Source organism: Chelonia mydas, chromosome 1, assembly GCF_015237465.2.
Source record: "Chelonia mydas isolate rCheMyd1 chromosome 1, rCheMyd1.pri.v2, whole genome shotgun sequence".
NCBI lineage: Eukaryota > Metazoa > Chordata > Testudines > Cheloniidae > Chelonia > Chelonia mydas.
Window position 1 is genome coordinate 216,886,034 of NC_057849.1, and position 246,124 is coordinate 217,132,157.

Genomic DNA, 246,124 nt, shown 5'->3' on the forward strand with positions numbered 1-246,124 from the left:
GGTCAGTATGAATCTCAGATCTTACCAAAATATCATACTGTCAGCCAATCTTTAGTAACTAAGTAAAGATTTAGTAAGAAAAGAAAAGAGTTATAAATGTTAATAGATCACATACATACAAATAATTGCAAAGTCCATATATCGGATTTGTAGCAGTGATGGAACGGACTGTTGGCTTCTAAAGTCTCTCTAGTAACTTCCAAAAGACTGGAAGGTCCTCAGTCCAAGATGCTCCTTTTAGTTGTAAATCCACAGTCCAGAGAATCAGAGCAGGAAAGAGGCAACATGGAGATGTTTTAGGTGTCCTTTTATATCTTCTGCCATGTGCATGGAAATTATTGTCCTAAACAAAGCCCACAGTCCCAGTGAATGGAAAGTTACTGGCCCAAGATGGAGTCCAGGGTCACACAAGCATATCACATGTCTTTACATGGTTTGCTGAATCACAGGAGGTAGCCATTGGCTCCTCGCTGTCTGAGGCATCCACAGGAAGACCTACTGGGTGGGATGAGTTTCTTCAATGGCCCATTGTGAGAGTGGAGTGTCCTTGATAGGCCATCCATACATAACTGGGGGACATGGATCAGTGTTCATGTTGTCCTCCCTGTCAGTACCCAGCCTGGGCCAGGGAAAGTAATGATCCAACCAGCAGACCAAATTCAATGATGAATTCTGGTCACATGCCACCTGAGGCATGTTGCACATATGCTAAGAAGAACATACAGCTGTCTAACCTTAATGTAAATTCTAGTGTGTGTGTGTGTGTGTGGGGGGGGTGTTACCTAGGAATACCACACAGGTTTAAGATACAAATACACAGCCAATTTTAATAACTTCAGACACAAAGATGATATATGCATAGAAACAGGATACGCATGCTTAGCAAATCATAAATTTACGATTGGCAACTTACATGACATACTTTGTACAAGATTTGTTGCAATTGTATAGCAGTGGTAACAACAATCATACGAATGGTCATCTTTAGTTATACAGCTTCACAATGGTATTGTTATGTAAAGATTGCTCAGTACAAAAAAGATCTCACAGAGAGTACTATATTTCTCATTTCAAAATTAATTTTAACAATCCAATTTACAACTCTAGATTTACTTGTAAATGCTCAAAATATTAATTCTTCACTCAGAGAGTGTGTTAAGATTGGTGAGGACATTATATTCTCCATACATCACAAAGAAATCAAATCCCTATTTTAACTGCAAAGCTCAATTCCACCTTAACAAAAGAGTCACGACCAGCACTTCCACAATAGCATCATTTTTTAAAGGTTTATTGTGCCAGAGCTGACATTTTCACTCAGTGCAAGTACATTTAATGATTTCCCAGGTATTGAAGATTATCAGAGTACAGTTTATACTTTCTTACTGAAAATGTCATGGTTGTAGTTTCACTAGTACTACAGGTCTGATTCTCATCTTCCTTACATTGGTGTCAGATAAAGTCAGTAGGGCCTGATTCTCATTTACACTAAGGCACCTTTTACAAGGTAAATCAGCTTTAATGTAAATGAGAACAAGGCCTAATGCAGCTATATGGGTGTAAACCCAATGTGCCTGAGAGGAGAATCAGTCCTTGTCACATAATCAATAAACTCAATTATTGTCTATACTTACATTGGAATTTTTTTTTCATGATCAGAAATAAGGATGAACATATATTTCAATGGAGATTATCTAGCAACCAAAACAACTCAATATTATGCTTACTATCAAAATACTCTACACCTTTTAAAAAACCTACATGTTGGAAATTAACCTTTAAAAGTTTCTGGCAGTTCTCCCCTGCTGTATTATCTTTCATCATTCACTATCCTCCCACCTGCTTTATTCCACCAATCTGATCTTAATTTTGCTACCTTGCTTTCTTCTGTAATGGAAATGTTCTGCTGGATGTAAACTGTTGATTTTATATATCTGTAACTCTTCTGCCAGGTGTTGTTGGCAGCAATAAAAGTTTGGTTCAACATCTAGTGGTTCCTCTTAAGAGTACAAAGAAAATAATGTCTCAAGTCCCACCCAGAAAACTGCTAAAACTAAATACATCCCCCCAGCATCCTTAATAGTCAAAACTTCTCCACTTGCAATCATTGAGTCTTTTATTAGGGGGAGAAATTAATTCAGGAAAACACAGCACCAATGACTCAGAAATATGCAAATAATAAGTAAGTCATTCACCCCCACAATATCTTGGGCAGTAGTCCTTTGCTTCAGTTTCCCCACCTTTCAGTGTGAAAATCCAAAGGACACATAGCCCTTTAATATGCTACTACACCCTTCCTTTCACGGTACTCTGCTCACAGGTTGTTGTCAGATGTGAGCAAAGTCCCAGAGTCCAGAGTGCATTCAGGTGGGTTCACCTCCAGTCCCCAGGGAGGAGGATGAGTGTGCTTGGCTTCTGTGAAGAGATGCTTTGCTGCCATTTTCTCATTGCACCACTGCCACCTCTCATGCCACCTGGAGGAACTCAAATATGAAATTGCAGAACTACTAACTGAGGTATGTAACCTTCCATTTAAATCTGCTTCTGTACCAAATGACTGGGAGGATAGCTAATGGGACACCAATTTTTTAAACAGGGTGCCAGAGGCGAGCCTGGCAACTACAGGCCAAAAAGCATTAACTTTGGTATCCAGCAAATAGGTTGAAACTATAGTAAAGAACAGAATGGTCAGAAACATAGATGGACATGATTTATTGGGGAAGAGTGAACACGGTTTTTGTAAAGTGAAAACATGCCTCACCAATTTACTAGAATTCTTTGAGGGGTCAACACACATATGGAAAAGGGTGATCCAGTGGATATAGTGTACTTGGACTTTCAGAATGTCTTTGGTAAGGTCACTCACCAAAGGCCCTTAAGCAAAGTAAGCAGTCATGGGATAAGAGGGAAGGTCCTGTCATGGATCAGTAACTGGTTAAAAGATAGGAAACAAAAGGTAGGAATAAATGGTCAGTTTACAGAATGGAGAGCAGTAAATAGGGATCTGTACTGGGACCAGTGCTGTTCAACATATTCATAAATGATCTGGAAAAAAGGGGTAAACAGGGCACTGGCAAAGTTTGCAGACAATACAAAATTACTCAGGATAGTTAAGTCCAAAGCTGATTATGAAAAGTTACAAAGGGATCTCACAAAACTGAGTGACTGGACAAGAAAATGGCAGATGAAATTCAATGTTGATAAATGCAAAGTAATGCGCATTTAAAAACATCATCTCAACTATACATACAAAATGATGGGATCTAAATTAGCTGCTACCACTCAAGAAAAGGAGCTTGGAGTCATTGTGAATAGCTCTTTGAAAACATTCACCCAAAGTGCAGTGGCAGTCAAAAATGGTAACAGCATGGTAGGAATCGTTAGGAAAGGGCTAGCTAATAAGATGGAAAATATCATAATGCCACTTTATAAATCCATGATACACCCACATCTTGAATATTGTGTGCAGTTCTGGTCGCCCCATCTCAAAAAAGATATATTAGAATTGGAAAAGGTACAGAAAAGGGCAACAAAGATGATTAAGGGTATGGAACAGGTTCCATAAAAGGAGAGATTAAAAAGACTGGGATTTTTCAGCTTGGAAAAGAGACGACTGAGGCAGGGCGGATAACGTAGAGGTCTAGAAAATCATTAATGGTGTGGAGAAGGTGAATAAGGAGGAGTTATTTACTCCTTCACATAACACAAGAACCAATGAAATTAATAGGCAACAGTTTTAAAACAAACAAAGGAAGTACTTCTTCACACAGTGCACAGTCAACCTGTGGAACCCTTGCCAGGGGATGTTGTGAAGGCCAAAACTATAACAGGGTTCAATAACGAACTAGATAAGTTCCTGGAAGATAGGTCCATCAACGGCTATTAGCTAGGAATGGCAGGGATGCAACCCCATGTTCTGGGTGTCCCTAGCCTCTGATTGCGAGAAGCTGGGAGTGGATGACAGGGAATGGATCATGAAATAATTCCCCTGTTCTGTTCATTCTCTCTGAAGCACATGGCATTGGCCACTGGGCTAGATGGACCATTGGTCTGATCCCGTATGGCCTTTTTTATGTTCACTTCTTGCTGCTGCTACCACTACTTTTTGGCATCTCTCATCTCTTACTCTTCCTTTCCTCTCTGGTCACACAATGCATGAGCACCTACCTCAGCTTTTAGAAATCACAGCTGTAAGATTGCTAGTTAGGAGTTGCCTCTCACCACTACCTCTTTGGGAGGTGTTTCATCATAGTGATTACAGCTCTAGGGATTTCCCTGGGTTGGAGGGAACCTCTTTGCTTCCTTTTCTATGCTATATTTCACCACAACACTATTTACACACCAGGTCTAAAGTTCTATTCTCTGGAACAGCTATTAGTGATTTCAGCTGTAATGGTCACTGGGCTAAGAAAGGAACTCTCAGATGAGTCTATTGAACTCTATGTTTAAATTTTGTTGAGAGGGTTTAAGTAACATGTATAACCCTTAACTAAAATCCACATCAACAAGCAGAAGCACCTGTCCCTGCTTCCTTTCAATTGGATTTTGGCTCATTACCCAGTTCTTTGAAATTGAGGTATACATTATGGAGACCCCTCAATCAGGGCACATTACATACAGTTCTACTTCCCTTTGGGCACACAAAAGGGATAACAACATTTCATTACTCATATATCCAAGATTGACGTTAATTTTAACTCGAAATGGCCAAAAATGATTACCTGGGCACAGTGGATGTTGCCTTTGCAAATGAGGTTGGTTTATGAGGTCTTTTCCTTCTGCTCTTCAATAGATGGCAGCAGAGAGCTCACTGAGACCATTGGTTTACATACTTTATATCAAACGTTTAGTAAGGATTATACAAATAATATAACCCCAGAGTTCAATAATTAAGGCAGAGTTCTATGGACTCTCATAGTACATTGTGTTGGTGGAGTAGAAGAAAGTTGTTATGAGTAATCAATCTGTTTGGGGTATGAAATGTGTTGTTCATAAGTTGCTGTAGGTTTTGTACAAGTGTATGTAGTTTACTAATTTGTATAGTTAACTATATCATACAATAACTAACATACCTGTATATAAGCGTTGGGTATTTTCTTTTAATATGTAAGGTGAAATCCATCTTAATGTTATACTATATTAGATCCTTTGAACAAGAGGTACGATTTTATGTTTTTTTCCCCTTCTGCATGTATTGTTTCAAATTTAGTGGACAAAGTTAATAATGGGTGGAATGGTGTAAGCTGGATGAGATAATGTGGTGATAGGAACAGGATGAATCCCTTAAATGATTTCCAGACTTTTGAATATTTGAGTTTTTTAAAAGATGCATAATTTTTATTCTGTAATATTTTTTCTTAGTTATCTGGTTTCCACTCAAACATACTTTCAACCTTAACTCTATTTTAACAAAGTTTGTGTTTATGAATTTTTCCATTTCTTCCTTTTTTTTTTTTTTTAAACCAAAGGTGAGCATTTTAAGTTAGGTTGCCATATAAGAACAACTTAATTTGCTACGTTCCTTCTGTGCTGTTACAGACCTAAAGATGCCATAAAAGGGCAACTAGGGGGTTCCCCAGGACATAGGCATTTCTGCATAAGGCGAGGAAAGAGCATCGCAGGAGTGCAAGGTGGCAAGGCTGAAGTGCACTGCCCTCTAGCAGTCTTGAGCAAGTTCTTCTCGGCCAGCCCTGGTCCTGTGGGAGAACAAAGATGGCATAGGAGGCCACAGAAGCAGAGCTGCATTCCTCCAGAAGTTAGCAGATTTATAGGGTGTGTGTGGTGATGGGAGTTATGCGTAGATCAAATAAGGAGGTACTGGTGGTGAAGGGAAATGAGGGAGGAGAAAGGAAGTTTTTAACTACATGAATATTTTTAAGCACTTTGACCCACAGTCCTTAAAGGTAAAATGTAGGCACCTATCCCATTGATAGGGCCCTACCAAATTCACAGTTGATTTTGATCAATTTCACAGTCAGAGGGTTTTAAAATTGGTCAGTTTTGTGTTTTCAGATGTTTAAATCTGAAATTTCACAGTTTGTAACCCTGGCGGTCCCTTTTCTGGCAGCAGGGACTTGCAGCTAGGGCACTTCCAGCAGCAGTGGGAGATTGGACCCATGTCCACAAGCCTCCTCTAGCTGCGGGAACCTTCAGGGCTGTCGCCCAGCACTGGAGCTTCCTGCAGCAGGGGGAGGAACTTGAAGGTGGGTCTGATCTCCCCCCTCCTGCCCCTCGAGAGTTGCCATGCAAAGGAAGGACAAGTCCTGTCCCTCCCCAGCTGGGCAGGGACTTGCAGATATGAGCCCCTGGCTAGGGCACTCCCAGCAGCAAGGGGGAGATCAGGTTTCATGGGGAAGGGCTTATTTCACGATCCATGACACATTTTTAATGGTCCTGAAATTGGTAGGGCCCTACCCATTGATTTGAATGGGAATTAAGAACCAGATCCTCTAAGCTATTATGATTCCTAACTTCCATCAAAATCAATGGAAGCTAGGATCTAAATACCTTTAGGATCTGGGCCTCTCCCTTTCCCTGTCCCAACTTTTGTCTTCTAAGGTCCACTGCACACAACGCTGCCCCGATATTAACCGCATATCTCCTTGGGCCCCTCTTCTATGTCCTTTCTCTTTCTCTGATTTTTACCTAATTTTCCAAAAAGACTGCACACTGTAATGAGAAGTGGCATGAAAAATGTGAAGATAGAGTTCTTTGGGGGAAGTTTGGAGGTGTAGTGGATGTGTATGAAAATAGGGCTTATTATGTAGAGACAGCTACAAATGTAATTATGAGATGACTATGTCTGCTCCCCCGTGAAATCTTTTAATTCTCAGAAAACAACCCATTTGGGTCACAGCTCCATGATTCTGTCTGGAATTGCCAGTCTGTCATCTTTCTTTAATTAATTAATTAAAATCAAAGCTGATGACCTTTTTTCAGTTGTGCTGTGGAAAGCAACCATTATACCCTCTTCTGTCTTGGCAATTCAGTGCTGTACTTCCATCTCTGACCCAGGTTCCTCTTTCACTTATATCTGTGAGAATCAGGAGTCACTCCCGTGTAAAACTGGTATGAGCTCAGAAGCAGACCCTTTGGATTACCCTCTCCACTGTACTTTAATCACCAACTATACTTGACTCATCATTTTGTTGTAGAAATATGAAATGTCAGTCCAGAAAAAACACATGTAATTCATTAGATTAGCCATAATTTATCAGGCTGATCAGTGAGCAGAAATATTTTAATATCAAACAGTAGCACATTTTTCATGTTTATTGGTGTGACAAATCAGTGATTAACTAATGAGGCCTGATTAAAGCAAACCGCTATTTACTTCCATATTCAACTGATTATCCCATAATTGCCGTTATCACACCACCACCACAGCATCTCAATGAGAGGAAACAAATCACTATTTTTTTTTTCTAAATGGAAGGGTTGTATAGCGAGAAGCAGCGTTTGCGTTGTGGGAAGCTGAAGTAGTGCGGTGTGACATGTGGCACCTCTAGGCCAACAATGTGCACGTGCAACATGCCTCTGGGTTTTAAGGAGCAAATTGAGGTCTCTTATTTAGTACATGGGAGAGGCAGAAAGTGTGACTGGTGTCCTCCACAAATCAGGATGAGAAGATCACTAACATGACAGAAAAGGTTCTCAGAATATGCAGCATATGTTTGAGAGAGAAAAGGTGGGAGTGGTAATATCTTTTACTGGACATCTACTAGTGAGAGAGAAAAGCTTTCAAGTTTACACAGTATCTTCAGCGTATCTTTTGACTGTAGGGTGACCAGACAGCAAGTGTGAAAAATTGGGACAGGAGTGGGGGTAATAGGAGCCTATATAAGATAAAGCCCCAAATATCGGGACTGTCTCTATAAAATCGGGACATCTGGTCACCCTGTTTGACGGGCATATGTGTTTGGCTGCCCACAGACAGTAAGTCCAGCTGAGCCAATAAGATGTAATGAATCATCTGTCTGACATTTTCCGTGAGCTGTGTTGGTTAACTGTGACTGGTCAGATATGTCCAGATACTTCTGTTTTTTGATTGGATGAGTGCTCAGGCATTTCCAACATAAATGCTCACATGTGTGAATGTAAAATTCATTTTCTTTTTCTTTGAGTCTAATACTATAAATCATATTTTCCAATCCTTTAATTATTCTTGTAGCTCTTCTCTGAACCTGCTCCAACTCAACATCCTTCTTGAATTGTGGACACAAGGCCTGGGCACAATGTTCGGTAGCAGTTGCACTTGTGCCAAATACAGAGGTAAAATAACCTCTCTACTTGTACTCAAGATTCCCCTGTTTATGCATCCAAGGATTGCATTAGCCTTTTTGGTCACAGTGTCACCCTGGGAGCTCATATTCAGCTCATTATCCACCAGGACCTCCAACTCTTTTTCAGAATAACCACTTCCCAGGATCAAGTTCCCCATCCTGTAAGCATGGCCCTTTGATTCTAGATGTATGATATTCAGCCATATTAAAGGTTTCAGAGTAGCAGCCGTGTTAGTCTGTATCCGCAAAAAGAACAGGAGGACTTGTGGCACCTTAGAGACTAACAAATTTATTAGAGCATAAGCTTTCTCGAGCTACAGCTCACTTCATTGGATGCATAGAATGGAACATATATATATATATATATATATACACATACAGATAAGTTGGAAGTTACCATACAAACTGTGAGAGGCTAATTAGTTAAGATGAGCTATTATCAGCAGGAGAAAAAAACTTTTGTAGAGATAATCAAGATGGCCCATTTAGACTGTTGACAAGAAGGTGTGAGGATACTTAACTTAAGGAAATAGATACAATATGTGTAATGACCCAGCCACTGCCAGTCTCTATTCAAACCCAAGTTAATGGTATCTAGATTGCATATTAATGCAAGCTCAGCAGTTTCTCGCTGGAGTCTGTTTTTGAAGCTTTTCTGTTGCAAAATTGCCACACTTAAATCTTTTACTGAGTGGCCACAGAGGTTGAAGTGTTCTGCTACAGAGACGAACACCTACGAGATCTCTATATGTTCTATTCAATGCACCCGATGAAGTGGGCTGTAGCTCACGAAAGCTTATGCTCTAATAAATTTGTTAGTCTCTAAGGTGCCACAAGCCATATTAAAGCGGCTATTCTTTGCTTACAGCAGTTTACCAACTGATCCAGATTGCTGTGTGTCAGTGTCCTATCCTCTTTATTATTTACCATTCCTCCATCTGCAAACTTTGTGTCAGCTGCAAACTTTATCAGTGATGATTTTATGTTGTCTTCCAGGTCACTAATAAAAATGTTAAATAGTGAAGGGCCCTGTGGGACCTCTCCCTAGAAAAACACCCATTTGATGATGATTCTCCATTTACAATTATATTCTGAGATTTGTCAATTAGCCAGTTTTTAAATCCTGGCTATATTAATTTTGTATTGTTCTTAATCAGTATCATGCAGTACCCAGTCAAGTGCCTTACAGAAATCTACATATATTACATCAACACTGTTACCTTTCTCAACCAAACTTTATCAAAAAAGAATAGGGACTATCTTTATTGTGTGTGCAGGACAGCACTGAGCATGTTGTTGGTGCTGAACAAATAATAATACTAAATCGTGCCTTTGACATTTCATTTCCCACAGTATCGGTGCCAGTAATACTCAATCTCCTGAATGCTCATGGAGAGCACACCCCAAAAGGGGCACAATCATGGCAGAAGTGAAGACATTTAAAAATTGGAGTGAATATTTGTGAAATATTTTTTGCACTATTCACCCAGCTCTAGCAAATCATCAGAGGCTACTTGCTTTTACCGGAGGCCAGGGTTGCAGGACTGGTATGAAATTTGAAATCTAAAGGGCAATATCCCCAAACTAAACTTGTTTTAGCCATAGATTTCAAAGTGCCTTACACAGGAGGGTAAGTACCACTTAGGGTGACCAGATGTCCTGATTTTATAGGGACAGTCCCAATTTTTGGGTCTTTTTCTTATATGGGCTCCTATTACCCCCCCACCCCCGTCCCGATTTTTCACATTTGCTGTCTGGTCACCCTAGTACCACTATCTCCATTTGACACAGGAGGAAACTGAGACACGAACAGTTCAAGTGATTTGCCCAGTGTCACACGCACTTAATCAGTGGCAGAGCTGGGAATGAAATCCAGAACTCAAATCCTAACCCCACTGAAGTCAATGGCAAAATTCCCACTAACTTCAGTGGGGCCAGGAATTCACACTAGGTCTCTTCTTAGTTTGGTACTCTCTGCATCAGGTTATCCCCCGGTTATGTACTGAACTACTGTCACTGTGTAGCGTGTGCCTGTCTGGGTACTTGACCCAAAGCTCCAATGATCCAAAACCACCAGCCCTGCCACCGGAGCTTAACAAAAGTAGGGGTTCATCATAAAATTGATGCCTTTCACCATTATGCAAAATGGCTCAAATGTGAGGTTATAAATAGTAAATCTTAATAGGTGAGCTGTGAGGCCAGCTCATTTCCACCCCAGCATCCTCTCTTTCTGGGATCAGAGAACTGGCTTAATACAAGTCAATGTCTTTATTCAGATTAGACTGAAGGAAGCCCTGTCACAGAAGATCTATTTTAGTGATTTCTGCCATGTATCAAAGAGATGAGCACTGGCATTATTGCAGTTCCCAAATGTGTGTGCATGTGATACTGGGCTGCTATGGCAATTGCTGATTGTTAATAGTTTTGAGTCAAAGGACCTGTCTCTCTTCTGTCGTGCACCTTGTACAGTACAGTCTTTTAGATCTGGACAAAGTGAGTGGAAAACACTAGTAAATCAGAATGGTAGCATTTCACATTCATTTGGCACAGCTCTGCACAATACGCAAGGCATTGGAGTCAAGCCTTTTGACTGAGCTATTCCTGGTGATCCCCTGCAGCTGTTTTGGCCATTAGCAACTGGTGTAACTTGGAGCGCCATTCAAGCTGTCACACCCCACACCAGCCATTCCAGGGTCAGGGAGGGCAAAGATGAGTTTTATGCCACCTTTGTACACTTTCCCTTGACCCTTGCTGGATGTTCTTCCGCCATCACCCAGGATATTTTAAAAGTTGATGGTTTTCCCTTTTTGATTAACCATTAATATTGTTTGAAGGAAAACAAAGCAAGGACTAGGGGTGAGAGGATTAACAAAGAGGACTAGGACAATTCCAGTCAAATAAGAATAGAAACTCATGCTATGAAAAAATACTGAGAAAAATACCAAAACCAAAGCAAAGAGGAGAGAGAAACAAGAAATAGTAAACAGGGGCAAGGTGATACAACATTTGCATGGCAGAGAAAAATGTCACAGAGACCCAGCTCCATGCAATGGCATTTATCTGTAATACTTGTTTCTGCTCTAAATCTTCTTTAAATCTCCCAGGAAAGTCAGTTGCTTCTAAAAGTAGGACTCTTATGGGATTTTAAGGCCTTGCTCCTGATGGCACTGCCTGTAGAAAAGGAGTCTAGCCCAGTACAGAACTCAGGTGGTCTAGTGAGGTAATACAGTACGGCCCACTGGATAGAGTTCAGACCTAAAAGTTAGGACAACTGGGTTTAATTCACAGTTTGTCTACAGACAAGGTCATATACAGCACTAGGGACAAGTAATAGTCTGTCATAGTAAGTACAGAGATAGAAGTCAGTCAGAAGAGCAGATCCCCTTCTGGGGTAAAACACTCCACTTGTTTAGGAGGATTGAAGCCATCTCTGGTTTAAATGACTGGTGGACTTTAGGCTCTGTCTACACACAAAGTTGCACCACATGAATTAAATGCATGTTTTTAAGCCTTGAGTGGCATTCTGTTATTTTCTTTGTTGGGCCTGTCCTGAAGTAGGTAACTTCTCGGTACTCTTCTGGCTCTGTCAATCTGAAAGCCACTAGCCATCACCTTCAGCCCCCAACTAAAACCTCTCCAATGCATCATCAAGGATCCACAACCTATCCTGAAGGATGACCCATCACTCTCACAGATCTTGGGAGACAGGCCAGTCCTTGCTTACAGACAGCCCCCCAACCTGAAGCAAATACTCACCAGCAACCACACACCACACAACAAAAATACTAACCCAGGAACCTATCCTTGCCACAAAGCCCTTTGCCAACTGTGTCCACATATCTATTCAGGGGACACCATCATAGGGCCTAATCACATCAGCCACACTATCAGAGGCTCGCTCACCTGCACATCTACCAATGTGATATATGCCATCATGTGCCAGCAATGCCCCTCTGACATGTACATTGGCCAAACTGGACAGTCTCTGTGTAAAAGAATAAATGGACACAAATCTGGCGTCAAGAATTATAACGTTCAAAAACCAGTCGGAGAACACTTCAATCTCTCTGTCACTTGATTACAGACCCAGAAGTGGCAATTCTTCAACAAAAAACCTTCAAAAACAGACTCCAACGAGAGACTGCAGAATTGGAATTAATTTGCAAACTGGATACAATTAATTTAGGCTTGAATAGAGACTGGGAGTGGATGGGTCATTACGCAAAGTAAAACTATTTCCCCATGTTTATCCCCCCCCCGTTCCTCACACATTTTTGTCAACTGCTGGAAATGGCCCACCTTGATTCCACCGCCCCCCCTCCCCCCGCCGCTCTCCTGCTGGTAATAGCTCACCTTACCTGATCACTCTTGTTACAGTGTGTATGGTAACACCCATTTTTTCATGTTCTCTGTGCATATAAAATCTCCCCACTGTATTTTCCACTGCATGCATCCGATGAAGTGAGCTGTAGCTCACGAAAGCTTATGCTCAAATAAATTTGTTAGTCTCTAAGGTGCCACAAGTCCTCCTTTTCTTTTTGCGGATACAGACTAACATGGCTGCTACTCTGAAAAGAGGGATTTAGGCACCTAACTGCCACTTTAGGCTCTTAAGTCCCACATTTAGGCACCACTGACATTCACAAAACCACTGCTCACCTAACCTTGAAGGTGCCGACATTGCCACTGGTAAAGTCCCCTAAGCCCCCCTCCCCACTCCCCCTGCTCTGCACAGCAAGCCAAAAGGTCCCAGGAGCAGCTGGCCAGGGCTCCAAGGCAGAGGGCAGGAGCAATTCAGCAGCAGAGCAGTGAGAGGAGGGGCATCTGAACACACACCGCAGTTACCATAGGGATAATTACTCCAGCCAGGACAGGTTAGGCATTTTGGAACTCACTACTCAAAGAATTAAATGTAAGCATAAGAGAAATAAAATTATGAAATGCATAGACCAGTCAAACAGCACTGTGACACAATAAAATTACAGAGAATATATGTGCATTGGAGGAAGTACCAAGTAGTAACAACAACAACAAGAGAAGTATGTGTTGGGAGGTGAGTGTGAAAGGTTTGAGGTTTCTGGTGAATGCCTTAAAGAGACAGTACACAGTCTCTCATAGACTTCCCCAGCAGCCAGCACACACACAATTTGTGTGTGAGAGAGAGTGAGACACACACACACACAGATTGTGTGTGTGCTGGCTGCTGGGGAAGTCAATGAGCGACTGTGTACTGTCTCTTTAAGGCACTCACCAGACACCTCAAACCACAGCAGCTGCCAGCAGCTCTCCTGCTCCTGAGCCCTGTCTCCCCTCCCCGACTTTGCAGAGTTGGGGTACATGGGCAGGGGATACCTGGACATCAGAGCCACCCCCCCCGGCCCCTGCACAGCAAGCAGGAAGGTCCCGGGAGCAGCTGGCCAGGGGCTCCAAGGCAGAGGGCAGGAGCAATGATGCAGCAGCAGAGCAGCGGAGGGAGGGGCACCTGAGCACACACCGCCATGCGCAGCTCTGCTAACGAAGCACGCGGCACTTGATTCACTCCTGGGCGGCCGCACAACCGCACAGCTTCGAGGAAACACGATGCAAGACCCAGCTTCAAATCCTTCCTCTACCTGATTTGGAGCTGCGATTTGAACCCGCATCTCCCACCTCTCAGGTGAGTGTCATTGGGCTATTGGCTATTCTGGGGAAAGGGAGGGCTCTCTCCTGTTTATATAAATATTTATTGGGCCGGAGAGCATGAGACTGACTCTATAGCCTCGATAGAACGCTCACCCAGGAGGGATGCGACCCAAGGTCCAGTCCCTGCTTCAGTAAAATTGGAGTTAGACACCAAAGTTCCTTTGAGGGAGGGGATTAGGCCCTACTCCTCTCCTCAGTTTTTCCTATTGGCTAGGCTAGGTGTCTTCCCACTCAGCTTCTAGCTTCTGTGAATCCCTCTTTTAGGTGCCTAAAGCTACATCTGCTCTTGAAGCTGGGGGCGTGCTTCCCAGCATGGGTAGATGTGCTCGCACTAGCTCTCATCTGAGCTAGCCTGCTACAAAGAGTAGTGTAGCAGGGTGAGCACGGGCAATGGCAAGCAATGGCACTGGCTAGGTGCCCAGAATTCACAGCACTACATAGTAGCTACACTACTGCTTTTTTGCATACTAGTTCTAAGGAGCACCAGCCCAAGTATGTCTCCTCGAGCTGGGAATCACATCCCTAGCTCATAGTGTAAACATAGCCGAATTCTCCCCACACAGTCTATGGGGAGTCTGGGCACCTAACTCAGGGCCGTGAATTCCACTAGGCAGCAGGGTGCCTAGAAGTTAGGTATTGCAACACCTACATTCCTCTTTTGAATCTAGCCCTACAGGTCTAAATAGGAGGCTGAATTTTTAGTCTTTTTTTTTTTATTATTAAACCAGATTAATAGAGAATTGTGAGAAAATTCAATGTAAGATGCTAAATATATGATAGAAAAATATTGACTGTGGAAATAACATGGGAGGTATATCAAGTAGGGTTTATTAAGACACTTGGCTGCTAGTTATTAGAGATCCATTCCCCTAAAAGATTAACTTCTTTCTAAGAAAATAATTTCAATAACCCCAGAGAAGACAATGGAGTAAGGCTCTGGAGAATTGTCACATTGTGAAGGAAGCACTAACCATCCATCACACATGATGAGATTTACTTTAACTTGGTAGAGATAGTATTTCATATTGATCATTTCTGATTAGGGCCTCTCTTTTCCCCAAATTGTGTCTGGTAAAGGAGTTCCCCAGAGTATTTATAATAAATGGACTACTAGCAACAGAGAGCAAATTCAAGGAAGGATTGATGAGAGACCACTGCCTGAAGAAGAAAACAAAAGATGCTGTGATGACATTTTGGGATGCAATCCAGACCACCCCTGGGCTGCAATTTTGGGGTGCCTCACTATGTTTTGTTGCTGTAGCTCCCACTATGGTTGCTCACAAACAGCCTTCCAGCATCCAGGTTACACCTTGAGCATCTGTGTGTAGCTGCAGCCTGCCAGCCACACTTCAGTCACTCTCTGGTTTTCACCAGCCTTAGTTATCAGTTGCAGGGAGACTCCAACACGCTCCCAATCTCAGACCTTCCCTAAAAATGTGTTGTTCTATACTACACTGTCCAGCCCTCTCCTGGACAGTTCAGATAACAAAGGTCCATTGTCCCTGTCAGGGAACAATATACAACAACTTGCCACCTTAACTGGAGTAACCCACACAGTTTGCAACATTGGATTAGTTTTGATTAAAGAATTAGGGTGACCAGATGTCCCTATTTTATCGGGACAGTCCCAATTTTAGGGGACTTGTCCCATGTCCCGACCTTACATCGGTCAGAATGCCCTTTGTCCCAATATCGAGACCATCCGGACCGCAGCCGTGGCGCTGCCACTCACTGCTTCCTGGGGCATCTCCCGACACCTGCCCGCCGGCAGGATCGCCTTGTGCTTGCAGGCACTGGGAGTGGGCAGAGAGCCCTCTGCCCCCGCCACCTGACCCACGACCCTAGGAGCCAGAGGGACCTGCCTGCTGGATGCTTCCCGGGACGGGAGCCACCCCAGGTGAGCCCTGCTGGGACTCCCCACCTAGCCCCCTGGCACATCCCTCTGGCTCTTGGGGGGGGGCCTCTGCGTGTTGCCAGCGCCTGCAAGCCCCGCTCCGCCGCTCCAGCAGTTCCCTTTGGTGCTTTTCCCATTCAATGGGAGCCACGGAGCTTGCGCTTGTGGCAGGCGCAGCATGTGGAGAGTCTGGAGACTCCCCTCGCCACTCTCACCCTAGGAGCCAGAGACCTCCCAGTAGGGCTGGTGAGTGTGGCCAGGGAAGGGGGCAGGGTGTGATGGTGAGTGTCTGGAAGGTCTGTGGGGGGTGCTGGGCTGTGAGAGCATGGAGGGCGCTGGGCAGTGGGGGAGGTTTGTGTTTTGGGGTGCTAGACAGTGGGGGCCTGTTGGGGGGTGCTGGGAAGTGGGGGAGATCTGTGTGTGTCAGGGCACTGGGCAGTGGGGGTCTGTGTGGGGCATTGTGTAGTTGTGGTGGTGGGGCTGTGGGGAAGGGCACTGGGAGGGAGAATGGGAGGGGAAATCTGTGTGTATTGGGAAACTAGCGAGTGGGGGGTTCTGTGTGGGTTGCTGGGCAGCTGTGGTGGGGCTGTGGGCAGAGGGGCGCTGGGTGGGGTGTGTGTGTGCACAGCACTGTGCGTTTGTGGTAGAAGGGTTGTAGGAGGGCTCTGGGCATAGTGGATCCAGGGGGCGCTGGGCAGGAAGGGGCACACTGGTAGCACAGGGCCAGGCGGACCAGTGTGCCTCTGGTTCCGGTCGGGGCTGTGCACCTGTGTCTGTCTCTCCCCCCCCCCCCACCCGTTGGCCAAATGTGTCCTGATATTTCACTCTTGCGTTCTGGTCACCCTATAAAGAATAAAACAAAATCCTATCTGCTTTTGTTAAATAAACTTAACTGAGTACAAGTAATGAGGCATTAAAGTCAGAAATGGTTACAAGAACAATAAAGATAAAATGTTTCCTAAACGAACAAAACGTAACAAACTAGACTTGGCTCAAAGTGAAAGCTCCACAGGTTTTCAGTAGCGTTGCTGGCCAAGTTTCACGTCAGGATCTGCTTCCAAAGTCCAATGGCCGTTTCTTTTGTCTTCATAGGTGAAAAGAGACAGCAAGAGAACATGATGTGGTTTTGCCCCTCACTTTTATAGTTCAGTCACTCTTTCAGTTGCATTTCCTGAGTGGGACCCTTAGATGAAGTTCTCTCCAGCTGAGACATGTAGTCTGGTGGGGGAGAGGTTTACTATGTTGTTTACTAAGATGCAGATCTGTTTGTTCCTGGTCCTGCTTCCTTGCCAAATAATGGCCACTTGTTAGGTGATGGCAGGCCCGCTGACAGTGGGGGGCAAAGGGGGCAATTGCCCAGGGCCCTGGGTGATTTAAAAGGGTCTGGGGGCCCCTGGCCACCACCACTGCCACGGTAGCAGCAGCGGCGGCTGGGAGCCTCAGGGCCTTTTAAATCACCCGGGCGGGCCTCAGGGCTCCTCGATGCGTGCAGGGTGGTACCGGCGGCGGTGAAGGTATCTGGGCGGGCATGTGGAAGCCCTGGCCATGCCGGAAGAGCACACCCAGCAGTTCACCTGGCAATTCGCTGGGCACCAGCCAGGGCAGGCCCAGCACCGCCCAAATGTCGGGCGAAACTCGTCCGCATGGGCTGGGCCAGCAGCAGTGTGGGGCCTGGCTTCAGCTTGCCCTGCACACATCAAACCTCAGCCATCCCTTTCTAGGGGGCTCATTGACTGTTCTGCCCTGGGGCCCAGGATTGCTGTCGGTGGGCCTGGGTGATGGCCCATCAGCTTTCATGACACCTGGCTGGGGCATCAGCTTGTCCTTTGTCTTTGTGAAACAGGTTTATCTACTCCCCAGACTTGTCTGGTAAGCTGAAATCATGCCTGAAGTGCATTTATGTTCATAACTTTATATATAATGTTGCTATATACATTTCACCATGCTATTATTGACCAGCAAGTTTCAAAGGATACCTTACAAGGCATATTTTGTACAAAGCCTATTACAGTAATATGACCCTTTTCCCTGAGCCCCCACCCTTGTGCCGCCACTTCCCCCTTCCTCCCCCCGCTCACTGCTCTCTGCCCCTTCCCCCTTCACTTGCCCTTACGGCCAGTAAAAAGTGATGGGGTCATGTCCCCATAGCTCCCGCCCCAGTGTTCTGGCACCTCCGCCCCTGGGTCAGATCCGGCAGAGTGAGATGGCCCAAGTTCCCCTGCTCCGAGCCCCTGAGTGAGGTTGCTGCTGCAGAATCTAACCACTGGGTGGGACTACTGCCTGGTCACGATGCCCCTTAAATTTAACCTGGAGAAATTACCTCTTGGAATGAAAAAAACGATTGAAATCCATTCAATCCTAACATGACCAGCTGGGGAGTCAGTTTTTTTAGCCCTTTCAAATTAACAGAGTTTATGATGTTTTAGTTTTAACTAGGCTGAAGTACTAGTTTTTAAAGTTTTCAAAACTGCAAGTACTCATGCCTGTAAGTTTTGTCATTTTAAAGATCAAAAGGGCATCTTTCCATTTTGTCTGAGATGAGTTTAGGAAGGTGCTGCTAATCAGCTGTATTTGCATATATCTGCTTTATAAAGCAGGTTCCCACTTGTGCTGACGATGAAGTGGAACTCTTCATTAATGCTCTCTGATGGAGTAATATTCTTCTGACCTAGGATTGGGCATATAAAAACATCACTTCCATAATTACTGTCACTGCAGTTAAAGTGCTCTTGATAACGTATATTGTAAATGAAGAAGATCAATCAATACCAAGTGCTTTCACACAGATTGAAATGACGCACTCTATTTTTCATTTACGCTGTCAATCACATTGTCTCCTGTCAGTTAACCACACTGGGAAGTGATACAGGTTGAGCTGGATCTCTCTTACTGAGCATTTGGGTAAATCAGGAATAGTTCCACTGATGCAATGGATTTACACCAGTGGAAGTGAGATCAGAATCAGACTCACTCAATGTAACAAATACTTCCTCAGTGGAGTGTCTCAATCACGAGGTTTCAGCATCATTCGGACCCAGGGAACACAAGCTGATATTCATTCCTGGAGGATCTCCATTAAAATCAATAGTTACACCAGGGATGAATCTGGCACAATGACTAGTAGTAAATGTCTGATGGAAGAAAGAAAATAAATAGTACTTAACAAAATCCAGTAACAGAAGTGTTCTGAAGTGTTGCAGAGGCCTGGAGTCAAGGACTCTGAATCAGCAGTTCATTCTCATCACATGATACTGTTATTACCCCCAACAAGTTGGCCTCCTGAATAGAAGTAGATGCAGAGGCCCCACTACACCTGTGCTCTGCTCCCCCTACTGCTTCCTGCCCCAGTACCAGAATATTGTCTTAGCCTTTAAAGCATTAGAGGAATAGCAGCAGGCTACCTCAGAGACCACCCCCATCTGTGGAGCCTCTGAGACAAGTCTGCTCTTCATGGAACCAGAAATTAGGGGGCCGGATTCTGGAGTTACACAAGGGAAAAGCCAGTGTTGGTGAGATCGGAGTCAGGACCTAAAACCACCCTTCCGAGTCTAACAGAAACTGGATAAAAGACATTAAGGTCTGGTTACAGAAAGTGGGATGTGGGTGGCCATGCCCAGAGGTTGGAACAAGAGTCAGCTGCCAGGAATAGGAGTCTAGGGTCACAGATGCCAGAGGCAAGGTCAGAAATCAGAGCCGAGGGTCTGAGTCAGGTTACCTCGAGTGAGGCAAGGCAGGCGCTGGACTGGGAACAAGCGGGCACAGGAGCTATCACAGCCATGGGCAAATTCTTTGAGCAGCCACAAAACTGGGCTCAAGAACTGGCCTGCTGACGCTTCTCCCCAATCAGGCAGGCTACTACAGGCCAGCTGCGCTTGTTTGGTTGCCCAGAGACTGGCTCTGTAGCTGGCTGATTGCCGACAGCGGAGTGCTGGGCTATGGAACTCTGAGCCAGAGGAGAACAGGATGGGCATGAGTCTGAGGTGCTGCTGCACTGGAGATTTATCCCCAGTGTAGTTGAAGGGCAAAGCCTCTCCTTGACCTGCTGACGCTTACCCCAGTTTCAAGCTGCAGTAAGGAGCAGCTTTCCTTTCCAGGGCTGGGCATGGATGGCTGTCATTAGGGCAAATCCCCAGTGGGAACAACCTTCAGAACCCAGTGCAATGGAAATGTGTCCCTTCACAACAATTGCTGACCTCCAGAAAATGGTTCTATGTATAAACACATAACCCTGGGAAGCCAAGGAAATAGCCTGCCCTCATTTGGAATCTTGTGCTGCTCTTCTTCATTGTATTTCAGTTGTTAAACACTGCAGTGGGGATTCGCAACCTGGGTGTCATGACCCACCAGAGTGGGAAAGGCTTGCATGGACCATATTGCCCACCCCACAGTGCTAAATAGGAATTAGATCCCATCTTGATGGAAGGAGAGGTTCTGGCTAGGCCTAAGCTATTTGGGAGAGTATCAAAGTGGGTTTGCCGTATGGAGAGAGGGGTTGCTCTAAGGAAAAGTTTGCAAACTCCTGTTCTCCAGTGACTGGCGTCTAGATGAATATTTTTGAGAGACAGGCGTTCCAACAGCATATTGAATTACTTTAAAGGTTTTATTCAAAAAATAAAATAAAATAGCTACATATACAACTAGTGTTTAGCCTTTTGGTCTTTTATAAAAGCACAGTCTCTTATTTTTAATTAAATTGGTTTCAAATATATTTATTATTCAAGTTTTTTTTTAAGAAAAAACGTCTGAAAGTTAGAAAATGGATTGAAAATATAATGTTTAAATCATCTTCCTTTTTATAGCAAACAGTCTTCCGTTTTCTTCTGTTCTATGGATAAAATAAACCGAGACAGGTTCTGTTTCTTCTGTGCAAGCTTATCCACATTTACATCAATTCTTGAAAGCATAGAAGTACCACTCTGTGTGCAACGCAGAAGAATACCATCAGGAATGATTCAGATTCTTGCTGGAAGCCCAGCTCCGAAGTTGCTCATTTCATTCATATTCCGCCAGGTGTCCAAACGGAAAAATGAATTCAGTGTGTTGTTCTAGGCCAAGATTTGTCCCTAAAGTTAGGCACTTACACAGGCCCGCCGATGGAGGGGTGGGGGCGCAAAGGGGGTAATTACCCAGGGGCCCAGGCAATTTTAAAGGGGCTGGGGGGCCCCCAGCGGCTGCTACCGCTGCTGGCAGCGCAGCAGGGCTAAGGCAGGCTTCCCACCCGCCCTCATTCTGCGCCACTCCCGGAAGCAGCCGGCATGTCCCTGCGGCCCCTGGGGAGCGGGTCTCTGTGCGCTGCTGCTCCCGCCCTGAGCGCCGACTCTGCAGCTCCCACTGGCTGGGAACGGCAGCCAATGGGAGCTGCGGGGATGGTGCCTGTGGGAAGCGGCGCGTGGAGACCCTCTGGGCTCCCCGCCAAGGAGCTGTTGCCAGAGGGGTGTACTGGTTGCTTTCAGGAGCCGCCTGAGGTAAGCGCTGATCCCTGCCCCACTCCTGCACCCCAGCCCCTTGCTCCAGCCTAGAGCTCACACCTAAACTCCCTCCCAGAGCCTGCACCCCGCACCCACTCCTGCACCCAAAGCTCCCGCCCCAACCTAGAGCCCGCACCCTGCACCCAAACTACCTCCCAGAGACTGCACCCTGCACCACCTCCCACACCTGAACCCCTTGCCCGAGCCCAGAGCCCACACCCCACACCCACACTCCCTCCCAGAGCCCAACCCCTCACTCCCTCCCACATCCAAACTCCCTCCCAGAGCCTGCATCCCACACCCCCTCCCGCACAACAACCCCCTGCCCCAGCCTGGTGAAAGTGAGTGAGGCTGGGGGAGAGTGTGCGACAGAGGGAGGGGGAATGGAGTGATCAGGGAGCGGGGCCTCAGAGAAGGGGCGGGATGGGGCGTGGTCTCCGAGAAGGGGCAGGGCAAGGGTCTTTGGGTTTGCGTGATTAGACAGTTGGCAGCCCTACCGGGCGGGCCTGTGGAAGCCCTGGCCATGCCGGAAGAGCGCGCCCAGCAGTGCAGCTGGCAGCTCGCTGGGCACCAGCCAGCGCAGGCACAGCACCGCCCAAATGTCAGGCTTGTGTGTGCGTGCGGGGGGGGGCCCATTGACTGTTCTGCCCTGGGGCCCGGAATTGCTGTCGGTGGGCCTGCACCTACAGAAAGGGTGTGATTTTTCAAGTGTTGTGACCCCAGCAGCTCTGATTAAAGTCAAAGGGAGCTGCTGGCTGCTCAGCACTGCTGAAAATCAGGGCATTTATTTAGGTGCATAGTGAGGATTTTTGTAAAAGCACCTAAGGAATTTAGGAGCATAAATCCCCCTGAATTTCAGTGAGGTCTGTGCTCCTAAGTCCCTTGGATGCTTTTTGAAAATTTCTCCAAACACATTGGTTTACCTTTAGGCAGACAGCTTCAAAAATTTCGGCCCTGGACTATCTTATGCTAAACCTTCTGTGATGGAGCCTTGTGAGAGGGAGGAGTTGTGTCAGCCATAAGTCTGATACAACAGCCATCTGCCAGTGACATCTCAGAGTCTGGCTTGCTGTATAGGCCATTTGTAAAACCCACACTGGCATTGGTGAAAACCTATTTGTATGAATAGTCCCACAGGAATCACTGAGTCTTGTAAAGGCACCCCAGCATGAGTTATGGGCCCAAAATGAGGCTCCATGTGCAAACAGCATCACGAGTAATAAACATACTAGAGATGTGTAGTGTGGATGAGTTAATGTTACGCTGAGAATCCTGAGTATTTCCTTCCTTCACTCTTGTATATTGACACTAAAAACCTTAACACAGAGTTTTACATTTAGTTGTTTGTGCTTAAAATTTAAATAATAATAATTTAAAAAAACCCCAAACCAGATACAACTAGAGAAGATCAACATGGAACCAAGATTTGAGGCTACAAGATTAGGGTTCCAGTCCTGCAAACGCTAACCTTATATGAGCGATCCCACTGAAGCCAACTGGACTACTCAAAAGGTAAGGGCTATTCAAGTAAGAGTGTCTATGATCAGGCCCTCTGAGAATTAGCTTCCTATTCTAAGTAGATTCCTTATTCTTATTTCTTATTGGTATTGCAGTAGCATCTAGGATCATGGCTCATGGTATTGCGGTAGCGTCTAGGATCGTGGCCCCACGGTAGTCATGGATCAGGGCCCCACGGTACTAAGTGATATAGAAACACATAACAAAAAGATGGCCCCTGCCTTGAAGCCTTTACAATCTAAGTAATCCTAAGACCTTCATCTTTGCTAAGAGTGAGAAGTGAGTGTGCAGTAGGTTCTTAAAGGTTTTCTGTTGCTACATTCACAACGTAGGATAAGACATAGTTTGAAGGTAAGGCAGATGTGATGATGCACTGTAGTGTGATAGACGATGTGTGATTGTTGTCTAAATGTACCCTAGTCTTCTACAGTCTGGTACAACAAGACTTTTTCTTTGTGTCTTGGAGGAGCTGAACAGTCTTTTCTTTCACTTTATCTTCTTGTTCCTTTAAAATCCTAGGAAAGATGCAAAAAGAAAGTATGCTCAGGAAAAGGCAATAATACCTACAAGAAAAAAACCCCACAGCATCACAGTCGGACATGGCTAATTTGCACTGATGACTGGGAGGTGAATTGAAAGCAACAGAGTTTTGTGAGTTAATGAGGAAGTGAGCACACCGCATAAAACAAAAATCAAGGCTGCTGTATTGCAAAATCTATTTTGTTCGTTTACTTGGAAAGCTGCAGTTAGCGCTGATCGTTTGCAACTTGTGAATATTTTTGTGAATCAAAACAGCGAGTCCACAGCTGTTATTTGGAAAGTTTGTATTATTCATTGTTTGCAGCCACTGGTCAAAAAGTTCAACAAATCCCCAAAGTTTCACAGACTTCAGCAGGAATGATGATTTGCCTGAAGGCTCCTGCCAGGAAGTACAGTCTCCAATATCTGCCATTCATTATTAGTTTCCCTCCTGTTCAAAGTATATTGGGGAAGCTTTACAAAAATGCCCATAGGATTTAGGAGCACAAGTCCCATTTAATTTCAGTGGGATTTGTGCTCCTGAATCCCTGAGGAACTTTTGAAAATATCCTCCTCAGTCTTTCAATCAGGTAGTAGAACTGAACTGGCATGGTGGGGGGGGGGGGAGAAGCACACCCTGCACCCCGTTAAAGAGCATAGCGATGTCTATGGCCGTGTGCATTTCCTCAGCATTCCCACTGTCTGCCTTTGGGAGCCATCACTGTGTGTTGTGCCGCCACACACGTTCCTCCTCTCGGAAGCCCTTATTTTGCAACTGACTCTGCATAGACGGACCCTCTTCCTTATGCAGAGCCTCACTGACTTCAGTGGAGCTCCAGAGGTCTGTTCACTTGCAGCTTCTTGCAGGATCAGCACTATTGACTATAACTGAAAAGGCACAAGATAGTATTCAGACAGCAGAAGGTTGGTTCCTATCAGAGACAATTAGTTTAGCAAATAGAATCCATTCAGTCATCTGTGATAGGGATCCATTACGTTCACTTACAAATCTTCTTGCACTGAATTTTCTTCTTATTGTGTCCTTTGCAGACTTCATTTCACCTAGTTTGATTTTTTCCCATACAATAGTCCATGTTTTAAAAAAGCAAAAGATGTTTTCCTTACCTAGCTAGGCGAAGCACCGACTCACGGGTATTATGACCGGAACAGGCACTGCATTCGTAGAAAATTAAATTGTAATCCTAGATCAGACAGAAAGACCATTTCAGTCCATTTTGCGTAATGTGCCAATCTAGCTTTACAAGGCACCATGGAAACATTGGGATATACATGGAAAAAAGGAATACAGATTGGTCATTTGAGTCTCTCTGATTATGGGAAAAACTGGGAACCTATGTTCTGGGGTAAACCTTAGACAATAAATAAAGATGTCACCAGAACAACAACATAACCAACATCCATTTCTTGTCAGTCCATGGAGTCCTTTGCAGTTTACACAGTGGTTTTCTTTGAGCCTTTAGCGGTGTGTTTTTTCAGTGTTTAATTTTCTACATTTTGATGAATGTCATGATTTTAATTTATTATACTGCGCCTAGCGAGGGCTGATAAGAAAGGAAGGTTGATTAGTAATATTGGTTTAAATTTGTATTTTATTGATAGCTGAAAAGTATGTCTCTTATTGGTGAAATTTCCAGCTTAATAGTCACACAAATACAAATTTGACATCAAATATAAGCTCAGGGCAACACCCTTTGTTCTTCTATATAAGAATGCAGTTAGACCTGTAAAAGGAAATCTAGCCAGCATGTGGATGATGCACATGAGCCTGACTGTGAGTGGCACTGGCCCTCCCTTGCTCTCCTATGGCACATCAGCATCTTGTCTGAGGAGAAATCACCCATGGGATACTGGCATGAATCAGAACTGATTTCTCAGCAAATGCCATGTGGCAGAGTAAATCCTGAATGTGAGATAATGACATAACATATAACATAAGTGATCTCTCTCCTGCCATCCATCTCCACCCTCTGACAAACAGAGGCTAGGGACACCATTCCTTACCCATCCTGGCTAACAGCCATTATTGGATTTAACCTCCATGAATTTATCTAGTTCTCTTTTAAACCCTGTTATAGTCCTAGCCTTCACAACCTCCTCAGGCAAGGAGTTCCACAGGTTGACTGTGTGCTGTGTGAAGAAGAACTTCCTTTTATCTGTTTTAAACCTGCTGCCCATTAACTTCATTTGGTGGCCCCTAGTTCTTATATTATGGGAACAAGCAAATAACTTTTCCTTATTCATTTTCTCCACACCACTCATGATTTTATATACCTCTATCATATCCCCCTTTAATCTCCTCTTTTCCAAGCTGAAAAGTCCTAGCCTCTTTAATCAGTCCTCATATGGGACCTGTTCCAAACCCCTAATCATTTTAGTTGCCCTTCTCTGAACCTTTTCTAATGCCAGTATATCTTTTTTGAGACGAGGAGACCACATCTGTATGCAGTATTCAGGAAGTGGGTATACCATGGATTTATATAAGGGCAATAAGATATTCTCCGTCTTATTCTCTATCCCTTTTTAAATGATTCCTAACATCCTGTTTGCTTTTTTGACTGCCACTGTACACTGCGTGAACATCTTCAGAGAACTATCCATGATGACTCCAAGATCTCTTTCCTGATTAGTTGTAGCTAAATTAGCCCCCATCATATTGTATGTATAGTTGGGGTTATTTTTGCCAATGTGCATTACTTTACATTTATCCACATTACATTTCATTTGCCATTTTGTTGCCCAATGATTTAGTTTTGTGAGATCTTTTTGAAGTTCTTCACAGTCTGCTTTGATCTTAACTATCTTGAGCAGTTTAATATTGTCTGCAAACTTTGCCACCTCCCTGTTTACCCCTTTCTCCAGATCCTTTATGAATAAGTTGAATAGGATTGGTCCTAGGACTGGCCCTTGGGGAACACCACTAGTTACCCCTCTCCATTCTGAAAATTTACCATTTATTCCTACCCTTTATTCCCTGTCTTTTAACCAGTTCTCAGTCCATGAAAGGATCTTCCCTCTTATCCCATGAAACTTAATTTACATAAGAGCCTTTGGTGAGGGACCTTGTCAAAGGCTTTCTGGAAATCTAAGTACACTATGTCCACTGGATCCCCCTTGTCCACATGTTCGTTGACCCCCTCAAAGAAATCTAATAGATTAATAAGACTTGATCTCCCGTTACAGACACCATGTTGACTTTTGCCCAACAATTTATGTTCTTCTATGTGTCTGATAATTTTATTCTTTACTATTGTTTCAACTAATTTGCCTGGTACTGACGTTAGACTTACCGGTCTGTAATTGCTGGGATCACCTCTGGAGCCCTTTTTAAATTTTGGTGTTACATTAGCTATCTTCCAGTCATTGGGTACAGAAGCTGATTTAAAGGACAGGTTACATAGCTCCACAATTTCACATTTGAGTTCTTTCAGAATTCTTGGGTGAATGCCATCTGGCCCCCGTGACTTGTTACTGTTAAGTTTATCAATTAATTCCAAAACCTCCTCTAATGACACTTTAATCTGTGACAGTTCCTCAGATTTGTCACCTACAAAGGACGGCTCAGGTTTGGGAATCTCCCTAACATCCGCAGCCGTGAAGACTGAAGCAAAGAATTCATTTAGTTTCTCCGCAATGACTTTATCGTCTTTAAGTGCTCCTGTTTTATCTCAATCGTCCAGGGGCCCCACTGGTTGTTTAGCAGGCTTCCTGCTTCTGAGTTACACCTAACTGATGCTAATCATTCATCTTCATCACTTTGACAAACAGATCCTTCTCTTGATGATGCAGTCAGTCTTGCAGCAGAAGGAGCCATGCCTTTGAACTTTGAAGGGGAAATTCACTGACAGCATGTACAGTGGAAACCCTCCATAGCAGAAGGTAAGTTATGTCTAATTAATCATCTGAGACGCATCCTACACTATCAAGGGAATTGGCTAATGAACGCATCATGCCACTGACAATTATTTTTGAAAAATCATGGACAAAGAAGGAGGCACCTAAAGAATGGGGAAAAAACAATCAACAAACAAGGACAGAAGAGCAGTGATCTTGGTGGTTACTGTCCTGTAAGTCTAGTTGTGGAATAGCCTCCTGAACTAATGAAGGCAAGCAAAGCTTTGTTTATCTGAACTGTTTACTGATTAGGAGATCATGCTACAGTGAAACTCACTGAATGGAGATTTCTGTGTAAATCTACTAGAAAAGGCAAATGGACTTGTGTTTTCTCTATTTTGCTGATAGTAGCAGTGACAGATATGGCAATTTCCTGCAATGTGCTCAGGAGACCCTATTGAATTGAGTTCACATATCTTTGGGGTCCATTGTATTAAAGGAAAGGTTTATGTATTCTTGTGGGCTGGGGTGGTCAAAGGACTATATTGAACAATGTGTCAGACAAGAATGGATTTATGAGACAATATGTGTGAAATGGATTTCCTGGGAAATATCTACGGGAAGGTTAATGCAAATCCCCACCCCCTTTGCCTCCGGTTATGCAAAAAAAAAACAACAACAACAACAAAACAAAACAAAACAAAAACAATCCCTGCCTTTTGAAGCAACATCCTGAGGAAAAGATCTTTGCCTGCTGATTACCTGTTCCCGGAGGCTGAAGATCAAAGGCCTAAGCTGTATAAAGGAAAGACTAACTGATTCATAGGTGAGCTTGTTTTGAGCCAAGGCTGTTATGAACTTGTAACCACAGAAAAAACGTTCACTGGGGTTTGAAGGACTGACTCCTGCCAGAGCCTTGTTGGAGTTGGGTGATCTCTGGTAAGCTTATTAATGTTCAGGTAGGTTCTTCTATTATTTTTAATATGTTTTTTGTCATCAAGATAGGTGATGGCTGGGAGCTGGAAGCCTGACTAGAAAAGGTTCAGAGAAGGGCAACAGACACGATTAATGTTATTGCTTCCATATGAGGAGAGACGAAAAACATTAGGGCTATTCATCTTAAAAAGGAATGATCAAGGGTGGATATAATAGAGGTCAATAAAATCATGAATGGTGTGGAAAACAGTTAATAGAGAAGTGTTATTTACCCTTTCCCACAATACTAAAACCCAGGGCCACCTCATGAAATTAATAGGCAGCAACTTTAATGCAAACAAAAAGAATTACTTTTTCCACACAACAGACAGTCAACTTGTGGCACTCATTGCCACTGGATGTTGTGATGGCCAAAAGTATAACTGGGTTCAAAAAAGCTTTAGAAAATTAATGGAGGTTAGATCTATCCATGGCTATTAGCCAAGATGGTCAGGGATGTATCCAGTGATGAGCTGCCAAAATCTTAACAATGGGTTCCCTCCTCTCCCCATGAGGGGGTCGTTGCCCACCCCTGCCCCCTGGGACTCCTGCCCCATCCAACCCCCCCGCGTTCCTTGATGCCTGCCCCCCAGGAACCCTGCCCCATCTACTCCCCTCCCCTGTCCCCTGACTACCCCCAGAACAGGGCAGGAGGGTCTCGTGGGCCACCATAGTGGGTGCCCACCCCACCCCTAAGAGCCAGAGGCACCTGCTGGGGAGCGAGGTGGGGAGTCCCAGGGGTGCTTACCTAGGGCAGCTCCCAGGAAGCATCCGGCAGGTCCCTCTGGCTCCTAGGGGTGAGAGAGTGTAGCTAGGGGGGGAGCAGGGGGAGCGGCCACTCCCCCACTGATCACATCAAAAGTGGAGCCTTAGGCGCTGACTCCCTGGGTGTTCCGGGGCTGGAGCACCCACGGGGAAAATTGGTGGGTGCAGAGCACCCACCGGCAGCTCTCCACCCCGTGCCCGGCCCCAGCTCACCTCACCTCCACTCCGCCTCCTCCCCTGAACGTGCCGCACCGCTCTGCTTCTCCGCGCCCTCCCCCCCGCTTCCCGCGAATCAGCTGTTCGGCGGGAAGCCGGGGAGGGCTGAGAAGCAGGCCGTGGCTTCCCGCTCAGGCCCAGGGAGGTGGAGGTGAGCTGGAGCGGGGAGTGGGGAGCGGTTCCCCTGCACGCTCCCCCCCCCCCCCCCCCCCGGTTACCTGCTGTGGCACGGACATCCCTCCTCGCGCCCGCCCCCCCACCCCCCGCCCGAGCTCACCTCTGCTCTGCCTCCCTGGGCCTGAGCGGGAAGCCGCTGCTTGCTTCTCAGCTCGCCCCAGCTTCCCGCATGAACAGCTGATTCACAGGAAGCCTGGGGCGGGGGGCGGAGAAGCAGAGCGGGGTGGCGCATTCAGGGGAGGAGGCGGAGGCGGAGCAGAGGTGAGCTGGGACCAGGCGCGGGGCGAGGAGCTGCCTGTGGGTGCTCTGTATCCACCAAATTTTCCCCTTGGGTGCTCCAGGGCTGGAGCACCCGTGGAGTTGGTGCCTAAGGCACCACTTTTGGCTGGTTAAATTTAGAAGCCCTTTTAGAACCGGTTGTCCCTTGCGGAACAACCGGTTCTAAGAGGGCTTCTAAATTTAACAACCGGTTCTAGTGAACCGGTGCGAACCGGCTCCAGCTCACCACTGGATGTATCCCCATGCTTGGGGTGACCCGAAACCTCTAACTCTGCTTCTGTCAGAGACGGGATACTGGACTAGAAGCATCACTGGTCTGACACAGTATGACTGTTCTTATGTTCTTAATGTTTTCACTTTACGAATAAAAGTGCTTGCCTAGAAGGAGCTGTGTGGTGACTTGTAACTGGCGACAGTTACAACTCTTCATAGCCTCTGAAGAGAAAGCAAAGTGCAGACAGTGGCCTTTTTAGGCAGTCTGGCTTGCTGGGCATATCACAATGTAGGCAGGGAACTATGCAGTCTGGAAAACCCCATCCGCGAGTGAGTGAGACTTATCTCTGGCCAAGAGAGGGGATGGCTGGAAGCCTGAGCGTGGGAGCCCCTGGAGGAGGAATACAGGAGCAGTTGCCCTGATCTGTGACAGTAACTCTACTGCCTTCTTAGAGAGAGCATTTTGGACACTATCAGATTTATATTAAACATGAGTACTTTTGCGTTGAGGTGATCGCTCCCATTCTGCAATGTCAAGGCTGCATACCAGACAGCGTTGATTAATGTTGAGGTGCTTGTTCTTTCATGTTGCTGATTATGGAGCAGCTATCTCAAGGTCTAGCTGCCCCGCCCCCAATCATTCCCACCAGGTCCTTCCCTATCCTCGTTGGAAGTGCCTAGCTCACTTTATCCATTCCCTGAGGTATTGCACTGCATCCTACAATCCTTTCATGTGATGAGGATTTGATAGGACTTTCTTTGGTGTGGCAACATTGCAATGTTAGGCATCCTTAGGCATGCTAGAGGGGTTGCAGGAAGGCTGCCCTACAGCAGGAATCCCCAGGAAGGCTTCTGGCTGATTTCTACACCACATTATCTAGCTAGTAAGGCTCCAGGCTGCTAATTACCAAACTTTCATGAAGCAATGAGAGCTGCACAGTACTTTAAATGGGATCCATCAACGTTCCTGAAAACCTACTGACAATGAGCCAGATCCTCTGTTGGTATAAATAGGCTTAGCTCCTTTGATGTTAATGAAGCCGTGCAGATTTACACCAGATGAGGATCTGACCCGATGCAGTCTGAGTGCCCTACAAGTAATTCATGTAAGTAAGCAACTCAAGTGGATTTGTTAATGGAGATGTCATATGTGGTTTCCTAGGAATTACATTGCCATTTAACAGTAATTAATATCCATTAAAATAAATTATTATAAGCTCAACAAGCAAATTGCTATAATTTAATTAAATCTCTGCAGCTTTTCAGATGGCAAATTGTTACTGATCACTCCTTACTTTTGCTCCATGAAGCAATTTATTCTAATGAGTATTCATTCATTTGAATGTTATCATTTTTCATTTGACATTGTTCTACGTTACTCTTGTAAAACATTTTATTTCCTTACATGCCATGTTACAGCTAATGACCTGGTGGGCTGCAAGTTCTGCATCTCAGCGTGATTCATCTTCGCTTTACTAGTTGCCCATTTTTAAAAAGAGCTAAATGACAAATAGCCACCCACTGCCTCCATTTACCTTTCATGTGTCACTTGCTTTTTGCATAAGGCTACAGTAATAATACCTTGGAGTTTTTCCTAGAAAGTAACCTGCAGGGTCTGAAATTATACCTGCATTTTGGATTCTTACCCAAAAATCAAACAGATTTGCTAAATACAGAAACTTTTAGGTACTGAGTAAGGGGCTGATAATATGGGAATTGAAGTCAATGGGAATTTTGTAACTCACTACAATGGGAGTAAGATCAGGCCCTAAATAAGAAAGCACCCTTCTTCATCTTATAAACACAAAATAAAAGCCATATAACAACACAAGACCTATATATGGCAATGTATTATTATCAGTCTGTGTATAGGTCAAAAGTAGCATATAGCCCTAACTCTTTAAATTATATTCACAGGGCCAAATATTGCTCTGTTATATTGGTGCAGATACAGAATAATTCCATTGACTTCATTGCATTTTGGACAAACTAGTAAATCCATTACAAATAAGTAATGAATAATGGGAAAATGTATTTACAGACATATTCATGGAATCAGATATCTGATTTGATTCAGTCATATTTCTGCCCCTTTTAGTTCATTTTCTCATGAAGATTTGGACAACTGATTTCCATGTAGATAATTTTTTGGAGGTGTTGTTATTCATATGAATTCATATTCACTACACATCTGAATGCAAAAATGGAATTCAAGAATATTTGAATAATGATATCTGTGTGTAAGCAACTGCTCTTGTTATTTGCTAGTCCATTTAGGGTGACCAGATAGGAAGTGTGAAAAATCGGGACGGGGGATGGGGGCAATAGGTGCCTCCATAAGAAAAAGCCCTGAATATCGGGACTGTCCCTATAATATTGGGACATCTGGTCATCCTAAATCCACTGGTTCTCAAACTATGGCACATGGATCATGGGTGGTTTGAAGAGCACTTGTGGGTACTCCACAGAGTGCTGCTTCTTCTTGTTGTTTCCAGCTACTAAATCACAGTAAAAGAAGCTAAAAATACATAATTTTCTATCATGACTTTCCAGGGAAGTAACTGCTGTCTAAGTGTCACAGGGATGTTATGGGATTGTAAATGGAGGACGGTGTCCACAAGACAATCTATTAAGAAATTGTCTACACTATGGTGGGAGGGAAAGAGAATCCCTGAGGAGATATCCCATCATTCATTAGTCATCATTCATTATTCTCCTGTTTAAAAGTTCATCATCCAGTCAAGGATCAGAAACTCCACCATGTGATTTAGGTGACTAACCACACATTAATAATTATCAGTAGTTACAATTCACAGGAAAACCACAGGCTGTAAGTTGTTCTGATAAATAATTTGACAAACAATTACAAATAATAAAAAATGCAGGACATTTTTCATTTTGCAGGTAGTTCATTAAGGGACAAAATTAATCAAATAATTGCTCACTAGAAATGGTTCACCAGGATCTACTAATAAGTATTAAGTTTTTTTTTTCCCCTTCTAAAAGCAATTGCCCTCTTAAAAATAATAACTTATATTTCTGAGTTTCTAGATATAATCTAAAACCCACTAAACATGTTCATCTTTTAGTTTTATTATGGATTCCCTTCTCCATACTGTACCTTGGCTAGATGTTCTCCTAGTCCATAAGGGACTTCTCGTTCTTTTTCATTGTCGGTTTTATTACCCAGCAAAAGCACAGGTATATTCTCTCCAGTTGCCTCCTGCAGAGCAAAGAACACTACATCATACTGCACACAATATGTCAACATCATTAAAATATTTTAAAAAATGATTACCGATGAAGCAGAGCCGAGACCCACCAGGTGCCAACATGAAAATGAAAATACTGAAGACGAATCAGGCAAGTAAAATGTTATTTTATGAAGGACTATATCAGGCATCAGAACTGGACAAAAGGAATAAAGGAGACATTCTGTGCTAAAAAAGCATTACCATCCTTCACATCCCTTGAATAACAGAACAGCTCAGAAATCATTCAGACTTAAACACATTTAAAAAAACAGAAAAGAAAAAAAAAAAAAATTCTGTGCTACGTAAAACCACAGGTATCTGACCCTACTTTTCCAATTAGATAGGCATGAACACAACTGCATTTGGATGCAATCATACCAATCAAAGTACATAATGTAAACGGAGATAATATATTTGATCAAATGTAATTCTGAAAAGTGGTAAGATACATTACCAAGTAAAACACTATCTGAATGAGTATATTACCAAAAGTACACCAGGGATTAAGTATGCACATTGCCTGAGTTAAAGGCAATGGATTTGGCTGTATGTCTTGAACTCAGCGCTAGTTAACATCCCCCAAAATTAGTCAGTCAAGATGAATCAAATATGTAAAATATTGGAATTGAAAAGAAGACCATGTTTCCTTATCAAAACTAAAATTCTCTTCTAAAGCTATTTTTTAATGTGCTGAATTGTTATAAATGTTGAATTGTTCAGCAAATATGTTAAATAAGGGCCTGATCTTCCAAATACTCAATACTGGGTTTACTTCAATGGGGCTACTCACAGTTGTCAGGGCTACTGACAGTGGTAAGTATTTGAACAATTGGGGCCTAACAAGGCCGGATTAACGCAGGGCTTTAGGGGCTGCAGCCCAGGGCCTCAGGCTAAGGGGGGCCCTGCAAAAATAAATCCATAATTATATACAATTCAGTGGTCACCGACCCATTGCTCACGATTGACTGGTCGATCCTGGAGCCTCTGCCAGTCGATTGCGATCTCTAGGCTGCTAAAAGTCCAACGGTGCAGCAGGGCTCAGGCAGGCTGCCTGCATGCTGTGGCCCCACGCCGCTCCCCGAAGTGGCCGGCTGCTGGCACATCTCTGCAGCCCCTGGTGGGGGGTGAGGAGGCTCCACGTTCTGCCCCAGCACCATCTCCACAGCTCCCATTGGCCAGGAACCAGGCAATGGTAGCTGCAGGGGCGGTGCTTGCGGGCATGGGCGGCGCACGGAGACACACTGTCCCCCTCCCTCCAGGAGCATGCAGAGACGTGCCAGCAGCCAGCCACTTCTGGGAGCAGCGTGCGGCTATTGCAGGCAGGCAGCCTGCCTGAGCCCTGCTGCGCCACTAGCCGGGAGCCGCCTGTGGTAAGCGCATCACAGCCAGAGCCTGCACCTTGTACCCTATGCTCCACCCATGCCCCAAGTCAGAATCCCCTCCTGCACCCCAAACTCCCTCCCAGAGCCCACACCCCTTTCCTGTACCCCAACACTCTGCCCCAGCCTGGAGCCCCCTCCTGCACCCAAAATCTCTCCCAGAAAGAAACTAATATAACAGCTGTTCTAAGGTAAGAAGTAGGCTATTTTGAATTAACTTAACTATATTCTACATGTTTTAAGACTGAAATGTAACCACAGAGTGGCTTTATGTTAATTAAAAGGCAAGTTTAGTATAGCGTTAAGAGCCTCGATGCCATAATTGTGATCATTTTGTTTGAAATCAAGAAAAAGACTTGACTTATACAGGGGCTCCACAAAATCTAATAGCCCCGAGCCCACAGGAGAGTTAATCTGGCCCTGGGGCCTAACTCCAAAGTACAGAGGCCACCTAGTAGCCAGTACAGATAACAGTGTTTCATATGTTAGCATACTATGCTTATTGCCATAAGATTTGAATAGACAATAGCATTTTTAAGTCACAAAAAGCTCTCTGGGGCAGGGACTATGACTGGGTGTGGGCAGGGGGAGAAAAACAAGATATTCCACAGAATTTTTTCCAGGAAGCTGAATCCTATAAAATAAACCAGTTTTACAGCACTTACTATGGATACCATTGATTTACATGAACAACCTATTTAAAATCTCCTAATTTAAAGATGTAGCAGTTGCAAAACTGTCTCTTATGAATTACATCACTGCACTGATGCATCTTTCAACTCCAATGACAACCAAGGAGCCCTCAGTTGAATGACCGTTAATAAAATGTGTCCTGGTATGGGAAGCAGAGGAGTGCATGCTGGGAATTCTTTTCCTCAGATTAAGCCAGGTACCAGGAAAGATGGACATACATCCAATCAATGGTGGCCACTGAAGAGATTTACTCCTTGAGATTTTAGAATGACTATTTTTTCCCTATAAAATGAAAGAAGGGCTTCTGCAAAGAGCTGGCTTGGCAACTCTGTGAACTGAAGTCCTATATATAACAGAGTAATTGCTACAGCACAAGAAGTGGTAGGACCTTACGTCCTCCTTTTTGACCTGCCCATAACCCGCACCTGGAGGGAGCACCTCAAGAAGTTAGAGCATGTGGCCAGAGTAGTGTAGATTGAAAGCTACGTCCTCTTACCTCAATGCTCACCAACCATTGTTTGACAGCTGTGAATGTGTCTTTTGCTGTTATATCGTACATCACAATGACACCATCAGCTTTTCTGAAAAACTGCTTGGAAATACTGCGGTACCTGCAAACAAGAATCTGTTTATAGCCCTTTGCCTTAGAGCAGTAGCAATGTGACAATATGATTAAAGTATAGTGGTCAGGACGCCAACCCTTGAGTCCTGCAGCATTGAAGATATATACACAGGGATCTAGATAGAATATTTGTATTCTTATAAGCTCAGTTTGAGCCACAGATATATGGGCATGTGCAGCCAAATATCCTCTTATATCAGGCCCCAGTTCTGCAACCCTTACTCACATGTGTAATCCCTACTCACTCAAGTAGTCCTATTGAAGTCAACGGGATTATACACATGAGCTGTAAGACCAATACATCTATAGCTCTTTTCATCGATAGATCTTGCAGTAATTTACAAAGGTGGTTAAGCTTATTACACTCATTTACAAATGCGCAGTAACCGGAGGCAGAGAAAGGTTTAAGTGGCCAGTCAATGGCAGAGATGGAAAAAGAACTCACCATGTTGCCATACTAAGGTTTATTCACATGAGTAAGAGCTGGAGGACTAAAGCTTCATTTACTTAGCTAACATATGAATTTACAGTCAGGGGACACATTTCTGCTCTCTGACAAGCAGAGTGGATTTTCTTCCTACTTATATTACACATGAAATCTCCATTGTTATCACTGACAATCCCCCTTACTAGATGAGTGCAAAATTTGCAATAGAGTACACTGTAGATGTGAAGGTAAAATTGAGCTGTACTGTGAAATATGGCGAGGGAGCAAGTTCAGTGCTTTTTGGATTTATCAGTCTCCTTTTTCTCTACCCCTAAATAGTTCATTCTTTTTCTCATTCAGTGGCAATCCCATGTACGGAACTCACACTGTCAATGACTAAAAGGTAAAGTAAACAAAAACGTGCAGTAAGCGTTTGGAACAATCCTGCTGCCAACCCTTTCCCTTGTCTTCCTGTTCTTGTACACTGCCGACGGTAGCACGTACGCTCTGACCCACGCCTCACGCCCTCCTAACCTCACCTGGTGTGTCATTTCAGGAATTCCTCACTCCTGTATGTGAAAAATTATTCAGGCTTCAATTGAAAAAAAACCAAACTTTTCAATGTTCAGCACCTGAAAATTGCAATTGTTTTTTTCCAACCAAAATCAATGGTTTCTGTTTTTTTTGGTCTTTCAATGAAAACATGAAACAGTTAAATGGAAAAAGGTATTTTGTATGTGAATATCTCCATTTTTTGTTAAAAAGTAATTTTCTGTTGAAAAAACCTTTCTGACAGAACATTTTCAACCTGCTCCGCTCCTTAATAGTAGCTTATGGGACTATTTCTTTAAGAGGCTCTGCAACAGGCTGGCAGTGTTTGCCTGAAACACCCCACCCTGTTAGCCGATATTGATCCTGCTGGGAAAGGATCAAAGGCCTGCTCTCACTTTCATTGAACTAAATGAGAACTCGCCCATTTCTCCCCACTTCTGGGGAGCAGGATTGAGCCCAAGGCTGCTATTTTCTAAATGCACAGAGTAGGAGAGTAGAAAGTTAAGACATTTTCTCACCGTTCCTGCCCAGCCGTGTCCCAGAGTTGCAGGGCTACCTGGCTGTTATCCACTGTCACTGTTTTCACGCTGTAATCTATACCTATAAACATAGCACATGTCTCAGATTCATTCTGATAGTCTACTCAGGTTCATGGTAGTTTAATGTAACAGTGTTATGTTCAAACAAGCCACAAATATTTCTAACCTGTGTTCATTGGTTCAGAAGGCACACAATAAATTCTGGCCCTTAAGAACAGGCTGATAATAAGAACAGGCAGAAGCTTTTATTTGCCATAGTTTTAAAGTAGTAACATAAACATATTAAATGTAAATGTGTTAACAAATACATTTAATTCACAAAATGGCAGGATGAGTCAAATTTTCAAAAGAGCCCAAGTGATTTAGGATCCTAAGTTCTATTGACAGTCAAGGTGACTTAGGCTGCTAAGCCATATAGGCATTTTGAAAAATGTTGCCTTGTATGCTTAAATAAGTCCTCTCTAGCTTTGGTTTATACACTTCTTGGATATTTATAATGATACTTGCTCTAGCCATTAGGTTACACTGCCTCCTTCTGCAACACTCTACTGAAACATTCTTCTAAGATTTGCTCCTGCTTGCTTGAGGTCAGTGGGAGTGTTGTCATTGACTTTAACGGATGTAGCATCTGGTCCTATTGCCTTCCGTGAGTAATCAGAACATTCAGAGGGATTGTGGAGGATGTTTCCACCACCAGAATCTAGTTTAATGGAAGTGGGTTTGAGTTGCATCTGGGTTTGTCAAGGTTTTGAATGACCAGCTGTTCTGCACAATCTGCTCTGTCAGTCTTATCAGCAGTTCTTATTTTTATAATGTTACTTTTGGCTTATCTGTATGTGCAGGCCAGCCAAATAACCTACATCCTGGTGTGACTCACACAGATAGTGAGTTATTGTTGCACATTAGAGGTTACGTTTAAAAACTTGCCATCTAAGCTACAGCCCCCAACATCGGCGCCTTCCTTCTGGAAGCCCCAGGAAATTATGCATATAGTCTGAAGGTCTGACTCGTAAGTGCAACAGTTGCAAGCACAAGCTATGTTGGCACCAGTTAAGCACACAGCTTTGTAAATGTATCACTAACATTTTTCTCTTTTGCTCCGTACAAAGCTTTTTTTCCTGGAAAAATAGGCAATTATGATTTCAGTAATGGTCACAAGGGCATTTGACGTTTGCCAAATCTTATTTATCCTTTGGGATGCAGTGTGATCTAGTGCCTCGGTTACTAGATGAGAAGCAAGGAGACCTGAGGAAAAATCCTGGCTCCACTGAAATCAATGAGAGTTTTGCCAATGACTTCAATGAGCCAAGGATTCCACCACTGGGTTCTAATTTCAATGCTGCCACTAATATGCTCTGTGACCTCAGGTAACACATCACTTCTCTGTCCCTTTGCTTCTCCTCTTTGGGACAAGGACTTTCTCTCAGTATGCATTTGTACAGCACCTAGCACAACAGGGCCACAGTCTTGGTTGGAGCCTCTAGGTATTACTGTAATAATCATCATAATGTTTCTTAAACTTACCTACAGTAGCAGATGTGTCTGGGGAAAAATGGTCTTCGCAGAATCGCTTTAAAAATGAAGTCTTTCCCACACTTGAATTGCCCACAAAAACAATCTTGAATAAGCGATCAGGGGCAGAGTATATTTTCTCCTCCTTCAAATAAGCACAAAAGTTAGTTGGCAATTTTAACTCTAACTCTGTTGCCTTTTCTAATTTGCAAAGACTTAAAGATGACCTGCAAAGGGGAAAAATATTGAGTCTGTACCCTTCCTTCTTGGTGACTTATGAACTAACCTTAAGAGTTTTTTGTCTGGTTGGTTGGCGTTTTTTTAAAGAGTTTTGTTTGTTTTTTACCTTAATGATATTAGGAATGTCCAGTCTGACCTCTTTTGGCTTTAGTGGAAGACTCTGTAGAGTTCTTAGCTGTGAACTGTGAGCCTTTTTGTCACATAACAGAAAGGGTGAAGTATTGAATTTTAATCAAAGTTGTATTTTTTCCCCAAGAATTTCTAGCATCTTTGAGCTCAATTTTTTGTGTCACTGTAATTTTCTTTTTAGTCCAAAACAGAAAAAATACAGCTCTCACACTGATTTTATAACTCCATGGATTTAGCAGTTGTATCTGATTCCCAGCCAAAGTTTGGGATGCAAGCCCCATGTGAGCTGAAACAAAAAGGTTTGCATTTACCCCTGCAAGTCCAAACCAACAAGCTCTGCACAGCTCTGTTCAGATCCGCCCCACACTAAACTTTATGCATATCATAGACCGTGTGTTTTTACCTAGAGAACACAAGCAAATTTATAAACTGTCTTATGCTTTATATTGCCTGATTGTGCTCTCAGTTGCTACTGGTGTAGATCCAGGAGCTTCCTGATTTACACCAGTGTAAAATTGGTATAAGTGAGAGGAGAACCAGGCCCAGTTAATTAAGCTGTTAATCTTTGGCAGGGTGAAGGTGATAACCTCTTAGCTTCTCAAGTATGAGGGAATTTTCCATGTTTTGTAGATTAAATTGAGTGGGGATGCTGGAGAAGACTATTTCTGCTCTATTTTAGGTACATCATTATTCTAAAATCCCTTCCCTTGGCTTATCTGTATGTGCTCTTATATTTTCAGCTGCAGTGGTTTAGGGAAAAATGGAGCATCGCCAGTGAGTTTGCAGTGGGGGCCAGAGCCATCCTGCTGCTGTAGGACGGAGAGGCTGAAGGGGGAAGGCAAGGTGGGGAGCTTGATACTAATTCTGTAGAAAAAGCAGCAGGGTGATTCCCCCTATAATGCAAAGTGAGCACTCCAACATATGCACAAGGATGCTGGGGGCTGGCCCAGATTTTCCAGCAGGCAGCCTGCCTGGTGTTCCCTTCAATACAAGATTGAAATCTAGCCCACCCACTATTCTGTACTGCTGTGAAGAAAATACTGAATTATCCTGGGGAAAAATAGTTGTATTTGTACTAGAGAAAAAAAAGCCCTCCACTCTGTCCCTTAACTGTAAGAAATCCATTCACCAGGGTCAACATTTGGAGCAAATAGCTATCTCGTTATCTACCTTCATGTATTAGAATAACAGCCATTGTTATAACTATACTGAGATCTCTTATCACATCGCTCCCTTATCCTTTTAAATTAAAAACTCAAACTGCATTGCACCTTTAGGCTTTCAGCAATAAGCACGCTTCTCTCTATATAAGCCACTTTTCTCTGCTGAAAATCACCTATCCTCTTTCCAACAGCAATCATCATGGTGTGTGTGTAATCTGGGTGCTGGGAAATAACATTAACACACACATACACACAGACAGTCGTCCACTCCAGCTTGGACTGAAAGGCCCTAAACTGCAACTCTCTTAGCTCATAACAATAGCTCAGTTAGCAGTTAGCCAGCAGAAAAAAATCTCGTCCTCAGTGGCCACACACAAATCGGCAGGTTAACAGCCTGAGGGCACCATTGGGTCTCGGCTCAACCCACAGATTGCCCAGTCAGCCATTTGCCTATGAGATGCATCCGGCCCACTCCTGAGGGAAACCTACCTTTGTAATCAAACATATGGCTCCAATGCCACTTCTAAACTGAGCATAAAGATGAGCCTCTTCATCCCCTGCTGAATACTTATGACAGGACTAAGCCATCCAACAGCTATTGCTAGTGATTCCAGCCATGCAAGCTGCAAAGGAGATGCAGCAGCTAACACCTCAATCTGTCTCAAGCTGTTTTTTGTGAAACTCTTGGCTACAGATGACTCCTTGCTGGATGCACCCAAAGTCTAACACGATGCCCTGAAAGGACTGACCAATCTGTCCCATGGGCAAAATGTCTTTCCCCATCCCAACGTGGGAATCAGCCACTGCTTGGAAACCTATGATCTGCAGAAACAAATTACAAACTCTCCCCAGATTATTAAATCTTGAACTGGAAAGGTACTTTGCCATATGCTATTGGAATATCAATTTCTCTTAGTTTATAATATGGTCTCAGATTTTTATCTCGACATCATGTGCTGTTACTGACCTTCCTACACACAGCACACAACCAACGTAACATATGTCGGTTTTTGGCAGATTTAATAGAAACGGGTGGGGCGGAAGGCACACACTCAGTGGAGCTGATTCCATCTTATTGGAGCAGAACTGTACCTAACTGTGCCTGCCTGGCTTGCAGATTCTTAGATGATTCACCAGAGGGAGTGCAGACAACGGGCTTTGGATTGGGAGCATAGTTTTCATCTCTAACAGGGTCCCCACAAAAGGTTGCCTCAGCACATCCTTGGGCACCCTAGCTACAACATCCCAGCCAGTGCCACCCGCTTTGAAGATGGAGGTTGCTGGCACATTGCACTGCTTCAGTGCCCTCTCTGGGAAACTTTCCATCTGTGCTCGGGACATGAGAACCCTGGAACGAAAAAGACTCATTCGTTTCTAGAAGAGAACTGATTTACACAAGTTCTATCCCCCCCACACCCTTCTGATAAGGGGCTCTCAGAGTTGACTTATTTCAGAGTAACAGCCGTGTTAGTCTGTATTCGTAAAAAGAAAAGGAGTACTTGTGGCACCTTAGAGACTAACCAGTTTATTTGAGCATGAGCTTTCGTGAGCTACAGCTCACTTCATCGGATGCATAGCATATCGTGGAAACTGCAGAAGACATTATATACACACAGAGACCATGAAACAAAACTTCCTCCCACTTCACTCCCCCGCTGGCAACAGCTTATCTAAAGTGATCCTCAAGTAGAATGTCAGGTGATTAGAGAAGCTTACTACCAGCGACCCGGAGCTCCTTGAACTCAGTGCAGAAAGGGCTGGGACCACAGAATGTATCGACATAAGGGTGTTAGACTTCAGGAGAGCAAACTCTAGGGAATTAAAAACATCTAGGTCTCGATGCTTCCCTCCCCAAGGCAGAGTGGAGAACAGAAGGGTTTCACTGTTGAGAACAGGGAGTGGGTGGCCTTATGGGAGGGCTATATGACTACATGGTATAATTCTGCCCCCATAACATAGCCACCTCTAGACCTTGCATGGCATTTACACTGAAGATCCACTGTATAGCATAATATGGGATGAGATTGACTGGAGAACGAGGGGGACCACCACTCTTCAAGACACATCCCCCAGGGGACTCCTTGCAACTTACGATGCAGTGGCAGGAGCAATTCCTCCTCTGCAGCTTTAACAGACTCCAGAGGGAGTCTCCATGCACAGACAGCAGACTGTAGGGGCCCTCACTGATGGAACAACAATGCCCCCAGCCCTGCTGCCAGTGCTGGTGGGAAAAGCCAGAAGGGAAAGGGAGGCAGAGTCCTAGCAGTGGATAGCATGAGATCAGAGTGGCTGGCTGCTGCAGTTTAAATGACTTGACTGTGCTATCTCTTAGGCTATGGAGAGGTCTCCCCAGGGAAGAATGGTAAGTTCCATTGCTTGGGAAATTTAAAGTTAAACTAGAAAAACAAACTGAAATAGACTTCAGGGCCAGATTGTGGCTGCTCTGAATGGGTGCACAAAGGGACAGGGGAAGCACTAAGAACATTTAACCCTCCCCCCTCACCTTGTGCCTCACAGGTTGGCACTGGTCACACTCGCAACCTCTAGGCTCCACTCAATACAGGGACTTCTCACTGCTAGCGCCCCACCTAGGGTGGTAATCACCTCAAAGGGAGCAGGAAGAAGAAGTGTCCTGGGCCCCCACCCTCCAAACTTGTCAGTGGGCTTGTTTGACCATACAGGGAAACACATGTTCCAGCCTTTTATGAGATATAGCAGAGGGCATGCTCCCTGCCCTCAACCAGGCTTCCCAGGGAGCCTGCTGGATAAGGAGGCTCCGCATGACCTCCAGTACTGGGGTTGTAGGGCTATAATGGGACAGTTCTTTACTGGAAGTGAGCTGGGTTAGATGACCCTGTTGGACTTTTCTAATTTCGGTGACATACTTTGGGGAGGCCTAGACTCTGGGAACCAAGGTTATACAAAATGTGCTGGGCAGTGTATAAAAAGCACCCATGGAGCCAAATTCATCCCTTGGGTGCACATGAATAGCTGTCATTGATATCAGTGGATATCAATGTACCCATGTGAGGACAAAATTTTGGCACAGATATTGATTATCATTATTAATTTGTATTACAGTAGATCCTAGAACCCTCAGCTGCGGTTGGGCTCCCATTGGACTAGGCGCTGTACAAACACACAGCATGAGGCAGTGCCTACCCCAAAGATCTTACACTCTAAATAGACAGGACCAACAAAGCCGTGGGAGGGAAAACAGAATCACAAAGAGGGAAAGTGACTTGCCCTAGAACAGTGGTTCTCAACCTGCAGCCCATGGGCCACTTACAGCCCAATCAGCACACAGCTGCAGCCCATCCTCAGAGCTATACAGGTAGTTGGATGCAGCCCACATAACACACTGTGGGCCACAATGGTAAATTGGTTGGGAATCACTGCCCTAGAACTACCCACTAGGTCAGCCACACAGCTGGGAATAGAACCCTGATCCCCTGAGTCCTACCCATGTGGCTGAGCCGCTACACTATGCTACTTCTTGAGTAAAATTACTGCCTTTCTCTTCTAAAATAAAAAGGACTTGAGAGAAATCCTGAGCAATCTCAATAGTTTAAGATCCTGGCATCAATTTGTTTAAGAAACCAGCTAATAGATTTTCCAATTGTCATTTAATGTCACTAATTCTCTGATTTAAGTCTTTAATATACAACAGCATGATAATAATACACTTTCTGACAGCTAACTAGTGCTAGGACATCTTACTATTAATTAAGTAGCTAGTGAGTTCAGTAGCTTTCTTCTGAGAAAGGTCCACTTGATCATAAGTGAAGGAAAGATCCAGCTGTCCAGAGTAAGGAATACCCAGTAATTGAGGATACTTCTATTCTGAGAACAGTACAAAGTATGCTGTGGCTATATCACATTAATGATCTAAGTAGTTTTGATCAGCTTTCCTTTTTTTAATGGAAAGGCATTTCTCTATCTAGAAAAAAGAATAGGAGGACTTGTGGCACCTTAGAGACTAACGCATTTATTTGAGCATAAGCTTTCGTGAGCTACCGCTCACTTCATCGGATGTGTAGCTCACGAAAACTTATGCTCAAATAAATTGGTTAGTCTCTAAGGTGCCACAAGTCCTCCTTTTCTTTTTGCGAATACAGACTAACATGGCTGCTACTCTGAAACCTGTCTCTATCTAGAGTATATTTTGTAACAAAAGTGTGCCAATTATAACAGTTATTATGTAATCATGGCGTCATTTTATGATCATTTTAAAGATGTGCATAGTACCTGTTTCTTTTAGAAGAGCAAACTATGTAATTAAGACTGAGCATACCTATTTCTCCATACCTTAATCTTTTTAAATACATATTTCAGGAATCAGACAATGGATCACACTTAATAGCTATACTAAAATTAGCTTGAAAGCTACAAGGGAGTAAGAATGTGAGTAAGGTTTTTGACTGCAGAGTTGCCCTTTCCTGGATATTATTTTATAAAGTCTGGGGTGTGCACACAATTCAGTTTTCTGATGTGAACATTAATGTGAGAGTAGAGCTAGAAGAAATTTTCTGAATTTTGATTTTTCAGTGAAAAAAATTGTTCACATTTTGTCCCAAAAAGGAGGGTAATTTTTTCTCATAAAGTTTTGCAACCCCCCCCCCCAAAACAAACAAACAAACAAACCTCATCCCATTTTCCCATCAGCTATAAAAACTTGTTTCAAATTTTGACCACCAAAAAGGACAAATTTTCCAGGTACATGGTCACAAAAAGCTTTCCTTTTTAAAATCCAGCTCTACCCTTTATTGGATCCTCTAGTCCCATTTCCCGGTATCATCATTAGGTCTGATTTCAATGTTCCTAAACAGTCCCTTATATTTGGCTGTCTCATCTCCACTTTGAATATATCCAGTGAGATTTTTCCATAATCACCTTCAGTACCTTGATTTGATGCTGACCTGATTTTGATCTTATAAAGATTGTAAGAAATGGCCTCATGCGATTATACAAAATGTATAATTTAATTCACACAATTGTTCAGTTCCTCACTATCCTAATTCTTGGGTATATTTTCAGCTGACGTCTGGCTTCCCTGTTTTGCACCTTCAAAACTAATTTTAGGCACAAATCTGCATTTAGGTACCTTATGCAATCAAGTAGCCAGAGGCCTAAGTAATCAGATTTGCATGAACAAATCAATTAAAGGTGGCAAAATGTGCATCCAAATTGTAGAGGTGGAACTTGTGTCTACAAAAGGGAAGCCAAATGATTTTGGCTTGTGAAAGTAATTTATTACATGATACCCTCCACCTCCATTTAAGGTAAGTTGTCCCCTTACATTTGATTGTGTTTCTTTCCCTACTGGCTGCTCTCTGAGAGACAAGGGTGTGTGGTCTAACGATGTCACAATTTGCTTCTCATCCATTTCCTTTTCAGGGGAGACATTGTCATTTTCTTCTGTCCACTTGCTGTCAGCTGGCCTCTCAAGAAATTGGGGTAGGGGATCTTCTTCAATGGAGATTATTCTCTGCAGTTGTTTTGTTTGAGTCATGCCCCCACTAGTACCATGGTCAGACTCTGAAGAAAGATACCCATTCAAACCAATAGAATTCCTCCTCCTTGTTAAGCTATTGAAAGCATCATCTTCTTCAGAGGATTGGCTAGATAAAGATCAGATATAAGTAGGTTACAAAAAAACATTAGGCCTAATTCTTATCTCATTTACATTGGTGTAATTCCATCCAGTGGAGTTACTCCTGACTTAATGTAACAGGATGCAGAATCAGGTCCATTACACTATCTATTATGTAGATCAGAGTTAGACTGTACAATCAATTGACTATTGAAAAGTAAGTTAAACATTATATGAGTGTGTGTATAAAATCAGCATAATACATATGTAACCCATACAGAAGATAATATAACAAATATTAATATTTTGGCTGAAAATTCAGAGATGAACAACTGGATTTAGGCTCATCCTAAAATGGTGAGAGTAGAGTGAACAAAACTTTCCATCTGTGACCTAATTCTGGCTAGAGCAGTACGGGCCAGATCCTCAACTGGTATAAATCAGCACTGAACTCTATGGAGCTATGCCCGTTTATACTAGCTGCATGTCCATATTCTTTCAGACTCTTGCTGTGGTCCCTATCCCCAAGGTGACATTCTACTGCTCTTCTCGGGTTCTTTCTTTGCCCAAAAGAAGATTGTTAATATGACATGGAGGCCTTAATCCTGTTCCCATTTATTTCATACTTACGATCACATAATTTAGATTTCAATTCTCCATGTTTTTATGTCTTCTATTTATCCCATGTTCTTATGCATCCCAGCTAGTCGGCTACTATCTGCAGTAAGGGGTGCTGTGGAAGTGCACTCCTCCAGCAAAAGTTCCTGAAGATATCATGCCACATTAATGCTGATCCAAGTAACACCAGGTACTGGACTGGCTTCTGCTGTTCCCACAAGCTCCCCATGCCAAAGCAGCATGGTCTGTGTATTAGCCGTAACTGAAGATCTGACCCTAGATTTCTAATTTTTTAAAAGATCACTGTAACTGGGCTGTCTAAGCAGCCTGTCAGGGAACGACTCCGCTACTGAAGGTCCCTGATGATTGTGTCACCCCTCTCAGATCTGGTGCCATGGTGCCTTAACCCCCCGCCAAAACTAAGGCGCACTGGAGTCTGACCACTTCCAGTGTGTTAAACAAAACAAAAAGGAAAACAGTGAACTAAAAATCAGGTGCATCTGAAGATTTGTTGGCAGGATGCTACTCTTCTGCTCCAGGCTTGTCTTTGCACGTCCCTAGTCCCTTCTTGTCCATCTTCCTGGGCCCAGTCATCCCATCTACCAAATGCTTTATCCACTTAGCAAGTTGCCCTATGCTCTTGGCTATAGCCAGACTTGCCTTGTTGAGCACAGTAGCAGAGCTCTGTTCTCCTTCCTGGTCAACCCTCAACTGGGCTAGATGTCCTCCTTTTAACTCCCCTCTCCACACCTGACATTGGCCACGGGCATAGGAGGGCGGGTTCAGCTGGATCACAGGTTCTGCTTAACCCCTTTGTTGCCAGTGTGTAGTCTATCTGCCTCATTAAGCCGCTTGTTGCCAGCGTGGGGCCAATCTGCCCCCATCACAGATACTCAGATGACATACTAATTGGCACCTCAGAGATCCATGCAATATCAATACTACACTGACAATTCCAAGTTGTCGTGGTTTCAAGAACAATCATGGTGAAATGAGCATTCTGCATCTTTTGTGCACTTTCCCGGCAACTATCAAACATATGCAAAATAGCAAAGTGAAGTCCTTACCTCTTAAGTGATGCCTTTCCCTCTACATATTTGCCAATGATAGATCCTGATCTTTGTTTCCAGTTGGCTTTTGAAGCCTTTGTTGTACTTTTCTGCAGAAATTATATTATTTATCTTACTAGTGTACTCTTGCTATTCATTACAGTTAATAGAACAGTCTATTTGTTGCTAGTGTTTAGATAATACAGTGATGGAAGCGACAGAAAGTATTTGATGGATTAGCAGAGAAGCAAATGTTTCAAAATCCTGAGTGATAAATAAAAGAACATGGAAAATCCAGATTCTACAACAATTAATCTTCCTTATAGACCCAGTGGACCAGATCATAAACCAGTGTAAATCAGCTGAGTTCCATTGAAATAAATGAAACCAACAGAGCTATGCTGATTTATACCAACTGACAATCTGACCCAGTATCACTCCTTCTTGTAGAGAAGGGAAACACAGACCTCCTCTGCAAATGATTAGACACCATAATTCTGAATTATCTTTGGTAGAGAAAAGGAAGCCATGGTATCTTTCAGGTCCTGGGGACCTAGTCTCCTAATGCAGGATACAAAGTCAATGGGATTGATTTGAATCCATTAGCAGGAGGATAGGACTCTTAGAATGCAATTATCTTTCTTCAATACTCAGATACTGCACTGATGTATAGATGTTTAAAGAGATTACTGTTGATTGGATAGATAAACACTTGCATTTTAATTGTTCCATTTGAAGATTATCTTATTCCCTCTTGATTGTCTCCTTAGCTTCTTATAAACTAGGTTCATTACTATTCATTCCCTTCCCCTAAAATAGCTTGAGTTTTAGTAACCTAAATATTTGGCTTCCAGGGGCTTTTAGTTTTATTTAATAAATACTTTTTGTTGCCATAAACCTTGCTTTTAACTGGGAAGGTGGCGAGTGCGGGAGGGGAGAGGAATGACACAAGAATCTCTTCCCCCCTACGTAGGGGCTGCAAGTTATATGGGCCCTTGGTGCCTGTGCTCCAGGAATATTCAGGGCCCGGGTGCCCGGCTCCACCAATGTTCAGGGCTGGGTCTCTCCCCCAGCCTGACCTGCCGCCCCCACACGCCTCTCCCGGAGTATCCCCCAGCCCTGCCTGCTGCCCCCGGACAATTTAAAAGGGCGGGGGCCATCGGCAGCACAGCAGAGCTAAAGTAGGCTTCCTGTCCAGCCTCACTCCATGCCACTCCTGGAAGCGGCTGGCACATCCCGGCGGCCCCAGGAAGTGGGGGTGGTCTCTGTGTCCTGCCCCCACCCCGAGTGCTGACTCCGCAGCTCCCATTGGTCAGGAACTGTGGCCAATTGGAGCTGCGGGGGCAGTACCTGTGGGCACCAGCATGCGGAGACTCCCGCCCCCCTGCCTAGGAGCCACTACCAGAGGGGTGTGCCAGTCACTTTGGGGAGCCACCTGAGGTAAACGCCGCACCCCTCACCCTCTCCTGCACCCCAACCATGCCCTGCCCCAGCCCTGAGCCTGCACCCAAACTCCCTCCCAGAGCCCAACCCCATCCCACACCCAAACTTTCTCCCAGAGCCTGCACCCTGCAGCCCCTCCCACACCCAAACTCCTGCCCAGAGCCCACCCCCTCCTACACCCCAACCCCCTGCCCCAGCCCAGAGCCCACACCCAAACTCCCTCCTAGAGTCTGCACCCCGCAGCCCCTCCCACACCCAAACTCCTGCCCAGAGCCCACCCCCTCCTACACCCCAACCCCCTGCCCCAGCCCAGAGCCCACACCCAAACTCCCTCCTAGAGTCTGCACCCCGCAGCCCCCCCACACCCAAACTCCCTCCCAGAGCCTGCACCCCCTCCAGCACCCAAACTCCCTCCCAGAGCCTGCCCCCCACACCTCCTCCTAAACCCCAACTCCCTGCCCCAGGCAAGAGCCTGCATCCAAACTCCCTCCTAGAGCCTGCACCCTGCACCTCAGTTCCCTCCCAGAGCCTTAGGCAGTTGTGTGTGTGTGGTGGGGGGTGGGAATTGGACCCATTCTGGGCACCACCAAAAATTAAAGAAACCTGTCACCCCTGCCCTACAACATTCTGGTCCCCATTTTTTAGACCATTCTGATCTCCGTTTGATAACTACAGAGTTATAAAATGGTATTTGTGTACCTGTAAAAACATGTCTCGTTCATCTCTGAGATGTTTGTTCCTTTCTCTGTAAGGAAAGGAAACAAGTAAAAGAACCAGCAAACTATGGTAGAAATTTAGTATCAAATCCAGATCTTTGGATCTTTACTTTAATGTCTTTAATATATTTTTACGTTGGTATTTCTCCAAAGAATCATAGCAACAATAAGTCAACTAGTCCAGTCTCCTGCACTCAGGCAGGATTAAGATTATCTAGACCAGGGGTCGGCAACCTTTTAGAAATGGTGTGCCGAGTGAGCGGCTCAGCCCGCTGCCGGTCTGGGGTCCTGGCCCTGTCCACATAGAGTAGGTGCCTACCTTCTCCCTGGTTCTAGCCCATTCTCTTCCTCTCTCTCTGCACTGAGCTGAGGGTGGGGGTGCGTTGAGCACAGGGCTGGGGGTGAAGGAGCAGGCTGGGGGTTGGGGTGCAGGGTCTGGCCAGGAGCTAGAATGAGGGAGAGGGGCTCAGGGTTGGGGCAGAAGGTTTGGGCGTGGAGCGCTTACTTGGGCAGCTCCCATTTGGTGCGAGGGATGCAGGTGGGAATGTGTGGGGGGGGTGTGCAGGAGCTCCCATTTGGTGCTCAGGGTGGGGATGTGGGGGTGCAAGAGTCAGGGCGTGGGGTGGGGAGGGCTGGGTATGTGTGGGAGGGAAGGAGGGGCAGGAACCCAGTGGCGGGGGGTGGGGGAAGCTTGCCTGCCCTACAAGGAGAGAGCGGTGGGCGGGGGACAGAGAAGAGCGGCCCAGGCAGGATTTTTAATGGCATGCTGCTGTCTGCCGGGATCCCTGGCAGACAGCAGCGTGCCATTAAAAATTGGTTCGCGTGCCATAGGTTGCCGACCCCTGATCTAGACCATCCCCGTTTGTCTAACGTGTTCTTAAAAACCTCTAATGCTGGAGATTCCACAACCCCCACTCTCCTGAATTCCTTTTTCCCTTAGACTTGCTTCCCACTCGATCTTACCTACCAATTCTCTGCGTCTGATAAAGTCTGCCTTCTTGAAGTGCATTGTCTTTATTCTGCTGCTTTCCATCTATATTATCACAGGGCCAGATCCCCAGCTGGTGTAATTCTTCAGTGGGGACTACCCTAATTTAGACCATCTGGCTCTCAATCTATAAATGTCAAAGCAAAAGCTTCTAACACGTGGAAACAAACCAAGAACAATACTTCTTCATTTACTCTGAATCAAGGGATTTCAAACTTTTCCATAGTTAAGATCACATCTTCATAGAGAGATTGTTTGGTGCACACCCGCCCAACCACAGCTGCGTAGCCCTGTCACGACCATGTAACATCCCGGTTACAGCTGCTGTGATTGCTGATGTCGAAGAGCAGCTTTAAGAAAATACCAAATGTGTTTAGCTTCTCTTAATGCGATTTAGCTGCTGGAAATAATGGAGAAGAGGTGCTCCATGTGACAAGCCAGCTCTCTGCAGATCTAAGCCACAACCACTCTGGATGGTACTCTGTCACTTTCTCATGGCGGCTGGGTCACATGAAGAGGTTAATGGGTCTACTATTGCATAGGCTCACAGAAAGACCCAGATCAGCTAGCCAAAGCTCTAGCGGGCTCATCAACCTCTCTCTGTGACCCAACCACCAATGGAGGGGGACAGAATGCTGTACATTGTGTGGCAAATTGCCGGTACGATTATGATGGGTCCCGCACTTTCTCTTCTTGGGGGGGACAGGGGGGGTTCAGGGCACAGTTTCCTGCCCCTGAACTAGGGGTATCTATTGTCCCACTAGTAACCCAGAGAAGGGTAGTGGAGACAGAGGGACCCAGGCCCACCCTCTACTCTGGGTCCCAGCCCAGGGGCCCTAGGGATAGTGGTAAACCACTTGAACTCATGCTTCCTTCCCCTGGGCTACTTCCCTTTCCTGCTCTTCAGCTTGTGGGGCTTCCTGCCCTCTCTCTCTGCACAAGCCGGGTATCTCTTTATCTAGGGTCTTTGTCTTCTAGCCAGCCACAGCACATCTCCAAACTCTCCTCTACTTCAATGCCTTCAAACTGCTCTCTGCTCCAACTCCAAACCACTCTGCTCCAACTCCTTTCCCTGGCTGATTGAAGCAGGGGGGTTTTATCAGGTGACTAGCTTCAGGTGCTCTAATTGGCTTCAGGGGCCTTTAATTAATCTATAGCAACCTTTCTTCCCTCTACAGGGAATAAGGCTTCTCCTCATCCTGGGGCTTACATATCTCTCCTAGATCACTCTCCTGCTGCCTTCTGGCCATGCTGTATCACAATTGGCAAATGCACTGCAAACCAACAGCGGGTCTCAGGCTACAATTTGGGAGACTCTGATGTAATTGTACATGAGTCCATCTGAAATATTTTTAAATGCACACTGGGTGAAAGACTACTGCTCAAATGCACATATAATTAGCTCATATACATTGAATAATCTAGTAAGAAAAATGAGGCAATAATATTTGTTAGATACTATTTCACGTTACAAAGGACATTAAACAGTGCCCAGAACTAGCTTCAAATGCTGTCGTTATACTAACAGAAAACTGTTAGGCAGAAAATCAGCCATATATATATATATATTTTTTAAATTAACAGTCTCTATTCTGAATGAACTATGCTTGGCACAGCAATGAAAGGCAAAAGGAGCTTTACACCGCCTTTGAATCTCCTGTATCCAAGGCCTGGCCCAATACATAAATCAGAGCAGCCTCACAGCTGTTTTGACTTGCACTTGGCTGAAACAGCCTCCTAGATATTATTCCACAGCACAGAATAGCCACAGCGTAGCATGTCCTGACAAAACCCCTGTCTTTCCCCAACAGGCCCCCTATGGTGGGGGGCAGGGAGCTCTGACGTGACAGATGATGTAAGGATATTCCACTCTCTCTAGGCCCCTGAGGAATTTCCATATGCTGGGGTTAGTCCCAAAACGGCACTTCTGCTAGGGTTAGGGTCATAGTTTACGAGCTTTAAAATAAACACATAGTTTTATAATGCTAATGCAAGAAATCCTGCAAATGATTGTGTGTCTTACCTTAAGAAATCCAGCTGCTTAAGGAGTCCTGACTTCTCTCGCTGTAAAGTTTCTGTCACCCTGTATACTTCCCTACAACAGAGGGAAACAAAGAAGTCTATCTGTCATGGACATTTTAACATAGTAGTTATAGGCTGCTTCCTACAACCCTTAGAGAATGCCACTTGAGGCTCCGTTTTGCAGTCCTCACTCTGGCTAAACCATCAATGATGTCAACAGAGCTCAGCCACAGTAAAGACCGCATGATCAAGTTATTCTAACTTTGGGGGGGTGGGGGGGGTGGGTTAGGTTGGATTCTACCAGTAGTAACTAACAACCAAGGAGTTAGAAGATTTGCCTTTTTAGGATTCTCATCCAGTCAATTTACTACACTGTGACGCTGGAGCTGGGTGTCTTTCAGATAAAACTTAAAATTAAGGACCTAGTCACTTGTGATCATTAAAGATCCCATGAAACTTTTCACAAGGCTAGAGGAGTTAACGTTCCTTTGCTGGCCAAGTTTCAGTACGGGTAATGACATTTGGCTAACCCAGTTTTCCCTTATTGGATATATTATTCCTCTCCCCTTTTCCTGACCTAAACTGTTGTGCAGCATTAAACACAGGGAGTCAGATCCTCGGATGATGTAAATTAGTATAATCCCACTGATTTCAATGGGGCTGCATGGATTTACACCAGCTGAGGATTTGGTCCATGTTGTTTCCTGCATTTTAATGGTGCGTGAAGTGCTACCTTTGTGTGGTCTGAAGAGTGGATCAGCTTTTAACAGCTCAGTTGTGCCTTATAGTCTCTGGCCTGCCCTGGGGGCAGTGCTGAGCCACACCATTGCAGGGAGAGCTGGACATAATCCACCGCTAATTTCATAAAGTACTTTGGAATAAAAACTGCTTTACAAATGTAAAATTATCATCATCATTCAGCAGTTTGACCACAAGAATGGAGAGCAGCTGAGATACCACCAGACCCATTTCCTGCTGGTTTCCTCACTTCCTTTGGAATCAGCCTGCAACTGATTGCAACACTGCCTTTTCTCTGTAGCTCATAAGTGAGGCCCCCTCAAAGAGGAAATGGTCTTGCGGGGGAAAGGGGAGAAATACTGCCACTGTTCATTTCAAAACTGTAAATGAAACATACAAATGTAAAAATGAGGCAGCATTCAAAACTCAGAGCTAGATCCTCAGCTGACGAAAATCAGCTGAGGATCTGGCCCTTGTGTTTGAAATGGGCTCAGCTCTGGGTGGCTATAGTCAAAGGAATACTCCTCATATTTTCAAGATAGATTAAATTAGCAATAGCTATGTAGAGTTTGGTCCAATGGCCTTCTGAAGAGAGGAAACAGTATTTAGTCCAAGATGATGCCCCACCCTGAGAGGTGCTGAGTTCCCACAGTTCCCTGCACCGAGTTACATTATCTGCAGCTGAAATGATTGGATTTCTGGGAGAAATAGTCATGAAACTTTTGCTAATTCTGAATCCAATTCAGGTTAGCAATGTGCACACTTTCTCTGATTGTTTTTCATGAATATTAGTGGGAGGTAAGACTCATTAGGAATAAATGCTCATGGAAAGAAAATTTGAGGCCTGTAGCAGGCCTTCATTTAGGGCCAGATTTTCAAGAGCTCAGAACCTGCAGTTGGGACCAGACTTTCAAAAAAGTATTCAGCACCCAGCTGCTCCTACTGTGACATTTAGGGTGTTTTTAGGTACCCAGATGGAGCTTAACTCTTGAAAATCTGGCCCTAGTGGTAAAAATCTGAACCCTTCTGAAAATTCCAGCATTAAGGTATAATAACTCCACTGCAGAGGGACAACACAAGACTTGTGTTTCACTTCAGTCCAATTTCCATCCCCTAAATATTAGACCTGGCTGGAAAATATTTTTTCCCTGCATAAAATTTTTGAGTTTTATGCAAAAAATTGAAATCCAAAATATTTCAGCTGAAAACAGAAATTCTGAAATGCTGCCACAATATCTCCTGAGAACTGTAGTTCGAATGCCTCATGCTTTCATTTGCCTCTATAGGCTGAGCTCGTTGATTGGACTAAATTTTGCATGTTGCACCATGGTCTCCTCTCTTGATTAGGGAAGGTGGTGCATCATGGCAGTCCCATAGTCATGATGAATCATGGGAAATGTAGTATGACCAAAAATCCAACCAATAGAGGAGAATGGGAACCTGAGGCAGCCAAACTACAATTCCCATGGGGAACCCAGAGGCATTTCTCAATCAAATTTCAGCAGAAATATTTTGGTTTTCAGCTAAAAAAAATACTTTTTGGCTTGCAGCTGTTCTGGTTTGTTTTAATGAAAAATTGAAATTCTCTTCAGAAAGCAGAGACTTTTCATGAAAATTCTGCTTAATTGAAAAAGCCGTTTTTCTGTTGAAAAATAGTTTCCATGGAAATTTTTTCACTGGCTCCACTAAATATTCCTTTAAATGGACTTAAGTGTTGCACAGGCCTTGTTCTGCTCCTCTGGAGTCAAGAAAATCAAGAAACAAATGACAGTTTTGCCCACCTCTTCTTGTGCAGCTGGCACAGCTCAGGATCTGGTCCACTATGTTGTGGTGTGCAATACTATTAATGTTGTCTATTTTAGTACATAGCACTAAGAATTTGCTTCTTTAAAGCAAAATAATAATATTTAAACAAACATGGTACAAAAAGTGGGAATGATTCTCTACCACCTTGAACCTTCTGTAGTCACTATATGTAGCTTGTGAAAAGAGCGAGTTCAAAACAGGTGTAAAACTTGTCCACTTTTGTGAGTTTAAAGTTGTGTTTTGGTAGTGCTTTTACAATTCTTAATCACTGTTGGATGTCTGGCACTCAAAGCATACTCATAAAAACTAAACTGAATTGGTCTGGGCATTTCATACATATGATCAACTTGAGAATATCCAAGGCCATATTGTATGGTTAGCGAAAGTCAAGCTCTTTCTTATGATGGCTAATACAAACGATATCAAAACACACTGACGTCAAACTTAACAGCATGTCAGGTTGACCCCCAGCAACAGCCCGCAACAGCGCAAGGTGGCAGCAGATTTGTCATGTTGCCATTAACCACTTTGAAACAAGGTACATTAACATCTTATGTGAAAAATGTAAACAGGGTAAAGCAGGGATACAACAGCCTGCAATGATTCTTGCATTGGTCTGACCTTGCCTATTACTCCATCAGCATCACATGCATTTTGGACAGATGTTAAAGTCCCTCCAGAAGATGCTGTGCATGTGGAGAATCAAGCTTGCTGTCACTTCAGGCAAGCATAGTGGTGCCACAGGCAGCTGTCACTTACATTTCTTTTTCTTCATGTAGTCTTGAAGCCTCCTCCTGGAGCACCTGTAATTGTTGCTGGGCGACTATTAACTCCTGAGACGTTCGCTCCAGTTCCTGTAGCAGCTCTTGGTTTGTTAGCTTCAGCTTGGTGTTCTCCACTTTGGTCTCCTGTTTGTCGTTGTGGAGTTCCTTACACTGACCCTCCAGCTAGGGGTGGTGGGAGGGGGAAGAAAAGGAAAAGAGAAAATACCTCTAACTCACGGAGCTATCTTAGCTTGGCATTAAGAAGACTTAAATTTTAAAACCGAAATGAACCCATTTAAAATTATACTCGTTCTCCAAAGTGGAGGCAAAAAAGGATGCACAGAATTTGATAAGAAGGTAACAGTAGCCCTTAGTGTGTATAAAAGAGTAGCACATGGTTCAACCTGCTACTGCCTGGATGAAACAGCAATGGGAAAGTAGGTTCAGAGAGCCAGGGTAGTAACTTTGTTTGAACCAGGGTTTTTTGAATGCAGCATGTAGTTATTTTATGTTAGGAGATGGGACCTGTTACTTAATACATATAATATCTACTTAGCAATCTTGAGGGCTAGATTATCATCTGTGCTCAGTAAGCTCTGGCTGCAGCTGATGGGGGTTGGGGAGGGTTTAAAGAGGGTGGTTGTGGGACTAGTTCTATGCTGACCTGGGCCCTGCCTTAGTTTTTAGAACCAACTCAGAGGTGCTCTAAACCTGTTACTGCTTTTCTTCACCCCCTACAGTGGGGCTTGAGGGGTTAGAATTACAGCTGACTACACCAGCTCTTCACCACTGGGGACTCCCACATATCAGGAGAATTCCCATCTGGGTAGATCTGGTCAGTTTACGGCCCTTTGTGCTGGTCCAGTGGTGCAAAAGGGCCCTAGTGTGGGAGAGCATCTAACTGTGGTAGCAGGGGAGGAGAAAGATGTGGGGGAAAAGGGCCTATGAACTAAAATCATAGACAGCAAATGCCATCCAGAAATACATAAAAGCTCTTCTTGTGTTTTGTGTTTTTAGCAAACAAGTTTTTTAAAGGATGTCAAGTACGTTGCGAGCTTTAAAGTAACACTAGATCAGTCTTTAAGACAGACACACAGAGAATGAAAGGATTGGGACACAAATTCTGTATGTCTCTGAATTTTTGTGCTCTTGGAAGGCAGAGACCAAGAGCTCCTGGGACAGAGTGGGCCGCTTTACCTAGAGAGCTCTGCCAATTAGAGCTAAATGAATAATTGATTTTTCAGTTCAGTGGCTAAACCAAAAAAGTCCAGAAAAATGTGTTTCTATAGAATGAAACAATTTGACTTTCTGGATTCCCCCCCCGGCTGAAATCGTTCGCTGAATTTGACTCAAATTTAAGAATATTTTAGTCGACCTAAAACTGTATTTTTCAGCAAATAGACTATTTGTCCAGAAAATTTTGCCCAGTTCCTCTACCAACTTGTACCTCAGCCTTGAACACTTCTATTGTTCCAATCATGGGTCCCTGCTGAGTGTAAACAACTAGGCCAGAGTTTCTTCAGATGGCTCACAAACAATTCACCAGGAGTATCTATTACCGGACCATTGAAAGTTGAGCTACATTGTTTAGTTTTGATCACATAAGTTACAAGGCATTGTTTTCTTTCCCTGCATGAATAAGCGAAACTTTTATAACTAAGAGAAGGCTTGAAGCTTTTGATACACTGGTACAGTAAATATTGACATATTTTATAAATGCTTGTATACATATGTTAAAAGTCTAAATACTAAGATGGGTGAACTTGAGTGCCTGGTGTTAAATGAGGATATTGATATAATAGGCATTACAGAAATTTGGTGGAATGCTGATAATCAGTGGGACATGGTAATACCAGGGTACTATATATATGAGAATGACAGAGTAAGTTGCACTGGTCGGGGAGTGGCACTATATGTGAAAGAAAGGATCGAGTCAAATATAGTAAAAATCTTAAAAGAACCAAACTGTACCATAGACTCTCTATGGATAGAAGACTTTTAAAGTCTTAGATAAAAAGAGTATAGCAGTAGGAATAAACTACTGACCACCTGCCCAGGATGGTGACTGTGAAATGCTCAGGGAGATTAGAGTGGCTACTAAAACAGAAAACCCAGTAATAATGGGGGATTTCAACTACCCACATATTGACTGGGTACATGTTACCTCAGGATAGTATGCAGAGATAAATTTCTAGATGCTATTAATGACTGCTTCTTGGAGCAGCTAACTTGGAACCCCAAAGGGGAGAGGCAAGTCTTGATTTAGTCCTAAGTGGTGCAAAGGATCTGGTCCAAAAGGTGAATATTGCTGAACTTCTTAGTAATAGCAGCTATAATATCATTAAATTTAACATTCTTGTTAGGGAGCAATGTCAGAAAAACCCATCACAGGAGCATCTAACTTCAAAAAGGGGAACTACACAAAGTGATGAAACTAGTTAAATGGAAGTTAAAAGGAATAGTCACAAGAGTGAAATGCCGGCAGCCTGCATGGAAACTATTTTTAAACATTGTAATACAGGCTCAAACTAAATATATGAACTGCCCCCTGAACCCCCAAAAAAGTAAGAAGACCAAAAAAAAAAAATGCCCCCATGGCTAAACAACAGAGTAAAAGAGGAGGTTAGAGATAAAAAGACATCCTTTAAAAAATAGATGTCAAATTCTACTGAGGAAAATAGAAAGGAGCATAATCTCTGGCAAAGTCAAGTATAAAAGTATAATTAGGCAGGCCAAAAAAGAATTTGAAGAGCCACTAGCAAAAGACACAAAAACTAAAGAGCAAAAATTTTTGAGATACATCAGAAGCAGGAAACAATCAGCAGGGCCACTGGACAACTGAAGTGTTAAAGAAGCACTGAAGGAAGACAAGCCTATGGCAGAAAAAAAGCTAAATGAATTCTTTGGATCGGTCTTCACCACAGAGTAAGTGAAGGAGATTCTCACACCATTTTTTTAGGTGACAAATCTGAGGAACTGTCCCAGATTGAGGTGTTAATAGAAGATGTTTTGGAATAAATTGACAAATTAAACAGTACTAAATCACCAGGACCAGATGGTATTCAACCAAGAGTTCTGAAGGAACTCAAATATGAAACTGCAGAACTACTAATTGTAGTCTGTAACGTATCACTTAAATTAGCCTGCGCACCAGATGACTGGAGGATAGCTTATATAGCGTCGATTTTTTACAAAAGGCTCCACATGCTACCCTGGCAACTACAGGCCGGTAAGACTAACTTCAGTACCAGCTGAATCTACAGTAAAGAACAGAATGACCAGACACAGAGATGAACACGATATGTTGGGGAAGAGCCAGCACAGCTTCTGTAAGGGAAAATATGCCCCACCAATCTGTTAGAATTGTCAGAGGGGTCAACAAGTAGGTGGACAAAAGTGATCCGTTTGATGCAGTGTACTTAGACTTTCAGAAAGCCTTTGACAAGGTCCCGCACCAAAGGCTCTTAAGCAAAGTAAGCAGTCATAGGATAAGAGGGAAGGTCCTCTCATGGATCAGTAACTGGTTAAAAGATAGGAAACAAAGGGTAGGAATAAATGACAGTTTCACAATGGAAAGAGATAAATAGTGGGGTACCCCAAGGATCTTTACTGGGACTAGTGCTGTTCAACATATTCATAAAGCATCTGGAAAGGGGGGCAAATAGTGAGGTGGCAAAGTTTGCACACAATACTAAATTATTCAAAATAGCTAAGTCTAAAGCTGACTGTGAAGAGTTACAAGGGGATTTCACTAAACTGAATGGGCAACAAGATGGCAGATGATATTCAATGTTAATAAGTGCAAAATAATGCACATTGGAAAAAATAATCCCAAATATACATATCAGCTCTAAATTAGCCATTACCATTCAAGAAAGAGATCTTGGAGTCATTGTGGATAGCTCTCTGAAAACATCTGCTCATTATGCAGTGCCAGTGAGAAATAGCTAATAGAATGCTAGGAACCATGAGTAAAGAGTTATATAATAAAACAGAAAATATCATAATGCCACTAAATAAATCCAAGGTAAGGCCACATTTTGAATACTGCTTGCAGTTCTTGTCACCCCACTTCAAAAAGGGTTATTAAAATTGGAAAAGGCAACAAAAATGATTAGGGTGGTATGGAACGGCTTCCATATGAGGAGAGATTAAAAAGACTTGGACTATTGAGTTTAGAATAGAGATGACTAAGGGGGTTATGACAGAGGTTTATAAAATAATGAATCATGTGGAGAAAGTGAATAGAGAAGTGTTATTTACCCCTTCATATAACACAAGAACCAAGGGTCACCCAATGAATCATTGAAATATAGGTCATCTAGTCCAACCCCTGCATTGAGGCAGGACTAAGTATTATCTAGACCAGGGGTGGGCAAACTATGGCCCGTGGGCTGGATCCAGCCCATCAGGGCTTTGGATTCAGCCCACGGGATTGCCACCCCTGTGGCACCGCGGGCAACGCGCCACTCCCAAAAGTGGCTGGCACCATGTCCCTGCACCCTGCGGGAGGGGTGGGCTGAGGGCTTTGTGCGCTGCCCTCGCCTGCAGGCACCTTCCCCCGCAGCTCCCGTTGGCGGGGAACGGGGAACTGGAGCCAATGGGAGCTTTGGGGGAGGTATCCACAGGCGAGGGCAGCGTGCAGAGCCCTCTGCTCCCCCTCCCCCAGGGGCCGCCGGGATGTGGTGCTGGCCATTTCTGGGAGCAGCACGGGGCCAGGGCAGGCAGGCAGGGAGCGCACCGCTGCCACCCCAGACCTGCTCCAGGTAAGCGGTGCCGGGCCAGAGCCCTCACCCCGAACACCTCCTGCACCCCACACCCAACCCCCTGCCCTGAGCCCCTGCTGCACCCCGCACTCCTCCAGCACCCCAACCCTCTGTCCTGAGCCCCCTGCTGCACCTTGCACCCCTCCTTCACCCCAACCCCCTGCCCTGAGCTCCCTCCCGCACTCCTCCCTGCACCTATGCCCTGAGCCCCCTGATACACCCCGCACCCCCTCCTGCACCCAACCCCCTTCCCTGAGCCCCCTCATACACCCCGCACCCCCTCCCACACTCCACACTCCCTCCCTCCCTCCCGCACCCCAACCCCCTGCCCCAGCCCTACATTCATGGCCCTGCATGCAATTTCCTTATCCAGACGTGGCCCTCAGGCCAGAAAGTTTGCCTGCCCCTGATCTAGACCATCCCTGACAGGTGTTTGTCTAACCTCTTATTAAAAACCTTCAGTGATGGAGATTCCACATCCTCCCTAGGTAATCTGTTCAAGAGTTTAAGTACCCTGACAGTTAGAAAGTGTTTCCTAATATCTAGCTTAAATCTCCCTTCCTACAGTTTAAGCCCATTGCTTCTTGTCCTGCCCTCAATCATTAAGGAGAATAATTTATCACCCTCCTCTTTATAACAAACTTTTACATACTGGAAGACAGTTATTATGTCCGACCTCAGTCTTCTCTGTTCCAAACTAAACAGACCCATTTTTAAAAAATCTTTCCTGGCAGGTCATGTGTTCTAGACCTTTAATCACTTTTGTTGCTCTCCTCTGTACTTTCTCCAGTTTGTCCCTCTTTTCCAAAGTGTGGTGCCCAGAAGTAGACACAGTACTCCAGTTAGCGCCTTCTCAGTGCTGAGTAGAACAGAAGAATTACTTGTGTCTTGCTAACAACACTCCCAATGATACATCCCAGAACAATGTTCACTTTTTTTGCAACAGTATTACATTGATGACCCATATTTAGTTTGTGATCCACTATAATTCCCAGATCCCTTTCTGCAGTACTCCTTCCGAGACAGTCATTTCCCATTTTGTATTTATGCAATTGATTATTTCTTCCTAAGTGTAGTAGTTTGCATTTGTCTTAGTGAATTTCATCCTATTTAATTCACACACTGCCTCCAGTTTGTCAAGATCATTTGGAATTCTAATTCTGTCTTCCCTTGTGCTTGTAACCCCTCCCAGCTTAGTATAGTCTGAAAATGTTGTAAGAGCACTCTCTGTGCCATCTAAATCATTTATGGTGATATTAATAAGACCCAGGACAGATCCCTACAGGAACCCACTTGATATGCTCTTTGAGGCAATTGTGAACCATTGATAACTACTCTCTGAGTACTTGTTTCCAGCCAGTTGTGAACCCACCTTATAGTAGGTTCATCTAGGCTATATTTCTCGAATTTGTTTATGGGAAGGTCATGTGAGACAGTATCAAAAGTTTTACTTAAGTAGAGATATTAATAGTCATTAGATTTAAAACAAACAGCAGCAAGTACATCTTCACACAACACATAGTCAATTGTGAAATTGTTATTGCCAGGGGATGTTGTGAAGGCAAAACATATAGCAGAGTTCACAAAAGAATTAGATAAGTCCCTGGAGGATAGGTCCATCAATGGCTATTAGCCAAGATGGTCAGGGATGCAACCGTATGCTCTGAGTACCCCTAATCCTCTTGTACTGTTCGGTTCATTCCCTCTGAAGCATCTAGCACTGGCAACTGTTGGAAGACAATACTGGGCTAGATGGACCATTGTTCTGACTCAGTATAGCCAATCTTATGTTCTCTCAGGAAGAGGAGGAGCCATTTTGGCAGAGTTAGCAGAATACCACGACAAGGGAATTTTAGAAATGCTCATACCCTTTCTTTCCTGGCACAGGTCCATTTCCACCTAGAAAAATTAGGCTTGTGTAAAAGGTATTGTGTGGGTGAAGAGCTAAATTTAATTGCCCCCCTTCATATTCACACCAAGTAATTGCACATGTGGTCATATTTGTGGATGGTACAGTCAGATCCTTGCCTCAATTAATTTCTTTTGTACCAGAGCTCTGGTGGGAAGTTAAAGAAACACCATTCCCTTTCTGTGGTGCACAGTGCCCTGTCCTGTTCAAAATGGATCAAAAGCCTGGATTTTCAGGAGTACTAAGCACTCACAACTCCCACTGAAGTCAATGGCAACTCAGTTACTGTGTAAAATCAGGAACAAATACATTTCATTTGCTGGTCTATCTTTTTCTGTTAGGGATGCATAACAGTGGTATCTCTGCACTGTCATCTTTGCAGTCAGTAATAAAGTAATTGCATTTGCCTCTGAGCATGCAGTCCTGGTTGCGGAGTGTCTAGTCAGATGCTTGTCGGATTGTATTATTGGCTCTCTGCCAGGTGCTCAGGTATTACAAGGGTGGGGACCAGGCAGGTATATAAATAGAATAGTTAGGGTTTTGGCATATGGTTTTGGGAAGCCTGGCCCACAGCAGTGTCCTGTCCCAGGTAAAATGTACCATTTCCAGTGCACACGCACAAGAGTGCAAGTTTCAGCTTTGCTTTCCACGAGATTCTTGCAAGTAAAGCAAGACTGTGTGACTGTTCACATCCCTGCACAGAGGACAAGCACCACTTCAGTCAGGGGTGGCTTTACCAAGGGTACATGTATTCAATTGCACCCACAGAAATGATGAAACCCAGGGGCCAAACCCGAGTGGCGCTGTGACCCCCTGTGCCAGGTCACAATGCCTGGAGTGGGGAGCCGGGCCCAGCCCTGCAAGACAGGAGCCACTGTTGTGGAGTGAAAGTGGAGTAGGCAGCAGGTGGGGAGAAAGCTCACTCTCTAGCCCCTCTTCCTCCCCGCCTCAGCATTCCTGCCACACTGGGCCAGGATTAGCAATGCAGTGCCAGGGCAAACAGTGCTGCTGAGAGTGATCGGTGCTCTGCTTGACTACAGTAGAGTGCACCCTCTGAACTGAGAGGTTGCATCTGTCCCTGCCCAAAATCCCATTTAAGTGATGAAAGTGGGACTGGGGTGAATTTCACCCAAAGAGCAAACAGGAGAGGGACACGAGCACAGCCCAAGCAAACTCACTGTCACATTCGCGTGAATACTCACAGACAATGCTTTGCCATATTCACCCAGCTCTGCTTGTGAATTGAATCACAATTGGAATTGGCTCTAGTCTCAGCAGAGGAAAGGCTACACGCAGTGGTTCTCAACCTATTTACCATTATGGGCCGCATATGCAGCTCTCTGTGTGTGTGTATGTGGGCTGTGTCCACACAATATATATACTACCTGTATGACCCTGAGGATCTTACATGAGCTGCAGCTGTGTGCTGATTGGGCCCCAAGTTGCCCACGGACTGTGAGTTGAGAACCACTGGGCTGTGGCATTAATCACTGGGCCTCCCACCAAACAACACAACACAATAGATGGATGTGTATTAACTTGATGTGTAGATTTGGTTTTGATAAAGAATGGATTACAGTCAAAAATGTAGTCAGGGAAAATCAAGATTGCGAAAAAGTGAGATTCCAACAGCAATGATAACTCACCTTGCTAACATTAATTTGGCTGCATTAAGCATCTTGCATACTTTTTTACATTTTATAATATAACAATGGTGATATAACAACTAGGAAGCAGGAATAGATAATACTGAATGCCAGTGTTACAGGCAGCACAGGTAGCTCAAAACTTTCTTTTATAAGTTTTCAGTTGCTTATAACTTTGCCAAACTTAAATATGGAACAAAGATCAGTTAAGATTACTATTGGAACTTTAACTTTTGCATTTCCTAAAATTTTGTGATTTTTAATTATACCATCATAACACTGGACTAAAGTAAGGGCTTGGTTTTGTTTGGGGTTGGGTTTGTTTGTTTGTTTGGGCGTTTTTAATGTAAATTCATGTTTGAAGCAAATAAAGAGAGGGAGAACATTTTTCCTGTAGTTAACAGTTTGAGCATTTGAATGTTCAAAATTGAGCTTTAACATTCACAGCCCATTGAGATGAATGTAATAGAGCTTATTGTTTATCAGTGATATTGATTGCACTGTATTTTTGGAATGAGAAAAGACAGAGGGCCTGGAATACTCTAAGCCGGGGTGCTGGAACTGGCCTGGCCAGAGGGTCATGGCCCTCCCACTTTTTACTGGCCACAAGGGTGAGTGATGAAGGGGAGGGGGTGGAGAGGGGTGAGCAGGGTGGGGCCTTGTGGGGAAGAGGTGGTGCAGGAGGAGGGTCTCGGGGGAAGAGGCGTTGTGAAGGCGGTGTCTCAGGAGAATGGGCGGCACAAGTGTGGGGCCTCAGGGTGAAGGGGCAGTGTGAGGACGGGGGCTGGGGTGAAGGAGTGGGGTAGGGATGGGGTATATGGGGAAGGGGCGGTGCGGGGGCAGTGTCTTGAGGGGAAGGAGTGGCATGGGAGAAGGGGCCCCGGTTTGGGGTCCGGTAGCCCCACACACTTTTAGGAAGCTTCCGCTGCTCCTGACTCTAAGTATATAAGAGCTACCATACTGGGTCTGACCATGGTCCACTTTACCCAGTATCCTGTCTCTAACAGTGGACTGTACTGGAGCTTCAAGGAGAGCATACAGAACTGGCCAATTATGGAGAAAAACACCTGTCAGGGATGGTCTAGGTTTACTTGTTCCTGCCTCAGTGCAAGGGGCTGGTCCGCATGAGGTCTTGAGGTCCCTTTCAGCCCTATGTATTTATGATTGTGTGTTTTAATGAGACAATTTTTTTCATGCAAATTGTCTCCATACCAAAAACTTGAGAATAGCAAAAGCTTCAAGCAGAGCTCAAGTACAGAGAATCTCAGTGCCAAAAGGTGAATATGTGAGGAAGTTATGACCATCTGAAAACAAAAGTTTACAATGGTAATTGGTTTTGAAACTTAATTATGGCAGGTGCTATGGAGCACCCATTATAATACAGTAGTAACACAGGTACTAATTTTGGACATGATTACTAGTGGGCATGGCACAACTGTGAGTATAGAGTGCTTCAGTTCAAATTTTGCATGGTAGTAAATGGATCAATTGGACATGATCAGACTGAGAAGTGAGTATGTCACAGAAATGTGTAGCTTTATGCTAACAAAGCAACACAAATTATTTACTTGACCCCAGGGGTATCTGCTAAGTGTTCGCTAGACATTGGACTAGAAACTTCTAATTTGGCAAGTTTTCCATTTGGTGGAAGGACTTTTTGGGTCAGAGCCTCAGCTGTTGTAAATCAGAGTAGGTCCAATGAAGTCAGGGCTCACTGGAGCTGAGAATCTGGTCCACCATAAATCCTGCTGTTACCCCAGCTAAGACTTAACTGGAAGGTATCCTCAAGGCAAAATGAGACCTAGCTTCATCAAATGTTGGAACCCTGCCCCACAAACAGTTCTCCTGTAATTGCCTCCCAAACACACACAGTGGCTGACATTTCCCTCCTTCTGAACTCAGAATCCTCTTCATTTCCTTCTCCCTCCCTAACCACAACCCCCTCTTCTTCCTTATCCAGCCCCAACTTACCCTTCTGTATACCTAACCAGATCCACACATGCCTTCCCCTTCCTGGCCTAGACCTCCACCTGACCATCCATCCAACCTCCTCACAGGGCAGAAACTCAGCTACCCTTTATCCCAAGCACAGATCCTAGCTACCTTCTTCTCCCAGTGCACGACTTCTGCTGGGCCATGGTACAGTACCATGCTGCCGCCCATATGAACACACATTAGCCAGGCAGGCCCAGCGGTCTCTGTGCTGAGCCCTGCTGCCTACTCTTTGAAATGCCAGCCTGCTATGGATTTGGGGATATTACAGATAACACCCCTGTAATATGAAGGATGGGAGCATGCTGACAATTCAAGAAGGTGGCAGCTGGCAGAAGAGACGGAGCCAAAGAATCTATTGGCTTCCAGTGGCTCACTGTCCCTGAAGCATGATCATGAACCTACATTTGCAAGGAGATAGGCCCCTCTGTATTTGCAGAGCCGCACTCTGTTGGCCTCTGGGTTCCCTGTCAGCACAAGTTTGGATCAGCATTTAATCCACCCTTGTCTATAGATAGCAGCTCTGCCAGGTGATCCCTAAGGGAGCTTCCATCTGGCTGAGTCAGTAGGAGCAGCCCTGAGCATTTCTTGGCTGGCAGCTTCTCTTCACGTATTTTACAATCCCTCACACTACAGGAAAAAAAAATGTCAGAACAACTTTGCCTAATTAATGCAGTTTGGAAAAAGGAATTTGTATTATTCTCAAGAGCTTCCTTCATAATCCAGCAAGGATGTTGTAATTAAATAAAGTTACCATCACTCATTTAAAGAATAAATGTAATTGGCAAAAAAATGCATTTCAATTTAAGAGGAAGAGAGAAGGAATTGACTAAGGCACAAATTAGACACTGAGGGCTTGACTCGAAATACACCGATGCTGGTGTAAATCAGGAGTAACTCCACAAAATCATGGAGGTTATCCCATTACAAAAACAGGTGTAAGGAAGAAGGAGAGTTGGGCCCCAAATGCTGGACATGAGGAAAGAGATAAATGTGAACATTAAACTCTGCACTGAATTATGCTGTTGGGTGGAAAAATCAGAGTGGACTACCCAGCTGGAGAGCAGTCACAGATTATAATTTAGGCTGGCAAAAGGCACCACTCAGCTGTTAAAATGACAAAAGTTTCAAGTGCAGTTTATTATCTGACTCAATATACCTTTCAGTGACAATCAAAATAAAAGAAGAAAATCCGGTCTATCCAGGGCTGGCTTCTTTTCAACAGCATGCCCATAAAAATAAAAGGGGTGTTTGGATTTTATAGTAGTGAATAAATCCTATCCTTCCACAGCCTGGTTCTTGGACAGGTATGTGTGTGTATACAACTGTCATTTCAGGTTCCCCAGTTAGTTGTTGGGGTCAAAATCATGACATCCTTACTCAGACAAAACTTCCACTGAAATCACTGTAAATTTTGTCTCAATAAGCAAGGATTAAAATCCAAGTATAAAGTTTTCAAGTTTGCCCCGGCTCCTACACCAAACAGTTTAGAAGACAAATATATAGAAGAAGACACAGCTAAAGGCTTTCGAAGAACAACCTTTGTGTAACTCATTGATAACAGATGTCTAAATCTACTTGGAAAGCAACAGATAGCGAAGATTAAAATAAAACCATTATAAAATGATGAGTAATAATATCTTACATATATATATATATATATATATATAGTCAGTTGCGTACTGAAAGAACCCGAAATGCTTTATAAGCCTACACAGAGAGAGAGAGAAAGACAGAGAAACAGTTCATTTAATCCACTGCTGAAATACAATTACCTCTTGGGTGGAATGTGGCAGATATTTACCATGCAGCACTGCACAACAGGCTGCAACAGGCAATGGAGAAAAATACTACAATTTGGAGCAATAGGGTATGTTTACATTGCAAAGAAAAACCTGTGGCGCAAGTCTCAAAGCCCAGCTCAATTGACTCGGGTCCAACAGGCTGCGGGGCTAAAAATAGCAGTGTAGACATTCCAGGTCAGGAACTGAGTCTAGTTTTGGATCCTGGGCTCCATCCTGAGTTGGAATATCTACACTCCTGTTTATAATGCTGCAGCCCAACCCCCATGAGAGTTAATTGACCCAGGCTCTGAGACTCGGTGTCTCAGTTGGCTGTTTGGTGACATATGAAATAAAATGATTGTCTTAGTCCAATTCCCTAGGGGGCCGGTCTCCACATCACACATAAAAATGTGCTATCACAACTAGCAAACTAAAAACCCAGTTCTCTCTCCGGTACCCAGGTGCAACTCCCATTGACTTCAGTGGGAGTTGGATCAACTCCTTAGAGGAGAATCCAAACATCGCATAACCTGTGGAGACTGAACTTCTCTTGCTCCTCACTAGAATGGACCTTCAGGTCAGCACTGCCAGAGAGAGACGGTTATATTTACTCTGTAATTAAATAGAGAAGATTTATCTCCAGAGCTGTCAGTCTCAGGCCTTTCATCAGCAGTGAATTCACTTTTTAAATTGTATTAAATCCGCCCCCATGGATATATTTTGCAGGGATTTATGGCAATTTTACAGAATGAAAGTACCGTGCTTCCCCAGACTGTGGAACAAAATACAGCAGGCACCTGATATGGAAACATGACAGGCTGATGAGAACTGTGAGCATCATTGCATTCTCACGTACATGCCTGTAAATCGGGGCTCTCCAGTGGAGATACTCTGCCATAAAACTGACATGTGACTGAAAAGAATCAGGTCCAGTGGGTTTAGAAGAGACTATTTAAAGTTTATGGCACTGATTCTCCAGTACAACCCAGAAACAATCTGGAGTGGAGGTGTGCACTGATAGCTTTAAGATACCATAGCAGTCTCCAGATCCCATGCCATCCAGGCACTAGGGTAGTCCCTGGCATAAATTCTGCATAAGTGGCAGGAATCCAGTTTGACCAATGTACAGTCTCTATGTAAAAGAATAAATGGACACAAATCAGATGTTAAGAATTATAACATTCATAAACCAGTTGGAGAACACTTCAATCTCTCTGGTCACTCGATTTCTCACCTAAAAGTGGCAATTCTTCAACAAAAAGACTTCAAAAACAGACTCCAACGAGAGACTGCTGAATTGGAATTAATTTGCAAATTGGATACAATTAACTTAGGCTTGAATAGAGACTGGGAGTGGTTGAGTCATTACACAAAGTAAAACTATTTCCCCTTGTTTATTCCTCCCCCCCACACTGTTCCTCAGACGTTCTTGTTAACTGCTGGAAATGGCCCACCTTGATTATCACTACAAAAGGTTTTCTCCCCCACCCCCCACTCTCCTGCTGGGTGTTTATCATACACACTGTAAGGAGAGTGATCATCTTAAATGATCACTCTCCTTACAGTGTGCATGATAAACGCCCATTTTTCATGTTCTGTGTGTATATAAATCTCCTCACTGTATTTTCCACTGAATGCATCCGATGAAGTGAGCTGTAGCTCACGAAAGCTTATGCTCAAACAAATTGGTTAGTCTCTAAGGTGCCACAAGTACTCCTTTTCTTTTTATGAATTTATAAAGGACTTCAGTGTGGAACTGCAGCTTTCATGGTGACCAATCACTTCAAATGGCTTTTATTTAAAAAAAATTCTCTGAGTTGAAATATTGCTAAATACGTGAAAGAAAGAAGAGAAACTATGAAGGAAAATCGCAGGGGCAAATCAGAGTTATCTACAGTTCTTTCTCTGTATAATGCTGTTAAGTACCCTTTTCTGTTTTTGAACCAGTTGTTCCAGCTCTTGTTCTTTTGAAACGAGTTTATGTTCCAGCGCTTGACTGCGGGACTGAAACCTCTCTGTGTCCTGCAAAATCAAAAGACATGAACATTAAGCAAAAAGGCAGGGTCTTCATCATCAGGGCAGCGTGGTCCACAGGACAGGGCATAGGACTAGAAGTCAGATCTGGAAATAAGGGGTAGATTTTTGACAGTGAGTGTTACTAACCAATGGAACAGGTTACCTAAGGATGTGGTGAATTCTCCATCACTTAGGAGGCCAGATCTTCAGCTGGGGTAAATTGGCATAGCTCCACTGACCTCAATGACTGAAGTTAGTGCATCTATGCTGAGTTACACCAGCTCAGTTTCTCACCCACATAAGAGGTAAAATTTGCAAAAGTGCCTAAAGCCCCATTTTCAAAAGTGATTTAGGCACATCTGAACCTATGTCTGTGAGACTTAGGAATCTATCTCACTTTTGAAAATGGTTCTGAAACTGCTAAATTGCTTCCATGTGTTTGAAAATTTTACCCTGGATGTCTTTCTAATGGATTTCCTGTAGTTCAGACACAAGTTACTGGGCTCAATACAGGTATTACTGGGTGAAATTCTATGGCCTTTCTTATGCAGGTTATCATAAATGGTGCCTTCTAGCTTTAAAATCTACCACGTGCAATTGTGTGAATCAGGAGCAACTCCGCAGAAGTTAACAGAAGTGGTATAAAATTGATATAAGTGAGAAGAGAGTTAGGCCCTGGGTATTTACAGACCTCCCAGTTACTGCAGTGGCCCCACAAGCAGGTGGTTACCCAAATATTCTAGAACAGCATTTGAATAAATGAGAACTACTCCTTCTCTCATTTGGAATTACTCCTTGGCACAGATTCTCAGATGGTGTAAACAGTGGCGGATTTGGGGTTTGTGGGGCCCTGGGCCAAAGCTATTGGGGGCCTCTCCCTACCCCTTCCACCTGCAATCCTCTCCCCCACCCCCTCAGTAGTGCTGGGGAGGGGTGCAGGGGGAATGGGGTAGCCTACAGGCTGAAAGGGTGGGGAGGGACCCCCACTTGCTTTGGCCCAGGGCCCAACAAACACATATCTGCCACTGCCTGCTGCCCCCAGCGCTCCTGCGGGGAGCGGGGTTGGGGCGCGGGGACTTCCCCTGTTCCCGGTGCAGAGCGCTGGGTGGGTGGGGGAAGTCGGGCAAGCCCCCGTGCCCTGACCCTGCTCCTTGGCAACAGCACCGGGTGGGTTGGTGGAGTAGGTCTGGGCATGGGGGTGCCCATTTTTCGGGGGCCTCCCAATTGGCCAGGGCCCCTGGGCACAAGCCCCGTTGGCCCAGTGGCTAATCCACCACTGAGTGTAAATTATCACAGCTCCATTGATCTAGCCTTGACAATTCACACCGGCTGAGAATCTACTCCTTTAGTTCTTCAGGCAAATGGATCTGAAGATCAAACCTCCCTCAAAGGGGTGGGTGCAGAAACACTGAAATGTTCCCCCACTACTCCTCTCACTCCTAACAATATATTCAATGAGGCAATTTAATGTACTTTAACTGGCTTCTTATTCAGAAAAATATATATCCAAATGAATAAGACATAATAACCATTCCTCTAACACAGTCCTTAATCGGCAGGGCACCAAATATCTTAAATAGCAACACCTTGTACTTATTTGCCTTCTTAACAATTTCTTTTTATGTATTTTTCAAATGCTATGCTTTTCCAGAAACAGGCAATCATTTTCTTTTTCATATGGCATCTGTACATCTCTGCATTCTCTGGAGCCTTTGTGAACTTTTGCTTTAGGGAAAGAGTTTTAAACTCCAAACACCAACAAATAAATTAGTCACACCGAGAAATAATACTTCTTGAGTGTCTGACAACCATTAGTGTGGCTGCTGACTAACTTTTAAAGAGCTAAATTGAGGTTTACCTGGCAACCTACAAAGGCCTGTGATAGGGATTAATAATGGAATTGATTATGCTACCTTAATGATAAAGTTAATTACCAGTTACTGCTATAGTTTCTTATAGGTAAGAATATTTATGTCTTATTTTTGGATTTACAGTATAATTTAAATAGTGCACTCTTTTTATTAGAGCATACAAACCAATCTCTTCCATATCAACCTTCATTATGAAAGATAATGCATTTTACAACTTTCGAGTGCTCTTCAACTCTATACAAGGAGATCATTTGACCCAGCATTGAAATTCACCCAGCTCTGGAATGGAACACAGCTGCTGTGTGAGGGTCTAATCCAATGCCCAATGAAGATTCCCACTGTCTTTAGTGGAACCTAACTGCAAAATACACACTACACAAAAGTTTAGGATAGGAAGTAAAGAAAAACGTATCCAGTTGAAACTACAGGGCAACTCTTTAGACAACGTGTGACATACATGGTGTTGCTCTGTATTTCTGAATACTGTGTTTGCCAGATTATTGGGCTGTTTATTGTATTGGTTTAATCCAATAGGGATCTGTATGGAAAAAACAAGCAGGATGTGAAACAACGGCTCAAGATAAAATACTAGGGAGTTAGGAGACAATGCTGGATAGGAAAAGCCTGGACACCAGAACATCAGAAGGACCACGGCAATTTAAAAAGAGACTCTCTCTGCAAGGGTGGGAGTGGGGTGTTGTTTAATAGTTGTTGAGGAGCTCTTCATGGAGGAACCAGGCTGTGACAGCAGCACCCACTGGGGTGTCTGAAGAAACTAGGCCTGTATAGGTTATCATCAGGGATGGTCAGCCTCTAGGTACAATAGATGTGCGTGTAGACTTTTTGTTGCTTTAAAATCCTTTTTCTCTTATGCTTTGTTCCTATTGGGGTAAATACTTTGGTTTGAGATGTCTGTCTGGTCACTCTATTCACCTCTGGCCACAGATTCCCAAACAGAAGGTTGGCAGGTACTGAACCCAGCTGGACTTGCTGGGTGAGCACAGTAGATACACAGGGCACTGTAGGGCCCAGTCTAAGAGTGCGAGAATGGTGGAATTCCACCCCAGGACAGGTAAAGTCATGAGACCTGTCACCTGAAGAGCTTCACTCAGAAAGACCAGGAAGGGGACAGGGGTACTCTGTAAGAAGGAATTTGGCCAGAACATTGAGACTAGTGCTGCTGTGAAAAGTTCCAGGGGATCTTTTATGATCACAAGGGGTCAGGACCTTGATTTTAAAACCCATGTAAAAGATGGCACCTCCACCAGCAAAGTGGGCTATTGGTTCGGTAGTTATTCCGAAGGAATAATACCACCTCCTGAATATCACCAACACCACTTAGTACAGTTTGTGGGTACACCTTGGTCTCCCATCCAAATAGTCACCCAGCCTGAGCCTGCAATCTGATGAGATCACTGGATGAGGTAGTAAGTGAAATTATGCTTTATCTTATATTTCTTCATAGACTGTCATTTTGGGGGCTTTCTTTTGCTTTCACACTGGCTGAAATCAATGGAGTTACACTGGTGTAAAAACTAGTGTGAGAGCAGAATTAGGCCTTCCATATCTATAATAAAGAGACACAGTCACCTTCAAGAGAAACTGCTCTTTCTCATTTTTGATTTGCTGCTCCATTTCCTCATAGAGATGTTGAATTTCTTCATCATAAGCAGCAATTTTCCTAATAAGAGATAAAAGCACACTGAATGGGTCTTTGTAGCATTATTTCAAGTAAAAAACTCACAATTTACCAGCTTAGCATCACATTTCTGTTTTAGCACAAGACTCAAGGGAATGATCCCAAGAGCAGAAAAAAGTATTTACATACAGCAGGGTCACAGATAAAAACCAAATTGTTTCCCATGGGGGAGAGCAGTAACTGCACTAAAGCTAATAAGGCTGTTTATTTGATGTTTTAAAATTGCCAGCACAATATATGATGGCTGTTTATCAGGCACTCTTAATGACTGTGGAACCTAAAGCCTAAGGAAGGGAGAGCCTAGACGTGACACTAATAACAACAATGAAAATACTGGAAACAAAGTTTCTCAATTAGAGCTGATCAAATAGGAATGAAAGTGTTTTGTGAGTATTTTCAAGTTGCAGCTTTGCTCTACTGTTATTTATAAGACTGCATTATTCATGAGTATTCCTATGACTGATGATTTATTTCTGAAACCATTAATGCATCCCAAAAGTTTCAGCACAAAGAATGACTTGTCTGAAAATTCATATGCTACTGTGTCTTTATGTGTCTTTCTCTAGTTTGACACTTGTTACACACTTGTTTAAAGTTTTAGTCACCCAGTCAGGGAGCAGATTAAGAGCATTTTGCACAAGTGCACACGATTACACAGAGAACAAGGGATTGAATAATCAAGCCCACTTTTTTTGGAAACAAAACTCCTTAAGGCTGATTCTCCACTGTCTTGCACTTTGCATGGTCATTTACATCTATGCAAAATGAGCTCAAGCTGTGTGTGAAATGCAGCTCCTCCCTCCCCCATGGAGGCTGCTAATCCCCATCCTCCCTCATGATGCAAGTAGATAGTGAAGGAAAATAAAGGGACATTTTATGCTTCCTTACTCCCCTTCATAGGTGCACAGTCAGATTTACATTTTGGCCCAAAATATCTAAGACACTCTATTCTAAGAAACAATAATCCATAGAGCAAATTCAGAGCTTCCTTGAGTGGGTGGAATTCCATGAAACCATACAAGACTTGATAATCATTTAACAAGATAGCACATGAATGCCAAGATCACATCTGTAAACCTTATATTTGCCCAATAATATGTCACACTTAGCAGGGCTAGGCTGGTTATATAATGAAAGACCCTATTGCGATGTATATAAAGAACACAATACTCAATGTTGCCATGAGAACCATAAATGAATTTTCTTGCTTGTGCGGGTTAAAAGGAACAACCTGAATGTTGAATTCATACACTATTGTTTTTGGCACTGGATTTTCTCTAACTTGTGTTTGCAAGGGCAGAACAGGGCTATAATCTGAACATGACATTTGAGAGACATTTTAATATCATGTTTGTTTGTTGTCCGCTTTAGCATACTACCAGGGGGATGACATCTGCAGGCTAAACACACCCGAAGTTTTAATTATTGGTTTAGTCTCCATTCTTAAAGCTGGTCAAATAAAATAATAATAATAATAATAATAATAATAATAAGATAATTTATCATTGTTATTTAAAGTATAACATAATCATGAATAATTTATCCCACAAGTAGTGGGAAAAATTCATCAGATAAATTATTTGCTAGATATTTGTCAACCATTTGCAGAGGTGGTAGAATAATGGAAAGAAATTATAACCAAGTGATTTATTTAGTAAAAAAAAAAAAAAAAGCCAACATATATTATCAAACAAACAACAAAAACCCCTATGCATCCGATGAAGGGAGCTGTAGCTCACGAAAGCTTATGCTCAAATAAATTTGTTAGTCTGTAAGGTGCCACAAGTCCTCCTTTTCTTTTTGCGGATACAGACTAACATGGCTGCTACTCTGAAACCTATTCACGCTGAATAATTTGACCATCTTTAACTGTTATATAATTCCAACACTATGCTGTAATGCTAATTTCTCTTTACAATAATCCTGTGGATAAATGTTTTTGTTTTGTTTTTTTGTTATAACACATTAACCAAACTAGACCATAACTCTGATTAGGATAGCTAAGGTGACATTGTGACACTCTGTGCCTCAGGGGAACACCCTACACCCCCATGTTCATCTTTATAAAATGATTGTTCCGGTAGCGAGGTTAATGCATACATGGGATGGTTTCATTTCTGCCTATTATTTTAGATGCAGTATTTGAATTTTGTCCATCGTTATTCACACAGACACTTGGTCAGAACAGCCGTTACTTCAAATGAAAATTGGTTAGTGTGTTGGGTACTCTATGGGCTGATCCTACACGGTACCAAATGTCCTCAACCTTCTTTGAAGTCAGGTTCTGCTACTGACTTGCTTTTGTAACCTTGGGAAAAATCACTTCACCTCTCTGGGTGGCATTCATAAGATGACTATGTCCAACATATAGGAACCATTAGCATTCACAGAATCCCCACTCATGCCATCTAACCCGGTAGGTGCCTACATTTCCAAATGTAAAGTCCCCCAAGGTGTTTAAATTTCAGCAGTTGGGCATGTGCACAGTCCTAAGTAGAGAGGTGTGTCTACATCCTAACACCACCTCCCCAGATATGGGCTATAGGGTGTTCTGGGGAAGGTCTGTCTTAATGTCTCTTGTTGAAGTGGTGCTGCTGTGTATAAATAATTAGATATTCCTTGGGCCAGAGAAAGAGTGACTCTCTAGCTCAGTGAGTAGGGCACTCTCATGGGAAGCGAGAGAACCAAGATTGGAGATCCCAACTTCACATCAGGCAAATGGGGGAACTGAACCTGGGTCTCCCACACTGAACCCTAACCACTGGGTTAAAGGTTATAATTGGGGGAAGGAGGGACTACCTTTTCTTCTGCCTCCTCCTCAGTTTTTCCTTGAACAACTGCTGACTTGACTTAGACACTTAACTCCTCGAGAGGGTTCACAGCTGTGAATCCCAAGTGGAGGGAGGTGCCTCCCTTTGGCCTGAAGTTAGATGCAGGGAAGCTGGAACAATTTGTATAGTGGGGGTGCTGAGAGCCATTGAACTAAACTATAAACCCTGTATATGATGGAAACCACTTCAAGCCGGGGGTTCTGTAGCACTCCCAGCATTCCGAGTTCCAGCACCTAGGATTAGATGCCTAACTCCTTTTGTGGGGGTGAGATCTAGGCCACTTCCCTGTACTCAGCATTTCTGTTGGCTAGCATAGGCATTAGGCAGCTCAGCATGCTAGCTTTTCTGAACCTCTCTTTTAGTTGCCTATTGCTCTAGGCATCTAACTCGGGGTTGTGAATTCCACTAAGCAGCAGAGCACCTAAATCTCCTCTGTGAATCCTACCCTGAATGCTCATGTTTCTCCTCCCACCCTTTGTCTGTCCGTCTTGTCTGTCTAGACTGTAAGCTCTTTGGAACAGAGAATGGTCCAAACACTATGTGTTTGCATGCATTCACAAGCACAACCGGGGGAGGAGGGGCAGTCTCAGCTGAGGTGCTACTGCCCAATCTAGGTGCTACTGTAATACAAATAAATAATATAAAATGTTGATATTTGTGTTAAAGCACAGTACCAACTTTGTGCGCAACACTACGGAGGCTGTGAAAGCCTGGACTCCAGTCAAGTTTATAAGCCCTGAAGGAACTCCTGAAGAGATTACAAAAGGCACCAAAAATGTCACAGAGATTATGAACTCTTCAAGGACCTATGTGGCATTTAATAACACAAATATGTTATGTCTTTTCAAACCAGCAAGATATAAGTACATCAATAACTAAAAGGATAAACCCCCTCAAAACATCACTGTATTGTCCAAAACATCACAGTATGATTTAAAAATAATTACCACCAAGTATTTGGAAGCCAGAAATTCTAAATTAAGATAACATTTAAGAAAAAAACATTGAGTAAGTAAGTAAGTAAGTAAGTAAGTAAGTAAGTGAGTTAACAAACACTGGGAATATAGAACATCAAATACTGTGTAAATGCCAAAAGCATAAGTTTTGGATTTGGCCGGCTTTTTTCATGTGTTTGGCTATTACTACAGGTGGCTATCCCATGTGTGTGGCTACCAGCCCAGCTATCTCTTTGAATCGAGACGACATACAGATAATATTTGGTTTAATATATTCTTGCGGGGTAAATCCTTTCTAGTATTGTACGAATCCAAAAAAAAAAAAAAAGGGAAGAAAGAAAAATTACATAAAGAGCAGGAGGTCAGACTAGATGATTATAATGGTCTCCTTTGATCTTAAAAATCTATGAAATGCACATCACACATTCATTAGGGAGATACGCCAATGAAAAAAACATTTTGGGTTAAAATGCTACCAATCTGATTTATTTTCTTTATGGTAATTCAGTTTTATGTAGGCTTACATGTATTATTTTGGCTGTTGTTTTACTGAGCTAAAACTCTGGAGCAGCCAGGAAAAGCAAGACATCTGTTTTCAGACTGTGATGGTATTTAGTTTGGAAAGACTAACAGGACTTGCTCTGTGTGTGCTCATCTGAAAATTCAGTCCAAAACAGTTTACTTTCTCTTCAGAAACCTTTCATGGAGTTGTCTGATTAAGTGATAACACTAATAGAATGTGAGTTTGTGCTCCAGTAATGATCTAGAAGTGATGACAGAAAAATATTGAGGCAAACCATTATCATTTATCTAAAACCAACAGCTAGCAAGTACAGAAAGGTTCAATTTAGATGAAAGTATAGACATTTAGTGGAGAAAAATCGCTCATTCTGGTTATATTATGGCTAGTGTAACCTACAGCAAGAAAATTTTGGCATGATTGGATGAAAAACAGACAAGATAAATCTGTATGTTTCTATGGTTCATTTCTTCAGAGAATAACAATACTAAAATCTGGAACTATGTCAATATTAGCCAATCAGATCACATATGCAAATCTCTTCTTCTTAATTTGCTCCTCAGAGACCAGTAATAGTGTTTTTCCCCAGGACCACAAACTTTGTTTACTCTTTAAAGGGTTAGAGGTGGTTTTTTTTGTTTGTTCGTTTGTTGTTGTTTTTTTTAAACATGCTCTGTATAAGAAATTCATGATTAGATCTGATCTACTTTTGGGCCAATAAATATTAACATGCATCTCAACACAAGCCATATGGATGAATGCAGTTCTCAGTGAAAGCAATGAGGTTGCACAGGTGCACAAGTAGAATTTGTGCCAATATGGGCTTATTACATTAAATGAACATAAAAATCACGTACAAAAAACTACATTAAAAAAGATAAATTGGAAAAGTGAGGGAATGTTAACGTTAACATTGCCTGTGAACCCTTAACTCTGCCCCTGGGTACATATACAGTATGATACAGTCTTTAACTACATGCCCACACGGTATTTTTTCTTCAGGATCACTGCCCCATTCCGTGTATAGATGGGATGGTGCTTAGCAAATGAGGCAGGTGTTCAAAAGCTATATTTATCCTTATTATCCAGAGTGTGGCCTCATGCCTTATACTCTGCATACCGTCCAGCACCAGCACTGAATGAGGCAGGTCTCCCAGATTAAAAAAGCATATGATTGTGTAATTAAAAAGACTATATCATAATGTATTCACACCCGGAGCGGGGGAAAGGATCTGTTAGAGTAAAGGTTTTATGGGGTACTTGGACATTTCCTGAATTTTGAGTGCTTCATTTTGCAACCTTAAGGTTATTTTAATATAGTTTTTTTAATGGAATTTCCTGGGAGTTGATTTTTAAGAGAAAATAAAACAAAGAATTTCCATCATATGCAACTATTTGCTAGATAGCAGCAGAATGATCTTTTCTGTCCTATACAATATATGCATTTTTAGATATCACATGAAATGAAGCAGGGCTCTTTTGGAGCTCTGTGTCCTTCTTACACACCATCACAGATGATAATCTGCAGCAGGGACTTGACCAGAATTGTTCTAAGGAGGGGGCCCACAGCTCTCCCTCCCCTGCCTCCATCAAGCTCCACACTCTCCCGCTGCACCCAGATCCGGACACTCTCCTACTGCTACCACCCCCAGCCCCACACTCTTCCCCTCACACAGCCCTGCACCCAGCTTCAAACTCGCTCCTTCTACCTAGCTCTGAGCTCTCCCCACCCCACACCCAGCCCCAGGCTCTTTCCCAGAGAGGTGGTCAGGCTGAAGAGCATCATCCCCACCATGGGTCAGGCAGTTCTGGGAGTCCCAGACCCCATCCTTCCTCCTGTGTCTCCACTTCCCCTGGAAACACCAAAAGCTGGATCCAATCCTCTCACTCTCCTGCAGACTAGGGGGTTCCTGGTGCCCCTGCTCTGCTTCTCCAGGAGTGTCTGGCACCATGGCTGCTGGAAGGACTGCAAAGATGGGGGTTCAAGCAGGTGCATGGGGTCACAGTGCCACTCAAATTTGGACCTTACCAAATTTGGACCTGTTGCCCCTCCATCCTGAGGGCGTGTGTGTGACTGGGCCAAATTTCAGTGTATTGCATTGTGACCCAGCACATGGGGTTGTAACAGCATGCAAATTTCACATGGCCTCCCCTCCATCCTGATGCAGGGGTGGCTGAGCCAAATTTGAGTAAGTAGCATTGTGACCTGGTGTGTGAAGTTGCAGTGCCATTCAAATTTGGTGTGGCCTCCCCTCTCTCATGATAGAGGGGCATCTGGGCCAAATTTCCAGCTCCCATCAGTGGCCAAGGGCAGGGAGTGGGCCTGGATCCCCTGCCTGCAAACCTTGTGGTGCCCTTGATCCAGATACACCTTTATATAAAAAATGATATTCCACTCAACTTACTTACATATTCACAATTCCAAAACACTGTTAAAAGATTACCTACTCAATGAAAATTTCCATTCAGGTTACATACCATGCAGGCATAGTGTCAATGGAATGTACATGGCAGTTCATTGACACCAGGGTGCATGCTTGCAATATGCTCTTTAAGCCATTATCTCTTGACCAAAGGGCAACTGATTTTCACCAGAATACACAAAGACACTCCTGGAAGTGGGAAATATGTGCCTGTCAAATTTCAGGTTCACACCATGGGATGGGGTGTTTAACCTCCGCCGCCCGCCCCACTCCCCTGGAAAGGTTTAATGCAGAGTGAGAAGAAGGGCTAATTAGCACAACAAGTCACAGCTCAGGGGAATCTAAGGAAACTAGGGAGGTGGTGGAATCTCCTTCCTTAGATATTTTTTAAGGTCAGTGTTAGGATATAGATATTCAGGCCTGTCTGCAAAGGCCTGTACTTTAAGAATTTAGGTGTATTCTTATCACTTGGCTAGTTCTAGAGGTATAAAAGAGAGAATCAAAATCACTGTCTGCTGGTGTAAGGGCCTTCTCTTACTGTGACAGTCTGAGGCCCTGTGCTTAGGCTAAGGCCTTTGGCTAAGCAGCAGAGGCAGCCATAAGCTGGGAAGTGAACGGTCACATCCTCACATTCCAAACTAGTCACATTGAAAGAAGGTGCTATTGGGCTCTTAGGAATACAATCCTGTCCTGATAATGCCTATCACCTCCAGAGAAAGGGAAGTGCCTAGAAAATGTAAAAGGAAACAGCATCCTGTCTGGCAAGAACTCACTTATCAATACTGGGATGTGAAATCCTCACTTCTGTATTGTTTTGTCATTATAGTTCCCACTTTGTTATTGTTTGTCTGTATAATCTCTGTCTGGTTCTGTGATTGTTCCTGTCTGCTGTATAATTAATTTTGCTGGGTGTAAACTAATTAAGGTGGTGGGATATAATTGGTTACATAATCATGTTACAATATGTTAGGATTGGTTAGTTAAATTTCAGGAAAATGATTGGTTAAGGTATAGCTAAGCAGAACTCAAATTTTACTATATAATCTGTAGTCAATGAGGAAGTAGGTGGGCATGTGTGTGGGGGAGATGGGAACAGGGAATGGGAGTAAGGAAATTGGAATCATGTTTTGCTAAGGGCAGGAATGGGAACAGGGACACAGGTGTAAGGCTCTGTGGTGTCAGAGCTGGGAAGGAGGATACTAAGGAAGGAAACTGGAATCATGCTTGCTGGAAGTTCACCCCAATAAACATCGAATTGTTTGCACCTTTGGACTTCGGGTATTGTTGCTCTCTGTTCATGCGAGAAGGACCAGGGAAGTAAGTGGGTGAAGGAATAAGCCCCCTAACAGTCAGGCTTGACAAAGCCCTGGCTGGGATGATTTAGTTGGGGATTGGTCCTGCTTTGAGCAGGAGGTTGGACTAGATGATCTCCTGAGGTCCCTTCCAACCCTGATATTCTATGAATCAGGTGGCCGGCAATCCCCTGATTGAGTGAGGGAGCCCAACTGAGGAAGAAGGAGCTGGGCTGGGACTGTAAAGACAGGAAATTGGAAGCAGAAGGGGGCTGCTGGGAAAGGATGCAGTTACTCTTTGGAAGACGGAAGGAGTGTTTGGAGGCTATAAGGACAGGTAGCCCATAGTTACTCCCTGGGAGAGGGGAGTAAGGAGGTTGGGAAACCCAGAGAGGATGGAGTGGCAGATGGTAGGAGAGGGCTCAGGGAAAGCCAGTAAGGTCCAGGGGGGAACCTTGACTGGCTAGAGGGTCCCTGAGCCAGAACCTGAAGTGGATGGTGGGCCTTGGTTCCCCGTCCAGCCACTGAGGGAATGGCACCCTGGAGCAGTGAAGGAGAAGACTGCCTGAGACTGCTGGTATGGAGAGACACTTTGAAAGACCTTGGTATCCTGGAAGGGGAAGCACATACAATGACCTGGCTGGAGGGCTAAGTGATGAAGAGGCAGCAGCAGCATGTGGAGCGAGAGAGGAGCCTCTGACCCAGAGAGAGAGGCAGAGAGATGGTGTGCAACTGTGGGAAGAGGCATTCACCTGGCTAGCTATTTCCCAGGGTGACCAGGAGAAGGTGCCATCCTAGCGGTGAGTGGAACATCCCGTCACACACCACATTCCACTAAGGCACTAGAGCTGCCATTTTAAAAAAAAGTGTCTCTTATTTCACACTCTTTGTTCTCAAAAATGACCAGATCATTTCTGCTCAAACTTTCCAGGAAAACACACTCCTAGGCTGGGAATAAATTTGTTAAATTTCAGCCTGAAAGGTAAAAGCTTGCCAAAGTTATAAGCATCTGAAAATTACAATTTATAATGAAACCGTATATGGAACTTTAACTATAAGCATCACTGTGTGCTCCACTTGTTTTATGTATGACATTTACTCTTCCAGAATTTTAACTGAGTATAAAGGTTGGTCTGTGTTTTCATCATACTGGGCCAGATTCACTGGAACTTTGTGATTGCTTTGTGCTGCTCCATCATCATAAAGCAGCTGTAAATCCAATTTAACCAGCAAGCTAAACTGGGTTTACAGCTGTTTTGCATGGTGTGCTGTAAAGCAGCCAGAGTGTACCAGTAAATCTGATACATTATGCTTTTGTCATCATACCTTTTTATGGTGGCTGTCTGGGAATGGTCACCATAATTGTAGCTGTAGTTTGTTAAAACCAGAATGAAATAATAGACATTTGCGAAAAAATCCAGACAAGACAATTAGTGAATAGGAAAGGAAGAGTTAAATTCAGCCAATTAGTTCTGCTGCAAATAATTTGACCAGCTCTAGTTATGACTGGCTAATGTTTGCTTTAAAATACCTCTGATCAGTAGATAATCTTTAATTCCCCAGCAAGCTGACTGGTTGATGAAACCCCTGTCGGATTTTGATGGCAAGTAGCACGTAATACATCTGAAGCACTACAGAAAGAACACAACAAAGAGATGTACAAACTTTTTCAGGGCACACTCCAATTCATTCTTTTCATTATCAGCTTCTTGGAGCTGGGAGAAAACTTTGACCAGGAACTCTTCAAAACTGGAAAGTAAATGAGGTTCATCTTTTCTCAGCTGTGACCAAAGTTGTCTTATGTTGCTCTCGCTGAGGGATGAAAAGAAAAGAGAATAAAGCGTTTGTTAGGAGATGTTTGCAGCAGCCTAGTAACACAAAGAAAATTTCAGCAGCTCATTCTTAGTTATTAGGTCTTCTCTAAATACATGCGTCATTCAGAGCATTACTGAAATCCCTAGACTGTGATATAAAATCTCTTAGACTGTTCCACAAGGAGGGGTCAGAGCTTCCTTTTATAATGGATACCACAGAAACTATATCTAATTAGTGGTTGCAAAAGATTTATCATTAGGCTAGAGAAGAGATACATGTTTTATTACTACTGATGCAGGCCCTGATCCAGCTCTGATTGCAGTCAGCGGAGAGACTCCCACTGCTTCCAGTGGGATGGACAGAGGGCAAACTCACTTAAGGCCTTTTTCATTGAAAGTCAATGAGACGTAAGCTCCGAAGTGCCAATTTGGGCTCCTAAGTCACTTACACTCTTGAAAATTTTATCCATGGTCTTCCACTTCACCAATTATGTTTGATCAGCTTAGTTCCAGGGTGGGACTGTTTCAAAATTGAAGCATTTCATTTTCAGAAATCTCCCATTTCAAAACCAAAACATGTTTTATTTAAAAACATTTGCCAAAAATGAAACATTGGATCATTGCAAAACACAACAGGATAGAAGGCACTTTCAGATTTGCCAAAATTCCTGTGCATTTCGTATTCCATTTTTCTGACCTGCTCTGTTTTGCATGCACATTAAAGGCTCCATCCTGGACAGTGCAGGGGTGGAGTGTTGCTTGTATAAATTCAAGGTAAAAAGTGGTGAGTATGACAGGAAAAGCAGGGGAATCTGATCCTGCAGGAATGAAAGCCCTGCTGCACAGCTGCCAACCTACTCCTGCCTATTACAGGGAGTAGGATTTAGAGAGGATAGCTAAGAACCTCTGTAGTATGAAGAGGATCACTTAAGGCCACATCCTGTGAGACTTGCCCATTCTCCACCCACACCCTCTCTTTTCTCCTGTGCTCACTCAAATCAGACCATGAGCATGCAGAGTGCATTTGTTGCTCTTCACTGTAATGTAATTAATTACACTTAGTGCTCAACCATACATGTGCACTTGCATAGCCTCCATTCCCGCTTGAACTAGAATATAAGCTTGTTTACCACTTCTGTACACCATGAAAGGACCTGTAGGATCAAGGCCCTAGAGGAGCAGAGACAACCACATTGTAAATTAAGATTCTGAACTCTACCTTAGAATCAAGTATCTAGGGACTGAGTGAAAGCCCACTGAACTCAACCGAAAGACTCCCATTACCGACTTTAGTGGACTTTGGCCTACACACCACACTGCTCAGTGATCACATCTAGGGAGGCTCTTGCATGTCCTGCATATTTTTGCAGTCAATTTTCTGCACGTCATTCCATTAGCTTACAAATATATCTTGTAGACGACCTTGTCTCAATTATATACAGCATAGAACTGGGCAGTATGAAACACAAAACACTTCACAATTATTCTAACTCTTAAAAATGAAAGTAAGGCACAGCCTATCTGTGTAAACTCGGATAGGAAACTTGTCTTTCAGTGAATAAACAAATCAAAGCTATGGTCTCTTCCCTTGCCCTCCGCACAATTTCTTTACATCTTGTTTCCCTCACAAATGGGAGCTTTCAGAGAATCACTAAACTCACAGTTTGTGTTTGAAATGCCCCACAGGAACATGTAAGACCTGATGGCTATTTTAACAATCAGCATGTTCCTGAATTAGCCTTACTGAACAGTATGTATCTAGTGTTTACTGGATAATGCCTGGTAAGCTTCAGTGGAGGAAAGACAAACAGACTAATTCAAAATCATTTGGAGAGATCAGAATTAAAATGATGTTAGAGGTAAAAAGAAAAAATATCACAGCATTCAGCATTCTGACAACTTCATATTTTAGAGCAGTAATTTTATTTAATTGACAAATGTCACACAAACATACTGAAAGCCCCTGGGGGGCAGTCATCGTCTTTTTGTCCTGTGTTTGTACAGCACCTTGCACAATAGGGTCCTGGTCTATCACTGGAGCTCGTAGATGCTACCGTAATATAAATGATTAATGATTATTATTAATAATCATTAATAACTACACCGGTCTGAAAGAGAACTCACGATTTTTGTTATTCTTAATTGATATAAAGGCAGTTTAAGTGGTCTTTGCCAACGGATTGCTCTCCAAGGATTCTTTATTTGCAAATTATGCCATTTTTGAATACACAGATAGCATATCAATATTACGTACTTTCAGAACATGTGCCACATCAGTGCTTCATTTGTGTTGCTCCCACATGGCACAAATGCATGTGACTATGAGAGTTTAACTGTGTTATCCTCATCAGGCACAATTGCGTGGCTCTCAGGGGTTTTTTCTGACCTGCTCTATTTTGCACACAGGGTTTTTTTAATTTCATCACTTGCAGCAGCCAAGGAATGAATATGAGATCACTACATCACAAGGGGCCCTAATTCTGGATCTCTCTCTGCAGTTAGTCAAATGCATCTCCACTGAAGTCAAGGTTGACACACCAGTGCACAGTGGGTGTAAATGAGAAGAGAATCAGGCCCAGGGTTTTCTAACAAATGTAGAGCTAAATCATAAAAGATAATAAATTGTACATTGTCGATACTGCAGCTGGTATGACTTACTCTTCTAAGATCTTGTTAGTTCCAAGCCGGTCCATCAGATCTGAGAACTGCCGGTCCTCGTCGTCCTCCTCATCAGCTTTAGCGTAGTTCTCTTCCCACTTAGACTGATAGACATTTTCATTGTCAGACTCATGCATTTCATTCACAGAGGCCATCTGCCCAAACAAAAACTGACCTAAAATTTAAAGATGTACATCATTTTAAAAATCCGTTTATAGAGTAACTAGAAGTCATTAAAAGAAACAGTGACATTTATTAGCAGGCTCTCCCAGGCTGTCTCTACACTCAGAGCTGGGGGTGTGATTTCCCATGTAGACGCACTCATGCTAGTGGTCATTGAATTAGAGCACTAACGATAGTAGGGTAGCCGGGGCAGCATGGGTAGTGGCACGGTGGGCTAGCAGCACCAAGTATGTACCCATTGGGTTCGGGCAGGTTAGTTCTCTGTATGGCTAGCCCATGCCACCTCTTATCACTGCTACATTACTATTTTTAATGCCAGCTCTATGAGAGCTAGCCGGGGCTTAATTTGTGCCAGGACTTGCCAGAGCTGAGCCCCAGCACCTCTTTCATGACAAATCAAACACTGGAGCTAGCACAACTACGTCTACGTGAGCTGGCCGTCACACCCTCAGCTCCAGCTGCAGACAGTCCCCACGACTGAACTTCACAATAAACAGAGTTTGGGTAGGAAGGAAAACGCTAGTTTTCTCATTTTGAAGAGGGAATGTGGCCTATCAACTAGAGCAAGAGATCTGGAGTCAGGGCTTCTGGGTTTTACTCCTGGGTTTGCCCTTAACTCACCATTTAACCCTGGATAAGCCACACAGGCCAAAAATTTCAAATTTACATGCCTAGATTGATACCAGTCAGCTCTGTGTTCTTGGGGAACCAGGGTCTAGTATCCAGCCTGTCTGACTCATGAAAGACACCCCCTCTCCCCCAGCCTCTGTTTAAACCAAAATCCATCAGAGAAAAAAACTTGCAGAGAGCAGTGAAGGGCATTAGGAGACACACCTAGACCTGTCCTGACAAGGGTGACAAGATTAAGACATCTCCATTAGCATACAGAATGAAGAACAGAGACAACTCCCCTAGCTTCATCTGCATGAAAGATGGGACAGGGATTAGCGAAAAGAATGAGGAACAGAGAACCGCACTAAATTCTGGACCAGAAAAGCAGGGACGCACTGCATCATGCAAATCCCTGCTCCAGATGCTAATAAACCTATGCTTGCACACACCCAGCTCAGCAATTATCAGACCAATTCTAGTTATAAATCCTTGATTGATATCCAAAATACTGAAGCAGCCTAGTTGCACGGTGAGCTCCCTGGAAGAAAACTCCACCCAGAGCCAAGAGTGATCAGCTCCTATTGTCTAGCTTAAAGAAAACCCTTGAGTCATCAGTTTACCTATAAACAAATCTAGTGTTCTCCCTTGAACCATTGTATTTTCTCTACAAAAATCCCTACTCACCCTCCAGTCCGTGTTCTGATGTTTAGATCCAAACTATGCATCAGTTCCACTGGGACTCCATCTCCTGACTGATGGTGCTGGGGGCTCTGCCTGTCTCCTGCCCTCAGGACCCTGAGCTACCACCATCACCTGGGAACCCCGACCAGTTCAAGCTCCATGGAATGAGTGAGATCCCCCTCTTTCTCTCTCTCTTTATTTTCCTTTCTACCTCAGGTATTAACCTTTAATAATGTATGTTATGTTGGTTTAGCCCTCCTTGTGTAGTCATCACTATTATTCAATAAATAACTTTTATGGTTAAGCTGGTTGCTTCTCTCTCTCTCTCTCTCTCTCTCTGAACTCTACTCTTTTGTGTTTTTAGCTTCCCCCATTTACTCTGCAGCAACGCTTCTTTTACCTAAGGTAAGGATCCCTGTAGTGCCCAAAAATCCTGTGGGGTTTGCTCATCAAGTGGGCTACTCCCAGAACAAGTGTAACATGAAAGTGGGATAGGGACGTGTTAAACCTGTGGTACATGGGGGCGGGAGGCAGATGAAAGTGATGCTCAGCCCAGGCTATTGAGACCAGGGGCGCATAAGGGCGACAGCTTGAAAGTGCTGCTTAACCCAGCCCATTGAGTACAGGGACACATGAGGGGATCAGCTGGAGGGTGCTGATTGATCCGGTCCGCTCAGACTGGTTCTGTTAGTGCGTGCGTGTGTGTGTGTGCACACGTTCATCTCATTCTAGAGCTGGAGGAACCCAGCCCTGGGGAACCTAGGTCCTGCAGGGTAGCTCCATTGGGAAGGGGACTTGCAGAAGGGAAAAGTAGAGCTCCATATGAACACACAAGTGACATAAGCAATACATTAATAGAATTACAGAGCCCCCCTCCCCCAGAAGAGCATACCCCAAAGTAACAGGCACATCTGGTAACAAGATTCAGGCACTCAAACTCATAAATAAGTGTTCTGATTTCCAGAGGCACTGAGCATCCTCAGTTCCCTCTGACTTCAAAGTGAGTTTGTCTGAGTAAGGACTGAATAAAAATGGAAGGATCCGGCATAATAAAATACATACATAATAGGAATTAATAATAATTTTACCTGATATTTTAATATTTTGCTTTTTCAGCATGTTATCAGATCTTGGCCTACAATGGATCCCCAGCTGAGCCCCGAATGTACATCTCAGTTAAAATTAGATCTTCCTTGAGCTGCTTTTTCCCCATTCAACTTTACATATTTGCAAAAATCTGTTGACTTAAGGAAGCTCCTTCTACCTACTCAGGTCTTTTCCGTATCTGTCTTGAGTTACATACATTTCTAGAATCTCATACCTATTTCTGATGCAGAAACACATCATAATTGGAGCATCATGATGGCCAAACGATTATCGAAATATTCACAGTGGATCAGATTGTTAGCTGTAAGTTGATGCTGGTTTATGCCAGCTAAGAATCTGGCCCAGTGCATGTGTTTACAAACAGCAGGCCACATTCTGGCCTTGGATTCAGGACCATTGGAGTAAATGGGAGCCATGTACATCTGAGAAGAAAATTTGACCATGAAACTGTCTGCAAAATACATAGTATCTACAGGTGCATCCGATGAAGCGAGCTGTAGCTCACGAAAGCTTACGCTCAAATAAATTGGTTAGTGTCTATAGTATCTACAGTATTTTCATCACAGAACTGGATAGCTTCCCTTGTCTCTCCCTCCAGTCTATCCAAACGACTGCCCTGAAGATCTTTCTCCTCTCTGGCTGCTCTGCCGATAGCTCCTCACTCTTCAACTCTCTTTCAGCAGCTTTCTCTTCCATTTGACATCAAGTTAAAGCTTCTCATCTTCATCTTCACAGCCCTTCAGAACTCTGCCCCTTCACTCTCTCTCACTCCAACTGGCCCTCTGACTCCCTGCACTCTTCCCAAACCTCCCTCCTTCCAGCCCTTTTTTGTGTATTTCTCCCACTCTTGGCTTCCTGTCTTTTTCCATGCCAGTCCTGAATGTTTGGAACCCTATCCTCCTTCTCACAAATCAGTCAGCCTCCCTCTTGTCTTCAATGGTATTTTTCCATTGATTTCGGTGGGAGCCTGAGCAAGCCTCTGGCCTGTCCTGTAAACACACTTCTTCCCCAAAGTATTTCAGCACTCATCTCCTAAAAGTAGAGTTGGTTGAAAAATGGGGAAGTTTTCAGCTGAAAATTCTGATTTTTTCCCCCTGGAAATACAAAAACCAAAATATTTTGATTCAGAAATGTTGCTGTTCTATCTCATGGGACTTTGTAATACATCATTACAAAGTCATGCCCCCATTATCGGCTACAGGCCAGGCTCCCTGCGCTATGATGATATCAGGATACACCTTCTTGGAGGGTGAGGCAGTGGTTCCAAGGGAGTTTTTGGCCATGGTGCAACATTAGAGATGCAGTCCAGCCAGGGAGCCCAAGCCACGGAGAAGAATGGGAACATGAAGCATCCAAACTACAGCTCCCTTGAAGCACTGTGGCAATCTTCCCTAATCAAAATATTTTGGGTTTGGGCCATTCATTTTTTTGGGGGAGGGGGAGGCTGAAAAATCAAAATTTTCCATGGAAAGCAGACCCTTCTTGTGAAAAATGTTGTTTAGTGGAAAACCTAATTTTCCCTTGAAAAACAGTTTAGATGGAAAAATTTTGACCAGACCTACTGACAAGGCATCCCCTAGAACTCCTTTCTGGTGCCAGGAAACCTCTCTGAAGCAACTAATCAAGAGCCTGACAAAAATTAATTGCATAATGGAGGAGGTCTTCTAATAAAGGTGGAACAGAACTGTGCTCAGGTATGTCAGAGGGGCCTTTTGTGCAGGGTTGACTGCATACATCAGAACTACACTGCAGGTTCCTTAGGGAACCATGTCTCCTTACATTTCTGTGAAGTCCTGAACATGGATGGAGGTATACACAGATTTGCATTCCAAAACTCACTTAATCCTGTTGTGAACTCCTCTGGCGTAAGTGAACCGTTGCCATCTGCATCCAGAGTATCAAAAACTTTCTCCAGCTCCTCCAGGCTAAGAGGTAGCTCACCATGAAGTCTCTGAAATGACAAACCATGCCTCCATTACACTATTTATTATAAAAGTGGTTAGTGGAAGAGAAGAATCTGAAGAGCAAGACAAGAACAACAGTAATTTAGAATGAGAGAACTCTTAAGTTTCCTACAAAACGGAAATTTCTCTCGACCCTCCCCCCCAAAAAAATCCATTTTGAAAAGTCTGAAATGAAACATTTCAGATTTTTCTAAATAAAACATTTTGGTGTTGACAATTCTATTAATTTTTATGTTACTATTTTATTTTTTAATTTAATTTACCTCTCTATTTTATTATTTTAAATATTATTTTATTTTATTATTGAAATTTATTTAAATATATATTTTATATTTGTACATTATTTGCTAGGGTAATTTAATTTTTATTATAATAGACATAAAACTATTTTATATTATATTTTCTTTTTCATGGTGTCTCCTCTTTTATTTGGAAACTGAGCAAATCTGATATGGAATCAGTGAGACAAAAATGGATCAGAACAATATGAAAGTTATTTAAAAATCAGAGTGACATAATGGGATATAAATTAATCTGCAGTATATGTTACTGCAAGAGTCTGATATCACAGACGTAGAGTTGTGTTCAGGGATGAATAGATTATGGGATTCAAAAAAGTAGTAGTTAAAGAACTAGCAAGAGCAAGGCTCCCCTCATCTGAATGGGCATGGTGGTTACCTCACTTTAAAGGATAAACAGGGCAAGACCTGCTCTGTATATTTGGATGGGATATTGAGAAGATTCCCATTGACTTCAGCGGAGCAACATGTGGGTTGAGGACAAGCCAGTGCCTTAAAAGACCCACTGCCATATCCAGAGTCTCTTTCCAGGCAGTTTTATTTCCCAGACATAGGTTTAAAAACCACAACCCATGAAAACAATTCCTCAGCACACCCTGGGCTACAGCTCCCAGAGGATTTTCCCTTTGCCTCTCTCAGTCTTTCCTGCTTCAGGGCCAACTGAAAGATTCTCCTGTGTTCTTTTAACTGAGCACCAGCTCTCTGCGCTTTCTCCCTGGAGACCCTTTTCCCCCAGATCCATGTGCTGCCCCTCCCTCCTAACTGGCCAAGCTGGGAGCACTTGTTCTACCACAGGGGAACTGGACCTGCCTCATTTAAAGGGGACAGCCACTCTGTGACAAGCAGGCTCTGAGTATCTGAGCTAACACTAATGGAGAAACTGTAACTTCACAATTTGCTGGACTCTGTATTTTTTTAATTCTCAACTTTTAACCTCAGGTAGAATATAAAGTCAAAGGGAGAGACTTGATCCCACCTCAATTTTACACCAGTGAAACTGCATTGATTTCAGTGACATTACTCTAGATTTACATAATGGTTTAGTGAGAGGAGAATCAGACCCGGTGTTTTCAAAAAGGATGTTTTTGTAATTTCATCTTTAATCCGCTTAGCTAGAAACAGAAATAAGCATAATGCAATTGGCCATTTCAAGTGGTTTCATGTCACTGAGTCCTAGTGCCCTTTATATCTATTTTTAAATGAATTGGAGATTTACTCATATATAAAGCTCATCACGCATGCTAAACAGCTCCTGAAAGAGCTGTTTCATGTTGTGAAATCAAAGACAAAATTACGTTCTTTTCTTTGCAACTCAAACAAGTTCTCTAACACCCTTCTCAGAAGCTCACAGCAAATAGAGTTACATTTCCTCTGTAAGTGTAGAACTCAGACCTGAATGGGAATAAATATCTGTTACCCTCTCTGTAGCAACAGACATTAAAGTTTGAAAATATGTGAGGGTTCTCTTGTATTAAAAATTAAATCCTACTTTCTTTTTACCATTTTAATCCATATACATAAATAAAACAAAATGGCGATCCAGGAAAATGCCTAATGGTCCAAACGTTCAAACATTTACTACCAGGAATAACACACTTACTACTGTGATTTCAATTACTTCAGTGGGACTACACAGTGTAGTAAGCACTACAATCAACAGTAAATGTTTATTCTAACATTTTTTTTAAACAAGTAACTTGAAAAAATCCATAAACACACACAACAGAAAACCTGCAACTGGCAATAACCTGAGCATTGATTTGTTTGTTTTTTCAGAATGGGTAATTCTCAATGTGTTGGGCACTTTTGACTACTACACTAAGCAGCTTTGTATGTGAAGGTATTAAATCCTCCAAAAATTGTATTTAAGACATTTCCACTGTCACTACTTTGCTACTGCTCCTAAATTCTATTTAATCCATTAGCACTGAAGTAAAAAATTAATGAATACACCCAAAGAGTGCTCTGCATGTAAACCATGACTAGCTCAGAGTGGGTTGTTGTTGTTTTCCACAGCATACACGATAGAATATCCTTCTGCACATTTTCACAGCAAGGGCCTGATCCTGTTCTCCGTGGCATCAATGGCATTTTGCCATTGAATGCAATGGGATCAGAATTAGGCCCCTTACCTTTTAAAATTATTTCCACAAAACATTGATTTAATAAGCACAATGTGAACATATCAAAATAACATAGAGTACACTTTTGTTTGCATAAGTGTATTTAGAAATATGTTCCGACTGAGTTTTTGTACCATTTTACTGGTTGGGGAAAGAGGATGAATGGCTTGGAATGGCATTTGTTGACAAAATCTGTAAGAGAAAATAGATGAACTAAACACATTTCTGTAAATCAGGAGTAACCCCAATGAAGTCAGTGGAGTTACTCCAGTTAAAGTGAAAAGGAAAATCAATTGCCTTGCGTTTTATAAATTGTACATTTGCTTTGAGCTTCCATTTTACGTGTTGGTTTGTATATGGTAAAACTATTGTACTGCATCATTTCACCAATTTTGCTTTACCTGCATGTCACGCCGAGCGATGAAGCCTTTGCCCTCCACATCACAGATCTGAAAGAACTCATGTGCTTTCCCCAACATGGCTAGTTGTTGCCCGGGGTCCTGTTCTGTCCTGCTCCACTCTGTATCTCCTAGTGGCCCAGGACTGGCACAGTCCCCTTTTATTCTGGCCGTTGTCACAGGTCTGGTCACAGAAGTATTTTGGGACGCTGCCATCCCATTTACTCCCAGACTCTGGTCCAAAACCTGTATGCTGAAGGTAAGAAAGAGAGCACATCAGAGCCTCTCAATGATGCTTTCCATCATCTCTTAGCAACGACCTCTTTAATTAGCCACTGAAGCCTAGGAGAAGAAAAAAGCTTTTTGAAAATGCCTACCATGATCTATTCCATTAATAGACCGCACTAGAGCACACGGAAAATGGTGAACGAGGAAGGGAAAAAGATCTACGACTGAAAGGAATCTCAACACAAAATCAGCCCGTTTAATGAGCAATATAGACAACTAATTCATGTGAACAACAAGAAAATACAAAGTATGGGCAAATTAAAAAAAAGGAAAAGAACAATTTATAGTCACTACAAGTACTCACTTGGCATTCTTTCTGCTTAATTATCGACTGCCAAGACTCATAGTTTGTGTGCAGTCCCTTAAGCTTTTGGAATATGTCTTATTCTTATGCAAAGTAATGAAGACTGATGGAAATCGATGAGCCAGTTTTTTTAAAGGAAATAAATGGAGCTGAGAGAGAACAAGAAAATGGACATATGGAATTTTGAAATGTCTGTTTAGGCTGCCCCTTACAGCATGTGTTTTCGAATATTCACTGGAACCATAAGAACAATTATACAGTCAGTTTTCTTGGCATGTTTTGAGTTGATATTTTGAATAGTACCCAAGCCCTTTTCCCAGCAGCGTTTGGGAAAGTATATCTTATGCCACCCATAAGAAAATATTCTTAATCAAAAGTTTGGAGATATATGGTTTTTATCTTAATTTATTCTGAGTGGTCTGATATAAACAATATTGGATTTTCTTTTTCTTTTTCTATCTAAACCAATTTAAATTATGCTACTCAGAGCATCAGTGCAAAGAGAAGAGGATTTGCAAACGACAAGATTTTTTTAAAAACTTTATGCCTATGGGCTCAGACATAGTTCGATTTCCTTCGTGTGAAGTTTCTTTTCATATTTTGGTCTGTTAAAGAGAATAGGTCTGATCACACACTGGTATAAATCAGGAGTAACTTCATTGAATTCAATGCAATTACTCCAATGTAAAACTAGCGTGAATGAGAGGGGCATCAGTCCCCTTCTTCTATTCCAGTGAAGTATAACAGTGGGCTGTACTTGGGATTGAAAGTGAAATCCAAGAAAAACTGCAGCTTCTCCATTCCACAGTGCCTGACTCCTCAGGCTATGTCTACACTGGCAATTGAGCGACAAAACTTTTGTCTTTCAGCTGTGTTAAATTCCCCCCCTCCCCGAAAGACAAAAGTTCTGCTAATGGCAAGCGCCAGTGCGAACAGCGCTTTGTTGGCAGCAAACGCCGCTTATTGGGGGTGGAAGATTTTTGTCGGCAGGAGAGACGACAAACAGCGGCTGCACAGTACGACTTTTAGCGGCACTTCTGTAGCAACACAGCCATGTCACGACAAGCTGTGTAGTGTAGATATAGCCTTAGTGGAACAGGTCAAAGAGAGCATGTAACATATATGCTTGTCAGCCTGCACTGGCTACCCGTTTAGTTCCAGTTCTGGAATATTTGTCCTGATCACTAAGGGCCAGATTTACCAAGGTATTTAGGCACCTAAAATTGCAGATAGGTGCCTAATGGGATTTTCAAACGTGTCTAAGCAGATTGAGTGCCTAACTCATACTGGTTTCAATCTGGCCTAGGACTTAAGTGCCTAACCTATTCAGGTGCATTTTAAAATATTTAGGCACTTGAGTACCCTTGAAAAATCTAGTTTCTAAGGCCCTTAATGGCCTATGCTGGCACAATCTTGGAAACAACTTCTCTGTTACCTGCTGGGGCAGCTTCAATCCCTCCAGGACATTAGAGCTGACAGAACCCTGCCTCAAACTCTCAGCAGCCAAAATCAATGTTTTCTACACACAACGCTCCAGGCTACCCTACCAAGAGAGACAGAATGAGCCTGAGTTACACCACATTCAGGACACTCCCCAAAACTAAACTTTTTCCTGAGACAGTCCCCAAGGGACAGAGTGGAAGAAGACCCAGCGAGGTTCTTCTGCAAGACAGTAACTGGTGGCTAAAACAGGGTCTGAGAGGAAGAGTTTGGTGTCACTTTGGAGAGAACTTGTTCAGTGTTCAAGCATAAAAAGAGACAAAGCTGAGACAGTGTAACATCCAGACTGTGTCTTCTCTCCACAGGGAAGGTCCTCTCCCATCAAGCACTTCCTGAGAGCAGAGCTGTCTAATTTTCTAGATGTAATCACACGATAATGAACCCTATTGGGAAACTATTTATCATAACAGAGCTCACTTTGAGTTCTAAGAATGTAACAAAGCCTAGATATTACAGTAATAGGAGCTTTACAAATGCAGAGATCAATTCCTGAGAATGCATATAGCCCAGGGGTGGGCAAACTTTTTGGCCCGAAATCCCCATCTGGGTGGGGAAATTGCATGCAGGGCTATGAATGTAGGGCTGGGGCAGGGGGTTGGGGTGCGGGAGGGAGTGCGGGGTGTGGGAGGGGTGCGGTGTGCAGGAAGGGGCTCAGGGCAAGGGGTTGGGGTGCAGGAGGGGTGTGGTGTGCAGGAAGGGGCTCAGGGCAAGGGGTTGGGGTGCAGGAGGAGTGTAGGGTGTGGCAGGAGGCTCAAGGCAGGGGGTTGGGGTGCAGGGTGCAGGCTCCAGGCCACTGCTGCTTACCTCGAGCGGCTCCGGGGTGGCAGTAGCACGCAGTGGGGCTAAGGCAGGCTCCCTGCCTGCCCTGGCCCTGCGCTGCTCCCAGAAGTGGCCAGCATGTCCGACAGTGGCTCCTGGGTGTGGGGTGGAGCAGGCGGCTCTGCCATGTGCTGCCCTTGCCTGTGGATACCACCCCGAAGCTCCCATTGACCATGGTTCCCTGTTCCCGGCCAATGGGAGCTGTTGGGGGGCGATGCCTGCAGGCGAGGGCAGCGCATGGAGCCCTCTGCCCCCGCCTTTCCCCAGAGGCCGCAGGGACATGGTGCCAGCCGCTTCTGGGAGCGGCGCGGGGCAAGGGCAGGCAGGGAATCTGCCTTAGCCCCACTGCACCATGAGACTGGCAATCCCGTGGGCCAGACTGAAAGCTTGATGGACCAGATCCAGCCCATGGGCCATAGTTTGCCCTCCCCTGACATAGCCTGTAAAAATGAGGTGGTATTCCTTTCAATAGTTTGTGAGCCCTCTCGTGGTGCTAACTGTCTTCTATGTTTCAGAAGTACATTAGAACCTCAGAGTTAAAAAACCAGAGTTACAAACTGACCAGACAACTACTCACCTAGTTTGGAACCGGAAGTATGCAATCAGGCAGCAGAAAAAAGCAAATACAGTACTGTGTTAAACATAAACGACTAAAAAAAATAAAGGGAAAGTTTAAAAAAAAGATTTGACAAGGTAAGGAAACTTTCTGTGCTTGTTTCATTTTTAAAAGCAGCATTTTCCTTCTGAATACTAAAGTTTCAAAGCTGTATTAAATCAATGTTCAGTTGTAAACTTTTGAAAGAACAACCATAACACTTTGTTCAGAGTTACAAACATTTCAGTGTTACGAGCAACCTCCATCCCTGCGGTGTTCTTAACTCTGAGGTTCTACTGTAACCAGAACCCTGCCAAAGCAGCACTGTGTGTGAGCTACTCAGTCACACCTATTGTATTTGGTTAGTAAACGTGTTTATTTGGACTCCATTGTACCCGTGTGTTGTTTCTTTAAAAAGCAGAAGACACAACAACACAACACATAAAGGTAAAAGCTGCAGAAGACAAGGATCTTGCACCAGTAAGGCCTTTGGTCTTTTTGTTCTATGTTCATACAGTGCCTAGCACAATGGGGCCCTAGCCCATGACTGGGCATTACGGTAATACTGGTACTAGACTAATACTGGCACTACGTTGCCATTTTTGGCATTATGGTAATACAAATAATAAATAATAATAATACCGAGAGGCAAGATTACACAAAGGGCCACTGATAAATGAGCAGAGGGAGTGGGGAGTAGAGAAAACCAAGCCTCATAGGGTATATTGTAGAAGTCCATGGAGGGTTTTTTTTTTAAACTTGATCCTGAAATGGACTGGTAGAGTTGTTGGAAGGGTGATGCGGTTCTGTTTCCTTCTGTGAGAAGGAAGGCAGCAGAATTTTGCACACGCTGAAGTCTGAAGACCTAGGATTTGAAGAAGTGATAGTGAAGGGAGCTGCAATCGCCAAGAAATGAAAATGTAATAGTATATCATGCACAGACTCTGGCCCTGATTGGCCTCTCACACTGATTTTACACTGCTGAAACTCCATGGGCTTTAATGGAGCTATTCTGGATTTATGCCAGTGTAAGAGAGATCAAATTTAGGTCCGCTGGGTTCAAATTCTCCTCTCGGTAACTTTGATGTAGATCGGATGTAACTCCACAAAAGTAAGTAGAGCTACACTTGTGTAAAACTGGTCTAAATGAGATCCCAGTCAGGCCCATGGGATATAGATCTAATCAAACTGTCCTTGACTATGAACCGTAATGATTTCTCAGAGCCACAATTGCAGAAATAGTCCAAGCTGAGCACCACAGCAAAAAGCTTCAATTCCTGTGGTTTTTATAATGTTCTTTAGACTCATTCTAAAAGGAGAATACTTTAATAAAGCTTAATAGTCAAAGGTATGTGAAGCAATAGAAATATGGGCACAGGTAAAGCAGTGATGCAATAAAAAGATGCCATTCATTGTTTAATAATAATATTTACCTTTTGGCACAGGAGAACTGATGATTTAAAAACACTCCACCTTACTTTCAAAATATGCCTGCACCATAAAACAAAATGATTTGCATCACTGGAGCCCCACCTTCCACAACTATCATGTACACTAGCTATGTAGCAAGCGAAAGTCACGTGGCTTCTCCAAGCCAGCCAGCAGAAAATGAAATTAGAGGCTGCATTAAATCCCTTGATATATAGAGCTGCCTTCACATCTGGTCCTGTTCACCTGAATTCCTATAGTTTGCTGATACCTTGCAAACACCGATAAAAGCCAAGATGAAAAATTGTAGTTTGCTGCATGCTATTGGATGGATAATTTAATTAGTCCAAGGTCACTTCTAAATAATAAAAATGGGTCCATCCAAGCATCCATCCGTTAAAGAAAACTAATTGTCTGCTTACAAATTCAGGTTGTCTCCCTCCCTGACTTCAATAGTTCAGCACAGACCTGACTTGCCACTCCAACCCTGCAGGAAATGTGGAGCTACATATAAATGGGTACAACATCAACTGGTGTAAATATCATCAGCTGGCTTAGCTCCATTGAATGCAATGGAAGTGGAACTACACCCACTGAGGTTTCTCACAAGCTGCTGAATCCTGAGACATTTAGGGACTAGTTTTCAAAAGTGCTGAACACCCAGAGCTGAAATCCATAGTGTTTAAGGCCAGAAGGGGCCATTGGGATCATTTAGTCTGACCTCATGCATAATGCAGGCCCAAGAATTTCACAGTATTCCTAAATCTAAGCATTCAAAAATCACGAGACTGCCTCAGAAATCATGGGATTTTTAAAAATAATAAATGCAGAGTTCTTTTTACTTATTGGCCTTCTGGTTTCGGAGTCTTTATGGTTCACACGGGTCACACTTTAAAGTTTTTTCTCTGAAACCAGGAGGGCTAAACCCCACTTTTTTTTTAAATGAAAGCTGAGTTTCTCATGTAATCTCTTCATTACAGCAGGTGGTGCTGTAAAAAAACCTTCCCAATATCGCAAGACTTGTGATAAAATTGTAAGAGCTGGCAACGCTGCTTTCATTCACACAAGCTGATAACTCCTGTTTTAGTTTGAGTGTATCTTTTAGAACAATATCCAATCTTAATTTAGTTTTCACTGATCTAACTGCAATTCATGGGAGTTGTGGGTGCACAGTATCTCTGAACAAATAAGGCCAGGAACTCTAAAGCCGTGATGCTCAGACCTCAGCAGTTCAGAAACCAAATCATTACCCAAAAATACCCACACTAGTATGAATTCTTTGTTTCATTTACTACAGTACTATATATTCATATTTAAACAGTAAGACAGGAGAAATATTTAGTGTATATATATTATTCTCACAGCAAAATGATTGACCAAGAATTATTATTTTATCAGTTACAATTGTCTAATAACAGAGTAAAAACATCTAAATTGGTTAATAACTTAGATTGGTTAATAATTAAATCACACAGTGTTTTAATGCCATGTGCTGCAGAGAACCCCAGGAGACACATTAAAGAGCCACTTGTGTGAGCCTCAGTCTGTATCACTGATCTAAAGGATTCACTTAGAAAATAAACAACCTGAATAGCAAAAAAACAGATTTTTTTCTTTATTTCCCTCTCTCAATACTATGCCTCTATTACAGAGATTAAGCAACATATCCCCCTTATATCGTAACATAAAGTGTTGAATATGCCAGATCAGCAGACTAGGAGACCAATATCTTCTGTTTATGCACAGGATATGTATGGCATGGAGAGCATCAGTGCTTGTTTCTGATACTGCTCACCAATATGCTTTGTCCCTGGCATGGACATCTCTAGGGCTGTCAAGGTTCCTTCCCCACCCTGAACTCTAGGGTACAGATGTGGGGACCCGCATGAAAGACCCCCTAAGCTTATTTCTACCAGCTTAGGTTAAAACTTCCCCAAGGCACAAAGTCTTTGCCCTTGGATTAGGTAAAACGCTGCCATCATCAAGTGTTTTAGACAAAGAACAGGGAAAGGACCACTTGGAGTTCCTATTTCCCCAAAATATTCCCCCCAAGCCCTTACACCCCCTTTCCTGGGGAGGCTTTAGAATAAACAAGATGAGCACAAACCCCTTGAATTTTTAAGACCCAAAAAACCCAATCAGATTCTTAAAAATCAGAACTTTATTAGAAGAACAAAAAAAAAGATAAGAGAACAACTCTGTAAATTCAGACTGGAAAATAATCTTACAGGCAGTCAGATTCAAAGCATAGAGAATCCCTCTAGGCAAAACCTTAAGTTACAAAAAGACACAAAAACAGGAATACACATTCCCTCCAGCACAGCGAATTTACAAGCCAAAACGAAGAAAACCGAACGCATTTTCTAGCTAGATTACTTACTAACTTTACAGGAGTTGAAGGGCTTGTATCCTTGATCTGTTCCCAGAGACAAAGGTATCACACAGACAGACAAAAACCTTCCCCCCCGCCTCCAGATTTGAAAGTATCTTGTCCCCTCATTGGTCATTTTGGGTCAGGTGCCAGCAAGGTTACTTTAGCTTCTTAACCCTTTACAGGTGAAAGGATTTTGCCTCTGGCCAGGAGGGATTTTATAGCACTGTATACAGAAAGGTGGTTACCCTTCCCTTTATATTTATGGCAAGGGCTATGTGTGTATTGAAATCACAGGATGTGATCGAAGCTTAAGTATATGTATCCGAGATAGCCAGGGTGCTGTAGCACAGAAGTTGTGGCAATGCATACTTCAGTGCCCATGAGTAAATACCCAGGACTCTGGGTGGTTTGTACAGAAGTATAGGAATGAAAGGGTAGTTCAGTCTCCATGGCCCTTTTAATGCGTGGCTTTTTCATTGAGAGAGCTAACAAGTGTGCTAGCCGTGGTGGTAGTTTATGGTTTGTGATTATATGCCCACGGAGAGCAAAACCAAGAACCACTCAACTCATTTCAAACATGCCACCAAAGAGCCATCAGATGGAAATGACTGTCAGCCACCACTTGCAACTAGGTTTGTTTTTATAAATGCTGGTGCACTAACAGTGGTGACATTATCAGGTACAGCATTATTCCTTTCATTAACATCTTTTCAAAACAGAAAATGTTCTTTCAAAGACATAAAGCCAGTGATCACAAGGAATACCATGCAAATAGGGCCGGAAGATCAAGACAACAGCAGAGCAGACTTCCAAGCAAAGTGAAGCCAACATCCAGCTGTCTTAATTTAATTTCAGACTGTGTTTATGTTTCACTGTGCCAAACTGTGAAGGCGAATGTGAATCCTCAGAATGTGGTGTCACATTAGTGAAAGATATAACATTCAGTTTATCCCTTGACTGGAATAGACTGGATCACATTGATCAGTACGGTATGTTACTGAAACTTTGCTTTAGTAACAGATTATCTCTGATTTAAACAGTTATTAGCAAAGATTTAGATAAAGTAGAAGACTTTAAAAAAAAAACTTTTAAATTATTTCCATACTGATTTCAGAATGATTTGACACACTGGGTGATCTACAGCTGATGAAAATTGGCATAGCTCCATGGACTAGACCTGGATGAATGAAATGCCAATTATTTTTCAAGAAAAATTGTGAACACTTGTTTTTTTCCCAAAGGTTTCCACAGATTTTTTGAAGTTTTTAACAAAATCCAGGAACCAACAAATTTTAGGTGTTTGAAAATTAAAAAATGATGTTTCCGTTTTTTTAAATTCAAAATGGTTTTGGTTTTTATTTTTTCATTGAAAAAACTGAAAAAATTCCACCTAAAGGAAAGTTTTCACGAAAATTAATTTTTCATTTTGGTCAAAATCCATTTTAATAATAAAAATTTTCAATGAAATATATCCGCCTGCCCTATCATAGACTTCAGTGGAGCTATGCCAATTTACTACATCTGTGGCGCTGATCCATGGACATTAACTGTGTCAGTCTGTGACCTGTTACAAGCATTTCTCAGGTTATTTGGTACTTCAACTGTAGGTACTGAGATATTTCACTCTTCAGTTTCCTTATGTTTGGAGTAGCTGCAATAAAGAGCCTGATTCTCCATACTTTTGCTCTTGGAAGTGATCTTTCTCATGCAAGTCACCCCACTGAAGTAAGTGGAACAGATTATACTAGAAAGGACTACATGAGTGAGGATTAGACCTCTAAGGGTATGTCTACAATGAAATGTAAGCCTAGGGTTAACAGAACTTGAGGTATCAGACCCTGGGTTTGTTAACCTAGGGCTTGAACGTCTACACTTATGTATAAGCCCAGGTTAAGAATTTTTGAAAGCTGTGTCCCAGCCTGGGGCTCTAGTATCTGTACTGCATTATACCGATCCAGGTCCAAACCCCCCATAACCTAGACTTCCTAGCGCCCTCCCAAAATGTGACTGCTCTAGCCCTTTGTTTGTGGTGCACTGTGGGAAAACTTGACTGTCCACCAAACTTGACTGTCCGGAGGACAAAGAAAGTCCACCCATGGGGCTGTGGAATACTTTTGGCAGACTCCCAGAGCGTAAGTGTGGTAGGGCTGTGTCTATACTGCAAAGCAATAGGGCTTGTAACCTTGGGTCCCTAGCTTGACTCAGGCTCAGCCCCTCTGACCCTATGAAGACCCTGGGACCCTGGGTCCAAGCCCTGGGTTAGAGCAACTCATGTCTAGACAGAAGAGGGGTTAGGATAGAGCCTGAGTTTTAACCCTGGGTTTACAATGCAGTGTATACATACCCTAGGATACGTTCACAATGCTGCTGGGAGTGCACTTCCCAGCACAGAAAGACAGACAGACACTGCTAGCTTCGCTCAAGCTACTGTGCTAAAAATAGCACTGTAGCTGGGGGCAGCACACGCTATAGCACAGGTACTGGCCTGAGTACGAACCTGTGGTCTGGAGGGGTTTGCACTCAGGTGGCCAGTCTGAGCCGCTACCCACCTGCTACGCGGCTACTTTTAAGGACTAGCTTAAATACAGCTAGTGTGTGTTTAAGCTGGGAAGCATGCGCCCAGCTGAGTGTAGATTAGGGTTGCCAACCCTCCAGGATTGTCCTGGAGTCTCCAGGAATTAAAGATTAATTAAAGATTATGTCATGTGATGAAACCTCGAGGAATAGGGCCAACCAAAATTGGCAACCCTAGGGTAGATTATATCCTCCATTTGTTACAGTTGTTTTCTTTTTATACAATACACCATGTATCTTTACTGTCATCTTCATGCAGGAATATGAGGTATAAAAAAACCCTCAACACAGTTTGTTCTGTGTGGCTTGGCTATTCCAAACAAAGCATGGGAAATGTATACACACAGATCTACTTATCTGTATTTGATTAGCAGGTTGTGTGTGCTTCTGGTTCCTGGTCATACCTGCAGAAACATATCCTGGTATCACAAGGAACTAGTAATGTATCGCTATGGATTCTGAATGGGCAGTTAATTCGTCACTATTTGCAAGTGGAAATATAATTCTAAATTCCCTCTCCATGAAATAACTGGTCAAAGGCCATAAAAACTAGTTCTGGAGGAGGGTCCGCAAAATGCCCTCTGCTATTCCCCTCTGTGCTCCACAGGTTCCATAGCAGGCTGACCTGTGAATGAAGGGAATGGGACAAGGCCCAGTTCACCTCACTGCTACTTCTGGGGACCAGAATTTAATACATCTTCCTGCCCTGGGAAAGGAGGAGGGGGATTATTTACATGCTCTAGGGAAGAGGCACATTTGCTCTGGCCTGCGCATGTGTTAAAGTATATTGGTTTATATGCCTGGAGCTTATCCATTCTCACCCTGGATTAGATAGAGTTGCTATCGTGACTAGCTGCATAGGGGAATGCTTGCTGACCCTTCTGCAGTGTCTACACTGAGGTAAGATCCATGACAGCAGTGCAGCCCCACACCAGATTTACCCAGTGTGGTGGCTTGATGGAATAACCTGGGTCTATATAATGAAATAAAATACATGCCCACGCTTTAATGATGACTGCATATTTACTCCCCGTGCCTGGAAAGACTCTGAACAAGTCACTGATGTGCAGGAAAAACATAACGTTAATTTCCGTCTAACCACAGTGTGGGCTCTCTCGCTAAATGATTTCAGTGTTTGCAAAACTGAAAGACAGTAGAAAATGAGTTAAGAAACCAATATATAAGTTTTTTTTTTTAAAAAGTACTGGTAGGGGAAAGACTGAAATATAAGGATAATATATAGATATTGCTCTGCTGAATGTCCCTTTTTAAATGCAATTCCATAAAGTAGTTTGATTCTCCTATAACATTAGTTTTATACCTGTGTAATTCCATTGACTTCACTGCAGTTACTCCTTATTTGCATGAGCATAAGCAACAGTAGAATCAGGCTCAATATTAATACATTTTACAACAGTACTTTTTGCCATTCTCTGTTTCCTTTGAATACATGGGGCAGAATCCTTTCCCTCACCCCCATCAAAGTCCTACTGACTTCAGTGGGGCCAGGATTTCAGTCTGATATAGTCACGGCCGTGACAAGGTGGAAAATACCTTAAGTCTTTTGGTTCATCTCCCTGCACTTAGTGCAGGATTATTGACGGTATTAATTTTGCAAAAATAAAAGTTACTTCCTTCTCCGTGACTATGAGACACTCTTATCAGGCATGTCAGCATATGATGTTATTCATAGAACTGATAAGTAAATATCACTCCACCTTTCGGTCAGACAAATCAAGACAACCACTTAAATTAACTCTTAGCAGAGTTTTTGCCATATTCTTGTTTACATTCTATTAGGTCTATTATCATAATTAAGATCTAACTTATTTTTACCAGAGCTTTGTCAAAAAAAAAAAAGAGAGAGAATAAAGTGAATGTAGTCCTAAAGATGGTACCAGACTGACAGCCCGGGAGACTAACTGCTTCTGTTTGTCAAAGGAACAAGTGTAGCATGTGCAACAGCAGGATTAACATGTCCTCTTTCCTCATATGATTGATCCCCGAGCTGAAGAGATGTCCTCTCGGACTGAAAAGGGAGTTTAGTCACAACAGACCATTAAAGCCTTATATCCAGATTTTCACAAGAGCTCAGTACCCATTTAGGTACCAAGCTGAATTGGCCAGCTGTTTAAACGTGCTCAGCTCCTACTGAGAACAATGAATTTGTTGCCATGCACTTTTGAAAAGCTGGTGACTTAAGTTCAGTGGCTTAATGGGGGCCGACCAATTCTGAAAACCTGGACCCTTGTCTCTGAAGAGGCTGACAGCAGGGTTACTATCATGGGGTGGTGGCTTTCTTGTGTGATGTTGACTCCTGACCACTGGAAAATGGACTGGGACTGCTAGCTGTAAGTAGTTAAGAAACACTCAATCACTCAATCTAAACCCTAATTCATATTGCAGCTGCCACTGAATATTGTGCTGCCCAGTGTAGGTGGCTACTCGCAAGCATGTATTTTGATCAATGGGCAATCACTGATCTTGTTGTCGAGCATGCTATCCACCTTTCCTTCAGGCTAAATGGAAGACGCAATTAAGCTCCTTTATGGAATAAAACAGCTGAAATAATGGAAGCCACCCAAGGCACTGGGACATTTGGGAAGGCCCAAGCAAGAACTAGCTCAGGGAGAATAAGAGAGGTTTCCCTGATTGCAAATGCAGGGGCTGGGGCATTGATTGGTGTGTCTGAGTGTGTCAGAAACAGGAAGTGACCAGAAAGCCAGAGAAAGAAAGAGAAGTACTGGTGACTGTAGCCCTGGAAGCCAAAAGAAAGAGCTTCTTTTGGGGCATAAGACTGGCTGGAATGCAGCCGTGGACTTTGAAACAAAGAAACCACCTCCTGTTTGTTTCTACTGTTTAGGGGAAACAGGACTTTTCTGTACATCTTTGTAAGTAAGCGGGATTGCACCCAAGAAAGACTTGACTCATTATCAATTTCCCCTCATAATGGAAACAACCCAGCAAGGCCCCCTAAACTGCCCAAGGGGCAACAACATCTATCAGATGGTAACAATATTAATTCACTACCAATCTGGACCATATTCAAATGAATAACCTTGTGGTGAAAGTCTGCATATCCTAGTACCAGTTCCTAAAATACCCAGTCCTCATCACTCAATATCTTTTAAGTTTATCTAACATATAGTTTGCATTTTCTTGTCTGATACAGAAGTCTGTAATACATTTATAGCAGCTCAGCACTTCTTGGCACTTGAGTTCATTAAACATGGTTACAGTTTTATTCTGGAAAATGATCAATAGAGGTATTCCCAAGTGTCAGAGTTCAGCAATGCGTGCATCTTCACATCTTTCCCTGAGGAAGTGCTAATGATCAAGATGTTTCTAAAAAAAAATAAAAAAATTTTGCTTACTGTATATAATTCTTCACTTCATTTTCAGGCCTCTGTCTCTGATCTTGTTTATCAACATTGCCTTGTTTGGGTGTTTAAATATCATGAAAGAATTTTTGGTCACAATTTTCCATTAAAATGACATTGGAGACGGGCAGAAGATGAGAAATTATTCACACCTGGAAAAAAACCTTATAATGAGAATAGAAAACATTAATTTAGCTGACTAGTTACTGGAATGGGGAAGTTGCATCACACGTGTCCATGTGCCATCAGATACACATGGGAGGGCAAATCATTTATTTCTTTATAAAACTGAGTGAAAATGAAGAAAGATTCTAAATAATAGCCCAAGAGGATTTCAGATAGTGGGCCATGAATAAGTATCTGGGATTGCAGGTGTGGGATTCAGTTAGGGTGGAGAAGTGAAGTTGCCTGACCAGGAGGATGGCAAAAATGAAGGAAGAAAGAATGATTTACAGTGGAGAAACTCTGTGAAGATATGGGATTTTCTCCAGAGGTGCCCAACACCACATGAAGTGAAGTTAGGGTAGGTGGGACAGACTTTATGGTGGGACACAGGGCTGAAGAAAATTCTGACAGTGGAAAGAGTGGAGTGGAGTGAACTGACAACCAGGTCTATGGAGTAGACAGCAGGACAAAGAGCGGTGGGAGTGACAAATAAGTCGTGGACATTGATCTGAGATTGTAGGAGCACTGGGTGGAGGGCCAGAGGGCAGTTGGGTGATGGTGAAGGAGAGGTACCGGTGGCCAAAAAGAGAACTCAGTTGAGAGATCAGAGAGGAAGCAGTGTTTAATAAAGAAGAGGACAAGTGAGAGGCCATTTTAGCAAGTGGAAGAATTGATCTGGGGCTGGATTTCAAACAAGGCAGTGACAGGGAGGTGATGGGAGACTGAAAGATTAGGCAAGATAGCAATGTGGCATCTGAGACCGCACTGAAAATGATGGAGAGTGGTTCTGAATAGAGCAACAGGGGCAGACAGGTGTCAAAACCAAAAAGGAAGGTGGATGCAGGGGAATCAGAAAAGTGGTGGTTAATGGCAACCTGATGCGGAAGAGAGGAATAGAGTTGGATGGAGAAGTAATGAGGGAAGAGAGTAATGGAGAGAGAGTAATTGGAATCAGCATGAGCAGGAGAAGATAGCTTACAAAAACCTGGGGCACGCCTGTCATGGAAGTAAAGTAGTGTTTTCAAAATGTCATCCAGGGGGATTGTTCTGGGTGATGTACAATCTGGCCAGGACTGGCTGAGGTTGCCTGGAAACATAGTCAAATATTAATCACTGTGATGAGTTTTCTATCTTCTTTGTGGATAAAATTAATCAGATTTGTCCTGGAATGGCTGTTTCCAAGGGGGCAGATCTGTGTCTAGAGATAGCCTCGTCATCTCTAGCTGAGTTTCAACCGGTTTTTCCTCACACTGGACCTATGTACTGAGGGACCTTCCAGTTGCTACCCCTGAGTGGGACTCATGCCCTTCATAGCTGTTAAATCAAGCAGTATGGCACTGGGTCTGTTGTTGGATGAAACCACTAGCAGCTCCCGAGGGCAGGGCAGGGTGTGAGCTTCCCTAGTGACTTATAGACCCTTCTTCTTAAGGTGGTGTGAGGCCCTTCGAGAAGAATTCCGCATTCATTCATCCTGCCATCTTTTTTTTTGCCACACCTACATGCCAATCTTGATGAGGTCCTTCTCCATTAACATGATGTAAAAAGGTCCCTAGGGCTTTGCAAGGAATTGACTGAAGCCGTTAAGAAGTACACCCATATCTTGTCCCCTTTTCACACCAACACACTAGGTTGTGTTGTCTCCAACAAAACCTTGTCTGACCGCATGCTCCACTGCTACCACCTGGCACACATGCAAATTGGAGGGCACATTAAGTTCTTGAGATTCTGGAGCCAGCCTCTGATATATTTCAGTTCATGAAGCAGCCACATGGCGTTCTCTGCTTCTCTTTACAAGTCATTATAAGATGAATTCTTCCTGAAAACAGGACCTAAGAGTTTAGCCTATTATCGGTATTATGAAATTGAATGTCCCTGGTTATGTCTGTTATTCAGGTTTAACTAGGCTGTTTTTACAATCAAAACAAAATTTTAAAAAAGGTCAGATGTCCCCAACCACTGTGCAGTGCCAGGGAAAAAGCTACACTGGGACCACATGGAGGGGAAGACTGGCTACGCAGCATGTTCTTCACTCCTCTATGTAGCTACCAGTCCTCCACTCAGCAAAATGTAAGAGAAAATGTCAGTGGGGCCAGAGTGGGAGGGCAAAGAGCCGGAGAAAACCCTCAGCAAGTTGCTCGCTCACCTTGCAAACTGAAAATAAGCCACAAGAAAAGTCTGCAGATAGTGCTGCATTGTGCATTAAGTCCTGCTATTTCCTATGATTCTCCACCCCAGAGCCACAAAAGGAGAGGACTCTGCCCAAGACCAGTACACTTCTTTCACTGGTGACTAAAGTCAGTAGTGAACTCAGACATGAAAGACTAGTGAATGACCATTATTCCATCACCAACGAATATCACTACCTATTCAGTTACCAGCAATTTGCATATATTATTACCAAGATTGTAAGCTCTTTCAGGCAGGGCTGCTTTGTATAATGCCTTGCTCTTAAAATATTGATGTAAGGGTGATTTTTTTTATTTGCTTAGTTTTTTGCTTTGATCCTAAGCTGTTTTTGGAAGGTAGACATTTAATTTACGCCCTTTAAATAGCCTGCAGTTAAAAAATAGCAAGGCAAGTCCCCAATAACCCAAACCTCCCATTATCTGAGGTTTTGGACATCTCCTGAGACCTTTGAATAGCTGGAGTTTACCTGTATTGTAGAACACAATAATTTAATCTACTTCAAATGGGACAAGCCCCATTATTAAAGCGAAAGTAATGCACGGTCTACTGATATAGATGATAACATTGTTAACCACAAAAAAAATTATGTTAAACTAATCAAAAAGATGAAAGTATGTCTTTAGATGAAAGACCCACTGAAGATTAAAAATACTAACAAGGACAGTTACAGAGGGGTCAGATCATTGACTGGACTGAGAAATTATATAAACTTCATTTTAAGCAGCCAAATTCCTATTGATGTTGCAGTGAGAAACGTCATATTTTGATGGTAAATGGTGTCTTCCTGTATCTTGACTGTACAGTCAGAAAAACATTCAAAATTACTATCTGCTCCATTCAAAAGACTGAGGCAACCAGAAGGAAAGCTTACTTTAGGACAGTGCCATACCAGCGATACAGGAGTGCAACTCTGGCACCAAAATGTTAAGGGGACTAGACAAATACCTTTTTGCAAGCATCAGTGTTAGCATTGCTGTTGGTTACATTGGGTACTCTGCCGGTCAGCCACTATACTGAACACAATAAATAGCCTGTAATCTAAGTTAATGTCTCATCCATTAGTAGAAGGTGCACAGAGAAAAATAGCTACACAATCCTAAAAGTAAATCAGCAAAGAAAGGCACAGAATAGTGATTTCACTAGGACCATATTTATCTGGATCTTAGCCTGACAGAAACATTTGGCTCATAAATAAAACCAATTAAATAACAATATTAGTTACAGTGCTGTTGGTACAGACACTTGTAAAACATCCTTTATCCAGAAAGCGCCAAAAAGCATTTTGCAGACCATTATAATGCTATTTTGCTCTTACATGGCGTTTTCCATCCAAGTATCTCACATAACTTTTCAACAGTATTAGTATCACTGTTTTACAGCTGGGAAAGGTGGAGCACAGACAGGTTAATTGAGTCGCCCACATGCATCCGATGAAGTGAGCTGTAGCTCACGAAAGCTTATGCTCAAATAAATTGGTTAGTCTCTAAGGTGCCACAAGTCCTCCTTTTCTTTTTGCACATTTTTATGGTGAATCAGAGGCAAAGCCAAGAACAGAATGAAGTCTGCCAGTCCTCCTCTAAACACTAGATAGTATTGCCTCATAATATGAAAGTCAGACAGCACTGTCTAGTGATTAGAGTCCTGACTAGGAAATATATGTGTATGCACATACACACATAGAGAGAGATATGTACACACACACACACACACACACAGTGAAATGGATGGACACACACGCACACACACAGAGTGGTTAAGTAGATTGAAACAGCATGCTGAACTCTCATCACAACAGCCAAGGAACAGGGAGTTTGGGAGAAACATTTTCCCCTCCTGTCAGGGGGTGAACAGGAAACTCTTCCTCTACTTCTAGCACCCTCCCTTCCCCCCACAACACGCAGACTAGACACACACAATTTAAACCCTGAGCATGTGTTTTATACGTGTGTGCACGCACACAAACGCAGACACAGTTCTCCAATATAGTAGTCTCCTGGATGACACACAGCCCCTGTTTAACACTCTCTCATCCTTAGCCCCTAGCAGAATCTCTTGATGCCAGGCCAGCCGGCTGCCAGGCCCCCTTGCAGTGGTGCCATCCTTCGCAGGGCAGTGCCTAAACAACACTGCTGTCTAAAAAGACAGTCCCCACAGAATTCAGTCACCACCGGAAGCATGCTGGCTGCTGCATTGCAACACACTGAGAAGAGAGGAAGAGGAGCTACTTATTGAGACACTGCACCCTTCCTTGAACACTTGTTTAAGTTGTTACCTGGTATTTATTTCTGCAAACAACTTTGTTCCAGGGGATGTTTCCTCTGCAGTCCCCCGGCTACTTTCACCCAGCAGCTGGTCCGCTGTTACTTCTCCTCGGCCTGTGTCCACAGATGCCCATGCAAAGAGGCCGTGCAGGTCCCAAATGGCCTTTCCCAGCCAGCTGTGGCTGAAGAGAGAGGAAGAGAGCGGACAGCTCAACACATCTCAGACTTTGCTGAGGCATCTGTGGCATAATCAGGTGGAAAGGAGAATACAGTGAAGTCAGGGGGCGGGACTGGAGCAAGTCTAACCCGTTCTACCTCTTCTTCCCCACGGCACCCACACCCAGACCTCCCTTCAGCGTGTGTGTGGTTTTGCAGCAGGGTTGGTTTCATTTTATGCACTGCTCTTCAGCGCTCCAGCATGAGACAGCTCTGTCAAGCCACGACAGCTTGAAGGAGGGAGCAAAATCCCCCATCCTAAGGGGCAGCCACCAAAAGAAACCCTCAAGCCAATATTCATTGCCTTCCCTCTCAAACCCTTCCCTGAGGGGATTCCCTTCAGGTATTTTTAGGTCTTGGGGGGTGGGGAGGACAGTGTTTTATTAGACTATTATATTACCCTTGTAGTTATTTTATTGTCCAGCCCTCAGGCCCTATGGCAGGGTGAGGTGAGGTTTAGATAATTAAAATCAGTATTTAGTTATTCAGGTTTAATCCAACACTGGCAATATCCCCAGTGCTATCTGCAGGTGCTGTCTGCAGTGGCTTCTTTTGAGCAAGGCGCGAGAGTACCCGCACTTCTGAAGGGAGCACAGCCATTTCTGAGGGTCTCAGCCGAGCAAGAAGAAAACAATGCAGACTGGAAAGGGTAAAGCTAAGGTTAATGGAAGCTGGGCTGTGTGAACCGGCGGGGCGGGGAAGGAGGGGGTTTCAAACAATTCCTGGGAAACTGGACCCAGGCCTGTCAGAGGCCCATAAAGAGCCTCTCCTGTCTTTTTCCCCCCACTCTCTCACTCTTTGCTTCTGTGGTGGGGCTCTAGCCTTCTCTGTTTAGTGCCCCAAATGGTATATTTTGGGGTTTGGTGTGTTGGGGGCCCTATTCAGAGCCCCAGACGACGTACTCTGGACTGTTTAGTGCCCCAAATGTTGTATTCGGTGCCCTGTTAGGGTCTCAAATGGATGATTCAGGGCCCCATTTAGTTCTCCAAAAGGTGTATGCAGGGGCCCCTTTAATGCCCCTATTTAGTGGCCTGCTTAGTGCTGAAGGGTGTATTCAGGGCCCTGCTTACTGCTTTATAGATATCATTGTAACCCTTCTGCCAGGTGGGGCCGGCAGCAACCAGGGCCGGGTTCAATAGCTAGGGGTTCCTTTTCAGCAATACAATAAAGAACTAGCTCAAGCCCCCACCCAGTAACCTGGGAACATTACACACCACCCTGGGTCGCCTCTGAGAGGCAAGACTTCCCCACTCGCAAGCACAGAGGCTGAGTGAGAAAAGAAACTTTTAATGAATGGAGGGAAGTCACCCGACATTAATTAGGGAAAATGCCACACGCAGGATTCATAATCATAAAACTGTGAGCAGGACACCCACCCCAGCGTGCGAGGGGCAGTGCCTTCTGCCTCATCTTCTTGAGTTCTACAACCAAAGGTTCCTTTTCTGTGCCTCTCTCTGCTCCCTCACCACACCCCACTCACAGTAATTGTCCTTGGTCAGTGAGGACCCAGGGTTCAGAGGTGCATCTGTGTGAGCTCACCTCCCACTTGGGGAAGAAGGCACCTTGCTTGCGTTTGCTCTGCCTGGCCGCCCTGCCCGCCACTGCTCCTCGTCACCTGGCCGCCCCGCCAGCCGCAGTTCCTCTCTGCTGGCCGCCCTGTCAGCTGTGGTTCCTCACCGCCTCGCCAGCCACTCGTTGCATCACCAGCTGCTCGTTCTGCTCACTGCCTCGCTAGCCACTCATTCGCCGGCTGACTGTCAGTCACCTTCTGCTCCCACCTGCCTCTCTGCTGCGACCTCTGCACATCAGAGTCTATGTCTACACTGGCAGATTTACAGCATCGGCAGTTACAGCACTGCTCAGAGAGCGCTGAAGGGAAACCTCTATTGTGTGTTCACACTGTCAGATGCCTGCGCAATAGCGTATTCACACTTGTGACACTTGCAATGGTATTCGGAACAGTGCACTCTGAGCAGCTATCCCGCAGAGCATCTCTTCCTCTTCTGCCACTAAGAGTTGTGGGAAGGGGGAGGGGGTCGCGGGTCATCGTGGGTCCTGTCCCAATGCCCCATGATGCATTGCTTCTCATCCCAGCAATCCCTGTGCTTCCGTCTGCATTTGGCACCGTTTACAATGGTTTGTGTACTGCACGCCCTGCCTCTTCAGTCTGCAGGAATGGATGCCAAACTGCTGAGCAGTATGCTGCTCGCTCTGACCAACACGTCACGAGTGGCAGTGGAGTTATTCCTTAAACTACAAAGGTAAGAGGAGCATGACGTTGATCTCACCACACGCAGTAGCTATGACACGAAAATGCTTGTGGCACTCACAGAGGTGCTGACCACAGTGGAACGCCGCTTTTGGGCTTGAGAAACAAGCACTGAGTGGTGGGCTCACATCATGATGGATGTTCGGGATAACAAGCAGTGACTGCAGAACTTTTGGATGAGGAAAGCCACATTCATGGGACTGTATGATGTGCTCGCCCCAGCCCTGTGGCACAAGGACACGAGAATGAGAGCTGCCCTGCCGTTGGAGAAGCGCGAGCTGATTGCACTGTGGAACCTGGCTACTCCAGACTACTACCATCGGTCACTAACCAGTTTGGAGTGGGAAAGACAACAGTTGGACTCATGTTGATGGAAATGTGCAGGGCCATTAGTCACATCCTGCTCTGAAAGACCGTGACTCTGGGCAAAGTGCGTGACATTGTGGATGGCTTTGCACAAATGGGCTTCCCTAACTGTGGAGGGGTGATAGATGGCACACATATTCCAATTCTGGCACCAGACCACCTAGCTACAGAGTACATTAATCGCAAGAGGTATTTCTCAATGGTTCTCCAGGCACTTGTGGATCACTGTAGGTGTTTCACAGACATTAACACAGGCTAGTCCGGAATGCACGCATGTTTCAGAACACTGGCCTCTTCAGGAAGCTGCAGGCAGGCACTTTCTTCCCCGACCAGAAGATCACTGTAGGGGAAGTCAAAATGCCCATTGTGATCCTCGGAGACCCCGCCTACCCCTTAATGTCATGGCTTATGAAGCCATATATGGGGCGACTTGACAGCAGCAAGGAGCAGTTCAACAACAGGCTGAGCAAGTGCAGAATGACTGTTGAGCATGCTTTTGGCCATTTAAAGGCCCGCTGGTGCTGCCTCTATGGCAAGCTGGACCTAGCCGATGACAATATTCCTATGCTTATAGCTGTGTGCAGTACGCTCCATAATATTTGTGAAGAGAAGGGTGAAAGCTTCACTCAGGGCTGGACTGCAGAGGCTCGGCACCTGGAGGCTGAGTTTGAATAGCCAGAGACCAGGGCTATTAGAGGGGCACATAAGGATCAGGGATGCCTTGAGGCAGCAATTTGAAGCTGAAAGCCACTAATATTTGTTGTTATGCTCGGGAGTGCAGTGCTTGTAATGCTAGGAGGTGATTGTGATTGGTGCAGATGATGCAATGTCAAGGTTTAACATAATTGTTTGTTGCTTTGCAGGGCTCTGTTTGCTTTCAATTAATAGAATAAAGATTGCTTTCAAACCAATACAATTCTTTTATTAAAAAACAACAACCAGAGGAGAGAGTCAAACAAAAAAAAATATCAGCAGCTCCAACTGCTGTGACTGGCTAGCCTCCTCTGGGGTAGAAAAGAGCTGCTGGCTGCATGCATCTCTGATCGCTGAGTCATCCTCTGCCTCGGGTCCATCCCCCTTTCAGATCCTCATTCAAGATTTCCTCCTCCTGGCTCAGTCCACTCTCAACTGGCACATAAGCCACCAAAGTATCCACAGTAGTCTTCGCGGTGGAGGTGGGGTCGCCACTGAGTATCACATTCAGCTCTTTGTAGAACCGGCAGCTTGTGGGTGCAACCCTGGAGCAGCTGTTTGCCTCCCGCTCCTTGTGGTAGGCATTCCACAGCTCCTTCACTTTGACTCCTCACTGCAATGTGTCTCAGTCATGGCCCCTTTCTGTCATGCATCATGAAATCTGTCTGTAGGGATCATAATTCCTATGGCTGGAGCGCAGCTAGGACTGGACAGCTTCCTCTCCCCAAATGCTGATGAGGTCCAGCAGCTCGGCATTGCTCCAAGCAGGAGATCACCTGGTGCGTGGAGCAGGCATGGCCACCTGGAAGGATGCGCTGAGACCACTGCACGCATCACTGAGCAAACAGGAAGGGGACTTTCAAAATTCCAAAGGAACTTACAGGTGGGGCTGACGGTTGGTCACCTGAGGGCAGGGCAGTAGAGTTCAAACTGATGACCAGAGAGGTGAGAACAGGCATTGTGGGACACCTCCTGGAGGCCAATCACAGCGCTGTAATCGACCAGGGTGTCTACAGTGGCACCGCAGCGCTGTACCCCCAGCGCAGAAAGCTGTACGCCTCTCATCGGGGTGGTTTTATTACAGCGCTGCAACTGCGCAGTTTCTGCGCATTATGTGGCTTGGCAGTGTGTGCACGTCGGGAGTTATAACGCAGAAAGCTGCTCTACTGTGCAGAAACTTGCCAGTGTAGACAGGGCATTAGTAATTTTCAGTTCTCTGCAGGCTGGGCAGAAACACTGCCCCATCCTAAGTGATTTCAGCTCTCATTTGAGCATTTTAACATAACAAAGAGGCCCTTAATGAAGCCTATGGAGCGCTTTCTTTGAACAGTGGGGAAGAACAGGTTAAACCAGGACCCTTAGAGAGAGTCCATTCCTCCTGGCTGGAACACCTGTCCCCTCCCTTACTTTCACAGGGTCTGGCATTCAAGCCCCTGGCTTAACGAGGTCCTTTCAGCTGAGGGTGACCCCCTCATTTGGGACAGGTTAAGCACAGTCCTGCTGCTGCTTCTGTTTTCATACAATAATGACAACATTGGTAACAGCATTTCACTACCCCTGCATTCAGTACTTCAGTGATTTGAAACCCAACACTATCCAAAGTTGATTATTTTGAGCAACACTACTCTATCTGCTATATATCTAAGCAGAGTAGGTGTGTTCATGTCAATACAGTTTGCTCCTGAAGTCTCCCACCTCCCAGCTAGCTGTCAGGGAAGAATTCATTCAGACCCTGCTTACATCATTGATATCCAAACCAAACAGGAGAGGGTCTCTTTGGAGCTGGGAGAGCAGTGACCATGGGGATGGGTTTTTTGAGTCCCTGGGACCCATGCCAGGGCTGCTGCCTCTGCCCTTCTGTCCCTGCTGTTCCCTGCCCTGCCCCGCCCCATTGCTCCCTGCTTGCTCAGCTCTGAGCCTGTCCCTACAAGGTGCTGGGTGGCCAGTGAAGGAGGAACCATGCTCCCTGTGGCTTCTCCTGGCCCCTCCCTAGCTTCTAGGCTGTGCTCCCCCTCCCCCGCAGCTGCTACATCTGCCACTCCCTGGGCTGCTGCTGCATCTCTCAGTCCTGGGCTCTGCTCCACTCCTCCATGGACACAGGCACCACCCACTCCCTGTACACTGATGGGCAGGTCTATGAATGGACAGTGCTTGCCCATGGGGGAATGGAGTGGGCTCTGGGAAGCTGTATGAGGAAGCAGCAGGAGCCCTGGGAGCTGTTTGAAGCAGCAGTTCTATAAGAAGTTCTGTGCAGATCCTTCTTGATCTTCAAAAAGAATTGGAGGGAGGGTCTGTGACACATCCCCCCACATACACTTTGACCACTGGCTATAGCTCTGAGTTTCACAGAGATATTATGACCTTTCATCTGATTTCGCTCAGTTTCATAGAGATATTAGTTAGCGCTTTCACCCACTACAGCAATCATTCCAAATCTAGCAATTCATGCATGAAGAACTTGGTGGGTGAATTCTTATGGTCAGCCATGATTTCTATCATGACAACCTTCAAGCACAAGAGTGATGCTCAAAAGCACACACTGCAGCAGGCCCATGAAAAAAGATCAGAAAAGTGCAAGTGGTCTACAAAGTTTCCTAGAAACATGCGAAGTTCGACCGTGTTCCTGTTGCACAATTCATGGACAATTCTGCTATTCACGCTTCTGAGCCTTCCTTAGCTGGAAAGGACATTGATTTGGGTTTATCAAGCTTGTTGGGTGCCAGAGTATGATTCTGGTACAGAGCTCGGCTCGGTGTTGAATTGCTGTGTGCTGGAATCTCTGAATCTAGGACAGAAGATTGCCTGTTGTTTGCTAGTGCAATTGTTATGGACATGGATGCTGAAAGCAGTTCAGTTATTAAAAGCGTGGGGAAGAATTTTGACTTTGACAAGACAGATCCAGCTACTAGGCCACAAGAGCCAGATTGTGTTGTCTGTTTGTGGATGGAATATGGTCCAATTGTTAATTTAAAACAAGATGTTTCACTTAATGAATGCAAAGGAAAGCAAGTATTAAATCATGGTTCTTCGTCCAAACTCCTAATGGGGGATTATACCAGTGAATTTGGTTGATGTACAGTTTGATTCTTGCTTCCTTATTCTGTTTCATTTCTTTTCTTTTTCAGTGAAATGCCTCATCTTCCTTTGCAAAGCGTAAAACTGAAATTCACGAAGGTTTTGTACTTTAGCACATGAATATACCAATACGAACATTCAAAGGAACACATGGAGGCAATCACTTGCTGGATGGAACTTGCAGAATGATTGAAAAAGAGTTGCATGATGAATAAAGGTATGCAGACCTGCTATCAGATGCAGAAGGATGTGTGGCATAATATTTTGTGTCATCTAGGCTATTTTGCTGTACTTAGATGACAGGTTTGAGAGGTTCAGACAAGAAATTAGATAGCCCTTGTGTCACAGGGTGGGACAGATTTCCTTCCCCTAGTCCCTGCGCTCAGTGCTTGGGTTGGCCAAAGAAAGGGTCTGAGACACCCCTTGCAGGTGCTTCACCCGTGTTCTTTTATTTACAGTGGCAGTACAGTCCCAATTCCCGCAACACCTGTCCCCCCTCCGACCCCTCACTGGGTCCTCTGGCCTTTGAGGCTTGTATCAGACAGCAGAGACAGAGCCTCAAGCTTCCTATCTTCCTGCCTGGCTTGCCCCCTTCCTGAGCTCTTCCCTGGGTTTATACGCCTGCCCAGTCATCAACCCAACTGGTTCCACTAGGCTCAGCAGGTCACACTGAGCCTGTCCTCATTAGGGCCTGCAGTTGGGCTCCCTGCTAAGGGTCCTGGCCCATACACCTGGCCACCCTACAGGGAAGCAGGGGGAAGCCGGCTCTTTAGCAGGGCACCCAAAGGTTTTATACCTCTGCCCCGTGACACCTTGTAATAATAAATGTTAGGGCTCACTTGACTTGCTTGCAAGGTATGATAGTGTTCCATGATATCATGTGGAAACTATTAAGGCCTGTACCACAAAGCTATTTATCAAACCAAATTTAAAATGAATTTATCAGTAAGATCATAATAAAAGTACAGCAGACTATTTTCGTAAAAGTATGAAAGCTAAATACTTCTCTATTATGTTTGATTGCACTCCAGACCGCTATCAAGTGGGACAAATGTCTCAGGTGTTAAGGTAGGTTAAGGTTTTGAAAGACAGTGTAACCCTACCTGCAGTGACTCCAGAGCCTGCGTACCAATCTCAGGGCAGACTGTTAGGAAGCAGGGCACAAACTCCACATTGCTTGTAAGTTCTATACTTAGATTTCACCAACCAAGTATCAAGTGTAAACTCCTCAGGCACTATAATAGCTTAACAATGGAGTCACAGACTGTCCCCTTGGGTACTCCTATCTTGCCACCCACGTGAGTGTAGCTTTGTGATAGGTGGTCCCTTACACAAAGAACCACAGCAATATTCAGGTTACTCACAGTCCCCAAAATCAGTCACTTACCCCAGGTCAATTGCACCTTAGATCTCACACCAAAGACAGCATTTGTAGCCAGTCTGATAATAAAATACATGAAGATTCATTAAATAGGAAAAGGAAACAGAGTTATTTACAAGGTAAACATAGATACACAAATGAGTTACAATCTTAATTTTCAAGAGGTAATAGAAGCTTCTACATTCAGCAAGTTCTATATGTCCTTTAGGGCTAACTCAGGCTAAGCAGCTGGGGAATCTCTTGCTTATATCTAGAAATCTTCCCTTCCAGAGTCCAAGCTGCATAGAGACCCTTAGTTCTTTTTCTTTGGGGTTTTTGTCCCCCTGCTGCCAGGTGCTCTGAGCTGCAAGCTCAGCTGATGGGAGGAATCCATTTGCCTGGCTCATCTTCATGAGATGGGGCAGGGAGAGCAGAATAACAGATGTATTGTGTCCTCTTTAATGACCAACAGTGGTTCATCTGGTGTTGATGGACCTTTTATTCAGGCAGGACATAACAACATCTGTTGCAGATCAGCACTTAACAATAATTAATGTCTCTCTCCTGTCTAGTGATTTACATAGTTACAGAGGCTCACAGTATAGCTGCTCAAATATTATCTTACACTATGGAATACAGGCATAACCTTAATCCCTAGTAGCACTTAATCCCTAGTAGAAGCATAGTAATCCCTAGTTCCTTTTTTGGGAGAGAGGGGGTGTTATCCCCCTGCTGCCAGGTGCTCTGAGCTGCAAGCTCAGCTGACCAAAGGAATCCGCTTGCCTGGCTCATCTGCTCTCCCCGTCTCTCCGTGAAGAAAAACAAATATCTTTTGTCCTTTTAAATGTCCCACAATAGTCCATCTAGTGTCAGAGAACCTTTCCTGTTGGGCATGACATAACACCTTCTGTTACAGATCAGCATTTCATGCTAATTAAGGCCTCTTTCCTGTCTGGTGCTTTACATAGTCACAGCGGCTCACAAGACAACTGCTCAAATATTACCTTACACTAAAGGACACAGACGTTACAAGTGAGATTAATGCATGCAGTAACTCACAAGCATTCAGCAAGGTCTAAACACATCTTTATCTTTCTAATAGCTGTTTTAACAATACTAACACACAGTTGAGCCAGACTGATTCCAGCTCTGTATTTGTCAGTGTTCAGTTGCGACATGGGGACTTCAACATGAGGAGCTGGCATCTGGGCTGCCAGCATCACAGATGGCGCAAACGTTGTTGAGCGCTTTGTAGAGGAGTTCATTGATATCCACACCAAACCAGGGCAGGGAATTATGGAAGCTATTTTAGAGAAGCTGAAAAAGGACAGGTTAGATGCAGCTGATTGCAGGGGACACAGCTATGACAACAGAGCTAACATGGCCACAGCATACAAACGTACTCAAAATCAAATTCAGCAGGTGAATTAATATGCATCTGTCATCTCATGTGCTGCCCACTCTCTAAATCTTGTTGGAGAAGCTGCTGCAATGGTTGTTCCACAAGTTGTTCTATTTTTTTGAATTGTTCAGAGATCATATACCCTATTTTCCACTTCCACTAGTTGGTGGGATGTGTTGAAGCAAATCAGCATTACATTAAAATACCAAAGCACGACAAGATGATCAGCCATGGTAGAGACAATCTGTCCACCACAAAATCAGGTTGAACATGTTTTTGATGCTTTAAGTGAGATTTAAGGCATCACACAAGCTTCTGCCATTGCCTAATTTGAAAGATGATAGCTTGGCAAACAAACATTTCAGAGTTTTTCTTTTTTCCCCTTGTTTTGCTGAGATGTGGTTTACTATCTTATCAAAAATTAACGTGAGCAAAAAATTCCAGAGTCTGCATCTTGACGTTCAAACAGCTTGTGGTTAACTTGACGGTCTTCTAAACGCTTTATTGGAATTAGTCTTCTGGGTTTGTTACGTGGAAGGAAGCTGCTGCTTCACAGGCTGAAACATTTGGAATATCCATGCAGTTCAAAGAGAAATGATCTTGGAGGAGGAAAGAAATGCCAGGCAAACTTGCAAGGGACAAAAGGACATCAGATCCTGAATGCACTGTCTTAGACACAGTGTTAACGCACTTGGATGTTAGGATATGTAAATACAATGGAGTCAAAGGAAGGTTTGTGATGAGTGGGTGTTATGACCCACAGGTCTTGAACCCAGATCCACAGAAGCAGCCGTGCTTCAACACTCTCTGCTTGGCAGCCTCCTAACAACCGATGACCCAGGAAGCCCACCGTAGTTTGAGGCTGGCCCCTGACATCCTATTGGTGGATTCCCAGAGCAGTCAACTGGGGCCACTGGCCCTTCTTAAGCCAGCAAAAAGAACAGGGCGCTATCTGAACAACTGGGGTCCATCCTACTCTGGACTGTGAGACTTGTGCTTCCTGCTCCTGCAGTTACTAGAAAGCCAGTGACAAGAATTTCCATGTCCTTACAGTATTCACAGAGAGAAGGACACAGAGGAACCAGAAACAGTATCCTACCACCCCTCCCATATGAGATCTGTTTACAGCTAGCTGCCAGGGTCAAGGCACAGCAAACCCCAAGGGAGATACAGAGGGGAGTCACTGAAAAAAGCAATTTTCCCACCTTTCATATATAGTTTAAGGCTGGGATTTTCAAAGGAAGCTATGGGAGTCAGACATCCAATCCCACTGAAATTCAGTGGGAGAGGAGCATTTAACTCCCTTCGCCTCCTTTGAATATCCCAGCCTAAAAGACTGAATAAAGAGTTTAATGTTTAAAAAATGGTTCTGCTCTGAAAAGTGAATCCTTAATGGGCATCGAGAGGCTCACTATTTATTCTCTCAGCAACTCCTGATCGTGTGCTCCTGAGCTATGCTCATTTTTCAAGGAAAACTAACTACCAAGCCTTTATACCCTTTGAGATCTGAGAGTCAAGTTGGCGATGCCTGAGCCAGGAAGAACTTGACATTAAAGATTCTGCAGTCACAACTCTGTTAATGACACAAAAGCCAGAAAGAGCCCAACTCCCTTTCCCCTACTGCACTGGCTAACAGTAATGAGTAGCAATAAAAATTTCTCTTAATTGGTGAAGTCAGAGGCTATGAATCTAACTGCAAAAAGGAGGAAGGGGTCTGCTGAATGCGAAGGGGCCATTTTTACATAAGCACTTTTGAAAATAGTCTCACATTTTCCTATTAAATACAAAGGGTGGGATTTTCAAAAGCTCTCTGTATTGGCCTAACTCTGCTCCCACAGAAGTCAAGGGTAAAAACTCCATTGTCTTCTCTGAGGTTTTTTGAAAATCCCACCCTGAAAAGCTGAACCTGCTGCCTGAACACTAGAGCTTGCTTCTGACTGTCGCACTAATATTAATGCAAGTTGGAAGCTGGCTGACTGTCTCTTCCGCTGGGTAATGACAATGCCAGAGCCAAAAACAGTAGCAGGTTTTAAGAGAGAGTGGCCTGCAGCACTCCGCTCAAGAATGCCAAGTGCAATAAAAAAAATTCCTTCAATAAAGACTCACCACATTCACAGTTTATTCATTGTGACAGCTGCTTATCTTAATCTTGAGAACCATCATACTGCCGGGCTGCAAGAGTGCAGCTTCTTCTTTAAGCGCTAGGTTGTTAAATAACCCCTCTGCTTTTGCTTCCCATGCTGATGCACCTCTTTTAATTGCCTATGAAAGCACACACGCTGGGGGAATTGGACAGCAAGGCCAAGTCTTGGGTTACCATAATAATTCCTTTCACACCATTATAAACATTGATAGCTTATCACTCTGAAGCCTGCTCTGGACAAATAGAACTTTGTTTTATTTCTTTAATTACAAGCTAGGGAGGAGCACAATACAAAACCCTGGGTCTTAGCATCCTCATTGGACTTTGGGACAGGTTTATTGATTTGCAATCCAGACCTAAATACAAGTGACCCCCTCTCTTTATTAAGCACCTGATCCAAAGCTCCTTGAATGCAATAGGTGTCTTTGCATTTACTACAGTGGGTTTGGATCATGCGATAGTCCATGGGTGGGCAAACTTTTTGGCCCAAGGGCCACATTGGGGTGCAAAACTGTGCCTCCCCAAACAGCCAGCCCCTGCCCCATCCACTCCCTCCCACTTCCTGCCCCCTGACTGCCCCCCTCAGAACTCCTGACCCATCCAACCCCCCCTGCTCCTTGACCCCTGACCGCCTCCTCCCGGGACCCCCTGTCCCTAACTGCCCCCTGGGGACCCCTGTTCCCCATCCCCTGACCGCCCCCTCCCAGGACCCCCCGCCCCTAACCGCTCCCCCGGGACCCCACCCCCTACCCAACCCCCCCTGCTCCCTGTCCCCTGACCACCCCCCGGGACCTCCTGCCCCTTATCTAGCCTCCTCTGCTCCCCGCCACCTTACCATGCCGCTCAGAGCGGCAGGACTGGGTTATTGGAAAGTGTGGGAGGTGGGCGGACACAGGCTGTGCTCCCTGCACGGTGGAGTGGCTGTGGGGGAGGAGGGACAGCAGTGGAGGGGCCGGGGGCTAGCTTCCCCAGCCAGGAGCTCAAGGGCCGGGCAGGACGGTCCCACATGCTGGATGTGGCCTGTGGGCCATAGTTTGCCCCGCTCTGCCTAGTCCCTCCCCAACCTCAAACAGAGGGAAGAGCTATAAAGAAAATGTAATAAGGGACTCCTGCAAAACTTCCTCAACATAGCCTGCAATGTACTCAGTGATGCATAAGGTTATAGAGAGCGGGGGTGTGACTGAGAAAATGGTTTTGTTTGCATAAAAATAACCACGTAGGGAGGCAACACAACTGGGAAAACAAATGTTTCCTGCAATTGTTTATGAAAACTATGCTGAAAACTATGTTCGTCCCAATGCCCTAGGAGTGTGCCTGGAACTGGAGACAGGAGGGACGAAGACTTTGTAAGGAATATTTTTGCAGGTGATTCTCATCCATTGCAATATTTGAGGGGAGAGAAACAAAATGCCATTTTCATTCAATGCAATGGTTCATTCCAAAGGCAAAAGATTGGCTCCTGAGAAGTATTTGTAGGAACCCACGTGAAAGTAATCTGGTGGGTGTGATGTATTCAGACAGGAGGCAAACTCCTCCGTCACAGGCAGATAAATTATCCTGAAGCCTTCCCCTCAATTCGATAGCAACATTTTAACAGAGCACAAGAGCACCCACTAGTACAGTGGCTCTTAACTTTTCCAGACTACTGTACCCCTTTCAGGAGTCTGATTTGTTTTGTGTACCCACAAGTTTCACCTCACTTAAAAACTACTTGCTTACAAAATCAGACATAAAAATACAAACGTGTCACTGCACACTATTACTGAAAAATTGCTCACTTTCTCATTTTTACCACATAATGATAAAATAAATCAATTGGAATATAAATATTGCTTTTACATTTCAGCGTATAGTACATACAACAGTGTAAACAAGTCATTGTCTGTATGAAATTTTAGTTTGTACAGACTTTGCTAGTGCTTTTTATGTCGCCTGTTGTAAAACTAGGCAAATATCTAGATGACTTGATGTAACCCCTGGAAGACCTCTGCTTACCCCCAGGGGTACGTGTACCCCTGGTTGAGAACCAGTTCTCTAGAACATCACAGCTCTAAAGGTTGTGTTTGCAATCCTGATTGCAATAGTGTGGCTTGGCCTCACCTCATTTCCTCCATCTCTACCTAGAACAAATTATGCCCCAAAATGTGATTTTAATATTTTAATTTTAATTATGACCTTATTAAGGAAGCATAAGAGCCTATCAATTTTGAGTTGGCTATTAATAGAGATCTATCTTATTAGTTAACACAGGGAAGTCAGAGAAGTATTTTTAGCATTAGGCTTCTTATTACTGTTTCAGTTAATCACCTCTTTGTCATTCATTATGCCCTTACTTACAATGAATGACTTTCACAGCAAATAACAAAATATCTGATAATAGAAACTTAGCACTTTTCATCTTTGAGATATCAGTATGCCAGTAGCATTATCCTCATTTTACAGGTGAGGAAACCAAAGCACAGGGAGACATGACTTGACCCAGGGCACCCAGCAAAGTCATGGAAGAGCTAGGAATTAAACCCAGGTCACCTAAGTCCTAGTCTAGTGACCATTAACATAACTACCCTGCTGATTTTTGCCATTGCTCTCTCCCTCACTCTCCTATAACAGTTCAGAATTGTTCAATAGTTTCCAGAAGGAGTAATAACCTACAATGTACATGTATGGGGCAAAGGCAGTTGCCAAGGCTTACCTGCATTCACTAAGGGTAATTCCATATCTAAGAGCCACCAGCTATGAACTGTTTCAATATAATGCCTAAAGAAAACATTTACATGTATTTTAAAAGCAAAGGAAAAATTATCAGTTGAACCATATTGTTCCAAGTGCATTAGCAAACAAAGAAAGTTGCAAACAAGGAAATTTGCCACCTGGTGCAGTAGTTAGATTTTGTAAAGCCAAAGTTTAAATATTAATTGAGGGTTGGTTTTTTTTTGCAGATTTGTCTATGATTTTTGGCTTTGTTTTGCTTGGATTTAGATATTCCCTTGCAGCTATTACAATCCTGTCATTGGATTGTTGGGCTGGGGGATTTTTAAAAGATCCTGAGAGAGCGAGATGTTCAGATCCTAGTGAAATTTGATGGGAATCGTGTGCTACCTCCCTGAAAATGTTGTCCTTGGAGGGGGTTTTTTACATGGGGAAAAGCCCACAGTAGTTTATGTACACTAACTGCTCATGTAGACACACTGACCGTGCAAACAGGTACGTCCACATAGCAAAAAAGAAACCAAGCAGCCGCAAGTCTCAGGGCCTGGGTCAACTGGCTTGGGCTTGTGCTAGGTGGCTAATAATAGCAGCGTTAGAGCTTCCTGCTTGGGCTGGAGCTCAGGCTCGGAGACCCACCCTCCTCACCAGGTTTCAGAGCAGCAGTGCTTAACACTGCTATTTTTAGCCCTATAGCGCATGCCCCCATGAGCCCAAGTCAGTTGACCCAGGCCCTGAAACTTGCTGCCACTCTTTTTTTTTCCAAAGCGTAGACATACCTTAAGAGTGCCTTTGTGTGCAACAGCTTAGTGTGCACCGGCAGTGCGTTAAGCTACGCCACCAGAGGACACACTTAGGGCTCGGCTACACTTCCATGTTATAGCGCTCTAACTTGCTGCCTCGGGGGTGTGAAAAATCACCCCCCTGAGCACAGCAAGTCAGAGCGCTTTAAAGCGCTAGTGCAGACAGGCTCCCGGCGCTCGGAGCTAATCCCCTCGTGGAGGTGGAGTGCCAGGAGCGCTGGGAGAGCTCTCTCCCGGCACTTGCGCGTGGCCACACTCGCACTTCAAAGTTTCCAGTGTTTGTGTGCAGTAAGAGTGTCCACGGGGGGAGCTGGTGCAGAGAAGCTAGTGCACTATAAATTCACACCCTCGCTTATGGCACACTAACATAGCTGTTTAGACAAGCCTGAAGCAGTAGGGGAAGGTTACATGTAGCCAAAGAACCAGGCTTCTGGAAGACTAAGGGTTGAGGCCCAGTCAGAAGGGACTCTTTACATGTCCATAACAGGGAGGCCTCGGGAAGGTCTGGATATCTGACAGTACAGCTAGAAGTGAGCTGGAGAACACACAGGGCACAGGTGCAAAGGGAGGGACAGAAAGGTACTGAGAATACCTTCTTATCCTCAGTGGAATTCCAGAGGACAAGGACGCTCAGTCCTATGGGTTAATAGTCAAAGATATTTGTGACACTTTGGGGAGGAGGGGTCTGTCACCACCTGCCCTGTAACCTTGGGTGCTTCGATGCTGCGCAGCTTTGGATCAGAGCCCTGACACCAGCAGCCTGCTCACAGCACAATGGCCTCACCCTGGCTTCCACCAGCCCAGTCACTCCGTGCAGAGTGACCCCAACAACTCTTCCGGTCCCAAGTCTCCCCAAAACTATCTCCAATGCTGTGTCCAGTCCCTCCTACTGGACACACACTGCAGTAACATCATGTCTGCTGCCTCCAAAGAGCCAGAACACACCACAGCTTGTTAACTAAACTGGGGTTATACACTCCACCTTCATAGAGAGCACTGAAATAGTTTGTAGTAAACTAGGAATAAGAACATTGATTCCAGTGGTTTCACACAAGAGTGAAAGAAATATGAAAGGGTACAAACAAAACAAACACTTTCTAGTGTCTACAACTTAATTCTAGCAAGATGTAGCTTTGCCTAATACAATTTTTTACACCAAGTTGTCAGCATTCTCTGACTACTTTAGCAGGAGAACCATCTTTCATAAAGACAAAGCACTGGCTTCTTTGTTCTCTCAGGTGATAGATAACCCAAATGGCTTTTTGCTTGTTTCCCCGAAGTTCATTGTCTCTGTCTCAAGGACCAGGAAGGCTTCTGGGGGTGCAGATTCTGTCCCCCATCACAACTGTTAAGTGGTCTGGCCTGCCTGTTAGCTTGATGGCTCGTTGTTTACCTTATATAAAAATATACTTGCATTGTTCTCTGCCTGTGATCAAACTGGTCAGACAAGTAAATACACATTCCTTTGTCTAAGAAAAAACCTGTTTCACCTCTTTTGTCTTACATTGTTTGGGATCTGTAAACAGAGAGTAGCCATAATTTCACATAACAGTATTGTTACATACATTTCACAGTGGCAGTAATGACCAGTGTGGTGTTTAGTTTTCATATGATATGACACCTTTTAAATGACTATCCTGACAACAGTGTGTTGGGGCAATAAGTATGTCAGGCCTGATGTGAGTTACAAAATGGTGTGCCCTCTGCCAGTTGTTACAGAGGGACTAGCAGAGTCAGTGTTATTAGTAACATTGAAAGAATTCAATATATGGCGTTCTAGAATGATAGTGTCCCCTTATGCTTTCCAACATGTAATATGAACAATCGGTTTCGGGATCAATTTTCATTCATCACCCCCGTCCAAAGTCAAAACCCTCCCATAATTCATTTCTATTTGTTGGGTAGGTAACAGACATTATCAGGACTGGCAAATACTTACACTGGCCACGATTCTCCAAAAGTGACTAGTGCTGAGCGCCCACCTTCTGAAAATCAGGCCCCTTTAGGATTGCTCAGGTTGGACACACCAAAGTTGAGGCACCCAAAATCACTAGTTACTTTTTAAAATCTTGGCCAACATCTTCCACTTGATTTTGATTAAACTCAGTGCATGCAGTACAAAAAGAACAGGTCAAGTTCCTGAGTGTGTCATAATGTTTATATATAAACAGAGTAGAGAACACCCTATTGTTGCTCACCTTCAGGTGAATAATATTCCTATCATATCCATTTGCAGTTTTGCTTTAGATTACTCAGAAGTTAAACAAGCTAGGGCTGGTTTTCAGAAATAGCGAGTGCTATCAGTTCCCATCAAATAACTAGAGCTGGGAGTGCTCAGAACTTCTGAAAATGGGGTCAGATGTTTCAATGCTACTGAAAATGGTAGGAGCACTAGGATTTAGAAAGATCTATAGGATATGATCACGAGTGGTGCACCAGAACTTAAAGGGCCAAATCTGGAGGTGATATATGAGGACGAGTGTAAGTTACTGAAGTAGCCTAAGCAAGCACAACACGCTTGGTCCTTTCAGTCCCTGCAATGTGTACATTAAATCAAATTTGATTCCCTCTAGCCTCACCTGAGAATTTGGCCCATAGTTTTCAGTGTTTTGTACAAATAAGATATTCTCCAGTGAGATCATGCCACCTAGTGTTTAAGTACATTTCATCAATTACATAGAACAACTGCAGTTTTCTTAACATCTTAATAGATACTGGCAAAAATGGAAGGAAAAGGGGGCAGGTACCCTGCAGTAAAGTGGTTACACTCTGGGGACCAAACACCTTTAACCACATTTGAGAAGTTGATAGAGGAGCAAGCTGGAACAAGTGGTTTAATTTCTAAGATATGTACAATTTTGATTGAAAAAGCTGTTGATGAGAAAACAACCCAGATGTAAACATGGGAGAGGGATTTGGACAAAGAAGTTGATCTGACTGAGTGGGTCTATACATGGGGAAAGAGATATACAGCTTCAATTTGTATAGCTCATGAAGAAAACTTTTATAAGTTGCTGTACAGATGGCATTTGCCTCGTTAAAAGCTATCGTATTTTCGCTACAAGGGAGTCCCTCTGTTGGAGGCGTTGCAGGGAGAGGGGAACATACTTGCACATGTGGTGGTTGTGTCCAAGCATTAGACTGTTTGGAAGAAAATTATTAAAGAGATTAATCTTACCACCTTCCTAGAGATCCCCTCACTAGCTTACTTAATGCTCCAGTAAAGGATCTACATTTTAAAAAGGACTGTCAAGCGATTAAAAAAATTAATCGCGATTAATTGCACTGTTAAACAATAATAGAATACCATTTGTTTAAATATTTTGGCTGTTTTCTACATTTTCCAATATATTGATTTCAATTACAACATAGAATACAAAGTGTACAGTGCTCACTTTATTTTTATTACAAATATATTTGTAAACAAAATAAACAGTATTTTTCAATTCACCTCATACAAGTACTGTAGTGCAATCTCTTTATCATGAAAGTTGAACTTACTAGTGTAGAATTATGTACAAAAAATAACTGCATTCAAAAATAAAACAATGTAAAACTTTACAGCCTACAAGTCCTCTCAGTTCTACTTCTTGTTCAGACAATCGCTAAGACAAACAAATTTGTTTACATTTGCAGCAGATAACGCTCCCGCTTCTGGTTTACAATGTCACCTGAAAGTGAGAACAGGTGTTCACATGGCCCTGCTGTAGCTGGCGTTGCAAGACATTTACATGCCAGCTGCACTAAAGAGTCATATGTCCCTTTATGCTTCAACCACCATCCCAGAGGATGTGCGTCCGTGCTGATGATGGGTTCTGCTGGATAACAATCCAAAGCAGTGCAGACCAATGCATGTTCATTTTCATTATCTGAGTCAGATGTCACCAGCAGAAGGTTGATTTTCTATTTTGGTGGTTCGGGTTCTGTAATTTCCACATCGCCCTTTTAAGACTTCTGAAAGCATGCTCCACACCTCATTCCTCTAAGATTTTGGAAGGCACTTCAGATTCTTAAACCTTGGGTTGAGTGCTGTTGCTATCTTTAGAAATCTCACATTGGTACCTTCTTTGCATTTTGTCAAATCTGCAGTGAAAGTGTTCTTAAAATGAACATCTGCTGGGTCATCATCCGAGGCTGCTATAACATGAAATATATGGCAGAATGCGGGTAAAACAGAGAAGGGGACATACAATTCTCCCCCATGGAGTTCAGTCACAAATTTAATTAACCCATTTTTTTAGCATCATCAGCATGGATGCATGTCCTCCAGTATGGTGGCCGAAGCATGAAGGGCCATACAAATGATTAGCATATCCAGCATGTCAATACCTTGCAATGCCGGCTACAAAAGTGCCATGCAAATGCCTTTTTTCACTTTCTGGTGACACTGTAAATAAGAAGTGGGCAGCATTATCTCCTGTAAATGTAAAGAAACTTATTTGTTTTAGCGATTGGCTGAACAAGAAGTAGGACTGAGTGGACTTGTAGGCTCTAAAGTTTTACATTGTTTTGGGTTTTGAGTGGTTATGTAACAAAAAAATATGAATTTGTGAGTTGCACTTTCACAACAAAGAGATTGCACTACAGTACTTGTATGTAGGGAATTGAAAAATACTATTTTTTTATCATTTTATAGAGCAAATATTTTTAATAAAAATAATATACATTTTGATTTCTTCAATTACAACACAGAATACAATATATATGAAAACGCAGAAAAGCATCCAAAATATTTAATACATTTCAATTGGTATTCTATTGTTTAACAGTGCAATGAAAACTGTGATTAATCGTGATTAATTTTTTGAGTTAATTGCAAATTAACTGCAATTAATTGACAGCCCTAATTTTAAACAAGACAAATTAATTTTTTTTATTGTTAGGAGCTGCACTTTATATTGCCTATTGGAAAAAATGTGACTTCTATGGAATTATGGTATAGTAAAATATGGACTATCCTTGAAATGGAAAACCTTTCACACCAAGTGTATACACAAGAGAAGTGCCAAAAAGATAGTCATTTAGAAATTTGATCACTGTTTTTAGCATACTTAGGAGGACTCCCTAGCCAGCAAGGCAGATCTTCAGCCAGGTTCTTTGAATATTAACTTGATCCTCAATAAGTAATGTACAATGCAGTATGTTCATATTTTATTGTAACTTTGCCTTGATAAGGGTTTAAAAAAACAAACAACCTGTGATTTGGGAGATTTTGGGGTATCTATGTTTAACTAGGCTGCACTGAAACTATTAAATAATACCAGAAACACTCTTAAAATCAATCAGTCTTTAATGTACAAAAAATAAATAATCATGAAAAAGATTCAATACACTGATTTGGATTAGAAAGTGTTGTTTTTTTTAAAAAGAACCTTGTACTCTAATTAGTTAAAACTGGCACAAGATTGTGCAGTTAATTAAGACTACTGCATAAACTGGCACTTCTTTTCAGAATCATAAAGAACATGGATTAACATACAGTGTAAGTTTGTGCAAATCAACAGCTTAAAAATCAAGACCTTTAAAGTGTGCTTTATCTTGAGTCCCCTCCTGAAACTATGGCCTTTTGTCTCCCACCATCTAATGCTCAGTGCCCCAAAGCTGTTCAACACGCATTTACGCTTCTGGGTACTCGAAAACACTGCTAGCTCCCACGTGAGTTTTTCAAAGCAAAATGACATTAACCATCTGATCTACTGTGGTTTATTTATTCCCCCTCTTAATGCTAAAAAAAGCCGAATGTTCCCTTTGTATGTCACCTAGTTTGTTACTCATTTCTCCCATGCTGCTCTGATACCCGTCTCTTCGGGCCCAATCAGACTCCCTCTGAAGTTAATGAAAAGACTCCCACTGGGAGCTGGAAAAGTTTATGTACATTTTCTTATTCACATCTCACCATGCAACTATACCCCTTCAGAGTTTTCAAACTAAACTGGATTAGCATTTGGATAGAATGGATTCTAGGAAAACCTAGCTACAGGAGGCAGTATCAGTCATTCATGAAGTGGTGCTCTTCCCTCAAAGCGTATACTCAGGGCCGTCCTTACCCATATACAAAGTATGTAGCTGTGTAGGGCACCAGATGCCCTGCGCAGCTGCGTGCTGCTCCAGCCCCTGCTCTTCCCTAGGGCCCGCGCCCCGTTCCTTCCCCACCTCTTCCCGCTCCCCACTCCCCTGAGCTCTGCAGCAGGGCTGGACCTGCACTCATCGATGGCGGGAAGTGCTAGGCGGTGGTTCCCCCGGTGAGTGCTGGGGGATGGTTCCCTCCTGCCCCCCAAAGAGGCCTGGGGCCCGCTCCCCCCGCAGAGACCTGCCCGGGCTGCATAGGGCCCCAGAATTGCTAGGGACGGCCCTGCCTGTACTGAACCCCAACTTCATTTTAGCACACTATGTACTGCTGTCCTTTCGATAAGACATAAACCTGAGGTTTTGTCAATATATTGTAATTAAGGATCTTGGAAAACTTTTTGTAAGAAAAAAGGTGTCTCGGACAAAATTCAATTCACGGAATTACATATCGCCTGTCTATATTCCCCCTGAAGTTTGTACTGAAAACAGTATTTTTGCCTACATCCAGTCAGTCTGCTGTAAAGTACTGCTATGCAGAGTTATGTAGGTGCTGTATTCTAGTCCAGAAACGGCAGCATTGCAGAGATAGTCAAAGGTTCTCTCTCTCTAGTACAGGGGTCCTCAAACTGGGGGTTGGGACCCCTCAGGGGTCACGACGTTATTAGATAGGGGGGTCACGAGCTGTCAGCCTCCACCCCAAACCCTGCTTTGCCTCCAGCATTTATAATGATGTTAAATATGTAAAAAAGTGTTTTTAATTTATGGGGGGGAGGAGGTGTCGCACACAGAAAAGGGTCACCAGTACAATAGTTTGAGAACCACTGCTCCAGTACTTGCCTACCTCATAGGACCTTCAGTAAGGTTGTCAGGCAATGTTTGTAAAGTAGTTTGAGACCTTTATAATGAGAAGTACTGTAAGGTATTTCAGGGAGATTTTCTCTACAATGCAGTGTATTTGTTAAAGGGCTTACAGGTCAGAGGGAAAGAGACAATCTTACAAACTTGTTGGATAGAGACTTTTTCGAAACAGACTGAGGAAGTTCATTATAGTGGGGTCTGTTACTAATTATGTTTATTACATGAGTGCCTAAGGACCAATCTAGCCCATTACACCGTACAACCACAGAAGCTAAATGTTTAAACTCCGAACAATATTTCCTCCAGTGTCATTCACAGGTAAGCAGAACTGGCCTCTCTGAAAGCAGAAACATCTGGAACAATATCATCATGAGTGCTCTGACTTCCTGAACATAAAGCAGAACTTTTCTCAGCAGTGATGATTGGTCAATTAGGACAAGGTGATAAAATGGGTATTGGAATTTTGTCATAGGTATGTTGCCCAGCACAGAACTCACACCCTAGGGTGAGTGGGGATAAGATGGCGTTCAGACACTGTGTGCGCGCGCGCGCTAAGTTATGGCAGCCTAACCCTAGCTGCCCAGGGACACCAGTGCTGCCCAGAAGCTACACAACACACCTGCCCCCAACATACCTCTTACATTAGGGCTTGCAAGGAGGTCTATCACTGTCTTCCTCAGTTCCTGCCCTGGGAGAAAACTCTCCTGATCAGATCAAAGGCTTTTAGAGTCTCTTTACACTATTCTGAGCCCTTTACGTGACACAGAGGGGTCACATCAGGCTTCCTGGCTCTCAGTGCAGTGCTCCATCTTCAGCAGAGCTTACTGGGTAGGAGCTGAGCATTCAGGAAGCCTGCACAGAAAGTGGGTTTGGAGACACTTTTTTTCCCTTTACACGCCCCACCACTGTCTTTAGTTTACTTTCACATCCACCATTCAAAGCTTTGTTTCTTCAGTTTTTCTTCTCCACTACGTCTTCCCCTCAGTCCTTTCCCCACATTTGTTGCTTTGGGTCACATTTCTTTCACTAAACTTTCTTCTATGTCAAAACTCAATCTGGAGCCACTACTTAAAGAAAAAAAAAGTAATTATGTTGACATGCAGACAGCACTTTAGATCTTCTAAGGGCTAAGTATTAATACAACACTGATAATTTTTGTTTTGCATTTATAAAAATGTAAGGTAGCCACATTACATGACGAAGCTTTTTAAAAGTCACTCTTGCTGGTTAATAAGTATTGACCAAAGAGCTTATAAACCAACAGACAAGAGACACAAAAGGTGGAGGGAAACAGACACAGAAGTGAAGTGATGTGTCCAAGGTTCCACATCACATCAGTGGCAGGTACTGGAACAAAGACCTGTCTCCCGGTTCAAATCCAGTTCTCTATACAGAGCCACACGTCATCCTCTATTTATTCTGGCTTGTTTGACTTGTTTAAAATCTAATCTTTTTAAAATGAAAAATTTAATACAAAATTAGTCCAAAAGAGTTGTTCATCTGGTGAGAGTATTGCTGATAGAGATACAAGGCGCTCCTCACCATCACCTCATGCATTTAAGACGTGTGTTAGCCAGCAAGACCATCTGGCATTTTGAATCTCATTGTTCAATTAACATTTGCTGAACCATCTGACCACTGCAGCCTATACTTAAAAATGCAGGCCTTTTTACTTCATCTTGTAATGAAGAGTAGACAAGTCCTATACATATCACGTGAAGTGAGTGGAATTTACTCTCTGCTGGAACCTAAGAAAACTCAGGATGCCAAGAACTTAATTCTTATTTTGCTGCTCAAAGAGCAGCCCTGGAATCCCTCCCTGACTTCCAGTGTGGTGCCTCTCAAGGGATGAACAGATGTATCTTTACTATGTCCCAATGGAGAAGATGAAAAGGAATACACCTCCTGCAGGGGTGCAGCTACCCTTTTTGGTGTACTACAGCATTCCTGCACCCTTTCTACCTGTATAGGGGAAGTAGATGGCACAGATGTCTCAACAGCTGTACGCAGTACTGTGATTTCAGTGACTGAAGGCCTAGCTCGTACTACTGACATATGAGCTGGCCAGGGGACTCTGGTGCCAGGCTCACAGATAGGTCACTTGGTGTCAAATAGGGCAAAGCCACTGAAAGGGACAGTACCAAGGGGCTGGGTACCAAGGTGTTTGGTACAAAGATTGCTGAAGAGTCACTGCCAGAGGAAAGGGAGTGAGCAGATTTAACTGGTGCCACAGGCATTCTTTATAGACAGTATCAAGGTGCCACAGGGACCTATCTTAGCCCCACCAGCTGAAGAGCTTGAGATGAGTCTAATACGTTAACTTGCGTCTCTGTTCTGAGGCTCCTCAAAGAAGGAGACCTATGTCTCATCTGGTATCCTCCCTACCCCTTCCTGAAGAAATACACCCCGGGGGTTTCAGCCATCTCAGCCCTGGAGCTTGGGGTGGAATCGCAGCTCACTGGGGCACGAACTGAGGAGTGGCCGGAGGACTGAGTCTTATCCCCTTATCTGAGGAGGCTTTCATAGAGAACTCCAGAAAAAAAAAATCTCTTTAGGCAGGTATCCCTAGTCTTCTGAGTCCACTTAGAAAAAGAAGAGAAGATGGATCATTGGTCAGAGATATGTCTTTTGCCTAAACAGAAATGGCACTTTGAATGCACATCCTTGAGTGGCACAGACTTATCACAGCGGAGCAGGTCTTAAATCCTGGACCTTTAGTGTTGCCAATAACAACTCAAGGCCCAGAGAACCAGCGGGAGGAGAAGAGGACACATAAGGCTTAAAAATGCAAAAAAAAAAAAAAAAAAAAATTATAAGCCAGAGGGCAAACTAAGAGTTAACTACCTAACAACTGTATTAACTAATCACTAGCAACAGAGTCTCAGAGAAGCTGGTGGATACTGCAGGGTTCCCTCTCACTGCCATGGGTGGTAAAAAGGGACTGAGGGAGACTTGGGTTCGCTCCACCCTTTGTGCCCTCAGGTGGCGTGACACGAGGCCATCTAGGATGCAGTTGCAGCCCAATGGACACCACTCCCTAAAAGAATCCAATCTTGGCCACATGCATATTAAGAGAGGTACGCAGATGGCCAATTACATGAAGACCTCCATCAGGTACTGGCAACAATTTTATTCCTTGTGAATAAACTCCATTCATGGAGCCTGATTAAGACCACTTCAGCCCACCTCCTGGCATGTGGTTTACTGATACCTGTTAAAAAGGGACTGTAAGACAGCTTTCCCCAAAATGGAATCTGTCCTGGATTTAAAATATCTAGTTCCAATAAGCACTCAGTAAATGACTCACCCAGACACATTCTGGAAAGCTGTAGAAGCTGCCACAGCACCTACAAAATGGGCTTTAAGGCTACTGTTTACCAGAATGCCTGCTTGCAAGCAACAAGTCTGAAAACAAAAGACAATATGTACAGTCCACCTCTGGAATGAGATAGGTCCAAGGGAGGATTTTTCTCCCTTACACAATATTGGTGCCTTTTAGAAGGACTGAGATCTATCTAGGTAATGGAGCACACAGCACTTTCCCGCAAAATGGCTGCTACAGGAGGGTCTGATGTCTGGAGAAGAAAGCCAGCAGCACGATGGAATGGACCATGATAAAGTCAGATATTTGGGGCAAGAATATCCAAAAAGGCCATAAAATCTCTGGCTGAGTTCTTCAAACCATCACTTATAAGAGCTTCTCTGCCTTGCTCTGCAACTGAGATATTCAATAGCTTGTATGATCTCTCCTGATAAATCAAAAATTGAATATCTAGTTATAATACAAGACATTGGAAAGGCAAATGGTGGAGAATCATCAAATGGTGGTGTCCCCGCTAGAGAGAGACTGAATACCGTTGTTTGTTTTTCTCTCTACACCAACTGACACTGTAATCTCCTTTCTTTATCCATCTGGGTTCTATTACTGGTTCCTTTCTCCATAGTAGCTGAGTGCCTCCCAAGAATAAGAACAACCATGATCTTTCTCTCCCTTTAGTCCCCTTCTTTATTTTGCCAGAAAGGGGTAAGCTGAGTAGGTGTGTTTTTTTTTTTTTAAATGTCATTACTACTAAATTTGAAAGAGTGGGAGTATTGCCACGAGCAAGGTTGGTGTTTCGCAAAAGCTTGGGAAAAGAGGTGGTGGGTTTACATCATAGCTCTGAATGTTATGAGCAGAGTTGCCATTTTTATTTCATCTGGCAGCAAGCCCCACCATCCTCGATAGAGGTTAGATGCAAGGAGTTATCCATTGTCGTTGATCTTTTCCTCACCTCTTATAAGTGAGGGGAAGAACCCAAAAGAGACAGAAGCTGAGAAGGAAGCCTGACAAATGGAAAGGGTGAATATTTTCCCAACACCAAACACCCACTCAGGCAGGCATGTGACAACCAGGAAAGGGGACATGCTGAACCAGTTGCCTCAATGCCATAGTGTTGGTTGTTAAGGAAAGAGTCTAGGCACAAGAGTGCTTTGCCAGAGGAGATACAGTATAAATTTCTAGATGTCACCTCTGAACACTGATGGCTGGAACTGGACATGGTAAGTCTGGATCTGAAGGACACTATGAAAAACCACAAGATTGAAATAAATATAGCCACTGAGAAATTCTATCAAATGACAAATACACTGACTTCCTTATTGTAATTTATCTGATTTAGAGCTAAGAACTACCACTCAACTTTTCTAAAGCTTGAGATGTTGCATAGTAGCTGTCTACATGGTGTAAACAGCCTCAGTATCAAGATTTATCAATACAGATGAAGAAGATTGCACCAGGAAAGCTGATAGAGTGGGCACTGGATGAAAAGCTGAAACCACCTTCAATGGCACTCTGGACTGGTGAGATTAAGGTTTTTCCACTCAATTCCCTTGAGTCTAAATAGAAAATAAGGCACAGAGTGGACAAGCTATACAGGCATAAGTACACACAAGCAGGGTAAACATAAATCATATTGATCTTCTGAAGATATTATATGCATGCCAATCAAACACCTTTTAAAAACCAGATGTGTTGGTTACTTTTAGTCACAACAGTCCGGTAAGACTTGAGGAAAATAATGACTGGATTTTGGAAATTAGTGAGTGAACAAACAAAAAGGTACACTTTTTTTATTTTGACTTCTTATAATTTCATAATGTCCAAGTACATGTATTGTAGAGTATTTTATAAAAATAAAGAGGACTTAGGCTGCGGACACCCTACTGCATTTGCTAGTAAATCTCTGATGAGAAGTGGGGAGGGATTACTACAAGATAGGGGTGATCCCTTTGCTTGTGTACACACACTCACACTGGCAATGCTTAGCCATTCCTCCACTGCTGCTGCCCATGTTACCACAGCTACACTGCTATTTATACTCACGCCAGCTCAAGTATGTGTACATAAGCAGGGGACACACACCCCTAGCTCATAGTGTAGATGTCGCCTTAATGCGTGTGCATGCACATGTGTATTCCAAGGCTTGTGGATTGGTGAAGGTTTACTGTTCTATAGCACCAGTCATTGGTTATTATTGCAACAACACCCAGAGATGCCACTCAGGAGGCCCATTGTACTAGGCACTGTACAAGCACAAAGGAAGACACAGTCCCTGCCCTGAACAGCTGAAGAAGATAAGTGGAGGAAAAGTTTCCAAGAAATTTCAAAGAACACAAATAACCAGCATATGGTGCGACTGCAAGAGTCCATGAACAGACACAGATAAAGGACTTAGGGAGGAGGGGATGCATGTCTATTAGATGGGTCATAGTGCCAGGCTGTGCATATGCAGAAGTATGCTCCCTCCCATGCCAGAAAGCTAACACAACTTTGAGTATATCTAAGGTCTGTGTGACAGGGCAAGAATCCAATAGCAGGGATCCAAAGAGGCAGTCTCATGAGGGAGGGCCAATGTGTTTTCACTCATTTAACACCTTAGTCCCCCTTCTTCAGGAGTTTTGGTCTCTCTGATCTTTCTTCTGGTCCCTCTTCTCCTCCCCAGTGACATTCTACCTGGCAAAAACAGTCCATACTCTGCATCTATGCAAATGGAAAGAAAACTTGGTTTACATAAAATCAGCACATACCAATATTACTAAAACCATCCATGAAACATAGGGAAAAATTAAGGGATGGAATTTTTAGACGCCCTCCATTTTTGTTTAATTCTTGTTTCCATTGAATTCAATAGAGTATTACCATCAACTTCAATGGAAGTAGAGTCACGTCAACACTGGGTGCATCTTAAAATTCCAGACAAGCTAGAGATTACTACAAGATACGGGGAGGGGGAACAAAACACACCGTTTACTATTAAACAACAACTATATAGATCACATAAGAGATCCTAGCACAGGACTCTAGGGCTAAATACCTACCTAATTACTGACCACAACCGTTGTCAGGTATATTATTCTGTCACAACGACACTTCAATTTATAGGTTGTGCAGCATTATTGCAAGGTTGCTTGAAGCAGTATGAGATACCTAGATTTAGTCCTAGCAGCTGGTTCAGCTTGATTCCAGACCTTTGCCTTCCCTAGATGGATTGTTCTGTAGATTTAAACTCCAATCTACAAGTAATACATACTGCAATATACCAATAACTATTAAGCCCCCTGCATTTTGTAAAATGATAAATAAAATCTTTATAAAAGATTATTCACCTGTACACATACTGTATCATATGCATAAATATATATTTTACACATGGATAAATACATATGTATTATTTTTTAAAATGTATAGCAGTAAGAATTCTTTGAAGACATTAAATGTCCAATTTAATTAAGGCTCAACTAAGCCATATTAAAATTGGTTATAAACCCTAAATGTGAAAAGCATCAACGTTTATTTACAGGACCAACAGATGGACAACCAACCTTAAGCCAAAAGGATTTTACAGATGTAAGCCAGATTTTCCTTCACATCTCCATCTCTGTTCACCACCATGTATTTAAAAAATTTGTAAGTTATATTTCCTTCGCAAAGACATACTGACCGTCCATCACAACCAACCCAATATTCAGTTTGGCTCCTTGCAAAACTTAGCAGAATTCTATTAAATATTCAGGGTAGATTTGGTTGGTATCAAAGACAACAAAGATCTTTGGATTCCAAGTACTATCCACGCAGCTGTCGAATAAGTTCACAAAGCTCCCATCTTTTGAAGGAGGCCTCATGTATTTGGAATCTCCAATGATATAGTCTCCAGTTAAAACACGAGCAAGAAACATAACTTTATATGTTCTGAACACATGATGTTGCAGATTGACACCATGGATTTGAAAAGTGTCTCCATGCTTCATATCGTCTTTGCAGAAACGACTGGAGTACGATGCATCTCTTGCAAAATAGGTCCCTTAAAAAACAAACAGCAAAAATTATAGCTGATGACAACAGTCTCATTATGAAATCTAGAGGGCCTGATTCTGATCCCTTCTTACATCAAAATGGTGTAAGATCTGAATCAGGCCCTATCTCTCAGTTTTATTCATAATCAATCCAACAAAATTTATAAGAATTATATAGTGCTGTGCTTTTCAAGCTTTTTCAGTGTGAACCACATTTTAGTAGGGATATTGCCCCACAAACCACTTACCCTTCTGCCACTGGACCATCATTTTCCCCCACCCCACTGCATAACATCCAACTATGGCAACTATAGGAATTGCTTACTTAATATATTTTAAGTGTCTTTTTATCACATTTAGCAGGAAGAAGAAAACCAGATTAAACAATTCTCCACAGACCACCAGTATGGTAAATGCATTTGTGGGACAAATAATTGTATGTTTAGAGAGTGAAAAGCAAACGAAGTGTATTACTCACAAATTACATGGAGTGGTATTAAAGAAGTCATTATTGCTTACCTTTTCCATACACTGCAGCATGCATACCATTTATTCTCCAGTCAAAGTTATGAATGCATATTGCTTCTACAAATTCATTGCTGGTACCATGAAATAACATGTGTTCATTAATGGTAGGGACACCTCTTCTCTTCTTTAGTTGAGCTTTTTTCCTACAAAAAAAAGCCACAGCATTACAAAAGCTTCTGTAATCAAACTGGAATTGCACAGAAACAGAGGGGAAATGATACTGCAACAGCTGAATTTGAGAGAAATGACCAAATTTGATTCTGCTCCTTAAATACAGCTCAAAGTTCTACCATCTAAGGTGGCGTTAAAAGGAAGCAGTCAGCTTTTTTTTAAAAAAAAAGCAAAAAAAAAAAACAAAAAACAAACCACCCCCACATAAAACACACTTCTTTCTAAAGTCTTGGACATATCATTCTTGTAAGGAAAGCCTAACATTTACTATAAATGAATAATTCAAGAAAAAAAAAAAATCAATTGTTTCCACTTTGTTCATTTGAGAGTACTTTCAGCAGAATCAGTTTCCCTACTTGTCTTTCACACAGTAACAGGAAGGAAAAGCTTTAAAAAAAAAAAAAAACCCAAAACATTAGGAAAATAAGGTTGTAAAACTACAAAAATTGCCAGTGTGACTCAAAGGACTACATAGCATCTAGAGCTGTCAATCACAGTTAATTCATGCGATTAATGCAAAACAAATTAGCTAGATTTAAAAAAAAGTCACGATTAATTGTAGTTTTAATCGCACTGTTAAAACAACAGAATACTCATTCAAATTTATTATAAATATTTTTGATATGTTTCTACATTTTCAAATATATTGATTTCAATTACAACAGAACACAAAGTGTGCAGTGCTCACTATTATTTTTTATTACAAATATTTGCACTGTAAAAAACAAACAAAAGAAACACTGTTTTTCAATTTACCACATACAAGTCCACTCAGTCCTAGGTCTTGTTCAGCCACTCGCTAAGACAAACAAGTTTGTTTACATTTAAAGGTCACAATACTTGCTGCTTCTCATTTACAATGTCACTGAAAGTGAGAACATGCACTGTTGCAGCCGGCATACGTGTCAGATACGTAAACATACGTATGCCCCTTCATGCTTCGACTTGTAAGCTCTAAAGTTTTACATTGCTTTGTTTTTGAGTGAAGTTATGTAAAAAATAAATAAAATCTACATTTGTAAGTTGCACTTTCATGATAAAGAGATTGCCCTGCAGAACTTGTATGAGGAGAACTGAAAAATACTGTTTCTTTGGGTTTATTTTTTTACAGTGTAAATATCTGTAATAAAAATAATAATATAAAGTGAGCAGTGTACACTTGGTATTCTCTGTTGTAATTGAAATCAATATATTTGAAAATGTAGAAAAACATCCAAAAATATTTATAATAAATTTCAACTGGCATTCTATTATTGTTTAACAGTGCGATTTCAAACTGTGACTAATTGCAACTATTTCTTTCAATCGTTTGACAGCCCTAGTAGCACCCAAAACTTCTTTTGACCTTTTTTTAATTGGCTAGATTTCACATTGACAATGTCCCATTGAAAGAAAAAGGCAAAGATCAAGATTACTTGGATCAGTGTGTTGCTTTCTGAATGCTGAGCACTATATGTAGCCTATTTTTTTAAATTGCATTTTAATACTCAGTAACAAGCTACTTTACTTTAAAAATTAAACAGTTACACAGGTCTAGAGGCAAGTTACAATTTATGAAAGTTTACATTAAAACATAAAAATACTGTATCTAAAATACAATTTTGAAAACTATATTAAAATGTATACCTTGGATTTGACCATGTAAAAAGATGATTTTTCAAGTAATTTTTCATATACAATACAAATGAATGAGAATGGAAGAGGGAGACTAGTAGCACTTATTGTACTTAAACACCCAAACTAATTTAGGCCAATAATTCTAAACTATTAGATCACTCCATACAATAATTTGTTTCTTAGGCCTGATCTACACTACAGATGGAGCTTCCCAGAGCCTGAGATGAAATGTGAAACAACATATACCTTCTCTGTATATATATCTATATATCTTCTTACTATATGTTCCCTTCTATGCATCCGATGAAGTGGGCTGTAGTCCACAAAAGTTTATGCTCTAATAAATTTGTTAGTCTCTAAGGTGCCACAAGTACTCCTGGTTTTTTTTAGCAGCAGCAGTGAAACTGACAATATCAATTTCACTGCTGGTAGGCTCCCTTCTGTGAAACTGAGTGCTGCCCTGGGCTCACATCTCACTGTCAGCCCCAGGGCAGGGGGAAAGGGGAGAAGGGATTCCAGCTGTGAGCCCCGGGCAGCTGCCAGTGCCCCTCTTTAGTCAATGCAAACGCTCTTGCTGACGATGTGCGCCACCAGCAGAAGGAGGGTAGTGCGGACACCAAGAGCCAATTTAATTGCTGTAGGTCAATTAACTTAAGTCAATCTAATTTTGTAGTGTAGACAAGCCCTTAGACTGATTCTTCATGTCAAAAGGAGTTCTGTGCAGAAGAACTAACGGCTAGATCCTTCATGGTATAGATCAGGCATTAAATGAGCAGAAAGAGGAAAAAGGTGGACAGCCATTACAAAAGCTTAGAGGAAGAAGAAACTACTACAGTGATGTGGTATTTAGCAGGACAGTAGCTTAGCAATTAACTGAACTTCTTTTTGGGATTTAATGTATAGATGCAAAGCATTCAAGACCAAAATGCAGGTTGTCAGATGGGCTTTTAAAAATAAAGCACTTGTTGTTTCAAGTGCTTTGTATGGGAGTATTCAAACAATGCTTTTAAGAAGCTTGAGAGTCATTAATTCATAATAAGAATTACTGCCACTCAGACATACAAAACCCAAAGTAATTCACTTAGGTAGGAAGTTTTCAGTACATAGGATAGCTTCAAAAAAGGATTTTTGAGTTGTTTTTTTTTTTTTTTAGCATGCAGGCTACAGGCCAAACCATGCCATCAGAGCCACAGTGCCTGTTTTAAAAATACGACTGACAGGTGGTCAAGCAAACACCCTCACTTAAGGGACAGATGTCCCCTCCACTAATTCTCCCAATCTATCTGCATTACCCACTGTCTTCTCTGGATTGAGTTTCAGCCTGCTTAACTTTCATTGAAGACCCACTCTCAGCTGGACACTGGGAAAGCCAGTCAATCATACGACTTGGGTCTCATAAAACAGAAACAGAACTGAGATTCATCAGCGTGTTGATGACACTACATCCCAACCCACTGTATCACCACAATGGATTTATAAGTACATTTACCCGATGAATGACAGAACAGAACCTTGCAGCATATGACCTGAAAGACATATTTTATTAGTTTATTTCAAATTGCACAAAATTTTAAAATGATCAATCACTCTACCCACTCTCAGAAAAGGGCAGAATGGAGCTACTGCAATCTACACAGTAAATAATCTATGCTCTAAAAAGGTTTTGGATAGTAGTGCTCAACAAGTTTTTAATCAATAGTCTCCACAAACATAAAGTTAATAGCCAACAACAAAACAGGAGTTGTGATGAAGAGGCTAATATTATGCAGGCCAAAATATATAACTACCCAATTATATCCTCTCAAGAACATGAGGTTCAGATTAAACTTATCTCCTCAGTGAAAAATATACCTTGAAAAAGGAAAAAGAAAATAAGTGGTAATTCTTGTTCTCAAATGACACAGTATGTGCAGCAAGACCAGGGAGGTGGTGCCATCGAGTCCCACAGCCAGTTTTTTGGTTGAATTAACCCGTCCAAGACCATGTGCTTAGTGGGCTTCTAATGACTCAAAAGATACCCATGTCCTCAAGTCATATTTCCCACCAGCAATCACAAACTAATACATTTTTTAAAAATAGAAGTGCAGTCTGTACCCTTATATTTATAATAAGGGCAGGTTCTTATTGTAGAGCCAGTCCCCTTAGGTAGATAGGAGACCAGTCGTTTGCATTCCTATTAAAAAAAGGAACATTTAAGAAGTGGCAGCAACCTTAATTCCACAACAATACCTTCTACTTGCTCATCCTCTATGGAATGTGAACCTTCATAACCCCAAACTCAAACACTGGAAAGAACATCACTCATTCTCCAAGATAAATCTTCCCACACAAGATGGCCACTGCGCACTGGGATGCCACAAGGAATTTGAAATGCCAGAGTTTCTTCTCTCTCCATTACAGACATCACTGGGTAATCGCAGTGATGAATAAGGCTAACATTATGTCACTGAGGTTGCGGAAGACACAGAATCCATGACTTCCAGTTAACCTCCATGACATTGGGGACCCCGCAGCAGGCCAGCCTCCGCAGGTGGTGGGGGACTCTCCTGCAGCTGCGGGATCCCTCCAATTGACTGGCTGCTGTCGCCGCCACTGGCTACCCCTGACTGGGGGGCCCCCCGCAACTGCTCAGCTGCCCTCACCCCACCCCCCCCCGAGCAGCTCCCAGATGCAGCCATGGCAGCAGAGGACCCCAGAGCTGCTCAGCAGCTGCAGGGTTGCGCTCCCCCGCCCCCAGCTCCCCTGCCACTGCGGGCAGCGGGGAACCCCTCCCAGCCACTGGGCAATGGAATCCCTGCAGCTCCCAGCTGCTGCAGGGAGGTGGTGGGTAGCAGGGTGCTGGACCCTCCTCCCTCCCCATTTTGTCAGGGATGATTTTAGTAAAAGTCAGGGACAGGTCATGGTTTCCATGACCTTTTGTTTATTGCCCATGACTTTTACTAAAAATATCCATAACAAAATCATAGCCTTAGTGATGAGGTTCGCCTGCTCCAAATGACTGGGTCAGACAGAGTATTTCACCCCAGAAAGTAGCTGAGCCTTTGAGACAAATCTTTAGGTTTTCCCCAAATGGAAAAATAAGGGCAAGCAGTTTCTGGACTGAGATGATTCCCCTCATGTCTTTCTACTCCACTGAACACAAAATTTTAATACTGTATATTACTTTGCAACTAACACATAGTAATATTGCAATACTGTAAAAATCATACTGCACGCAATAACAGATTCCCATTCCCGAGTTCATGTTTCCAAAAACAGGGTAGTGGGAACTCCATAGCTTTGGAGTTTTTAAAGCACACACTTTATTGTGCAGTGGTCCCTGCTGCCCATCAATTCCCCTTTTCAGCAAAAGGTAGAAAATCGAAGAGAAAACAAATATGCATTGCGAACTCTGAAGTCAGTGGGGATCTAGTATCATTTCCTGATATTCTTATTCACGGAAGTATGCCTCAAATTGAAAAGCTTCAGGGATACCTCTATAGAAATCCACTTTAACGCAACACATTGTTACAACAGGGACACTTAGATATACAAGTTTCAAAGTAGCAAGATTGGTACAAAAGCACCAATCAAAGCAAATCAAATTTTTAATTGTATCTGTATTTATATACTTAAATGCATTCCATACCAATACATTAAGAGAAGGCTAAAGTTGCAAAAATTAATCACTCAAAAGCCAGAAAATGAGAAAATTAAGACTCAATATGCAATCTTAAGACACCTCTCTCTGTAAATATTCACTAGAAGCGTGCAATTACATGATCACAAGGTATTTTTCAAATACAATATACCATACAATTTCATCTACAGCATAGCACCTTTTAAGCCCATGTAGCACCTTAATATTTTTTCATTGTTTACTTATTGATTTTATTGTCAAAATGGTCCAATATATCTTCATGTTGACTTTTTATAAGTTCCTTTTCTAGAAAAGTATATATTGACATTTCCAAGGGCAACCGTGTGATACATGATGTTTGTGAAGTGCAAATATTAAATAAAAGACTGATCAGAGAAGAGGTGGGAACAAAACTCAAGAACTCCTAACTCACCCTGCCCCATACAATGTCTAGTGGGAAAGAAAGCAGGAACGTTCAAGCCAGCAATGGCTTCTGCAATACTGACAGACTAAACTTGGATTTGCTGCACTGAGCTGGATCCAACAGAGAGACTTCACCCTACACTAAAATTCATAAAGAGAAAATGGTAAGGTGAGAAACTTGACAAATCGGGAGTACTTGTTTTAGTCACTAGACACGCAACGAATACAACCCTATGAAGGCTCATTTTACGAGGAGTCTGTTGTGACACGTTCACTTCATCATAACAAAATCTTGGGGTCCACCACATATACTTTCTGAGAACAATGACTGTAGTCACCTCTACCAGCGAGCTCACATAGAGAGGAGTAGAAGAGAACCTAATGTCATCCTTCATGACAAGGTAGCTGTGCTTGTGCTCTTCCTTTCCATATGTTGATGAGGGAGCTCGCGGATGTTGCCACACATTCTTTACCAGTTGGATGACTATTTACTGTTCAAAGATTTGATATATTAAAAATGATCATGAAACTGTGGTAAGGTTTGGTACCTTATTGTCCATGAAGAAAAATTATCTTTCTAGCAACATGGGCTAGGGACATTCAGCTATTCAACTCCTTTAATAACCAAAGAGGAATTCACATCAAACCATTCATACCATTCAAAATTAGAAACATTTTTCAATGTAAATTTCTCCAAGAGACTAACAACTGCAGATAAACTGTTTCCCTGTTTCAGACAAATTCAACTTTTGATAAAGCCTTTCAAAATCTTTTTTTTTTTTAAATAATTGAAAAATGGCTGCAAAGTTAAATTCAGATTTGGACGTGAACTTCTTCAAAGTTCAAAGGCATTTGAACCCATCTTTAGAAAAACCAGATGTAGTCTTAACATTCCTAGAATATAACAGTAAATGGCAAAGGCTGTGAATGCCAATCTACAATTTGTGCAGCTATACTTTTCCCTCTACATCAAAGACAGTGTATTTTTCACAACTGTTAAATCAGGAAATTAACACACTGCTTAATCAATTTAAAGTGCAGTTCTAATTTGAAAAGGGATTTTGTAAAAATGGTACCTTCTTACCCCACAAATCTGCTCCATGTGCGTGTTGAGTTGTACCTGCTGACTTTAGTGACCAAAATAAAAATTAGATCTGAAACAGATTGCTTTGCATGCCTTTTTTAAAAAAAGATTTTTTCTTTAGTTTAAAATTTGAACCTTAGAAATTGCATATCAAATGTCAGCGCAAATGAAAATTTTATTGCAACAGTGCTTTTCAATTTTCTCATTGTTTTTCAAGTTTTAAGCAGTTTGTGATCTTTAACTTATGGTTGTTACAGAAGTAGCATTAAATTCCAAATCCATAAAAATATCAGGATCTTTAATAGGAATGCTGATACATGACTATAAACACACGAGCAGGACCAATTAGGGAAAAGGAAAAAGAGAGCAGATGAAGAAAGGGTGCAGACACAATAAGCATTCCAACAGTTTTATAATTAGATGCAGTTTAACTATTTCTGCTGCATGACTTTAAAAGAGATTTATTCTATTAGCAGATCTAGTACAATGTTTGTTTTAGAAATAATCTCACCTGCAAAAAAACTCCCACAAGTCTAGATTTTGAATTCTCTGAATTCTTTTAATTCGGTTGCTATCCATTGTTTTCCCAAACAGACTAGAAACTTCATTATATTCATTTGTTTGTTTTTGCAAAGGAATAAGCTGGAAAGAGAGAGGTTAGTATAGTTTCACTGAAGTCCATTGTTCTTTCATCATATGTATGTTCCATGTCATAATAGCTCTTACCTGATACGGTTCCTCTGTATTTACATTCTCCCAGTGTGAAGGCATTGGGATAGCCTCATTTTCACAGATATAACTTCAAACACAAAAATACAAGTTAAAACAATCACACCCAAGAGTTGAAGCTTTTCTCTTTCCCCAGTAGGATTCCTACGCTGTACAGAATTTTTTACTAATCTATAATTTGACACAGCGCTTGGGTCCTGAACGGGGATTCAAACTGTGGATAGTTATTTTTAATGGGCAAGGAGAGATTTCCTCCTCCTTCGCCTTCCCGCTCCAATCTGTGTCCCCAGATTTAATCTGAGGGGGGATAAAAAATAATGAAGAAATTTTAAAATGTTTCTAGTTCATCTTACTAGAGGAATGATGAATTAAACCAACGATGAATCACCTTTAGTTCTTACCTGAAAGCACTGATAGAAAAGGGAGCTCGCTTTATTGGACGCTGTTTTCCAGTAGTCAGATTGGTTTGTTTCATCACTGTATATAAAATGAAAATTAAGTGAGTACCAGAAACAGTCAATGTACCGAAATGTAAAGCGTTTGGATGTCTCAAGTGTTGAGAGAAGCATTCCAAAATATTATTGTCCAACACTACTAATACTAGAATGCACAAAACATTAGCTCCCACATACCATGGGAATTCGTACTAAATAAGCACTTAAGACAGACAGTGCATATTCACTAGTGATGAAATCCTGGCACATTTAAGCCAATGGCAAAACTCACATTGATTTTAATAAGGCCAGGATTACACTCTAGACTTCTGCATCTAAATGCTAATTTTAATGCAGTGCAGAAGCCAACATCTTTGTACTACATTTAAATATAAAAGTGATACTATATTAACGGTATGGTGAAAATTATGTTATGCTTAACAGCTGCCTTTAGCATTTTTAAGCAAAGATTCAAGATTTAAATATAGTTTACAAAATCTGTTTTTAAAAGTAAACTAAAGAAGACAATACAAAAAGTATTTAACAAAATACAAAATTCTGCATGACTGTACATGTTTTCATACAGTCCACCACTGCATTACCCTACAACTGTAGACTAAGATATACAAAGACTGCTATCCACAAAACAGAACACCCACATCACCTGAGCGTGACAGGTCTTTGGTCAGTTTAATATGAAAATACAGATGAAACTATACGTGCAATATTTGAAATATTCAGAATGAGAAGCTATTACATCGCAACTTTCTACATATTTAAAACTAACTACACAGTAACTACACTGGAAACCATTAGTAACCTGTGATAAAGAGTCCATACAATATGAATATACGAGATCTTTACATAAAGTCATTTTCTAGAAAATGATATCTGATGCTCTGATGAACATATCAGAGTTGGCTTGTTGAAGTATCTGCGAGCTGAATTATATTGTCACTTTATCAACATTACTTATATAGTTTGTGTGAAGACAGAAAATCGTTTTCTGCAACACTTGCCGCTTGAATATTTAGAAGAAAACAAACTTTTAGTGTTTCCATTTCTCCGAGTTTACGGTACTGCACGACTTATATTTCAAGTGAGAGGAGACAGGGCAAACACCAGCGTTACTGAATAGGGTATGCTACTTAGAGTAACAAAGCTAGAAGCCTGAACCACATGACTTTCTCCATAAAATGTCAAATGTACGTTCATATAAAGAAGGACTTCCCAATTATGCTTTTTTGCACTACAATACAAGAGCTAGTTAAGGCCAAGAGCATGTAAAAAGTACTGGTCAACTCTTGTCATGAGAAACCTACAAATATATAAATACTTTATTGTTAGAGAAAGACATACCTGAAAAGTCTAACTTGTAGTTAAATTTTGCAGTAGTAAAAGAAACAGAGCCTTCTGGATTCATTTTGAAGCTCCTTTCAATGTCTTCACTGCTAACTGAACACTGAGTGTTTGAATCAGTCTTCAAAACAAACCAGAAAGGACATTTTAAAAGTTTAAATACAGTACATTTGACAGTGTGGAAGTTATCATAGATAACATAATCCCATGTTTAGATACCTGAAACATATGCCATTTGCCACATTCAGCCAAGTAAAACCAGCCCCATTGGGTATCAGTTGTATCCATCTCCTCCTCAGGAATCTCCATCTTTGGAGAAAATTCTTCTGATGCTCTTTGAAGCATTTCCTGAAATAATCACAAAAAATATCTTCTATGAAAATCCATTATTTATAAAAATCTGTTATTTCAGAAACACTAGTTTGTCTTGATTTTTTAAAAATTAATATAAAACTCTTATTTGGAAAAAAAGCTAAAAAGCTACTATATGGGGCAGGAAAGGCAGGTACAACACCCTGGAGATCAGGCTCCCTTAGACACTTCCTCACTCTTCCATCGGTCTAGTTTAATAAATAGTACCCCATAAACTGGCTTAAACCCTTCCCATTCAGGCCTTTCTCAAATGCCTGAAAAAAACATACAGGCCTTCAGAAAGCCCTCAAGGTCAACAGACTCAGGCTGTGTCCAACCAAGGAGAGATAGTGAGTGATTTCCGGAGTTGAAGGCCCTACTAGCAACCCCATTTACTAGCTCAAGCACCTCCACAGATCTCACCTACTATACTACCAGACAAGGAGAGGGAAAGTTTCTTCAGAAATTAGGACCCAAACCATTTAGAGCCTTTTGATTAAAACCAAACTCTTAAATTTCACTGGGTAACAGACAGAATCCAATTCAAACCATACAGCACAGGTGTAATATATTCCCTTTAAGAAACACTGCTGAAGAAGCAACTGGATGAATGAATACCCAGGATTAAAAATAAATACATAAATAAAATCTCATTTTAAGACTTAAATCTATATTTTGATTTAAGTGAAACACAGATTTTTTTAAAAAATAAACCTATTTAAATCTGCAATTATGACAACCTATGTTAAGGCATAAAGTTTAAACTTACTAAAATCTACTATAATAATTTAAATTAAATATATTAAGTAGTACATTAGCTGCCAAGTTTCAAAGAATGTTATACTACTGAACTAGCAGAACTCACTGGCTAAGCGCCTGGAACCAGCGTTTGTTGAAATGTTAAATCAGCTTTTAACAGCACTAGCCTCCTCCGCAGGTACAGAGAAAATATTTTCTTACTTTCAGTTTATTCAACTAATTCACTTCAATGACTAGTTCATTCACAGTTAAGGAGCCAATGGTAGTTGACAAATTAGGAAAGCTTTGCTCTTTTCTCCCACTTTGTGAATAAAAGTTAAGTGTGAGAGAATGAGATCTACTACTTATAAAACCCTAAAGGACATGGTGACCAGAAACAACCAATTCACCAACTACAGATAATACTGCCTTTGTTTAGTTTTAGATGCAAAACATGCTTTGATAAAACTTTTTTTTCCCCTTATCTATACAGCACATTAAGGTAGTTTTATTTAACTCATAAATAATTTTAAAATGCTGTTTTTTGTGCATTTTAATTGACTCAATTTCCATTCAAATAGAGCTTGACGCAAATTAAAAGTAAATTAACTAGTAAATAAGAAATGTATCATTCACCATTTTCTAACATAATATAAATATAAAAATTAATCTGAATAAATGTAAATTAAGCTATATAACTTGCTTAAGTAAATGTGTATAGATACAGTGTATCCTTCTAGTTAGCAAAAAAACAGTACCACATTTAGTGTAAAGGCTGTATCTAGTGGCAGTAGTTACCAACCAATGCGAATCAACCTTTCTTCAGGAAAATAACTAAAAAGTATAAATACAAATCAAGATTAAAATTGATTATTTAAATCAAGGTTTCCGTCTTGCTGATTTAAATCAATCCACACCAACAAGCAAGGTGAAGATTCTGAATAGTCTTCAAAATTTAGTCCCACCAAGAGCCTGGTTAAAGTAATCTAATCTTGAGGCACAGATAGCAGCAGCAGAGTCCAAAGAAAAGGTCACAACCTTCTAGCCAAGCACACAGAAAGAAGTACTGCTTCTGGTCACTGCTGCTACTTGGGCACCGAAAAGCATATGGGGTTCTATCAATGCCCTCAGACTGTGAACACATTATGACAAACAGTGAACACATTCCCACTTGAGGGACATGTAATCATCTGATTATTGTTCCAGCTGTTTTTATCAGCATTTCCTTGGTCTTGTCTGAAGCTAAGGTTGAATTCCAGCTTTCATTTTAACAACGTCTTTCAGTGGAACCTAATCTGTTAAACTATTTTTAAAAATATATATGGGGGGGGACCGGAAGGAGGGAGGATGAAGCAAACACAACACAAGCTATTTTTTTTTATTAATTGGGGGGAGGGGGAGAAAGAGGATTAAGGAAGGAGGAGGGGGAGAATAGAACACATTTTCTCCATACAGATCAATCAGAAATGTTGTGCTTCGATAACTCTAAAATGGATGAGGCTAGACATGTCAAATTTGGACTGGTTTGTACCACAGATGTCATTAGATAAGTTGAAAGAAAACTAATTCAGTACTCTTGAATTTAGGTATATTTACAGTTAGCATTTTTGTACATATTTGAACTTTTCTGTTATATTTGTAAACCCATTTGGAAGACACCTTAGTCAGTTAGATATGCCAGTAAAATTTGTAAGTTTCCAAACAACAGTACTTACAACATCTGTTAGGGAATCTGGGGACAAGAACATACAGACCTAATTTCTTTCACTGCAACAGAATCAGCGCTTTATCTCCACTATAACAGAAGTGTCATTCTAATCATTAAATGTAGTTACAGAGAGATGTCAGTAAGAGACTTTAAAAGTGTTGATAGCAGAAAAAAAGAACAAACAGTCACAGGAATTGACAACTTAATTTGATGATGTAGAATAAGATTGAAAGAATCTGTTTTACCATTAATCCAAACATTGTACTCAAGCACCAACCACTGGCAGAGCATTCATCCTACTTTGCAGAAATCACTGACGAGAGGACTTGCGAAGGCTGAAAATCTGGAACTGAACCATACAACATTAACTGTCACACCCTCCCCTAATAGAATCCTTCACACACAATGACATGCTTGGAAGCCCTTACAAACATTTAACCCACTGCATGCAAACATGATATATACCCCTCCTTGGCTTGCGAAAGCAAGTGAAAAGTAACTGTAAAATGTATAAATAATAAATGCATCCTTCAGAGAAGAGAACGTGCCATCCTCCCTGAAAAATGCAATAGCCCATCTATCGTTTGAAAAGTACATACTCAATTCAGAGGACATTCCCAACCTCCTGTTTCTGTGCAAAAATATTTAAATACTAGTGACAACCGAACTCCAAAATCACATGACCATGGTTAAGATCGTGGATGCCTCACAATCAACTCTGAGGTCACAGCACAGAGATAAAATCCTTAGTGGTGGTTTAAAAAACCCCAAACTTTTGCATTGCAATGGATGAAGGCTACAACTCAAAGACTCCACAGCTTTCAACACAGTTGACCATAAAGTGCTCCTAACCTGTGTACATACCCTGAAGTAGGCAGCAATGTTTCCAACCTCTCCTTGAGGACCCTCACTTAGAGAACCCTTTGATGAATCCACTTTTCCCCCTCTCCTCTTCAATATATACGTGAAGCCTCTGGACAGGTGGATGGACATGGGTTCAGCTACAAACAGTACACACAACTGGAGTTCATTGGTATCTCATTTTCTAAGATATAACCAGGATGTCACAATGCTTGCAAGATGAAGTATAGCCTACTTAGATTAAATCAGAGCAAAATCGAGAAATAATGGTTGAAAGGGAAATATCCTGAGGAACTCGCTATCATCCAGTTTCACAGAGTAAGTCTACATTACAATATAAGCTTGTGCTTGAGCCTGGGCTCAAGGCTAACCCCCCCCCCCCCCACGTCTACACTATAATTGTGTTAACCCAGGGCTCAGACCCATGGTCCCAGGACCCTGCAGGGCTGGAGGGTTCAACCTCAAATCAAAGCAGGACCCAGGGTACAAGTTTGAATCAAGCTGAGAGCCAGGGTTTAAGACCTACTGCTTTGCAGTATAGATGCAGCCCTGCTTGAGTCAGGTCCCGGGAGTCATCTGAAAGTATTCCACTATTCCATGGGACAACTTCCTTCGTCCTCTCTATCCCAACAATCTCCAATCCACTCTATTGAAAATGAAAGCCACACCCGCATTTCAAACTGCGGCAGTTCAGGTCAGAGTTAATCCATTCTGTACTGATCACTGATCTGCAAGCACACTATCAGAGAGCCTCCTTAGTTTACAATGGAGAGTGAACTGATCAAGCCTTTTGCAAAGCGAGCTGCTTCTTGGTAATATACAGGGCAGGCAGTAATGTATTCCCACAGTGCACCTCAGTCCTACGGCTAGAGTAGCCACATTTCAGTTGTGTGGCACTAGGGATTGTGGGATATGGTTACTTTGACTCAGGTCTGTGCACTGCAGTGTGGATGCCAGAGCACCTAGGTTCTAACATGGGTCAGAAAATTCTTAACCTAGGGTTAAATTACAATGTAGACACTCAAGCCTAGGGTTCCCTAACACAGGTAAGATGACTCGAGTCCCACTAATCCTGGGTTTACATTGCAATGTAGACATATCCACAGAGGGCATCTCCACAGCCCCCTCATTTGTCAACATGTTATGAAGTCTCAGGGTCCTGTAGGATTCATCACGGATGTTAAATCATCAAGTAACATTGGTGGTAAAGGCAAGTCTTCTCTTTCAGTTCGCTCCTTAGTCCCTGATAAAGATTTGGTCACAATGATAGGTATTTGTTACTTACAGTCTGCATTACTGTAATCCACTTTATCTGGGAGCTAACATGAAAAGAATGCCTTCCCCAAGTTCTTTACAATGTAGCTGCCCACCTCCTCATTGGGATGGACAACCGTACGTACATCACCACTGTCCTCCCAGCACATTTCCAGTGTCGGTTCAAGGCCTTGACACTGATCTTAAAGGCCATTAGTGGACTAGGAACCAGCTACAATTGCGATCACATCGCCATCCATGCCCCACCAAGATAGCTGCACGCCTCTGGGACAATGCAGCTCACAAGACGAATTGCAGAAATATAGCACTCATCTGAGAGTCATAGAAAGAGCTCCAAGAGGAACTCAGACTAACCGAGCTTAACCACCTATATCTGCCTCTTTGCGAAACCTTTCCTTCCAAAATCAGTTAAATTACCAAATCAATAGTCCAGCTGTTGCCTCCGGTCATCATGGGATAGGGACTGTCTTTTGTTCTTTGTTTGCATAGCACCAAGCACAATGGGGTCCATGTCTGGGGCTCCTGGCAGCTATCGCAATACAAATAGATAATAATAACAGCAACACTCTGACCTTCCTTAGGGAATGGGTTACATGGGAAGGATCCTTTTTCGAAGGAAGAATAAGAGAGCGTAGTATGAGGGAGGGTTTCTCAAAAAAATCTATAAAAGCAATTTTGAATTGAGGTGGGTTTTTTTGGTCAGTGCACTGGGGATGCATAAGGCATGTGAGCTAAAGTGAGAAGATATAAAAAAAACCCTAGGAAAAGACTAAATAAATAAATAAATAAAACAAGCAAAAGACTCAAAAACTAACAGGAAAAAAATGTTTAAGTACACCAGAAGCAGGAAGTCTGCCAAACAACTGGGGGGACACTGGAAGAAAGAGATGCTAATGGGACACTCAAGGATAAAGCCATCACGGAGACACAATGAATTCTTTGTATTGGTCGTCACTGCAGAGGATGTGAAGGAGATCCCCACACCTGAGCCATTCTTTTTGGGTAACAAATCCAAGGAACTGTCCCAGAATGAGGTGTCAATAGGGGAAGTTTTGGAGCAAATAAATTAAACAATAAGAAGTCACCAGGACTAGATGGTATTCACCCAAGAGTTCTGAAGGACCTCAGATATGAAATAGCAGGACTGTGGTATGCAATCTATCACTGACATCAGCTTCTGTACCAGATGACTAGAGAATAGCTATGTGACACCAATTTTTAAAAAGGCTCCAGAGGCGATCCTGGAAATTACAGTCTGGTAAGTCTGACTTCAGTACCGGGCAAACTGGTTGAAACTATAGCAAAGAACAAAATGATCAGACACACAGATGAACGCAATTTGGTACAGAAGAGTCAACACGGCTTTTGTAAAGAGATATCATGCCTCGCCAATCTAATTAGAATTCTTTAAGGGGTGATTCAGTGGATATAGTGTACTTGGACTTTTAGAAAGCCTTTGACAAACTCCCTCACCAAAGGCTCTTCAGCAAGCAGTCATGGGATAAGAGGGAAGGTCCTCTCAAGGATCAGTAACTGGTTAAAAGACAGGAAACAAAGGGTAGGAATTAATGGTCAGTTTTCAGAATGGAGAGGGGTAAATAGTGGCATCCTCTGGGGACATGTAGTGGGACCAGGGCTGTTTAACATATTCATAATTGATCTGGGAAAGGGGGTAAACAGTGAGGTGGCAAAATTTGCAGACGATACTAAGTTACTCAGGCTAGTTAAGTCCAAAGCAGACTTCAAAGAGTTACAAAGGGATCTTACAAAACTGGGGTGACTGGGCAAAAATAATATGGCTGATTAAATTCAATGTTGATAAATGCAAAGTAATGGACATTGGAAAATATAATCCCAACCATACATACAACATGAGTGATCTAAATTAGCTATTACCACTCAAGAAAGAGATCTTGGAGTCACTGTGGATAGTTATCCAAAAATATCCTCTCAATTCCTAGCAGCGGTCAAAAAAGCGAACAGAATATTGGGAATCATTAGGAAAGGGATAGATAACACAGGAAATATCATAATGCCACTATATAACTCCATGGTATGTCCACACCTTGAATACTGCCTGCAGTTTTTGTCATCCCATCTCAAAAAAGCTATATTAGAATTGAAAAAGGTACAGAGAAGGACAACAAAAATGATTAAAGGTATGGAACATCTTCCATGCGTGGCAAGATTAAGAAGACTGGGACTGTTCAGTTTGAACTAAGGGGGGAATATGATACATCTATAAAATCATGAGTGGTGTGGAGAAAGTAAATAAGGAAGCGTTATTTACCCTTCACAGAACACAAGAACCAGGGGTCGCCCAACGAAATTAACAGACTGCAGATTTAAAACAAAGGAAAGGAAGTATTTCTTCACACAAGGCACAACCTGTGGAACTCATTGTCAGGGGATGCTGTGAAGGCCAAATACATAACAAGGTTCAGAGAAGACCAGGGGAGGAGAGGACAAGGGATGGATCACGCCACAATTGCCCTGCGATGCACCGGGCACGGCCACTGCTGGAAGGCAGGACGCTGGACGAGACGGACCCCTGGGCTGACCCACTGCGGCCCCTCTCATGTCCCCCCTTGCAGCTCCCCCGGCTTGCTGGGAGCGTCACTTCCTGCCCGTGGCTGGCCCGGCAGCGCTGACGGGGGGGGGCGGGGGGGTATAAATCCTGCATACATTAGAACCCCTCCCCCTCAGGCGGAAAACCAGACACCTCCCCCCTCCCCCACAAACAGCCCCCGCCCCCGGCCAGACACGGGTCCGCCCCGCACTGCCGGGATACGGGCGGCCACGCTCCGGCCGCAGCGCGGGGCGGAAGCCGAAGCGGTTCAGGGGCCGGGGCGTTTCTCGGCGGGGGGCGGCTGCTGTCGCTGGGCCGGGAACCGGCTCCGGAGGAGGCGGCGGCGGCGGCGGCGGGCCGGGTGGGGGGGGGGGGGGGCAGGCGGGAAGCGTCGCACTCACCGCATCGGCCGCCCCCCACATGCTGCCGGCCTCGGGCCGGGGCCGGGCCCCGCGCTGCCCGACGTCACTGCCCCAAGCTGGGCGCTTCCTTCCGCAAACGTCAACAGCAGCGGGGGCGAGGCTACAGCCACAGATGATAGGGAAGGGAGAGGGGCGGAGTCACAGTAGGGAGGGGCGGGGTCATATGCAAATCAGAGAGGGGTGGGCGGGGCTTTGTGGCCCCCCACCTGCCTACCAAAGAACCTGACTGACCCCTGCGCTGCTCCCCCATCCCGCTCACCTAGGGGCACGTTGCCCCCGCCCCAGGACCCCCCCATCCCGCTCACCCAGGGGCATGTTGCCCACGTCCCCCCCATCCTGCTCACCCAGGGGCCCGTCACCCACCACCCCGCCGATCCCTCTCACCAAGGGGCCCATCGCCCCTGCCTCATTACCCCCCCATCCCGCTCACCCAGGGGCACATTGCCCACGTCCCCCCCATCCTGCTCAGCCAGGGGCCCGTCGCCCACGACCCCCCCGATCCCTCTCACTGAGGGGCCTGTTGCCCCCGCCCCTTGATCCCCTCATCCCTCTCACCCAGGGGCACATCGCCCCCGCCCCATTACCCCCATCCCTCTCACCCTGGGGCCTGTCGCCCCTGCCCCTTGACCTCCCCATCCCTTTCACCCAGGGGCCCATTGCCCCTGCCCCTCGACCCCCCCATCCCTCTCACTCAGGGGCCCGTTGCCCCTGCCCTACGAGACCGCCCCATCCCTCTCACCCTAGGGCCCTGCCCCACGATCCCCCCTGCATCCCTCTCACCCGGGGCCTGGTGCCTGAAGGGGTTCCTATGTGTGTCTCATCTGACAAACTTCTGGTGCTAGTGGAGCCCTTAGATTGCTTTGCTTGAGATGTGCCAATGGGCAGTTGCTTGGGATTGTCTCAGCACACAAGTATGGGAAAACATTTATCTGCAGGATGGAGTTGCCTCATAAAAGAAGGCTTTTCGTCTTTATCTACTGCCTCATGGATCAAGAGTGTTCATGTGGGTAAATGGTGAAAAGTGACTGTAACAATGGGCACTTACTTGGCAGATCTCCTCCCTGTGTGTGTTCTGAGTCATATCTGCTGAATTTGTTGACTAAGGCTATGCCTACACTAGACAGCTTACAACGGCACAGCTGTACAGATGCAGCTGCACCACTGTAAGATCTCTCATGCAGCTGCTCTGTCTCCCGTCAACATAATTAAACCACCCCCAACGAGAGGTGGTAGCTATGTTGGTGAGAGAAGCTCTCCTTCCGACACAGTGCCGTGCACACTACCACTTATGCCGGCATACCTTATGTCGCTCAGGTGTGTGGTTTTTAACACCCCTGAATGACATAAATTTTGCCAACATAAGTGGTAGTATAGACATGGCCAAATAAAATCTTGCTACTTCTTACTCTTTTTTCCTCTGTAGAGCCACCGCAGCTTGGAAAGAAGGAGCTGGATTCCATTCTGCCTCATGCATTGACAACTGCCTTGTTAACAAGTGTTAACTGCAGAACCTTTATTGCTGGGGATGCTTGAGCCAGGAAGAAAAACCCACCATGACTCACATTTCCCATATGAGTTTGGAAGGACAGCAGCTTGACAATCCATCTCTGTGCTTATAAATTCAGCAGCTTTGACGTAGAGTCACTGAGACACAATGAATGTGGAACAGTGTTATACCATTTTTTAGAATCACTTTTCAAAGCAGCACTTATCCTTTAATATTCTATGTAGTAGATCTTAATCTGTGTGTTTCAACAAAGCTCAAAGTGATCTAACTGATGCAGCTGTTGTTTTCTTCAAGACTCAAAACTTCTTTTGTTATTTACTACATGAAGGATGTTACTCAAGTTTTCCTGAACAAAATTGTTTTTGGTAGTAGATACAATATATATAGTAGCAGGGCAAATAAGGCACAAAATATTAACACAAAGTGCCTCTGAGGCCTGGGCTCCCGGCTTCCCGCAGGGAGCCTGGCTACTGCCTGGAGGCTCCTGGCTCCCCATTCCTCACCGATAGAAGCAGGGCAGTGCAGACCTGAATCACCACAGTAATTACTGCCCTAATAAAGTACAAGTCAGGACTGAAGTGTCTTTGTCATGAATAATAATTCTAAGCACTTTACACATTCAATGGATTTAAACATTAAATAATTAATTCCCACAACACAAGTGACATTCTTGCATGGATCACAGTATTGAAATTGTAGAATGACTTTGTCTAACAGTTTGGCATTCCTACATCCTCTCACTGGAAAATACTGAATGCATCCGATGAAGTGAGCTGTAGCTCACGAAAGCTTATGCTCAAATAAATTTGTTAGTCTCTAAGGTGCCACAAGTCCTCCTTTTCTTTTTGCGGATACAGACTAACACGGCTGCTACTCTGAAACCTGGAAAATACTGTAAATCTTCAGTGTCTCTATGTCTGCCACCTGTAGCAGTCTGGGGGATTTCATTCTGATATTTCTGCAAGGAAAATATGGAAACAGTATTACAACCTTCCTTGTCTGTTTCTGTGCCAGTCTCAACTATTCAAGTGGTTTCATTAGGTCCATTTTTGCCAAAGATTCTATTTTCTTCTGACCCCATATAATAAATACTTGACACACAGGACTATTGTTAAGAGATTGGTCTTTATTTCCTGGCATTAGCGTTAGTGTTACAAATGCTTATCACCTCTATTGCATGACAGAGGTCACTATCCACTGATTCATGTGGCAAATGTTACACTCATGCTTTTCTAGACAGAGTTCAGTTTTATTCTCTGAAGAATCACAGTAAAATGAAAACACAAGAAGAATGCATGATAAGAATGCTCTTTCCTCAGCTCTCTTGTGCTTTGTTGTGAGAGCTTCTCATATGCATTGTCCCAGAGGAGCAATAACTAGCTTCAGCCTTTCTTCCTGATAAGGGCAGATGGCATCTAGCACTGGTTACTCCTGGGGGTATTCTGCGCCACTGCATGTGCGCAGAATTCATGTTCTCTGAAGATTTCTTTGCTTCCCCATAGAAAAATGATTTTCTGATGGGAAAGCAAAGGGAAGCAACAAAAGCGGTCACATGTCCCTCCCCCGCAGTGCAGGGGCATCGTTTTGGGTGCCCAGAACAACTATCAAAGAGGTAAATCACTGCGGGGTGGAGGGGGCTTGAATGCACTGGCCGGTGGCTCCTAGCCTGTGCCAGGCTCAGCTACTAGTCTCAACTGGGCTGCTGCGGGTGGAGGAGGGGTGGGAGGTATGCGGGAGAAGGATGGGACTTCAGAATATGCTGAAATAACCCTGGAGCAGCCTGATGAACCACCCGGACCCCCACCCTGCTGAGCCCCAACCAGCTGCCCCTGGACTGTCACCCCACCAAGCCCCACTCCCCCAGCACCCAGACCCCCCCACTGAGCCCACCACACCCAGACTCTCTGCTGAGCCCTAACCACATTTACATGCACCCCCCTGCAGAGTCCATTGCCCCTGCACCCAGAACCCCCCAATGAGCCCCTGTGCCTACAGATCCCCACCCACACCCAGACTTCCCTTTAAGCTGCCAACACCCAGATTGCCCCATAGAGAACCCTCTCACCCCACACCTGGATCACACCACATTGAGCCCCCTCACAGTTGGATTTTGCTGGGCTGAGCCTGCCTGCCCATACCTGGTTTTTCAGGGGGTGCTTCTGGGGCAGGCCCGGCTCTTGTACTGTGTCAGGTCAGGTGCAGCCTCACCGCTGAATCCCTGTCCTGGGGGGAGGGGAGGCTGCAGGGTGATCTCCCACCTCCATGCAGCCAGTGACCTATGCTCCCCACTGCCACACTGGAGCCTCCACATTTATTTATGGGCAACATTAGCAGAATTTTGCCATTTTAAAATATTGTGTGCAGAATTTTTAATTTTTTGGCACAGAATTACCTCAGGAGTAATCTCTTGTGAACAGAAAAAAAGCTGTTTTTTTGCCCCACTACATGCTTTATTCAGTCATGCAATGCACAAAAGGAAACCACAACACTCCCCTCCCCAGAGAGAAGCAACACCCAGCGGCTGCCCACAGGAGATGAACTGCAGCCCTCCCTCCCGCACCGAGCAGCACAAGGGGAGGATACCAGGCCGGGGCTCACAGCTCCCTGCTGGCCCTGGGGAGTTAGGGTGTGGGAGGAGGTTCCAACCTGGGGCAGGGGTTTGGGGTGCAGGTTGGGGTGCAAGGTCTGGGAGGGAGTTAGGGTTCGGGGTGCAGGCTCTAGCCTGTTGGTGCTTACCTCAGGCAGCTCCCGGTTGGTGGCACAGTGGAGTAAAGCAGGATCCCTGCCTGCCCTGACTCCGCACAGCTCCCAGAAGTGGCCAGCATGCCTGGCTCCTAGGCACAGGGGTGGTCAGGTGGCTCTGTGTCTGCAGGTGCCGCACCCACAGCTGCACGCACGGCAGTGCTGGGGGCAGGGGCAGCACCTGGCACTTCCCTGATTGCCCTTGCGCCTAGGGGCTGGATATGCCGGCTGCTTCCGGGAGCTGAGCGGAGCCAGGGCAGGTTGGGAGACTGCCTTAGCCCCGCTATGCCGCCAACCGGACTTTTAATGGCCTGGTCAGCAGTACTGACTGGAGCCACCAGGGTCCCTTTTCGACCACATGTTCTGGTTGAAAACCAGATGCTTGTCAATCCTAAACTCCAGGGCCTGGCTCCCTGTGCCCAGAGATGGATGGACTCAGCTGTGGCCAGCCAAGCGGGTAGCAGGCAGAAGGGCAGGGGCGCCCACATAGTGCCCAGGCATTTGCTGCCATGAACAGAGCAGCGATGAAGCAGCTGGCTGTGAGTACGGCAGGCACTTTGGCAAATACCTGCCCTGAAGAGGTCACCTGAGGCTGCCCATGAGGGAAATGGGAGATTTCACAGTCCTAAGCACTGTGAAATTAATCCGGAAGCACATTTCTCTCCTCTGGCATGTTTCCGCCTGCCGGCATGGCTGGGTAAGCTGCGGCCTCCAGTGCCCACAGGCCTCCTTCCCCAGAGGCAGCTGAGCCAGCCCCTGCCTTTCCCCAGCCACCTGGGCCTTGCCTTTGGGGAGGAGGTAGAGGCAGCCCTGGGAGGGGGTTGAGGTTTAGTGGGTTAGAGCATGGGAGGCTGGGAGCCAGGACTCCTGGGTTCTATCCCCAGCTCTAGGACAGGAGTGGGATCAGGTGGATTAGAGCATGGAGGGCTGGGTTTCAGGACTCCTGGGTTCTCTTCTTGCCAGTATCTCCTGTGCACAGAACAGAGGCCACCTCTTTTGCTCATCACATGTTTTATTCAGCCAATGAACAAAAGGAAACTGCAATCTTTCCCCACCCCCCACTCCCCCAAAAAAGAGAGAGAAGCAGCAGCCAGTTGCCCCCAGGGGGAGGCTCACTGCAGCCCATATGAGCAGGAGAAGGGGAGGACGCTGGGCCATGGTTCAGGGCTCCCTGATGACTCTACCGGCCTTAGGAGTTTGGTAGCACTTGGCCTGGGTTAGCATTTCCATCACACCCTGGGCATACTTCTTTACTCCCACTCTCAGGGTGCCGTCTCCAGGGGAGCTGCACCCAGACGCAGCTTTCGTCACAGTGATGTCACCTGAATGGGGGGGAGAGAGGTGTGATTGGGGGCTCCCACATCCTCCCCCAACCCCCATGATGTTTGTCACACACTCCCCTCCCAGCAGGACTGCACGCAGCTCTGGGAGGTTAAAGCAGTCTAGTGGTTAAAGCAGAGGGACTGGGCCCCCGGATTCCTGGGTTTTATTGATGCCCCAGAATGGAGGGGCATGGGGTTTAGTGAATAGAGTGAGGGGTGCTGAGAGCCAGTAATTCTGGGTTCTATTCCTTGCTCTGGGAGGGAAGTGGGGTCCAGTGGTTAGGGGCCAATATTCCTGGGTTCTGCTCCTGGCTCAGGGAGGGTCTAGTGGGTCAGAGGAGGGTGGGGCTGGGAGCCAGGAGGCTGGGTATCTACCTGCTTGAGGCTCTGTGCTCCAGACCCCTCCCAGATCTGGTGGAATTACCCATTGTTAATGTCCCCGTGATCTCAACACAATGATCCTCGGCGCCAGTGCAGGGTAAGGGCTCCATGTCCTCGCAGCGATCTGCCCCCATGACGTAGCATGATGGGCACTGCCAGCCGTTGGGAATGAGGCTCACGGTTGGCACTGAGAATAGTCAGACACACACAGTCACCCGGCGTGGGGAGTCATCACACACTGGACTCAATCCCAGCACTGGGAGTGGGGTCTAGTGGTTAGAGTGGGAGGGCTGGGAGCCAGGACTCCTGGATTCTACCACTGGCTCTGGGAGGGGAATGGGGTCTAATAGTTAGAGTGGGGGCTGGGGCTGGGAGCCAGGATTCCTGAGTTCTCTCCATGCAGGTGTGGCTGGAGTAGAGAGTCTAGGTTTGCAGCAGACACACACCTGGGATTGCCCCGGCGTTGCAGCCATCAGTGTCACAGTAGGCAATGTTCACCCGCATGGTGATATTGTGTTGGAATACTCTAGTCACAGACACTCATGTCGCAAACAGACTTGTCTATGGCTTTGAAGAAGAAGATACAAATAACCAGCTAGCAAGATGCCTTTCCTCATACGTTGAGTTGAATGGAACTGGTCAGAGTTGGGACAAAGGCACATGGAATTTCTCCAAGATCTACCTGCCCACATGCTCAGTGAGATGGCATTCGTGGTAAGAACTACCACAGCGCCACCTCTTGGTTCCTGATGGTATTTATCCTATTGCCACTGCCTGGGGAGGCGTGAGGAGCTGGGTTTTGCACTGAGAAGAGATTTTTCCAACCACGAGGGAGCGCTCTGCTATGCGAGGTGTGTGAATCAAAAGAGAAATCGTACTCCAGCCCTGTACAGCCCTGCACCCCCTCGGAAGGGACCTGCCTCGTAATCACAGCTGCGTTCAACCTGGGTGAGTGAAACAAGATTCCTACCAAATGTAGATGCCATTTTCCTCCCGGAGCCAGGGTATGAACCCAGGAGTCCTGGCTCCCCACCCCCTCTCTTCCCATTCTAACCTCTGGACCTCCCTCCCAGAGCTGGGATAGAACTGAGGAACATTGGCTCCCAGACCCCCTTCTCTGACCCACTAGATTCCACTTCTCTCCTGGAGCTGCTTAGTAAACCTTTCCTGCCCCACCCCCTGACTTAGTGTTCGGGGCTGCTTAGTTTAGACCAGTGGGTTTCAATCTGTGCTCCGCAGACCCCTAGGGGTCCACAGACTCTGTCTAAGATTTTCAAAGGAGTCCACGCCTCCCTTCAGAATTGTTTATGGGTCCATCACCCATCCCCAGGTCCAGGTGCTCTTCACCAGCTCTGGCACAGCCCCTGGGAGGACCCCTTCAGTGTGTCAATCCCCTTCAGGTCACACTCTCTCCCTGGGGCGAGCCCCTTGGCTTCTCTGCCTCCTGGGACTGAACTTTGGAGCCTTCAGCACCCCTAGGTCTCACCATGAGCCCCTCAGCAGGTCCCCCTGGTTGGACACCAGAGGGAGACGTACACCCAAAGGAATCTAGGCACACCCCACTCACTTAGGAGGGACTCTCGGCTGGCCAGGCCCCTCCCCAGTTCTTTGTTTTTCTTCCTCGGCAACCAGGGTCACCTGGCCTCCTTCTCAGGTCTTTGTCCTCTGGCTGGCCAAAACTGGCTGGTTTCCTGCACTGGGCCAGGGTCGGCAGCTGCGAGGTACCAAATTGCCAGGCAATTGTCTGGGCCCAGGCCCCACTTGGCTCTCTGGATTGTTCTGCAAAGAAAACACCTTTCCCCCTCCCCCAGTTAATCATCCAGCACATAGGGGAAACTGAGGCTCACAGAATGTTCATACAAAATATTCTGAACGAATTCCATTTCCTCACAGGGTCAGCAAATGAAAAAAGGTTGAAAACCACTGATTTAGCCAGAGATGGGGGATGGGATGAGCTGGGGGAATTGCAGTGGGTGGTCGGGGGGACTGGATCAGACAGAAGAGAGGAATCTATCAGGGGTGGAAGATGAGATTAGATTGAGGAGCAGTTGGAGCAGCTGGGGTGTACTGAGGAGCTAAGAGCTGATTCTCTATTTCCCTTCCACCGAGACAAACTCCTTTTCCTACATGGCTAAGTCGTGCCTGGCATCTGAGAGCTGAGAGCTCAGCAACATCACGCTGACCTACCTGCACAATATCACCATGCTCGTGAACATCACCTCTTGTAACACAAACAGCTGCAACGCTGGGGCCATCCAAGGTGTGTGTCTACTCCACTTTTTTCCCACCCCTCCACTTTTAATCCTGCTTCTAAATATTCCCCTGGAGGGGAGTGGGGTCTAGTGGTTGGAGGGGAGGGGGCTGGAGCCAGGACTCCTGGGTTCTGTCCCTGGCTCTGCAGGAGTAGGGGGGGGGTCTAGTGAATTAGAGTGGGTTAGCAGTCCGAAATTGGGACTCCTTGGCTGTCTTCTTGGTTCTGAATCTCACATGTCCTTTTTGCGCCTCAGTTTCCCTATTTATTACAAGGGGATAATATTACTTTTCTACCATCTAGGGCCAGGGCAGGGGTGGGGAGACAGCTATCTGTGGTTTAAATGTTTCCAGATGAAACCTCTGAAAACACCAAAGTGAACCAATTAATTCTTTTGTTCTTTCCTTAGTTCTTTCAAAAAAATGTCTTAACGTAATGAACTTAAATTCTCCCAAAGTCTGAACAGGAAAGAGTTAACGATCATGGGCTCACTGCACCCAGCCTGGATATCGTCGCATGCCGGCTGGAGGTGTTTGTTTGCACACACTAGTTATACCCCGGATCGCCCACTCTGCAGCTCAACAATCACTGTAGCCACAGACACAGGCAGACTTGTCTATGGCTTTGAAGAAGATACAAACAACCAGCTAGCAAGACGCCTTTCCCCATACGTTGAGTTGAATAGAATTGGACAGAACAGCTGCAAAAGCACATAGAATTTCTCCAAGATCTACCTGCCCACACATTCAGTGAGATGACATTGGCGGTAAGAATTTCCACATCGCTGCCACTTGGTTCCTGGTGGTATTTATCCCGTGGACACTACCTGGGGAGGGGTGAGGAGCCGGGGTTTGCATTGAGAAGGGATTTTTCCAGCTTTCAGGGAGCACCCTGTTATGAGAGGTGTGTGAGTCCAAAAAGGAATTGTGCTCTGGACCCCTGCAGCCCTGCGCCCACTCAGGAGGGACCTGAATCATTGTGATGGCAGGGTTCAACCTGGGTGAGTGAAATAAGATCCCTATTAAGTGTAGATGCAATTGCCCTCCCGAAAACAGAGACAGAACCCTGGAGTCCTGGCTCCCAGCCCCCCTACTCCAGCCACTAGACCTCACTCCCCCCCTGGAGCTGGGTCTAATCAATCTGGGAAGATAATGTAATAGATGGGGGATGGAATGAGCAAGGGGAATTACAGTGGGTGGCTGAGGGGACTGGATAGGATAGAAGAGAGGATTCTATCAGTGGGGGGGAGATGAGATTAGATGCGGGCGAGGTGGATGGATACAAAGGGGGTGAATGGAGCAGTTGTGGGGAGCACTGGGGAGCTAAGAGGTAATTCTCTGTTTCCCTCCCAAAGAGACAAACTCCTCCATCTACACGGCTAAGTTGAGCCTGGCACCCGAGAGCTGTGAGCCCAGCCCTGTCATGCTGACCTTCTGGCGCAATATCACCGTGTGGGTGAACATCGCCTGTTGTGACATCGATGGCTGTGATGCCGGGGGCCATCCCAGGTGTGTGTCTGCTGCAAACCTAGACTCCCGGCTGTGGTCACAGCTGCATGGAGAAAACCCAGGAGTCCTGGCTCCCAGCCCCCTGCTCTAACCGGTAGACTCCACCTCCCGTCCTCTCCCAAAGCTGCGAAGAGAACCCGGGAGGCCTGGCTCCCAACCTCTTGCTCTAACCACTAGATGCCTCCTCCCCTTCCCTCCCTTCCTCTCCCAGAGCTGTGAAGAGAACACGGGAGGCCTGGCTCCCAACCTCTTGCTCTAACCACTAGACTCCTCCTCCCCATCCCTCCCTTCTTCTCCCAGAGCTGTGGAGAGAACACAGGAGTTCTGGCTCCCAGCCCCCTGCTCTAACCGCTACACCCAGCAGTGTAGGCAGGCGGGAACGCACTGGAGAGTAGAAATGTCCCTCTTGGCTGATTTTGCAGCACTCTAGGCTGTGAAATCTCCCATCTCTGGGCCCTCCAGGATGTCATGGGACAACCCCAGATGTCTCCCCTGGGGCAGGTATTTGCCAACCTGCTTGCTGTACCTAAAGCCAGCTCCTTCATCACTGCTCTGTTCATGGCAGCAAACGCCCAGGCGCCATGTGGGTGCCCCTGCCCCTCTGCCTGCTGTCCGGTCTCCTGGCCACAGGTGAGTTCTGTCCGTTTCAGGGCACAGGGATCCGGGCACTGGAGTGGGTGGGAATTCGCTCAGGGAACGTGACACTTTCGATGACACCTGATTCTCAGATCAGGGTGGAATTTGTGGCTAAAGCCAGTAAGAGGAAAACCCAGGGCCATGTCCCCCGGCTGACTCAAGGATAACAGGGATTTGACCCTGTGACTCCCACATCCCACACGAAGTCCCTGTTGTGACTGGCTGTGGGTCATGCTGGGGTGATGGGGTCGGTGTCTGAGTTCCTCTGTCCTTCTTCCTGCTCCAACTTTGACAGGGCTTGGGGTCATCCTAATGCGAATCAGGAAAAGTTTGGAAATCACGGAAATTTTCAGGACTTTTGGGTTCTATCCCCAGCTTTGGGAAGGGAGTGGGTCTAATGGGTTAGGGCAGGGGGGCTAGACTCCTGAGTTCTATCCTCAGCTCTGGAAAGGGAGTGTGGTCTGGCAGTTAGAAAAGCAGGGCTAGGAACCAGGCCCTCTGGGTTCTCTTCCCAGCTCTGGGAAGAGGGTGGAGTTGTGACATCACCCAGGGTACAATCTGGATTATGGAACCCATGTGCCCCCTTTAACTATCCTGCCTAGGCTGTCTCCTATACTGCTATGCCAGTGAACAGCAAACCCCATCCAGGCTCTGTTCACTCAGTCATCAGCATGCAGAGGCATACTCAGTGAAGGTACATGAAGGCTCTCACAGCCCCTCATGAGCTGTGTACGCAGGGTCTGCTGAATTCTTCCCTGACAGCTAGTTGGGAGGGGGAGAGACTCGAGAGCAAACTGTATTTACATGAACGCACCTACTCTGTTTAGATATCCAGCAGATAGAGCAGTGTGCTGCCCAAAGTGATCAACTTTGGCTAGTGTTAGGTTACAAATCACAAAAGTACTGAATGCAGAGGTAGTGAAATGCTGTTACCAATCTTGGCAATATTGTGAATAAAGGGGAGCAGAACTGTACTTAACCTGTCCCAGATGAGGGGGTCAGCCTCAGCTGAAAGGACCTCGTTAAGCCAGTGGCTCAAATGCCAGAGCCCTGTGAAGGATGGGGGAACAGGTGTTCCAGCCAGGAGATGTGGATCTGCCCTCCCCCACCCCACCCTGACCTGGTTTAACCTGTCTTTCTCTCTCCCTCCCCTTTTTCCTCCCCTCCCCTCCCCTCCCCTCCGCCCCCCCTCAAAGTAAGAGCTAAATAGGCTTCATTAGGACCGGCTTTGTTATTTTAGAATGCTCAATCAGAGCTGAAATCAGTTGTGGTAGGACTGTGTTTCTTGCCCTACCTACTAAGAGCTGAAAATCACTGAGCAATTAAATCACATGAGGTGGGGCAGTGTTTCTGCCTAGTCTGCAAAGAGCTGAAAATTACTATGTGTATACTACGAAATTAGGTCAATTTTATAGAAGTCGATTTTTAGAAATGGATTTTATACAGTCGATTGTGTATCTCCCCACTAGGCGCATTAAGTCAGTGGAGTGCGTCCTCACTACCGTGGCTAGCATCGACTCACGGAGCGGTGCACTATGGGAAGCTATTCCACAGTTCCCACAGTCTCCGCTGCCCATTGGAATTCTGGGTTAAGCTCCCAATGCCTGATGGGGCAAAAACATTGTCGTGGGTGATTTTGGGTACATGTCATCAGTCTCTCCTCCCTCCGTGAAAGCAACGGCAGACAATTGTTTAGTGCCTTTTTTCCTGGGTTACCCATGCAGACGCCATAGCACGACAAGCATGGAGCCCGCTCAGCTCACCGCTGCTGTTGCGAGCATTGTAAACACCTCACGCATTATACTGCAGTATGTGCAGAACCTGACTAAGAGACAGCAGCATGAGGACGATTGTGAGGAGGACATGGACACAGACATTCCTGAAAGCATGGGATGTGGCAATTGGGACATCATGGCAGCCGTGGGGCTGGTTGATACAGTGGAACACCGATTCTGGGCCAGGCAACAAGCACAGACTGGTGGGACCGCATAGTGTTGCGGGTATGGGATGATTCCCAGTGGCTGCGAAACTTTCGCATGCATAAGGCCACTTTCCTGGAACTCTGTGAGTTGCTTTCCCCTGCCCTGAAGCACAGGAATACCAAGATGAGAGCAGCTCTCACAGTTGAGAAGTGAGTGGCGATAGCCCTGTGGAAGCTTGCAATGCGTGACAGCTACCGGTCAGTCGGGAATCAATTTGGAGTGGGCAAATCTACTGTGGGGACTGCTGTGAGTCAAGTGGCCAGTGCAATCACTGACATTCTGCTATCAAGGGTAGTGACTCTGGGAAATGTGCAGGTCATACTGGATGGCTTTGCTGCAATGGGATTCCCTAACTGTGGTGGGGTGATAGATGGAACGCATATCCCTATCTTGGCACTGGACCACCTTGCCAACCAGTACATCAACCGCGAGGGGTACTTCTCAATGGTGCTGCAAGGGACGTTTCACTGACATCAACGTGGGATGGCCGGGAAAGGTGCATGACACTCGCATCTTTAGGAACTCCGGGCTATTTGAGCAGCTGCAAGACTTACTTCCCAGACCAGAAAATTACTGTTACGTAAAAGAATAAATGGACACAAATCAGATGTCAAGAATTATAACATTCAAAAACCAGTCGGAGAACACTTCAATCTCTCTGGTCACTCGATTACAGACCTAAAAGTGGCAATTCTTCAACAAAAAAACTTCAAAAACAGACTCCAACGAGAGACTGCTGAATTGGAATTAATTTGAAAACTGGATACAATTGATTTAGGCTTGAATAAAGACTGGGAGCGGATGTGTCATTACACAAAGTAAAACGATTTCCCCATGTTTATTCCTCCTCCCCCCGCCCCGCTGTTCCTCAGACGTTCTTGTCAACTGCTGGAAATGGCCCACCTTGATTATCACTATAAAAGTACCCCCCCGCCTCCCGCTCTCCTGCTGGTAGTAGCTCACCTTACCTGATCACTGTCGTTACAGTGTGTATGGTAACACCCATTGTTTCATGTTCTCTGTGTATATAAATCTCCCCACTGTATTTTCCACTGAATGCATCTGATGAAGTGAGCTGTAGCTCACGAAAGCTTATGCTCAAATAAATTTGTTAGTCTCTAAGGTGCTACAAGTCTTCCTTTTCTTTTTGTGAAATGCCAATAGTTATCCTTGGAGACGCAGCCTACCCCTTGCTCCCATGGCTCATGAAGCCATACACAGGCAGACTGGACAGTAGTAAGGAGCATTTCAACTATAGGCTGAGCAAGTGCACAATGGTGGTAGAATGTGCCTTTGGACATTTAAAAGCTTGCTGGCGCTGTTTGCTGACTAGGTTAGACCTCAGCGCAACCAATATTCCCACTGTTATTACTGCTTGTTGTGTGCTCCATAATATCTGTGAGAGTAAGGGGGAGACATTTATGGTGTGGTGGGAGGTTGAGGCAAATCGCCTGGCAGCCAATTTTGAACAGCCAGACACCAGGGCGATTAGAAGAGCACAGGTAGGCATGCTGCCCATCAGAGAGGCTTTGAAAACCAGTTTCATGATTGGCCAGGCTACAATGTGACAGTTGTGTGTTTCTCCTTGATGCAAACCCGCCCCCTTTGTTGATTTTAATTCCTTGTAAGCCAACCACCCTCCCCTCTTCGATCACAGCTGGCAAAGAAAATAAAGTCACTATTGTTTTGAAACCATGCATTCTTTCCTTATTAATTTAAAAAGGGAGATAACTGATAAGGTAGCCCGGGTGGGGTGGGGGTCGTGAGGGAGGTGGGGAGGAGGGAAGGACAAGGGCACATTGCTTATTGTAGCCACACTACAAATCAAAACTATTTGAATGTCAGCCTTCTGTTGCTTGGGCCATCCTCTAGAGCGGGTGTCTGGGTGAGGAGGATATGGAACTTGGGGAGGAGGGCAGGCAGTTGTACAGTGGATGCAACAGCGGTCTGTGCTCTTGTTGGCTTTCCTGCAGCTCCACCAGATGCCTGTTTGCTCCACCATTAGCCTCAGCACTGCATCCTGCCTCTTCTCATTGAGCTCACTTAATGCTTTCCTGGACTCTGCCACTGAATGCCTTCATGCATTAAGCTGTGCCCTATCAGTGCGGGAGGACTGCATGAGCTCAGAAAACATGTCATCGTGAGTGCGTTTTTTTCACCTAATCTGCAATAACCTGAAGGATGGAGATGGTAGGGGGAGCATAGAAACATTTGCACCTGTGGGGGGATAAAAAGGGAGAGTAAAATTTAATACGATACATTTCTGAGAACAAAAAGGAGACTCTTTCACAGTGAATCAAGCAGTCCACAGCAGACAGCACATGTGCTTTAGGTACAAGGTCACATTTTGCCTTTTATATTGAGCACCTGCCAGTATGGTGACACATCACACATGACTGGGCAACAGAATTTGGTTTCCAGGCAGCCATGGTAAGCCAAAGGGTACGTGGGTTTGGCTTCTTACGCCTTCATAACATGTGGGAATGTTTTCAAATTGCAGCACCCTTCCTTTCCCATAGCAAGCAATGCCGGTTGGTTTGCCATTTAAAAGGAGGGGCTGTGGTTTTCGGGTGGAAGTGCAGCACACACCTCCCCCCACCCCTCCACGTGGCTATTTGGGATGATCCCTTCACCCTTCCCCCAGCCGCGTGGCTATTCTCCGGGATGATCCCTTTTAGCCAAGCACAAACAGCCCAGCATGAACAGGGTCCTTTTACTGTTCCCTTACAAAAATTCCCCTATTTCAACCAGGTGACCATGAATGATATCACTCTCCTGAGGCTGACACAGAAAGATATAGACCGAAAGTTTCTTGAATGCGACCAAAACCCAGGACCATTCGCTGCCATGCTTTGTGCTGCAATGATTCCAGACTACTTGCTACTGGCTTGGCATGTAACGTGCCCTACCATGGAGGATGAAATAAGGCAGCCCTCCCCAGAAACCTTCTGCAAAGACTTTCAGAGTACCTCCAGGAGAGCTTCATGGAGATGTCCCTGGAGGATTCCCGCTCCATCCCCAGACACATTAACAGACTTTTCCAGTAGCTGTACTGGCCGTGAATGCATCCCAATTCTTCAGGGCAAATCAAACATTAAACACTATTGCTTTTAAACCCTGTACTGTAGTTACAAATGTGCACTCACCAGAGGTGCCTTCTCTGCCTTCAGGATTGGGGATCCTGCCTTCGGAGGGTATTGGCTCCAGGGTGATTAAAAGGCCGTGGCTGCCAGGGAGAACGGATTCACCGCTTCCCTGCTGCACATTCTCCTCCTCCTCCTCCTCCTCTTCCTCATCCAGAAAATCCTAACTTCTATCCATTTGTGTCTGTGACTAGAGCAAATTTTCAGTTGCAGAGCTGGCTATCCGGGGTATAACTCGTGTGTGCAAACAGCTACCACACCTCTGTATAGCCAGACAAACAGAATTATGCTTCTGTAGAGAGGGGTTTCTGTCTGGCTTTTGGAGACTGCCTCCCAGAGTAACAGCTCAGCCACGATCAAGTTCCTGGCCCACTTTTCATCTGTGGTCGTATCAATTCTCTTCTTCGGAATTTGATTTATGATCGTTAACCCTTTCCATTGATGGCTTTATGCCTCCATCATACATGCTAAGAAATCCGGGCTAGCTGAAGAGATCCCATGGTTTTGGGAGAGTTTGAATTCATGAAGTGAACATAATTTTTTTAATTGAAGAAAGAAAGAAAACTAATTGGTCCACTTTGGTTTTATTCAGAGTTTTCATCTGGAAACATCACTTCAACCTCAAAACTCCTTCTCCCTGCCTTTGCCATCACTCTAGGTGGTAGGAATGTAATATTATCCCAAACTTATAAATAGGGAAACTGAAGCACAAAGAGGTGATGTCAGAGTCAGAACCAAGCATACAACCAAGGAGTCCTTACTGCTGATTCCCAGCCCATTCTAATTCAGTAGACCACCCTCCCCTCCCAGACCTAGGGATAGAACCCAGGAGTCCTGGCTCCCAGACATAATATCATGTGAGTCAGTGCAATGGTGCAACAGTGCCCCTTCTGGGCCAAGCGGGGCATGGCCCCAGCTCACCCAGCTCAGCAGTGCCCTCACTCTACTCCTGGTGCCCAGGAATCTGCAAAACTCTCTCTGATCTCAGGTCTGTCAAGGGGTCGGGAGAGAAACCCAGGCCCGGCCATTTCACTGGGTTCTGGCTTCGGTCCCTGCAGCTAGACAAGCAGGATCAGGATGTGCTGACTCTGACAGTGCCATGAGCTCTTTCCTGCCCGTCCCGGGCCACTGCAGCCTTTCAGCCTGTGAGTCCATTTGTCCTGGCTGGGGTGCTGTCACAGGGCGGCTCGCTAACAGCTTGCTGGCAGGAGTTCCCTTCTCCAGCTTGCTCTCAGCCCTTGCAGGCACCTGCGTCTCTGCTTCCTAGCCCTTTTCTCCTGCCAACTGGGGTGAGGCTGCCAGTCAGCTGGGTCCATATTAACTCTTTGCTTGCTGGGCCAGCATGATGTACATACGCTCCAAGAGAGACCCCCCCTCAGAGCTGGGGAATGAACCCAGGAGCCCTGGCAGAAATCTCAGTGCTGGGGGGTAGGGGAACATTTCCAAGCAGGATTACAAGTGGAGGGGGGTGGGAGATGGATTTCCTGGCTGCTGAAAATTTTCTGTGTTTTCCAGACTTTTCCAGCTCCTTGTCGGGATGACCCTAAGCCACGTCAAAATTGGAGGAGGAGCTAGGAGAAGAAGGACAGATGGACTCAGACTCTTACCCCATCACCCCAGTATGACTCACAGCCCAGTGGCCAGGGCCCTCATGTGGGAGTCCCAGGGTCAAATCCCTGTTCTCCCCGTGTCAGCTGGGGGGACGTGGCCCTGGGTTTTCCCTCTCACTGGTTTTAGCTACAAATTCCATCCTGACCCAAGAGTCCATCATCCAAAGTGTCACCTTCCTCTGGCAAATTCCCTCCCCTAGTTTTACACCTGGCAAAAAAAAAATCACCCGCGAAGTGAGTACAAACTAAAATTTCAATGACTTGTTTATAGTGCTCCATATACTAGCCACTGAAATTTAAGTATGATATTTGTATTCCGATTGATTTATTTTATAATTATACAGTAAAAATGAGAAAGGAAGCAATTTTTCAGCAATAGTGGTTGTGACACTTTTATTTTTATGTCTGGTTTTGTAAGCCCATAGTTTTTAAGTGAGGTGAAACTCGGGGTACCCAAGACAAATCAGACTCCCACAAGGGGTACAGTAGTCTGCAAAGATTGAGAGCTGCTGGTCTAGATCAAAGTGATAACAAAGGTAGAACAGTGTATTTGGAGTTTCAACTTCATGAAAACGAATGGGACGTTACTTGCATTGTTTTTCCTTCCATGTCTCCTGTTATAATGGAGTAGCAAACACTTATATTATATACAGCCCTGTGACTAAATAACCCAGCAAAGGCACCTTGGGGGAATGCTAATGAAGAAATGTAACAGAAAAGTGCTAACTCCAAAGCAAGGGGCCATCGTGTGTGATGACCGGAGGTCAGAGACTCAAAGCACATTCCCCCCTCTCTGCCATCAAAGGAAAAGCCCACATGGGGGGGGAGGGGGTGACCATGTCAGCTGTGACAAGAAGCTGTAAGTATGGATTCAGGGAAGGATCCTATATTGCTGGGCTGTCTGGACTCTTACGGGGAAAGGAACCAGATGTAAAATTGGGCTCCCCGGAGACCATCTGGGCACCCTGAAAAGACTTGGGAAACTGGCAGTTTATTACATCGCTGCCACCATTTGGGATTACAAACTGTGACTCGCCTGTGCATGTATTTTACCTGATTTAACCTCTCCATAACTCTCATTTCCTTTCCTTAGCTCATGAACCTTTAGTGAGTTTACCACAGAATTGGCTGCCAACGTTGTCTTTGGGGTAGGATCTCGGGTCCCAACCGATCTGGGGTAAGTGACCGGTCTCTTGGGACTGGGAGCAACCTGGTGTGGGGTGATTTTTGGTGTAAGTGACGTTTTGTCACAAAGTCTAGCTTGTCTGGGTGGCAGGAGCGTCCCCGGGGACTGGCTGTGACTCCAGCGTAAGACTGCTACAGCGATCCAGGCATTCACATTTGGTGAAATCTACTCACAAAACACACCACCAGCTTGGGGGTCACCCCTGTTTTCTGACAGCCTGCCCTGAGGTTGGCACTCACAGTGGTGAGCCTCTTCACACAGTGTGGCAATCTGAGCGCTTGCAAAATCAACCTGGAAGGACATTTCTCCCCTCCAGCGTATTCCCTCCTGCCTGCACAGCTGGGTAAGCCATGGCCTCTCCTTCCCACAGCCCTCCCCTTCCAGGGGAGCTTAGCCAGCCCATGCCTTTCTCATGGCCACCTGGGCCTTGCTTTGGGGGAGGGAGGGGTCTAGGCAGGACTTCTGGGTGCTACTCCCTGGCTATGGAAGGAGAGTGGGGTTTCTTGGGTTAGAAAGGATTGGAGTTGGGTGTCAGGACTCCGGGTTCTCTTCCTGCCACTATTTCTTGTGCACAGAACAGAGGCCAGCTCTTTGTGCCACCACATGCTTTATTCACTCAAAGCACAAAAGGAAACTGCAGTCCCCCCAAAAAGAGAAGCAGCAGTTGGTGGCTGCCAGGGGGAGGCACACTGCAGGCCCCCCGCAAGCAGGACAAGGGGAGGATGCCAGGCTGGGGCTCACAGCTCCCCACCGGCCCTGGGAGCTGGGTAGCACTCGGCCCAGCTCAGCATGTCCACCAGGATCTGGATGTACTTCTTCACCCCCACTCTCTTGATGCAGCCACCAGGGGAGCCACAACCAGCCGCAGCCTTCGTCATGGTGATGTCACCTGGATGGGCAGAGAGGGAGACAAAACTGGGGACTCCACATCCTCCCCTGACCCCCATGATGCTTGTCACACACTCCTCTCCAAACAGGACTGCACCCGGCTCTGGGAGGAGGGTGGGGCCTAGTGGTTAGAGTGTGGGGGGGAGGGTGTGGCTGGGAGCCAGGACTCCTGGGTTCTACCTCGGTGAGTCTGTGTGCTCCAAACCCCACCCCGATCTGGCGAAATTACCCATTGTTAATGTGCCGGCAAACTCAACACAATGATCCTTGGCTCCAGTGCAGGGTAAAGGCTCCATGTCCTCGCAGCGATCTGCCCCCACGAAGTAGCATGATGGGCACTGCCGTCCATTGGGGACGAGGCTCACAGCTGGCACTGAAAACAGCCAGACACACACAGTCAGCTCCATCCCAGCTCTGGGAGGGGAGTAGGGTCTAGTGGTTAGAGCGCGGGGGGGCGGGGAGCAGGAGCCAGGACCCCTGGGTTATACCGCTGGCTCTGGGAGGGCAGTGAAGTCTAGTAGTTAGTGTGGGGCAGGGCCTGGGAGCAGGGGTCTAGGTTTGCAGCAGACACACACCTGGGATGACCCCAGCATTGCAGCCATCGGTGTCACAGCAGGTGATATTCACCCGCACGGTGATATTGTGCTGGTAGGTCACCGTAAAGGGGCTGGGCTCACAGCTCTCGGGTGCCAGGCACGACTTAGCCATGTAGGAGAAGGAGTTTGCCCCTGTGGGAGAGAACCAGAGAATTGCCTCTTAGCTCCCCAGTGCCCACCCCCCCAGCTGCTCCCTCCACCCCCTTTGTATCTATCCATCCCACCACCATCTAATCGCATCTCCCACCCCCCTGATAGAATCCTCTCTTCTATCTGATCCAGTCCCCCCAGCCACCCACTGCAATTCCCCCAGCTCATCCCATCCTCCGTCTATTACATTATCTTTCCAGATGGAGGAGACCCAGCTCCAGGGGGAGAGTGGGGTCTAGTGGTTAGAGTGGACACTAGGACTCACAGGTTCTAGCCCTGGCTCCAGGAGGACAATTGCATCTACACTTAGTAGGCATCTTGTTTCACTCACCCACGCTGAACCCTGCCACACCGATGAGGCAGGTCCCTTCCAAAGGGGCAAAGAGCTGCAGGGGACAGAAGCATGATTCTTCTTTGGACTCACACACCTCGCATAGCAGAGCGCTCCCTGGTGGTTGGAAAAATCCCTTCTCAGTTCAAATCCCAGCTCCAGTGCCCATGGGATGAATACCACATGGAACCAAGAGGTGGCGCTGTGGTAGTTCTTACAACCAATGCCACCTCACTGAATGTGTGGGCAGGTAGATCTTGGAGAAATTCTATGTGCTTTTGTCCCAACTCTGCCCAGCTCCATACAACTCAATGTATGGGGAAAGGCATCTTGCTAGCTGGTTACTTGTATCTTCTTGAAAGCCATAGACAAGTTTGTTTGCTGCCTGTCTGTGGCTGGAGTAAATTTTCAGCTGCAGAGCTGGCTATAACTTGTGTGTGCAAACAACCACCACATGACTGTATAAACAGAAAAACAGAATTATGCTTCTGTGGAGAGGGGCTTCTGCCTGGCTTTTGGGTGAACCTTTCACCTACCCCCCCTTTCTGACTTGCTGTTTGGGGACTCTGCCTCCCAGAGTAACATTAGCTCAGCCATGATCGAGTTCCTGGCCCACTTTTCATCTGTGGTCGTGTCAAGTCTCTTCTTCGGAATTTGATTTATGATTGTTAACCCTTTCCATTGATGGCTTTATGCCTCCATCATACATGCTAAGAAATCCGGGCTGGCTGAAGAGATCCCATGATTGTTAACTCTTTCCTGTTCAGATTTTGGGAGAGTTTGGATTCATTAAATGAACATAATTTTTTTAATTGAAGGAAGAAAGAAAACAATTGGTCCACTTTGGGTTTTCTCAGAGCTTTCATCTGGAAACATCACTTCAACCTCAGAACTCCTCCTCCCTGCCTTTGCCATTGCTCTAGGTGGTAGGAAGGCAATATTATCCCCACCTAATAAATAAGGAAACTGAGGCACAAAGAGGTGGAGTCTGAGTCAGAACCAAGAATACAACCCAGGAGACCTGATTGCTGATTCCCAGCCCATTCTAATTCACTAGACCACCCTCTCCTCCCCTCCCAGACCCAGGGATAGAACCCAGGCATCCTGGCAGGTATCTCAGTGCTAGGGGAGCAGGCTAACATTTCCAAGCAGGATTACAAGTGGAGAGCAGTGGGAGACAATTTTCCTGGCTCTTGAGAATTTTACATGATTTCCAAACTTTTCCGGCTCCTTGTCACTCTTGGAGGAGGATCTAGGAGAAGGACAGACGGACTCACATCCCGACTCCATCACCCAGGGTGACCCACAGCCCACTGGCCAGGGCCCTCGTGTGGGATGTGGGAGTCCCAGGGTCAAACCCCTGCTCTCCCCAAGTCAGCTGGGGGGACCTTGCTCTGGGTTTTCCTCTTGCTGGTTTTAGCCACATATTCCATCCTGACCCAAGAATCCACCGTTGAAAGAGGCACGCTCCCCGGGCGAATTCCCACCCCCTCCAGTGCCTGGATCCCTGTGTCCAGGGATGGATGGACTCACCTGTAGCCAGGAGACCGGACAGCAGGCAGAGGGGCAGGGGCTCCCACATGGTGCCCGGGCATTTGCTGCCGTGAACAGAGCAGCGATGAAGCAGCTGGCTGTGGGTACGGCAGGCAGGTGGGCAAATACCTACCCTGGAGAGGTCACCCAAGGCTGCCCCATGATGCAGATGGGAGATCTCACAGCCCTGAGCATTGCAAAATCAACCCTGAGGCACATTTCCCCCCTGCAGCACATTCCTGCCCATCTGTATGGCTGGGTGAGCTGCGACCTCACGTATCGACAGCCCTCCTTCCCCAGGGGAGCTCAGCCAGCCGGCACCTCTCCCCAGCCACCTGGGCTTTGCCTTGGGGGAGGAGATAGCAGTAGAGGCATCCCTGGGAGGGGGTTGAGGTTTCGGTGGTTAGAGCAGGGGAGGCTGGGAGCTTGGGAGCCAAGGCTCCTGTGTTCTATCCCCAGCTCTGGGACAGGAGTGGGATCAGGTGGATTAGAGCATGGGGGGCTGGGTTACAGGACTCCTGGGTTCTCTTCCTGCCAGTGGTGAACTTTGCTCCTAAAACCGCAAAGGGAACATTTTCTAAATCGGGGCTACGCACGCTGCTTCTGCAGCACACTCTGCCGCTGATAGCTTGTGGAGTAAGTACCAGGTTCTAGATACAAACCGAGATCGTCCCAGTGTTACATTGTGCTCAAACTACTAAGCTGACTAGAATACTATTTTGGGGGGGGGGGGGGGGGGGGGAATTGGTATAATATTGTTAAACAGAGTATCTGAAGAATTGCAGTAAATAATACACGCCTCAAAATTCAAATGTGAAACCACTTCCAACACTAGATGGCCTCAGAGCATAGGCAGTGAGTTATATGGGCCCATGGTGTCTGTGCTCCACCAATATTCAGGAACGTGGGCCCGGCCCCACCAATGTTGGGGCTTATATTTTCAGAGCCATCCCATCCATAGGACAGACCGGGGCAACTTCCTCGGGCTCCGCCCTTTGGGGGCCCTGTACTATGGGGGGCCCCGTGCTTCAGGAGGACATGGAAACCAGGGGGGGCCTGTGGGGTTAGCGGGGGGCCTGGTGCCAGCAGCACTGAGCAATCTGGCCCCAGCCCACCCTGCTCTGCCCCGCCCCTTCCTGTCCCTGATCCACCCCTGCCCCGCCCCCACTCTACCCATTCCCCCAGCCCCTGTCCCCACCCCGCCTCTTTCTCATTTTCACCCCCTCCCCTGACCGACACTGGGAGCCAGCGGGGCGGAGCAGAGCAGAGCGGGGCGGGCTGGGGCCAGGCCCCCCAATAACCCCCCCAGGTTGCCCTGGACCCCACATCCCCCTGAAGTGCGGGGCCCCCCGAAGTGCGAAGCCCAAGGCGGTTGCCCCAGGATGTTCTATGAACTGGATGGCTCTGCTTGGACCCATTCTGGGCACCACCAAAAATTATACAAACCTGACGTCCATGTCTCAGAGTATTAAACAAGGATCTAACAACCAGGGTGCAAAGGTATAAACGGTTGCTTCTTTTGTTGTTTTATTTTTATTAAGAAAGTAGTGTTTTAAGAATATTACATGAGTAACATGACAATATATTTAGCAACATTAAGTAAATTATACATAATTTAATTGAAGATCAAGTAGGAGAGAGAACAGGGAGTCAGAGTCAGAATTCCTGGGTTCCATTCTTGGCTCTGGCATTGACTTGCTGTGTGACTTTGGATAATAATTAGGGCTGTCAAGCGATTAAAAAAATTAATCGTGATTAATCGCACAATTAAAAAAATTAATCACGATTAATCGCATGATTAATCGCACCGTTAAACAATAATAGAATACCATTTATTTAAATATTTTTGGATGTTTTCTACATTTTCAAATATATTGATTTCAATGACAACACAGAATACAAAGTGTACAGTGCTCACTATATATTTATTTTTTATTACAAATATTTGCACTGTAAAAAATAAAAGAAATAGCATTTTTCAATTCACCTAATACCAGTAGTGTAGTGCAATCTCTTTATCATGAAAGTTGAACTTACAAATGTAGAATTACGTACAAAAAATAACTGCATCCAAAATTAAAACAATGTTAAACTTTCGAGCCTACAAGTCCACTCAGTCTTATTTCTTGTTCAGCCAATCACTCAGACAAACAAGTTTGTTTACATTTGCAGGAGATAATGCTACCCACATCTTGTTCAAAATGTCATCTGAAAGTGAGAACAGTTGTTCTCATAGCAGTGTTGTAGCTGGCGTCGCAAGATATTTACATGCCAGATGCACTAAAGATTCATATGTCCCTTCATGCTTCAACCACCGTTCCAGAGGACATATCCGTGCTGATGATGGGTTCTGCTCGATAGCCATCCAAAGGAGTGCAGACCAACACATCTTCATTTTCATCATGTGAGTTACATGCTACCAGCAGAAGGTTGATTTTCTTTTTTGGTGGTTGGGGTTCTGTAGTTTCCGTATCGGAGTGTTGCTCTTTTAAGACTTCTGGAAGCACGCTCCATGCCTCGTCCGTCTCATATTTTGGAAGGCACTTCAGATTCTAAAACCTTGGGTCGAGTGCTGTCGCTATCTTTAGAAATTTCACATTGGTACCTTCTTTGCGGTTTGTCAAATCTGCAGCGACAGTGTTCTTAAAGTGAACATGTGCTGAGTCATCATCTGAGACTGCTATAACATGAAATATATGGCAGAATACAGGTAAAATAGAGCCAGAGACATACAATTCTCCCCCAAGGAGTTCGGTCACAAATTTAATTAACGCATTATTTTTTTAACGAGCGGCATCAACATAGAAGCATGTCCTCTGGAACAGTGGCTGAAGCATGAAGGGGCAGACGAATGTTTAGTGTATCTGGCACATAAATACCTTGCAATGCCGGCTAAAAAGTGCAATGCAAATGCCTGTTCTCAGTTTCTGGTGACAATGTAAATAAGAAGTGGGCAGGATTATCTCCTACAAATGTAAACAAACTTGTTTGTCTTAGAGATTGGCTGAATGAGAAGTAGGACTGAGTGGACTTGTAGGCTGTACAGTTTTGCATTGTTTTGTTTCTGAGTGCAGTTATGTAACAAAAAAATCTATGTTTGTAAGTTGCATTTTCACGATAAAGAGATTGCACTATAGTACTTGTATGAGGTGAATTTCTTATGTTTATCATTTTTACAGTGCAAATATTTGTAATCAAAAATAATAATATAAAGTGAGCAATGTACACTTTGTATTTTGTATTGTATCTGAAATCAATATATTTGAAAATGTAAAAAAAAACCAAAAATATTTAATAAATTTCAATTGGTATTCTATCATTTAACAATGCAATTAAAATTGCAATTAATTGCAATTACTTTTTTTAATTGCGATTAATTTTTGGAGTTAATCACGTGAGTTAACTGCAATTAATTGACAGCCCTAATAATAATACATATGCAACCTAATGGGGGGTGTTGTGGTGCTTAATTTATATCTGAAAAATGCCTTTAGTTCTTGAGCACAAGGTGCTACAGAAGGGCACAGTGCGATTATTATTAACAGACAACAGGTTCCATAATGCATTTTTAAAGAAAGAACTATAAAAAAGGAAAGATAATGTACATTTAAGCTATTAGGGATAAAATAAGGTCTGTAAATTGGGCTTCTCAAACTGTGAGTCATTCAGGTATTCTTTTGGCTTGCAACAATTTGTCACTTTGCCTGTTCTTAGGCACAATGAGCAGAGCACTGACCACAGGCTTGCTCTGTATTTTGGAGACTCCTTTTACTGCATGAAGAGCAGGAGGGCTACATGTACATGATAGGCCACACCCACCGTTTTCTGTTCTGCAGGAGAACTTGAGGGCAGTGGAGGCACCTGAAGAGAAGAGCTGTCTGCCTGCCTTGCTAAGAATTTATACCCAATGCTCATCCCTGTGGTCTCTGAGCATGAATCTGATTGTTAACTAAAGGAGACGCTGTCCGGAGAGAATGAAGGAGGTGACCATGGTTGAGATGGATGTGGAGGCTGATGACTTAACAGGAAAAATGTGGAAACAAGGAAGGGAAAATAAGAAACAAATATGGAGCTATGCAACTATACTCAAATACCATCAACATAGACTCTGCCTCTGATGAGTGAGAGGATGGTTAGACTGAATTCCAGTGTCAGATGATTTTCTATCTCATATCACCCTCAGCACTGAGAATGCTCCTGAGATGTTCAACAGCAGGTTTACTGCGAAGTTGGGAGATATCAGTGTACGTGCCAGAGAATATAATAAAGCTACTGGAAGATGGTCTCTGCAAAACAGATCATCTAGAGAATGTAACTGCAGCAAAGACGCAACAAGCCAAACTGTGTCTGTAGTTTCATTCTGGGAACTCCAGTGCAATCAAGAATGACTGCAGTCCCAATTTGATCCAATTGGAGCAGACAAACACACAAGTGAGTAACTCTGAGAGGAGAACAGATATTTTAGATGAGAGTAATCTAAGCATCTAAGTCACTAAGCACAATAGCGAGGGAGAATGAATAATAAACAAATTCAAACAGCCTGAATTCCCCCTCTGCTATTCAGCTACAATTCTGACAGTGGCGATAGTCTGTTTTTCAATGTTTGATTGCAGGGATGTTTCAGGTAGTAATGTTGTGAGAACTATCAGCAGCGTCCAACAGGTAATCAGCATTTCAGTTGGATACTCATGGGCTTCCCATAGTTTCCAGTGTCAAGCAGGAACCTGATGGTATACAGATAGTACTTCAAACAGTTCCAGCCGCTGAACTCTGTGCTCTATCTCTGACATCCAGTTTATCCTCTTGCCTTCATGCCTTTGCTGGCTCTTAGCAGTTCCTTGCACCCTTGCCCTTAGCACAAACATTTTCTAAGCTACATGATACAGTCAGACTGTATCTTCCAGGACAGTTTAGCTGCTCAACACCTCTGTGATGTCATGGATACAGTCAACCCTCTATCACCTGGTATAGGGCCTCCAGGAAGTCACTGATACAGTCACCCTGTATCCTACAGGACAGTTTGCCTGTCTTGGTCCTTGATGAGGTCATTGATGTGATCATTCCTATGTCCTGCAGGAATTTTTCCTGGCCTGTAGAGCCTATGTGTGATAGTATGACTCCAGTAACCCACCCAATTGCTCTTGTGCTCTGGGACCACTGTGAGATCACTGAGATGGTATTCCCTGAATCCTGCAGGACAGCTTCCTTATTATTCTTATTTGTAGCACCTATAGCCTCAGTCAGGGATCAGATCCCCATTGTGCTGGGTGCTGTAAAGACATGTCAAAAGATAGGTTAATGACTGGGGCTGGCAGTCATATAAATCTGATTTTGTAATGAATTAAATCAGACTCCCTTTGAGCGCTCATTCACCTGGACATTGACTCTCTCTTTCATCCACCCTTCTGGTTTGATATAAAAAGGGAGTGGGGTCCCTGTAGAAGGGTGTAATGCACACCATGGTTTGGTAGCCTTCTCTCCTGTTGCCTTTTATAAATACCTGCTCTGCAGTCTGCACATCACTATAGAACTTAACGTGGGTTTCTAATTCTGTTCAGAGGTGCTACCAATGACCCGTATCTGACTCTCCCCTCTCAGAGAGGGAGACACTATGAGTTTGATTCTCCTCTCATTTACGCTGGTATAAATCCACTAACCTCTGTAGAGTTATTTCTGATTTATATTGGTTTAAATGAGATTAGATTCAGACCCTGTGACCTCTGTGGTTTTTCTAGGCTTTTAACTCCCAAGAAGCAGGAGTCCTTGAATGCAAGTGTCCAGTATAATACCAAGAATAAGTCTCTATCCACCTCTAGAGTCTCCTTTTTATTAAAAATATTGCTGTCGGTTGTGAAGAATCTCTGATCACAACAAGAATGTTGGTAACGTTCAGGAACGTTCAACGCACATTCTGCTTTGGTTACTTGGACTAATCGAGATTAAAAATGTCTAACAAACGTGCACAGCCCATGTGTGGAGAGTTATAATTTAAAATGATGTTCTTGAATATTGTACAGTTAAATGGTTACCTACAAAACGTACCAGGCAGGTATAGAAACCAGGCCAATAGCTGCTTGTGCAGAATGTTACTTAATTGGTGGTAAGAACATTGAATTTTTGTGAAGAGCTGTTTCACTGCTATGTTCTGCCTTGTCTCTTTTGATAGCCTTTTCCACTGGGTTTTCCAGATCTTTCTCTGGAATAACTTGTTTGGTTGTGTTCTGCACTTTATTTTCCATTGTGTCTGAGGAAGCTGCATTGAGAGTTAGTCTTTCAGTTGCAGCAGTAGGATTTTCAGGCAGTTCACCTTTTACTTTATCAACCATGTCTTGACAGGTGTTTTCTTCTGTATGAAATAAAATAAAAAAATGACAGTGTGAAACTGTAATGTGTCCACAGGCCCACATTAAATCTGCAAAGGACCAATCAATTATTGCCTCAACATTTCAGAGGAGCAGAACCACCAACGCATTTTTTCTGCCCTAAGAACTAAAGTGCATTGTGGATGGATTGCAGATGCTGTCTCTGATTCTTTTCCTACCAAGATCACTGTATGAAGGCTCTCTCTGCATGAACCTATGGGCCTTTAGTTGTTATATTTACCCTGTCGGGCTGCAGATAAACCACATGACCCACCGGGTAACTCTCTGTTTCTACCAAAGAAGCGGGAAAGAAGTGGTGTGGCCAATGGAGGTATGGCAACTTCCACCTTCTCTGTATGTATATATCTATCTTCTTACTATATGTTCCATTCTATGCATCCGATGCAGTGGGCTGTAGCCCACGAAAGCTTATGCTCTAATAAATTGGTTAGTCTCGAAGGTGCCACAAGTCCTCCTGTTCTTTCTGCGGATACAGACTAACATGGCTGCTACTCTGAAACCTCCGGCTGTGGGTATGGCCGATGCTTCTATGGAGCATTCCATCATTTTACATTACTTCATCCTTTCTAACAAAGCTACTTGCTCAGACATGAAGGCCTCTAAAAATCATAACTGCCAACACGTACAAGCGATGAATATTATTAAGAATAAAGAACTTCAAATATTCAGACTACTGCACCTCCTTGTCCAGGCAGTGTGTGTTTATGTACATTCTCCTTCTTCTCTGGTGTGAAGAAGGAGCTTTCACTTGCAGAGTGGCGATTTTGTTTTGATTTATGTATTCTTGGTTCCTGGATCCATGTGTGCTGCATTGCTTCATCCGGAGTCATGCGGAGGGCAGGTTCCCACCTTAAAATATACAAATGATAAATAATTATTGAACAGTGTTTGTTTATAATGCTAAAAATGAAAAATATATTAAACTTAGGTTAGGCCAGAAAATACTTTCATTGTCTTCAGGAAAATTGAGCCATGAAGACATTTTTCAAATTCACAAACAGTAAAAAAGCCTGTTTGCCTTTATCCATAATTCCATTTGCCAAAACCCTCTTTCTGCTTTCTGAAAATTTGCCTGAATTACTGATCAAATTCTGTGCAGTATCAAACAGCCAAATGCTTACCACAGATCCTCACATGCAAATCACAATATTATCAGAGGGTTCATTCTGTATATGTGCCCAAGAGCCTTAAAATCCTAAAATGATGTTAGCGCCAAGAAAAGGTGTTAGAATTGAGAAGCAGTTGCAATCCCCTAGCAGATAGGTACTTCCTCAATTAGTTGTACCTCATACAAACTGTATTCTATTCTTCTGACTAGTCTAATGTCAAAACTGTCCATGGCGCTCATTAGAACTCCACAGAGCCGTTGTAAGAGAGATACTGGGCCACCACACTGGAATGTTAAAGGGATGTTCCTCGTTAAGGGAAAGATTTTTTGTGTAACTAGGTTACCATTCAAAACAACATAACTGCAAGTTGAGATTTACAGAAGAGCAACCCTACAGAGTAGTAAATCCTGAAGCTGTTTGTGAGGGTTTCTTCAGGAAAGTAATAATAACGGGTAACAAAGATCTTGCACAGAAAGTGCTGAACACGGTCCAAAATTCCAACCTGACATAGTGCATAGATAACAGTAAAACAGGCAAGGGAGCTGATACTGCTGTCACTTACATGGGTGTAAATCAGGAGTAACTCCTCCGGAGCCAAGTTACATCAATGTAAGTGAGAGCAAAATCTGGTTCATTGTTTTCAAAATTCAATCCTTCGCTGGTTCAAGTCTTTTATTTTGGCTGGTGAATAAAACATTGTTAGTGTGATTATTAACATCCATCATTCTGATAAAAAGCAGATCAGTATTTTGTGCATAGGCGGGTAAATCTTTGTGACAGTTTTGCAGCAGGATACTACTAAATCCACCTTCCTAGAGTGTTTTGTTAGTCTCCACCACTTCTATTTTTCGAGATAAAAGATCACACCACATACTAGCAGGTCTGTGAGGTGCAATCCTGGGAAGTGCTCAGCACTCTCAACTCCCAAGAGTTTTGCTTCTTCCGCCTCAGTTTGATTCATAACAGGTCACCTTTACTTTGTGGTAACAGAGGGACAGTGGCAACATGCTGGAAACTCAAGTGCTGCACTTCATTTGCAAATGAATGTACAGGGTTGTTGTTTTTTTTCAGAAGAAAGAAATGAAGACAGCCATGATATTTGTTGGTACTTATTTATCATTTGCATGGCACCCACAGTGTGCAAGACAATTACCAACAGGCATGAAGAGAAGGTTTCTATCCTCAAAGGGCTTATGATCTAGATAACCTACTGAAGTTGTATCTTCCTTGAAGATTAACAGAAATTGTTTGCTATTTGTATTCACCAGCAATGAAAAACTTGCAGCTGATCAGTGTCAATTAAGAGAGTAACTGAAGTCAATGACAAAACTCCCATTGACTTCAATAAGGTCAGGATTTCAACCCACAACTCCCTGGGAAATGTTTGGACCTTGACTTGCCCTCGAGGTTCCCCTGGTTGATAGGAATCTACTCCAATAACTAGCATGAAAAAATGCTATTGAATAATTTTTGAAACCTTCCCATCTACAGTGGCCCAGAACAATGTTTATTTTTTCAGAAGTAGTAAATAGAAGTAGTAAAAAGAAAAAAATACCCAAGGGACAAAAGGCAAAGACTCGTCAGGGATTCAAAAATTGTTAGGTGACAGGAACAAGAGTTGTATTAAATGACTGATTTTCATAATAGACAGAGGTTAATAGGTGGTTGCCTCAGGAGTGGGATACAGGCCAGCATGGTTTACTATTATTATTGAACATGTTTATTACAGCAGTGCCTAAGGACCAACCAAGAATGGGACCCCATTATGCTCAGCACACAGAATAGTAGATGGTCCCTGCCCCAAAGAGCTCACTGTCTAACTAGAGAAGACAGACACGGGGTGTAGAGCTTTATAAACATTTACTAATTAATCCTTTCATCACCCCAATGAGTTAAGAAAGTCAGTATTATTATTTCCAATTTAAAGACAGTAAAACTAATGTGCAGAGAGATTTTGTGCCGGGGTCTACTTAAACCGTGGAGAAATCGCACATTTTTTGCAGGTCAGTCACAGCATAAATAGCAAATTTTGCAGATGCATTCATATAATATATTCCAGACCACCCTTGTTCTACGCTGCTGCTAACAGCAGTGCTGCCTTCAGAGCTGGGCATCTGGCTAGCAGCCGCCTCTTTCCGGCCGCCCAGCTCTGAAGGCAGCGCTGGAGTAAGGGTGGCAATATTGCCACCCCCCTACAATAGGCTTGCAACCCCCTTTTGGGTTGAGACCCGCAGTTTGAGAAATGCTGTGTACTTTTATATACTCTTACCGTATAGTATAGGGTAAAAGTACACAAAAGACCAGATTTCATGGGGGAGACCAGATAATCAATCCATGATGAATTTTTATGGCTGCGAATTTAGTAGACCCCTAGTTATGTGTCTTGCCCAATCTGTACTGTACTTCATACTAAATACAACAGAGTGTTTAAAAAAAAAAGAACTTCAGAGTTTCTGACTCCTGGTTAGATCTGTCCCTAGGCATGTGTGTCCCTAGCCCCCACTCTGCAGGACAGGGTCCATGGTAGGGGGTGGGGGATAGCTCAGTGGTTTGAGCATTGGCCTGCTAAACCCAGGGTTGTGAGTTCAATCCTTGAGGGGGCCATTTAGGGATCTGGGGCAAAAATTGGGGATTGGTCCTGTTTTGAGCAGGGGGTTGGACTAGATGACTCCTGAGGTCCCTTCCAACCCTGATATTCTATGATTCTATGAATGGGTAGACGGCTAGAATAGCTGCATGCCCCACATATGGGGAGAAGAGATTGGCAAGTTTTCTACAGGACAGACTTATTATTCAAATTCCCACATTCGTAAAAACTATTGTTGGACCCCACCATATTTCTGTCCAGAGACAGTGTTCTACTAGTGGGTCTACACTTTGAGACACATATAATAGCTAAGCCTGAAAATGTTCAGGGAAGGGCCAGAAAGATCATGAGAAGTAACAGAAGGACGTACATATGAAAGAGTATAGAAGTGGAGTGATTTTTGAAAATGCAAAAGCCAGAGGGGACTTGACTGTCGTATTGATGCGTTGAAGTCCAGAGTAATAACTGATCAGCAGTTCCTCCTATAATATGAGAACAAGGGGTCACTCAGTGAAATGAATTGGTATTTACTCTGAATACAGTTAAAAGGAAGCACTTTTCACATGTACTCAGTCTGTACCATTCTCTCCCACAGAAGTTCACAGAAGTACGCGCCGGGGCGTACGAGGGCTGGAGAGCCCCATGTGCTGAGCGAGCGTCAGAGGATCCAGTCTCCCCGGTCGTAGTCCAGGAGGTCTCCAATTCTGGTGACTTCTGCCCGGACCAGCCTCTGAAGCACCGAGGGGGACTCCGCCACCCACACATGGAGCTGGGGGTTGCGTAGCAGAGGCTCCGCAAGGAGATCCGCCCCCTTGGTGGCCGCCACGGACCTGGTCACCGAGACCACTTTCCAGGTCCAGAGGAAGTCCTGGTAGAAGACTGGCAGCCCAGAGAGGTCTCGCGGAAGACCTCTCGGATGGAGGTAAAGGAGCTGCCAGTCATATCGGAGCCCTCGGAAGCAGCGCAGGAAGGCGTGCGCTAGTATGCTCCATGCTGGACTACCTTCACCATAAAGGAGTCTCTGCAGGGCCTGGAGGCGGAAGACATGGACCTGAGTGCACAGGCACTTCAGGCCCTGTCCCCCCTCCTCCAGGGGCTGGTGGAGGACCCCTGCAGAGACTCAGTGCAGCCCCAGCCAAAAGAACTCCAGAACCAGCATCCAGAGGTTAGCCAGGAAACTCGGGACCAGGATGTTGAGCTGGTGCCAGAGCATGGACAGGACTAACTGATTGAGCACCAGTGTCCTCCCTCGGAGGGTGTTCTGGAGGGTGGTTGAAGGCAGGTATATCAGTCTTAGCCCTGGTCTACACTAGGACTTTAGGTCGAATTTAGCAGCGTTAAATCGATGTAAACCTGCACCCGTCCACACGATGAAGCCTTTATTTCGACTTAAAGGGCTCTTAAAATCGATTTCCGTACTCCACCCCTGACAAGTGGATTAGTGCTTAAATTGGCCTTGCCGGTTTGAATTTGGGGTACTGTGGACACAATTCGACGGTATTGGCCTCCGGGAGCTATCCCAGAGTGCTCCATTGTGACCGCTCTGGACAGCACTCTCAACTCAGATGCACTGGCCAGGTAGACAGGAAAAGAACTGCGAACTTTTGAATCTCATTTCCTGTTTGGGCAGTGTGTCAAGCTGCAGGTGACCATGCAGAGCTCATCAGCAGAGGTGACCATGATGGAGTCCCAGAATCGCAAAAGAGCTCCAGCATGGACTGAACGGGAGGTATGGGATCTGATCGCTGTATGGGGAGAGGAATCCGTGCTATCAGAACTCTGTTCCAGTTTTCGAAATGCCAAAACCTTTGTCAAAATCTCCCAGGGCATGAAGGACAGAGGCCATAACAGGGATCCGAAGCAGTGCCGCGTGAAACTTAAGGAGCTGAGGCAAGCCTACCAGAAAACCAGAGGGGCGAACGGCCGCTCCGGGTCAGAGCCCCAAACATGCCGCTTCTATGATGAGCTGCATGCCATTTTAGGGGGTTCAGCCACCACTACCCCAGCCGTGTTGTTTGATTCCTTCAATGGAGATGGAGGCAACACGGAAGCAGGTTTTGGGGACGAAGAAGATGATGATGATGAGGTTGTAGATAGCTCACAGCAAGCAAGCGGAGAAACCGGTTTTCCTGACAGCCAGGAACTGTTTCTCACCCTGGACCTGGAGCCAATACCCCCCGAACCCACCCAAGGCTGCCTCCTGGACCCGGCAGGCGGAGAAGGGACCTCTGGTGAGTGTACCTTTTAAAATACTATACATGGTTTAAAAGCAAGCATGTGAAAGGATTAATTTGCCCTGGCATTCGCGGCTCTCCTGGATGTACTCCCAAAGCCTTTGCAAAAGGTTTCTGGGGAGGGCAGCCTTACTGCGTCCTTCATGGTAGGACACTTTACCACTCCAGACCAGTGACACGTACTCAGGAATCATTGTACAACAAAGCATTGCAGTGTATGTTTGCTGGTGTTCAAACAACATCCGTTCTTTATCTCTCTGTGTTATCCTCAGGACAGTGAGATATCATTCATGGTCTCCTGGTTGAAATAGGGTGCTTTTCTTCAGGGGACATTCAGAGGAGCCCGTTCCTGCTGAGCTGTTTGCCTGCGGCTGAACAGAAATGTTCCCCGCTGTTAGCCACGGGCCACCGGCCAACCAGCCACTCCGCCACAGAGGATTGCCCAAAAAAAAGAAGGCTGTCATTCAATAAATTTTAAAGTTGTAAACTTTTAAAGTGCTGTGTGGCATTTTCCTTCCCTCCTCCACCACCCCTCCTGGGGTACCTTGGCAGTCGTCCCCCTATTTGTGTGATGAATGAATAAAGAATGCATGAATGTGAAGCAACAGTGACTTTATTGCCTCTGCAAGCAATGATTAAAGGGAGGAGGGGAGGGTGGTTAGCTTGCAGGGAAGCAGAGTGAACCAAGGGGCGGGGGGTTTCATCAAGGAGAAACAAACAGAACTTTCACACCATAGCCTGGCCAGTCCTGAAACTGGTTTTCAAAGCTTCTCTGATGCGTACCACGCCCTCCTGTGCTCTTCTAACCGCCCTGGTGTCCGGCTGCGCGTAACCAGCAGCCAGGCGATTTGCCTCAACCTCCCACCCCGCCATAAACGTCTCCCCCTGACTCTCACAGATATTGTGGAGCACACAGCAAGCAGTAATAACAGTGGGAATATTGGTTTCGCTGAGGTCTAAGCGAGTCAGTAAACTGCGCCAGCGCGCCTTTAAATGTCCAAATGCACATTCTACCACCATTCTGCACTTGCTCAGCCTGTAGTTGAACAGCTCCTGACTACTGTCCAGGCTGCCTGTGTACGGCTTCATGAGCCATGGCATTAAGGGTAGGCTGGGTCCCCAAGGATACATATAGGCATTTCAACGTCCCCAACAGTTATTTTCTGGTCTGGGAATAAAGTCCCTTCCTGCAGCTTTTGAAACAGACCAGAATTCCTGAAGATGCGAGCGTCATGTACCTTTCCCGGCCATCCCACGTTGATGTTGGTGAAACGTCCCTTGTGATCCACCAGAGCTTGCAGCACTATTGAAAAGTACCCCTTGCGGTTTATGTACTCGCCGGCTTGGTGCTCCGGTGCCAAGATAGGGATATGGGTTCCGTCTATGGCCCCACCACAGTTAGGGAATCCCATTGCAGCAAAGCCATCCAGTATGACCTGCACATTTCCCAGGGTCACTACCCTTGATATCAGCAGATCTTTGATTGCGTGGGCTACTTGCATCACAGCAGCCCCAACAGTAGATTTGCCCACTCCAAATTGATTCCCAACTGACCAGTAGCTGTCTGGCGTTGCAAGCTTCCACAGGGCTATTGCCACTCGCTTCTCAACTGTGAGGGCTGCTCTCATCTTGGTATTCATGCGCTTCAGGGCAGGGGAAAGCAAGTCACAAAGTTCCATGAAAGTGCCCTTACACATGCGAAAGTTTCGCAGCCACTGGGAATCGTCCCAGACCTGCAACACTATGCGGTCCCACCAGTCTGTGCTTGTTTCCCGAGCCCAGAATCGGCGTTCCACAGCATGAACCTGCCCCATTAGCACCATGATGCATGCATTGGCAGGGCCCATCCTTTCAGAGAAATCTGTGTCCATGTCCTGATCACTCACGTGACCACGATGACGTCGCCTCCTCGCCTGGTATCGCTCTGCCAGGTTCTGGTGCTGCATATACTGCTGGATAATGCGTGTGGTGTTTAATGTGCTCCTAATTGCCAAAGTGAGCTGAGCGGCCTCCATGCTTGCCTTGGTATGGCGTCCGCACAGAAAAAAGGCGCGGAACGATTGTCTGCCGTTGCTCTGACGGAGGGAGGGGTGACTGACGACATGGCTTACAGGGTTGGCTTCAGGGAGCTAAAATCAACAAAGGGGGTGGCTTTACATCAAGGAGTATTTCAGGCAGGACTTCACGGAGGGTTCCAATAAGAAATGGTGCACCTAAGTTATTGTTCTTATTGGAACAAGGAGGTTAGTCTGGCCTCTGATTGATACATGGCTAGATTTACCTCGCTGCACCTTCTCTGTGAGTGACTGCAGTGTGACCTAGAGGAATGCGTCCCCTAGACGCGTGGGGGGGGAAGCAAATGAGTACAAAACAAATCTGGTCTATTTCTTGTTTTGATGCACTCCATCTATCTTTTACATCTTTGGCTGGCAGCAGACGGTGCAGAAGGACTGCATGCCATCCACATCTCATGGCTGCTCGGCAGAAGATGGTGCAATACGACTGCTAGCCATCCTCATCTCTTGCCTGCCCAGCAGAAGATGGTACAGTACGACTGCTAGCAATCCGTATTGTCTGCCTGCTCACCATAAGACGGTTCAATAGGACTGACTGCAGGACTAAAGAGAATGACCTGGTCAAGTCACTCCAAATTTAGTCCCTGCACCCATGTCTGCCCAGGCGCTCCTTGCCAACGTGGCCAGGAGCACCTCGGACATCATGATGACGGCTATCAGTCGTATTGCACCGTCTGCTGCCAGAAGGCAATGGATTGCTGCTACTGTGTAGCAATGCAGTACCGCGTCTGCCAGCACCCAGGAGACATACGGTGACGGTTACCTGAGCGGGCTCCATGCTTGCCGTGGTATGGCGTCTGCACGGGTAACTCAGGAAAAAAGGCGCAAAACAAGTGTCTGCCCTTGCTTTCACGGAGGGAGGGAGGGAACGGTGGCCTGACGATATGTACCCAGAGCCACCCGCGACAATGTTTTAGCCCCATCAGGCCTTGGGATCTCAACCCAGAATTCCAATGGGCAGCGGAGACTGCGGGAACTGTGGGATAGCTACCCACAGTGCAACACTCCGGAAGTCGACGCTTGCCTCGGTACTGTGGAAGCACTCTGCCGAGTTAATGCACTTAATGCACTTAGAGCATTTTCTGTGGGGACACACACACTCGAATATATAAAACCGATTTCTAAAAAACTGACTTCTATAAATTCGACCTAATTCCGTAGTGTAGACATACCCTTAGAATGGTTAAAAAGCCCTTTTTGCTACAAACTGAAAGAGATTACCTCAGATTAATTATGGACACCTGAGTCTAATTAAGAGCAGCCTGTGGCCTTTAAAAACCTCTTCCAGTGAGTGGGAAAAGGGAGGAAGGATGAGAGGCAAGCTGCAGAAGGGTCATGTGCAGTGAGGGGAAAAGACTTTTCCTAGGTAAAGAGCTGCTTTTCCCTATATGCGGAAATCTTGTGTTTATTTCTGATTGCGGAGACAGCCTTGCTTCCCAGCATATATGGGCCCACAGTGGTTTAGAGAGGGTGGCTGCTGATTGGTAGTCCACATAAGAAGAGGCTGTACTCCACCTAGAGTTAGGAAATGTATTTGTGTGTGTGTGTAAAGAAGCCCTCGGGCCAACCCTATAAATATCGTAAATAAACCAACATGAAGCATTCAACCTCTAGAGTGGAACTGATTTACCCCAGGCCCCCTCAAAGCCAGAGGGAGAAACTCTGAGCCCTGATGTGATGAAAGAGGTGTGTTGTCACATAAGACAACGAGATAACGCTTGTAGTACATCAAGTGTTTGAAGTTTAGCTTCCCTCGGGGTTGAGTGAGACTTGGGAGGGAAAAAGACTGGCAGATGAATGAATTGGTTCGTATGGAACTCTGAAATAACTCTGAGCAGGAATTTGGGATGAGGACTGAGAGTAACTCTGTCCTTATGAAACACGATATAAGGGATTCACCATGAGGGCCTGCATCTCCCCTACCGTTCAAGCTGAGGTAATGACTACTAAAAAGGCAGTCTTCACTGACAGGTGGTATAAGGAACAGGTTGCTAAAGTCTCAAAGAGGGGTCCTATTAACCCTGTTGATACTATACCGAGGTCCCAAGAGGGAGGGGGCCACTGAACTGGGAGGAAAACATGAGTTAGACCTTAAGGAATCTTGCCATTGCAGGGTTAGAAAAAAGTGTGGCCCTGGATAAGAGGATAATGTGCAGATATCGTTCTTAGACAGACCTTTATGGAACTAAAAGAAAGTCCAGATGGTCCCAGGGTTAGTAAGTTGTCAAGGGTGTTGTCAAGGGAGATAGCTGGTGCTGAGATGCCCAAACAGAAAATCTCTTTCAATTAGTTTTATAAGTTAGTGTGGTTGAGGCTTTTCTGCTTTGGAGCAGGATGTTCTGAGCGTCTGTTGAATAGCATCTTTTGGTGGACATCAACCAGCCAGCATCCAGGCTGTCAGGTGTAATGATGCTGGGTCCAGGGGTAGGATCTGAGCATTGTTCCGCAAGACTATGTCAGGCAGAGCAGGTAAGGCTACTGGGGGCTGCACTGAGATGTTCCCCAGATCCAAATACCAGATGTGCCTGGCCCATGCTGGAGCTGTAATCACTGTCGATTCTGAATATTGCCTCACCTTCCTCAGGACCCTTGGGATCACGCAGATTGGCGTACATCAGTCTCAGTGCCCAGGGAACGAGAAAGGCATCTGATAGGGGAGGGAGGAGGGATGAGCAGGAGATAAGTCTCTACTATGTCCCAATGGAGAAGATGAAAAGGAATGCACCTCCTTAAGTGGGGGGTGGATTCCCCACTTTTGCGTGTGTTAGGGTGCTCCTGCATCCTCTGTACATGGGTAGGGCAAGTAGATGGCACAGATGTATCAACAGCTGAATGCTGTTCTGTGATCTGGGTGACCAAAGGACTAGTTAGCACTGCTGATGCTGTACAAGCCAACAAGATGGATTCTGATACCTGGCCCACAGACAGGGCACTCAGTGCCAAATAGGCCATAGGAGCCAAAAGGGACAGGACAAAGGGTCTGGGTGCCAATGTGCTGGGTACAGAGATTGCCAAGGAGCCACTGACGGAGGAAGGATTTAGCCTGTCCTGCAGGCACTCTTTTCATAGCTGGTACTAAGGTGGCAGAGATACTCATTGCAGGCTGTTGGCTCGTGCCCAACAAGAGTGGGATCTATGTGGACAAATACTCAAAGAAGAATCAAGTCTTTTACATCATGGCACATTCTCTGATGGCCCCTTCCAGGGCACACCATAGACATGGTAGTCCAGAACCACAAATCAATGCCCAAAAGGACTCCCACTGAAGAGAATGGAAAGACTCCCATTTGCTGCAATGGGACTTGAATTGTTACAATAGTTGTTGAATACAAAATTGAGCGTTTTTCTAGGGCGGTGTACAATGTGATTCCACTCTGACACCACCCATGTTACCTACATGAAACTTTACTTTAAATCAGATTGAGGTGGTTAATTACTGGGGCTTTTATAAGTGAGGAAGGATGCTTTTGGGGTTGTCACTGGATTCAGAAGCAGGAGATCTGGGTTTTGTTTCTGGCTCCGCCACAGATTTCCTGTGTGACCTTGGGGAAATCATTTAAATCTCTGTGTGTGTCCATTTTCCCTTCTGTAAGCTGTGAATAATGCTTTCTTCTTGTGAGACTAAGTTCATTAATGTTTGTCAAAGGCACTCAAATGCTACAAGGATGGGCGTATAAAATAAACATTGGTGAAAAAACGGAGATACAAAAGTTTTTAAAGGCCTAAGAGAAATAAAGCGGCGACTTAATGTCAAACAAGTCGGCAGAAAATAAAGAAGTAAAAAGTAACTTACATTAGGCAGCCTCTCAGAAAATCCAGGAAAGCAGCATCATGAGTTTTTAATACCATACTTAGATCCTTGGAGTCTGGGTGTCTTTTTTTTCCCCTGCTGTTTGTTATAGTTCTAGGAAAACCTCTGGAATCTTTAAAAACAAAATATGCTTTTAAGTCATGTAAACATTTTGCACAGTAACAGTTTAGCTGTAGTTATGATGTTGCCCTTCAGTAGTGTGAACTTTACAGAGTCCTACAAGGAGATTTAAATCCATAAGGAAAATGACTTACATTTACATAATGACTTTCATCCAAAAGGACCCCAAAGTTCTTCACAAACTTACACACAAGAAATATCTTTACCTACCACTGACCTGCACCTACCTCAGGTGAAACATGACAGCTGTTTAACAACACAGAAATGCACTACACAGCTGCTTAGGACAGGAAGTGAAGAATGCCATGTTCCATTGAAGCTTGTTGAATGGTAGGTAGGCTGAACATAATTACCCAGTTGGTATTTAGCTAGAACACAATGAACCTTACTCGGGGCCAGGCCTGTGAGGTGGCACTGAGAATTCTCTCTTTCCCAGGTGCTTGGCTGGTTGGTTCTTGCTCATATGCTCAGGGTCTGAGCACAATATGTGGGAAGGGATTTTCTTGCAGGTCTGATTGGCAGGGACCCTGGGGGTTTTCTGCTTCCTCTGCAGCATGCAGGTACAGGTCACTTGTCAGGATTATCTCGGTATATCTCCCTTAATCATTTCCTTATCATAGTAGGGACCTCGGTCCCTCCTAGTCTCTGCCTGTGACACGTAACAGTCTATTCTCCTGAGGGCTGTAATTCTTTGGTTTCATTTTGGTTGTTTGGTTTAGTGTGCAGGTGCTGGGTGGTGCTGGTGACCTGTGATACACAGGAGGCCACACTAGATGATCTGGTGGTCTCTTCTGGCATTAAACTCTGACTCCTTATTTAGGGTAAAATCCTTATTGAAGTCAGTGTGAATAAGAAGTCCTGAACAGGGTCTTATGAGAGCAATGAAATGAGTTTTCCCATATTACAACCATCCCACCAGCACATGGCTTGCACTGCTGTGTGAGTAATCCCTCTAGCATAGCTATCTGAAATTATACGGATTGAATGCTGTGCTGTGTTACCACTTTACTTTGCATATTTTTCAGGACCAAAGAATAATCAGTTCTAGTAAAGTGCACTTAATACAGATTTGTTTCCTAAGTGGTGTTGCCTCCTTCCATGGTTTTAGCAATGAGAAAACACTTGTTTTAAAACAGGAAAACAAACATAGATTTCTCAGTCTCTCCTCTGTTATCTCTGCAGTGGGAGGACCTTAAACTATCGACAGCACATCACTGAGTTTTTGTATAGTCCTCAAATTATTTATTTCTTATGGATATTTGTTCCTAAAAGCAGTTTGAACGAAGTGCTGACCCAGGTAAGAAGAATATGAGGTTCTTCTAACCCCATTCTCCAACTGCACATCAAAGGCAATAGCAGAGAGGAGACTTAAAAGCCCAGGGAGTGATACAATAAAGAAAGATAATCACAGGCGCTTACCAAAGAACGTTCGTCTTCTTGATGCAGTCTGAATAAAATCAGCTGGTGGAAGACCCAATATCTTCAAGACAGAAAATTAATACGAGGAGTTATTCACTATTTCTTCAACATCTCTAGCAGCCTTGGCTAAAGATGGATATGCTGTTCCTCCTCCTCTTATTTACATGTGGCAATTTACAGTAAAATGTCTCAGAGGGGTAGCTGTGTTAGTCTGTAGCCACAAAAACCACAAGGAGTCTGGTGGCATCTTAAAGACTAACAGATTTATTTGGGCATAAGCTTTCATGGGTAAAAAGCCCACTTCTTCAGATGCATGGAGTGAAATGTCTACAATCCTCTCTAACCCACCCTCATTTTTAATGTGCCTCTCCCTGTAATACAGTATCTAAGGTCCATATACAGAACCATGGGATCCATTATAATTGGTTGAAAATGGACTTCACACTCTCCATTTTAAGCTGTCTTCTCACAGTAGATAAATTTTGATGGTTGTCATCTTCCATAAAGAACACTGCCAGGCTAAGTTGCTCTGTCATTAATGGAGGTCTTACTTAAACAGAATTGTTTTCACAGTTGGGCTCATTCTGATCTGACTAATAGCATCTACAACACCTACATCCCTCTGTTGAGACAGCTCTTTCCCCAGCCCTGGAAGTTTCACAGGGGGACTTTGAAGAACAGCACTCCTGTTGATCGACATAGTTACTGTGGGAGACTGCAGAGAGGGACAGTACAGCAGCTTTGCACCTGCTAAGTCAGGGCTTGCTCTGGGTTTAAAATCAGACAGGGAGCTAGCATAGGATGCTGGGCAACAAAGTGATATGCTCTCAGTAGTCAGACTTGCCTAGAAGACTGATTGCAACACATTGTACCTGCCATAACTTTTGCATCGTTTTCCCAGTTGGCCCCAGGTACATTACATGGCAGTACAAACAAAAAATGTATTAGGAAAAGGAGAAAAATTAAAATATTGTATTTTGCTTTGCTTCCCCCTTAGACTCAAACATACTTCTTTGGTCAGAACCGCTCCCTCCAGTTCTGATCAGATTACAGTGTGCTCCCCATAAAGACAGAAATAGCACAGTGACTGAACAGACCAACAACATTCACCACAGGCCGCTGGTTTGCCACACAAAGCGGAGGCAGCAACTTCACATTCTGCCTCTTCCTTCTCACTGGGCCCCCTGGCTGTGATAAGCTTCCCTCTCACAGCCAGCCCAGCTCCAGAAAATATGTGAGTCTCTTCATGTGTCATTCTGTTGCTGGGAGTGCAGTTTAGCAAACTCGTGTCAATGAACCCCCGGGGAAGGGTACTGTTCGAACAATTCATCAAATTACAAAATGCTCTGTTTCCAAGACATGCATGTAAGGGATGGAGGAAACAGCACCTTGATGTTATGACTAAAATATCCCAGAAGCTACCTCCATGATGCAGGCAAGTTGTTCTACTTCATTCTCTCCTGGAAAAAGGGGATAGCCTGTGTAAAGTTCAGCCATGATGCATCCCAGGCTCCACATATCAATAGGAGTAGCATACGGGTGACCAAGAATCACTTCGGGGGAGCGATAAAATCGGCTCTGAACATACGTATACACTGCATTAGGAAAGAAAATTGGACACTAAGGAACGTAGTGTTGTCAGGGCAGCAATTCATATTAGAGAACCATAGACATTAGAAAAGACAAATATATCTTATTTCCTCATAAGCCGGAGAGGGATTGTTCCCTAGTATATGTTTCTAATACTTCATCCAGTTCCATTTTAAATTGCATGTGATGGGTGCTTCCCCACATCTTTTGGGAACTACTTCACAGAGCAATAGATCTTGCTCTTGGGAAATGTTTCCTGATATTATTCAGCCAAATATCCTTAGTTCATTCCCTTACATGCAATTATACACCTTGAACCAGCCCAAACAATTCTTCCCCTTCTATAGGCCCCAGTCCTGCAATGGGATTTTCTAGCACAAAGCAATTCACACCTTCAGAGACCTATTCGGCGAAATTCTGGTTTCACTGAAGTCAATGACAAAACTAGCATTGACTTCAGTAGGGTCAGAATTTCATCCAATGTCTTAACTGGGACTCTACACATGTGCAGGGGTCTGTGCCAGCAGGTCACATTCCAGCATTGGGACCATAGTGAGTAAACTAATCCCTTTTAATTGGTAGTCAGCCAAACCAAATATAATGATGGTACATTAGCTCTGTCACTTTCCCCTCCTACATCAATTCCACTAGCCTGTTGAGCCTTTTATTTATTCTTTTGCTCTTTTAACTCCTTCCAGTTCAACACGTTTCTGGGAGCAAGGCGCTCAGCTACCTAAGCAGTATTCTAGATGCAGTTTCTCCAGAACTGCATAGGAAGGGACGACACATGGCATGTTTCTTTGGCCAATATCACACTATTGGGTTTTTGTTGTGGTTGTGCCATATCATACTATGAACTAATATCTAACTTTGTCTTCTACTACCTGCCCTTCGGTATCTTTCAGTTACTGCTTCCCAGGGGTCTAAAAAACCCTCTTATTTAAGCTAACAGGAGATGAATCATGCTCCACATTTCTTCCACTGAATTTCTATGTTTCAAATTATTCCTCTCCAGAAATATTCCAGGGTGAATCTCTTATTGTCTTGTACCCAAACATCGGAAAGCCTAAAATGATTAACCTCTCTTTCAAAAACAGATTGTGTAAATCTAATTGACTTCAACCCAACCATCCCAAAATCCAGAGCAGGGTGCTTGGCAGAATTTGTATATATTGTCTGAGTGGAGAAACATGTTTAATGGGAGAAAGAGAAGAACACAGGACATGATTTTTTCCCCCATGCTTAGTGAAAATGTTGTATAGATTTCTCCCATTTAACAAGTGCTACAGCCTTCCTCACCTTTATATCAATCTTGAACGACACGTTTATTCTTAGTGTTGTGAGTTCTTTGTCATCAATTCAGCTATAAGACACATTTTATGTTTAATTTCTTGTTTATTGGTTTTGTTTTGTTCATTCGTTGTACGTTTTGTTTAAACCTTATCAAGAAAAAATATTTTAAAACTCTCTTTAAAATGGCTGTTTTATCTCCAGTGCCCCGAGTTGTTTTCATTCCACCACAACTCAGGGAAAGAATACTTTTGGTTCAAAAAATGCATGAATTGTAACTTAACTAGCTAATAAAAAAGGATCTCAGGGTGTGATCCTGCCAACCCCCACTGGAAAGAGTAAGTTTTATTGAAGTCAGTGGGGCTATTCACTTGGAAGCATTTGAACTCCCTATGCCTGCTAAGAGCAATTTCTATATCATCATCAACCATCATCATCAAAGGTGGTAGATCAATCTCAGCAGTGTGGGGGAAAGCGCTGGTAGGTGACACAAGGAGAACCCCATTGGCTTACTAGTTCAATAGATGCAAATAATGGGCATGTGTCATTGTATTTGCTCAATGAAATAAATATTTTTTCCAGTTTTTAAAAATTAAGAAATCTAATTAAGAAAATTACATCAACTTGACTTTTCTGCAAACCTCTTTGGTGTTCATAGCAGCTCGATCCAAAGTCAATAACTTTAACTGAATATTGACCTTTGTGGTATAGCAATATGTTCTCCTACAGAGGAAAAATAAAAAGCGGGAAAGACATTAACACCCCAGTAGGTTAGTGAACTCTTTGGTAAAAGTAACGTATAATATGATGAGGTTATGCTTAACTCTGTAATAGTAATATAAATCACTTTATCTTGCCTGTTCATACACTTTACTGATAGCGGAGGGCAATTATGCCCAATTATTTGAACTAAAGCAAAACTCCAAATGAAAGTTATGAGAGAGACAGAGTAAGAGGAGGAAATAGGGACCCCCTTGGGGCCAGGGCCCCTGGGCTTCTAGGGTCTGCAGCTCTGGGACAACCCCACCATGTCAGGGCTTCCAGCTTCTTTGCCATGAAGCTGGGAGTCCCAAAGTCCCAGAAACCCCCTCTCTAACTGGGGCTTGGCTCCTGGATCAACAACAGGAGCCTGGAAGCCCTGAGAACCCTGGCTCAAGCCAAGGAGCCAGGATACTGGACCAGCCACCCTGAGTACAAACCTATCCAGACCCTGAGGTATGTACTTGGCACTGCTACACTACCATTTCTAGCGAGCTAGCATGAGTATGTCTACTTGAACTGGGAATAACATCCCCCAGCTACGAGTATCCTTAGAGGAATCGTAGGTGCTACCTATCACTGTTGAGTTTTAAAGATCCTTTCAGAAGTTCTCTATCTGTGAAACATAAGATGCACCTTAGAAGAACTGTACAAAGTGGTTTATAATGAGATGACAGTACTCACAGGTTTCAAGTCACAGTGGATAATTTTTTCCCGGTAGAGCATTTGTAAACATCTCAGCACACACTGAGTGAATCGTCGAATCAAAGACAAACTAAAACCTTGGAACTTGTTCTTTTTGATCAGCTGATACAAATTTATTCTGCGGGATGAGACAGAGAGACCAGGGCACTTTGGGTTTGTGGCATGAATAGTTTAGAGCTCATTAGAAAGCCTCTTGTTTTTTTCCTTACATGAGAGAAAGGAATCACCCAGAATAAAACAACATGTAAGTTTTCCTTGGGAATGTTATATTGCATATAATAAGCATAAATATCTCGATCCTCCAGATCTAATGGATGAGTAATGTCAATAGGACACATTTATTTATTGAACCAGGTGTCACAAATCCATTACTTTTCACCATGCAGAATAGCATTCTCACTGGGGGAATAAGAGATAGAAAGGTTTGGTCCAGTTCCCATTCTTTTTAATTGACCTTTGACTTGGCACCTTCCATAAATTCCTTTGTATCTCAGTGCCTGTGGTCAGACGCTCAAGGGAAATAATCCTTGATAAAATACCTGTATAGTTTCCATTGCTCTTATACCGTCCCCATCAATGTAGTATGAGCACCTTTCAATAGTGCATTAAGTGACATGACTAACTTCTGTCATGTGTGGTTTGATGGGAGCGGAAAGGGCAAAATTAGTAAACAAACATAAGACAGAAAAAGAGGCTTCCCTTACTAGCTGTTTCCTTCAACCTTCCTCAGCAAGGCAAGATCCCCACCAGGCAATGCCATGGCCAGAAAGAAGATGGGAAGTGCAATGGTACTGCTGCAGTAGGGCTGATAATAAGAATCTAGTGATGCTGTTCACTAGAGCACTGAAAAGCTCAGCAGTGCCAAAGTACATCAGGTCATGTGGATAAGCTTTTCTCCCATTTCACTTTGCACAGGTTTGTACTTGTGTGAGTTTCACTTTGAGTTATGGGTTCATAAAACTCAAAGCAGCCCTCCCCCCAAAATGCCATGGTTTGCTTTTGGGACAAAACACCAAATTCTCCAGTTCCTCCTGAAACCACAAACTGCTCCAGTGTTGCTGAAAGCTCAACTCAGGTTTACTCAGCATTCTGTCCAGGTTCACTCAAAACATTTCCCATGAACTTGGGCCAGTTTTCAGGTCTGCAATGAAATTTGTTTTACCTGGTTGTAGTTTTGCACTGTCTTCATTTCTAGATATCTACAATTATAGCCCCAATTATCACAGTATCTGAGCACCTCACAACCTCAAATTTATCCCCACAACACCGGCAAGGGAAGCGCTATTATCTCCATTTTACAAGTGGGAATTGAGGTACCGAGAGACAAAGTGACTTGCCCAAGGCCACACAGGAAGTCTGTAGCAGAGTAGGGAATTGACCCCAGATGTCCTAAGTCCCAGGTTAGTGCACTAACCACTGGATTACTCCTCTTTTCTATAGATGTGCCCTTCAATCGAGGACCCCTAACTACTTTACCAATGATAAAGCAACACTCTTCTGAGGCAGGTAACCATGATTATAATTGCTATTTTACAGTTTGGGAAACTGAAGCATAGGAGTAGGAGAAGGGCCTGGCAATGAACTAAAATGGCAATCTTGCTAGTAGGTGTCAAAGGTTTACCAAGAGCATTTGCATTTTGTAGAACATTGAGTCACAATTTTCAGAATAACTGATATATCTTAGGTTTAGATTCTTCCCTGTATGCCGGAGACATATTGGTGTGACGTGTGTTGAGGGGCTGTGTTGCCATTGGAATCCCAGAAATAATTCTGGCTGAATTAGGCAGATTTCTTCTTAGGGGTTGTGGGTCAGAGTAGTAGCTTCATCGCTCTTGGAGACGGTGGAGCATGCTTCTTGCTACGCATCTGACCAGCTGTGCTGGGGACACAGCTATTGCCCTGCCCTCACCCAGCTTGCTTTCAGACAGCTGGGACCTATGCAAGCACTAGAAGGGAGATGATGCTGTGTTCCCCAATGGAATTCTGACCAGCTACTGAGCATAGGTGCAAGACACTGTATATAGGGGGACCTCCCTCTCTTGCACATCCACACAAGGGATGGGCAGAGTCTGGCCATTAGAAAACAAACTAGCTAGTACATGGTGCTTTCATTCTGTAGGAAACAATGTTTATCAATCAAGTTATTGCTTTACTAATAATTTAAGTTACCATTGGGCCGATAAGGCAAAAATATGCTTTCATGTTAAGGACAGAGGTTCCAGGTCTCTTTTAAGGGGATGAACTCGCTGGATAGCCAGAAGCTCTTTTCCTCTCAGTTTCCCACAGTAACTTTCTGAGATCCCAGGCTGGTGCCTTTATTGGACCCAAGAGGCCTTTAATTACATCATGTTAATCAGCACACGTGACAGAGTTCACGTTTTCACATGTATCAGTATGAGCTGAATGTGACATTGAGTTTAGGTCAGAGTCAGGGATCAAGTCTTCTAATAATTTGCTGAGTCTTCAGCATGCTGAGAATACTAGAATGGATGGGAAGAAAAGCCTGCTACACCTATATGCAATTGGGGAAGATTTTTTTTTAGAAAACAGAAAACTAAGCAATTGCTTGAACTCCCATTTGACATTTGATTACAAGAAATGTGAAAAATAAAAATGTCCATGATTTCTCCAAACTTCCTCCTATAAAGTACATTCACAAAACAATAACAATCATTGTATTTTTAACTTCTGACGTCCAGTATCTTTAAAAACAGCTGAAATAATCATTTTAAAACACACCCCACATTCCTGATATTTGTTATCATGTTTGTGAGACAATAGATGCAATTATAAAGGTCAAGTTCACTTGCTGGTTCCTGTATTTTTCTCCTATTCTATCATCTCCACCTGGTTACTATTTTAAGGGAATCATGTCACGGCTTGTTTTCCTTTGCTAAAAATTGCAATGCTGTGCACTATTTATATAGTGTTAGACTGAATATTAGGACAAACCCAAACTACATGTTCTTTATCAGGAGTTTTCAAGAGGAACAAAAGAGGGCAGATCAGCATAACAAACCCTAAAGTTCACCAACCCCTACATTCACTTTTTAATTTTTTTTCCATTTCATTCCATCAGCTAAAGAAATATAACATGCACAGAACAAGAATTATGCACAGATTGTGCCTGGTTCTAATAAGGGTGCACATGGTGTATGTGGTGGAGGAAGTCTAATAAGGAGCCTTTTCCAATCTACTCGTGAGCACCAAGACCTAAGGTCAATCCCAGGCTCTGTGCTGAGAGATTGCTTCTTCTTTGCACCACTCAGGGATGCAAATTGCCCCCCAAAAGAGTGGGGAGGGGCCTCAACCACATCTCATTGGATGGTGCATCAGGTATGCTCCCTCTATGCTTTGGGGAGCTAGGGGAAGGATTGTGCCTCTTGGGAAAAGGAAGTATCCCTCTCAGGGCTGTGGCTAAATACAACAATCTGGCCCTATACGTAAATAGATCATCTGTGTTGTCATAAATATAAAGGGAAGGGTAAACCCCTTTAAAATCCCTTCTGGCCAGAGGAAATCTCCTCTCACCTGTAAAGGGTTAAGAAGCTAAAGGTAACCTCGCTGGCACCTGACCAAAATGACCAATGAGGAGACAAGATATTTTCAAAAGCTGGGAGGAGGGAGAGAAACAAAGGGGGTATGTGTGTCTGTCTATATTCTGTCTTTGCCGGAGATAGACCAGGAATGAAGCCTTAGAACTTTTAGTAAGTAATCTAGCTAGGTACGTGTTAGATTATGATTTCTTTAAATGGCTGAGAAAAGAATTGTGCTGAATAGAATAACTATTTCTGTCTGTGTATCTTTTTTGTAACTTAAGGTTTTTTGCCTAGAGGGATTCTCTATGTTTTGAATCTAATTACCCTGTAAGGTATCTACCATCCTGACTTTACAGGGGGGATCTTTTTTTTTTATTTCTATTTACTTCTATTTCTATTAAAAGTCTTTTTGTAAGAAAACTGAAGGCTTTTTCATTGTTCTCAGATCCAAGGGTTTGGGTCTGTGGTCACCTATGCAAATTGGTGAGGCTTTTTATCCAACATTTCCCTGGAAAGGGGGGGTGCAAGTATTGGGAGGATTGTTCATCATTCTTAAGATCCAAGGGTCTGGGTCTGTAGTCACCTAGGCAAATTGGTGAGGCTTTTTACCAAACCTTGTCCAGGAAGTGGGGTGCAAGGTTGTGGGAAGTATTTTGGGGGGAAAGACGTGTCCAAACAGCTCTTCCCCAGTAACCAGTATTTGTTTGGTGGTGGTAGCGGCCAATCCAAGGACAAAAGGGTGGAATATTTTGTACCTTGGGGAAGTTTTGACCTAAGCTGGTAAAGATAAGCTTCGGAGGTTTTTCATGCAGGTCCCCACATCTGTACCCTAGAGTTCAGAGTGGGGGAGGAACCTTGACATGTGTCCTTTCTACATTCTCAGGCCATTTTTCTCTACTTTGTTCCCCATCCTTTTTCAAGGGCTCTTGATAGTGGGGTGTGCAGGGAGAGGAAATGATGTGTAAATTAACACAGATGTCTGTAAACTAAACACTACATGGTGTGAACCAGAAAAAAACCCAACCGACCAACTCAAAAATGGGGTTGCCAATTTTGGTTGGCTGTATTCTTGGAGATTTCATCACATGACATAATCTTTAATTAAAGATTAATCTTTAATTCCTGGAGATTCCAGGACAATCCTGAAGGGTTGGCAACCCTACTCAAAAACACTAAAAAGAAAGAAAATAACAGACAAGTTATCTTCATAACATGTATGGGTCTGCGATCCTATATCATTTGGCCCATGATATATGTAGAAGAATATATACCTTACCCTAGCAGTTCAAAAGAAATGCAGAAGTGATTGCGAAAGTAAAAGCATTCCTTCATATGGACAACATTGTGAGTATTGTCTTTGTCCTTCTTCCGAAGAGCATCGAGAATCTTCACTTCTACCAAAGCCTGATTGTGAAATCTACATGCATAGGACAAAGTCACATGATATGGCGAGGATCTGATTAATTTAGTCTAATTGTAAATGGAATACTACAACCAACATGATCTTGCCACAGATACAAAACAAATGGCTCTCATTAAAGAATCAGTAGTGACCGGTAATTACCACACAGTGGAATCTGAACTACAAGAGTTATTTCCTAGTCTAAGTAGAGAGAAATACTGTGTGGTAATTATTGGCAAATGCTGACTTCATAATGCTAACCACTATCTATTCTGGTTATTTTGAACCTGGCTGGCAAAATAACTGAATGAAAAAATGTTTCAAACAATACATGTTTGAGCATCTAGGGTGAAATCCTGGCCTCAGTGAAGTCAATGGGAGTCTTTCCATTTACTTCAACAGAGCCAAGATTTCACCCCAAGAGTAGCAAGGTCTTCAGTTTTCTATGGTATCTGTACAAGAGGCTTACTGAAGCAAGAATAAAGCATGCAATGAAAGGGCCTAATTAATTTCCTGCTTTAGATAATAGCACAACTCCCATTGACTCCAATGCTGCTGGACCAGGCCCCAAGAATTTTAGTAGTAAAATTCTCTGGGCCTGGTACAACAGCACTGCTTAGTAGAACCAGCCTGGCCATTACTAAGAGGGGAAGAAAAATTGTAGAACCATACTGTAAAATTTCCTGTGCTGGAGCCAGCTATTGGTCCTCCTAATGCCGTATGCCGTCTCCAGCAATGGGTCATTGCTGGATGCTTCATAGGAAGGTGATTGTCCCCCACCCTATTTTCTAACTATGCAACATTATATCATGTTGGAAGAGGGGGGAATTTTTCAGCCTCTGAAGATGCTCTGCTTTGCCCTCAGCATAGGTATGAATATTCCCTGTACATTTTATACATTTCTGTATCAACAGCTAAACCCTTTAAAATCACGCTACACTGTTTGCCTGGATGATTTCCTGTGGCTCTTATTTCATCAAACTGACTCTATGCTGGGAAAATAAAGTGCTCCCTTTTTGTCAGTTTTAAGCTTGCTACCTTTTGATTGTGCTCTCTTGTTCTTACGCTACGAGGAGGAATGAATACAAGCACCATCCTGGTTTTCCACATATCATTCTTTTTATTCAATTTTCCTCTTCTTCTTCTCCTTTCCAAACTAAATAGTCCTAAGATTTTTAATCTCTTTTACGAATAACCCTGCCATTCCTATGCTTTTTACCATCTTTTTTGCACTTCTGGATTTTTCCAGAGTAAAAGAGCTGATCTACGCTACAAAGGCTTTGCCAATACAGCTATACCAGTATAGCTATCCTGGCAGAGCCCCCAAGTGGGACTCAGCTTATACTGGCAAAAGGAGTTCTTTTGTTAAACTCCTTTTAAACCCCCTACCCAGACAACATAAACTATACTGGCCAAAGGACTCTTTTGCTGGTAGAGCTAAATCTACATTGGTGTGGGGGAGGGTTTGCCAGCATAGCTATGTCTGTCAGGGATGTGTTTCTTTAACACTGCTGACTGACATAGCTATGCTGGCAAAACTTTGTAGTGTAGTCCTGGTCTAAGGGTTTGTGTACTGGGGGGAAAAAAGCCTAGAATATCTAGTGTGGAACAGCTATTCTGCACTAGTTCTGTGTGGGGACACTCTTATTCCACACTAAAAGTGCCTTTGTGATGTTTAGGTTAATCCACTTTGAAGTGGATTAAGATAACCTGCAAAAAGGCTTTCTTAGTGCAGAATAAGAATGCCCACATGGGGAGGTGGTGTGGAATAACTATTGTGCTTTAAATTCACATCCTAACCCTTTCACACTAACTTCCCCATGTAAACAAGCCTTATAACAAGCCCTACTGGATAACTCTATAACAAAGCTATTTGGGAGTCCAGTATTGGAATAAAATGCAGTTTTGCAAGTCAGGATAGAAGTGAATTGGCAGAGTTATGAAGTGGGGGGAATATAACTGGAATTGTGGGGGATGAAGTAGGTCAGAAATGAGGTGCATTGGCCCAGCTACGTGCAGGGAGCTTGCACCACTCCTGCCCAACGTCATGCCTGACTCTGCCAGGACGTAGCATCCTTCCAATTTTATTGCCAACAAACTCACGCAAAATTTTTAAAAGTATTTGTAAATATGGAATAAGCAAGCATCCTTTTTCTTACAGCATAAACCGATCATTACTTGTAAATTATCCATAATAAAGCAGGGGATGATTATTCTCATGAACAGAAAAGTATCAGCCTATCAAAGACCTCTTTAACCTCTTGAAGTCGTGCCATGCCATACCTTTTCTTGTTCCTTATTATTTTCACTGCCACTAGTTCATTGGTTTTATGATCCAAACATTTTGCTACTTGTCCAAACGATCCTTTCCCAATGACCTCTAGCACTTCGTAGCGGTAAGCAATATGGTCATGCAGAACCTGAGGTAGACAAGGAAACAAAATGCAAGGTTCTGGTGCCGGCACAAATTGAAGGTTCATATTCTAGAGTGGTGTGCATGTTTGTGAATTCACTGCTCATGAAAGGTGCTGGACTGGCAAAACCTGACGTCTTATGCCCACAGGACAAGTTGAGAGAGAGAAGTGCACTAGCAGAAGCGGCACAAGCCCTCAACTAATGCACCTTGCGTCAAGGGAAGGTGGGTCCCCATTCAGAGCTTCGCTTTTGAGATTCAAACAGGTTATCAATAGTGATGGGTTTGCAATGTGGACATTTAACTGCTAGTAAGTCATCTGAGACCCTCATTTATCTCATATAGACCAACTAGCAGTGGACAAATAGTCACTACAAATATTGTTGCCCAGAATACCAGTACCATGATTTTTCCCCTTACCTTTATGTAAGTGCCATGTTCGTCATCATAACAATTATTATTCTGTGTTTCAGGTAACCCTTCAATCTTTTTAGCTTCTAGACCAAGAAACCACAGCTCTGCATAGTTTAGAATTTCTTCTTGTTCATATACTGTTAACTGGTTTCTAAAATATTTCAAGGCTTCTGAATTGAAAAAAAAATCAACAGTGAAAATGTGGAATACCTTGGTGATGCAATTCAATTGTGATTCTTACAGTAAAAGTTTTCTTTAAATGTAAAGTGATTAATTCGTTATTTTTATACTCCCCTATCAACTGTGTTCTTTTCCTGACTCTGCCTTGCTGTGTGACCCTTCGCAAATCATTTTATTCTCTTAGAGCCAGTCTTCTAGAGACATTTAGGGGCCTGGTAGAATTGTCAACAGCACCTATGTGCCTAACTCCCATTGATCTCAGCTTTTGAAAATCCCAGTAGGTGCTTATCTGCTTCTTTAGGCACCTAAATATCTCCTTTAAAAATTGGGCCCTTAGTGCCTTGGTTTGCCTACCTGTAAAATGGCTTTATGTACTTCTCATGAGTGAGGTTCAGCTAAGTAAAGTTTGCAAAGTATATTTTGCTCCTTGGAAATATGGTGTTAAGTGCGAACTGTTAGATGTATTATTTAGAAAGCAGTTGTGCATGAGTTGAAGAAACAAGTCAGACCTATCCTCCGTATTTCTAAGCATATTTCTTGATTACCCACTAGACCCCCCATTCTGATGTCACATCATGAGCTCACTGACGTCATTTGCAGCTGGAGGATTAGTCTGCCTGGAGCATGACGAGGCAGTGTGCTCCACAGAAGGGCTCTGTGGATTTACCCCAGGTGCTCTGGGAAGTATCTGCTAATGCTTCTTCTTGGGTGGCCAAGGGAGGAAGAGAGCCCCAGCTGCCACTGCTGCCTGATCTTCCTCTTTGGCCTTAACTACTTAATCTGCCCCACAGTTAAGTAGGTAGAAGTTTGGTAAGTGTGATTGATTCCCTTTTTTGAACTGTGGGTATACAGTGTCTGGAATGCACCTGTGGGTGGAAAATGGGGGTGGCCAATGTGTGTCCACAGAGTGGCTGGTCTTTGGAAGTTTGTCTTCATTTGCACACTACTTATTCTATCTGTAGGGCTTCTGATTTTTTGGTTTTAACTCATAAATCCCAATAAAACACCCCCAATACAAATAAACAAACAAATAAATAAATAAAAGAAAAGAAATTGATGTTTATCCAATAAACCCTGGAAAAATACCAGAAATGGTTACTTGTACGTAAGGGCTTGTCTATACAGAGCTGTAATGCGGACTATGGAGGTGTGAGTTTTGAAGTGCACAAATGTATTGAGCACTAATTAGTCAGGGTAGATCCTGCTGGTACACACTAAAGGGTTCCTAGGGCACTTTAACCAAGTACCGTTTGAAACAGTGCTCTGTTCAAGTGCATGAGGCAATATTACAAAGGTATTACTTATTGCAGTATATACTACTGTAATGAGTAATGTAAATAATATACATTACTCACTACAGTATATACAAAAAGCAAGCCCCCAAAGCCATCTACATAAAACTCAAAAATTGCTAACAGTAACTCCCTTCTCCCAAACAAAATGAATAAACCCTGAAAAACAGAAGCCCAGTGATCCGTTATGTTGTAAGAAGGTACCAATGCTGTAATGTGTTACGCTTTAGCTTCTTTACTAAGGGTGGAAATTTCAAATCCACTCAGCACTGGCCTAACTCTACTCCCCTGGAGATCACAGGTGTAATTTACATTGACTTCACAGCAAGCAGAGCTAGGCCTAAGCTGAACACTTTTGAAGACCCACGCCTGAATTTCTAAAAAAAGCATCTATCACAGTTGTCCTGAGGCATATTTACAATAGCACATTGACTCAAGTCAGATGCTCTCACCTCCGAAAAAGAGCTAAATGCATAGTCCACCAGTCTTTCATCCACCAGGCAAAGGGCTCAGAAAACAAATGGATTTAGTCCTTATAATGGCTAAACCTAGCATCAGTCCTCCAGTGCTACAGAGGATCTCTGCTGAACTGTCAAACCAATGAGCTGTTTTAAGCTGTCTTAATTTTGCCTGCATGTTGGTCTGAGGCCAGCCTTATCAGTTTAAGTCAAATTCTCAGCAACTGAAGAGCCCAGAATTGTTCCTGTCACCAGAGTGTCACACTGTGCCCTTGTGTCAAGTCAATTTTTTAAAAAGTTTACTTCCACAAATCCAAACTTAGGGAAAGCAGAAGGTTAAAGACTAGAGCTTACCTGCCCCATTCATTCAAAATCACTGGTACCAGTGCCTTTGAATAAAAGGGAATGCGGGTTCATATTTTTCTGTTGACAACTGCACATGGAATTATACTGTAAGGAGGGTGAGATTCTCCTTGAAAGAACAGGGTAACTTCAGTTCCAAGTGTCTTGTTTGTTTATGTTGTGCCATATATGACAGGCTTCCTGAACCTGAGGAAATCAGAATGTCAGAGCTGAGATCTGCCATTCTGACCAGAAGGGAGAATTTACTCTTAGTCACCATATACTGGACAGTCATTTTTGCTTATGACTATCTGTTTGTATGTTTTTAATGGATCCATCACCAGGCTATAATTATTGCCTAGTAGTATCTAGGCACTGTTTATATAACAAAGGTTCAGCAGTGAGTTAGGTTCAACGTGGGGATGTATTTGCTCTACCATTCCCTTATTTTTAGTCACTGATGGTTGATTTCCAGAAAAATATTGCCAGGTCCTTCTGCTACTCCCTTGTTAGGGGGAATATTTTTGCAAAGAGATGAGACGAGCAGCTACAGCCAGGTGATTTTTTTTTCTTTTTGGTAAATAGATTATTTGCCAAAAAATGCATTTGTCACTCAAACAGAATTATTCACAAATTGGGGTAGAATTCAGCAAATAATTTTAGCCAAATAAAAATGTAAAAATATATATTTTTTAAAAAGCTGAAACTGTTTGTTTTGACATTTTCAAAATGAAACATTTAGACTTTTCATTTCAAAGTAACATTTCACTTAGAAATATAGCTAGATTTGTTAAAAATAATTTTAAAGGGTAACAAATACCTGAAAAATTAATGAAATAAAACAACGTGGAAAAAATTGTTCATTTTGTTCAACCCAATTTTTTCCCATGAGAGACCCTGATATGGGTAGATCGTCAGGGAGGCTAGACTGTCCTGCAGCTCACACTGCCATGGCTACCATTCTATTTTTACTGTGCTGGCTCAATGAGAGTAGTGCACGTATGCCTTCTGAAGGCGGGAATCACACCCCCAACTCCAAGTGTAGACAGACCCTTAGTGACTTGCCTTCCCACAACAAGGTCACACGTCTCGGACAAGCCCTTGCCATGGTTTCTTTGCAGGGACTGGACTAGATGACCTCTCAAGGTCCCTTCCAGTCCTATGATTCTATGATTGATTCTATGATCCTCTTGTCACTGATATATTTGCACTAGTCTATTTGTTCCACATTTTAATATCAACAGTTAAATTATATTTAAAAATTCTCTAATGCATCCCTTCCCCTATCCCCTCCCCAAGAAAGGCATTTCAATGACCTCTTACAGCAATTCACCTCAGTGAGTGCTGTTTGCTACACTGTGCTCTCTAGCATTGCATTGTTTCTGCTCATACTGTACCTGGAGCTGTCAGAGGCCGCTTGAGACTGGTGTTGGTTTCTTCTATTTCTGGCCTATTGGGATGGACTCTGGTAGCACTTTCAAGCAGGTTTTCTGCAAGGTTAAATTGGGAAAAATGTGGCTGGCCTCGAGATCTGTTTTCCTGCCAAACAACAAAGATTTTCATTTTGCTTTCTTGTATTTTCACTCGTTTTCAGCTCATCCCCTGCTGTTACATAAAAACGGCTGCCTGTAGCCCACTCAGAAGTAAACGCTGGCGGCTTTGGACTTTATTAGGGATTTTAAAGTTTAAAGTCAACCTGTGGAACTCTTTGTCAGAGGATGTTGTGAAGGCCAAGACTATAACAGGGTTAAAAAAAGAACTAGATAAGGTCATGGAGGACAGGTCCATCAGTTGCTATTAGCCAGGATGGGCAGGGATGGTGTCCCGAGCCTCTGTTTACCAGAAGCTGGGAATGGGCAACAGGGGATGGATCACTTGAGGATTACCTGTTCTGTTCATTCCCTCTGGGGAGCCTGACACTGGCCACTGTCAGAAGACAAGATACTGGGCTAGATGGACCTTTGGTCTTACCCATTATGGCCGTTCTTATGTTCTAAAGCTAATTTAGGGCTGAAAAAAGGCCCGGAATCCTTGGAGACTATAGTCCTCCGTTTATCTACAGAACAGGTACAGCATGGGTAACAACAGTGGAAACTTCCCTTACAATATGCCTTCATTCCGACTTGGAGAGAGACACCTTGAAGGGAAAAGGGGGAATTCAGTTTCCATGTCTATTCAATACTTGGGGCTCAATTATCAGCTGGTGTGAACTGTCATAGCTCCATTGACTTCAGTTAAGCTATGAAAATTTACACAAGTTGAGGATCTGGCCCTGGTCTTTCTGCTGAGGAGGTGGACAAGATGATCTAAGAGATGTTTTCCGTTTCTGACTTCTGTGATTCCAGGAGTCAAAGTGTGCCTCTTTACTTCTAAGCTTGAGAAAATAGGTTTAGAAAAAAAGACAACAAAAGACCACTGGCTCAAACCTCCATCCTAATAGGGGCCCTGATTTACCAAAGCACTTAAACATGATTTGTATATTGGACATTTTACACTCCTGTGGAATTTCTAAGCCTTGCTTTAGGAAGGAGTCTGGCCTCTATGCCTCTTCTTATAACAATGGCTTTTAAGTGTTTTCTTAAAACACAAGACAATCTCCCCAAACCCTTAGATTAGTAAATTAACCTGTTCACAGAAGATGCTAGGTAAGAACTGGAAAGTCTTAGAGTTGAAACTTAAGCAGACTACAATGGGACTTGAGCTCATGTTTGTGCGTGAATGGTTGGCTGCATCAGGCCACGGAATTCAACCTTTTTGATAGTTTGAATCATTTCAGGTAAGCAGCCTCTCTACCCCATTCTGTATGTTGTTCTGTGCCCTAGAGCTCCACTCAACCCTTACACACACATTTCTAAAAAGGTTATACAACCCATGGCAGTGTCTCAGTAAACCTCTACCTGACAAGCTGCTGTTTATAAAGCTTGCATTCTCCAGTCATTCCATGGCATCGCAGGCAAAATGCATTCTGGGATAATTCTGATCCAGAAACATAGGAATCGACTTCCTCTCTACCCAGGGAGTGCTCGATAGGTGTTCTGCCCCAGGCCCTGCCCCCACCCCCACTCCGCCTCTTCCCACCCTCACTCCTCCCCTGGCCCCACCCCCACTCCACCCCTTTCCCCAAGGCTGCACCTCCACCCCGCCTCTTCCCGCCCCCCCTTTTCCCCACCTCTTTCCGTCCCCTCCCCTGAGCACACCCCATCCCTGCTCCTCTCACTGCCTCCCAGCATCTCCTGCATGCCGCGGAACAGCTGGGAGGTAGAGGGAGAAGTTGATCAGTGGGGCTGCGGGCGGGGGGGAGGCGCTGGGGAGTCAGGGAGGAGCTGGCTGCCAGTGAGTGCTAAGCACCCACTAATATTTTCCATGGGTGCTCCAGCCCTGGAGCACCCACAGAGACAGCACCTATGTCCAGAAATATGCCTAGTCCATAAGATCTGAAGATAGATCAGAATGGGGCCCAGCAGAACCTGCCAAATCTGCTGAGACTCCACCATAGATTTGTTACAGTAACATCACACGTAGGAAGGGAAAAGGATCAACATGGTAGAGATAAAGAAAGTGAGTCACCTCTTTAGATCAGAGATCTGATTTATTGAAGAAAAAAGACAGGAATTTAGAGAGCAGGGATCAGAGAAGGACAGAGGAGTTGGGAAGAATGAGGAAGAGAGACGGAACTGGTTGGATTTTTAAATGCCAACATTGAAGAAGGCTTCAAAAGGTTGAAGTAACTTTGGATAATCATCAAAATTTATGGCGATATCTCAAATTAGCTGCCACACCTTTTAGGTATTCACCCATCATTAATTCTTTTTTTATGTTTAAACTGGAACTGTGCTAGTGAAAATAGAAACTGAAAAAAAATCTTCAGTAAATTATATCTATCTACAGATATACAAACATCCAGATAGGTCACTAATCAGATTCGCTAAAATTCCATCAGCTCCATTAGAAACAAATTGGTTAACATCAAACAAAAGTCTCTAACAATCAGATAGACAAGGTGAGTGAGATAATAGCTTCAGGGCCTGAAGAAGAGCTCTGTGTGGCTCAAAAGCTGGTCTCTCTCACCAACAGAAATTGGTCCAATACAAGATATTGCCTCACCCACCTTGTCTCTCTAATATCCTGGGACAGACATGGCTACAGCTACACTCCATATAAAAATGAGATGTCCTTTAATTCACCTGAAGCAATAGGTTCACATTCTGCAGGTTCTTTGTTATGTGAGGAAGGCTGCTGTCTTGTGGATGAGGTCTGGCGGTATTTAAAATGAAATTGTGCTTCGTTTGGCCTTCCAGATGAGGGAGTGAACTAACGCTGCTATTGAATTTCTGAAGTCAAATAAATAAAAATTACATGGTAAAGATTTTTTTTTTAAAAAAAAACAGCTTAGTTTGAAAGAGTGACCTCGATAGCTTTTCTATGCTTTTAAAACTGATTTGTCAAAAACATATAAAAAAATGTACAAGAACACAATTATTAATAGATGAACAGATATGTTAAAACAGCAGCACTTGCTTCCACTATAAATTCATGGCATGAGTTTCCTTAGAACTACCTAATTTTAGTTTCTCGTAACTTTTTTTTAAATTTCATCTTCTGAGTTGACATTTTGCTATACATTTTCAGCCGAAATGTTATATTTTTCTGGAAAACCTGAGCAAAATTCAGTCAGCAATTTCTGAGTTAAGTGTAGAAAAAATATCCTGGCTCTAACCAGTGATGAGCTGCCAAAATCTTAACAATGGGTTCCCTCCTCACCCCACGAGGGGGTCGTTGCCCACCCCCGCCCCCTGGGACTCCTGCCCCATCCAACCCCCCCGACTTCCTTGACGCCCCCCCACCCAGGACCCCTGCCCCATCCACCCCCTCCCCTGTCCCCTAACTGCCCCCAGAATCGGGCAGGAGGGTCTCGTGGGTCACCGTAGTGGGTGCCCACCCCACCCCTAAAAGCCAGAGGCACCTGCCAGGGGGGGCGAGGTGGGAAGTCCCGGAGGTGCTTACCTGGGGCGGCTCCCAGGAAGCACCTGGCAGGTCCCTCTGGCTCCTAGGGGCGGGGGAGCGTAGCTGGGGGGGAACTGGGGGAGCGGCTGCTCCCCCCACCGATCACATCAAAAGTGGCGCCTTTGGCACTGACTCCCTGGGTGCTCTGGGGCTGGAGCACCCATGGGGAAAATTTGGTGGGTGCAGAGCACCCACAGGCAGCTCCCTGCACCCAGCCCCAGCTCACCTCCACTCTGCCTCCTCCCCTGAACCCACCGCCCCGCTCTGCTTCTCCGTGCCCCCCCGCCCCGGCTTCCCGCGAATCAGCTGTTCGGCGGGAAGCTGGGGAGGGCTGAGAAGCAGGCCGTGGCTTCCCGCTCAGGCCGAGGGTGGCGGAGGTGAGCTGAGGCGGAGAGCGGTTCCCCTGCGTGCCCCCCCCCCCCCGGTTACCTGCTGCGGTGCGGGCAGCCCTCCTCGCGCCCCCCTCCCCCTGCCCGAGCTTACCTCCGCTCTGTCTCCCTGGGCCCGAGCAGGAAGCCGCGGCCTGCTTCTCTGCCCGCCCCGGCTTCCCACGTGAACAGCTGATTCGCGGGAAGCCTGGGGGGGCGGAGAAGCAGAGCGGGGCGGTGCGTTCAGGGGAGGAGGCAGAGGCAGAGCGGAGGTGGGCTGGGGCTGGGGGTGGGGCAGGGAGCTGCCGGTGGGTGCTCTGCACCCATCAAATTTTCCCCTTGGGTGCTCCAGGGCTGGAGCACCCGTGGAGTCGGCGCCTAAGGCGCCACTTTGGCCGGTTAAATTTAGAAGCCCTTTTAGAACCGGTTGTCCCTCACGGAACAACTGGTTCTAAAAGGGCTTCTAAATTTAACAACCGGTTCCAGAAAACCGGTGCGAACCGACTCCAGCTCACCACTGGTTCTAACCACCAGGCTATAGAGTCATTCTCATGCTTGTGCTCGCTCGCTCTCCATCCTCCCTCCCTCTTCCCCCCATGATGTGCGCACGCGCGAGAGAGAAAACAAATACTAGGGCATGAGAGGCATGAGAATGGCTCTATAGCCTGGCGGTTAGAGCACTCATCTGGGAGGCGGGAGGATCCAGAGTGCATTACCTTCAACAGGAGAGACTGAGGGTGCTCTACATCAGATTGTCCCAGTGGTTAGAGCACCCTAAGATGTGGCAGATCCCTGTTCAAATCCCTTCTCCCCCTCCCAGTGGAGGGAGAACTTGAACCTGGATCTCCCACATCCCAGGTGAGTACCTAAATCACTAAGCTAAAAGCTATGAGGGAGGTTGAGGTTCCCTCCTCCCCAGTTTTGTGTGAATTCACCTGAGGGGCCCGATCCAGTAGGCAGTCTCTGAGAATGCCTACACGATTGGACCCCATACATGACTTAAGTAGCCGAATGCCTATCTTCCCCTGGTTTGTGAACTGCTTTGATGTTTAGGCGGGGGATAGGTGTCTTGAAATCTAGAAGGAGGCAACAGTGCAAATGCCCAGGGGCCAAAATATAGGCACCGAGTGTGTTTAGGTGCCTACAGAGTTCCATGAGAGTTGTGTATCGCACTGGGACTTAGGTGCCTAAAAAGGGACTTAGGTACCTAATGCCTTTTGTGCGTCTAGGTCTAGGTCTTTTTGTTATTTGCAAAACACTGCTGCATCACAAATGCTTTAAACTCAGTTATTGATGTGTGTGGTAAAAACTTTTGTGACTGATGGGAACTACCATATTTGGTATCCAAATTGTTTGCATCCCATCTAACAGCTGCAAAGAAAGTATTCAGTGTAGAAACCTTCCTCTTGTAGACAGATTTGAGTGCAAAAATAGGTTCCAATCCTGAAAGAGGTTGCCTGTGTGCTATCAATAGCAGGATCAAGACCATAGATTCGGTGCTGAAAGTTTTATACTCCTGTAGAATGTAAAAGCTCTGAAGAAGGAGGGAGTCTGGTTCCTATGGCACTTATAATGACAAGGGGTTTTTCCTGTATTTTCTTAAAAAACCAAACCAAGCACCTGAGATGAATAAGTTTCAGAGTAGCACCCGTGTTAGTCTGTATCCGCAAAAAGAAAAGGAGTACTTGGAGCACCTTAGCGACTAACAAATTTATTTGAGCATAAGCTTTCGTGAGCTACAGCTCACTTCATCAGATGCATTCAGTGGAAAATACAGTGGGGAGATTTATATACATAGAGAACATGAAACAATGGGTGTTACCATACACACTGTAACGAGAGTGATCAGGTAAGGTGAGCTATTACCAGCAGGAGAGCCGGGGGGAAGAAACCTTTTGTAGTGATAATCAAGGTGGGCCATTTCCAGCAGTTGACAAGAACATCTGAGGAACAGTGGGCGGGGGGAGGGGGGGAGGAGAGCGGGGGAAATAAACATGGGGAAATAGTTTTACTTTGTGTAATGACCCATCCACTCCCAGTCTTTATTCAAGCCTAAGTTAATTGTATCCAGTTTGCAAATTAATTCCAATTCAGCAGTCTCTCGTTGGAGTCTGTTTTTGAAGTTTTTTTATTGAAGAATTGCAACTTTTGGTCTGTAATCGAGTGACCAAAGAGATTGAAGTGTTCTCCGACTAGTTTTTGAATGTTATAATTCTTGATGTCTGATTTGTGTCCATTTATTCTTTTATGTAGAGACTGGCCAGTCTGACCAATGTATATGGCAGAGGGGCATTGCTGGCACATGATGGCATATATCACATTGGTAGATGTGCAGGTGAACGAGCCTCTGATAGTGTGGCTGATGTGATTAGGCCCTATGATGGTGTCCCCTGAATAGATATGTGAACACAGTTGGCAACTGGCTTCGTTGCAAGGATAGGTTCCTGGGTTAGTGGTTCTGCTGTGTGGTGTGTGGTTGCTGGTGAGTATTTGCTTTAGGTTGGGGGGCTGTCTGTAAGCAAGGACTGGCCTGTCTCCCAAGATCTGTGAGAGTGATGGGTTGTCCTTCAGGATAGGTTGTAGATCTTTGATGATGCTTTGGAGAGGTTTTAGTTGAGGGCTGAAGGTGATGGCTAGTGGCGTTCTGTTATTTTCTTTGTTGGGCCTGTCCTGTAGTAGGTAACTTCCGGGTACTCTTCTGGCTCTGTCAATCTCTTTCTTCACTTCAGCAGGTGGGTATTGTAGTTGTAAGAATGCTTGGTAGAGATCTTGTAGGTGTTTGTCTCTGTCTGAGGGGTTGGAGCAAATGCGGTTGTATCGAAGAGCTTGGCTGTAGACAATGGATCGTGTGGTGTGGTCTGGGTGAAAGCTGGAGGCATGAAGGTAGGTATAGCGGTCAGTAGGTTTCTGGTATAGGGTGGTGTTTATGTGACCATCACTTTATTAGCACCGTAGTGTCCAGGAAGTGGATCTCTTGTGTGGACTGGTCCAGGCTGAGGTTGATGGTGGGATGGAAATTGTTGAAATCATGGTGGAATTCCTCAAGGGCTTCTTTTCCACGGGTCCAGATGATGAAGATGTCATCAATGTAGTGCAAGTAGAGTAGGGGCGTTAGGGGACGAGAGCTGAGGAAGCGCTGTTCTAAGTCAGCCATAAAAATGTTTGCATACTGTGGGGCCATGCGGGTACCCATAGCAGTGCCGCTGATTTGAAGGTATACATTGTCCCCAAATGTGAAATAGTTACGGGTGAGGACAAAGTCACAAAGTTCAGCCACCAGGTTTGCCGTGACATTATAGGGGATACTGTTCCTGACGGCTTGTAGTCCATCTTTGTGTGGAATGTTGGTGTAGAGGGCTTCTACATCCATAGTGGCCAGGATGGTGTTTTCAGGAAGATCACCGATGGATTGTAGTTTCCTCAGGAAGTCAGTGGTTGTCTTGAAGATAGCGGGAAGTGCTGGTAGCGTAGGGCCTGAGGAGGGAGTCTACATAGCCAGACAATCCTGCTGTCAGGGTGCCAATGTCTGAGATGATGGGGCATCCAGGATTTCCAGGTTTATGGATCTTGGGTATTTCCCCATGTTTATTCCCCCCCACACACACTGTTCCTCAGATGTTCTTGTCAACTGCTGGAAATGGCCCACCTTGATTATCACTACAAAAATGGCCCCTGCTCTCCTGCTGGTAATAGCTCACCTTACCTGAACACTCTTGTTACAGTGTGTATAGTAACACCCATTGTTTCATGTTCTCTATCCATATAAATCTCCCCACTGTATTTTCCACTGAATGCCTCCGATGAAGTGAGCTGTAGCTCACGAAAGCTTAACCTCAAATAAATTTGTTAGTCTCTAAGGTGCCACAAGTACTCCTTTTCTTTTTTAGATGAATAAGTTATCCCTTTCACAGGAAATACTATGGAAGGGACTGGAAATTTTTAGAGTTGAAACTCACAGAGTTTCCCATGAACATATGGGGGAGGGGTTTGTCCCCCAGTGTGCAGCAGACATAGCTCAAAGTACTACTGAATGACTAGTGGGATCACAGACTGCTCTCAGGTGCTAGATACAAAATTCCACAGCTGCAGGGGGAGGGAAGGTGGGGAAGAAGAGGACTATTTGTCTCACCCTCCATTGTGGGAAACCATCTACTTAGGTTTATTATATTTGAGGTGCTCTCCTGGAAAACAAGCAGCAGAACATTCTTTAACATTGATGGAAGATTCACATACCTGACGGAAGACTTTGCTGGATCCCAGATGATTGCTCTCTTGAGCTGGCAGTTGAGACTGAGAAAATGAATCTACTTGGGAAGACTGAAAAAGATAGTTTGACATTTTGTTCAACAAAGTGATTCTGAAAGGTTACATTACAATGTTTTTAGTGTCATCAGCACTAAATTGATTACAACAATTTAATCAATGGTAAAAATGTAACGAGGACATGTACTGCTCCATTTTTTCAGAGGTATAAAATAACATCCATTAGTCATTCAGAAAATAGCACAGCTATTTAGATGACCAATGACTGCATTTTAATAGTTTTTCATATTCCGATCGGACTTTTAGCTGTCTTTTTATCAAAATAACATTAAATACTTTTGTTGTAAACATCTGTTTAACAACAGATTTAAAAGTGTAGGTCATGAGGCCAGATTCTGGTCTCAGTTACACCGATGTAAAGCAGGAGTAATTCTTTTGACATCAGTGGAGTTTCTGGTGTAAATGAGACAAGATTCTAGCCCATCACCTCCCTGTGGCGGAATGCCTCCCAGCACTGGAAATGCAGCAACAACATGCCTGTTACAGGATTCAGCTGTGGGGTGCAGCTAATTTCCCCTCGAGTGGTTGATATATGGGGGAGGGGCAGCCAAATCATTGTTCTTATACCATCTCCTTTTGTCTCCTCTCTCTTTAAAACTTTCTCCTTCCTTTCACTTCACCAAGTTTAATGGCAAGTTGAACCCATGTGATGGAAGTGGAACAGGGGGTCTAATTATATATTAATAGGCTGAATCTCCAATAACCGTTTGTGCTCAGCTACACAAAGGCACTTTCTTAATGCACTGTCTTTCATTTGTGTGACCAACAAATGGGTACAATCTTCCCTAATGCTCCACACTAAACACTCGGAGAGCTGCAAACCGGGTGAAATTCAGCAAAAAGCCCAAGTAAATGACCTTTGTGTGATGGAGCTACATAGGGCTGGGGAGGAATAGAATTCACTCAACAACCCAGATGGGCTGGAATAGAGACTGGGATCCATGCAGCCCCCCGCAGCCCTACCCCAACAAAGGATTTTTTCCCACTGGATTTGCACAACAGCAGACTTATCAGCCATAGCCCTGCTATTGCTCCAGCTCACTCTCCTTGCTGGGATCAGAGTCTAGTTTTTCCACATGATCACACAACACAGCTGCTCACCCAGCAGGAGAGGAGCACAACAAGTCTTCTGCTGCAGGAGGCTTTCCAGAGCTTCTATCTTACTGGGTGAACTTCTCCCATAAAAAAACAATGTTACAACATGGAGAGAATGGCCACGTATCCTACAGTAACTGTGGTTCTTCAAAATGTTGTAGTCAATGTGGATCTGACTGTAAGGTGCAGGTGTGCCTTGTGTGTGAGATTGGATTCTTTTGAATAGCAGTGTCTGTCGGGGCTATGCATGCACCATGTGCCTCTGTGTGTTCCCATAGAAGGGCATAAAGGGTGGGTCAGCCATGACCTTCTCTCATTTCCTTCACAATTCAAAGCTTATGTTGCTGAGGTCATTGAAGAGCAGGGATGGAGAGCAGGTAGTGGGACCCACACAGATTACAATATCTCAAAGAATTACAGTTACTGTAGCATATGTAACCATTCTTTCTTCTTCCACATTGTGTCAGTGTGGATCCCACTGTGACTAGTAAGCAATATCCCCTCTGGATGCTGGGAATGAGGACTGCCAGCTGCGTCAGTCAAATAATGATTGGAGTATTGCTCGCTGGAACTTGGCATCAGGCCCAACCACCATATCAAGGGCATAATGCTTGACAAAAGTCAATGGATTGTTCTATGTTGCTGCTTTATGGATTTCAGATCTTCGACTCCAGGATGAAGACAGTGGTCAACAACTACTGTTCTCTGGCACAGTGGAATACTCTACAATACGAATAAAGCTCAGGAGACAGAACTTTTTCCAGGGTCAGTCCAATGAATTCACACAGGAACTAAGAACCATCACAAACCTCACCACCCTGTGCTCCAAGTGCAAGGTGCATTTCTTTGACCTTGCCCTTTTCTAACGTAAATACAGAGCAACATATATATGAAACAAAAACAAAAATCCTACCAAAATAAGAAATGCCACTGCACACACTTCTCTCCCTGCGTAGAGGATAAGAGAATGAACACCACATAGGATTAACTTGCCATATGCATAATGAAGTGAAAGGAGGGAGTGCTCTATGGATATAAATTTCAAAGGCCTAAAAAGTTAAAGGCGTTTATAAACTCTTTCACTGTCTACCATGAAACAGTGATAGATAGGGGATTCACGCCTATGATTAAACAGAGACCTTGGTTTTACTCGGTTACTTAGCAAACACCTAAAAGCATCTATTTATATTGAAAGTTTATTGATTAAATACACCCACACAAACCCACAAGAAATGAAAACAAGTATTTATACTGATACTGTGATTGAGTGATTATGCAAAACAAACTTCAGATTTTATTAAAGTCTCTTTCCTTTTGGAGTTAAGGTATCAGAGTCTCTTAGTTTAAGAACAACTTTTAATTGATGGAAAGGAAACAGTTAATTTTATTCTCAGTCCTAAAGTACAGGGCATTCACAGACAGGAGAGAAAAGATGGGTGAAACATGGCTTTTGTTGATGTTTTTGGAACACGGGACCGCTAGTTAGTTACAGGTGGATGCTTTGGCTGGCAAGTCTACCAAGACACTTGCTTCTTGGACCTTGATTAGTTACAATCTGGTGAGGGCCATCATCTGGTTGGATCCTTTCTCTTTAGACAAGGCAGGTTTGGATGAGTGCAGTATATTTGACTTCAGGATTTGAAAAGTCAAGAGAGCGAGTCAGGATAGAGGAAAAGAAACAGAAGGCAGAAAATCACACAAGAAGGAAAGAGATTACTATACAGGATCTTACATGCCTTTGTCATGCTGGCAATTAGATATCCCCACTGCTGGGCTGAAGACTGGATGTCATGATAGTGGGATAACTTCCAGCACTCACAAGTGAAAACAAAGTTCCTTAAACGAGAAAGCCCAGCCAACCTTTCTCTCAGGAAGAAAGTTCTTTAGACTTGTCAAGATGAGTTGAGTTACCAACTGCTGGTAAGTCAGGAGATGAGCTGGGGGAAGAAGATTGTTTTTTTCAGTCTTTTTAAGGACCCCAAAAAGGAGTAAAAGTAGGGCAGTTTTTGTCCTCATTATTTTGTCCACCAATTAAATCCATTTCTGTAAGGCCAAAGTCGACATAGGTAAATTTTTTTTGTTTACCAAGTATGATCTCAACACAGTCCTTGACTTATTTTAGTAGGCCACATTGTTTGGACTAATACAATTTCTGTCTGGTTTTCTTGCCCATTCGTCATCGTAAACAGCTTGACCTATTTTTCACATTTATTGTAACATCTTATGCACTTTTACATACTTTTTATAGTTGAGCTTAGGGTAACTTTGTAGGTCCAATAATCACAACAGGAGTATCTGAGTGCCTTCTCATAGTGCACAAGGAGTCCCAGCCTGGAGAACAGTTAGAAGACATAGTGCAGGATCTTTGTGGTCTCCTCTGAGATTTGCCCCTGATCAGCCAACCATTCAGGCATGAGTAGATGTGAATTCCCTTCCTCCTTAAGTGTGCTGCCACCACTGCCAGGCATTTTGCAAACACTCTTGCCAGGGGGAGTCCAAAAGGCAGTCCCCTGGGTTAGTAATGGTTGGGCCCCACGGTGAATCTTAGAATCTTCCTGTGGATTATTTGGAAGCACACATCCTGCAAAAGTTCAGAGCCATGAACCAGTCCCGAGCTTGAAGAGATGGAAGGATGGATGCAAGTGTTATCATCCTGAACCTGACATAATGTATGTATCTGATTAATCTTCTGAGGTCTAGGATAGGATGAACCCCCCCCCTTTCATCTTTAGAATCAGAAAATACAGGGAGTAGAAACCTTTCCCCCCTGAACTGTGGTGGCACCTCCTCTACGGCTCCCCAGTGAGGCCACTTCTGCTTGTAACAGGCTCTTGTGAGAAGGGTCCCTGAAGGGTGGTAGGTAAACAGCAGGGTTAAAGAGTGGAACTGAATGAGATAGCAATGGGTGATGATCTCCAACACACATCTGTCCAATGCTGTGGCAGACCATACTTCCTGGAATGGGGTAAGGCAGCTTCCAAACATGGTGCTTTCTGGCCTGGATTTGATGTGGCTCCCAAGAGTCCTGTCAAATGTCTTGCTGTGCCATAGGAGTAGGATGCATCACTGAGGAGGAAGATGCCTGGAGACTCCTCTTGTATATCATCTTCTTGCCATTGTACTTATGTTGCATGGAGTGATAACCCGGCACCTGTTATCATGACTGGGATTGAGGACAGCATGGCTTGAGATATAGGGCTGGTGTGTAAATCCCCAAGGAGTGCAAGGTGGCCTTTCAGTCTTTTAGACAGTGCTGTCAGCTCACTTGCTAAATAATTCACTGCCCTCAAAGGGCAGATCCTTGATCATTACATGCACCTCCCTGGGGATGCCTGATGATTGGAGCCAGGATACTCAATGTATAGTTACTGCCATGCCGTAGATCTGGCCTCAGCGTTGGAAGGGCCCATTCCCACCTGTGTAGCATTCTTGGCCTCCAACTGGCCTTCCTTGATTTTTCTCCTGAGTCCCTCTGCCCCCTTTGTCATGTGGGAGTTTTCAGAGAAAGAGCATCACTCTATATCAGGTAAAAAAGTTCCATTTGTCCAGGAAGGCCTGGCAATTTGCCACAGTGAGTTGTAATGAGACAGAGGAGAAAGATTTTCTCCCAAGTAGGTTGACGCTTTTTGTATCCTTCTCCTTAGAGGTACTCTTGTTTGATTTGGATTTCTCCTGTACCACTGAAATGACTAACAGGCCTATGTTGTGGTGGGCATAGAAGTACTTGAACCCAGACTGAGGGACCTGGTACTGCTCTCTGCACTTGGTGTTATCATGGCCAGCATCTGTCACAGGCCCTTAGCTGGGTCAAGCAGCCCCTCATTTTTAGGGAGGGTGATTCTGATTGGACCGAGAGTTGTCAGGATGTCAAACTACTTATGAGATTTCTCTGATATGAACCATGTCTCTAATTCCAGAGTCTCAGCAATTCTCTTAAACAGCTCTTGGAATGCCTCAAAATAAACATGCTGATATCAGTGCTGAGGACACCACCTTGTTGGGCAACAAAGATGACAGGCCTTTGGTGGTGAAACATTTTTTATTTCAGAAGATGGAGAAAGCTACTAGGGGAGAGGCTCTTCTAGATTTGATTCTGACAAATAGGGAGGAACTGGTTGAGAATTTGAAAGTGGAAGGCAGCCTGGATGAAAGTGATTATGAAATGGTAGAGTTCACGATTCTAAGGAATGGTAGGCAAGAGAACAGCAAAATAAAGACAATGGATTTCAAGAAGGCAGACTTTGGCAAACACAGAGAGTTGGTAGGTATGGTTCCATCGGAAGCAAATCTAAGGGGAAAAACAATTGAAGACAGTTGGCAGTTTTTCAGAGACATTATTAACAGCACAAGAGCAAACTATCCCACTACGTAGGAAAGATAGGAAGTATGGCAAAAGACCACACTGGCTTAACCAGGAGATTTTCAATGATCTAAAAATAAAGAAGAGTCCTACAAAAAGTGGAAACTAAGTCAAATTACAAAGAATGAATATAAACCAATAACACAAATAGGTAGGGACAAAATTAGAAAGGCCAAGGCACAAAACGAGATCAAACTAGCTAGAGACATAAAGGGTAACAAGAAAACATTCTACAAATACATTAGAAGCAAGAGGAAGACAAAGGACAGGGTAGGCACATTACTCAATGAGGGGTGTGTGTGGAAATAATAACAGAGAATGTGGAAATGGCAGAGGTGCTTAATGACTTCTTTGTTTTGGTTTTCACCAAGAAGGTTGGTGGTGATTGGACGTCTAATATAGTGAATGTCAAGGAAGTGAGGTAGGATCAGAGGCTAAAATAGGAAAAGAACAAGTTAAAAATTACTTAGACAAGTTAGATGTCTTCAAGTCACCAGGACCTGATGAAATGCATCCGAGAATACTCAAGGAGCTGGCTGAGAAGATATCTGAGCCATTAGCAATTATCTTTGAAAAGTCATGGAAGATGGGAGAGATTCCAGAAGACTGGAAAAGGGCAAATATAGTGCCAATCTATAAAAAAGGAAATAAGGACAACCCGGGGAATTACAGACCAGTCATCTTAACTTCTGTACCCAGAAAGATAATGGAGCAAATAATTAAGCAATCAATTTGCAGACACCTAGAAGTTAATACGGTGATAAGTAATAGTCAGTATGGATTTATCAAGAAAAAATCAAGTCAAACCAACCTGATAGCTTTCTTTGACAGGGTAACAAGCCTTGTGGATAGGGGGGAAGTGGTAGATTTGGTATATCTTCACTTTAGTAAAGCTTTTGATACTGTCTCGCATTGCCTTTTCATAAACAAACTAGGGAAATTCAACCTAGATGGAGCTACTATAAGGTGGGTGAAAAACTGATTGGAAAACCATTCCCAGAGAGTAGTTATCAGTGGTTGATAGTCATGCTGGAAGGGCACGAGGAGTGGGGTCCCGCAGAGATCTGTTCTGGGTCTGTTCTGTTCAATATCTTCATCAATGATTTAGATAATGATATAGAGAGTACAATTATAATGTTTGCAGATGATACCAAGCTGGGAGGGGTTGCAAGTGCTTTGGAGGATAGGATTAAAATTCAAAATTATCTGGACAAACTGGAGAAATGGTCTGAAGTAAATAGGATGAAATTCAATAAGGACAAATGCAAAGTACTCCATTTAGGAATGAACAATCAGTTGCACACATACAAAATGGGAAATGACTGCCTAGGAAGGAATACTGCAGAAAGAGATCTGGGGGTCACAGTGGACCATAAGCTAAATACAAGAGTGTAACACTGTTGCAAAAAAACCAAACATCATTCTGGGATGTATTAGCAGGAGTGTTGTAAGTAAGACACGAGAAGTAATTCTTCCACTTTACTCTGCTCTGATTAGGCCTCAACAGGAGTATTGTGTCCAGTTCTGGGCACCACATTTCAGGAAAGATGTGGACAAATTGGAGAAAGTCCAGAGAAGAGCAACAAAAATGATTAAAGGTCTAGAAAACATGATCTATGAGGGAAGATTGAAAAAATTGGGTTTGTTTAGTCTGGAGAAGAGAAGACTGAGAGGGGACATGATAACAGTTTTCAAGTACATAAAAGGTTGTTACAAGGAGGAGGAAGAAAAATGGTTCTTCTTAACCTCTGAGTATAGGACAAGAAGCAATGGGCTTAAATTGCAGCAAGGGGGGTTTAGGTTGGACATTAGGAAAAACTTCCTAACTGTCAGGGTGGTTAAGCACTGGAATAAATTCCCTAGGGAGGTTGTGGAATCTCCATTATTGGGGATTTTTAAGAGCCGGTTAGACAAACAACTGTCAGAGATGGTCTAGATAATACTTAGTCCTGCCATGAGTGCAGGGGATGGGACTTGATGACCTCTTGAGGTCCCTTCCAGTTCTATGATTCTATGACATTATTGTTATTCTGACTCCAGGTCTAGCTCTTCCTCCTAGTCTGGCATAGGCAGTCTGGGCAGAGAAACTGGTGGGGAGAGTAATCTCCTCCTCTTCCTTGAATGCAGTGTCAAATGGCTCCTAGAAGCCAGTGAGATCAGACCCTAGTAAACCCAACAGGGCCGCAATGGCCTGCCATTGAGGTATGGCTGGCTTGTTTGATATTGGCCAATCCAATGCCATTCCTGTCACACAAGCAGCTGAGCCCTATAAAGAAAGCAGTGATGTCCCTTTCAGTGATGCCCACCACAGATCTCAGAGGAGAGTGTTCTGTGTTCAAAAGTGGCGAGAATGTACGTTGCAGGGATGGAGAAGAAGAATAGACCTCCTCAGTGGGCAGTGCTAAGGGATATGGCACTCTTGGCAACAGGGCTTGCACAGTGTCTCAGAATCAATGGCGGACCTGTTTTTTCCCCACAGCTTATTTTCAGCTGTAAACATTGATAGGAATATGAAGAGGCATGCAGCACATGAACGTCCCTGAGAAACACTGCTGTTCAAAAGAATCCAATCTTAAGAACATGATGGGCACAAGCACCCTACAGTTGGCTCTACACTGGCAGATAGTCAAAGAGGAATCATTTATTTTCAATTTTGCATACTCTGGACTCAGTGAAAAAATTAAACATTTATTAACTCATCAAAATTCTTGGGATAACCCAAAGCATTTGTTGGTAGAAAAAGGTAATATTTATAGAAAACATCTTAACTACTTTGTGACCTATTAGTCAAACTATGAGTTTACTATAAAAGCAAGATTTTAAAGAAAGAAGTCAAAATAGGAAAGAGAAGCGGAGATAGAGCAGAAATTCACACATCAAAACTTCTCTAACCTTCAAGCTATTCAATCTGCACACAAATGGCATTCTCCTGAGTTCTCAGTGAAGCTTTAATAGCAGGCTGTGTAGTGAAGTCTCGTAACACTGAATCTTCTTTGGTTTTACAAGTATACCGTGACACATTTACTAATACATAATGAAGTATTCTCATATATCATTAAATTGAAATAAGAACTATCACAAATAAATGAACAAGCAATTCGACTGGAAGAGCCAGAATTTGAATTTGGAGTTAATGAAAGTGAGATAGTGAGTGCACCAGCAATTGGCTAAGTGCTGGCACATGCACCTTAAAGCCAACATGCAGCAACTGTTATTATACATAGAATCATAGAAATGTAGGGCTGGAATGGACCTTGAGAAGTCATCAAGTCCAGCCTCTTGCGCTGCGGCAGAACCAAGTAAACCCAGAGAAACTCTGACATGGGTTTGTCCAACCCCCTGTTCTGAGAACCTTCCAATGACTGGGATTCTACAACCTCCTTTGGAAGCCCTGTTCCAGAGCGTAACCACCCTTATAGTTAGAAAACTTTTCCTAATATCTAACATCAATTTCCCTTGCTGCAGATTAAGCCCATTACTTCTTGTCCTACCTTCAGTGGACACGGAGAACAATTGATCTCTGTCCTCTTTGAAACAGCCCTTAACATATCTAAATGCCGTTATCAGGCCCCCACCTTAGTCATCTTTTCTCAAAACTAAACATGCCAAGTTTTTTTAATCTTTCCTCATAGGTCAGGAGTTTAAAGTTTTTATCATTTTTGTTGCTCTCCTCTGGAATCTCTCCAGTTTGTCCACCTCTTTCCTAAAGCGTGGCACCCAGAACTGGACACCACAGGAGCTGAGGCCTCACCGATGCCAAGCAGAGCTGGACAATTAACTCCCTCCCATGCCTTACATATGACACTCACCCCAGAATGACATTAGCCTTTTTCACAACTGCATCACACTGTTGACTCATATTCATTTTGTGATCCACTATAACCCCCAAATCCTGTTCCCCAAGACTACCACCTAGCCAGCTATTGCCCATTTTTCAGTTGTGCGTTTTACTTTTACTTCCTAAGTGCAGTACTTTCCACTTGTCTTTATGGAATTTCACCATGTTGAATTCAGACCAATTCTCCAATTTGTCACGGTTGTTTTAAAGTCTAATCCTGTCCTTCAAAGAGGTTGCAACCCCTCCCAACTTGGTTTCGTCTGCACATTTTATAAGCATAGTCTCCACTCCATTATCTAAGTCATTAACGAAAATATTACATATTCCCAGACCCAGGACTGATCCCTGCAGGACCCCATTAGATATGCCCTCCCAGCTTGACAGCAAACCATTGATAACTAACGACTCTTTTGCCAGCAGGAGAGTGAGTTTGGGGGGGGGGGGGTGAGAAAACCTGGATTTGTGCTGGAAATGGCCCAACTTGATTATCATACACATTGTAAGGAGAGTGATCACTTTAGATAAGCTATTACCAGTAGGAGAGTGGGGTGGGAGGAGGTATTGTTTCATGGTCTCTGTGTATATTATGTCTTCTGCAGTTTCCACAGTATGCATCCGATGAAGTGAGCTGTAGCTCATGAAAGCTTATGCTCAAATAAATTGGTTAGTCTCTAAGGCGCCACAAGTCCTCCTTTTCTTTTTGCGAATACAGACTAACACGGCTGTTACTCTGAAATGACTCTTTTAGTATGATCTTTCAGCCACTTGTGCGCTCACCTTATCATAATTTTATCTAGACAGCATTTCCCTAGTTTGCTTATGACAATGTCATGTGGGGCTGTGTCAAACACCCTACTAAAATCAAGATATATCATGTCGACTGCTTCCTCCCATCCACTAGGCCAGTAACTCTGTCAAAGAAGGAAATTAGATTGGTTTGGGATGATTTGTTTTTGACAAATCTACGCTGGCTATTCCTTATAACCATTATCCACTAGGTGCTTACAAATTGATTGTTTAATAATCTGTTTCAGTATCTTTCCAGGTATCGAAGTCAGATACGCTTGTCTATAATTCCCCGGGTCCTCTTTATTCCCCCCTTTTAAAGATAGATACTGTGTTTGCCTTTCTCCAGTCCTCTGGGACACACATGTCCTCCAGGAGTTCTCAAAGATAATTACTAACGGTTCCAAGACCACATCAGGTAGTTCGTTAAGTATCCTAGAATGAATTTCATCAGACCCTGCTGACTTCAATGCTTCTAACTTATCTAAATAGTCTTTAACCTGTTCTTTCACTATTTTGGCTTGTGTTCCTTCTCCCTTGTATATAATATTAATTGTGTTTGGTATCTAATTACCTTTAACCTTTTTAGAGAAGACTGAAGTAAAACAGGCATTAAATATCTCAGCCTTCCAGATGTCATCAAGTTATTAGCTCTACACAACAGTTCTTAGCTTCCATTACTCCCTTTCCTACTCCCTTGGCTTCACTGCAGTACTGCTCTGCTATTTTAGTACTAAGCCACAATACAGCTCTATTATTGAACTTCAGTCCTACCCCACACCCTTCCTGCTATTCCAGCCCTTTCAAATAAAATCTTATTGATTTTCACCTAGCCACATTCAGTTACCTAAAGAGGGTCATGGTGCTGTCCACCACCTGCTACATAATCTGCAATAATACAGACTCGTGTACTGGGTACTCACTACTTTGATAAAAAATGAACAGCAATTGCAACGTAATTGTACATAGTCTAAAAGACAGGCTTCTTCTCATTAGCTCATATAATTTAGTACTATGTTTTAAGCAGAATAATGAAATTTCTGCAAGCGCAAGAATTAAAATGCAAGTCAATTCTAGTACAAAACCCCCTGAACATACTAGAATTATACAGCTAATATAAAATACACAGCTGCATCAAATACAGAATCCATTTTCTCCTTTTTTAAATGGGTGTTTTATCCATGAAGGCCTCTCTCAAAACCGAATGAAGGCTAAGAATACACAGAGGCAACATAATACAGAAAATATCAAATCCAGCAATGCATTTAAAAGTAGTAGCAAATGCACTATCACTCATTCACTCAGCATGCAACAGGAATACAAAAATTTCTCCCATCTTGTCAGTTATTTGTGGCAGCAAAACTGCTAGAGCTACTAACTGCCTGACAGGCTGTTCATTCCATTTCAAAAGGGATTGTTAGAAAGTCCACCTTCATCTAGTCAGGGCATGTAAAGATCAGTTTTATCTACATACCACACCTGATCTGAAACATGGATAAGCCTTCTGCTTGGCTTCAGATTTAAATCTTCTTTCTAAAATGTGCCAATAGAGACTATTAGGTGCTGCAGAATTCTTTCAGGGGCCCCCTATTCCATTTCTCCACCTCCCGCTAGACTGGGGTGGGCAAACTTTTTGGCCTGAGGGCCACACTGGGAAATAGAAATAGTATGGTGGGCCATGAATGCTCACAAAATGGGGGTTGGGGTGTGGGAGGGGGTGAGGACTCTGGTTGGGAGTGCAGGCTCTGGGGTGGGGCTGGGGATGAGGAGTTTGGGGTGTAGCAGGGTACTCTGGGCTGGGATCGAGGGGTTTGGAGAGAGGGAGGGGGATCAGGGCTGGGGCATGGGGAGAAGCTCAGGGATGCAGGCTCCAAGCAGCGCTTACCTCAAGCGGCTCCCAGAAGCAGTGGCATGTCCCTTCTCCTCTCCTAGGCGTGGAGTGGCCCCCAACCCTCAGAGTGGGGCCATGACGTGGCTTCTGGGAGCTGCGTGGTGCAGCCCCCAACACGGCACCCGGCTGGAGCTCACAGGCTGGCTTAAAACGGCTCGGCCTGCAGGCTGGATCCGGCTTGCGGGCTGTAGTTTGCCCACCTCTGCACTGGACCAAACCTAGTTCTCCATATTTATCATGGCAAGTCAGTAACAGGAAAGGCAAATAGAACAATTATATTTGCTGTCCAACTTTGTTCTTCACTGAATAATCATCTAGAGCCTGTGGCACTGAAAAAGGGTTGTACCTGCGTCATTTATTTGTAAAATTTTCAGTCACAGAGAGCTTGTTAAACAGTCAGTGTAATTTCTTCACCAAGACTGACTGCCTGGAAGATGATTGACAATTAGTACATTCAGAATGGTCTTTCCAATTCGGCATTGTACTTTGTTTACTGAGGACCAAATTGTGGTATTTAAATAGTGGTTCAAGTTGGGGATGGTGCAGCCTGCTTCTTGCAGTGCAAGATGGGAAGAGGATAGGCCATGGTCCCATCTCCTGTCTGCCCCCTTGGGGTGACATGAACCCTTGTGGGTTCACTGAGGGAGGAGTTTCTGCTCTCCCCCCAGAGAAGAGGTTGTAATTGTGAGTGTCTCTTGTATGCACTGTGAAATGGGGAAGGATCCTTGTACACTCCCCCTCCTCCAACACACCCAAGTAATGGCCTGTCCCAGTATGACTCTGATTCTATAAACAAAATAGAATGGACTAGCTCTTGCTTAGAAACCAATGAATAAAACAACTGTACATAAAACCCAATCTCTCACTCACAGGGAGTACAGTTAACAATTCCTGCCCTACACACACCACAGTTTCAATTGTTTAGCTAATGGGGACCCATCTCTACTAACACCAACTGAGAATTTTCAAAATATTGAACTCCAGCTTTTGGTGTCTAATAATCCATTGCAAAACTATATGCTGCAAATGTGAAATCATATATTATCTTCAGTTCTTTGAAAACTCCCCCCTTCTTTCTCTGCACCCTATTTTGACTCTTGTCATTGCTTTCTGTTTATCTAATTTAGGGCCAATTCTCATTGACTTCTATGGGAGCTACATCTGTCCTTTGGGTTGTATTCTCTTTGAAGTAGGGATTGTATCTTCATTCTTTCTGTAAAGTGCTGTGCATATTTATGGTGCTATATAATAAAAATAATGAATAATAATACTCCTTGTCTATGTCAAGGTTGTTGACATTGTCCTCTGGGCACCTGGATTCCTGAGAGCTGCAGGGGCACTTTACAGAACTGAAAGGCCAAGAATGATTGAAAAAGAACAGCACTTCTTGAATCAAAAATAGTCATCCTTCCTTTACTCCTTAGCAAATAATGAGGCCGTTTTTTTAAGTACGCACAAATTCCACCTCAGTCCATTACACATAGCATCAGCCCTAAAGACCACAGGAACAGTCAGATATCACCTGTAATAATATTAGGGGTTGGTCTTTCAAACTTAAAATACACAGTCATCCACAACAGCCACTCTCCTAAACAGCTATCATCTTTACCAATCCGCCCAGACTTGTTTTCTGATAACACAGTCAAAGAGCAAGCTCATGTCTTTCCATATTCTCAGAAGTCTAAGCAATTCCCATGGCTGGTACTGTCCCTGATGTTCACTGTTGCATACACCGCTCCATCATGTGCCCCCTGGGAATAATGCTCTAACACTAAGCTATAGGCGTACCTCTCTTCTGTTTCCTCGTTTCTTCCACCTCTCCTGCCAACAAAATCCCCACCAATATAAAATCCTCATGCAAAGGGGACACATCTCCCTAATTTACACTCCAATTAGAACATGTGCTATCATTATAGTAATCCAATTTCAACACCAGTGAGAATACATAGAGACTCCAAATAGCAGGCTTCAAAGAAAATGGTAAAAAGACAGCACAAGTGGGTCTAACTTAAAACCTGCACACACACATGTGTGCACACAAACAAACATGCTTATGTGTACACTAACACATTGAGTATTTCGATTCCAAATCTCATCTCTCCCTGGTGTACCAGGGATTTATATGAGTAACTTCCATTAAGTCTACTTAGTAAAGAAATTAGCTAGTAAAAAACAAATTCAGCATTTATTTTAATAGTGCAAAATACAGTTCTGAAACTGGCATGTACCTGTGCAGTGCCCCTCCTGATGTAAAATAGGTTGTGAGTCTCAGAGAAAAAGGGTTGCATACATGTAATGTATTATTAACATTAGGGAAGTACCGTTTATCCCCCTCACTGCTGTTATCTACTAGAACATTTTTTTATAAGCCACCATTCTGTTTGTGACCTACGATACCAGGCACATCAGGCAGGGCAAGTGATCAAAAAATATCACATGTTGATTTCCTCCCAGTTTAGTTGGAGCACATTAGTTAGTTTCATTAGAATGATTTATAATGCATCTCTATAGGCCTCCACAGCATCAAGAGCCTTACTTTCGCCTCCCAAATTTTGACCCTTAACATGTCCATACTTTGACAGTACTCTCAAGGGGCTGTTTCGGAGAAAGTGAACAATAAAGGATCTGGACATGCCTTTCAACTGTCTCTCATTATAAGGGATGTCTCCTGTGGTATTATCTTGATTTACCACATACACCCTCCTGTTTTCCACATTTTATTATTTTACATTATTCTTGACAGAACGCACAATTTTCTTATGTATATGTGGTATTTCTCCAGCGGACAAAGTCATTCCCTAGATAGGTTCTTCAATCAAACTTGAAAAGACACAAGTGACCAAATGTACAGCAGATTTTTTGAGCACCAAATGGGTCATGTCAAGGCTTCCCTTCCCTTCCTCAGTTGCAAATGTCATGACACTTACTATGAAGAGCAATACTTAGAAGACAGCAGGTGACAGGCACCTGCTTGGAATAAAACTGATTCTCACTCAAGCTTCATTAAAGTAAAAAGTAGTTTCCAGAAAGAGCAAACTATAAACTACCAACAGATTTTTAAATAAATGTTTTACTGATACTTCAGTGAGATTCATATTCATCAGTGCAGTATTGGAGCACCTATCCTTGTGCAGTGTTATTATTCCCCATTTGCTAATGGGGAAACTGAGGCACAGAGAAGTTACATCTCTTGCCCAGATCACACAAGAAGTTTGTGAAATAACAAAAATAGCGCCATGTTTCCTGACTCCTTGAACTGTACCTTAACCACAAGACCAACATTCATCCCCTGAAATTGTCCTCAAAAGATAAGTGTCAGAAATAGGACAATAGTAAGAAAACAACATTACTGATGCATTGACAGTAACATAGTACAGAGCATAAGGTGAACACAGGGAAGAAAGGTAAGCAGCAGGATACGGACCCTGGACTTCAGGAAAGCAGACTTCGACTCCCTCATGGAGCGGATGGGTAGGATCCCCTGGGGGACTAACATGAAGGGGAAAGGAGTCCAGGAGAGCTGGCTGTATTTCAAGGAATCCCTGTTGAGGTTACAGGGACAAACCATCCCGATGAGTCGAAAGAATAGTAAATATGGCAGGCGACCAGCTTGGCTTAACGGTGAAATCCTAGCGGACCTTAAACATAAAAAAGAAGCTTACAAGAAGTGGAAGGTTGGACATATGACCAGGGAAGAGTATAAAAATATTGCTCGGGCATGTAGGAATGAAATCAGGAGGGCCAAATCGCACCTGGAGCTGCAGCTAGCAAGAGATGTCAAGAGTAACAAGAAGGGTTTCTTCAGGTATGTTGGCAACAAGAAGAAAGCCAAGGAAAGTGTGGGCCCCTTACTGAATGAGGGAGGCAACCTAGTGACAGAGGATGTGGAAAAAGCTAATGTGCTCAATGCTTTTTTTGCCTCTGTCTTCACTAACAAGGACAGCTCCCAGACTGCTGCACTGGGCATCGCAACATGGGGAGTAGATGGCCAGCCCTCTGTGGAGAAAGAGGTGGTTAGGGACTATTTAGAAAAGCTGGACGTGCACAAGTCCATGGGGCCGGACGAGTTGCATCCGAGAGTGCTAATGGAATTGGCGGATGTGATTGCAGAGCCATTGGCCATTATCTTTGAAAACTCGTGGCGAACGGGGGAAGTCCCAGATGACTGGAAAAAGGCTAACGTAGTGCCAATCTTTAAAAAAGGGAAGAAGGAGGATCCTGGGAACTACAGGCCAGTCAGCCTCACCTCAGTCCCCAGAAAAATCATGGAGCAGGTCCTCAAGGAATCAATCCTGAAGCACTTACACGAGAGGAAAGTGACCAGGAACAGTCAGCATGGATTCACCAAGGGAAGGTCATGCCTGACTAATCTAATCGCCTTCTATGATGAGATTACTGATTCTGTGGATGAAGGGAAAGCAGTGGATGTATTGTTTCTTGACTTTAGCAAAGCTTTTGACACGGTCTCCCACAGTATTCTTGTCAGCAAGTTAAAGAAGTATGGGCTGGATGAATGTACTATAAGGTGGGTAGAAAGTTGGCTAGATTGTCGGGCTCAACGGGTAGTGATCAATGGCTCCATGTCTAGTTGGCAGCCGGTGTCAAGTGGAGTGCCCCAGGGGTCGGTCCTGGGGCCAGTTTTGTTCAATATCTTCATAAATGATCTGGAGGATGGTGTGGATTGCACTCTCAGCAAATTTGCAGATGATACTAAACTGGGAGGAGTGGTAGATACGCTGGAGGGCAGAGATAGGATACAGAGGGACCTAGACAAATTGGAGGATTGGGCCAAAAGAAACCTGATGAGGTTCAATAAGGATAAGTGCAGGGTCCTGCACTTAGGACGGAAGAACCCAATGCACAGCTACAGACTAGGGACCGAATGGCTAGGCAGCAGTTCTGCAGAAAAGGACCTAGGGGTTACAGTGGACGAGAAGCTGGATATGAGTCAGCAGTGTGCCCTTGTTGCCAAGAAGGCCAATGGCATTTTGGGATGTATAAGTAGGGGCATAGCGAGCAGATCGAGGGACGTGATCGTTCCCCTCTATTCGACATTGGTGAGGCCTCATCTGGAGTACTGTGTCCAGTTTTGGGCCCCACACTACAAGAAGGATGTGGATAAATTGGAGAGAGTCCAGCGAAGGGCAACAAAAATGATTAGGGGTCTGGAACACATGACTTATGAGGAGAGGCTGAGGGAACTGGGATTGTTTAGTCTGCAGAAGAGAAGAATGAGGGGGGATGTGATAGCTGCTTTCAACTACCTGAGAGGTGGTTCCAGAGAGGATGGTTCTAGACTATTCTCAGTGGTAGAAGAGGACAGGACAAGGAGTAATGGTCTCAAGTTGCAGTGGGGGAGGTTTAGGTTGGATATTAGGAAAAACTTTTTCACTAGGAGGGTGGTGAAACACTGGAATGCGTTACCTAGGGAGGTGGTAGAATCTCCTTCCTTGGAAGTTTTTAAGGTCAGGCTTGACAAAGCCTTGGCTGGGATGATTTGATTGGGGATTGGTCCTGCTTTGAGCAGGGGGTTGGACTAGATGACCTCCTGAGGTCCCTTCCAACCCTGATATTCTATGATTCTATGATTCTATGTAAGAAACTGCCATCTGCCATCAGAGAAATCCTATGTACAGGTACAAATAATTGCCTGCCTTCCAACTGGTCAAGGTCAGCTTTCTATTAGATGTTTGCAGTGTTGCAACTGGTCCCAGAGTATTAGAAAGACATAGCGAGTAAGTTAATATCTTTTATTGGACCAACTTCTGTTGGTGAAAGAGACAAACTTTCGAGCTAGAATTAGATAGATAGATAGAGGGAATATTATAAACTAATCAACAGTGTAGCATTACTTTTCAAAACCAGAAGCTATGGCAGTCCTGCCTAACAGTGCATCTGTAGAGGCTCATGTCTCTACTCATTCGCATCTAGTAGAAGTGTTTGTGAAGGAAACAATGAAAATCTTTTTTTGGGAAGTACTTTCCCTCTCAACCCAGGGGATTCATGTGCTCCTTATAGAGTATATTTATGACCTTCCTTCTAGCTAAAAGGATATGTAAAAACCTAACCTATGACAGTAACACATTTTGTATGGGCCTTACATCTGATATTTCTTTGGACAAACTTTCAGACATTTGAAAATCTTACGTTTTATTCAGATCTAATTTATTATACCTTCTTATATCCAAATTGTGAAGACATCTATCAGCCTCATTGGAGGTAAAGCATTGTCGGGAAGGACAAGCTCTTGATTCTAATGGAATTCAGTGGGGTACGTGTGAACAAAAGATGACACCGAACATAGGACAGCATTGTGCTTACTGAAAAGTAAAACTGGGGGCTTGTAAGCAAGGGCTGTTAGTTCAGGAACCCAGAGAGCAGAGACAATTACCACCAAAAAAAAGTGATCTATAGGTTAAAAACGCAAACAGGACTTTCATCTTAGATTCAAAGGGAAGATTGTACAGAGCCTGGAATATGAGATTCAGCCTCCAGGTAGGGACCACCTAAACGTAAGGTAAGTTTTTATGTCACTCATTTTGTGTTCTTCTCTGAAATTTTGAGCCCAGTCGATCATGGTCCTGCCCCTTGCGCAGTCATTAACGCTAGTGCAGAGTGGATACAAAATACTTCCATTCTGATTTGAAAGCATTTAACACCCACTTTGCACTTCTTTTGCAGTGTGTAAATGACTGCATGAGGTGCAGAGCAACAATGAATCAGGCCCACCAACTGGACCCCAGCAAGCTGAGAGATGGCCGTGATCACTGCTGTATTGTAAGATGGAATGCTGCCACTGCCATTATACTCAGAGCACAGTCTGAAGCAGAGAAGGTTAAAAACAAGAGTCCCCGCAGATTTCGTGAGCCTAGCTGCTAGAGAATACAGGAAATGCTTTTAAAATGACTGCTGTCCCATTAGCTGTAATAGAATATGTGAACAAGAATGTTAAATCCACTTCTTACCAAGTGCCAAAATGTAAATAAACTGGTAATTTAGGGCTCTTGAAGCTAAGGTTTACCTCAGCAAAAACAAGAAACAAAACCCAAAACAAACTGCGGTCAAGAAATCCCAGTTACTTTGAAAAAGAATTGCCAGCCACTAGATTTTAGAATACTTGCCCAGCTATGTTCTAGGGTGCCTTCAGATGGGTGGGATATGACAAAATAAAAGCAAAGTTTGTAAAACTTAAACTATTTGCCAACGATCCGTTCCTATAGAACTTACTCACAATGCCTGCTGCTACTAGAAATCGCTTCTACTCCTACTGAATAACAGTAATAATTTATGGCACCTTAGAGACTAACAAATTTATCTGACCATAAGCTTTCTGCTGTTTCATGCATCCGATGAAGTGAGCTGTAACTCACGAAAGCTTACGCTCAAATAAATTTGTTAGTCTCTAAGGTGCCACAAGTACTCCTTTTCTTTTTGCGAATACAGACTAACATGGCTGCTACTCTGAAACCAGTAATAATTTAATAATACTTAGCAATTCAAGAAGAAGATATGCGAATGCAGGGAAAAGAGACATCAGGCAAAAGAGGCAAAAAGGAAAAGGCACCCTTCACACTCCTAACAAGGTCTATGAGCCTTAAAAGAACTTCCTTACCCTCACTGAGGCACAAGGTCATACAGAGGCACAGTTTACCCTTGAAGCCAAGCATCACCTTTGTAATGAGTTGAAGGGGGAGCTAGAGAGTACGACCCAGCAAAGTCAAATCCTCTCTGCCCCAGTCAGGTTCGCCACTGTATTCACCATCCTTACCACAGTATCCTTATACAGGGCCATCACAGACACTACCAACCTCAGCCGGTCAGCTGCTTCTGTATACCTAGATGATTTCCTAAAATTCTCTGATGTGCAGAGTTAATGACAACAGGCCTGACTGACCACTGAATTACTTCAGTGGAGGTACACACTGGCATAAACCTTGAGCTAGGCACCAGTGAATGAGGCCCCACATTAGTTTCCTTCTAGACAGCCAGAAAGTCAATACAACTATAAAAAGTTACATTTAAAAGGTAAACGCTTAAGATATCCTTTTTAAAGGCAGAACATTTGATTTCAGACTGCTTTGACACATTGGGATTTCTTTAGCTCCCCTTTCCTTCTCCCTCCAATAAATATTAGCTAAAGCTGTCAAAAGATATTTTCTTAGCCACAAAGTCTTTGTGAAAGCCACAAGAATAATTTGAAATCACCTTGCAGGACCTTGGACAGTTTGGGAACTTGAAAAATCAATAATTTACCTACAATTTAAGCAGAACCCCTTTGAAATAATCTTTATTTCAAGATGTAAACCTTGCCTGAGCTTCCAACATTAATAGTGTAAATACTTTTCTTAAATATTTGCCTCTTCTCAATTTCCCCTCTCCTCAAACTATATGAAATATGTGTAATGATTAATCCATTAAAAAAGACATACAGAACTGACTGTACACAGTACAAATGATGAAACTGTCTTCTTCCCCTCTTCTGTCATTTATTGTCTATTCCATACAATAGCTATATCAAAACATAATGCAAACACATGTATTGTAGAATAAAAGCTAAACAAATGCCACTGCTGTTACCTTAGGCTGGATTCTTCTGTTTCTTCTCATTTGTAAACAACACTCATTGAAGAAGCTGAGATCACAACAGTTTTTGCCACTCCCTTCTCCCCCCATATTGGTAATTCTCCATGTTTTAAACCTGTCTCCATGACATTTTTCACTTTTCACTTTTAAATCCCATACCATCGTTTGCCTAATCCAGATCTGTCAAGCAGGCCCATAACTACAAATAATAATTTGACCACTTTTACAGCGGAGTTCCTTAGTATCAATTATATATTGCTTTACTACAGTTCCTCAGCATTGCCATGAACCAAATACCCAACACAACTGTGAACATTAGAATATTTGCTGACGTGCTAGGAAGTCTTTGAGGACTTAGTGCCAGCACAACATGTTCATCAATTAGGCTCAGCATGATTGCAAAACTGTCCCTCGAGATGCAAGGTATACCATTTTCTTTCCATTTTTTTTCAAAGAAACATCCTTAGGTTTGGTTCTACTGCTGTAAACAAAAACTCCTCGAGTCATAGTTTCAAATAAATTATCACCCCCTCCAGCATCACTTTCCACTTGCCCTTAAAACAGAAAATTGAAATGACTGCTTTTCAGTAGTCCCGCTTCTGCTTATGGTTTAATCCTCCATCAGCCTTGACAGCCTTTTAGGTTTTCCATTAGCAAAACAAATGCTTGCAGAGAGCGAGCAGCTTAGGTTTGGAATACTAAGGAAACAGACTTCAGTGATCTTTTATTCAGTACTTATAGCAAATCTCTGTGATCTATTTTTATATTCTCAGCAGGATCCAGCAGGGAATAACTATCAGTCTCGGTTCATCTTGTCCCTGTATTTTCCTTCTGAAGATGATAATAGCAAATTTTATAAGGCGACGGTGCATGGACAAGGTCTTTTAAAAAAACAAAAAAAGGATAACAGCAACACAAATAATGTGACTCTGAGCTCATTTCCAGGTTAGATTAAAAACAAAATATCCAAGTCATATTGGAAGTCTTTGTGAACTGTTGAAACTGGAGCTGTCAAAATAGTCCATTCAAAACTTTGGTTTTTTCAACAAAAAATGGCCTTTTGTCAAAAATGAAAATTTTCATAGAATATTTTTTTCAAAATGTTCTGATCTTTTGATGAAAAATGAAACCCCCAAAACAGGAAAATTGTTTGTTTTGTTTTCCCCTTTGTCTTTCCCCTTCTTCCTTCCCCCTTTTGCAATGGAAAAAATCAAAGAAAGGGGAGTGGGGAAGGGAAAAAAGAAAAATGGTGAGAACAGGGAGAGAAAGGAGGGAAAATCCAAAATCTGAAAACCAAAAAAC

At 43.9% G+C, this 246,124-nt stretch overlaps 5 protein-coding genes across 19 annotated transcripts; all 5 read right to left on the reverse strand.

Moving 5' to 3' along the window:
• Nucleotides 1–20,445: 20,445 nt before the first annotated feature.
• Nucleotides 20,446–119,612, reverse strand: CRACR2A (calcium release activated channel regulator 2A). 3 transcript variants are annotated; one of them, XM_037913319.2, is made up of 19 exons: nt 119,513–119,612; nt 111,518–111,745; nt 93,635–93,884; nt 90,687–90,798; nt 86,265–86,439; nt 83,458–83,604; nt 73,662–73,752; nt 70,111–70,206; nt 56,083–56,270; nt 52,781–52,852; nt 49,753–49,798; nt 47,629–47,720; nt 45,650–45,971; nt 38,831–38,963; nt 37,286–37,367; nt 35,663–35,777; nt 32,962–33,063; nt 24,489–24,565; nt 20,446–23,359 (listed from the first exon to the last, which is right to left on the reverse strand). In XM_037913319.2, exons 3-19 carry the CDS (start codon nt 93,845–93,847, stop codon nt 23,269–23,271), a joined length of 2,154 nt encoding a protein of 717 aa, XP_037769247.1. In that variant the 5' UTR covers nt 93,848–93,884; nt 111,518–111,745; nt 119,513–119,612; the 3' UTR covers nt 20,446–23,268. The 3 variants fall into 3 exon arrangements, with proteins under 3 accessions (XP_037769247.1, XP_043382817.1, XP_043382850.1); XM_043526882.1 differs by lacking the exon at nt 119,513–119,612 and adding an exon at nt 113,262–113,414 and having other exon boundaries at nt 111,518–111,688; XM_043526915.1 differs by lacking the exon at nt 119,513–119,612 and having other exon boundaries at nt 111,518–111,779.
• Nucleotides 119,613–131,811: 12,199 nt separating this feature from the next.
• On the reverse strand, nt 131,812–158,807 carry PARP11 (poly(ADP-ribose) polymerase family member 11). Of its 13 annotated transcripts, none has more exons than XR_006285395.1 (10): nt 158,666–158,807; nt 150,982–151,110; nt 150,763–150,883; nt 149,371–149,446; nt 148,967–149,039; nt 148,752–148,882; nt 141,318–141,469; nt 140,328–140,806; nt 139,380–139,485; nt 131,812–134,530 (listed from the first exon to the last, which is right to left on the reverse strand). XR_006285395.1 is itself a non-coding variant. In XM_037913335.2 (9 exons), the coding sequence occupies exons 2-9, from the start codon at nt 153,817–153,819 to the stop codon at nt 140,493–140,495; spliced, it is 1,011 nt and encodes a 336-aa protein (XP_037769263.1). In that variant the 5' UTR covers nt 153,820–153,908; nt 154,424–154,569; the 3' UTR covers nt 131,812–140,492. The 13 variants fall into 13 exon arrangements, 2 of the variants coding, with proteins under 2 accessions (XP_037769263.1, XP_037769255.1); XR_006285420.1 differs by having other exon boundaries at nt 131,812–134,533; XR_006285440.1 differs by adding an exon at nt 153,805–153,908 and having other exon boundaries at nt 131,812–139,485; nt 158,666–158,800.
• A 5,289-nt stretch (nt 158,808–164,096) lies between these two features.
• On the reverse strand, nt 164,097–166,842 carry LOC122465835 (phospholipase A2 inhibitor and Ly6/PLAUR domain-containing protein-like). The gene is made up of 4 exons (XM_043546777.1): nt 166,826–166,842; nt 165,085–165,164; nt 164,682–164,825; nt 164,097–164,257 (listed from the first exon to the last, which is right to left on the reverse strand). The coding sequence occupies exons 1-4, from the start codon at nt 166,840–166,842 to the stop codon at nt 164,097–164,099; spliced, it is 402 nt and encodes a 133-aa protein (XP_043402712.1).
• Nucleotides 166,843–177,691: 10,849 nt separating this feature from the next.
• Nucleotides 177,692–180,501, reverse strand: LOC122462398 (phospholipase A2 inhibitor and Ly6/PLAUR domain-containing protein-like). Its single transcript, XM_043525471.1, has 5 exons — nt 180,453–180,501; nt 178,920–179,036; nt 178,418–178,570; nt 178,072–178,215; nt 177,692–177,843 (listed from the first exon to the last, which is right to left on the reverse strand). The coding sequence occupies exons 1-5, from the start codon at nt 180,499–180,501 to the stop codon at nt 177,692–177,694; spliced, it is 615 nt and encodes a 204-aa protein (XP_043381406.1).
• Nucleotides 180,502–186,509: 6,008 nt separating this feature from the next.
• Nucleotides 186,510–217,813, reverse strand: DYRK4 (dual specificity tyrosine phosphorylation regulated kinase 4). Its single transcript, XM_043546791.1, has 12 exons — nt 217,792–217,813; nt 215,972–216,064; nt 212,309–212,472; nt 211,759–211,895; nt 209,350–209,490; nt 204,514–204,652; nt 203,712–203,793; nt 201,613–201,785; nt 200,191–200,251; nt 198,634–198,763; nt 187,515–187,684; nt 186,510–186,798 (listed from the first exon to the last, which is right to left on the reverse strand). The coding sequence occupies exons 1-12, from the start codon at nt 217,811–217,813 to the stop codon at nt 186,539–186,541; spliced, it is 1,572 nt and encodes a 523-aa protein (XP_043402726.1). The 3' UTR covers nt 186,510–186,538.
• Between the last annotated feature and the right edge of the window lie 28,311 nt (nt 217,814–246,124).

Excerpts from the sequence above, each read along its gene's own strand:
- LOC122462398 (XM_043525471.1), bottom strand. The coding sequence starts at position 180,501 with ATGTGGGAGCCCCTGCCCCTCTGCCTGCTGTCCGGTCTCCTGGCTACA. Across the intron at positions 179,037-180,452 it reads GTCCGGTCTCCTGGCTACAG|GGAGCGCTCTGCTATGCGAG; the intron begins GTGAGTCCATCC and ends TCCAACCACCAG. Across the intron at positions 177,844-178,071 it reads TGCCGGCACATTAACAATGG|GTGACATCACCATGACGAAG; the intron begins GTAATTTCGCCA and ends CTGCCCATCCAG.
- CRACR2A (XM_037913319.2), bottom strand. The coding sequence starts at position 93,847 with ATGGCAGCGTCCCAAAATACTTCTGTGACCAGACCTGTGACAACGGCC. Across the intron at positions 70,207-73,661 it reads AAGAGCAGTTTCTCTTGAAG|GACACAGAGAGGTTTCAGTC; the intron begins GTGACTGTGTCT and ends TTGATTTTGCAG. Across the intron at positions 24,566-32,961 it reads TAGGAGAACATCTAGCCAAG|GATTACAATTTAATTTTCTA; the intron begins GTACAGTATGGA and ends TGTCTGATCTAG.
- DYRK4 (XM_043546791.1), bottom strand. The coding sequence starts at position 217,813 with ATGCAGGAGATGCTGGGAGGCA. Across the intron at positions 204,653-209,349 it reads ATTTCTTTTGAACTGCTAGG|AATAAATTTGTATCAGCTGA; the intron begins GTAAGGTATATA and ends CTCATCCCGCAG. Across the intron at positions 186,799-187,514 it reads CACACTGCCTGGACAAGGAG|AAGAAAACACCTGTCAAGAC; the intron begins GTGCAGTAGTCT and ends TATTTCATACAG.
- PARP11 (XM_037913327.2), bottom strand. The coding sequence starts at position 158,686 with ATGTGGGGGGCGGCCGATGCG. Across the intron at positions 151,111-158,665 it reads TGTGGGGGGCGGCCGATGCG|GAAATGCTTCAAAGAGCATC; the intron begins GTGAGTGCGACG and ends TGATTATTTCAG. Across the intron at positions 149,040-149,370 it reads TTTTCTATCAGTGCTTTCAG|TTATATCTGTGAAAATGAGG; the intron begins GTAAGAACTAAA and ends TTGTGTTTGAAG.
- LOC122465835 (XM_043546777.1), bottom strand. Across the intron at positions 164,826-165,084 it reads CAACGCCGGGGCAATCCCAG|TGCCAACCGTGAGCCTCATT; the intron begins GTGTGTGTCTGC and ends GACTATTCTCAG. Across the intron at positions 164,258-164,681 it reads CACGGGGACATTAACAATGG|GTGACATCACTGTGACGAAA; the intron begins GTAATTCCACCA and ends CCCCCCATTCAG.